Genomic DNA, 277,152 nt, shown 5'->3' with positions numbered 1-277,152 from the left:
TAATCTTTGGGTCAATAACCCTAACCTTATTTCTTTATTTTATTTCTTCTTCCTTTAATTCCATCTCTATCCCTTCAAAAATAATGTAACGGCATGCATGCCTCGCAACGGATGCAAGCGTCTGTTTTGTTTTTGTTTTCTTTGTTTTATAAAAATATAAAATATAAAAGAAAAAGAAAAGGAAATAAAGGAAAAAAAATGAAGAAAAAGAACACTTTAAATTAGAAAGTTTTTCACGAGTATAATTTTGTTAGACAAAAAAATGGTGACTGAACTCAAATAAAAAAATTGACTACTCATGTATCCTAGGGGTATAAGCAAGTTTTAAAAATAAAGGGTTATAATTAAGAAGTCAAGATATATCTTAAAGAGTAATAAAGTTTGATACGATTCATTAATATAATACGAACTGAACACGTTTTTACTTATTTGAGTCGAGTATAAATGAGTTTGAGTTTAACTCATTTAATAAATAAGTAATTTTTGGATTAACGCACATATACGAATTTGATTTAAATTGACTAATTTAATAATCCCATTATTTACTTAATTATATTTTTAATCTTATTTTAAATTTATTTTTAAATAATTAGATTAATTGAATCATAAATATATGTGATTGATACATTAATCATATATATAAGAGATAACTCAATTTGATTATTAAATAAGTTACACGATGTTACCTGTTTAATAATTAAATAGTATTTAAGCTTACACTTTTTGACATAATTATTATTCAGGTTTGGATTGAGCTATGTATTAGAATGCTCGGACTTTGTCACTACACGAAAATGACTCCCTAACCCGAATTGTAACCCCTATATGTGTGATAATAATAATATTTCTTGCCTGTTTCACCACTGAGGGCCTTTTCTCCGTCGCACAGGAACCGAGCATTGCCGAAGTCTGCAACCCTTACGTGCTTGGCATCGTCCAAAAATATATTACTTGGCTTTAAATCGCGATGAATCACCATAGGCCTTTGGTCATGCAGGTACTGCATCGCTTCCGCAATCTCCAGGGCCTTCGCCAACCTCTCCCAAAACGGTGGAAGAGGGGCTGTCCTCTCTTCTCCTCTCTCCCCCCTCCCGTGCAGCCACTCCTTCAGTGTCGTGCTCAAGAACTCCGTCACCAGCCACCCATGGTCTGGTGGACGAAGGCAGGCGCCCATGAGTTGGAGCACGGATCTGTGGCGCTGCCGCGATAAGGTGTCGAGCTCCTGGGTGAAGAAGAGGACAGCTCCTTCATTGTTGTGGAAGTATTCGGGGAATATGCATTTGACTGCAACGTCCAGGCCTCGCCATGTTCCTTTGTAGACACGTGCGGTGCTTCCTTCGGCTACTAGCTCTTGAAATTCAATCTGTTTTTACCAAGGCCTCAGTCAAAATCAAGGTGAAAAAACTTTAGTGGATAAGCAATAACACATTTGTTGGGGCAGACCTCATGGGGCTCAATGTACCATCCGCTGTTCTTGGCTTCATCGATGAGAGTTTCTAGTTGGTGGTGAACAGGTGTGGGGGTCCGAGGACTGGCATTGACATTGAGATTATTGGGAGGAAAGTGGATATTGTCCTTAAATTATTTTTCTTGTCAAATATTTCAAGGGAAATATCCTATTTTCAAGACCGTACCTTGGACGATTCTGAGGCTTTTCCGTGCTTTTCCCATTCTTGCTGCTCTGCTCTCCATGCCGCTGAATTCCCCATTTTGAAACCCACAAAAAAAAAAACCCACATGATTTGCAGTATGATTTTAGGAGATGTACGTAGAAATAGTTGATGATAATGCCAAGAGATAGATATATGTAAAAGTATTTTATCAGATATATATGTAGCTTCTATTTATGCTCTAACAAACATGCTAAGTCGATCAAAGACTTGATACGTAGCACAAGTGATAAAGACAATTGAAGAAAAAAAATTTGTTTCTCCTACAAACCCTATTTTAATTTAAAACTTCAGAAAAATCTTTAACTTTATTTTTAATTTCTAACTAAAATTTAAAAAAAATGTAGTAAATGACTCTGCCTAAGCGCACCAACCGCCTCAAGAAATAAGGCGCACACAAGGCCCTACATGGCAGGACGCCCACAAGCACACCTATTGGGGGCCAACCTAGTCTGCCAAACTGAAACCCAACGTGGCCTAGGCCCAAACATGCTGGCAACTAGAACCCATGTCTGTCCAGCCCTGAACCACTTCTTTCACAGCCAGGGCCCAAACCATCTGCCAAGCAAAACTACTCCAATGGCCCTACCTCCTGCTGCTGCTCAACTTTGGCTGTAGCCTGCTGGTTTTGTTGGTGGGGTTGTGAAACACTGGAACCCATTTTCACACACTTCCCAAAGCAACACGTCTGGACCTGGGCTGTGCCATGCTTTCCTTGCTTGCCTGAGGAAGAGGCAGACGCGGGAGACGTTATGCGTGGGCTGAAAATGGTGGTCTTCTTGTTGGTATTGCCATTAGTATACATGGTGATGCGGCCGGAACCCGAGTAGTTATATTATTGGAGTTGGGCGGGAGGGAAAGGAATACCAAGCCTGCAGGGGCTTTTAAATGTTTTGTTGTTGTGTATGATGGGAAATGGACAGATGAGGGCGGAGCTTGTGAGGAGGCCAAGTCTCATTATTTATCAAATGTGGATGACCATAAGGGTTCAAGCGTGCAGATTCTTTGTAGTTTTGTTGGGGTACCCTATACTTACAAAAGATTTGACGGACTGTTTTATGGATTCTCAAACCTTTGGTTTGGACAAGGGAGGTGAGAATGACAATTGGGCGGCAAGGTTTTGTACCAATCTATGGTTCACAAATGTCTTAAATGGTCCATATCAAATTGTTTTCTTGAAGCTATTTTGAACAGTTCGAATTTATGGTGGGTTTTGATAGATCAAAACGAGAATGAGGGTGAATTGTGATATTAGGTTGGGAAAAAAAAAAAATCAAAACCCTAGAGTTGGAATATATGACTCCTGACCCCCAACTAATGACCTTATTATGAATCGGGGGAGCGCCCACCTACCCCGTACCCCCTTTATCAGGGGAGTTCCTCTAGACCCCCTATTATTGCTTCTTGTTTTATTTGTTAAATTTTCAATCCGACCTATAATTCGAGAGGAATAGACCTACCTATCATGCTTGGGGAGAATCCCGGAACTCAAAAGTTTTGATAGGTGTTCCAGGAGCTCTTAAGATTGTTTTATTGACCTCTTGAATACAACTTACGTGTACGAAAGGCCTTATTCAATTCCTTCATTTCGAAAGGAATTACTGTCTCTTCTTTTTAAAAGTAGGTGAGGAAATTGGACACAAATCACAAAAATATCCTTTTATTTAGCCTCATGCAATTAAAAAAGAGGAATTTAAGGATATGTTTTGTTTTCTTTAATCTATTTTTATTATAAATAATTTAAATGAAATTGTTGTAAAAAACTGATGAAAACAAATAAAACACGTAATGATTTATGTAATTTGACCTAAAATAAATGAGATTAAGACGAGCTTTCACTATTATTGAAGTGTATTATAATCCCGGAATTTTCATATCCTAAAACCCTAATTACTTAAAAAAAATATTAATTGTTTCGATGAAATTAATTGCATAAGAATATTCAATATAACAAACTAATAATCTATCATCTAATTATCGAAGATACATATTCTTATAAAAAAAAATTTATAATAAGTTTTTTCCTTTTATAATAATAGAAATGTCCCTCTTAAAAAAATTTATTCCAATGGTAAAATAGATTGAAAAGAGAATTTTGACTCCATATGGTACAATTTCTTATGTATTTATTTAGCTAAGAAATTTCAAAAGGTTTTATTGCTTTGTTGAATTCATTTAGCTATTTGGTACGTCATTTTGAATTGGGGCAGTGCCTCTTTGAAAATTTTGGTACTCTACAATAATGAAGCCGGTGGTTGAACCAACCAAGCTCTAAAGGAAATTCAAGCATCAGAAGGTGTGGGAAAACCATGGGCAAATGAATATAGTAGTTGAATTCAATATTAACTTACTCCCAATTTATGTGCACCAGTATCAATTGAATGCAATGGCCTTAACTGGTGATGACCAAGGTCAGTTTTCATCATGGGAAGTACTATAACAAGACGAAGATGTACCAAAAACAAAGACAAATTTTTTATTTTTTATTTTTTTTTTATAATCTGTTTTAAATTTTAAATTATTTATATACATAATAAAAAATATATTTTGTGTTTTTGGTTATTTTTAAAAAATATTTTTTGAAATAATTGAAAATATAAAAACTATTTTACAAACTTTTTATTTGGAGTATAAATCTAAAAATTATTTTTTATATTTGAGTTATCAAATAGAATTTTATTATTAAAAATAAAAATTATTTTTAAAAAGGGTAATGAAAACCCATTTTTTGAAACTGATTTAATAACGTAATGTTATTTACCGTTAAAAAAAATTGGAATCAAATAAAGCAATAGGCTTGTGTGGAGCCTGAACTTGAAAACAGATAAAAAAACATAAAACACTAATAAATTGGAAAATTTTTTTATGGGAAATAGTTTTCTGAAAATTTGTTTTGAAAGTATGTTATTTTCAAAAATAAGTTTTAGGCGTTTTTATTTTTTTTAGAATATTTTGCATAATATTTGAAAACATGAGAAATACTTTATCAACTTTTACGTTGCACTGAACTGTACAATACCTTAGTGGAACATAGAGAAAATTTTCTTACTGAAAGTAATTGAAAACAGTTTTTTAAAACTGTTGTGAAAAAACATTTTTTGAAAACATAATGAAACGTAGGCATAATAGCTACTTTTGTTTGAATGTGATGGATGATGGAGTGTGATCTCCTCCTCCTCCTCGGCTTTATATGAGAAAAGAAAAGCTCTAACAGCGATGGAAACTCTCTGTCTCGGGATCGCCAAGGAGATAGATTTGTCTTTTACCCACACTTGTAAAGCAATTAAAAGTGAAAAATAGTGGCAGTGGTCCATTTCTTAAGGCCCCATCTTTTCCAACTTTTTCATGTTCTACTTGGAATTGTAAGAGATTCAGATATGTACCAACAATTTATATTTTATTTTTAATTTTTTGCTTCATGGCCATGGGCATCTTTTATAGAATTTGATTGGAATATGATAAGAATTTGGTTAGGTGACTTGTAAGTTGTAACCACCTCTTAACACAAGTTGGTGGTGCCATTTTAATTGCTAGATTAGAACAATTAAATAATTGTAAAAGGAAAAAATTATACCATCATTAATGTTCTAATAAGAAGATAATCTCATTGTTTTGATTTTCTTGGTATGGTATTGGTTCTTGTAAGATTAAATTTGTAAGTTTACGAGCTAATTCTAACTTAAAATCCATATTAAAAATAAAAGAAAATTTATAAATCAAACAAGTATGGTATTGAAGAAATCGTTAATAGTACAAATAACGTATTATTTATGTATATTTGAGTAACCCAACTCTAATATTATTTGTCATGATAGTTTTATAAATAATATTTGATAAATATTATTTATTTCGGGTTCATGATATTAATAATTTTAAATTGTATTTATTCTGAAAAACATCAATTTTTAATTTTTTAGGAATATTGGATTTTTTATTTTATTTTTTTTTTGTATTATGAACCAAAGGATGTGATAAAAAAAAATTGGGAGTTTTCTATGTTAATATCATTGAGTAAAAATTTACATAATAAGAGGGTAAATATTTTTTAAGAAAATGGTGGGAAATATGATGAGAATTTGTTATAAGAATGGGGGTAATAGCTAGGAGTGAAGAAGGGTCAACGCCTAGAAGTTAGGTTGTCTCTTCAAACCCCTCCACCCCACAAGCATTATTCTTCTCATCATTGCTGGCAACTTCCCCACTCCACCAACTGTACGGAATCTTCAAGGAAACATCAGAGGAATAATCCCTGCAAGATTTTTAATCCCAACCACAATATTGAGTTCATGTTTATCTAACACAGACCTCTTTGAATAATTGAGCATCAAACGGGCATTACAAATTTGGAATATTTATCTACCCTGCTGTACTATTCGATTAAGTTATAACTCCACTACCTCCTTAAACAAATACAATTTAAATCTTGTTTTTAGCTTCTAATCATATGATCACGTTACATTTTGACTATAAATAGCACTTTAAATGATTTCATATTAGTAGCCTTTGCATGACATGTTGGTTACTTAGTACTGTTGTATTCGTAGGTCATTATTAAGTCTAATACCGACGAACCCATACTTGAGCATGTTTAATTTAAAACTAGTTCTCATCGATTATAAATCATTATATCTCGAACATTTCACTTAAGTTCTAAATGGTAAACTTAAAAATTTATTGGAACTTCACTCGTATCATTATTTTATATTCTAGAACTCAAATTTTGTCATCATGGTAATTCGAACATTATTTCAGAACTAGGTTATGTAACGAGATTTTAAATAACATTATTCGATATATATCGAAACTAGACTATTTATTAAGAGTGTATCATAATTATCATGATAATAATATAATTATTTTGTTTGGTTAGGTTATTCAATCATCATGCCCGTGTTGATAAAGATTCCTGGACTTTTCTCCTGCTTTTATCTAAAATTTAGATGATCCCAAAACTTGGAATTCTAAGGGTTAATGTCCTATATTTTAAAGGGATGTCTTTCAATCCATAGCAGGCTTATAGTTCCCCAAGTTTGAACATGGTTCTATTAAAGTTTAAGGATGATTTGCCAACACATCTAAAAGTATTTTCATTTGGGTAGCCTTTAGTTAGGAATGAGTAAAAGCAAACCATGGTAGTCATGGTCACATTTTTTTTTTTTAATTTTACTTGAGGGGCACTATACTTGCCCTTTGTGCCAAAGCTTCGGCCAATTTTGTGAAGAATATTTAAAATAGATAGCTTTTTTACTTTTTAATTTGGATAAAGATAAAAAATATTGTAAGATTTTTTATAAGCTTGTATGATATGTTTGAGGGAGAAATGTGGGAGAGGAGCAAAAATATTGGAATAGGGAGGTTTTCAAACTTTTCATTCCTATATATTTTTATTTAAAAATAAATAAATTTCTTTCAACATTCCAAATGTTTTATGGAACTTAGAAAAGGCTTTTAGGTGTAATTGAAAAAAAAAATTATTTTCTCCCAAAACTTTACACTTTTGAGATTTTCCTTAATTTCTTTTTCTTTCCCATTAAGGTTTCTACCAAATGGAAAGATGAATTGTTATAAAGATAAATTTAGCTTTCCTTTGCTTTCCCACTCTTTCTTGAGTTCCAAACAGAGTCCAGCGGTCAATAGCATCTAGGCATCCCTTTGCGTTGGAGGGAGAGGTCCCAAAATTTAACCAGTGTGCACTTTACTTGGTCTTTGAAGGGGTTGGAATTGGAGATAGATGCTATAACGCTATCTCCAAGTAAGGACCAATCCAGTTCTTGTGAAAGAAAGCAAAAGCTCTCACTTTCTCTATTCCCATGGGCGAAGATCTGCCTTTCTCTTTACCATCACCCTCACATTTTGCTTCTGATTACGATCTCGAATCTTCATTTTCCCTTCTTCTCTTTCCTTTTCCCCCTTTTTTTTTCGCCTACTTGTAATCAAAATCATCTGATCATCACCCCTCGGTTCATGCTTTTCAGAGTTTTCGCCATCACTCTCTTCTCTCCCACTTTTTTCTTCTTTTTGTTCCGTTTGCAAAAAATAAAATAAAAAAACTGTCTAGAAACTGAAAGCAAGAACAAACTGTACTAATTCAAAAGATGATATTCACGGAAATATATAATAACAATCTTTTTTTTTTTTTTTTTTTTGTGAAATATTTTTGGGAAACTACACAAGCAAGCCATTAGCTATGGCGCGATTAGTATCTATATGAGTGGTTTCATACACTGGAAGCTCTTCTTGATACCTGTCATTACCGATTAATGCGAGGTGATCGAGCTCGAATAGATCAGAGCTTGAACAACTTGCAGCATCATCATCTTCGTCTTCTTCGTCATAATTGACATGAAATTTATTGAAAATGTTATCGTTTTTCTTCTGATGAAAGTTTCTGTGTAATTCTCTGGCAGCTGCTTCGACTCGTCTGGTTTGGTCCTGGAATTTGAGGTCTTCTTCATTTCTTTTGGTAATTTTTCTGGATGCCGACATTTGAGTTGAGCCTTCTTCTCCATAAACGCATTTACGGCCACATGGCCGACAGTCTTCGTCCACAATAATGCTAACCGGGAAGAATCTGACTGTCCTCTTCGCGTCATTGCGGGATTTCTCCTTTACGGAAGGAGAATTCTTGTTTAAACATGATCTTGCAAATGAGGAGGCTGAAGAACAAGTTGATGGCTGCGAATTAAGCTTCCTCTCGGAACTCCAATCCTCGCAACCTCCAGCTGATGATGTGGTCTTCGTCGACTTCTTAGTGTTTCCTGCAGTGAAAAGTGAATTAAGAAACGTCGCGAGTCGGCCTCCCGGTGAGATTGGCTGCTTCACCTTCTTGAGGTTGCCATACATCTTCAAAGCTCTCGATTTCGACTTGATAATCTCTTCTTCGCTCTTTGACGGTTCTCTTGTGATCGCAGAGTGATGGCGATAGTCATCAAACATGTGAAATTCGCTCTGTCCATAGGACAAAGCCTGCTCCGACCTCTCCAAACGAGAGGTTCGAATCGGTCTAGGCCTTGGTGGCGGAGCGAAGAAGGACTTCATCGATTCCGTCTCCGACGACGAAAATCCTCCATAACTGGAATCAGAAGAGCTAGAACTCGAGCTGAAGAACAGAGGATCCTGATAGTACTGCCATTTTTTATCAATTTCCGGCAACGACCGCCGTTGATGTCGCGAAACAACCTTCTCACTACCTTTCTTCTCCATCCATTTGTCCGTCACGCCCGCTCCACGAACCCTCGCCATTTCCTCCTCTCCAACGCCTCTGCTGCCTCTCAAACTATGCTTCTTCGCCATTGTTTCTCTGTAAAAATGCAGTTCTTTGTGATCCTCGTCACCATCGGTAATCGAACGATAAATTTCATCCAGAAGACTCGAAGAGAAAGATGGATTCTTCCTCTCGTGACTGGATTTATCTTCTCTCAATGATTTTTCCCACTTGTTCATCTCCGAATGAGATCAATTCCAAAAATAAATAAAAATCAAAAGTAAGCAATAAATCGGAAACTAGATCAACTTGCTTGAAATTGAAGAAAGATTGAATACAGGGAAGTGAGAAAGAAAGCAGAAAGAGAGTAATGAGAGCAAAACTACACGCCTTGAACGTGAAGCTTGAAGAGAAGGGAAACGACTGGAGAAGCTTTATAACGGGAACTTGCGCGTGCATGTCCCTCCTCATAGGAGCCGCTGACAGCGTGGCATTTGATGACTTGGCATCCGACTGACCTTTTCAATTCCGAAATTACCCCTCCTTTAACGGGCAAATGACATCATGTATCCTTTACGCGTTCACCTCCCGAATTCGAATTTGAAGCCTTTGATGGTGTGAACGTATGGGTGATGCTAGTGTATGGTAAAGTGTATAAAAAGTACTGTGCACAACAGTGTTATCGTCAAATGTTGACCGTCCTTTAGAGCAGAACTATCTGAGGGGTCCACCTGCTGATGTGGGGCAGGATCCAGTGTATCGCTACTCATTTTAGCTGCTGTGTTCGTACCTTCTTTTGGAAAGAAAAGCAAAGGAATGTGAACAGATGAAGTGAATTTAGGTGAATTATTAATTCTAAAGGCTGGCTGAACTGGAATTTCTGATCCAATGTGGAGATGACCATCATTTTATCCTATACCCCCCATAGACCCATCATTCATCTTGGCCATTCATCACATCTGCCTTCAAGATTGACTTTCAGATGGACGGCCCGAGATTTTTATTACATAAAATAATAATAATAATACTTTATAGGTTGTGAAATACTAATGAGCTGTCAAAATTATAATATACGTATTAAAGGATAACATAATAAGGCCAAGACATAATAATAAATTTGAAAAGGGCAAAAAGGAATAAGATTCTTTTCTTTTCTTTTTAATCTTGTTAGTATTCTATTTTTGGTTATGGGAAATAATTTTTGTTTTTATAATATGGTTTTGCTTTGATTTATTTTGTTGCACCTATTCATATGGTAACGCAGCCAAATCAAATCATTATAAGCTGTCATTTAAATTGAAAATTATACATTTCATGCTAGGAATCAAAACATGGATTATTGTGCAATGTACAATTAATTATAAACATTGCACATGCATGTTTGACCCACTATAAAGAGGATATTGAGTGACTCCACGGGTGTGAATTTGGACAATTTTAATTAAAATAAAAATATTTTTAAAAAACGTTTTCAATCTTCCAAGTCACGAAATGATTGGAATACAAAAATTAATTTATTATAAAATTTTATAATATATTACATCAAATTTTTACATACTGTCAAATTATTTGGATACTTATCATAGTAACCATATTTTTTATACTTTAATCACATTTTTCGTACTTTTAATTTTATATGTAGTGATTCTCATGGTAAAATTTGAGGGTTTGAATTTCAAAATGGTAAAAACTATATGGTAAATATTAATGATGAGAAAATAATTAGAGGAGCCTTGAAGATTACCTTTAATCATAAAAGATTAAGGGGGGAGCGTGCAAAAATTTACCATTTAACCTCTCTCAAAGGTAATTAATGGTCCTCAAGTTTGACACTAGGGAATTTTACCGTTTGTATTTTGACTTTTGGGATTTCAAAACCATGAAACAAAAAGAGAAGACTCATGAATGCAAAAGAAAATGGGTAAGTGGATAGAGATGAAGTTTAATAATGGAAACTAGGATTTAATCATGGGAAATTTATTGGAGGAGCTCGAAGGCCATTAATTATTATGGAAGATTATCATTTTTTTTAATCATACCAACCCACTTAATCAATTTGATTTCAAGTTTATCCATCTCATCTTAAATGTGGAGGTTTTAATTAAGCCCTCATCAATGCCATATTAAAAGTCACCAAATACATAATAATAATAATAATAATAATAATAAATCATATCAAACCCAAGGCCTAATGGAAGCCATGTGTCAATGTATATAAGGTCATTTTTATTATGTAACTTGATAATCAATTATTAAAATCAGTCAAATCGATTTTTTATCTTATCTTTCTTATTCTAAGTTATGTGTTTTGAGCATATTTTGCTAATTCACATATAAATAAGTTATTCAACAAAATTGATAATGAATATCAAGTTTCACATATAGCTTTCTTTAGATTTTCAGCTAAGCTTGATAAAAGAAAAAAAAATCTTATAGAATAAGACTATAATATTAGGATTAACTATCAATTTGACCAAAAATTTTGAATTGTTGGACAATAACCCGACCCTGAGTATCAAGTCAATTTCGATTAAAGCCTCCAATAAAATTGACAAATAAAGAAAGCTCGGGAAGAGTTGTGAAAGAATGATAATAGAATATATCAATTCTATAAACCAAACCTAATTGTTAATTCAAGGTTTGATTCTCAAAGCATTTAGAAAACTTAATGCTCACATTAAGATAAGTTGAAAAGGATGCCTTGGAGTGAAGCCAATACCCAACAAACCCTACCTTTGCATATGGGGGGTGCAAGGATGCTAGGGATTTGCCCCCATAATCCTTGCCAATGTCACATGGCTTCCTCCAATTTGTTCTCATCATGCTTATACTTCACTGGACATCACTTATTATACCATTACTCACACATCACCTTCTTTGCTCCCTCTCTAGTGCTGATAAAAATAAGTTGACATTGAAAGCTCATTCATCTTCTCTCCATCATTGCCTTCTCAACCTACTTTGGTCTTGGAGGTAATATTAGGGTTCAAGCAATGTGGGTTCTACCTTATACCAATATGTAGACAAATGATTTATGTACTTTCACATATTTGATATTGATCGATCTTTAGGAGATTGATATTCAAGTAGGGTCTATTCATCCAAATGCATTTAAAGTTTGAAACCGATGTATCTAGCTAAGAATTTTGATTTCTTTAGAGATCTTGAATGATATTTATTTGTTTTCATCCTTTTGTAATGATACAATATAAATTGAATGTATCTAACTAAAAATTTGGTGTTCAAATGATATTTTTTGTCGTTATGTGTAATTAAACTTGTAATGTCTACTTCATACTAGTATAATGTTGTATATTTGATTCCAAGAAAGCATTAAAAGAAATGTGAAGGACAAATTTTATTATTTTAGGTTTATCACAAAAAATATAAAAGAAAATAAAAAATAATTAAAATTTGTTTAAAAATTATATATTTTTAATATTTTTATAGAAAAATAAAATTTTATATTATTAATCTTTGTATAGAAAAAGAAAAACAAGTGAAATCACTTTATAGAAATATCTAAAAATAATTCATTACCATTAAACATTCATTTTTTCTTTATATATTATTTCCCTCAATTTTTGGGGAATTAAACATACCCTAAAAATTGAAATATTTCTCATTAAAATATTTTAATTTAGAAATTGTTTTAGCACATTTAATTTACTAAATATGCATTATAAATAATAATAATAATAAATATTCAAGGAGCATGTCATAAATAAATAAATAATCGTACACTTCCCAAGAAATTACTTTGAATATTCCAAAAAAAAAAAACATTATATTGTTTTTAATCTTTCCCACTTGTAAATACAACTAAATTTCTTTTATTATTTACCCTTTGATTACAATAATGTACGGACACTATTAATTGTGTTGGGTCCCACGTGAATGGAACAACAGCTAATCTATATCGAGACTTGCACGAGGGCCAATAATGAACGGTGATCTTCGTCACGCGCATCCCATTCTTATGGGCCCCGCGTTCCACTGAGGGCGGGACCACAGTCCGCCACGTGAACAGTCACACTCCATGCTTCTGAGTTTTGTGACATGCACCTGTGACACGTGCGTTTAGTGGGTCTCAATGCCCACGTCATACCATCATATAACTCGCGTTTCGGAAACAATTGATCCAATTGTCATGTGACGCGTCCAAAAGTTTATATCCATATTTGTGTTCCATATTCTTGTTTTACATATATTTTACGCACATTTGGAAAATATTTGATATATTATAAAAATTAATATAAAAAAAATCAGTTGTTATTACAAGATTTTTAAAAAATGATTTATAAAAACTTTCCGTAGCCAAATATAAGCTTAAGTCTTTTTCTTCTTTAAATTGAGAGAGGGCACGTGCTTGCCAGGTGCCAAACTATACATAGCTGATGCTCGTTTTCCGGGGAACGAACGCAACTAATTGAAGCGGTGTCGTTTGACTACGTAGCCATATCCAACGACGTCGTTTTCGTTGTCGCTGGTTGTGTTTCCTTGTCTCCGGCGATCCCTGTCCCAGTCCCATGCATCTCCTCAAGCGGCGTGGCACGTGATAAAAGCATGGGTACTCACCTGAATGCCACCTCATCATTGACCAGTGTAACATCATTCATGCTCCACGTCATCGTCCACTGGGATTTTCCACCTCCTCTTAACAAATAATATCTAATACTTTATTAGTTTTTTTTTAACTAAAATCAGAAGAAAAATATCTCACTATTATTATTATTATTATTTAAAAAAAGATCATTTTACTTGACATATTTTTCACTTGATATTTCAAAAGTGTTATAAAAAAAATGAATGGAGAGTTGTAAAATTAAAATTTGAGGAAAAGGAAAAAAAAAGAAAATATTTTAATATTTTTTGTTTTATTTTTCATAGTATGTATTTACTTTGTTTCTCCTATTCAAATATAAAATAATCATTTTTATTTCTATGGAAAAAATGAGAGAAAAAAATAAAAGGGAAAATTAGAATAAAAGAAAAAATTGAAGAAAAATAAGAAATATATTTAAAATAAATAAATTATTATTGTATATTTTTTAACTCATTTTGTTTATTTGAACTCTTTTATAAAAATGATAAATAATTAAAAAGTAAATAAAATTTTAATTAATTTTAATTGTATTTCATTTTTTTTACAGTAAAATTAGAAATATTTTTTTTATAGATTTAATAATAATAATAATAATTTCTTATATTTGAATGTAATTTCAAAAAAAAAATTGCTAAGAAAAAAAGGGAAAATGCTAAGAATTTTATTTTTCTATTTTCCTTGAAAAATAGTATACAAATAAAATTTGGAAAAAAATGTATTCCTCATAAATTCAATTTGTTATGTTATAATTTCTTTTTAAAATCTAAATTTGTAAAAATTAAGTTAAGAATGTATCTTAAATGGACTAACCCATGTCTCCACGATGCTTAAAATTTATGAAATAGTGTGTCAAATTGCTCTTCCTACACACTTAGGATGTAAACATGATCAGACATCAAACAGGCATGGGACTTCTCAATTAGGAAAGCGGATGAAAATTTTGAGGAGTAAAATATTTTTGGGCATCATAAAGAAAATTGTATTGAAGTTATTTAATGAAACTTGATGGTATGTTTATTGAATGAAAAGTAAAAAGACTTTGTTAATGGTTGTGTGGATGGGGGGGGGGGGGAGGAGTGTCGGTTGATATAGGTATAACAAATGCTTTCACTTTCCACTAAAAGCATGGTATGCAATTGATCAATGCTTTAACAAAGAGTGGCTATTAAATTCATCTCTCTCCGAAAGTCATGTATGCCTTCAACCACCACAACAAAGACCCTGCAAATCAGCCCTTGTGCATGCCACCAACCCATGGTGGATCGAGTCTTCATTGGATATGTTTCATTAGCTAGGATGTAAAGTTGGGAGAGAGAGAAGGCATCTAAGGGTGAGGATTTAAAGGAGATGGATAGGGATGACAATAGGCTCATAAGCCTACATGTGGGAGGGAGAGAGGATCGGGACACGGACAGTGACTGTTGAGAAAGAGAGAGAGGGAGAGAGAGAGAAAGGGAGGGAGAGAGATAGAGAGAGAGAGAGAGGGAGAGAGAGAAAGAGAGGCATGTAGTGGTGGAGATCCCAAGAAGAAGAGGGTTGTTGAAGAGATGATGTGAGCAGTGGTCTTCTCTTCTCCACAAAAGCATGCACCACCACCCATATTCCCTTCTCAGTGACAGTGATCTTCGCTGATCAGCATCTGCTTTCTTCTCTTTTCCTCCCTAACCTGACAAACCACCCTCTCTTATGTTTTTGTCTCTACCTTTGCTTGGTGCCACCACGTGCGCTTGCATGCTACTTTGTTGCTTTCATGGCATGCACTCTCTATCCTCCTTTAATTCCCTCCCTTTGGACTAACTTGAAATTAAACACTTCCTCTTCCTCTCCACCAAAAGTAATTTTTTTTTTGTTTTAAATTTCCACAATATCCAATATTTATACCACTTATTGAATTTATGTAAACTTGAACTCTATTTTTGAAAACAGTTTTGAGTTTTCTATTGAAAATTATTATTTTTTCTTTAAAATAGAAAATACCTTTATAATTTAAAAAACATGTTTAATAATTTTTCTATTTAAAAAGATTATTTTAAAAGCAAGTCATTTTTTATGGATAAAATTAAGATATTTTTATATGATGTTTGGAGCAATAGCAAAATAAATGTGAATATTTAAAAAAAAATTGTATTATATGTAACAATATATTCATCAAGAATAATTAAACTTTTTTTTTTTATATTTAAGTTTTAAAATAAAATTTTATTTTTAAATATAATTAAAAATTATTTTTAAAATTATTATCAAACAGCGCCCAAACCTTTCATAATTATTATTATTATTATTATTTGTATTTGGTCATAGTTTTATTTTATATGCATGGAAGTCAAATTAGAGAGAGTATTCAAAAAGATTAAAAAAAAAAAAAGCAATTTGATGTTTGAGTTTATTTTAACGATATTTCTCACTTGAATAAGAAAATTCAAAATGATGATAAAAGTTGACATTGAGTGCCAAAGATGAGTTAATTTTTTTTAATGAAATTCGAAAATACTGATGAAGAGATGTTATTAGAAGAAGAAAAAAAAAAAAAAAAAAAAGAGAAAAAAAAGAGCAAGAGTTTTAATGGTGGGGAAGGCATGGTTGTTTGACACAAGGCAAGAACGTGAGGGAGTGGAGGTCATCTTCTTCTTCAATACTCCTGTCTCTAGATGGGGCAAGGTAGCTGTTGGGCAGAGGAGCATATGCATCTCGCATTTATCGGACCCACTGTTTCGTTCTTATCTCCACCATTCCTGAGTTTTCTACTTTGGGAAAATGAAGTAAAAAGAACGGGGGAGCCAAGAAGAAGGTAAAATAAAATAAAAGGGAAAACTGATAAAAAGGGACAAAAAGACCCTCAATATTGTAAAACTAACCCCCCACTTTTAATAGCCTCCAAAATGACCCGATCTGGACAAAAATACCCCTCAGCTACATCAACTCTTTTTTCCCTCCCATTCTAATTTTATTTCCCTCCATTCACCTATTTTTTATTATTTCTTCCACTTTCTCCTTTTTTTCATTTTCTCCTGTTATTCCGTTTCTCTCTTTTCAGTGCATTTCTTCAAGTCTCACACAGTTTCTCTTCGGATTTCTTCAACTTAAAGCGCTTTAAGTTGTGGTTGGATAAACAGTGTACGTTTATTTTTATTTTTCCATATTTTTTTCTTTCATGTTTTATTTATTGAATATTTTCAAATATTTAATGAGATGTAGTAAATATTTAAATAAGTTTGAAATTGTTATAATTTTTTTAATATCATTTACAGCCATGAAAAAATGGATTAAAAGAAGGAAATCATCAGCTTAAAAAGTGTAGTGTGGAGAAACATTGTCTATATGAAAAAATCAAATGATGGTAAGTAATAAAACTTGTGGAATTTTATGATGGTTTTGGTATTGTTTGCATATTTGTTTTTTATATAGATGTAAATATGTGTGAGTAGGGTTTTGATATAATATATAAAGTTATCTTTTTTAGTTATATATCAAAATCTTACGGATATTAAGTTAAACTTGACGTAAATTAAGATTGTATATAGTTATTTTATAATAACATTATATTATTGTTATTTTATTTAATTATACTCAATTTGAGTTGAATCATTTGCAAATTACCCTTGACATTAAATGAATTATAACATAACCAATCTTTTAGTAAATAAATATATTTTTATTGTTTAAAATAGTTTAGAGTTACAATGTTTGAATTTATTTAATAACTATATACATTATATTTCTTTAGCATTATTGGTATTATTTGAGGTAGTAAAGATGATTAATAATGTTATTTATTAAAAAAATAAATATGTGTAATGAAATAATATGTATTTAATAATGAATGAGTTTTTTAAAATTAATACCTACTTATTGGTGCTAATGCTATGATGTAACTAAAAAATATTCTAATATTGTTTGTTGATGCCACTAATTGAATTATTTTGTTATTTTAGTGGTTGATGAAGTAGGAATAATGCTTTTATATGAAGGAGAATGGGTACGAGATGGAAATGTTTTCTATTTCGAAGGAAGTAAAGGTAAAGGCATTGAGATCCCGAAAACTATATCATATAAAGAGTTATTAGGGGTTGTCCATCAAATTCTGAAGCTAGATCTAACAAATTGTTTTCTTTCAATGAAGTATGTATTCAATGCCAACATACCCACAAGTCTTATACAACTAATTGATGATGGGGATGTGAAATTCTTTATTGATTTAAATTGTACAAATGGTAAGCTGTCTGTTCCATTGTGCATCATAGTTGAAAAGAGAATTGATAATCACAATTAGAAATCAATTTGCAATTTTTATTTTGAATGTCATATGCCTTCTGAGATTGATAAAGAATTGAATGGAGACTCAATGTTGATGCAAAAAAGTAGACACATTCATTGTGATTCAGTTGAAACTCTTACTATTGATGGTGAAAATGGACCAAGATTTCAAAATGAGTCACTTGAAGGGTATAAAGTTCATGATTGGAACATGAATGAGACTGCAATTAATGAGGAGGATTATAGGATGAATACTAACCCTACTAGTGATAAGCAAGTGACCCAAATTGGCTCATACAGAACTAGTTCAACTCAGAGTGCAGAAATCTTGACCATGATTGATACAAATGATGGTTTCATACATGACAATCCCACTATAATCGAAGATGTAGTAAATGAAAGACAAAACATGATGCAACAACCTATAGTTAGTGGAATTAGTGATGACCATCTAGAAGAGCACCAAATACACTCAAATAAGAAAGAATTATAAAGGAAGTTGTATATGATGGCTCTGAAAAGGAAGTTTGAGTTCAAAACAACTAAATCCACTACTAAGTTATTGCTTGTTGAATGTTTTGATAAAGAATGCAAGTGGCGAGTTCGTGCTACCAAGTTGGGGATTTCCAATATGTTTCAAATAATGAAATTCTATTCAACACACACTTGTCGGTTAGGTATGATGTCTCGTGACAATCGACATGCAAGTAGTTGGTTGATTGGTGAGAGTATAAAAGAAACATATCAAGGGGTTGGTTGTGAATTTTGACCAAAAGACATTGTAGCAGACATTCGAAAGCAGTATGGTGTTCAAATCAGTTATGATAAGGCGTGGAGAGCCAAATAACTTGCTCTAGGTTCTATTAGGGGATCACCTGAGGAGTCTTATAACACTTTATCATCCTATTGCTATGTTTTAGAGCAAAAAAATCTTGGTATCATTACTGATATAGTTACTGATTGTGATAATCAATTCAAATACTTTTTTATGTCGATTGGTGCATCTCTTGTTGGGTTTCACACATCAATAAGGCATGTGATTGCAGTTGATGGGACATTTTTGAAAGCAAAGTACTTAGGGACTTTATTTATTGCAGCGTGTAAAGATGGCAACAATCAGATATACCATTTAGCCTTTGGGATTGGTGATTCAGAAAATGATGCCTCATGGGAGTGGTTTTTACAAAAACTGCATGATGCACTTGGACACATTGATGATTTGTTTGTGATATCAGATCGACATGGTAGCATTGAAAAAGCAGTACATAAAGTATTTCCCCATGCGAGGCATGGTGTCTGCACTTATCACGTTGGACAAAATTTGAAGACAAAGTTCAAGAATCCTGCAATTCATAAGTTGTTCCATGATGCTGCCCATGCTTATCATGTTTCAGAGTTTAATTTTATATTTGGGCAACTAGAGATGATTGACCCAAGAGCAGCAAGATATTTGATGGATATAGGTGTTGATCGATAGGCACGTTCATATTTTACCGAAAAAAGATATAATATCATGACGACAGGGATCGTTGAAAGCCTTAATGTTGTGTTGAAAAATGCTAGAGATCTTCCAGTTTTGCAATTGGTTGAAGAATTGAGAAACTTACTTCAAAAATGGTTTGTGACTCGTCAACAACAAGCAATGTCAATGTCAACTGAACTTACCATGTGGGCTGATGGAGAACTTCATTCGAGGTATAATATGTCAGCAACATATCTAGTGGAACCTATCAACTCCAAGGAGTGTAATGTTAACTATGCTGGCATTAGTGCTCAAGTGAATTTAGACACTCGTTCATGCACATGTCGACAATTTGATCTTGATCATATTCCATGTGCACATGCTATTGCTGCTTGTAGATTTTACAACATTTCATGTTACACTTTGTGCTCCAAGTATTTTACTACTAAAGCATTGTTATCTTCATATTCAGAATGTATTTATCCAACTGGAAATGAAATAGATTGGGTAGTACCTAATCATATTCGTGACAAAGTTGTGTTACCACCTAAAACGAGACGTCCAATAGGAAGACCAAGGAAAGTAAGAATTTCTTCTGGTGGAGAGGGCAAGCACACATCTCGTTGTAGTCGATGTGGTCAATATGGGCATAATCGGAAAACATGCAAACGACCAATCCCTTGATATCATGATAGCTTTGGCACTCTATGAACTTACATGGAATGAAAATTGTAATAGTGAGCTTTTTTGTTTTTTTGGTACCCATGTGAACGGAAATGTAAGTTACTTTTTTTTGTATAAGGTGATAGGATAAGCACATAGATGAATATTGTAATAATGATCCCCTTTTTTTGCATACCCATAGAAATGGAGATATTTGTTACTTTTATACATATATGTTATGATGAGTTATGTATAAAGTATGAATGAAAATTACATTTTTATTCTCAAACTATGGACTCAACTATTCTCACGTTTATTGAGAAGGAACTTGATAATAGTTAAGTTTAGGTTTTGTCTGAAGACTATAGACTTAACTACCTTCAAGTTTGTACATAAAACAACTTGACAATGGTTAAGTTCAGGTTTTGTCTAAAGACCGTTGACTTAACTGCCTTCAAGTTGGTACATAAAACAACTTGACAATAGTTAAGTTCATGTTTTGTCTAAAGACTGTGGACTTAACTACCTTCAAGTTTATACATAAAACAACTTTACAATAGTTAAGTTCAGGTTTTGTTTAAAGACCGTGAACTTAACTACCTTCAAGTTTGTACATAAAACAACTTGACAATAGTTAAGTTCAGGTTTTGTCTGAAGACTGTGAACTTAACTACTTTCAAGTTTGTTCATAAAACAACTTGACAATAGTTAAGTTCAAGTTTTGTCTGAAGACTGTGGACTTAACTACCTTCAAATTTGTTCATAAAATAACTTGATAATAGTTAAGTTCAAGTTAAAATGGCAACTGTAGACACAACTTCCTATGAGTTTATAGAAGATCAACTTGATATCTGTTAAGTCCAGATTAAATATGTTATTCTAGAATAGATTTCGACTTAATATCTGTCAAATTTGTTCACAGTTAACTTGATAGTAGTTAAGTTCAGGTGTTCTATTAAGACTGTGGACTTAACTACCTTCAAGTTTGTACACATAACAACTTGACAACATTCAAGTTTAGTTTAAAAGGCCAATTGTATACATAACTATCGAACAACATTCATCAAAATATCCAAATAGATATATCAACCTGTCCAACTACATTTATTAAAATGTCTAACTACATATATGAAGCTATCCAATTACATATAACAAACCATCCAACTACATTATCAAAATGTGAAATATCAACATGAATTCATTACATAGGCAAGTATTTCATATAAAATAACTCTGTTGCAATCTTTTCCCGAAACCAGTCCATTCGAGCACTTGTTAATGACTTCAATGGATGGTTGTGCATTAAGTATTCAACATATTTGATAACAAACATGCCACAATCACCACTACATGGTACACAGATAATCAATGTTAGGGATATTATTAAGGATTAAGTGTATAAGTTATGAAAGTAAATTTAAGATCACTTACTCATTTTCCTGTTGAGGAATATCTTACAGTCGTTCAATTTCCCATTCCTGGTAGTTAACTTTTGTGTCACCATGAAACCCATAATATGCTATTGCATTCAATATATGCGGCAACAATTTGGCTAATGGTTTAATGGCAACTTGCAATCTTGCATTATTATTGATGCCCATCAATAAGTCATATACATATATAATCCTTCGATGAAGGTGGACAACTCCTAATACCCATTTTGAAATTGCAACCTGTTGACAATGAACTTGATAGCAGTTAAGTTCAATTTTTTCTTAACATATATATTTAAATCAAAATTCTAAATATTTGGATAAAATAATTTTATAAAAATTATATTCAAATACGTTATAAATTCATAACAAATAACTTCATTACACAAAATTTCAAAACCTTTTGATGGTAAACTTGATAGTAGTTAAGTTTAGTTTTTTCTAATCATTCAAATATTGCTTTAAACCTTGGACTATAACCTCACTGAGAAAATTTTCAACAATTACATTATCAATTCATGAAAAATAAATTCATAAAAAAAAAGGATAATCGATTAAAAATGATAAAATTAAAAATCAAAATTTCAAGTAGAAAATTAATGCTTACTGAATCAGTTGATTTCTTCTCATTTTTTGATGACGATGACGAGGTTTCAAAACCTGGCTTTCTTTCACTTATCTTTTTTCCCAAAATTTTATACCTCTTTTGTTTCGTATTTTTCATCACCGAATTTTTTTCTTCCTCCATTTTCATGAACTGAATCAACACACAATATCAGAAAGATGAAAAATAGGGTTTGATTGAAAAAAAAAAAAATGAACCAAAATAAGACACTTAGGGTTTTTTCTCATTTCATGGATGAAGATTCATATGTACAGTTCAAAAAACTAAAATCAAAGAATGAAATAGTGAAACTTACTTTCTGTTTTTACTTTGTGTTGTGTTGCCTTTTTGTTTTCTTGCAATAAACGGAAAAATCCTTCGTGATTTGTTTCTCGCAAGTTAACAGATGGAACAAATGGGTTTGCAGGGTAAGGAAGAGACACAACATAAGGGAAAATTGGAGTTGGAGGGAAAATGGGCTGAAAAGATAGTTGAGGGGGTATTTTTGTCCAAATTGGGTCATTTTTGAGACTTAAATAAGTGAGGGGTTAGTTCTGCAATATTGAGGGATATTTGTCCCTTTTAATCGGTTATCCCAAAATAAAATTACTTTTTATAACAATTTTAAAAAACGATTCTTAACAACTGTAATGTTTTGTAAAATAAAAATCAATTTAAAATCTTATCATATTTCTTTATGCTTTTAAATATTTTTTTTACATGTAATATTTTATTTTTAATTATTCTTTATATTTATATAATTATTTTTTAACTTAATTCTAAAAAAATAAATAAAAATTCCCTATTTTATGTTTTTAATAACAAAAAAACCATTTTATACTTTTTAATTATTAAACATGTTTTCTTTTTTTCTTTTTTTAATTTTTTTTTGCCTTAGATAACATAAAATAGTTTTAGAAAACACTTTCCCACATAAAATCTTAATTTAATTATGTTTTTAATAATAATTTTTAAAAATTAAAGAAAAAAAATCCATTTAGCATTTTAAATATTAAAAAGTATGTTTTATTTATTTATTTTTTATGATGGTATTACATTTATCTTCGATATAGAAACATTTAAAGTACTTTTCATATTTTCAATTAGTATCTATAAAAAAATCATTGAAAGTATTTAAAATTTATTTTCAAAACCAATATTTAAAAAATCGTTTTAGATTAAAAATTTGCCAAATATGTTTGTTAAGTTAAAACATTATTTTCAAAAACAATTATTTGATGAAAACAAAAACATATTTTAGGAAATATTTCCTTAAACAATTTTCAAAAGGTGTTAAATTGTTCTCAGTACTACAAAAAATGAATCAAACCCCATTTTCCCTTTTTCTTTTTTATTTTATTTTTCTCTAATTTCTATTATTAATTTTTTCTTGTATAAAGAGGCATTTATCCCAACAAACGACAAAGAAAACAGATCAAACCTAATTATACGGTGAATTTCACCTATTAAAATTAGGGATTTATTAACATTTTCCATCTGGGCATCTTGATATATTCAAACCAGATATTAATCATAATTGGACCTTGAAAACCATATGTCTCCAACAACTCAAACATGATCAACATCAATATAATATAGACCCAAGTAGATCTACTCCACATTTCACAATTTTCTTGTCCATCTCCATATGGCTGGTAGTATGAACTGCGACTTAGGGCAGTAATGTTTCTAGTTACAGAGTCTCTAGCTACTGATGGGATTAAATACCAACCCTACTGTTTGGCTCTGTTTGTCTTGATAGAAAGTGAATCAAGGAAAATGATTCTGTTGATGATGCTGGGTAAGGGATATGACACAAAAAAACGCTTCAATAATGCAATGGTGGTGATACATGCATATCGGCAGTTTCCTAGAAAAATTCCAACCAGAAAAAGAGTAAAACCATTGCCTTAATTTTAGAGAAATGGGGGCTGAAGATACAAGGTCTAGGGAATTATTTAGTACTTCATGTCACCAACCCTAGACATAAGATATATGCAAGGTTTGGACAGGCATAAATATCCTTTCTCCAAGAATGTCTTTCATGCACCATAAGAGTATTCTAGTGTTCCTTACATGGTTTATTGAGAATCCAACCTCTGAACATCTACCAATTGGTAAAGATCACCCCGCCGTTGATTCAGTAATGGGAGGTTCGTCCTGAGTACAAGAGATAAAAGTAAAATCAACATTAATCAGTAGAGCTAAAAGACACTAAGAAACAGAAACTATGTTTGGGGTTGGTGGGCATATCACCTCCTGAGCTCAATTAGAGAATAATCAATCTCTGATATGATTATTGCTTCCTCATGTTCTGTGGTAGCCAAAACTTCTCCAAACTGCCAAATTCATGGTTGTAGTAAGAACATTGTTTGGAGAAACTTATACTTTAAAAGCTTTAGGCTATGTTTGGTTCCCGAAAAATTTGAAGGAAAATAAGGGAAAGAAAATAGAGAGGAAAAGTAGAAGGAAAAAAAAATTGAAGTAAAATAAAAAAAAAAATTTAAGTTGATAAGTTATTTCTATGTGCAATTTCAAACTCATTTCACTTATTTTAACTTTTCCATGCAAAGATTAAATAATATGAAAACGCATAAGTTTTAAACAAATTTAATTATATTTGATTTTCTTTTGCATTTTTCATGGCACAATCACACATAAGAACATCATTTTCCTTAACATTTCTTTTCTTTCCTTGCTACTTTCCAGGACCAAACATAAACTTAATGACTACCAAAATGACTGCCTAGCTTTCCAATTTGAAAAGGGCCTGAAAAACTTCAGATACACAATCCACAAATCAACAATGATACATCTAAAGTTTACCAACAGCATATAAGAAAAGCTAAACATAAGCATCCACTTACTGGTCCAACAAGAGTCGAGTGGCCCCAAGCCACATAACCAGCACCAGCATCTCGAGCAGGTGAACAAGTCGCTACATATAGCTGTCATTTGGAATTTGGCACAAAATAAGCACCAAAGAGAAACTTCTCAGGGGTATTAGATGCAGAATACCAATTAACAAAAATAGACAGCATCAAGTTCTAAGGGAACATTTGGGTGTATTACTGTCTGTCTTGTCAAAATATTGGTGGTGCTTCAGTTACTAACTTACTAGTGAAGTAGAATTAAAAGATGCCTTGAGAAAAATAACTTGGAACACATCAAGAAATGCACATCTGGTACAATTTTAATCCCTTGGAATCTCTTTTTATTTATTTATTAAGGGGTAGTTAAAGTCCTTAAGAATTGACAGTCAGGATACCACATAGCTAAACCACTTCACCATTTTCTTACAATTGGGAACTTCTAAGCAAAAAATAAATTGGCAGGCTGAAATCAAGACGAGAACAAAATTTAGTCTTTCACTGGTTCTAGATGGAGGCCCAGAAACTCAGCTATGAAGGATAGATAAAGGACTTAATTAGAACTAATTTCCATTTAAAAATTGACTACAAAAAGCGAAGAGCTCTTGATGATCCAGAAATTCATTCTAAGATCTAACTATTTAACGACACAACTGAGAGTTTAATTTCTTCTTTTATTGATACCACTGTTCTTCTTTGTCAGCCTTCCACTTCACCTTATGCTAAGATCTAGTTTTGGATAAAGTCAAAAAATCATGAAGTTGGAATATGTTGGTTATATAAAGGAATAAATTTTAGGGAAGGAGATTTGATGGAACATGTTACATGAAAGGACTTTCCCCATTCAAATTACAAGAATCTTGTACCACAATGATAAAACTTTTTATTGTTTATATTATAAACCAAGTCATTCCATTCATCACAAACTTCTACAACAAACATAAGATAGAAACAGAGCACTTCTGGCTGTTGAATATTAAAGGAAATGATTGGAACAGTATAGGAGAGAAACATGATGAACAGACATTGGTACAAGTCCATGTGGAACTAGTAACTGTCTATGATTTTACAATATTTTGCAGATTAGCATTAAATCTTTCAGGAGACTTCCATTTGCATCAGTGAAATGATTTAAACATGACTAGAAACACAAACTTCCAAAACTAGTTAAAAGAAGACCTTGGTATTTATAATAAACAATAAGACAGTAGGATGTTTTAAGGTACCTGATTATCTGCAGCCCTGCATTTGGAAAAAAAAAAGGCATGTATCAGCAAGAATGAACACAACCATCAACTAAGCTGCTAATTGCATAGGCCACATGCTTTCACACTGATAAAGCTTTCATCTCTGAAGCACTAAGTGTAGGAGGAGGAAGAGAGGAGGTCATAGAATGGAGGAAAAGGGGAAAAAGAAATAAGCCTGGCCAAAGGGGAAACTTGAAGGAAAACAAGAAATAAAGGGCTCCGAAATGAACATTCATTCATGGGTCTGCCACTAATTAGACAGAGAAAAATGTAGATAAAATTTTTACATCTAACCACTGAATATGGAGCACTCATTTGGTCCATTCCGTGTTCATGTGTAGTTATTAGTGCAAGCATGCTTGAATAACAAATTAACACTAATCACATGTTTGAATTCATTTAAAAAGAGGTAGGCACAAGGCAACGGCATTTTCTCATCCTTCAAAGAAGACAAATTAAGGTAATCATTTATTTATTCAGAATATAGACAGACAACTACCAAAAGAATAATACACAGGAGAAGCATCTATTAGGTCTGCCTGACACAAGTTCCAGTTCAGTTGTTGCCTCTCAGGTGATTTGTTAGTATGACAAGGATATTGGTATGTCAAAAACTATTTAATATATCATAAACTAAAATATTTTATTACCTTGCCCTTTGCAATAACTCCCAATGCAATGGTCCAGTTGTCATGTTAAATGCCCCAGGATAGCAAATCAGGTGAGCGCCTGATGTTGAAAACTGGCACCATTACTCTCAGTAAAACTTATAACGTGAAAATCATGATTAATAGAGTGATGTCAAGTTGACAAGTAAATAAATGGCGAGGGACCAATTCATAAAGCTACTAGAAGCTAGAACCACAATCATGGGAGGAAAAGATTCTCAAACATAAAAAGTAACAACATACACTGCAGAAAGGAAACTAGGAAAACTTTAAAACAGTCATCATCCATAATTCGTTTTACATGAAATTTAAATGAAGGGACAGAAAAGGATAACAATTACTACATTAAGGATAGGATCCAAAATTTTACACTGAGAAAAGTACTAATCAGGTCAAAAGAAACATATAAACTTTGATCTAAGCGAACAAAAATTAACACTAAGAAGGATGAGAAAACCAGAACCACTGCCCCTTGAGAAGTTAAATTTAGAAAATTCATACAACATGTTACAACCATATAGCAATAAGATCATCTTTGGACACCTCTTTCAAAAAGTATCACCAATAAAATGGAAAGGAAGATGGATGGAGGGCTCAACAAATTGAAAAGCAGCCACCTTTGGAAATGAGGAGTTAAAGATTCCTACTTTGTAACCAAACATCAGCAGTTTCCCTTTGTCATGTGCAGTACTGCACGAATCTTCTAAATAAATATTTGCTTTTGAGTTAACGAAAAGGTGTTATAAGTAACATTGACTTTGATATTAAAGCACAGTAATTTCTGCATACATCATGATAGAGAGAGAGAATGTTTCTGACAACAAGTAAAAACAATCTTCACATTTTAACATATATACCTATATCAAGCTGCACAGCCATTGGCAATTAACAATGGGCAGACAAAAGCCAAATGTTAACACAAATTAACAAGTTCACAAGTCAATGTAAGGGAAAAATAAACCTCTTGCTGCATACAACATGGCCAGTTCTGAAAACCGAATGTCATAACAGATACCTATTCCAATACGCCCGACTTCTGCAGGAACAAGTTGATGGTTATTTCATATTGTGAGAAAAGTAAATACCACAATCCACCATGTTGTTACAGCAGAAATTGTCAAGCAGAAGAATCTGCAAGGAGTTATTTGATCATCCAGTTATGCATCAGATGATATGATCTAGATTGATGCTGTATATTAGGTTGTTGAAGTAGTACCGGTTTTAAAAGGGAAAAGTAACGTAAAACATCCAGAGGTTAATAAAAACATAACAAGAAACCATTTCCCTACAAAATGTACTTGATTATTGAGTACATTTCAACATGCATAAGGACAACAGAGAAACCCCAGGTCATCACAATAACAGCAATTAAAAGATGGAAGCATCATATAAAGACTTGCAGAAGTTGAGATGAATCACAGGGGACATCAACACCTAAATATGGCACATATGAATTGGTAGGTAAACCCAAAGATTGATAAATGCAGAAAGCAAAATATAGGCTTAGGTGAACCTCAAGGGAAAAGTTAGATTACAAGCAAGCACATCAGACCTGTGTCTACAATTGTGGGACTTCCTCCTGCTGTAAGAGTTTTTGATTCCATAAAGGTTATCTTCCCAGGAATGTTGATATCAAAAAGGTGTATCTGTAGTCAACCACACAGAACATATCAGAAACTATGGTCACTAAACTAGCATCAAAGAGATTATCCTCAAAAGGTTAGTGTTTGATGTTCAAAACATTCAAGCTGTGCCTTCAAGTTAGACTTCTACACCTCACACTCAAGGTAGAACAATGTTGGGAGACTCGCTTATTGATAAGCCCAACTTCAGGTTGGTTAATATGGATAGTCATTATCTGATGATTTAAACTCAAATTTCCAAACCCTGACCATTAGTTATACAAATAAAAATGAAATAACATGATAAAATCAGATGTCTTAGTGGCATCTAATCACCCAAGCTGGGTGGTCAAGGCAACTAATTGGATGCTTGAGACCACCTAATGAGACATAATAAAAATAAAGTGCGTCTAAGCATACTACCAGCCAGATTCATATTTGTCCATATAAGAGTGGCATATTTTATACAGTAACACATTGCATGGCAGGTAGGAAAACTACCTTCCTGTGTTTTGCTTTCAACTTTCCATCACTACCAAAGACGCAACAAGTATTGTACAATTGATCCCCACAGCGTTCCGGTATAGAGCCACCAACAATAGTAATTTTCAGGGCATGAGAAACTTCAGACAGCATGGCTGTTGAAGGAGATGCATCACTACCTGCATCAATGTCCTCAGCATAAACTGGGAAGCTATCATTTGAATAAGGACTATTCCATATTTCCTGAAATATGTAAAAGGAAATATTACAAATTCAAGCCATAGATATCATCATATTACAACCTAGGTCAACACAAAGAGTGGGAGGTAGCTTTTATCACAAATTCACAATAACCACCTATTCCTTGAGAGTAAATCTCCACTTTCCAGACAATATGGGTGCCACTCCCACTTGGCTAGGTTTTTTTCTTAGGATCAGAATAACGTTAAATATTTGATTTTCTTATCTCTTTTGGTTTTCCAAGCAACCAAACAGCATGTTAGGAAACTAGCCATGTTTTCCACAAACATTTCGAAGGCTTTCTCTTGCTTAATCACATTTCGCTCAGAAAGCAAGAAAATGTGCTCCCAAAATGCCAAGCAAACAGAGGAAAAAATAATTGAAATAGAGGAGGTTGAGAGTATAATCTCCAATCTTCGATAAAGTCCATGGAATCAAAATCATTATCAATTCTTTATTCTACTACAAAAAATTCACTAGATTGCTCGCATGTATTAGTGTGTGAATCATGAATCCCCTATACATAATGACACAAGGCATTGTTAAAAACTCACGGGCAGGAGAACAAGCTGAGCACCCTTTTCAACAGCCTCCTCAATCGCCTTTCGAGCATGAGCAATGTTCCTCTCCTTGTCCGCAGTCACAGACAATTGGCACAGACCAATCTTGAACTGAAACCCACAAATAAATCACAAATTATCCAAAACTTGAAGACCTAGAAAAGAAGACACAACACAAAATTGCAGTGGGCGAGAGGTGATCTTACTTTGCTGAGAGGAGGTGTGGGTGGTGGAATCGCAGGCGGAACCCTAGCTTGCTCGGGCTTGAAGGAAGAAGACATTGACGCAGAAATTTTGGCGGTACGGAGTTGAGTGTGGAAGGGATTGGGGGTGGAGGTGGGGAGAAGTGAGCGGCAGAGGACGGCGGTGGCAGGACGGAGGAGGTTGAGATGCGGTGGTGATGCGTAGGAGAGGGTTGAAGAGAGAAGTGCTGATAGTGCTGCTGATTTCATCTCACTCTCTCTGCATATTTGGTAGGCCCTCTCGATGGAGGATTTTCGATGGAGGGATTATTGTCGTTCTTGAGAAAACGACGACGTTTCAACCCATCAAACGTCGTCGTTTTTTGCCCCGTTTTTGGTTTGATCTGTTACTCCTTTCTATGAGAGGGATCTGAACGACGTCGTCCACATTTGGGGCCTCCATTTTATTGTACTTACATTCTATTCAAACGGCGTCGTTTTCCTGCCTCAGGTCAAATATCTGCCGCGAAGGATGTCGTTTTGCTGCTATCGTTCTGAAAACCGTCATTTTATGTCTGTCTTTGCGTGTAACTCGAAACGACGTCGTTTATGTTGGCGTCATTGCATGTTCTTAACAAGAGCATACGACGTCGTTTTACTGCCTATAAGTTTTTCAGTTTTTAACCATGAAAGTTGAAACTTAATTTAAACGACAGCGTGTATTTTCTCCATTTCATACGAGACTATAACATCATAAGCGACGTCGTGCTGGTACCAAAACTTGAAATGCATTTCCCAAAAATATTTTCCTAAAAAATTTTCGAATTTTTTTTACATTAAAACGATGTCGTTTAAAGGAAGGCCGTTTTGGAAAGGGCCATGCACCGATCCCAATTCACATTTTAAAACCACCAACCGTCAATCTCACAACGGTCGTAAACTACCTTTCCCGCCCTCCCCCTCTTCTTCCTACCCATATCTCCACCACTCTGACTCAAATCCCATATCCAATCCCTCAAGCACCGTGCTTTCACGGTGCTTGAGACCCTATCGCCGCCACCGCACACATACATTTGACAGCCACCATCATCAATGACTGACCCATTAGACGACGTCCCATATCACGATCCATTCTCATTCGATCTCCCTTTAGTACTAGTAGAAGACCTCAATTTCTCTGATCCTCCTAACCCAAACCTTTCTGACATACCTTCATTGGTGAAACCCGATTCGAATCCTTACTTGATTCCTCAATCCAGCGACGAACTTGCGGACAACACCATTGATCCCTTCAAGGACTCGTTTGCTTGGGAACTGTGTGACGATTCTAATGGGGATAATCCTCAACTGACTCCCATGGAAGTCCATGGCGAAACAAGCAGCCAAGCCGAAACGTCCCAACAGCAAATTCCAAGTTTTGAAAACTCAATTCCTCTCCCGGTCTGGCCTTTGCCACCGGTCCCTTATGGTTGCAGTTGTTGCCAAATTCTAAGAGAAATAATTCATACTAATGGTATGCTCATGTCATATCAAGATATTCCACTTTAATTAAGCCGATTATTTTTTTGTTTCAATGAAAAAAAAGGATCACTGTTCTATCAATTTTTGTGGGTATTATGTTAGGTACGTATACTACAAAGCTTGAGGTTCATGGAAGACCCGGACTGATCAGTCATGCTGTTCTCGAAAGTCACTACTGTGCCGTCGATGGAATCCCTCCAGATCATCATATGTTTGAGTAAGTTCTTGCAGTTATTCAATGAAATGCAATTTTTATTTTTTATTTTCTAAATCTAAGGGTTCTAATAATCCCATTACCATTCTGTATGTAAATTTCATAAACTGTTTCAAGCAGTTTCTGCAAGAAAAGCATAGAGGGTGTGAAGCAGTTTCTGCAGCAATACTGCAAGGAACGTCGACAGGCCGGGTTCGCTATGCTGCAGGATCCACTCTCCCTATTTTATGAAGCCATCTGCGTTGGATTGGACTACGAAGAATCTATGAATGCTGATGAGTTTTTCCAACGGTCTCCATCGCACTCTGGTCAGTGTGCTTCAAAAAAACAAAAACAAAAACACTAGTCTTTGTTATATTGTACAGTATAAGCTTTAATATACTTAGTTTTCAAACAGGAGGATGTCAAATAAATCACCCAGAGACCGAAGAGAATCGCTCAGAGAGAACTCAGAAAATCCCCCTTGCAGCACAGGTTGTGGTGACTCTTTTCACTCATTTATATTATTTTTTGTTTTAATTTTACTTATTTAGTTGCTTTGTATTACAATGAAGAATGGTGCAGAGGGAGAGAACAGGAAAGTTAACTATATATGACTTCACACGGTATTTTCATCTTCCCATAGACAAGGCAGCTGAGGGATTGAACATATGCCCTACTGTTGTGAAGAAGATATGCCGCAAACATGGAGTGGATCGATGGCCTTATAGAAAGGTCTCATTCTCTTTCCCCTTTTTCGAATTTATTTTCTTCTGATTTTTCTTGGTGATATTGATTGATGTTTTTGTATATAGGTCAAAAGCATACAAAGGCAGATGGTGAGATTGAAGCCAAGTTTAAGGTCAAAGGATGCAGCAGAAAGGGCACGCGCTCAAGCTGAGATGGAGAGGCTGAAACAGGAGATGACCAATGCTTGTGGAGGAATTGCCATTCCTATACCACGATATTCTGATCATGATAATTGATGTGGTTAGCTTAAAGTGGTGTTCTGATTCTTTGTAAGTGTTTTCAATACTAATAAATCCCCCATTTTTTATGGGAAAATTTGGAGATTGACAATATTCTATCTGTATCTTCAAGAAAATTAATGAAATTTCCACATGACACTGCATGCAGCCTTGGTCAGTTTGGTTTTTCCAATACTAATAAAATTCATCATTCATGGGAAAAAAAATGGAAATGAACAATATTCTATCTATATCTTCAAGAAAATTAATGAAATTTCTTCATGTCACTGCAGTCTTGATCAGTTTGGTTTTCCCAATTCTAATACAATTCATTATTTTTCATGGGAAAAAAAATTCTGAATTCAACAATATTCCACCTGTACCTTCAAGAAAAATTCCCCTTGATACTGCAGTCTTGATCAGTTTGGTTTTTTCAATACTAATAAAATTCATCATTTTTCATGGGTGCAGTCTTGATCAGTTTTGTTTTTTCAGTACTAATAAAATTCATCATTTTTCATGGGAAAAAAAAATTGAAATCAACAATATTCTATCTGTATCTTCAAGAAAATTAATGAAATTTCCCCATAACACTGTAGTCTTGATCAATTTGATTGAGGCCTTTGAAATGGAATCTGAGTCTATTCTCATAGATCCATAGAAAAATTCACAGTTGAAGCCGGAAAGCCGGCCATTTTGCCTTTATCATAGTACTGATATAGACAAGAAGACAATATATCACAATCAACTGGCGTGGGAAATCCTATCACAATGATCTGGACGAAGAGAACTAAAACTAAAAATTGACATCCCTTGAAACATCCGCATACTAGCATGAGTCTAAACTTCCACCAAACCTTTCATCCTAGAATATGAGCTGATGAGTTGAATGGAGAAGTACTGTCGTATGTTCAGGAAGAAGGAAATGGGCAGCGTCCAGACACTGGTTTGTGTCAAGCAGGTGAAGCAAGAGGCCTCCCACGAATGGAATGAGTACATGCCATTGCCTGGGGACATCATTAAAGGGTTTGCAATGGAGGACAAGGATGATGATGAACTGTTTGTACCAATCAATGCAAGGTCAGAATTCAGTTCGCAGCTCGGGAAAATTAGTCAACAAGTTGAGGCCATTTGGGTGAAGATTAGAAGGGGAGATAGCACTCTTAAACTAAGGGCATGTGTAGTGACTGATAAGTGTTCCAAACTGTCAAGAAGGTTTACAATTCGAGCCGCCTCTGATGAGCGTCATGTTGCTGTTCTAGGGGACCTTACCTTGGATCAATGCACTGAACTGCAGGGTAGGTCCACAGGAGATCAAAGATTATGAAAAGATCAACGAAACAGAGTTCATATAAGGAAATTCTGTAATGGTTTTCTTTTATTTGATCCTGCAGAGATGAGCAGGAGAGTGGTGAACATGGACTACAGGGTATTCAACCAGAAGGGAGTGAATTATGATTGGAAGATGAAGGTGGGAACCTTCCTGCCACTCCCGAGATCAACGGTTGTTAGCTCCATTCTTTTCATGCCTCTAGTGGGGGAGAACAGTGTTGAAGCCACTACTGCCAGGTCCATGGCCTGGTTCTCAGCTGCAGTTTCTTCTGGGGCTCCTCTCATCTTTGTCAATATCCAAACAGAACAGATTTTAACATCGGTACTCCTCTTCTTCCTTCTTCCTTGTCCCTTGTGCTAAATGGATCGGGTCGAAACCTAGGTGTTTTACTACATATGTCAATGCAAACCCAATGAAAGTAATAATGACTTTAAAAACATAAACCCAAATACTATCTTATTATTAAATAACACTTTATATTAGTAGTCCTATTTAATAATCATATTTAGTTATGTTTTGCATAAATGATTAATGTTTTATCGATATATTTATGACTTAATTGACTTATTTTAAAACAAATTTAGAATAAGTTAAATATAGGTTATATACTTTAAAATTAAAATAAGATTAATCAACATGAATAAATTCATGTTATGTAAATTGCTTAAAAAATATCTATTTATTAAACGGGTTGCACAGGTTGACATGAATGTGATTCAAACCCAATTATACTCAACCCAAATATGTGAAAAACATGTTGAATTCAAGTAGCATTAACAAATCATATCGAACTTTGTCACCTTAAATGGAAGATTATTATTCCAATGACCACTAATTTTCCCTAGTTTTTTCTCAAAGGAGAAAACTAATTCGACAGGAAGAGAATTAGGCTGGTGTAGGCAGACAAACTCTGGCACCACTCTCCAAATTGTACAAGGCATAAGGCTATGGTATCTACCAGGAGTAGCAGAAGTCCCTGTTGAATTGATACCAGAACTAGGAGAAACCCGATTCGGAATGAACATCAAACGAACTGATGAGGTAACATTAACTCAAAAACATCACATACCCGCATCTGAATTCTGTCTTTTTACACTCGTCCATCCGAACAGGGCTTGATCTGCGTCTTCTCAGTAACTAGAGGCTCAGCTGCAGACCGTGCCGGGCTTGGGCAGCTGTGGGAGGAGGCGAATAAAACTCGGAGTTTAGTAGTGATAGCTAGATTAGAAGGGAGGAGTCTCTTGCCTTCGACTGTCAGCTCTGCAGGCCTCATCAGCTGCTGTGATCATAGCGAAATTAAGGACACGCTCAACTCAATGATGGATCAAATGGAAAACGTACATCTCCAAGTCATGGCCTGGCCTAACCAGACATTTGCACAAGCGCCTCAAGCAACTGGGGCGGCAAAGCTTCGGCCTCCAAGCGAGTACTATTCCATGCCACCGCTGTGACAAACCCGGTACAGCAATGAACAGCTTGGGCTTTTTGGACAGGGAGGATTAAGTAGATAATAATTCATGTACGACAGGGGAGACTACAGCTTGTAAAATACAGTTTTGGGCTCATTTGTTGTTAAGGCATGTGAGACACCCTGTAATTATTGATTCATGAAATCTCCTTGTGCAGGTTTTCACAAGCATGGGATATATGCCTTATGGTGAGAGTTGTTAGACCAAAAGAAAAGGAGGGGAAAACATGGAGAGAGAACGATTTGGGCATATGACTGTTTTTGAGGGGAAACAAAACACTCATAACAAGCTAAAATAAATAAATATGAAAAACAAAAAAGTTGCTTAAAGTCATAAAAATTGTTTTAAACAATGATTTGTTTTCAATAAAAAAATTTCAAAATTTTATTTTTTCTTAAAAGTTTGTGAAACATGAACCTATTTTCTATTCTTTTTTTAAAAAAAAATCATGAAACATATCCATTATGTTTGGTCCCAAAAAATACTAAGAAAATAAAAGAATATTAAGAAAAATGATTCTTCTTATCTTTGGTTGTCCCATAAAAAATGAAATATAATTAAAATTTTATATATTTTTAAATATTTTAATATTTATCTTAAAAAATTAAAATAAGTGAAATGAATTTAAAATAATATATAAATCTTAAATTTATTTATTTATTTTCCTTTAAATTTTTTCAGGAACCAAGTCTAATATTTTAATAGAATTACAGTAAATGATTCAAGAAGCATGTAACAGTCACTTAATCAAAATACATAACTATAAAACTATCTCACAATCAAAAGTTACGGAAAAAATACATTTAGTAGATTTAGGATTTTGAGTATAACATGATTCAAATGTTACATGAATAATGGAGCCCCAATTCAAGTTCAATATGAATTTTGTACGGATTAATATATATTTTTTTCAAGCTTAGCCAAATTGTAAATTAAATTGTTTTTGTCAATCCAAACTCAGTTTGGATTTGATTGAACCGCAAGGGCCTGAGTAAAATATAAAGAAATATTTTATTAAAAGAGATAAAATAATTCATAAATTATGAATCTAATCATTCTCATATTTTTTTCTTCAAAAATAATATATTTTTTATATAGGGTTCTTTACCATTTTAAGTATTCACATGTAGATTTTTAAAAAGAAGATTGTTTTTATAAGAAAATAATAATGACATTTTTATAAAAAATAAATAAAAATAAATAAAGAATTAAATTTAAAAATTTAGGTTCTTACCATGAACCTTTTAATCAAATAACTCAAATATAAATAAGGGAGAAAAGGCGAACCATACATTGTTCATTTTGTTTTACACTCAGACCAAAACGATGCCGTTTTTTCGGACGGAGGAAAGATGGCCATATCAAAGCGACGTCCCTTCTTATGGTGAAGGAAGGCCTTGATCCAGTAACGACGTCGTTTCAATGCATTCCCATCCACGGACGGTCCAGATTCAACTGGACAGCACAGAGACTCGATGGCCAAGATCATCTGTGCTGCCACAGCGGCGAAGTCCTCTGTAACCGATCTCCATCACCGCCATCAATGGCGGCTCGAACCCTAGCCAACACTCACGCCTCGCCTCTCGCCTCTCACATTGCTCAACTCCTCTCCACAGCGTCCTCCATAACCTCGTTTCTCCAGACCCTAAACCCCCAAAACCCTACACCTAATTCCCCAACTTCCATCTCCCCTCTCTCCCAATTCGCTCCGTTTCTAAACCCTAGTCTTGTGATCCAAGTGATAAAGAGCCAAAAAAACCCTTACCATGCCCTTTTCTTCTTCAACTGGGCCTCAAACCCTAACCCTAACCCTAATAACTACTCCCATTCCCACCTCTGTTACGTTGCCATCACTGATCTTCTCATCTCTCACGGCCTCTTCTCCACAGCATCGTCACTCCTTCAATCTCATCACAGACTCTCTGATTTTGCTGCGGCTAAGTTTGTCAAAGCCTATGGCGATCGCGGTGATATTCGTGGGGCAATTCATTGGTTTCATCGCGCGAAAAAGATGGAATCGGGTCGGTGTTTGTTCTCTTATAATGCCATTTTAGGGGTTTTTGTGAAAGCGAACCGAATTATGCTAGCGAGGGCGGTTTTTGATCAAATTGTGAAGGAGGGCGTGGTTAAACCTGATGTTTCCACTTATACAACGATCATTAGAGGGTATTGTAAAATGGGCATGATTGAAAATGCGAAGAATGTGTTCGATGAAATGGGTTGCAAGCCAAATTTGGTTACTTACAATACCATGATTAATGGGTTCTGTAAAAAGGGTTTAATGGAGAGTGCAATGAAAATTGTGGATCAGATGACGGAGACTGAGGATTGTATGCCTGACACTGTGACTTATACTACTTTAATTGATGGATATTGTAAAAGAGGTGAATTGGAAGAAGCTATGAAGTATATGGAAGAGATGGTCAGTCGGAATTGTGAACCAAATGTGTTGACATACAATGCTATAATCTATGGTTTGTGTTTGAATGGAAATGTTGATGAAGCAAAAAGAATGATGACAAGGATGAGATTAAATGGTCTGAAGGATAATGTTGCTACACATACAAGTATACTGAAGGGTCTTTGTGTTGTGGGAAAGTTAGATGACGCGGCTAGACATCTCAAGGAGATGGTTGGTCTTGGAATGGAAGCCGATGCAAAAGCATATGGGGTCGTTGTAAACGAGTATTGCAAAATAGGGAAAGCAGATGACGCAATTTCACTTCTAAAGGAAATGAAGAGTAGAGGCATTAATCCAAGTGTTTCTAGTTTTAATGCAGTGTTTAGGATTCTTGTGGAGTCCGGGAAGACCGATAAAGCTGGTCTTATACTGAGGCAGATGAAACAATTGGGTTGCACTCCAAACTTCTTATCATATAGTACAGTGATAGATGGTCTTTGTAAAGCTAAAGGTAGGATGCATGAAGTCGAAGAGTTTGTTGATGACATGTGCCGAAATGGTCATCATCTTGATGCCTCCATGTATAGTTGGTTGGTTAAGGGGTATTGTGAGGATGGAAATGCAGATATGGCAATGAGGCTTTTTTGTGAAATGCTGGATATGGGTTACGTGATAAATCTTGAGAGCTTTTTGGCTTTTGTCAAGGGGTTGTCAGCAAAGGAGAAGGCATTTGAGGTTGAGAAGTTTTTTGAGGAGATGTCTAGGAGATGCCCTGGAATTGATATCCATAAATACAGAAGGATTTTAGATGAGCATTTGTGTAAAAATTTGGGGAATGGACGGAGGGAACATCAGCAAAGTATGGGAATACAAGGAGGCCAGCTAGGCTGTAATGGAACAGATGGGAGGGGTTTTGGAGGATGAAAACAATAGTGGATTGATTCCTATGAAAAACCTTTTGATCCCTTGACCTCCCAGGGTTAGAAATTGGAGTTCAACTTCATTCCAATTGAACCAAGGTTGAATTGGGACAACTGTTTTTTCTCATCAAGGAATATCTCAAGAAGTTTGTTTTTAAGATTGGAAACTTTAGGGAAGAGCAGACCACTGGCAAATAGTATTAGAAGGTTTGCATTCTTGAACAAGGCATGTATCTTGGTTGTCAAAGGTTTGGTTTTCTTCCCTTACCACGAATATTCTCTTTGAAGTAATAATTGAGTGATGATGGGAGGGCACCACCTTTTGGCTCGTCCTGATTTATGCAGAACATATACCCTATCCATGTCATTGCAGAAAAATGCTCTGGAATCCTATGGACAAAGACAAAAAGCTGTTCACAAACTTCACATTACCCTACATAGGGCAGATGGGATAAAGATTCATTCCCCCATTAATCCCATGGAATATGCAGGTCTCATCACAAGAGCAATCCAAGCCATGCCCCAACAAGAACAAGCCACCCATCAATCAGAAATTGCCGTGGCTTCAAGAGAATCTCCAACAGCAATGTGGTATTCATCAGCTGGATAAGATGCAAGGTGGGGGAGACCGAAAATGGAGCCCAGTGGCATGCTTTCATCATCCAATGATAGATGAACATGGTAAGGATTGGATCAAAACAACAATTGGAATCATTCAATGGAGTGGATCAGCTAGCCAGTATGGTTTCACAATTGCCTTTGATTCCCGTCTTTTTATTGGTTCATGCTTGTTGGCTAACCTTTTTTGACATAGTACATGAATGGAAAATATTCTAACATAAAAACTTCATGTTATTTTTCCATTTTGAGGAGATTGAAGCTTTGCATTGTTCTTTTTCATTATGAACCCTTGGCTGTTTGCTGTTCAATTCATGATTGAGTAAACATATATGCTTGTAGAATCCAACCAGAGAAACTTTTTTCAGTAAATAGTGAAGTGACATTGGCTAGGTCGAGCTCTAATCAACTGAAAACTCTTAGGACAGCTTAGATTAGATTCACTCATAAGAAATCAAAACCTTAATTTTATTTTATTTTATAAGAGCTTATTTATGGATAATTTTATTGAAGTAGCTTAATAATGAAAATGACAAGAAGAATCCAATAAAATAATTAAAATTTTATTTTTCATATCGAATTTAGTAACCCAATCTTAAGTAAAAAGTAATACCTATACCAATAAATCGAATCCTAATTATTTTGAATTGAACATATTAAATTTAAATCTTCTAAATTCTATTTTCTTTTTCTTTTTTCAAAAGTGTGCACAAAAACACATTTTTTTCTTATATATATAAAAAAATATTACATTAAAAATTTGTTTTTCCTAGGCAATAATTAATTCCCCTTTCTCATAAGCTTAGAAAATTTTTTTTCAAGATATCCGTATCTGAAATTACTTTATTTCTTCATATATAATAGAATATGTCATGAATTGTTTGATTTTTACTTGATATTTTTGGTATTTTTTATTTCATTAAAAATAATATGTTGATATTAATCAATATAATTAAATTGATAATGAATTTATATGGTTAATATCAATAAATTATTTTTAAATAAAATATTTTAGTTTTTTTATATGCAATAAAAAAACAAACAATGGAAAAAAAATTATATATAGCAAATTTAAATTACGTAGAAAGATATCTACATTAACTTATATATAAGATACAAAAGGAGTTCCAAAAACTTTAGTTTCAATTTTGAATTGTCACGGACACCTCTTCAAAGGGAAAAGCCTGCGTGTGGTAAGCACAGAGTAAGTTACTTGCAGCACCGCATCCAGATCTCGCCACGTCAGAGCCTCTGACTTTGGAAAAGCTTTGGACGATGTGGCAAGATCTGAACCACTCCCTCGTTTTAAATAATTTAGCCTGTTTTAGGGTTTTTCGTCAGCCCAAAATAGGCGAAAATAATCAAAATATCAAATAGTTCCCGGACTCTTCCCACATTTATTAAATCCAGTTGAATCCCCCCAATTTCAATCCGATTCAAATCCGCAGTGTCTCTTTCTCTCTCTAAACTCTCTCTCCTCTTTCAGAGGTCAAATATTTCCCCAACTTTCCCTCCTCGCTTTCTCTCTCTACCACCACACTCCATCACACTCTCTCTACAGTCTGCTCCGCAAGTCTCTACGCTTTGTGCTGATAGCAGAGGAGGCATGGACGGAGGTCCACCATACAACCCTCGTACAGTCGAGGAGGTCTTTAGGGACTTCAAGGGTCGAAGAGCTGGCATGATAAAAGCCCTCACCACTGGTACTTAATTTTTTTTTTATCCTTTTCAAATTTTGGTTTTTTATTTTATTTTTTGAGGTTTGAATGTGGGCTTTGTTTGGTCGTTGCAGATGTTGAAGAATTTTATCAGCAGTGCGATCCGGGTTAGGGTTTCTGTTTCTGTTATTATCGATCTTATGATATGGGATTTTGTGTTGTTCTGCTTGGTTGCTGAGAAAATGTGGGAATTTTGGTTGTTTGCGACTCCTGGAGAAAAAAAACAAGAAACCGAAACAGCTAAATCTTTTTGTGTCATTTTCGTTCACTATGTTTGCTGTGGAACCAAACACGGATTTTTGTTTTTTCCTTTTTGGTGAAATATACATCGGGGATTATAAGTTTAATCCAATTTCGTATGCATGTGGAGGGTTTTCTAGCTAGTTAGATTGTTTTTCGCTTTGAAGTACTGTTTTTCTTGTCATCTCCGATACTCTTCAATCTTGTTTCTTTTTAGTGTCTGTATTATTTGGGCTGGATTTAAAGTAAGCTCTAAAATTGACCAAAAGGGGCGTTGTTGAAAATAATTTAGTGCTAAATACGTGCCAAGGATAAACAAAGAAACTTTCTTCCTGCATGATGTAATTGGCTGCTCTTTAATGTTTTAAAAGGGTTTTGGTTGACCTCATTTGCTAGCTGCACGCAACCAAATTTCCCTATTTGTTATAGGAAGTATTCGGGTTTTATGAAAGAAATGACCTGTAGGAGACTATAGCTTTCTCTACTCTTGCTACTTTGTTTGCTTTTTATGCCTTCTCTCCAATAGGGTTAGAACTGGAAATTATTTGGTTTTGTTGGGGTTCAGTTGGATTGGGTTGGGCTGGTTCAAGAACTTGCAACATGAACCCAATTTGTCATCCCGTTTATTCAAAAAAAAAAAAAAAAAAACTGCTTCTTGATAGAGGAATCACTATATATCATTTTCTTAGGAATTGATATGTGATTGTTTCCATGCTTATTATCTTGTGTGACTGCTACTGCTTAGCATTTCATTAGATCCAAGTATTTTAAGTTTTAAATTGAGTGATTGTGTTTTCAAATTTGGGAAAACTCAGATTTGGAGGATTAATTTGGGACTCTATGGAAACCATTTTGTTCTTGTTCTTTTGGAGTTGGAGATTTTTCTCATGGTTGAGTCTTGGACACTTTTGGTAGGCTGGAAGGAAATTTGAAGAAGAGCTTCCCAAAAGGCTTAAAATGGACTTGATAGTAAACAACTTTACCAGGCTTTTCTCTTAAACTCCATTTTATGCATAAATTGCTTAGCCTTTTTGTTTGCTATTTCTGTCTGACCAACTTTCTTAGATCCACATTTGTAGTTCAACTACTGGCTTAGGGCTCTTATTGGTAGTATTTTTAACATATATTGATGTTAATTCATTTTTATACCCAAAGGAATGTTATGGATTTTCTATTCCTTCTTCCTTCTGTGTTTTTTTGGGTGCAATTCATACATGGAAAATAGTACTCCAAATGTCTATCTAAATTTTGTTATCCTTTTTCCTGTTTTTATTTATTTACTTTTTTTTGGGATGGTATGTACTTATATCTTTTGTCTATAAAAAAATGTACTTATATCTGTCTTTTAATATAATGCATGTAACAGTGCAAGCACGTTAATTTGTTCCAAAGGGCATGTTATACATTAAAATACTTAAACACATTATTTATTGTTTACATCCATAGCATTTTAGCTAAAATTTCAAATTTGAGCCTGAAGTATTTTCTTCAAACATGAATGAAATTATTAAATTTATGTACATTTTTAAAATTATTTTTTTTAACCACAGACAAGGAAAACCTATGCCTTTATGGATTTCCCAGTGAGCAGTGGGAAGTCAATTTACCTGCCGAAGAGGTGCCTCCAGAGCTTCCTGAGCCTGCACTAGGTATTAATTTTGCCAGAGATGGGATGCAAGAAAAGGATTGGTTATCTTTGGTCGCTGTCCACAGTGATGCATGGTTACTTGCTGTGGCCTTTTATTTTGGTGCTAGATTTGGATTTGATAAAGCTGACAGGTATGCTCTTCTTTACCCTAGAAATGATGCTTTATTTGACCCTGTAACACAACTGAGCCTGGAGGGATATTATTTCCTATTTTTGATCTTAGTGGTATGCTTTTTGACTAACCTATGCTATTCATTAGCTGGGTTATTCTCACTATTCTTTACTATTTATGTTATAAATTCCTTCATGGATATTCTTCAAGCATACAGTCTCTGCCCATTTCATGGCAAATAGGAAGGGGAATGGAGGAATATGTGTATAGTGAAATGGATTATGGAGTAAACATGCTTTAGATAGTGTAGTATTAGTGTGTTTGTGATATTTGGGCATGCATGTCGTTTAGAAGCCCATGGGGTGGAGCCTTGCCTTTTGATCTCATTCTTCAATATGGAAGTGCTTGGACCTGAGTTCTATGTTTGTCTTATGTTTATGTGGCATTGAACATGTGTCATTAATTCCTTTGCTCTTTCTGATTGATCAATTTTTTTTGTCTTCCATGTCTCTTATGAATGGATACTTCATTTCTGTTTATGAATGAATCCAAGTCTCTCCCATTTAACTTGTGAATAGTAAAATGGGTATATTTCTTTAATATATTTCTGGTCAAGCTTGCTGCAGTTGTACATTGTCAACAGAAACAATGTATTTCAGCAAGTTAAAGGCAAAAGGGAGAAAGAAGAAAGAAGTGGGGAGGGGGTTTGGGGGTATCCTCACTGTGGGTTTCATGATAGGGAGCACAAGACTGTTGCTTCCATTGTTTGGCTCTGAAGTTTGCTAACTCTGGCTAAAACATGGTGTGCTTGCAATTTGCTATGTATTTTTGTTGTCTATTGATGTTGTATTATATGGTTTCATTTACTGACTGTGATTTCTTGCGGGTATTCTTGTTGCAGGAAACGCCTTTTTAACATGATAAATGATCTTCCAACAATATTTGAGGTTGTAACGGGAACAGCCAAGAAACAAGTTAAGGAAAAGTCATCAGTCTCAAATCACAGCAGCAACAAATCAAAATCAAACTCTAAGGTAGGGAAGGACTTCTATTTCCCTAACCCCATTGTAAAAATCAAAAGCCCTGGTTGAGTGATATTGGTATTCTCTTGGCATCATTTAGGTTAGTGCTGCTATGCTGGTACATATCTTACGAAAATTATAAAGAGGCCACTTTGTGGCAAACAACTTTGACCACTAATAAACCATGGATTCTTGATATGTTATGGTGCCCAGCATCGCCTTGTTAATAGATTGGCAGTAATATTCTTTATTTCCTTTTTTCTTGAATGAATAGTTCATCACTGCTACTTACAATAGCATTCAACCCAGAAATCATTGTGCCTTGGGGAGTTATAGAATTTCTCCAAACCTTAAGACAGGAGGGTTGTTGTTTTGTGGAGTGATTAGGTGCAAGGAAATTTGTGCAAATTGAAAGCAGATAATTTGTTTCTTTGCTTATAATTCTCTACTGTGAATCTTCTTAGTATTGTGTATACTTATTACTGAATTGATGCATGGAATTATTACCTATGGTTGTTTCCATAAATTTGCTTGGATGCTATTTTATTATTTTCTTTTGTTTGGTGGCAAAACCAGCGTGGCTCAGAATCTCAGGGTAAATATTCAAAGCCATTGCAAGCAAAGGATGAAGATGAGGAAGGTTTAGAGGAGGAAGAAGAAGAGGAACATGGGGAGACACTGTGTGGGGCATGTGGAGAGAATTATGCATCTGATGAGTTCTGGATCTGCTGTGATGTCTGTGAGAAATGGTTCCATGGAAAGTGTGTCAAGATCACTCCTGCAAGGGCTGAGCATATTAAGCAGTACAAATGTCCATCATGCAGCAACAAGAGAGCACGAGCGTGATAGTTACTGGGTAGGTGGGCTCTTCCTCTGTATTCTTGGATGGTGGATTTTGCTAACTGTCTAGTAGGTTAGGTTTGTTCCTTGTCTCCTGCAATGACAATGTGTCCTTTTATTCTAGCAATTGTCATGGATATTATGTGTAGGTAGCAAACATGCAGTTCACTTGATTCTAGATCATACACTCAGGTGGGGAGTCATTTCCCCCTGCCATGGTGGAGAGACTTGTTTTATGTTTGCTTGATTTCACCTGTATTTATAGGCTCTACTTGTGTTTCAGTTCGGAATTAAGCTGATGTTTATCTTATATTATCTGATTGTTGCTCTGCTCCCCTGTTTTTGTTTGCATGAACATAGATCAATGATTTTAATGGAAAAAAAAAAAGAGGAAAATGCATAAATGATACGACTTGTACCCAATTCACTATTAAGGTTGTGTGCTGATATTCAGAGTCCATGACAAGGAGCCCATGACTCTTCAGTATGCAATCAAATGTTTTCTCAGCATATCATCCTTTGAATGGTTTGAATAGGTTCGCCTGTACTGGTTTTGTCTCTTTTCCTTATTTTCTTTTACATCGTTTCTATGCTTTCACAATCTAGGAGGATTGGTAGATAGCAACCCTTTCATATGATGTACCCTTTTATGCATTTAATTGTGCCTGGGTGGAAACCCAGAGCTACGAATTTTTGAATGATTCTAGACTTGCCACACTCTCTAGGCAAGAGTGGTCCTACGCATCAAATCATGGCCAACAATGAACTTGGAAAACATATCCCACTCCATCCTCACTTCAGCCAGTGTTGGCTGGGTCCATATAAGTAATTTTTTATATTCTCAATGGCCACACTCGGTTTCCTCGTTTAGCCTGCCCCTAGTCTTTGGTTGCTGTCCCATTGGGAAAGCACCACCTGAAAACTAAGTAAATTAAGGACATCCACTGGCAATGTATTTACAAAATTGACTTGGACCCCCATGTCATGAAGGGTCATCCATCCAACAGTCGTCTGATACTGGGTCTCAAATCTTATCTAGGTATATTTGGGGATTGTGAAAAATGCAATTTTTAATTAACATGATTGTGATTGAGGTTTCTCCTGGTCCCAGACGCCCAAGATTTTCTTATCATTTTTTCCAGGCTTTTTGGGTCTGTATATATGGGTGGTGGTGTTTTCGTGAAGTGAGATTGTAAATGGTGGTTACCAATATGCCATGAATAAACCCATCACGCCAGCAGAAACATAACTTTTGTGGACGGTATTGGAAAATTCGGACAGAAACTCAGGTATATGTTCTTACTGGTGGCTGGGTGGTCCATGGAATTCAAATTGGCAAATGGGTTTTCATTCCAGCCCATGGTTTTGCCTCGTCTCTGATCCAATACAGAAACAAATGCTCATCCCTTTCACATATGAATCATTATTCATCATTTTCTGCCACTGTCTGCCACAGGTTCTCCCACCCGATATCCATTTCTGCAAAAAGCGGGTTGTGGTGACTTGTAAACCTTTCCACTTACAACAAAATTCCCGAGATACCATAATTTTCCCCTTCCCCCCAACCCTTTTATTATTATTATTTTTTTAAAAGAAAGGGTTCTGACTCTTGATCTTCAACCAAAAGGCCGAGAAAGATTATTTTTAATCGAGGTGCCGTGCGCAATGTTTAGTAGTTGAGATCATGAGATTATTTACATTTTAATGAATCTTTCCACTAAAAAAAGGATGTGATGGGGAGAATCGTGCAGGTAAGCTAAATATGATCCTATGCAGTCTCTTCATCACGCTGTGGGGCAAGAGTCAAAAGCCATCCTCGCCCTCTCGCAGTTTTCATTCTTTAATTTTTCATTTTCTCAAGAGGAAGTCATAAAAGTGGAAGATATCAGTGCCTCACACAACAAATAAATTGAAGCTATGTGAAATCTGCCATACCCATTACTACCCCATTACAACCTTCACAGCCAGCTAAATCCCCTGAAACTTCATTTACGGATTTATCTGTTTATGGAGTTGCAGATACTGATAAAAAGAGGAAGTTAATGTTCTAAGGTAAAGAACTAAAAGGCCATTATTGCTATACATGGATATGCAATGATATTCAACATAACAAGAAAAGTAAGGTAAATTACACATTAATCAGATTACAGGGATTCCAAACAACAATTCTATATCTGTTTTTTCATTTCTTCTTACTGCTTCTGAGGTCAAGCTCTATTGGTTCTTAGTAGATAGCCTTTTCAGGAACTCATAGGTAGTGATCATGGTTGTTGCAGACATCGACATTGAAGCCCACCTCGGCCCCAATCCTCTGTAACAAGCTCCAAGTCCACCTTCCTTCATCAAATTCTTAATTGTCTGACCAATGGTTGGCGATCGACATCCACCTTCTTCTCCATCCAAAACCTGCAATCTCGTCTTAATTGTATCAAGTGGCATGGTGATTAAAGCTGAAACCCCACTGGCCATGGCGGCGCTCAACCCCTGAACTGCCACCATGCTCTTTGAATCCGGCCTAAAACTGGAACCTATGACTCCACCATTCTCATCTTTATTACTGGAATAGCATCCAATCCCACTCCAGATGAGCCTATGAGCTATAGAGTAAGTACTCCACCAAACTGCATTTGATGGAGCGTAAGTCAATATCGAAATCCCGAACCCCCTGTATAGGCCTCGCAGTCCATCAGAATACAGAATTTTGCTGAATGCATCGATGCCACCACGATACTTATATGCATTAACATTGGGAATGATTGTTTTGCTACTGCCTTGAACCATAAGCCTTTGGCTCACTACATCAATTGGAGTCCAAACAAGCTGGGCGGCCATGGCTGAACTCAACCCTGCAGCAGCATTAGCGATAGCTGCTGCAGTTGTTTCGGAAAACCCTATTCTCAGAGTTGCTGCTCCTACATTACTCTTAGTGACTTCAAGGGCAGCCATGTAAAGGGCCCGAGCCGGGATTGTTCCCATCAGGGATGTGCCAAATCCTCTGTAAAATCCTCTCAAACCCTCGTGGTTCAACATGGAATAGGACATTCTGAAACAAGAAATTTGCGAAGGCGAAACCTGTTGTCGCGTTTTTAGCACTACAATGGGATAAAGGGCGCCGGACACACCGGAAAATAAAGCGGCACCAAGGATGAAAAACCTTGATTTATCAAGCATATGCCAATCTACATCCGCCGGCATATGAATCTCCGACGTTGAATTTTCATCCTCGGCCGCGCCCAAACTCATTTTCGCCACTTTTAAAACCCAATCACAGACTCAAAGCCATACCCTCCTTGGACATCTAAGTATCTAACAAATTCCTTTTTTTTTTCTTTTTTTCTTTTTTTAACTTTCACCAAACACTTTGGGTGCAAAATCGACCCAACCAAAGACCTCTAATCCAGCAGATCAAAACCCTAAACCCACTTCTGAGCTATATAAATCAGCTAAAAACAACCTAGATCGCAACAAAACAAAAACCCTAATCCTAAATTTTGGAAACACCAAAATCTCAACTATTTCACCTAGTCTTTATCCAAACAAAACTACTCTGCATACCAAAACATACCCAATCGCGTTCTCCAAAGAAACTACTCTACATACCAAAATATACCCACAAAAGAATCAAACTATCAAACTACTTGTTAGGTACTCCTCAAATCTCTATATAATCACCAAATTAGATACTGCAGATCAGTTCAGCCCCGAAATAAAGCTTTTTGCCTTCTGCGCAACCAAATCTGGGAACGAACATGGACAACCATAAAAGGGTGGATCATTGCTGGACACAATCAGAATCAAGGGCGGCGCTCACAGCAGATATGTCGACGGTCATGGTGGATTCCATCTAGAGAGAGAAAACAACTGCGGAGGAGGGGGAGGAGGAGGCGGCGGCGGGGAAGAGCAGAGAGAGTGGTTGGGTGGAGGTGGCGTTCATGGATAACGCATGAAGGCGGAGGAAAGAAAAAGAGCCAAGCTTTAACTGAAAGAGTGATGGACAAGGCTGTGGATTTTAGCGAGGGGTTTGCGGATCGAGGAGTCCGACACGTGTCGGTCAATTTTTCGAGAACTTTTTCAGGAAAAAAAAAAGAAAGGAAAAAGAAAATCTTTTTCTTTGAGGAAGATTGTGTGCGGCTACAGCTGCCGAGGGTGCAGTGTACCTTAATTTGTTTTTTAACTTTCGTGGGTTTAATGACCAGGTTTCTGTGGGTGTGACCCACGGGTATGGCAGCTGCTGGGTTTCATCCACTTGTGGGTCACCCACAGGGTGTGGCTGCTGGTTTCAAAATTATTGGTTTTTCACGTGCTTCTTAGAATTTTCTTTCTTATAGATTTAGAGCTTATTAAATTTTAGGAAAAAAAAAAACATTTTTAACATAAAACACTTCTAGACAAAAATTGAGGGTTTAGCAAAATTTAGAAAATTTTATTAAGCACTTTTAACTCTTCTTAAAATTACTCCTAAATCAGTTCTTAGAATTCATTGAGAGTGTTTTGAACAAATTTAAAAGTGCTTTCATGTTTTTTAGAGAAAATATTTCAATTAAAAATATTTTAAATAAAATACTTCCAAAAGCATTTTAAACACTTTCACTCTTGCTTTGGTGGAAATACTTTTTTAAAAAATCATCTAAGGTTTTGGTGTAAATAAAAAATAAAAAATAAATTTTGAAATAATCATTTACTAAATGTTTTATAAGTAATTTTCTAGCTTAAAAAATTTAAATACTTTCTCGTCTTAATAAATATTATAACCCTGGTTGATAGATTGGAGGGTTGACTGCGTCTATTAACTCCTCTTGTGTTCGTCGTGAGCGTTTGGGTAAATGCACTATAAGGTTAGGGTATACGTTTTTTCTAACAATAATTGCTTTTAGGAAAGTTGGGAGCACCTGAGATCTTACAAGTAGTATTAGAGTCAATGCCACAAGTTTGAACCCACGGGTATTGCTGGGGGAGAGATTGTTGGCAGATTGAAGGGTTAGCCGCGTCCATCAACTCCCTTTGTGTTTATCGTGAACGCTTGAATGAATGTACTATAAGATTAGGTAGGACCTAAGGTCCTACAACCCTTTCTTAAAATTATTTTTAAATGAGCTTTTAGAATTGGTTTAAAAGTGATTTTGAAAAAAGAAGAAGTTAAAAACACTCCCATTTTTTAAAATTTGAGGAATCACTTTTTATATGATTTTTTAAAAATTAATTTTTTGATATATATTTTAACTTATATGAAAACTTATTTGATCCCTTTAAAATTTTTTTTTAATAAAAATACTAATGACGAAAGTACTATAAATAAATAGTATGATTAATAGGAAGATTCATCATAATCTCGATTTCATTGAAGACTTTTTTGGGCCATCATTTTGTACTATCTTTTGTCATGCCCAAGATTTAAAAGTTCTTGTCCTCATTAAAATTGAGAGAAATTTTTCAAAGATGCTTGTACAAGTAATCTTGAGAAGGGTAATTCAAAATCCAACATAATTTTATTTTTGTTTGAACCTCATCAAATTCCTTATCCTCTTTTATAAGAAAAAAAAATAAAAAATATATACGGAATTATGAGCTTACCCATCTTTAATTTGAAATTCCAATCCAAAAATCCAAATTTTGGTGAAAATATTGGATAATATATCTGATTTTTTGGCATTATATCATCAAATTATATGGAAAAATACGTGAATTCATCATTTTATTACAACATTAGTCAAAGAGGCCTTTTACAAAATAAGAAAAACCCATGCCACGTCAATATTTTCATCTTTTATGCATTTTTTTTCCAAAAAATTAGTTTAATTAGGATATGAATTTTTTTTTATTTCATCATTTTAAAAAATTGGGAAAAAGAAAGAGAAGGTGTAATTAGGGCTAGGGCTTTTGGGTGAACGTGGATGAATAAAAAAACATCAAGGTAAAGTTACATGCTCATTTTAATAAAATGATGGTAGGAAGAATCCAATCCCCAATTTAATATTATTTTAATATTGATTATTCTAATTTCAATCATATATTTAATAGTTTAGACAAAATTTATTTCATAAAAATTTTATAATATAAAAATACCGTATCCAAGTTTTATATTTTAATCATGTAAAATTTTATATGCTCTTATCACTTATTTTTATCCCTAATTGCTTTATTCATATTGATAATATTTTTTATCTTATTTATATTTCTTTTGAATCTTGATTACGTTTTTCTTCACTTTATTCATATCGATGATATTTTTTATCTTATTTATATTTTTTTTGAATCTCGATTACGTTCTTCTTTTCTATTTATATTTTTATTTTATATTTTTTTGGATAAAATACTCTTTATATTTATGAATTTATCCCTGCGCTTGTTTTTATTTGAAGAGTAACCAATTATTGACATAAATACTTTTAACCATTTCAAGTATTTATAATATGTTTTAAAAGAATTGGTTATTTTTATTAAAAAATGATAAGGGTATTTTGAATCTTGATGATGTTCTTCTTCACTTTATTCATATCAATATTATATTTTTTTTTAATCTTGGTTAAGTTCTTCTTCTATATTTATATTTTTTTGGATAAAATACTTTCTATATTTGTGAATTTATCCCCTTATATGTTTTTATTTGAAGGGTAACTAATTATTGACATAAATACCCTTAACTATTTCAAGTATTTATAGTATATTTTAAAAGAATTGATTATTTTTATAAAAAAAAGATGAAGGTATTTTTGTTAAAATGGGTTTTCAATGCCGCTTTTAATCAAATAATTTTAATGATAAAATATCGTCTCATTGTATTGATATGACAATTGAGACGAGTTAATGGCCAAATACCTTGATTTTTTTAATGTGTGCTTTCATGAATATTATTGGTGTCCATCCCGGGATAATATTAATAATGAATATTGTAATGGTCCCATTTCTAATTATTTAATCATATATATATGTCACCGCTTCTTTATATCATAGTTTAATGTCCGTCTTATCTTGAGATGTATAATACTACTAACCCACTTTTTTATTTTCTTATTTTTTAATTTTTTTTAATATTATTTTATATATGATCGGAATCAAACTAATCATTTTCTAAGCTACACCCAACTCCGTTTACATTAATTAAAGAGCTTGGTGTTGGTTGCCGTAAATGAGTAGATAATTAATCAGATAGCTACGTCACCTAATAGGCTTCGAAGGGACAAAACTGTCTTTGAGTTCTGGAAAGCTCTTTAGAAGAAGGAAGACACCCACAAAAAGCATATGGAGGAGGCTTTATCAGTCACATAGTTTGGGCTCCAGGGATTCTGGGCTCCTAGGATATGGCCACCTTGGGCTTTTAATTTGGCTGTATCCCACTCGGTGATGAAAATATCGGAAAATATCATCGAAATATCGACGATATTTCGGATATTGGAGGTAAGCCGACACGAAATCATCCACCCATTATCTGGGGATCTTTTTAAAAAAATCAGAAATATCGGCGATATATATGAAATTTTGTCAAAAAATGGGAAGTGGGAAGCCCGCATGGGAGACTTTTTTATGAAAAATTGCCACTTTTTTTGGGTGATGCCATTCCCCCCACTCTTAAAATTTTCTTATATTTATCCTTTCAATTTTATTTAATTTTAAATATTCTTATTTTAAAATATTATAAGTATAATTTTACCCAAAAAAATTGCTATAATATAAAAAATTATGAAAGTTCTAATATTTTATAAATTAAAATTAATTTGATAAGATAAATTATTAATAATTTTAATTATTTACATAAATTAATATTAATAGAAAAAGTTGTTACCACATATATTTAATAAAATTTTAGAAATTAAATTTTAAATAAAATATTTTATATAAATTAATTTAATTTTTCATTTAAAATATAATAAAACATGACTTAATAAAAGTATTTTAAAAATATTAAAATAAATGAATGTAAATATATTAAAAGAACTTAAACTAATTTTTTTTATAAAAATTTAATAAATATTATCTTTAATTTTAATAATATCAATTACTCTTATAAAATACTTTAATATGTATATTATTTTTTATTTTATCATTTTTTTGAAAGTTTTTTCAATATTTTTATTAATTTTAAATAATTTATCTTTAATCGATATTTGTGTAAAAATATTCATCAATATTTTTTATATTATATTTTTGATATATTCGTTTAAGTACTGAGATTCGTATTTACCGATACGTTAAACTCGGTATCACTTTGGAATAGAGCAAGTTTATTTATATAGGGTTGTTGGGCCTTAGGCCCTTAACCCACAAACAAAGTACCTGAGTTAGATGTTACTAGGCAAGCAATTATGTTGCTTTACGGGGAAAGTGATAGGTGAAGAAATGACCTTAGATTGGATGTGCAAGGGCAAAGATGGCTTGCTCTGCTATAAGCCTCGAGATGAGTAAAGGGCCTGATGGTTAAGCCTCGTTGTGATGGTTAGTCCCTATTATAAACCTTGGGATGAGTAAAAACGAGTACGATGTCAAGCCATATAAAAAGGGTGGGGATAAAATAAACCCTACCGAGAATCAATTGATTTTTAAATGAAATGACTAAGTCTTTGATCTACAGATGTTAGGGCATAGGGTTTGGTAAGTTGTTTTTTCCATGCCATAAAGTATAAAACAATGACTCCCAAATTTTCTGTGAAGACTTTGACATTTGATAAGGTTCTGATTGCATACACCCTTTATATTTTAAGCAGTGTGAGCTCGTGTCATTATCCGACTTATTGGCATCTTCAACACCTTTGTAGGACTTCATTAGGTTAAGTAGGATGGTATAATATGACTTCAAACGCCTAAAATGATACATTATTGTACAGTCAAGTCAATTGATGTTATAGCTTTCATGGTAAATATGCGCAAGTCTCCTGTCCAGATAGCCCTCAATCTTGAGACTTTTAAACAAAATTTCATACATCATCAACAAACACTTGGCCTTGAGAAATTGGAGAGATTGATCTAAGCTAGCTCCTGCATACCTTGACTAAATATGAAAATCGTTGCATTCCTTCAAATATATATATATGAAAGTACTGGTATGTCTTGGTGTATGTTGCTCAGAGAGAGAGAGAGAGGATGGAGAGAATGCTTTATGAAGCTGCAATGGAAGGGAGTGTGGCTTCCTTGCAGCAGCTGCTTCAACAAGATAGATTGATTCTCGATAGAGTTATTGTAGATTGCATCACAGAAACTCCTCTACATGTAGCAGCAATGCTTGGGCACACAGATTTTGTGAAAGAGATATTATGCCTAAAGCCTGAACTTGCCAGAGAGCTGGATTCTCGAGGATTTTCGCCTCTTCACTTGGCTTCTGCAAAAGGGTATACTGAAGTAGTCAAAGCTTTTCTACTGGTTGACCCTGATATGTGTTTTGCTTGTGACAGATATGGGAGAAACCCTCTTCATCTTGCTGCCATGAAAGGCCGCTTTGATGTGCTGAAAGAGTTGGTTAGAGCCAGGCCCCATGCAGCTCGGGCCAGGGCGGAAAGGGGTGAGACCATATTGCATCTATGCGTGAAACAAAATCAGCTGGAGGCTCTGAAGTTTTTGGTGGAGACAATGGATGATCACAATGACTTAGTCAATACTAGGGATAACAATGGCTTCACCATCCTGCACTTAGCGGTTGCTGATAAACAGATCGAGGTATGGATCATCACCGGGATCTATAATTAGGTCAAAAACATCTCCCCCTGCTAAACATTAGAATTCCATAGCCATATCAGGATTGGCATTCTTAGGATGATGTCTGTATACATAGATTTTGTGCTCAGTTTGACATATCAGGTGGGCAGCCCAATCTATTGTATCGTGCTTACAATGTTATTTACATATACGTAGCCGAAATATTTTTATACATGTAAGAAGATCATAAAATCAGAAGTTAATTCTATTCACCTCCCTTTGACTAAATATATATAACTCCAATTGATTTAAAATTTTATCAAGTGCTTCTCTTATGTTGAATGAGAAGGAAGGTAAATAAAAATAATAAATGAAAAGGATATATAGAGTATTTATAATTTCAAACTGATGGAGATAAAGGTGTATTTAGTTAAAACACTAGGGAGGTGAGTGAAAATAAACCTAAAATTAAAGACCCCAAACCTTATTAGTTTCATTTGCCACTTCCTTTGGGTAGTTAGGGCTTGAACTTTTTAAACAAAAGGAGTTGGAATTGTTAAGTGATATAATATGTATATTGAGCCCAACTCTTACAAGTTTAAGTTTTTAGGAAAATTAATAATTTAACATAATATCAGAATTTGGTTTGACGGGAGGTTGTGGGTTCAGGTCACCTCCCCACAATTCTTTGGTATCTTTTTTTCTTATTAAGGTTGTCTCTATCTATTGGATATAAATTCAAATTTTACCTGTCTCTCCAAGTGTGGGTATGAGACCATACTATGCATAAAGGAGGGTGTTAAGTTGAATAATATGTATATTGAACCCAAATTTGGTTTGTATTTTGCTTGTGTTTAATGGTTTTTTTATTCTACTAGAAACCTTATAAAAAACTTGTTTTGTTGTAAGTGGATTTATGGGATTGGTTCATCAATGGTCTTGGGGTCAAAATTCTTTTTTACCTCTACATTGTTGATTCCACTATAATTAGTGAGTAATAATGGAAAAAATCCTTCATATTCATAGAGATAGGAGACATAATTCTTATGGATATAGTAAGTTTGAACTCTTTTAATGACTTAAACTTTTAGAAAAATTGGTAGTTTAATGAAAATAAAGTTTAGAATAGCGGTCTTCCTTTGTTAGAAAGATTCCATATGCTTCATTATGTCCATGTATGTGGAATGGATATACATATAAATATAATGAAAGAGATTATAGAATGGATAATCCTGGTTTTTTAGTGCTAACCCACTTGAGAATTGAGTAATTGACTCGAGCCAAACACAAATAGGAGATCAAGGTTTATGTTTTCAACGTTCCTATCGATCCAGTTTTATATATCTCAGTGACATAATAATGAACATGAATTTTGCAGACTGTAAACTATTTGCTCAGCAATACTAGAGTCGAAGTAAATGCTCTAAACACAAGTGGGCTCACAGCACTGGACATTTTAGTACATGGTCTCAGAGATGTGGGTGACTTGGACATTGGAGAGGCCTTTCGAGGCACTGGAGCCATGAGAGCAATGAACACTCATTTGCCCAATCATCATCCCCAAGTTCTGCAGCTAACCTCAGAAGGTGATCGCAGTATGAAAAGCAAAGGTAAAGAGCACTGGCTGACAAGGAAGCGGGATGCATTAATGGTGGTGGCCTCGCTCATTGCTACAATGGCGTTTCAAGCTGCAGTGAACCCTCCTGGAGGTGCGTGGCAAGACAACTCAACGCAGAATTCCCAGGATACACAAGCTGGAAAATCGCATGCAGCAGGGAAAGCTATCATGGCGGACAGCAACGAGGAATACTACCGTCTCTACCTCAGTTACAACACAACGGGTTTCATATCATCATTGAGCATAATCCTGATGCTTATCACCGGACTACCTTTCACACACCGCCTTTTCATGTGGATGCTGACTGTGGTTGTGTGGGTGGCCATCACATCCATGGCCCTCACTTACAGAACTGCAATGACCTTTCTCACACCAGACAGTGCAGAGGCAGCAGTGACTAATATAATAGTAGTCGGAGTTGCAGTGTGGTGTGGTGTGATGGCTCTTGTTCTAGTGGGGCACACGATTCGCTTATTGGTAGCTTCAATTAGAAAGTTGGGAAAACTTTGTTGGAGAGAAAGAAGACTGCAGTCAAGTTTAGTGTATGCAAACCACACCAACATATCATTTTGATGCGTTAAAAGTTACTGAGTGTGTATACGTATGATCCCTTACTTTTTTTTTTTTGTTACTATCGTTGAAGGGGTTAGGGTTTGGGACGTTTGTTATGTGTAATGTATCACCATTTTATACTTCACCTTTGTCTTTGTGATGTAACTTAACTGTACGTGAATCATTATTTTAGATTATCTATCATCATTAATATATACAGTTAGCATGTATAATGTCCGATAATATTTTTATTAATGATTGTAACATGTATAATGCTAGTTGACTATCTTCATGATAATAAGGAGTGCCCCATGTCACGAGAGTCATGCCTATTACTTTTGAGTTTTGATTAAAAACAAGCCTTTTTTAAAAAAAATTCATATATCAAAACCACCTCTAAAATAATGTCTAATATAATCCGTATCCATTTCTTAAAATCATTGTTGATGCTTATAATTTTATTTTATTTTAAATAATTAAAATCATAAATTTTAAACTTAAAATTGTAATTAATGATATCAAATTAAAAATATATATGATTTTTTTTAAAATAATGATATAAATTTATTAATTACTTACATGCTTTTAATAAATATAAAATAAAAATAATATAATAAATTTATTTTAAAATCGTACTCATTAATCATAACTTTAACTTTAACACACACACACGTTAGTCAAACATAATCTAAGTGAACGTGACAACTTCTTTAGATGATGAGTTAGCGTCTATATAATCTTGATTGATTGGCTAAACGAAGTCGACCGTACTGAGATATTAGGAATGCTTTCTTTATATCATTCTTTCCTTGTATCATTTAGTGTTGAGATATTATGAATGTTTAGATATTAGGAAAGTTAAGATATTAGGAATATTGAGATATTAGGAAAGTTGAGATATTAGAATATTAGTTGTTATTTCCTTATATCATTCTTTCCTTGTATCATTCTTTCCCATTCTTAGAATATTACCCTCTATATATACTCTGTACATGAACGAATGAAAAAATGAATGAAAAAACTACCATTTATCAATTTGAAGATAGTATCAGAGCCATGGAATTGAAATTCTGGATATTTTGTCGCTATGGTAGTCCGACAACGATCAACCATCCTAAGACAAGCCCTAATATTGATAAGTCAACCTTCAAATGCACTCACTACAATAAGACTGATCCCACCAGTCTGGATGTCCCACAATTTCAAAGCAACGACTCTTGGTATGACCAGGAAAACAATGAGGAACCGAGGGTTTGAACCATGGACCTTTAGATCATGTTTAGGCTATCACCACTTTGTTATTAATGATAATAATCGTGATCAATGGAAGAAGGATTCCAAGAAAACCTTGACTGCAACTGTTGCCGAAATAAAAACAAAGACTAATGTTGCTGAGAAAGCCTCTGCATTGGTAGCCGCTACAGATCATGGTGATAAGTTTTTAGATACTTTTACACCTGTTATTAATAGTGCATGGATAATTGATTCTGGTGCTACAGATCATATGACTTTTGATTCTAGACAGGTTTCACCCCTTAAACCTTCCTCACAAAAAATTGTTTCCACAACCAATGGTAACACAACCCCAGTCATTGGGGAAGGATCCTTAACTCTTACTGATACTTTGAATTTGAATTCTGTTTTAGTTGTTCCATCTCTAGATTACAATCTCTTGTCAGTTTCTCAAATCATTGCAGCCTTATCTTGTATTGTCATTTTTTGGCCTGAATTTTGTGTGATTAAGAACATCCAAACAAGATAGACGATTGGTTGTGGTATTAAGCGGGGAAAACTATATTACTTGGACTTGCAGTCAAAGGATTCAAATAAGTTGCAACAAGCCTTGATGGCAGATGGATCTAAGGAGGAGAAGAAAAAGTCTGAAATTTGGTTGTGGTATCGACGTCTGGGGCATGCTTCCTTTGGTTATTTAAAAAAATTGTTTCCTAGTTTGTTTGCAAAGAGTTATATTTCTGGTTTCCGTTGTGATATTTGTGAATTGGTTAAAAGTCATCGTGCTTTGTTTCCGTTAATTTTGAATAAAAGTTCGTTTCCTTTTATGGTTATACATTCTGATGTTTGGGGCCCATCCAAAGTCCCAACTTTGAGTGGCTCACGTTGGTTTGTTACTTTTATTGATGATTGTACCAGAATGACATGGTTATGCTTGGTGAAGATCAAAGATGAAGTGAACTTGTTGTTTCAAAAATTTCATAAAATGATTGAAACTCAGTACAATGCAAAGGTTCGGGTTTTGCGTAGTGATAATGGTGAAGAATATCAGAGTTCTGATCTTCAAAAGTATTTGGAAGAACATGACATCATTCATCGGACTACTTGTTCCAATACACCCCAGCAAAATGGAGTCGCTGAATGGAAAAATTGGCACTTGTTAGAGTTTGTTCGTGCTTCCTTGATAGCAGCAAAAATACTGATATCTTATTGGGGATAAGCAATCACATCTGCTGCATACTTGATCAATCGGGTACCTTTTAACTCAATTAACTTCCAAACACCTCTCCAAGCTCTTACTAATGCCATAGTTGCCCCAACCATCCCAAATCTACCTCCTCGTGTTTTTGGTTGCGTGGCATTTGTGCATCTACACAAACACCAATGAACCAAGTTAACTTCTCATGCATTGCAATGTGTGTTTGTTGGATATGCATTGCATAAAAAGGGATATCGATGTTACCATCCTCCAACTCGACGAATGTTTATTACAATGGATGTGGTGTTTCATGAAAATTCGATGTATTTTTCATCTGAGTCTGAACTTTAGGGTGAGTACCATAAGGAAATTCAGACTCTTGAATATGATTATCATATCTCTGAGGAGGATGAATCTGGACAATCTGAACTAGTGAACCAGGAAGCGGGTGAGTTGGATATGAGTGGTCAACAATTTGGGTCCGAAGATGTCTTCACTGAAATACCAAACCAATCGTCGTCTGCTGAGGGTGTTTTTATTTTGGAACCTGATCCATTCATGAAACGGTTACCACACCGTCATAATAGAGGTATTCCTAAACCCACGTATGAACCTGAATTGTCTACCAAAGTCAAATATCCCATGAGCAACTATGTGTCTAACCATCGTTTGTCTGAATCAAATAAGTCATTTGTAAATCAATTATCTACTGTAGCTATTCCTAACAGTGTGCAGGAAGCCTTAGCTGATCCAAGGTGGAAAGCAGCCATGAATGAAGAGATGAAATCATTGCAAAAGAATGAAACATGGGAACTCGTAGAATGTCCATCAGGAAAGAAGCTAGTTGGGTGTCGTTGGATCTATACTGTGAAGTACAAGGCAGATGGTAGTATTGAACAATTTAAAGCAAGACTGGTAGCAAAATGGTACACTCAAACTTATGGAATTGACTACACAGAGACATTTGCACCTGTAGTTAAGATCAACACAGTTCGAGTATTACTGTCTTTAGCTGCAAACTTAGATTGGCCATTACAACAGTTCGATGTGAAAAATGCCTTTCTGCATGGCGAGTTATCTGAAGAAGTATATATGGATCTTCCACCAGGATGCATGGTGTCAGAAAAGCAATGTCAAAAAGTGTGCAAATTGAAGATGTCATTGTACGGGTTGAAGCAATCCCCAAGAGCATGGTTTGGAAGGTTCACAAAATCAATGAGAGCTTTTGGCTATCGTCAAAGTAATTCAGATCACACTTTGTTCCTGAAAAAGCAACATGGTAAGATTACGACACTTATCGTATATGTGGATGACATGATAGTTACAGGAAATGATCCTGAAGAAAGAAAAGCTTTGCAAAATTATTTATTTAAAGAATTCGAAATGAAAGATCTAGGTCCTCTGAAATACTTTCTTGGGATTGAAGTTTCTCGATCAAGTGAAGAAATTTTTATGTCTTAAAGAAAGTATGCCTTAGATCTTTTACAGGAGACTGGAATTGTGTGTTGAGCCTAATCAAGTATCAACCGATAAGGGAAGATACCAGAGACTTGTGGGGAGATTAATGTACTTAGCTCATACAAGACCAGATCTTGCTTATGCATTGAGTGTAGTGAGTCAATACATGCATAATCCTGGAGAGCAACATATGAATGCAGTCATGCGTATTTTGAGGTATTTGAAGAGTGCTCCTGGGAAGGGAATTTTGTTCACTAAAAATGTTGATCATCAGAGTATAGAAGTATATACTGATGCTGATTGGGCCGGTGCAGTGGATGATAGGCGATCTACATCTGGCTACTTTACCTTTGTAGGTGGTAATCTTGTGACATGGAAACGTAAGAAGCAGAATGTCGTCGCTTGTTCAAGTGCAGAAACGGAATTTAGAGGTATGTCTCTAGGACTTTGTGAGACATTATGGCTAAGACTCCTCTTACAGGATTTAGGTTACATATCTAGGCAACCAATCCGATTGTTTTATGACAATAAAGCCGCATGTGACATTGTTCATAATCCAGTATAACATGATCGTACAAAGCATGTCGAGGTGGATAGATTCTTCATCAAGGAAAAGTTGGATGATAAGATTGTGGAATTACCTAAGATTCGATCAGAAAATCAATTGGTTGATATCCTCACCAAAGCTGTCTCAAGTCAAGTGTTCTCAAAATTTTTAGACAAGTTGGGCATGTGTGACATCTATGCACCAACTTGAGGGGGAGTGTTGAGATATTAGGAATGCTTTTCTTATATTATTCTTTCCTTGTATCATTTAGTATTGAGATATTAGGAATGTTTAGATATTAAGAAAGTTGAGATTTTAGGAATATTGAGATATTATGAATATTAGGAATATTAAGATATTAGGAAAGTTGAGATATTAGGATATTAGTTGTTATTTCCTTATATCATTTTTTCCCATTCTTAGAATATTACACTCTATATATACTCTGTACATGAACAAATGAAAAAATAAATGAAAAAACTACCATTTATCAATTTGAAGAGACCGCTCTGATGTCAAGCCAATTGCATTATAAGATGAATTTCCACATCCTTGTTCCTAGTATAAAAGACATATTTATTGTTCCATAAAACATTCAACAGTTTTGTTTATAAGACTATTTTCAATGTCTTAACCTTTGGTCGGCGGGAGGGACAATCGCCGCTCTAGTTACTCTGCACACAAAACCCAAATTGAAGTGTTCCAGGGAGTCCATTTCGAGCTTCCATGGAGGCTTTACGGTGCCACATCAATTCCGTCCCCTTTCTCTCTCCAGAAACCCTGATTTCCTCTCTCTCTAAACACCATATCCACCCGCATAGCACATTAGGATATTTGGCATTTAGCTCTTCTTCCCTCAGATCAACACCCACCAGGTCTACTACTCTTTCCGCGGTTTCTGACTTATTCTGTCTCCTCAAAGCTCTCAAGTTCAGAGGATCAGCAAAATGGAGGAAGAAATCAAAGAACCCATTTCAGTTAATCATGGTTTGTTTTCTCTATCCTCTGTTTGTTTACCGAGAAAAATTTAGGAAAAGAAAATTCAAAAAATAAATAAAAAATTAAGCCTTACGCTTTATGATGTACATAATTTTATTTTGGGAATGACCAAACTGAGAAAACAGAGTAGGCTGAAGCAGAATCTAAAACTAGAGTTTATGCTCTTCTCTGTTCACTTCTCATTGTTTTCTTTTTTTTAGATTCATTTTCTTCTTTTAGAATCTAAAACAATGATGAGGAAAAGATGGTGGCTTGAACCTTTTTCTTTTCGCCTGTTGGTGCTCTTTTTTTTTTTTTTTTTTCTTTTTTTCTTTTTTTCTTTTTCTGAGAGTCCTTTCACCTTCTTGACTAATTTGTTTGTCTCTATGTTCAAGAGGTAAGAATTCTCTCCCAAACAGGGAATGCCTACTTATCCTGTTGTTAGAGAATTGAGAGGGGTGAACCTCTGATGAGTTAGATTGTTCATCACCAGTCGGTGATATGCTTAGAATGTGTGGATTTGAATGAGTTTGGAGCTTACTCAGTGGAGAAAAGAGAGGGAAAGAAAAAGATAATAATGGAAGTCTGTGTGTGAACTTGAAATAGGCAGAAGGTGGGGGAATAAGCTGGGTCCGACCACTAACAGTAGCACCTCCTTCTGAGCCTGGCAAGCCTGAGAAATGTCCTAAAATCGAGTTGTTCCATGTGCCTGGCTATTGTCTGATGGTATCTTTATTCTCTGGTTGCTGCCTCCTGGCTTGATCAATGTTGTGTTTGATTAAATTCAAAGAGGAATTTGGCCATTTTTACCTCAAGGGATGTCACTTTCACAGTGATCGACTCTAATCCTCCAATTGCTCTGTGACATTTAGCTGTTCCACATGTTTGTTTGTGGGGCCATCTTTCCTAATGGTAGTGGGTGTCATGTTGGACAAATCCTAATATAACACATGGACAGAATATCTTTACCTTTTTGTCCAGCTCGACTATGTGATCATTTGGGAGCAATCCTTGGCTACCATATGTGAACCACAAAGAGTCGATGTTTAAAGATACTGATGGACAGTGTGGTGGTCCTAAGCAGAGAAAGTAATGTAACCATATCAACCACCATATTAATGTTTCCATACCAAACACCATATTAAGGTTCTGAAATATGTGCACACACACACAGAGAAGAAAATGCTTCACAAAGTAGTAGTTGAAGGAAGTGTAACTTCCTTGCATGAATTGCTTCAAAAAGATCCCATAATTACAGAGAGAGAGAGAATGGAGCAAATGCTTTACGAAGCAGCAGCACAAGGAAGTGTAACTTCTTTGTATGAATTGCTTCTAAAAGATCCATTGATTATTGACAGAGTTATGCTGAATTATACTGAGACTCCTTTACATATAGCAGCCCTGCTTGGACATGCGGACTTTGCGAAGGAGATTCTACTTCAAAAGCCTGAACTTGCTGCAGAGTTAGATTATAGACGATCTTCTCCGCTTCACTTGGCCGCAGCAAAAGGGTACATTGAAATAGTAAAAGAATTGTTATTTGTAAACCCTGAGATGTGCCTTGCTTGTGATCGAGATGGGAGAAATCCAGTTCATCTAGCAGCCATGCGGGGTCATGTGCATGTCTTGAAAGAGTTAGTCCAAGCCAAACCTCATGCAACTTGGGCCGCCTTGCCGCGGGGTGAGACCATATTACATCTGTGTGTGAAACACAATCAATTGGAAGCTCTGAAGTTGTTGGTGGAAACTGCAGATGCTCATGAGATCATGAGTGCTAAGGACGACAATGGCTTCACAATCCTGCACCTAGCAGTTGCAGATAAACAACTTGAGGTATGGAGTACAGATTTGGTAGGATTATGAAATATTTAATTTCTTATAAATCTTGTTTCTACTAAATGGAACTGTATAGAAAGCTTGCCCTGATTCCCGTGGCAGGGACCCTTTTACAGATAATGAGAAATAGGTGACAATAACCAGTATTTGGCTTTGAACTGAAAGAACATTTCCATAGCATTGGTTATGCAGATCTCCCACAGAATGATGATGCCATTGCTTTTTCATACTCAAATTCAAATTTCTACTTCTGTTTCATTATTTTCAAAAAGCATTCCACTCCATTGGTACGAACCCTGGAGTTATACCACATTACATTTGAACGATTAGACAGTGTCATAGGGTTTGGGACAGGATGGACTCATCAAGGCAGTCTAGTCTCCTATAGTTCAACCAGATTTACACATTTACCATAATGCTAATAGAAGTCACTCTCTTTGTTTCTTCTTGTCTCATGAATTTTCAAATGTAAATGTGCAGACCATAAACTATCTACTTTCAAGTACATCCATTGAAGTAAATGCGGTGAACCTGAATGGATGCACAGCATCGGACATTCTGGCACAAAGTCGCAGAGATGTACAAGATATGGAAATCAGTGAGTTACTCCGACATGTTGGAGCTGCAAAGGCAAAGAACATATCTTTTTCTGCTTATGAATTTGGAAGCAGTAGGACAAGGGGCATGTCTTCAGATGCAGATGATCAAAACAGGGTGCCATGCCCTATAGGAAAGAACTGCAATGAGTTTAATAAGAAGAAAGATGACTGGTTGGACAAGCAGCAGTCTGCATTAATGGTTGTGGCATCACTGATTGCCACCATGGCCTTCCAAGCTGGTGTGAGCCCTCCTGGTGATGTATGGGGTGACAACTCAAAATATGATCCTGAAGGTAGCCCAGCACCGGCACCCAGTTCAGAGACTCCACACACTGCAGGGTTATCCATAATGGCTGATAATAACCCAGATGCACATACTTCTTTCCTTGTCACCAACACCATCAGTTTCCTTGCATCTCTCAGCATCATTCTATTGCTCATAAGCGGGTTGCCCATCAACCGTAGGCTTTTTGTGTGGATTTTGATGGTGATAATGTGGATTGCAGTCACAGCAATGACACTGACCTATCTGGTCTCCATAACAGCTCTCACACCCAACCATGAGCTGGATCACCTCTCTTGCATGATAACGGTTGTAGCATATGCTTGGACTTGCTTGGTGGCTCTTCTTCTTGTTGACCTCATTCTGAAGATGATAAAGAAGTTAATTAAATGGAGAGGACGCTCAAGCTCAATGATCATCAATGGCACCACTACTATTTGATGTCTAGATTTTATGTACTATTTCTCAAACTTCATAAATTAGTGGAGTGTATATGAATCTTCGTTTGCCTTTGTAGTTCATATGTTTAAGATATCATTTATTAGACTTGTCTTATTGTTCACTAGACGAAAGTTTTAAGGTCCGGCCTGGGATAGCTTTTGTTGTGCCACCGGAAGCTCTAATACCACTAGTTGTGTCAATTATCATGCAAATCAAAGTTGTAACACTAATATGTTAATACTAGAATATGAATATAAAATAATTTAAACATGCACAAGATTTTAACATGATTTAATCAATCAGACCGACATTGTCACACGAGAACCAATCTTCTACTAAGCCTTGTGCTCGTGGAAGCTTTGATAATTGATACCGCTTTGTGCATGCTAAAGCTTTAATGTTAATATATTAACCATTAGGAACATAAATATAAGATAATATATATTAAAGATAAATAAGGCTTTTAATATGATTTGACCCATGTATCGCAGGGGGGAGCTTTTCTTCAAGCGGGACATTCAGAGCAGAAACAGGGGAGCAAGCTGAAGAGAATCGAAAGATCCGTTCAACCTGATCCTCTTGGTCCAGGTATGGTTTTTAGTCTGTTTTGCTTCCCCTGTTTTTGAACTGTTCTTCTCTATTTTTAGTCACTTGCGGATTCCTTTGATATTTGGAGACTACTTGTGCATTTTGTTTCCCGTTTTGGAATATTCTGAGTGTGCACTCGTCATTGCATTTGATTTTTGAGGATCATGCCCATGTTTTTCTTTTGGTTCTACCATCGGCATCTGTGGAATGGGGCAAGAACCAACAGTTCTCTTTTATGTATATAAGCATGCTCTGTTTTCTTCTCATATTTATTTGTCAAGTTCTTTTGAAATGCTGGGGGGGAAATCTGGTTTGGGATGTTTCTGAGGAGGCTCAGCCTCAGAGTCTTTGGGAGATATCCGGGCAAAGGAAACGGATGGGATTGCTTCGATAGTTTAAATTGATGAATTTGTTGAAGCTGCAGTTTTTGCCTTATGTAGATCCATTGCAGCATTTGCTGCCTCTGATCCAATCTGCTCACTAAACCTTTCTCTCTCTCTCTCTCTTTCTCACGTACCCTTCTTTATTCCATCAGATCAAACATATGAATGTAGCAAGTTGATATATATATTTCCGATTACCTCAATCTCTCTTTGATGAAAGTCACAAGAGCCCATCAACATCTCTCAATCTCTCAGGTCCATGCATGAACCCATTGAATTGAGTGTCTTTGCCTCTACAAAAGGAAACTAAGCAATCCGGAAAAACACCCACAACTAATTCTTTACTCACCTCTTTCTTTCCCATCTCTACCTTTTTTTCTTTTTTTTTCCTTTTTCTCTTTCGGGTTTTCTCTTCAAGTCCGTGCGTAAAATCTCTCATGATGTCGCCGGATATTATTCCGATAAAGCCGGCCAGCAAAGATGAAAGCCCAGGCTTCGGCAGCTGGAAAACGGGTGCCCACAAGCCTCCAGACCAAGTCCTTGAGTGCCTTAATCTCCCTCGCTGTCTCTTTTCATCTCACAATGACGAAGCAGCAAGCTAAATGGGTCTTCTTACAACAACAATGGAGGATCTTGTGTTGCAATTGCAGGTGCCGATTACTGCGTCATCACAGCAGAAGCACTTGGCATCCCGACATGTGATCTATCAGCATCAGCGAAAGGGTTGGGTCTTACTCGAATGTCGGTGATGTCGTTCTTGGTGGCGATGGCACTGGCAGCGGCGGTGGTTCGACATCGCCTTCTATAATGCAACGCATGGCAGCTAAGCGGCGAAAGAAGTCAGACTTGTTAATGGAGTTCGTTTTACATGGCCACCCACTAAGCCCATTTCCAAAGCCCACTTACTCCTTTTGTTTATACATCTCCATGCATGCACACATCAGAATGTATTATTTATTTATATATTTATGTATTCATTTATGCAAATTCTTCATTCTCAATAACAAGGCTTAATCCACCTTTCTTTTTTTAACTTTCAAAATCCTCATTTTCAAAGTTTAATTTCCCAAAATTCTTTTCTTAAATCTAATTTTTAAAGTTTCCATATTGGAATTTTTTATCTTAAGTTATTTTTTATTATTTATTTATTTATTTATTTATTTTAAATTCTCAATTCCTAGAGTTAATTTTCAAGATTCTGGGTTCAAGATTTTTAATCTAATTCCCGAAGCTCCAATATCTTCCAAAATTAATTTTCAATTTTAAATATTCAACCATTCAATTTCATACGTTTAGATATCATGTTTGTCAATAATTATTTTTATCCCATATATATTTATTCATCTCATTAAAAACAAAAACTCCAATTTAAATCAATTCTTTAAAACTTCTGATTTCCGAACTAAATTCCTAATCTCGAAAATTTCCGTATTCTCATTAATTTATTTAATCATCAGTATTTTATTTATTTATTTACTTCAAAACTCCAATTTAAATCAATTCTTTAAAACTTCTGATTTCCGAATTAAATTCCTAATCCCAAAAATTCCCATATTCCCATTAATTTATTTAATCATTAGTATTTTATTTATTTATTTTAAAACTCCAATTTAAATCAATCCTTTAAAACTTCTGATTTCCGAATTAAATTCCTAATCCCGAAAATTTCTGTATTCCCATTAATTAGTATTTTATTTATTTATTTATTTCAAAACTCCATTTTAAATCAAATTCTTTAAAACCGTTGATTTCCGAATTGAATTCCTAAACCCGAAAATTCCCGAAAATTCCCATTAATTTATTTAATCATTAGTATTTTATTTATTTATTTACTTCAAAACTCCATTTTAAATCAAATTCTTCAAAACTTCTGATTTCCGAATTAAATTCCTAATCCCGAAAATTCTCATATTCCCATTAATTTATTTAATCATTAGTATTTTATTTATTTATTTTAAAACTCCAATTTAAATCAATCCTTTAAAACTTCTGATTTCCGAATTAAATTCCTAATCCCGAAAATTTCTGTATTCCCATTAATTAGTATTTTATTTATTTATTTATTTCAAAACTCCATTTTAAATCAAATTCTTTAAAACCGCTGATTTCCGAATTGAATTCTAAACCCGAAAATTCCCGAAAATTCTCATTAATTTATTTAATCATTAGTATTTTATTTATTTATTTATTTCAAAACTCCATTTTAAATCAAATTCTTTAAAACCGCTGATTTCCGAATTGAATTCTAAACCCGAAAATTCCCGAAAATTCCCATTAATTTATTTAATCATTAGTATTTTATTTATTTATTTATTTCAAAACTCCATTTTAAATCAAATTCTTCAAAACTTCTGATTTCCGAATTAAATTCCTAATCCCGAAAATTCTCATATTCTCATTAATTTATTTAATCATTAGTATTTTATCTCCATTTTAAATCAATTCTTTAAAACTTCAGATTTACAAATTAAATTCCTAATCCTGAAAAATTCTCATGTTCACATTAATTTAATCACTAGTAGTTTGTTTATTTATCTTAAAATTCTATTTTAAACAATTCTTTAAAATTTCTGACTTCTAAATCTAATTTCTAATTTCAAAAATTCCAGCATTTCCATTCATTTATTTAATCATTATTTTCGTCCTTATTATTATTATTCCATTTATTTATTTCAAAATTTCATTTTTAAACACTTTTTTTGAATCCCAATTTCTAAACTTAATTTCCGATTTCTAAAATTCTAATTTCTTTCAAGTTTGACATCCCAAAATTTCAACTCTTAAATTTAATTCCCAATACTCCAATTTTCAAATAAATCTCAAAAATCCAATTTTCTCTCTAACAGTTTTAATTCTCTTCGGATTTCAAATAATCTTCGATTTCTCTTGATTTTATATAAGCATGAATGCTATTTTCATAATTTCAAAATAATGGAATTTGTGAGACTAATTCGTGCAAAATAAATCGGGCTTTGTTGGGGGCCCTATGTTTGACCCCTTTTGGCTGTCAATTATCGTGCTTACTGTATTTTGCTTGAGCTTCGTTTTGCACTCCGATATGCATAGGCTATATTTTGTATTCATTAATTGTGCACTAATCCCGTTTCTTGATAGCGCGTTGCTGTTTGCTGCCCAGGTACGCATTCACTCATTCTGATCACACATTGTACATATTTTGATTCTCACATATGCATGATTTAAGTGAATATCCGTTGACTTTCTCATTGATTGCCACGTCAGTTTCATTGTATTAGTAGAGACCCGACTTTAGGGACTTAGAAGGGTGCTACGGTTTTTACCGTATCTTCCTGATAAGTAACCTGACCCCCGAACCTGATCCGGTTTTTCGTAGACCGCCTTTTCCAAAATAAGGAGTCACACTTAGGGTTTTTCTTTCTTATTTTGTTTACCCTTTTAAAAAATAAAACAAAAATAAGTAGCGACTCCAAGTCATTTTTCTTAATGAAAAATCAATTTTTCAAAATAAAAATTGAGCTCGCCATCGAGTGGGAAACGCATGAGCCGAAATGCGGGGTCCACAATAACTTTATTTAAAAAAAAACATTTAAATTTACAAAAATAATATATTAAAATGATTTAAAATTTTAAAAATAAAAAATAAAAATCTCAAATGGAAATGTATGAAGAAAATACCCCAACTTACCATGAATTGGCCAAATATTGGTTTAGACGAAGAAAATGTGTGTGTGTGTGTTTTTTTTTTTTTTTCATATTGAGATTTAAATTTTTTTAACTTTTATACAAAATAATCAAAATGAATAGAATGAGTTTGAATTATTTAAGAAAAACAATTTATTTAATTTAAAAATGTGTTGGGTAGTGATTTTGAAAAGTATTTTTAATATTTTTAACACTTGAAAATTCTTATTTTTTAAATATTAAAAAAATTAGAAATGCTTCCCAAAATCGATGTTAAACACACACTAAACTTATTTAATTTTTTTCTTTCATTTTAATTTTCTTTCCTATTTCATTTCCCTTAAATTTTGCAAACACAATCTAAATTTTTAAGTCTTATAAAAACTATTATTTAAACAACATTCCATAACAGACTTTACTTTTTGAGCCCTAAATCATTTTCTTCTTAAAATTAAATTGTTAATAAAAAATGCAGAGAAAAAAATAATATAGAATAATCCGTACGCACTAGCACTAACCTAAATCACGTAAAAATAATAATAACGTTAAGCGGTTATATAAACCGCCTTGAATGATTTAAATTTAAAAAAAACGGTTGATCTACCAACGGTGCCTTTACTCTCTCCCCAGGAAATCCATTTCGAGCTTCCATGGCAGCGATTCTGCACTTTTTCTCTATAGAAACCCTAATTTTCCCTCTCGAGAAACACCAATTTTACCTGCATAGCCCATAAGGATATTTGGCATTTAGCTCTTCTTCCTCCATCTCAACTGCTCTCTCTCTCTCTCTCTCTTCGGTTTTTGACTTATTCTGTCTCCGCAAAGCTCTCAGGTTCAGGGGATCTGCAAACTACTTGGAATATTGTGGTTAGAATTTGGTAATGTGCTAATTATTGTACGGTAGTTTTGCAGTTTCTGAAGTGCCACGAATGAAGAGAGGATCTGTTGAAGTGGCTTATACGAAGAAATCAAAGAAGCAATAGCAGTTAATCATGGTTTGTTTTCACAATCCTCCGTTGTTTAAGCAGAAAATGTAGGGAAAAAAATATATATGTAAATTGATCTTTATGCTGTTTTTTATTTCAGACGACCATGATACATAGCCCTATTTTGGGATACCCAACGAAGAAAAGGTCAAGCAGAATCAGAAATTCGGGTTTGTGATGTTCTATGTTCATTCTTCTTTTAGATCCATTTTTGCACAAGTTGTCCTGGTGACCTGAGCATAAAATGATCTTCTTGACTGACTGGCCTGTTCATACTTTCTTCTGATAGTCCTGTCATCTTCTTGACTGATTTGTTGATCTCTTATTGCAAGGGTTAAAAGTACTCTCCCAAAAAAGGACCACTCTGGAATGCCCACTTGCCCTGTAGTTAGAAAATTGAGAGAGCTGACCGTCTGATGAATTAGATTGTTCATCACGAACTGATATCGTGCTTATAATGTGTGGACTTGAATTAGTTCAGAACTTACTGAGTGGAGAAAGAAAAAGACAATGATGGAAGCATGTTTATGAACTTGAAATAGGCCAAAGGTGGGACGAATCAGCTGTATCCAACCACTAGTGGTGGCGCCTTTCTTTTGTTTGTGGGGTTATCTTCTCTAGTGGTAGTGGGTGTCAAGTTGGACTCTACAGTATTACTGATGGATAGAGAATAATTCACAAAGTTGCAGCAATAGATGAACTAAGTTGAGGTATGGAGTACAGATTTTGGTTGGATTATTAAAGATTTAATTTCTTGAAAATCTTTTCCCTACCAATGGAATTATTTAGAAAGCTTACTTTGATTCCTGTGGCAAGGACCCTTCGCAGGTATTGAGAAATAGATGACAATGACCAATATTTGGCTTTGAACTGAAAGAACATTTGCAGAGCATTGGTTATTTTGAAGTGGAGGATGATATATTAATTTGATTGGATGAATACTAGATTTTTCAACAAATTCGTTGAATTGGTTCTTAAATTCACAATTTTTATATATGACTTGATAAATAAATCATATAAGCCGAGCCAGTGATATCGACTTTTGAACAAATTTAGAAGAGGGCTTCTAGATGAAGTGGAATTGATTAAAATAGGACTGTGGATTAAGTTATGATTCCACTGGTCCAAAACGAAGGCCGCGTTTTTTATTCCATTCAAAAACGGAAGAAGATGATGTTAAGACTTTTGAAAACAGCACCGTTTTGATTAAAATGATGTCGTTACTCCATGCCTGAACACCAAAACCTTGTCGTTTCGATTGGCGACAGCAGCTTCCTCAACATGCACAAACCGGAGAAACAGAGAAGCATAGAAGGGGGAGGGACAATGAGGCGGCTGAGTTTGTTGGATGATGAGAAGGAAGAAGAGAGAAAGAGGGAGAAAACAAGAGAGAAGAAGCTTTATGAAGCGGCCATGGGTGGCTCCATTGCTTCACTGCTTGAATTTCTCCATGAAGACCTTTCTTCTGCCTCTGATACGCCTCTCCACATTGCAGCTCTTCTGGGTCGCTCAGATCTCGCCAAAGAACTACTGGGTCGAAGGCCCCAGCTGGCTAAAACTCTGAATTCCCGTGGATCATCGCCTCTACTCGTTGCATGCGCAAAAGGGTACGTGGAAATAGTGAAGGAATTACTATCGTTCATCCCTGATGTGTGCTTTGTGTTGGATTCAGATGGGAGGAGCCCTCTCCATCATACTGCAATCAAGGGCAGAGCCAAGGTTCTGACAGAGTTGGTGCGAGTTAAACCGGAGGCGACTAGGGTGTTGACTGGCAGAGGAGAGACTGGGCTTCACTTGTGTGTGAAGTATAATCGTTTGGAGGCCCTGAAGGTTTTGGTAGAGTCCATGGATAGAGAAGACGGGATTATGAATTGGAAGGATGATGATGGCAACACTGTTCTGCATCTTGCAGTGGCAAAGAAGCAAATTGAGGTATGACCCCTCTTTTCTTTTAGCATGAAAACCCTAAATGTGCTGGAATTCACCATACATTGTCCAGTAATTTACTTAGAGAAATGTGTTGGTTCTGAGATTGTTATATGAAATATTTAGGAGACAGAGTACTAGGATGTTACAAGCCAGATCAATAAACCAAAATGAAGCTCCATTGTTGTGATTTAACCCCTTTTAACCTTTAGGAACAAGCTTTGTAGTTGTTAGCCTGATTGCAGATAGGCCTTTTTGCGTAGTGGGTTGGTGTTTTGCTCTGTTTCAAGTTTGCCCCTTTCAGGACTTGAATCAGGATGTGCCATTAGCTCTGCCTGTAAGGCCGAGAGAAATGGTGGAATAAATGTTGCTTTTCTTTCTCATTTGGGGTCAAATGTAAAGGATGTGGCTATCCATTGAATACCTTTCTTAATATGCCTTGGAACCTTTTAACATTGACTCCATGTTTAAGACTCAGCCAAATGATCCTACCACCTGAATGACATTTACCTTGTGTCCACTGCTGGGAGATGTCTCAAATTCCTAATTGGAATATATTTCCTTTTTCAAAATGAATATTAAATAGAATATTTTCTAAGAATATGATTAGATTTTTTATAAAATAAGGAAAGCTGGTAGGAATATCTCTATAAATATTTTAGGTGATAAAGGGAAAAGGTTATAAGAGAGATGAACTTATATAAGAACTCTATATGGAGAATAGAAAAGTGAAAAGAGCGTGAGACACCCGGTGGAGCAAGAGGACTTACCAAAGTTTAGATGTGATGGACAATGAGAGATACATGGTAGAATAAAAAGGTTCATAATTCAAGTTGGAGATATAAAGAGTGAGGAAATGTGAGATGTTTTGGGATGATTAGTTGTATTCATTTCTGTCGTTTGTAATATACTAATACTCTCCACTATATAGTGGAATGTTCTCTTTCATCCGTGAAGGTAGGCATATTTGATCGAAATATGTTAAAACCTTGTATACTTTTGTGTGTAGATTGCTTTATTTTTGTGTTTTTCCTTTAGTATGTTTGTATTAAAGCTTCTTCATGCACAACATCATCTGCCTTTCCTGGTTTCTTTTGATTGCTTCAGGGCAATAACCAGACAAACCAAGTAACATTTATCACAGCAACAGAACCCAGCAAAAAATCTTCAAATTAGGATTGGGCATCTCTTGTTCAAAACACTTGAGACCAGAACTCTCCTTTCAAATGTCTCATTTGTTTTCTGGTCACAACATGAACTCATACTATTAGACATAGAATAGAGAAGTGAGATATATGTTCTAGACTTCTAGTGATTAGATATTCCGATCATCCGCTTGGTTCCATTTCTGAGAAGAATGCTGCTTGCAAATTTTGTGCAGGTCATAAAATTTTTGCTCTCTAGCACTGGGATTGAAGTCAATGCCCAAAATGCAAATGGAATCACAGCACTGGATGCTCTATATCAAAGTCCAAGAGATTTAAGAGACAGAGACATCAAAGAGTCCCTTCAATGTGCCGGAGCCTCAAGAAAGAAAAACTCACCATCAATAAGATCTGATAGCGATATAGTTGAGGTGTTTCCAACCACACAGCTATCCAAGATGGAGAAGATAGTTCCAAAGAGCCTGTTGTGAAGCATGAACACATCGACTGGTTAGGCAGAAAGCGAAGTGCATTAATGGTTGTGACATCGCTAATTGCTACTGTGTCCTTTGAACTTGGAATAACCCCACCAGGAGGTGTTTGGGAAGATGATTCAGACCAACACCAAGCAGGAAGGTCAGCGATGGCTGATAAACGTCCAGACGAATATGGGCAATTCATGATTTTAAACACAATATCTTTCCTCGCATCTCTCAATCAAATGACGTTATTTTATATGACCTAAATAATTTTTTACGTCAGTTTTTTTATTTAGATTTTCCTAAAGCTCATTAAAATTATGAAAATTTAACTCTTACGTAACCAACTTCCACAAAATTCAACTCATTTTGTTCACCAATAATTTTATCAATTTAGTCAATTAATTCCTTACACGTGTTAATTAAAAACACTCTTTTTTATTATGAAAAATTTTAAAAATGAAAAAAAAAAAAAAAAAAAAAAAAAACCCATACTAAAGGCAATCCAACAAACCTTCGAGTGTGCACCTGTCATTCGCAACAGGCTCATGGCTGCAGTGATTCCCTCATGGCAGTCAGTCCAGTTTCATTCCTCAAGCCACGTTGATGACACAAACTGCAGCCACCCACTACGTTTCATGCATAAAAGGCCAACACCCACCAATTTCCAAATCAGAAACAAGACCGTTGCCCCAGACCCTTTCCGGCTCATTAATCCAAATACAAAGCCTCCACCACAAGCTAAATCCAAATATACAGGGCACAAGAAGAAGAAGAAGATGGATTTGGATTCATCAATGCAGGCGGCCCTCCAAGACATGCTAGACATGTACAAAGAGCCGGAGCCGGACGCCAAATCAAGAACCTACGTGAGAGATAGGAAAGCCATGGTCGCAACCCAAGCGGACGTGAAGGAGTACTCAAATTCATACGTGTTCTTAGTGGACATGCCGGGGCTCAAAAATCAAGGTCCACATTGAGGATGAGAACGTGCTGGTGGTGCAAGGGGAGAGGAAGAAGGACATGAAAGAGTTGGTCAAGTATCTGAAAATGGAGAGGAGGATTGGTAAGTTTCTCAAGATCGAGCTTTGTGCTGCCGGTCAATGCAAATACTGAAGCCATATCAGCGGTTTATAAGAATGGTGTGCTTATCGTCACTGTTGAGAAGAACCCTCCGCCAGAGACCAAGAAAGCCAAGAAGATTGAAGTCCGAATTGGCTGAGAAAGATCCAACCTGCAGCGAACATGTTACTTCTATATATATATATATATATATATATATATGATATAGCGGGTTTTGTATATATGGTGGTAAGTTTGTGTGTCTGTTACCCTTTTGGTTGCTTTTCGGAGTGGGATACTCTACCTGGTATCCATGTGTAAAATGACGAATAAATTAAGTTGAGTTTGTGTAAAATGAGAAAGAAAAAATTACTCAAATTTTGCTGTTAAATGGCAGTAAATTGATATCTGATTAAGAAGTTTAATTAGTTCCGGTTTAATAACTGTTTTCAAAAACAGGAATCAGTTTTTGAGAATAAAAAAAACATATTTTGAGAATAAATAAATAAAAATTACTAAAAAAAACACATTTCACAATCAAAAAATAGTTTTATAATATTTTTAAAAGGTATCATGCTTTCAAAATTATTTTTAAAAATAGTTATATAAATATAAAAAATGATTAAAAATAATGCATTCCATGTAAAAGTTATAGAATTGGTTATAAGAATTGTTTTTAAAAATTATTTTCTAAAATTATTTATAAAAAAAAAAAGCACTTTTTAAACTTAAATTATAGCCTTAAACTTCTGCAAATGAAGCTACATTGGATCTCTCAAAGAGTCAGAGAGATACAAATGGATGGAGAAATAAACCAGAGGGGTAAATTTGTCCAAATCTAGTCAAATTTTAACAAAATCAATGAAAGAATTATTGACCCAGCTGTGCAAATAACCCAAAAGATGATTTAACATTTTACCCTTAACCCTTGTATTAAAAAAAGTGTTTGATGAAGATAATTTGTGTTGTTAAAATATGAAGGTGGATCACAGTGTCTGCCTAGCTGTCATTATCTCGCCACGTGGATCACAGGCTCTCTACCAGCCCTCCACGTTTCAGCCATAAAAGACCAAAGCCGCCACGTTACAAGCCTACAATCTGCGAATCCATTTGCAAAATAAATAATTTTTTATATATTTATTATAAAATTTTAACAATACCTCTACATGAGACCCATCAGTCATCTTCGCCGCGAGCACAAACCCACACTGCAGCACCGCTGATATATAAAACTACCACAAGCCCAGTTAATTCAAAGACCGGAGCAGCTGAAGAACGAGATGGATTTAAGGACAACGGAGATCGAATCGAAAATGGTCGCAGTCCGGTTTGACACGGCGGAGATGTCGGAAGAACCCGAGAAGCAGCGACAACCATCAAGAACCCACGTTCGCGACGGCAAATCCATGAACAAAACGCTGGCGGACGTGAAAGAGTACCCACACGCCTACGTCTTCATAGTGGACATGCCGGGGCTCACGTCGGATCAGATACAGATAGGGATTGAAGGAGAGAAGGCGATGGTGGTGAGCGGAGAGAGGAAGCTGGACAAGGAAGACAGGGAGCTTGTGAGGGTTCTGAGAATGGAGAGGAAGCGTGGGAAGTTGATGAAGAAGTTTGAGTTGGCGAAGAATGCTAATATTGATGCTATAACGGCGGCGTACCAGGATGGTGTGCTGAGTGTGACTGTTGGGAAGAAACCTTTGCTGAAGCCTAAGAAGATTAGGAATATTCCGGTTAGGGTTGGTTGATATAGTTTGCATCGATCTTGGGCTGTTTGTTGGTGTCTTTGTTCTTATAGTTTAATTATGAGTTTATGTTTTGGTCTGTTGTTTTATCTCCATATGTGAATGTGATGTTTTCTACGTACCTTAGTTTTTCAGAGAATCATAAGTGTAATGTTCCTTTGAGTCGCTTATTCTGTAGTTCCAATCCCTCGGTACTTCAATGTTTTTCAATTCATCGACTTATTCAAGTGTAACTTCAGAAAGAAGTGGAGGCTACGACCGGAACTCTGTTTTCGATAATAGTTTTTAAAAATTAAAAATGTCTATATTTTCGAAATAACTTTTATCCATAAAACTTTATTTTTAATCATACTTGATGTTGATGTTGGGGAAAGAGGTAAGGTTTTAGCGGTTTTGTTTGGTTCCAAAAATATCAAGAAAAGAAAAAATTAATTAAAATTTTATTTATTTTTAAATTATATAATCTTTATATAAAACAGTTAAAAAGTAAAATAAGTTTTAAGCATTATATAGGAATAATATATTGACTTTTAACTTTATTTTTTCTCTTTATTTTCTTTCTGGCCTTTTTTTTCTTTTATATTTTTTGGGAATCAAACATAAGTTAAAGAGAATGTTTGGGATGTTTTTTATTAAAGTAATTTTATTTTGTTTTATTTATCACAATTGATTATAGAAGAATCATATTAGAGTGATTTTTGAAGGATTATTCAAAGTGATTTTCTTAAAGTTATGTTTGATACGTTTAAAAAAAATGATTCTCTCACATTTGGTTGTACTATAAAAAATACCAAAGAATCGTTCAAGTCTACTTCATTAAGAGAAACTGAATACATATATAAGACGTAAACCTTCTTTTATTATCTAAGGTAGGATATCACATTAATCCTTATAAATCCTATTAAATTAATATGAGACCACTCAATCCATTATATATGAAATTTTCCCCTATTTTATATAAGATATTACATTAACTCTATGCACATACCTCAATATAGAAGACACAATATCTGTAATATATCCTATAGGATTGTGAAATCACTTAAATAGACAAATACCCTTTAAAGGGTCAAATACATACAATTACATAAGGGTGGAGAATTAATTTTAATATTATTTATAAATTTTGATTTTGATACTAATTATAATTACTCACTCTCAATTATATGAATATTATTCCCATACCCAGACGATATGGACTATCACGTAAGTATAATTTTATCGTTTCAAATAATTAAATAGTGGTCTATTAGATCTTGGAAAGCAATTATTTAAGAAAAGGTCCTAAAGTGGTCTTTTACCAAGTTTGTGGTGGGTTCTCTCGGCTATACACATAGATATATATATAAATAAAGTGATCACAACAATTCCCTTTAATAGTGTTTATTAAGATGGCGGTGGGTTACACTTGGTAAGTCTCTCTGCAGCTTCATCGTTGGAGAAGACATTTGATTCCAAGATCAGTGAGATGTTTACATTTTTAAACAAAAGAAAATGAGAGGATAGAAGAATAGGGATAAGATGCAAGAATTCCGATCTTCGGGCCTAGCTTCTTGTCCTTTAGGTTCTCGGGTTCTCCTCCCTAGTGAGAGTGTCTCTTTATTTCTCTTTCAGACATTTGGGTGCATGCCTCTTAGGCTCTTATAAGATGCAAGAATTCCGGTCTTCGAGCCTTGTTGTCCTTTAGGTTCTCGGGTTCTCCACCCTACTCTTGTGAGAGTGTCTCTTTATTTCTCCTTCAGGCATTTGGGTGCCTCTTATAAGGTGCAAGAATTCCGGTCTTCGAGCCTTGTTGTCCTTTAGGTTCACGGGTTCTCCTCCCTACTCTTGTGAGAGTGTCTCGTTTATTTCTCCTTCAGGCATTTGGATGCCTCTTCAAAGCTCCAAGTGTGAATTTGTTTGTTAGAAAACTTATGACATGTAGGATCTCCTTTTTCCAAACGATTTATATAAAATATTAAAGACTTGTTTGATAGTTTGTTTTGCTAAAAAGATTGAAAGTTTTTCTTAGAATTACCATCAAATAAATATGGGTTGAATTTTCGAGTAGTGGGCATGTATCTATCTTATGTCGACACTGTTCTGCCAATCCTCTTAATCTTTTTATCACTGAGTTTCATGTGAAGAGATTCCACTTGTAACCTTTCATAAATCAAATTCTAGTAGGAAATTCTCTACCCTGAATGCAAACAAACAGAACCCCATGGCCGCCAATCTGTCATTCCCTCAAGCCACTTGGATTCTACAGAGCTTACCTGTCATTCCCTTTAGCCACGTGGAAAACAGACCCTCCAGTTACCTTCCACGTTTCATACAGGAAAAACCAATCGCCACCGCGGACAAAGAGCCACCATACTTGGGAAGAAACCTACAAGAGCCGCCGACTTCACTGCTAGGCTGCCAGCTACTTTTGGCCCAAAAAAATCACCCTGACCAGGATCAATCCCTCACCAAGAACCCATCAAATATTCAACAAGTTCAACCGCTCTTGATCATCCATTTGTCCTTCACTCTCGACCCGAAAATCCATGGGTAGCTTTAGCCAAAAGCTAAACCCCACCCACCACTCACACCCATATATAAACACCATCACAGACCAAGAAGAAAGAAAGAAAGAAAGAAGATGGATTTGACTAACATAGGTTTTGATCCCTCAATGCTGATGGCTCTCCAGGACATGCTAGACATGTACGAGGAGCCGGTGCCGCACGCCACATCAAGAACCTACGTGAGAGATGGGAAGGCCATGGCGGCAACCCAAGCGGACGTCAAGGAGTACCCAAATGCATACGTGTTCTTGGTGGACATGCCGGGGCTCAAGGCCTATAAAATCAAGGTCCACATTGAGGACGAGAACGTGCTGGTGGTCTACGGAGAGAGGAAGCAGGACAAGGATGAAAAGGATAAGAAAGAAATGGTGAAGTACCTGAAGATCGAGAGGAGGTTTGGTAAGTTTCTAAAGAGGTTTGTGTTGGCTAAAAATGTAGACATGGATACCATATCCGCCATCTACCAGGATGGTGTGCTGACCGTTACTGTGGAGAAGAAGTATCTGCCGGAGACCAAGCCATGCAAGAGGATTGAGGTCCGAGTTGGCAAATAACCACATGTACTTCATCATCTCATATGTAGACATGGCTTCAAGCTCTGCGTGCGCTTTTCCTTTTTGGGTTTGTTTTAAGGCCGTTGGATCCCCTTTTTCTTAGAAGTTTGTTTTGATGCGGTTGGGGTCTGGTTGTCCCTTTGGACTTTGGAGTATGTATAATATCACTGTAAGATATCATAAATAAATAAATAAATAAAATAAAGTTGGAGTATGTATAATCTCACCGTCTCACTTGAAATTAGTACGTACCCAAGTTGACCATATTGTTATTGTCGATTTCTCTAGGTTAGTACTTTAACATGGTATCTAAATTTTATTTTATGGGAGACAAGATCATAATTATAGCTCTAGCTGATTTGTCTTGTATGAGGGGAAAAAAAAAATGTTAGTGTTAGCTTTTAGTATAAGAAAGGAGATAAAAACAATACTATATATTGTAATAGTTGTAAAATTTACCTAACATAACATATTATGAGTTTTAGGCATTGATTTTTAGTTTGGAAATGTTTTTATTGATATTGTTTTTACTCATTATACTTTCCATTCTATGTCTCAGCCTACGTACATACAAACATTTTCTTCCTCTAATTTAGACTTGTGATTTCAATGCTAAGATGGGGTATAGATTTCCAAGGAACCAAACGCTAGTTTGGAATTGAGATTTTTCTTTTAACAGGGAAGAATTATAGATGTCAAGGTAGCCAAACAGCCCCCATAACTGACCAGTTGTCATTCTATATGATTGCCAAGTGACTCGCACACGCCTCAGGAACCCACCACGTTGCAGCCATAAAAAAACAAGACCCACCGAGTTGTTCCGAAAGTGTAGCTACGATCACAGCCGTTCACTTTCAGTTCCTTCAGAATCAATACCGAAAGCCAATTCAAAGTCCTAATTTCACTGGTTTTAACGTCCCCGATCGTCCTTTAATCTTACCCCAACCATAACCCAGCAGTAACCCTAGTCATCCCCCTTAAACCCCAGTGCTATATAAAACCCCACAAAAAACCATGTACCCCATAAGAAGAGAAAGGAGGAGGAGGAAAAGAAGAGGAGGAAGATGGATTGGAGGATAATGGGTTTGGATTCATCAATGCTGTCTGCCCTCCATGACATGATAGACATGTACGAGGAGCCGAAGACGCAGCAACCATCGAGAGCCTACGTGCGCGACCACAAAGCCATGAACGCGACGCAAGCAGACGTGAAAGAGTACCCAAACTCGTACGTCTTCCTGGTGGACATGCCGGGTCTGAAGCCGGACCAGATCAAGGTCCAGATCGAGGAACCCAACATGCTGGTGGTGTTTGGAGAGAGGAAGCATGAGAAGGAAAAGGACGAGAAAGAGGGCGTGAAGTTCCTGAGAATGGAGAGGCGACTTGGGAAGTTCCTCAAGACCTTTATGCTGCCGGAGAATGCAAATCCCGAAGCCATATCGGCTGTTTATCAGGACGGCGTGCTCACTGTGACTGTTGAGAAGAAGCCACTGCCAGAGCCGAAGAAAGCCAAGAGCATTGAGGTCAAAGTTGGTGGATAAGTTATGTGGGTTACAAGGGTTTATATATAAAATATATGATATGGTATGGTAATATAAGTGTATGAGGGTGACCATGTCGAAGTTTCTCTAGTTGAGAACTTGGCTGTGTGCTACCTTTTTGTCTGGCTTTGTTTCAAGTGATCCATGGATATGGTGGATATGGTGGATCTGGTATCTATGTAAATTAATGTGGAAAATAGTGAATAAATATGAGTTTTATGTGTGCAGAGACTTATGTACGGTGGTGGTGGTGTGGGCTATGTTGTTTTAGGTTTCATTTGTTTTGTTTTATATCCACAACTGCTATTAGAGTCTGTTTGAGTGAAGCTTTCTTCATTCAGGCTTCCTTCCAACTAGTCAATGACCTGCAAGCACTCAAGACTGTAGCAACGGGATGCTGCGGCCCGCGTGTGTGAGGACCATTAGCCCAAGAGGCAAGTATTTTGGGAATATGGGAATAGGTTTCTTCTATATTCTTTCTGCAAGGGATTTTACAATTAAAGGCTTCCTATAAAAGACTATTCGGTTTCCTGTTAACAGGTCACGCCAACATTCCCACTCAAGTTGATAAGTTGTGCGTAGGTATCTCTAATGCCCCATTTGTTGAGTGAGTTGTAGAAGTTTTTGTTGGACATTGCTTTCATGAGTATGTCCGTCAGTTGTAGAAGTTTTTGAATTCTAAATTTCCACGAGTTGTAGAAGTTTTTGAATTCTAAATTTCCATGCAGCTTGTTTCATGTTTCATTTCCTATGTTTTCTTACATTCTTTCTTACTTAATAATGGTCATTTATCATTTTTTAAACTCATGATCTTTCCTCATGGTCTATAAATCTTGATTTGCTTATTTTTTTCATTTAATCATTTTTTAATTTTTCAAAATCTAAAATGATTCAATTTGCATCATTTTCTTTTCTTTAATACAAGATAAATCTTTAAAATACAAGTTAAATTCATGGTTAAGGACTTAATATCAATTTAGGTCAAATTGGGTGATTTGAGTATGTTCTTCGGTATGTAAATCATATCGAATATGTGTCATTAAAGCACATATTTTGACTCCAATCAGTATCATGTCCAATAATCTCCTTGGCGAGAATATCCTGAAGAAAACAAAATGTATGATAAATTAATACCGATTGAGATCTGTAATAACTTTACTTATAGACATCAATTTGTTTGATAGGGAAGAGACAAGTAGAGTGTGAGATAGCGAGAGAGATGATGATATAGTCATTGTTCCAACCATGTAACCGGATATGTGACCCCATTAGCAATTGCAATACATGTTCTTCTTGGTTGAGTGAAATGGGAGAAATCATTGGAGTCAAATGTCATGTGGTCTGTAGTCCCAGAATCAATAATCCAAACACCATCATCACGCGGAGTAGAGCTAAGAAGTAGATGCCCACAATTACCTTGATTGTGTGGAAGCGTGGGATCATTTGGTAACTCTATTTGGGGGAGGAAAGATAATTGAGGTTTAGCATTAGCCATAGCAGCGCAACCCGTGCTTTCAGCAATAGCAGCACTTTCACGCTTTTTCCATGCCTGAAAATCATTCTACCAATCTGGATACCCGATTAGTTTGAAGCAAGCTTCGCGGGTATGTTTGGTGCTCCCACAGTGAGTACATTTTCCATCATCAGATTGGGCCTTAGGCTTAGAAGGTGGGTTCGACTTTCCACCAGTATTGAATCCTTTAAACGTCATAACAACACCAGGGATAGGATCTGCACCAGAAGTCATTACAGCCTGTTTTGATATCTTCTCTTCGAACATGAGCATAGGCCTATTCAATCGTAGGAAATGGTTGTAATTGCGGCACATCAGTCCGAACCTTATCCTGTCGGTCATCCAATCCGTCGAGGAAGATGTAAACTCTATCTTCCTATAGGATTGAATTATAGCAACACATTTCATTGGGTTAAGACGACGAAAATCAATTTCGCGCCACAAGTCTTGAAGATCATTATAATATTTTTCAATGGGTCCGCCAGCTTGTCTCATGACGCCGGAGATCATACACTTGAGACGTATCAGTCCCATCTAAATAAGTTATAGCAATAGAATCCCGTACCTGTTTTTTTTGTTGAGAAGCGAATGAAGTTACCTATCAAGGTAGAATCCATAGAGTTGATCATCCATCCCTCGACAATTGATGTATCCCAACTTGTCTTTGTCAGAGATATACATCTCAACAACCTGAGACCATAAGACATAGTTGGAGCCATCCAATTTAATGCCGATTGGGGCAGCGGGAGAATATGATGGGTGGGATGAGGTATGGGCTTTGTTCAAAGCTTCTGTCATCTTGGTTGTTTAGTCCTCAAGAATGGACTTAGTCAAGTCAGTGGATTCCGTCATGGAGTCCAAGCAATCAGTAATTTTTTCTGGTCAATGGGTGGGTGGAGCAGAGATCCTAGGATCGTGCTCTGATATCATGTTGAAATGGTTTTCTTCTATATTCTTTCTGCGGAACCGAGTCCAAAGATACATAGATACAGAGAGAAAGTTTAGGGAGCTATTCTAGGCTATACATTGTCTAAGGCTAAAATCATGGAAGACCCTTTTTATTTCATATTTTTGTGTGGAATATACTTTTTATCTTCTATATACCAATCTTGTTCTACATTTAATGGCTTTCATATCTCTGATTAGTGGGCAAGCCCAAATGGGCCTTAGTATTTGTGCAATTGCACGGACGGCCCATGAATTTTCTTTTTTTTATCTTGCCAATTCAAAGTCAAGTCCGTTCAATAGGGAAAGAATCCTTAACAAACGTCTAGAAGAGGGAAGCCATGTTTGTTTCTTACCGTGGATCCTGTAGAAGGGCATTTTAGTCATTTAAAACTCTGTCAAATTCTGGAAGCATGTGGAAAAAGCGAAGAGAACCACCTGGAACCCTCCATGTCTCAATTATCCATTTCCATCTCTCTCCAGAAACTTCCCGTCTGCCTTCTCTCCTAAACCCCATCACCCATAAAACCCCACTGCAACCTCCCATTTCTTCACACAGCGAAAGAAGCAGCTTAGAGATTCTACTCATCAATCATCGTCTGAAAATCCAATATGGACTTGAGAATCATGGGCTTCGATTCTCCACTCTCAACCCTCCAACACATGCTCGACGGCGTCGATGACGCTGATAAGCCCGTCAGCGCTCCAACCCGCACCTACGTTCGCGACGCCAAGGCCATGGCTGCGACGCCGGCCGACGTCAAGGAGTACCCCAATTCCTATGTCTTCATCATCGACATGCCGGGGCTGAAGTCCGGCGACATCAAGGTGCAGGTGGAGGACGACAATGTGCTGGTGATCAGCGGAGAAAGGAAGCGGGAGGAGGAGAAGGAAGGCGCCAAGTACGTGAGAATGGAGAGGAGGGTGGGGAAGTTTATGAGGAAGTTTGTGTTGCCGGAAAATGCGAATACTGATAAGATCTCTGCGGTTTGTCAAGATGGTGTGTTGACCGTCACCGTTGAGAAGCTGCCACCGCCGGAGCCGAAGAAGCCCAAGACCATTGAGGTGAAGGTTGCTTGAGATCTTTGGGGTTTGGAAATTTGAGGTCATGGATGTGACGAGCTTGTGTTTATATCTTCTTGGATTTTGCGTGATTTTGGGTTGTGTTTGGGTTCGGTGTATATGAGGGTGTGTTGGTTTTTGGGATCTTGTACCCGATGTCTCCCAAGTCAGTATGTAGTCTTCAATCTTCATCTCTACGAGTGAAACCTTTTCCCTTATTTTTAGTGTGCCATTTTCATTACCTCAAATTTAAGGTGCCATATATATTAAGGTTTTATGTTGGGATTAGATTTTGGATTTGCTAACCGAATTGGGTCACGATTACATATGCTTGAATTTGTTTTTGTTTTGAAGATATATTTAAAAAAAAATTAAAATATAAAAAAATAAAAACAAAAATGTTTTTATTAAAATAACCAAAATAGCATGGTTTTAAAAACCGGACTAGACCGGTTGGACCGTCGGTCGGTCACCGTTCCGGTTCGGTCCGGTCATTAGACCGGATGGAGACCGAATCGGGATTGGACCGCTTGAACTGGCGGTCCAACCGGTGAACCAGACGAACCGGCCGGTTCTGAGGAAAAAAACCGGTTCAAATGATTTTAATTTTTTTTTTTGGTTTTTCAAATGCTCATTTTCAATCTCCATATTCCAATTTCCAAAATGAATGAAAACATGAATTTTATATTTATTAGTATGCAAAAATCTTCATGAATATTCAAACATTGACATGTTATGTTTTTATTTTGAGTAATTATTTTAGTGTTGTGGACCTATGGTTGATATTTGTATTATTTGTTATGGACAATGTGTTAAGTTAATAACTCTTTGATAATTTGGTTATTATAGGATAGTAATGGTTTGATTATTTGATAATGTTGAGTTTATTGATATTATGAATGTATAACATCTTATATTGTTTTATAAATATCATATATGATAATTGATGACTTCTACAGGTAAAAAATTTTGTGACAAAACTCAAGTTACTCAATAAACAAAATAGATGTTGTCAAAATTTACATAGAATTTATTAATGTTTTAATTTTTTATATTATATAAAATAATAAAATATATATTTATGACGTCACCGGTTCGATAGCGGTTCGACCGACGGTCCAACTAGTGAACCATGTACCGATAACTTTTTTTATTCAATAATCAATCCGATTTTTAAAACATTGCAAAATAGCCTTAAAATATTTCAAATATTCACAAAGTTGTTTGCAACTATATTTTCCGACATAATTTCTTTCTATGTTTAGTATTACAAGTTTGAATTACTATGAATTTTTTTCCTTTTATTTTTTTGGGTTTTCAGCATTTTTCACTTCTAAAATATTTTTTAAATTATTTCTAAGTAATAATTTTTTATTAAAATTTGTAAAGTTGAAATTAACTATAAATTTACCTTAAATATCCTTTTGCTAACAAATAAGTTTTGGAAAAAAGGAAGAAAAAAGACATGTGAAAGATTATAAAAAGAAGGATATTTTAGAAATCTTGAAAATTTGTAGGTGGGTGTGTTTATAAGATTATAATATATAGGTAAATTAATTTAATAATTTAAATTAAGTCATTAATTAAATTAAGTATAGTATATTTGGTAAAATAATTTAATATTATGATTTAAAATAAAAGATAATTTTAATTTATTTTTACATCTATATTTTTATTTTATTTTTTTATCGATGTTTTATTTTAATTATTATTGATGGTAATAAATATATTAATTTGATAATTTAGAATAAATTTTAAGTTAATTTTATTAAATAATTTTAATATTTAAAATATTGATTAAATAATAAATTTTAAATTAATAATTTAAATATAATTTAATTGAAAATCAATTCAAACATTCTAGATTTGTTTTGTTAGGTGATTATCTAATTTGAGAACAATTTTTTATTTTTTTATTTTTTGGGGAATGTTATAGAGATTTTAATTGTTTTGTTGTTCTTATCGGTTACCCACGGGTGAAAACTTCTACACGGGAGACGGATACTGTAAAAGGGTATCGGTGAAAAAATTTAGATTGCTGTCTTAATTACAGCAACAACATTCAAGGCGTCCACATAACGGGATTTTGCAGCCATAGAGACAGAAGGGCACTTTAGTCAATTTGACTTTTTCCGTTTTAACTTGTAAGAAGGTCCATAAAACTTCCGGAAGCTAGAGCTTTGATCCAAAATAGTGCGTTTTAAAAAAAAATTCCAAAAAATAAAGTTGTTTTGAAAATAATGCTCGATCTAATGCGTCTGTGCCACATAAGCTGTCATATCATAAAATCGTAGTTGGTAACTATGATTTTATTTTTCTAAAGTGGTTAGAAATTGTAGTTACCAATAACGGTTTTAACTTTAAGTTTAAAGTCGTAATTGGTGACTACGGCTTTGACTTTTTTTTAAGATGGTCAAAGTCGTAGTCACCAACTGCGGTTTTAACTTTATATATATTTATATATAACTTTAATTTTTTTAATAAAAATATTATATTATTTTGATTTTAAATATACTTATTTCATTATTTTAAAAATAATAATATACGAAATTAAATAATTGATATTTTTAATTTGATATAAAAATATATTTTTAAATTTTATTAAAACAATAGGCACTATATTTAAACTTAAAGTTAAAACTGTGGTTGGTAACTATGGTTTCTAACCACTTTAGAAAAATAAAACCGTAGTCACCAACTACGGTTTTATGACATGGCAGTTTATGTGACACAAGACGCATCAGATCGGACATTATTTTCAAAACAACTTTATTTTTTGAAATTTTTTTTAAAACACACTATTTTGAGTCAAAGCTCCGGAAGCTACCAGTGTTGCTCTTCTCTCTTCTTCCAGAAACTCCTCTGCTTCCAAACCCAAACCCACCACCTATAAGAACCACACCACCGGCATGAATTCCTCATAAGAAAATCAATTCCAACATTTTCATTTACAAATCTTAGCAGATCTCAGAGACTAATCGCTGAAAAGCAAAATGGATTTGAGGGTCATGGGTTTTGATTCTCCACTCTTCTCAACCCTCCAACACATGCTCGACGCCGGCGACGATTCCGACAAGTCTCTCAACGCTCCCACCCGCACCTACGTCCGGGACGCCAAGGCCATGGCGGCGACGCCGGCTGACGTCAAGGAGTACCCGAATTCCTACACCTTCATCGTCGACATGCCGGGGCTGAGGTCCGGCGACATCAAGGTTCAGGTGGAGGACGGCAATGTGCTGGTGATCAGCGGAGAGAGGAAGCGGGAGGAGGAGAAGGAAGGTGCCAAGTACGTAAGAATGGAGAGGAGAGTGGGGAAGTTTATGAGGAAGTTCGTGTTGCCGGAGAATGCGAATACTGATAAGATCTCTGCTGTATGTCAAGATGGGGTGTTGACCGTCACCGTTGAGAAGCTGCCACCGCCGGAGCCCAAGAAGCCCAAGACCATTGAGGTCAAAATTGCTTGAAATGTAGGGGGTTTTGGGAGGGTTTTTCTGGGTTTTTAATAGTAAATAATGCCACAGGGGCCTTTGTTTGGGTTTGATCTTGGGTCAATGGCTTGGGGTGATGAAGATACTGATCTCTTCATTACAGTATAATGTGTAGTTTTGATTTTTCAGTACCGTCAATGAAGTCTGCCTTTTCTCTTCCTTGCCTCGTTTTCATTTTTCCTGGAAAATTTTTAAGATTTAACGGCAATTAAAAAGCCATAGTAAGGTGTGGTATTTCCTCTGGTTGACAACTTCACTACAAGTCTTTTTTAAATTGGGAAGATTAGATTTTGGGTAGGGAATTTGATAATCTAAATTTGTAATTTAGATTGGGAGAGTGACACCATATTTGTCTCAGGGAAGAGTTGTTCTCTTTGAAAATGATCAAATGTAATGACTGGTATTAGAATAATGAAGTTACAAAGCTGAAAAGTTATTAAAGACTTTAAATAAATTTAAGCAATATTATCATCAATGATGTACTTCTATTTAATCCTTCTACACCTTGTTCAATCCAAACAAAATGTACCCAACTTGACTTGCATAGCAGGAAGAGTGTAAATGTGAAAAGTATTTTTTGCTTGTCGACATAGGAAAGAGATGAACATCTTTAATGGGTTTATTAACCTTCCTTAGCCCAATGGGCTTGTGAAGAGGTGTGGGTGAGTCTTGCGCGCCCATTGGGGCCAAACCCATTTGAGTGGGGCTTCGATCCCCACATGCATCTTGCGTGGAAGGCCCTTTGCGTACGTGTGCGATGATCTATGCTACTTTTTTTTTTTTATCTTATTTTATTAGTCATAAAAGCATATCACTCATCACTCTCTAAATATGAATACGAATTTTTCATGAACCTGAGTTGTACACGTCTCGCTTACAAAGTGCACTCAATGACTATTGAATCCTGAAGGTGGACCACTAGTACCTAAGTGTACCAAGTTCGTCTTCGAGGAGAGTTGATCTATTTTAAGGACAATGTTTGTTACACCTCAACCTATAAATTTTTCTTACTATTCATTACGTTATTTATTTGTGTGCTTTGGACTAGTCCTTTTTTTCATACCCTTAAACCAACAATTTATAAGGGGCAAATTATCCATACTCATAATTGATTAGTCTATTATTATTAATGTACGATTTAGAAATAAAGAGCAAATTTTTTTAAATTGTTGATGCTTAGATATGTTTAACTTTTAAATTTTAAAAGATAAAACACAAGTTGGATTGAAGTGAATCTAAGTTCAAAAACTCTATTATATGATTAATAAAAATTCTTATATTTATTTAACTAACTTTATTATAAGAACAATATTAAAATGATATTTGGTAAAACTTATTACTTATTATTTAATTATTTAAGTTGATTTTAAGTTAAATTATACTTAAATTATTAGTCTTAAAACTTATTACTTAATTCTCATTTCAAATATTAAGGTTGTTTAATAAAATTAACTGAAAATTTATTGTAAATCATCAAATTGATATGATTATTTTCATAAATTATAATGAGGACAAAGTAGTTTAAGTAACAATGGAAATCATGAAGTAGTAAAATAGATTATGAGAATAATTCGGATAAATGATGGTAAATAAAAATAAAAATATAGATTTAAGAATAAGTTAATTATTTTTATTTAAAAATTAATTTTTATTTTTATTTTTAGTGATATCATTAAGTTATTTTACCAAACATACTTAATTTACTTAATAACTTAAATTAAATTATTAATTCACTTTAAATTATTAAGTTGGTTTTTTAAACATTTCCTAAAAAATGATTTTATTTAAAAAATTTATTTTAACTTTTACTATAATAATACCTTTTAAAATTATGTCTTTTTTTTTCTTCTAAAATCAAAATAAAAATTTACACCAAGCATTGATCAAAACCATAGCTTGTTGATAATAATATGATAAAAGATTTGTGAACTACTGTGTAAGTAGAAATGGAACTTCTTTCAAAAGGTAATTTTTTATGAACAAATAAGGGGTACTTTAGTCATTTAGGAGAAACTTCCACAAACTTCTGGTTCTGGAACCGTTGGAGCAGAGCCAACAAAGACAAACCCCCAATTCTCCTCTTCTTGTTCTTTCCAGAACCTTCCTCTGTTTCCCAACTCGTCTTCTATAAAATCCACATCACTGCCTCCGATTTCTTCCAACATTCAAGCACTTCTACATTCGCAATTGCAGTTGTTCACAATCTCACACCAACAAATCTCTGACACCCAACATGGATTCGAGGATGATGGGCTTCGATTCTCCACTCTTCTCTGCCCTCCAACACATGCTAGACGCCACCGATGACTCCGACAAGTCCGTCAGCGCCCCCACTCGCACCTACGTCCGCGACGCCAAGGCCATGGCGGCGACGCCTGCTGACGTCAAGGAGTACCCGAATTCCTACACCTTCATCGTCGACATGCCGGGGCTGAAGTCCGGCGACATCAAGGTTCAGGTGGAGGACGACAATGTGCTGGTGATCAGCGGAGAGAGGAAGCGCGAGGAAGAGAAGGAAGGCGTCAAGTACGTGAGAATGGAGAGGAGGGTAGGCAAGTTTATGAGGAAGTTTGCGTTGCCGGAGAATGCGAATACTGATAAGATCTCCGCGGTTTGTCAAGATGGAGTACTGACCGTCACCGTTGAGAAGCTACCACCGCCGGAGCCCAAGAAGCCCAAGACCATTGAGGTCAAGATCGCTTAAATCTCCGTGATTCTGAGTGGGTAATTGCAGATAAGCTGATCTAATTGGGATTTCTGTGAATTTGGTCTGGGTATGATATTGGGTCATTGGCTTCTACATAGAAGCTGATGATTTCTTTATAAATATTGTAGTTTTGAGTATGAATGAAAGCCTTTCTGCTCTGTTTTTCTTCTTCTTTGGTGTATCTCTCTTCAGGTTGGAAGCTTCATTGTATGCGTAGAGAAGATGGGAAAACTGATCTTCCTAAGAAGTATTACCCTGAAATTATAAGGTTTTTGTAAGATTTAAGAGTGATTGAACAAAAGTTTTATTTTAACTATTACCATAACGTTTGTGTGTAATATACTTTTATGTTCTACCTTCTTGGATAAGACTAGTCTGCTTCTGGCTTTAGCCTTTAGTGGGTTTCATGTCCCAAATTAATGGACAAGCCCAAACAACCCTTAGAGTTTGTCCAAATAGCCATTTTTTTGGGGCTCACCCATCTTTGGAACTGTTCAAAGTTAAGTCCATTTTGTGGGGAAAGAATTATTATATATCTAGGCAAAGGTAAAATAAGAATGGAATGCATCGATTTATCTTGAACATTATTTGTTATGTACCCAACATGACAAATAATATATTAAGTTTGGGCTAGTTTTTAAAAAAAGACTGATATTTATATGAAAAATCAAAGTCTTTTAATAAGAGATAGCATGTAAATATGTCTATGACAAGAAATGCAATGTTATTTTTTAAATATATAAAATGATATTGTAAAATGTCTAAAATCTCATGTCAATGATTCCTTTTGGATTTGACATTTAAGATTTGAATATCTTAATTTTGATAAATTAAAATTGTTAGAACAAAAAAAATATGAGAATTGCTTTCCAAAAATGAATGAATAATGTGAAGGATGCTTATTTGAGAAACATGCTGTAAAAATAATTTTCAAAAGAAGCATGTATAAGAATAAAAAGTCTCTAAAACTTATTTATTCGGATGTATGTGATCCGATTCATTCAAACTTTTTTTTTTGTAAGAATAAATATTTTTTGTTTTTCATTCATGATTTTAGTATAAAATTTTGGATGTATTTTTTAAAGGAAAAAATTGAAGTATTTTGTGCTTTTAATAAATTTAAAACACTTATTGAAAAGGAAAGTGATCATAATAACCAAAGAAATCTAATAGAAGAGATGAATTCACATTAAAAGAATTTTAAAAATATTATGAAAATCGTAGGATGCATTGACCTTTAATGGTTTCATATTCCCCAAAACAAAATGATTTTTTTTTTTTTATAAGAAAACAAGATATGCATTAGAAAAATGTTAAAAGCCACAGAGTATACAAGGCAGTTAAAGCCTAAAAAAGGACTACCTCCCTTTAAGTGGATGCTACCCACTCCAAAAAGTCTATAAGGGAGAGAGACTCCTCGCCTAAATACACTTTGGCCTAGCTCCATAAGTTACAAACAAAAAAATTCTTTAATTTCTGGATATTCAACACCCCCCCCTAAAAGCTAACATATTCCTCTCATTCCAAACCGTCCAAAAGATACACAACAGTATGAATTTCCAAACATTTTTCTTTTTCTTCCCTACAAATGGGCCCCTCCAGGTAGTTAAGACCTCCTTTACAGTTTTTGGGAAGACCCATTTAACATCTACTAACCCAAGAATAATATCCCACATAGCTCTAGCCACTATATAGTGTATAAGAATATGATTTACATTTTCTTCTTCACAACCACACAAAAAACAATAATTAGGGAGTTGCACTCCTCTTATCTGGAGCCTATCCAGAGTGAGCACCTTCCCCCACGTCGCCTCCTAAGCGAAAAAAGCAACTTTAGTTGGCACCTCATCCACCCAGATGCTCCTTGAAGGAAAAACTATGTCATTAGGGTTGTCCAGCAGCCTATAAGCTTCCTTGACCCTAAAGAGACCATTTCTTCCTCGCCTCCACATAATTGAATCTTCCTCCAAAGAAGGCCTATGACCCCTCAAGATATGAAGCAAATTCCCAACCATATCCAACTCCCAATCATTAAAGTCTCTAAAAAAAATTAGGTTCCAGCCTCCTTGACCAGAATTTTGGTCTCACATCTCCTCAATTGTTGCGTCCCTATGCGCGACCAGAACAAAGAGGTAAGTGATATAATGGGACAGCGGTGTGTCAGTGCACCAAGTATCTTTCCAAAATTTGATTTTGGAGCCCTTCCCAACTAGAAACACTAGATTATCCCAGCACCAATCAGATTCTTTCAAAATCTCCTTCCACACCCCTACTCCAACCGCCTCATTAGACTTCTTTGACCTTCATCCATGATCCTCTTACCCATACTTCGTTGTGATCACTTGCTTCCAAAGATAATCTTTTTCACAAGCAAACCTCCAAATCCACTTACCAAGCAAGGCTCTGTTTAGCATGGCTATTTTCCTTAAGCCTAGCCCACCCTTGTTTTTTTCTGTGCAAACCACATTCCATTTAACTAGATGAATTTTCCCCTCTAAGTGTCCTCCCCCCATAGGAAGTCCTTTGAACTTTCTCTACTCTTTTAGCAACAGACTTGGGCATTCGAAAAATAAACATTTGGTATATTGGCATGCTAGCCAAGGTGCTTTTTATAAGAGTGATCCTCCCCCCTTTGGAAATGTACTGCCTTTTGCAAAGCGCAAGTCTCCTCCTAACTCTCTCTTCCACTCCATCCCACATAGAAGTAGCCCTATTAGGAACCACTAGAGGGAGTCCCAAATATTGAAAGGGCAAGGATCCCACCCTACACCCTAACTCAACTGCCAGCTCATGAATCTCCTCCACTTCTCCAACTGGGATGATTTCGCTTTTGGCTAAATTAATTCTAAGGCCTGAAGCTGCTTCAAACCAAAGAAGAATCCAACTTAGGTAAGATAATTGCTCTTTACTTACCTCACAAAACACTATTGTGTCATCAGCAAAAAATAGGTGGGAGATGTTCAAAGAGGGTCTACTACCACCCCGAATTATGCATCCTGATAAGTATCCCCCCTCCACAGCTCTCCTGATGAGGACGTCCAACACTTCCATTCCCATAACAAAGATGTGAAACCAAGGTTTGGTTAATCTTGATTTTGATGATAACAAAACAAGGTTTAAAACTAATGACTACATTTTAAGTGTGATTAGGCAAGACGACTTCCAAAGTGGTAATCCAAAGACAAATCAAGCCAAGGAGAAATCATGTAGAAGAAGACCACCTCAAAGAGAAGAGTTTTTTTCAAGACCAAAGCTTCTTAAGATCTCTTTGTAAGGTTGTTGGTGCACTAGGACTTTCATGCATTTCATTATTTATTTATGAACCAAAATCATCCAAAAGTAATATTGTTTTAAATATCTTAAGAATTGGATGATTTCATGTTTTCAACTAAAACCTTCTGTTAAATGATTTTCAAACTTGTGTTAAAAGGTTTTAAGTTGAAAAGGGTTGAGTGTTGAGCCAAAAAAATGGCTCAACTGGTTCAACCGGTCGACCGGTTGTGCTCGTCCGGTCGAGGACCGGTTGAGGGAGGCCAAAAAGTTTCTCTCTCTCCCAGTGGCATTCTCTTCCCAGTCAAGGTTGAACCTCAATCGGTTGAGGTTCGGTTGAGGTTCGGTTGAGGTCCAATTGAGGACCGGTTGAGGTCCGGTTGAGGCCCAACGGTCACTTTCCCTAACGGCTAGTCAACCAGTCGACACCTAGCTCGACCGGTCGAACCCCCAACGGCTAGTTTGACTTTTTTCTTCTATAAAAAGGCTTCAATCTTCATTGTTTCATAAGCTTAACCTTCCCAAATCATTCTTGATTATATTTGAGCCTTGGAAGAGTGTTTTTGAGTGCACCATTGTTTCATAACTTGCATATCTTTAGTGTACCATTCAATCCTAGTTTTTCTTGTATTTTTGAGCCTAAAGTTCTATTACTAGGATCTTTGTGAGATCAATCTTTGTATATTTTTTAGATGAATTTTCTCAAGTGAGGGGTATCACTTGAGAGGTTGTTCAAGAGTGGGATAACTCTTAAGAAGTGTAAAAGGTGCTTGGAGCCAAAAGTCTAAGAGGGTGAATTAGAACCATAATCCAATTGTAAAGAGATTGGAAGTTTGGTTGAAACTTCAAGATAGTGGAACCCTCACTCGGTTAAAAGGTTGAGGAGAGTGGACGTAGGCAAGGAAGTGCCGAACCACTATAAACTCTCATGTTTGCACTCTCTCTTCCCTAACTCTTTTAAATTATATGTAATTGTGTTTATTTTGTTTATTATATATTTGCATATAATTATCTCTTATTTTTGCATAGTTTAAATTTGTGAAAAAGAGACCATCACCCTATTTACCCCCCCTCTCTAGGGTGATTAGCATAGTTTGGATTAGCCTCAAATTCCTTACAAAAAAGATAAGGGGATAGAAGATCTCTTTGTCTAAGCCCTTTAGTGCTAGGGAAAAAACCAGTTGGTACTCTATTAACAAGAGCTAAGAATTTGGTAGAGGACACGCAACTCCACATCCATCCCACCCACTTAGCCCCAAAACCCATTTTTTGTAAGACCTTCATTAAGAATTTCCAATTGATGTTGTCATAAGCTTTTTCTATATCCAATTTGCATATAAGGCCCTTCTCTTTTCTCTTCTGCCATGAATCTATCACCTCACTAGCAATTAATGACGCATCAAGAATTTGTCTTCCTGTTACAAAGGCATTCTGGGCAATGGAGACCACCTTACTAATCACTTTTTTTAGCCTATTAGCTAGAACTTTAGCCAAAAGTTTATAAAGGCCCCCTAAGAGACTGATAGGTCTAAAGTCTCCAAGATCCTCAACCCCACTTTTCTTAGGGATCAATACCAAAAAAGTATTGTTGAGACTTCTAACAAAAGAGTTATGTTCATGAAATTTTTTAAACATATCCAGAATCTCCTCTTTGGTAAAATCCCAAGCGTTTTGCCAGAAAGCTACAGTAAAGCCATCCAGACCAGGGGCTTTATCCCCATTCATCTCCATCAACGCCGTATAAATCTCAATCTCTGTAAATGGGACCTCCAAACTCTCTGCTTCTTGCCGGATGATGTGATCAATATGAATTCTTCCAATATTCGCCTTTCATTCCATATCTTTAGAGAGCATCTACTGAAATGTGTTAACAATTTCTTCCCTCACCTCCTGCTCCTCTGACAGCCACTCCCCATTAACCTTAATTCTGTCAAAAGCATTGTTTCTACGATGAATACTTGTCATTCGATGGAAGAAACCCGTGTTTCTATTCCCCTCCCTTAGCCAAATCTCCCTTGAAAGCTATCTCCAATGAGCTTCCTCCAACAGAACCCACTTTTTATAGGTTTCTTTTGCTTCTTTTTTAATTTAGTTTCCTCCACAGTCAAGTTTCTCTCGCTTTCCACCCGATTCCAGAAATCTACTTGTTGTAGGGCTGAAGATTTGTTGCATTCCAGCCTCCCAAAAACCTCTTTGTTCCATACTTTCAGCTTCTTTTTTACTTCCTTCATTTTAGCAGCTAATCTATAACTAGCACTGCCACTGACTTTGATCCCCTGCCACAAGTTCGAACAAGGTCTTTGAATCCCTCAACCTTAAGCCACTTGCACCTACGTCCGGGATGCCAAGGCCATGGCGGCGACGCTGGCTGACGTCAAGGAGTACCCGAATTCCTACACCTTCATCGTCGACATGCCGGGGCTGAGGTCCGGCGACATCAAGGTTCAGGTGGAGGACGGCAATGTGCTGGTGATCAGCGGAGAGAGGAAGCGAGAGGAGGAGAAGGAAGGTGCCAAGTACGTAAGAATGGAGAGGAGAGTGGGGAAGTTTATGAGGAAGTTCGTGTTGCCGGAGAATGCGAATACTGATAAGATCTCTGCTGTATGTCAAGATGGGGTGTTGACCGTCACCGTCGAGAAGCTGCCACCGCCGGAACCCAAGAAGCCCAAGACCATTGAGGTCAAAATTGCTTGAAATGTAGGGGGTTTTGGGAGGGTTTTTCTGGAGTTTTAGTAGTAAATAATGTGGTAATGTTGCTGTGCCACAGGAGCCTTTGTCTGGGTTTGATCTTGGGTCAATGGCTTGGGGTGATGAAAATACTGATCTCTTCATTACAGTATAATGTATAGTTTTGATTTTTCAGTACCGTCAATAAAGTCTGCCTTTTCTCTTCCTTGCCTCGTTTTCATTTTTCCTGGAGAATTTTTAAGATTTAACGGCAATTAAAAAGCCATAGTAAGGTGTGGTATTTCCTCTGGTTGACAACTTCACTACAAGTCTTTTTTTTTTAACTGGGAAGATTGGATTTTGGGTAGGGAATTCGATAATCTAAATTTGTAATTTAGATTGGGAGAGTGACACCATATTTGTCTCAGGGAAGAGTTGTTCTCTTTGAAAATGATCAAATATAATGACTGGTATTAGAATAATGAAGACATTAAATAAATTTAAGCAATATTATCATCAATGATATACTTCTATTTAATCCTTCTACGCCTTGTTCAATCCAAGTTAAATGTACCCAACATGACTTGCCATGTAATTTATGCTCCTACCGATAAGGGGCAAATTATCCATGTTCATAATTTATTAGTCAATTATTATTAATGTACGATTTAGAAATAAAGAGTAATTTTTTTTTAATTGTTAATGCTTAATTGGTTATAACTTTTAAATTTTAATAGATAAAACACAAGTTGGATCTAAGTTCAAAAACTCTTATTAATAAAAAAATCTGTATTTATTTAACTAACTTTACTATAAAAACAATTCTAAAATGGTATTTGGTAAAATTTATTATTTATTATTTAATTATTTAATTTGATTTTAAGTTAAATTATATTTAAATTATTGACTTAAAAATTATTATTTAATTCTTATTTTAAATATTAAGGTTATTTAATAAAATTAAATTAAAATTTATTATAAATCACCAAATTAATATATTTATCTTCATAAATTATATAATTAGGATAAAGTAATTTGAGTAACAATGAAAGTCATGAAATAACAAAAAAGATTATGAAAATAGTTCGGATAAATAAGAGTAAAAAAATTAAAATAAAGATATAAATTTAAGAATTAATTAATTATTTTTGTTTGTTACTTTAAGTTATTTTTTATTCTTAAGTTATATCATTAAATTATTTTATCAAACATACTTAATTTATTTAATAATATAAATTAAATTATTAATTTACTTTAAGTTATTAAATTGATTTATTAAATGTTCCCTAAAAAATGATTTTATCTCAAAGTTTTAGTTTAACTTTTTACCGTAATAATACCTTTTAGAATTATGTCTTTATTTTTATTTTTTTTCTAAAATCAAAATAAAAATTTACATCAAGCATTGATCAAAACCATAGCTTGTTGACAATAATATGATAAAAGATTTGTGAACTACCGTGTAAGTTGAAATAGAACTTCTTTTAAAAGGTAATTTTTATGAACAAATGAGGGGTACTTTAGTCATTTTAAAGAAACTTCCACAAACTTCTGGAACCGTTGGAGCAGAGCCAACAGATACAAACTCCCAATTCTCCTCCTTCTTGTTGTTTCCAGAACCTTCCTCTGTTTCCCAACTCGTCTAATATAAAAACCACATCACTACCTCCGATCCCTTCCAACATTCAAGCACTTCTACATTCGCAATTGCAGTTGTTCACATTCTCACACCAACAAATCTCTGGAACCCAACATGGATTCGAGGATGATGGGCTTCGATTCTCCACTCTTCTCTGCCCTCCAACACATGCTAGACGCCACCGATGACTCCGACAAGTCCGTCAGCGCCCCCACTCGCACCTACGTCCGCGACGCCAAGGCCATGGCGGCGACGCCTGCTGACGTCAAGGAGTACCCGAATTCCTACACCTTCATCGTCGACATGCCGGGGCTGAAGTCCGGCGACATCAAGGTTCAGGTGGAGGACGACAATGTGCTGGTGATCAGCGGAGAGAGGAAGCGCGAGGAAGAGAAGGAAGGCGTCAAGTACGTGAGAATGGAGAGGAGGGTAGGCAAATTTATGAGGAAGTTTGCGTTGCCGGAGAATGCGAATACTGATAAGATCTCCGCGGTTTGTCAAGATGGAGTACTGACCGTCACCGTTGAGAAGGTACCACCGCCGGAGCCCAAGAAGCCCAAGACGATTGAGGTCAAGATCGCTTAAATCTCCGTGATTTCTGAGTGGGTAATTGCCGATAAGCTGGTCTAATTGGGATTTCTGTGAATTTGGTCAGGGTATGATATTGGGTCATTGGCTTCTACATAGAAGCTGATGATTTCTTTACAAATATTCTAGTTTTGAGTATGAATGAAAGCCTTCCTGCTCTGTTTTTCTTCTTCTTTGGTGTATCTCTCTTCTGGTTGGAAGCTTCATTGTATGCGTAGAGAAGATGGGAAAACTGATCTTCCTAAGAAATATTACCCTGAAACTATAAGGCTTTTGTAAGATTTAAGAGTGATTGAGCAAAAGTTTTATTTTAACTTCTACCATAAGGTTTGTGTGGAATATATTTTTATGTTCTACCTTCTTGGATGAGACTAGTCTTGTTCTGGCTTTAGCCTTTAGTGGGTTTCATGTCCCAAATTAATGGACAAGCCCAAACAACCCTTAGAATTTGGAGCTGACCCAAAATACTATGTTTTAAAAAAAAAATTTATAAAGTACCCTTATTTCCAAAATAATGTCCAATCTAATGCGTTTACTCTAAGTAAATTATCATGTCATAAAATCGTAGTTACCAATTACGGTTTTACTTTTTAAAAACAATCAAAACCGTGTCATCAATCATGATTTTAAACTTAAAGTTAAAACCGTAGTCACCAACTACGACTTTAACTTTAATTTTATATATATATATATATATATATATATTTAAGTTTAATTTTTTTAAATAAAATATTATATTATTTTGATTTTATATTGATTAAAAATATGTAAATGGTGTAATAAAAATATTTAACTTTAATTGATCTTATTATTTACAGAATAGTAATATATGAAATTAAATAATTGATGTCTTTAATTTAATATAAAAATATATTTTGATAATTTTATTAAAATATTTGGCACTACACTCAATATAAATATAATTAGTTATAAATATACTATTTTATACCCTCATAATAAAGAATATTATATTATTTTGTAACTTTGTGCAAAAATTAAAGACAATTATGCACTTGTTCAAAATATAATATGACTTCATGGGTAAATAATTGGAAAATTACTTAAATACAACAAAAATAATTTTTTTCCCATTTTTCTCTTTTCAAAATGGGATCAAAATGGAATGGAAAGGCTTAAAATGTTAAACTTAAAATGCCAACCTAAAAAAATTTGTTTTTCCACTTCTTAAAATATATAATTGTAAAAAAGAAAATACATTTTTTTTTCCAATCAATTCACTATTTAGTTTAATTGTTTTGGTAAATAGATGAAAATGCTTTTAGAATATTTTTGTAAATTCATTGATAATAAGAAAAATGTTTCTTATTGGGTACTAATGGGAGTTTTGGGCAAAAATGATTTCTTTAAAACAGAAAATTCATAAAATAATTTTATTCTCAAAATAATTTTCAATGTGATGTGTGTCTTATTCATGTGGGTATTCACATCACAAAACTGTAATTGGTAATCATGATTTTTGAATTTTTTTAAAAAATAGTCAAAATAGTAGTTGGTGATCATAACTTTAAATTTAAACCTAAAACCAATTTTTTAAGTTCAAATTTTAAATCATGTGAATATTTAATTTTTAAAAAATTATTTTGATTGGAGGTTTAAATTGTAAATTTTTTTAATACATTATTTTTTCTATATCAATATAGTGTTGTTGTAACTAATTAGTTATAAATATAATTAGTTTAAATTTAAACCTAAAACCAATTTTTTAGATTGTCAGATTGCTATATATATATATATATATATATATATATATATATATATATATATAAAAGTTCAATTTAAGTTTAAAATTTATCATATTTTCATTTAAATATATAATAATTTGTTCATAATAATAAAAAAAAAAAGTTAACAATATAATGCAAATGAAAATAAACACAAAAACTAAAGGGAAGAAAGGTAATTGGGAAAATGAATAAACCTAATCGGGAAAGGGGGAAAGGATAAAGGAAAGTTAAAGTCGTAGTTGGTGATTACGGCTTTTGACTGTTTTTAAAAATATTCAAAGTCGTAATCACCAACTACGGTTTTAAACTTAAAGTTAAAATCGTGGTTGGTAACTACGGTTTTGACTATTTTTAAAAAATAAAACCATAATTACCAACTACGGTTTTATGACGTGACAATTTACGTGGTACAGACACATTAGATTGGACATTATTTTAGAAATGGGAGTACTTTGTGAATTTTTTTTTTAAAACGTAGTCTTTTGGGTCACAGCTTTAGAATTTGTCCAAATAGCCTCTTTTTTTTGGGCTCACCCATCTTGGAAACTATTCAAAGTTAAGTCCATTTTGTGGGGAAAGAATTATTATGTATCTAAAAAGGCAAAGGTAAAATAAGAATGGAATGCATCGATTTATCTCGAACATTATTTGTTATTTGCCCAAATGACAAATAATATATTAAGTTTGGACTAGCTTTTAGAAAAAGATTATGATATTTATATGACTCTTTTAGTAAGAGATAGCATGTAAATGTAATTAATAATATGTCAAGAAATGCAATGTTTTTGTTAAACATACAAAATAATAAATATCTAAAATCTCGTGTGATAATTCCTTTTGGATTTGACATTTAAGATTTGGATATCTTAATTTTGATGAATTAAAATTGTTGAAAAAAAAAATGGGAATTGCTTTTCGGAGATGATGAATGAATTATGTGAAGGATGCTTATTTAAGAAACATGCTCTAAAATAATTATTTTAGAGCTCATGGATGCTAAGAACTCATTTTCGAAAACATATTAAATTATTATTTTTTTTTATAATTTTGTAATTTAATAAGATCTATTACTAAATAAATTAAAATTAGTAATTAAGACAACCATATTTAATGAAAATACATGCTCAAATTATTCTATTTATAAAAATTAAGAATTTAACTAATGAAAGTTTAAGTTTATTTTAAAATGATTAATATTATGGAACAACTATTAACAATAAATTTAAAATTTTACTAAGTAAATATTTTCAGATTTGTATACTTTATAGTGTGATATTATTTTATTTATGCCAATTTAATGAAAAAGTTAAATGAGTAGTTGTGGACCCCGCATTTTGCTCAATGTGTTCCCACTCGATGGTGAAACTCACTTTTTATTCATTTTGTGAAAATTTGATTTTTTGAAAAAACTTGGAGTCGCTACTTATTTTTGTTTTATTTTTTAAGGGAAAAACAAAATAAAAAAGAAAAACCCTAAATATAATTTCTGAAGAAAAAAACCAGGTCTGTGAAAAACAGGGTCTAGGTTCGGGGGTTAGGTTACTTATTGGGAAGAGTACGGTAAAGACCGTAGCACCCCTCTAAGCCCCAAAAAATGGGTCTCTATTAATCAAGGTGAAGCAAATATAATAATTAATTAGGAAATCAATAAATACCAGTGAAATAATCGAATAATAAAACGAATCATGCATAGAAATAAATAAAGTGGGAGTGAGATCGTACCTTGGCAGCAAGTAATAATGCACTATCATGAAATGGGATTAGTGCACAATAATGAATACAAAATATATCGCATGCATATCAAACAACAAGACAAAGATCAGACAATATTCATTAAGTATAACAGTTGACAATAAAACTCCTATGTAGGGCCCCCACCAAAGCCCAGTTTATCTTGCACGAATTAGTCTCGCAAATTCCATTATTCTAGAATTATGAAAATTCATTCTTGCTTATATAGAATCAAGAGAAACAAAATATCATTTGAAAACCATAGTGGAATTAAAATTGTTCGAGAGAAAACTGGATTTTTGAAATTTATTTGAAAATTGGAGTCTCGAAAATTATTTGAAAATTCAAGCCTTGGGAACTAAATTTAAGAATTAGAATTTTGGATATTAAATTTAAAAGAAATTGGAATTTTGAGAATTAAATTTAGGAAATAGAATTTTGGAAATTAAACTTAAGAGTTGAAATTTTAGAAATTAAATTTGAAAGAAATCAGAATTTTGGAAATTAAATTCCAAAGAAATTGGAGTTTTAAAAATTAAATTTAGGAAATGGAATTTTGAAAATTAAATTTAAAAGAAATTGGATTTTGGAAATTAAATTTGAAAGAAATCATAATTTTGGAAATTAAATTTGAAGGAAATCAGAATTCCGGAAATTAAATTTGAAAGAAATTGGAGTTTTAAAAAAAATTAATTTAGGAAATGGAATTTTGGAAATTAAATTTAAAAGAAATTGGATTTTGGAAATTAAGTTTGAAAGAAATCAGAATTTTGGAAGTTAAATTTGAAAGAAATGAAATTTTAGAAATTAAATTGAAAATTTTGAATTTTGGCAATTAAATTTGAAGGAAATCGGAATTCCGGAAATTAAATTTGAAAGATATTAGAGTTCTAAAAATTAAATTTAGGAAATGGAATTTTGGAAATTAAATTTAAAAGGAATTGGATTTTATGATTCCTTGACATGAAGCAACTTACATGCCCTGTAACTGAAAGGTTATAAAATAAATTTATAACACATACAGCGGAAAATTGATCTATTTTGCATTCAAAATATATACTGCAGCTATCAAAAATTTAAAATAATAACCTGGATATCAGTTCTTCAAGCATAAAATTTTCTCCAATTGTATGAAGACTCTACGTGTATCCACACCGAAATTAATCTTTGCTATCAACCCTTTGATACGCGGAACTTAAAAAAAATAGAACAACACTTTTTATTTCTTTGGCGTAAAAAACAAGGAGGAAAAAGATAGATCGATCCTTATTCAGATTGTGTATATATGTTATATAGCATATCCGATACAACTTCTGTTTTAAGTGATAAGATAACTCAACTAATTTGATTTTTGATTTTATCACTTAATCTATCTCTATCGTGTCCTCCTTTTTTGGGCTACTAAGAGATTCTATTGGTCCATTTGTTTTTCTTTTGCTATTTTCAATAGCATTTGAAAAACACTTTGACCAAGTCTTGTAAGTTAAAAACAAAACCCACATCCCTCCTGTAAGTTGCTGCATGTACCCATATGTTTGCAAATGTTTAGCAAACATTCTCGTGGACTAACTTCCACGTCCAAAGAAAAATATTTTATTTTTTTTATCTATATATTAATTATATTCTTGGTGCTAGCAAAGAATATAATAATATTCCACATAGAACATATTTATTTATTTGATTAAAATTAAATTCTCTAATTTAATTATCAAATAATAATAAATAGCTCTTTGCAAAGATTAAAACACTCGTTTGTGTGTGACCCCGTAGGTTCATTACTAAGCTGGTAGTAAATTAATCAAATCAATTTACTAATTAAGGTAGGCGTCTAGCAACACTCCTTAACGTCCAGATAGTACGAAGTAATATCTTTTACTTTCAAGAACCGGTAGAAAAATAATGTAATATTTCCTTCCATCATTTACAGCTCTGGGCTAACTCTAGAGTATGGTATTGCTGTCAAACTCTAATAAGTCAACACATTATTTATTTAGTGAATGACTTAAGAAACTCATTTCTTCATTCATTCAATTGCCCTTGGCCAAGGTCTTATTTTTATCATAGAGCTCAAACTCATTACCACGAGTTGATGGATTCCTTCTTGATTAATCATTAATTCTACAAGTATTTAATTATATCCAATATCCATTCAACTAGTGCCCTAAGGCATTAGGTGTCCGGGATTAAAATATAATAAATAACTTGTTAATTACTTTGATAATCTCAGGTCAAAGAAAACTATTATATTTCTTCTTGAGAAATTCCTATTGACAATTTAAGGTAAAGATAACCATTAGAAATTCTCAGTTGAGTCAGTTCAATGATCACATCTACATGTGCATCATCTATATATGTAATTTAACAAATGAGATATATCAATCTTTATCCAATAAAGACCATCACATATATATTGATCTATCTGGATTATTGATGTCCTGTTGACAATAATCCTATGATCAAGAACAGTTTAGATTAAAATTATTAAAAGAATTGCTTCTCATTATCATAATCTCTATCATGATAACAATTTTTCAAATTTTAATCAAGGACCTTATCATATAAACTATTTTAAACAGATATGATAATGAAATAAAGAATTAATACCTTATTAAAACTAAAGTTGATTACATGATAGATTGGATCTTGGGCATACATTTATCCCCAACAGTAACTTCAACCCAACTGTAACTAGCCTTCTCAAAGCATTTTGCAATTGATTCAAATTTCCTTTCTTTTCACAGCTCCTCGAATTAATGGTATGTTATCCAACAGATCAGAGAAGCCCTAGGTGGAAGTGCACCACTTGATGGACACCATGGACAGTCAACGAACAGAGGAAAATCACAGCAAAAATAACAATCATAGAAACATGACATAAACATAAATCACTGGTCAACAAGTGAAGCTTTACTTCATGAGTTACCAGTGAACTTGAGAGCCAATGTATAGAAATCTCAAAATGGGGTCCAAAATAGGAATGTAAATAATACCTCCAAATGTTGCAAATCTGGTATAAAACAGAGACAAAGAAACCAGAGCATAACCCAAACAGTGGAAGCATAAAAACAATCTCAGGCTCAACAATAACATGATGGTTTTTTATATTCAGATTCAACCAACAAAATAATATGCAGAAACCAAAAGGAAACAATATGAAGATAGGAGAAAACATGGAGCTTTAGTAATCGTACCTGGACAACTCCCTTCAAGCATTGTTATGCTTGGTTTCTAGCTCTTAATCTATCTCCAAAACGATCCCCACTCGTTTTTCCCCTCAAACTCCCTCTCGTTCCTCTGTTTCTTCTCTCTCCGGTCTCTCCCCTCTCCCGTTCGCCTCTCCTCAAAAAAATGAAGACCCCCTGCCAGCCTTCACCTGCCCTCTGTTTTTCCCCTCTTGCAAGTCTTTCCCTGTTCCAACCATCAGCCAGTCTCCATCCTCAACCACCACCATGGCAAGGTGGTGGTGTCCATGGCCACACGTCCCAACATGCTCGGCTCCTCCAGAAACCAGCCCCCACTCTTCCAAAATGGCTGCCAGCTTTCTTGGGATTGTGACACCTGGTAAAAAAAAATGCATGGAAGAGGAGCCCAAATGGGGGTTTACAGTAGTGTTGGTTTTTTTTACTTAATTATAAATAAAATTTTAATATTTAATAGTATTAATTATTAAGTTTAGAAAAAATTAAATATTTTAGTTTTTTTTATCCAATAAAAAATTTATAATAAATCGTAAATAAGAAAAAGAAAAAACAAACCATTCAAAAATAAATTATTTTCAATAAAAAAAAACAAGGGAGAATTATGTTTTGGGGTTAGATGGGATCCTAAATTAACAAAAGGTCCATATAACTCTTCAAATTGAGTTGAAGGATATGAAATAGTAACGGACAAATATACCCTTTAAGAACACATATAAAATATTTTATAAAATTAAGTTAAATAATTTTTTTTTAATAATTTTTCTTCAAAAATACTAAATTAAATAAAAGTAGTTTTCAAAAATTTTAAATTAAATGATTTTTTTTTCAAAAATATTAAATTAAATTAAAGTATTTAAAAAAATATTAAATTAAATTTTTTCTAAAATATTAAATTAAATAAATTTATTTTTTTTAAATATTAAATTAAATAAATTTATTTTTTTTAAATATTAAATTAAATAAATTTATTTTTTAAAAATATTAAATTAAATAAATTATTTTTAAAAATATTAAATTACATAAAAGTATTTTTAAAAAATATTAATTTTTTTTCTCAAAATCAATAAAGGGTATTTTTGGAAATACTGAAAGATGATATCCTTCAACTCAATTTTCATACTTTTATTGGGTCTTAGGCTCAATTTGAAGAATTACATGGACCTTTTGTTAATTTGAATGTCCATCTACCTCCAAACGTAATTCTCCCAAAAAACAAATACCTGACTTTCGGAGGAGTAAAATTAAATTGTTGTCTTATTACAGCAACATTCAAAGGCGTCCACGTAAGGGGATTTTGTAGCCATAGAGACAGAAGGGCACTTTAGTCAATTTGAATTTTTCCGTTTTAACTTGTAAGAAGGTCCATAAAACTTCCAGAAGCTACCAGTGTTGCTCTTCTCTCTTCTTCCAGAAACTTCCTCTGCTTCCAAACCCAAACCCACCACCTATAAGAACCACACCACCGGCATGAATTCCTCATCAGAAAATCAATTCCAACATTTTCATTTACAAATCTTAGCAGATCTCAGAGACTAATCGCTGAAAAGCAAAATGGATTTGAGGGTCATGGGTTTTGATTCTCCACTCTTCTCAACCCTCCAACACATGCTTGACGCCGGCGACGATTCCGACAAGTCTCTCAACGCTCCCACCCGCACCTACGTCCGGGACGCCAAGGCCATGGCGGCGACGCCGGCTGACGTCAAGGAGTACCCGAATTCCTACACCTTCATCGTCGACATGCCGGGGCTGAGGTCCGGCGACATCAAGGTTCAGGTGGAGGACGGCAATGTGCTGGTGATCAGCGGAGAGAGGAAGCGGGAGGAGGAGAAGGAAGGTTCCAAGTACGTAAGAAAGGAGAGTGTTGGGACGTCATTTGTTTTGAGTATATTTGGCTCTGTGCCAGTCAAGGGCGTCACAGAGTGGCCTCCCCAGGATTCGAACCCAAGTCCAAGACTTAAGGACGATAAGGTTGCCCTCCTGGTACCAACTGTGTAGATATTATTCGTTTTAGACCTAAAGAGGTCTTTCATACTTATATAGTGCCAAAAACTTTCCCCTCTATCCAATGTGAGATGTTACAAACGCTCTTCATGCAGACACAACGTCCTTGTTGTGTCCCATGGGATTGTGGGGCCAAACAAACAAACACATTTACGGGATCAAACAAACCACACATCGAGGTTGAGAGTCTGGTTCTGATACCATTTGTAACGACTCGTTCCCAACCGTGTAGATATTATCCGTTTTAGACTCAAAGAGACCCTTACGACTTTAAAACACGTCTACAGGGTTAAGAGAAGTTCATACTTATATAGCGCTAGAAATCTTCTCCCATATCCAATGTGGGATGTCACAATTAAGGCTGAAGCCCGATAACATCAAAGTCCCGATGGAGGATGACAATGTGCTGGTGATCAACGAAGAGAGGAAGCTCGAGGAAGAGAAGGAAGGCGCCAAGTATGTGAGAACAGAGAGGAGGTTAGGCAAGTTTATGAAGAAGTTTCGATTGTCAGAGAATGCAAATACTTTAGGATCTCTAATATGTCAAGATGGTTTTTTGACCTTTGAGGTAATGATGTCTAAATTTATTAAAAAGACCTCAGCGTTTTGGGGTTTTTCCGGAGTAAAGTTAGATTATTTTCTTAATTACTATAGAATTCAACTCATCTATAGAGTATTTTGCAGAATGAGGGGCAAAAGGGCATTTTAGTCTATACGCAAGAATCTTCCAGCAACTTCTTTTTACCGTTCTAACTTGCAAGAGAATCATAGAACCTTCCAGAACCTACCAATGCCTCTCTTCTCCTTTCTTCCCGAAACTTCCCCTGCTTCCCAAAGCCAAACCCAACACCTATAAAAACCACACAACCACCCGCGAATTCCTCATCGGAAAATCAATTCTAACACTTCCAGTTACTCATCTTCGCAAATCTCACAAACTAATTGCTAAACAGCAAAATGGATTTGAGGATCGTGGGTTTTGATTGTCCATTCTTCTCAACTCTACAAAACATGATCGACACCGGCGACGATTCCGACAAGTCTCTCAACACTCCAACCCGCACCTATGTCCGCGACGCCAAGGCCATGGCTGCGACTCCGGCTGACGTCAAGGAATACCCGAATTCCTACGCCTTCATCATCGACATGCCGGGGCTGAAGTCCGGCGACATCAAGGTTCAGGTGGAGGACGACAATGTGCTGGTGATCAGCGGAGAGAGGAAGCGGGAGGAGGAGAAGGAAGGCGCCAAGTACGTGAGAATGGAGAGGAGGGTGGGGAAGTTTATGAGGAAGTTTGTGTTGCCAGAGAATGCGAATACTGATAAGATATCTGCCGTTTGTCAAGATGGGGTGTTGACCGTCACCGTTGAGAAGCTGCCACCGCCGGAGCCCAAGAAGCCCAAGACCGTTGAGGTCAAAATTGCTTGAAATATTGGGGATTTTGGGAGGGTTTTGTTTAGTAGGAAATAATGTGGTAAAGTGGGTCTGGCACAGGAGGCTTTGTTTGGGTTTGATTTTGGGTCAATGGCTGCTGGCGATGTCGTGATGAAGTAGGTGATTTCTCAAGAATAGTCTAATGTGTAGTGTTGTGTACTATCAATGAAGTTACCCTTTACTCTTCCTTTCCTCCTTTTTATTTTTTTCAGATATATTTTTAAGATCTGAACTCTGAAGGCAGGAAAAAAAGCATTGGACGTTACCAAACAGAAGATTTGCTGGTGTTTCCTCTGGCTGAGAGTTTGATTATGTTTTTTCTTTGGGTGATTGAATTTTGGCCAGGGAACTTGACATTGTAACTTAAAACTTAAAATGACTTATTAAATCAACTTAATAAATTATTATTACTTAATAATTTAAACATAATTAAATTGAAAAATTACATTAAATCATTAAATATTAAATACTGAATTTTACCAAATGCCTTATTAACCTTTTGAAATAAAATTATCTAAACTTGTAAAAACGTTTTATTGACTTCGAAGAAGGGCTCATGATTTGTTGTCAAGCTGCCTTTGAAGGAGGACACGCCTCCAGAAGCTGAGGGGTATTTTGGTAATTGAAATGACCAAAATTATACTTCTGATTCTGTCTGGAGCATTTGCGCCTTCTTCGACATTAACATTCGCTTCGCATTAGCGGTTGTTTCCAGTTTCACGTCACCAAATCTCTGAAACCCAACATGGATTTGAGAATAAGAGCCTTGGATTCGCCACCCTTCCTAACCCCCTCTGCCGAACTCGTCAGCAATCCCACTAGGACCAACGCTCGCAAGGCTAAGGCTAGGCCGCGACACCGGTGTTCGGGTCGCGACGCCCGCGGACGACTCCGTGACACCGGCGGATGTCAAGGAGTACCCGAACTTCTACACCTCCATTGTCGACATGCCGGGGATGAAGCCCGGAGACATCAAGGTTCAGGTGGAGGACGACAATGTGCTGGTGATCAGCGGAGAGAGGAAGCGCGAGGAGGAGAAGGAAGGCGCCAAGTACTACGTGAGAATGGAGGGGAGGATGGGAAAGTTTATGAGGAAGTTTGCGTTGCAGGGAATGCGCACACTCATCAGATCGATGCGAAATGTCAGGATGGGGTTTTGACCGTCACCGTGCAGAAGCTGCCGCCGCCGGGGCCCAAGAAACCCAAGATCACTGAGGTGAATATGGCTTAAATCTTTGTGGTTTTGAGTGGGTAATTCCTGATAAGCATGTGTAATTGGGATTTGCGTGAATTTGGTCTGGGTTTGATTTTGATCAATCATTTGCTTTTCTACACAAAAGCTATGATTCTTTATGAGTTTGTAGTTTTAAGTATTGCTGGTACAAGAACCTTTTGAGACCACAAGATCCTAATGAATTGCTGGGAAGTGTCGGCCAGCCTCATTGGAACCAGCAGGCTGATATCGTGAAGTGTTTTGCTCTCCTCCCTTTTTTCATCTATCTCTTGCTTATCCCTAGTCTGGCTTTATAGTTTCTCCTTGGCGTGCTCTGATCGGTGATTATGGAGTCCGCTTTTTCTCGGGAAGGAGCTCTTATCAAGTGAAACTGTGAAACTTGAGGAACTTCACAATGCTTGTTATGGTGTCAGGCGGCGCCCCCTCGGGAAATACTCTGCTGGTCATGACTTGTCTCCGACAACTCTGTCAGCGCTCCAACCCGCACCCACGTACGCGACGCCAAGGCCATGGCTGCGACCCCGGCGGACGTCAAGGTTCAAGTTGAGAACGACAACGTGCTGGTGATCAGCGGAGAGAGGGAGGCGCCAAATACGCGAGGATGGAGAGGAAGGTACGCGGAAGGTTGTTTTTCCGGAGAATGAGGATACTGATAGGATTCTGCGGTTTGTCAAGATAGGGTGTGGACCGTCACCGTTAAGAAGCTACCACCGCCGGAGCCTAAGAAGCCCAAGACCATTGAGGTGAAGTTTGCTTGAACATTTGGGGTTTGGAAATTTGCGGCCATGGATGGGAGCTTGTGTTAATATCTTGGATTTTATGTGATTTTGGGTTGGGTTTGGTGTTTCTGATGGTCATTGGCTTTTGGATCCTGTAGCAGATGACTTCCAAGTCAGAATGTAGTTTCCCTATTTTTATTGTTGCATTTTCATTAACTAAAATTTCAGATCCTGTAGCCCGAAACTCCTTGATCATAGATTTTACATCAGCCTAGATCCCTTTTGAGAGCCAAAAATTATTTGACTTATTTTGCTTACCAATTAATTATTAGACTTATTTGATTTAAAAGGATAAAATAATATGACTTACATAAATAATCAATAATTTTTTTTGACATACAAAATATGACTTTCTCCTAATAAAAATATCTTGTATTAATTTCTCATACATATCAAAAAAAGACAAAGAAAAAAGAAGGGCATTTTAGTCAATAATAAAGAACATTCCAGCAACTTCTTATACCGTTGTAACTTCTAAGAAAGTCCATAGATCCTTCCAGAAGCTAGTTACCGATGTTCCTCTTCTCCCTTCTTCGAGAAACTTCCTCTTATTCCCAAAGCCAAACCCACCACCTATAAAAACCACACCACGGCCGAGGTTTCGTCATCAGAAAATCAGTTCTGCATTTTCATTTACAAATCGTCGCCAATCTAACAGACTAATCGCTGCAAAGCGGGATGGATTTGAGGGTCATGGATTTTGATTCTCCACTATTCTCAACCCTGCAACACATGCTCGACGCCGTTGAAGATTCTGATAAATCTCTCAACGCTCCCACTCGCACCTACGTCCGCGACGCCAAGGCCATGGCTGCGACACCGGCGGACGTCAAGGAGTACCCGAATGCCTACTCCTTCATCATCGACATGCCGGGGCTGAAATCCGGCGACATCAAGGTTCAGGTGGAGGACGACAATGTGCTGATGATCAGCGGCGAGAGGAAGCGTGAGGAGGAGAAAGAAGGCGCCAAGTACGTGAGAATGGAGAGGAGGGTGGGGAAGTTTATGAGGAAGTTTGTACTGCCGGAGAATGCGAATACTGATAAGATCTCCGCGGTTTGTCAAGATGGGGTGCTGACCGTCACTGTTGAGAAGCTGCCACCGCCGGAGCCCAAGAAGCCCAAGACAATTGAGGTCAAAATTGCTTGAAATATTGAGGGTTTTGGGAATGTTTTTCTGGGTTTTTAATAGCAAACAATATGGTATTGTGGGTGTGCCCAGGTGGCTTTTGTTTGGGTTTGATCTTGGTCAATTGCTAGGCGTGATGAAGATGGTGATCTCTTCATTACACTGCAATGTGCAGTTCTGAATTTTCAGTACCGTCAATAAAGGATTAAAGTCTACCTTTTCTTTTCCTTGGTCTGTTTTCATTTTTTTCCTGCAAAAATTTTAAGATTTCATGGCAAGTAAAAAAGCTAGTAAGGTGGTGTTTCCTCTGGTTGACAACTATATCATAAGGTCCTTTTTTTTTTTTTTTTTTTTTTTTTTTTTTGTAGGAGATTGAATTTGTATTGATTAAATTTAATCTCTGGTGTTTTAAATTTAAATTTTGATAAATAAATTTGTATTGAGGTGAATCTTAGATCGTATTTGCATTGGTATCTAAAATAAGCATAGATCAAAATCATAATTTTTAGAAGATTTGTAAATCATTGGGTAAGTTGAAATAAAACTTCCATAAAAGGTATGAACAAAGATAGGGGTATTTTCGTCATTTTTAAGAAACTTCCACAAGTTTCTGGAACCCTTGGAGCAAAATCAGCAGAGCCAAACTCCCAATTCTCCTCTTTCTTGTTCTTTCCAGAACCTTCCTCTGTTTCCCAACTCTGTCTTCTATAAAAACCACACCACTACCTACGATTTCCTCCAACATTCAGGCACTTCCACATTCGCAGTTGCACTTGCAGTTATTCACAATCTGACACGACAAATCTCTGAAACCCAACATGGATTTGAGGATGATGGGCTTCGATTCTCCACTCTTCTCTGCCCTCCAACACAAGCTCGACGCCGCCGACGACTCCGAGAAGTCCGTCAGCGCACCCACTCGCACCTACGTCCGCGACGCCAAGGCCATGGCGGCTACGCCGGTGGACGTCAAGGAGTACCCGAATTCCTTCACCTTCATCGTCGACATGCCGGGGCTGAAATCCGGCGACATCAAGGTTCAGGTGGAGGACGACAATGTGCTGGTGATCAGCGGAGAGAGGAAGCGCGAGGAAGAGAAGGAAGACGCCAAGCACGTGATAATGGAGAGGAGGGTGGGGAAGTTTATGAGGAAGTTTGCTTTGCCGGAGAATGCGGATACTGATAAGATCTCCGCGGTTTGTCAAGATGGAGTGTTGACCGTCACAGTTGAGAAGCTCCCACCGCCGGCGCCCAAGAAGCCCAGGACCATTGAGGTTAAGATGGCTTAAATGTTCATGATTTGTTAATGGATAATCGCTGATAAGCTTGTTTGATCGGAGTTAGTGTGAATTTGGTGTGGGTTTGAATTTGGGTCATTGGCTTCTACACAGAATCTGATGATTTCTTTATAAATATGTAGTTTTGAGTACCAATGAAAGCCTTCTGCTCTGTTTCTCTTCTTCTTCGGTGTATCTCTCTTCTGTTTGGAAGCTTCATTGTATGTTTAGGGAAGATGGGTAACTGATCTTCCTAAGAAACATTACCCTTAAAATTATAAAGTTTTTCCAAGATTCAAGAGTGATCGAAGAAATTGGAAGGAAAGTGAAGAGCATTCATCAAATCAAGTACAAAGAAATTTATAATAATGACATCATAAATACCCACCAATATCAAAACAATGAAAAGGAAAATCAATTTTTATTTTAACTATTTAAAATAATGTTACCTCTTTTTATTTTAATTTAAAGAATAAATTATAAATTTTTTCTTTTAAATTAGTTAAATATGTATAAAAAATTTGGATTTAAAAAAGAAACAATAACTTTTCATGCAAGTATTGATTTTGTTTAAGAGTGATCTTCATTAAAAGTTTTCTATACAAATTAATTTTAGTAAATTTTTTTGTCTAATAATTGTTTTGTATAATTTTTTAAAAACTATTTTTTAAAATTTGTTAAACTCTTCATTTTTTTTTCTTTTTTAATAAAAATAATTTTTAAGTATTACAAGACATTTTGATTCTTTTTACACACTCGTATGAAACCATGCCCCACCTACAAAAAGGGCATTTTAGTTGTTTAAAGGAAGCTTCCATAACATTTCCGTACCGTTGTTGAAAAATCCACGAACCTCCCAGAAGCTCCCAATTCTTCCCCTTCTCATTCTTTCCAGAACTTTCCTCTGTTTCCCAACTCTCTCCCCTATAAAATCCACCCCACCACCTCTTAATTCTCCAAACATTCAAGCACTTGCACATTTTTCAGCAACAAATCTCTGAAACCCAATATGGATTTGAGAATGATGGGCCTCGATTCTCCACTCTTCTCAGCCCTCCAACACATGCTTGACGCCGCCGACGGCTCCGACAAATCAGTCAGCTCACCTACTCGCACCTACGTCCACGACGCCAAGGCTATGGCTGCTACGCTGGCGGATGTCAAAGAGTACCCGAATTCCTACGCCTTCATCATCGACATGCCGGGGCTGAAGTCCGGTGACATCAAGGTTCATGTGGGGGGCGACAATGTGCTGGTGATCAGCGGAGAGAGGAAGCGGGAGGAGGAGAGGGAAGGCGCAAAGTACGTGAGAATGGAGAGGAGGGTGGGGAAGTTTATGAGGAAGTTTGCGTTGCCGGAGAATGCGAATACTGATAAGATCTCTGCGGTTTGTCAAGATGGCGTGTTGACCGTCACCGTTGAGAAGCTGCCCCCGCCGGAGCCCAAGCAGCCCAAGACCATTGAGGTCAAAATTGCTTGAAATATCAAGGGTTTTGGGAGGGTTTTTCTGGATTTTTAACGGTCAATATGTGGTATTGTGGGTGTGTATTAAAATTCAAAGAAAAAAATCCTATGATATTTTCTTTGTATTACATATTTAAATTTTAATTTGAGCCTGTAGAATTAAATTCGTACTGCTTAATAATATTACATTCAATCCAATCTTCAGATGTATTTGAAGTTGTTTTGCAAAAGTAGAAACTTTTGTACTTCCTTGAATAATTTTTGTTAGATTAGTGTATTTCAAAATTATGCCTTTGCTTAGATTTTAATTTATTACCTATTACTAAAAATAATAAATAATTTATATGGAATTGAGGCTTAAATAGTTTTTTTTTTTTTAAATTAAATTTAGATAGAATTTAATTTAACTTAACTCTAACTTAAAGCTTTGTTTTTTTATTATTTTATTTTTATTAAGTATCAAATATTAATAAAATGAGGATCATATTTTGGTTATTTCAAAAAATTATTTTTAATATTTAACAAAAATTCAAATATTTTTTTATTTAGTCAATATTTTAAAAAAATAAGTAATAAGTAAATAAAAATAAAAATAAAAACAATCAATCACTTTAAAGTTTGACATTAAGTTTTAAAAAATAAATATCACTTTAATCTTTTTTTTTATTTAATTAAAATCATGATAAAAATAATAATGATAAATTTTTTATTAAATATTAAAAAAATTATATAAATTAATATATATATATATATATATATATATATGTGCGCGCGGGGGCGTGTGTGTTTTAAATAAGTATCATTTTTTACTTCTTTTTTTTAATGTTAAAATCATTTTTAAATCTTAAACATTTTCTTCAAAACCAGGTTAACATTTATAAAAATTTGATTTCAAAAGAGCTTAAAACTTTTAGTGCTCATTGAAAACACTTTTAAAAAATCATTAAGTGTTTGATTATAAAATATAAAAAAATGTTTTTTTAGTATATATTATTTAATAAAAGTAATTTTTGTAAAAAATTCCTTTATCCTAGAATCATTTTAAGTAATTCTTCAAATTCAAATTTCTTAAAATATTTTCTAAAAATTTTAGTACGTAATTTTTTTTTCCTCCAAACAATAGAAAATGTTTTTAATTGCTTTTAAAATTTGGCCTAAATTAAAGGATAAATAATTTAAGGCATAGCTGATAATGCTTTTAAAAAGTACTTTTTAGCATTAAAAAAAAGGTTTTTAAAGAAAAATTATGCATTTAATAAAATTTAAAAAGTTGAAAACCACGTGTAGATGTCTAAAAACACTTCAAAATATTTATATATATTTCCATTAAAAATAATTCTCTAAGAATATATTTTAAGAAAACATTTCCAATAAAACTACGTTAATAGAAACACTATATGCCAGTTAGTCCATGGGAAAGGAAAATATACCTCACGTATAAAAGGGCATTTTAGTCATTTAAAGGAAACTTCCATCAACTTCTGGAACCACCGGAGAAAAATCAAACAGATTCTCCCAGAAGTTCCCAATTCTTCCCCTTCCCATTATTTCCAGAACCTTCCTTTGTTTCCCCAACTCATGTCCTATAAAAACCACACCACCGCCTCACATTTCTTCAACATTCAAGCGTTTCCGATTCAGCAGTTGTAGTTGTTCATAGTCTCACACCAACGAATCTCTGAAACCCAACATGGATTTGAGAATGATTGGCCTCGACTCTCCACTCTTCTCAGCCCTCCAACACATGCTCGACGCCGCCGACGACTCCGACAAGTCCGTCAGCGCCCCCACTCGCACCTACGTCCGCGATGCTAAGGCCATGGCTGCGACGCCGGCGGACGTCAAGGAGTACCCCAATTCCTACGCCTTCATCATCGACATGCCGGGGCTGAAGTCCGGCGACATCAAGGTGCAGGTGGAGGACGACAATGTGCTGGTGATCAGCGGAGAGAGGAAGCGCGAGGAGGAGAAGGAAGGCGCCAAGTATGTAAAAATGGAGAGAAGGGTGGGGAAGTTTATGAGGAAGTTTGTGTTGCCTGAGAATGCCAATACTGACAAGATCTCCGCGATTTGTCAGGATGGGGTGTTGACCGTCACAGTGGAGAAGTTGCCTCCGCCGGAGCCCAAGAAACCCAAGACCATTGAGGTGAAGATCGCCTAAGATCCTTGGGGTTTTGGTGGATTTTATGGTAAAAAATGTGGTGGATAATAGGTTTAAGTATGGACCATGGTTGTGTGTGTGGTTTCTAGTGATGAAGCTCAGGCTTTCTTTATCAGTATGTAGTTTTGAGCATCCTATCAATGGAGTACCTCTACTTATATTATAAGTAAGTTCATAAGTTGTTTTCCTACCTAAGCAATTCCAAGCAAAATAAGAGCATACTTACAGGGATTTGAAGCAATAACAGGAAAACAAAGAGATCAAGGACATTTCCTTAAGAATTTTGAACTTTTGGGGTTACATAAGAGTCTAATAGGCAAAAGAAAAGTATTTTATAGTCTTGGGAGTATTTCAAGTAGACAGATTTAGTTTCTTGTAAGTCTGTAATCTCAGATGAGAATGTAGCAACAATTTGGACAGTCTAGTGAAAGGAAAAGGCATCACAGATTTATTATGGTTCATGGTTGCATTTCTTTTGGCAGATTTCACCTTGTTGTTCTTACGGGTTTTGATTGGCTGTTCCAAGCTTCTGGCAATGCTCTTTCTGACAAACAGAGCAATGAAGAAGCCCTCTTTGTCCTCAACTGGATGGGTTCGAAGCAGATGTTCAGCTGAAAATTTTTAATACAAATAACAAAAAACAAAAGTTATTAATAACTCCGTGCTTATATGAACTAGAACTCAATATCTTGGTAAAACATTACTTACAGCCTTCAAAAACAGGGAGGCCACGCCGAGGCCACTGAGGGAATGGTGTTGCGAGTTGAAAACCATGTGATGCAGCAAGGGGTAGGACAGATTTGATTACGTCTTCATTTTCAATTTGATGGATGGAGCATGTGCTGTAGACAACTTTCTCGACTGCTGGAACTGCAATAGAAGATAACATATTTTACTATGAAAAAACAAGGGCCAGAGGGAGTTACGAATTTAGAATAGCAGGTAATAAATTTCTTAGTGTCATGCAGCAAGGGCAAGAGGGTGAGTCTTCAAAAATCGCAGCCCAACAGAACATTATCCAATGAAGACACTAAATTTTGATCCTGGGTTGCAATTGAGTCTTATTTCTATCAAGCTACTAAGCTTTTATGCAGTGGTTAAGCTAATTTCGACTTTTAACAACAATCCCCATAAAACAAGGCTTTGATACCACCATAGAGTTATTAAATGATCTAAAAGATTAAGTTGTTAGGTAGTGGACCAACAATGAATAAAAAGATAATTTGGTGTTTAGGCTACACAATTCCCTCCGATATGAGATACATTTGCTCCATGGAACGAATCGAGTAGGCCTCGAGTGAAAAGAGATCACTCTTATAAGATCAAACATTGCATGTTGGTACATTGGGGGCAAATGTCATTAAACAAATGTTGAATGGTGACTATATCTTATCTGATAAACCCCACGTGAACTGTAGATGATAAAATTTCCAGACGTATATTTCAAACCTGGGGAGAAGAAATAATAAGAGGAACAACAGACCCAAATGTCCACAGAAAAATAAGCTACTTACAAGATAATGCATGTTCCAAAGCCTTCTTTTGAAAAGCAGCAAGCTTGTTTAGCCTTTCTGTGCCAGCAACATCTGTGGCATCGCCTGTGTAATTTAGAAGGCAAAAGAGACTAAGAATAAAAACATTTTTTTTTATATATAGAATAAAATTTTCTATTCGGTATGTAAACTGATCTGCCTAGATTGACCATACAAATATACTCAAACACAGGAGAGTCACTGTGTATGACATTTGACATCCAACAGAACTTCAAAGCAAGCTAGACAAAATTGATTTTTGTTTCTCTTGCATAGTTCAAAGAGCCTGAACCATTTTTTCCTTTTCCACATTTGGGGTTTTTGGTTGTTTAACCTGTGTTCCAGTCCTTCGAATTCATACTTAGCAGAGTGCTAAAGAAAGGTCCAAAGAACAGTTTCAGCACGGAAAAGACAAGGCATTTCCTGATTTAAACAAATATATGTGTGTGTATATATATATACACACACAGAGAGAGAGACAGAGAGGCATGACCAGAAAATAATTTATGGATTAAGCTAAACCTACCTGCAGCATATGACGGGAGCAGATGATCTAATCTCTCGGCAGTGGTTCCAGATCCAGAGCAGGAAGGATCTAAGAGAATAGCACGAACCTGCAAATCTTCATTTAATTATGAACAAAGAACAGACACAGAATATAGTTTGACTCAGCACATGCAGTACAGGAGACAAACCCCCATTACATATAACAGCTATATGAGAACCTTGAACTATCCATAGTCCTCTAAACTTTACCTTTGAGTATGATGGATCCATCGGATTTAGGTTTAAAAAGTCCCCGTGCAAAACTTCTATGTCTATCAGCCATGTTAAGTCCACAAGGACAAAATACCAAAAATTGAACATAAACAATCTCATAAACAATGAGAAATTAACCTACAAATTCCGCTTACAGCAGTGAAAATGTAATAAATGAAAAGGAAAAGATCGAGAAGACGCTGTTTATGAGAGAGTGTAGACAATTTGGAGCACCTTTCAGTTCATATAAACAGGAAATCTCAAGTCACAGTTAGATCACTGATCAGTTCAGAACTGAAAGCAAGCTACACAAACACCCAACACAAGCAAATAATAGTGATCGGTCAAATGCCAATGAAAGGATACTAGCAGCCCCAGAAAGTCGGACAGTGTCCTCTAAACGTTTAACCCTTTCATTATCCAGTTCACATGCTATAATCTTTCCCTTTCCATTCATAAGTGCAGCAAGGTGCACGGTCTTGTTTCCTGGAGCTGAACATGCATCAAGAACCTTCATAGAAAATAAATTGAGCATGGGTTAACAAATACAAGCAATAGGGCCTCTTCTTTGATACACGCCCAATCAACTTCCACAACAAATGCCAAATGGTAGGGATTGACAACAACCACTACAAAAGATAGGGACTTGTTCCACTCTCCTTCAATTGTCCTCATGCTAGTTTTTTTTTTTTCATAGGAACCCTCTAGTTAGTTTACTACCCCATAATGCATGTCCTCCATCCAGTCAATATATAGTTGATATTTTTTTTTCTTCCAGGAAATATTATTTAAAAATCATCATCCTTTAAATATCATCATCCTTACAAACACAGTATTCCCCTTTATCCAATTGAAAACTCATCGAGGCTACAGGGGATAGGCCAGATTCATCAAGGCATGTGCTGATTTAAGCTCTCTTATGAGGCACTGTCTTAGCTATTGACGCTAGCAGCAAAAGAAGGGAACAAGCATTATCTCTGCTAAGTAAAAAACTTAATCACCAATATGAATGACACAAGCATGACTGACCTCCCATCCAGGCTCTGGCCCAAGTGCTACCGCCACCATTGAGCTTGCTTTCCCCTAAGAAACAAATGTTTATAATTTAAACTACAGGTATAGATGAAAATGGAGATCTTTACTATTTTTTTGATGGAAAAAAAAACGTATAATAAGAATCTGGACCACATTAAGGAGCTTTTAAACTGGAAAATTTATCAAATTCTTACTTGCATGAAAACACTACCATTTCTGACCAGAGGATGATTATGCAAATCACTACCTGGTGGGAGTATTAACAAGTCAGGAACCATATCATCTTTCTGAACCTATTCAAAGCACAAACCAGCATTAGGCCACATACAAAATGACCCCCAAAGAGAGAAGCATGACTCAAAAATTGATGATGCATCACATTTAGAAGGACTAGGAGGAATGTTTACATGAGAAACTATGAGTTCACACCAAAACTATGTAACAGACACAATGACGTCTGTTCCTGACAAAGATAGAAAGGATCCAACATGACTATGTGTCAAGACATGTCAGTTTGGTAGAACAAATGAATATAGAAATGGTCCTGCATTGAAGCAGAGAAAAGCAATATGAAAGAATAAACAATTACCAATAAGTAACAATGAACACTTAAATTGTCTATCTCAATCTACAAAATTGTCTAAGGTAGTTCTGACTAAGACTTTAGAAAACTATTGTCCTCCAATGTTCTGACTAAGACTTGAGAAAACTATTGTCTTACAATGTGTTGGAAATGTTTCATATAAATTGATGGAAGTTACCATGTTCTGTTTCCCTAACTCGTGGAAGGCAGACTCAACATCCAACTTCAGAGTATTTACACGAACAAAACGAGGTTTTGAAACATCTGCAACAGAAATTATCAACCAGATTTAGTGAACATGTGTATGAAAGATATTTTATCTTTCTATGCATCTCTGTCCCAGACATGAATGGAAATTGCTAACAAGGTCAAATAGCTTAATCACCTTATATAAATTATCTAACCTTATCTACAACCAAAAAAATAGAGACAAATATGCCTATCAGGGAAAAAGCAACCTGGAGCTGGCATGAAAATAAAAAGTGAGAACTGAGCAGACCAAAAGCATAAATCATAAAAATATTTCTGCAAATATTCTATCCCCTCTTCCCAGTCCACCTTATGATATCTATATGGCAAGTATTTCAAGCAACCTTTAGAAATTTATACTAAACAAAAGCAGTTTCTCCCTGAATGCCAATCATGTTTAACCATAGGAAAACATAAGTAACTGAAAGGCTGAATAATCCACTCTAACAATTGTATGACTGAGCACAATTAGCCTCCAAAATGCTAAATCCACCATGAGCATGAAAGCAAAACAGACACATACCAGGAATTTGATAAAGAGCCATCAAGTCTTCAACACGTTTCACCTTCTTTCGCACCAAAAGCCGTGCTAGAGCTAACTGTATAGCATCTTTCTGAAGCAGTAGAAATTTCTCTGCATCACCAACTGATGAAATTTCCTAAAGAAAAGAGTTCATGTCAAAATATCACTACATAAATTAAAATGAAGAGCAACGACAAATAAGAGATGAAACTATCACTCTTCAACGATAAAATTCCATTTATTTAAAGATCATAATTTAAAATTCAATACCAAGGCCTCTTACAAGATATTCCACGTTAACGAGGACTTTAAAGCAACTAAAATGTCACCTAAACAAGGAACACCTTCTAAAAAGTTACCATACTTCAACATTAACAAAATAACCTCCAAAGGGTTATTTTCACAATTTCTTCTATACAAAGAGAGATAAGAAAATGATGAAAAAACAATGCTCACAGATAGACAAACAAAGAAATGATAACTCCATAAAACCAAAACTAGGGAAAACAAAATCGAGGGTGGCAAAAGTGTCACTTAAATTTCAAGACTGTTACTGCCCCTCTGTTAACCAAGAAACCGTCCTTGTTATTCTAGGACTTTGGAACCATTTGAAAACCTCGAACCACATGTATTGAACTCAACCCATTCAACTATAAAAACTAAGTCCTATCTCATAAAATCATGCCCAAATAATAATCATTATAATATATGCAATGGTTTATATGCTTCACTCATCAAACAAATTTGCCTCTTGAGCTATAACTCCCTGTGTAATTTTTCCACTAACCATTTTGCTTCCGAGAGTAACCCTTAAGGTGTTTGATTCCTCCAAACAAATTAAATTTGAAAATAAATCAAAGCTACCATAGATATTGGACAAAATTACCTGCCCAAATAGAATATCGTAAGTGATTATATACATCAATCCCTCTTGCCTCTGCAACATCAATCATAGACAAGATATTATTAACCATAAAAAAAAAATTAAAATAAAAAATAACTATCAAATCCTGCAAACTTCTTGTAACTAATTAATACTAGCAATCATTGGAAGTGATCCAAAGGCATAAGCTATAATAACGCTTTAATTATACATAGCATTTTTTAAAGTACTTTTCTTACATTTAAGAGCATTTATCGATTTTAGCTCTCAAAATTGCATAACAGTGATGTTAGAAATGAGTCTTTGTACCTTCCACTTGGCATTTAGAATCCTAGCAGAGTCCAAAACATCCTTGATAATTGAAAGATCTGAAAACAAACCAAAAAGAAAGAGAGAGAGGGAAAAAAAAAAAGAGTGAGTATTTGCAGTGTTGCAATGAATCGAGTCTTAAGCAGTAAAGTTTCAATTTCACCCACTTTCCTACAGTTTCTCAACAACCAAACAAAGCATTACGCTGCTAACTTACGCTTCAGAGTTTGACAGACGAGCGCGAAGGTGGCCTTCTTGTTCCTCACCGAGGGGCTATAGACCAGCGATTTGATGGAGCCGACGGCTCGCCGCTTAGCGTCTCCTTGGAGAACGCACTGCAGGACCTTCGCGGCTTCCCTTCTAGCGAAGTATGAAGACCGGTCGGCTTTGCTTAGCCGCTGCTCCTTCGGCTTCTTGGCGCGTGAGGCTGTCGTCGCCGCCGTTTTCGAAGACACCATGGCTCCCGATGGCAAAAAGAATGGGCTGAAAGAAAATTATTTAAGAGAAAAAACAAGGATCACTGGGCCCTTTCTACCTAATGGGCTTGGGCTTGGTCTTGGTCTTGGGCTTGGGCTTCAACTAATATTAGGGTATGGACTTTTGACAATTCAAAAACAATTTTTTTTTCCTTGTTTTGAAAAACTTTCGATTTAACAACTATAGTCAAAATGAGTATTAAAATCATTTTTATAAGAGAATTAAACAAAACCCTAAAAAAATTTTCAAGCATGGATATTCATGAAAGGAGCTTCTCGGAAAGCAAGCAGGGGATTAAGGAAGAAAGTGGACATCCCCATCATAATACAAAGGAATTGATTTACCAATTAATTTGAGGCATGCTAAAGAATTCTTATTTGGCTTTGACTGCCCAAAATTAATGGAATCCCCCACGTGCCTCCATGACATTGGTCCTAGGAAGTTGGCCAATCCCACCGGCGTAGAATGGACTCTAACTCTAGCTCACGTGGAGTACAAGTCATGGAAAAGATTGGATTGGCTACAAGAGGTTCAAACTCTTTAAGTCCAAGCTCAACGATCCATCAATTTTCCCTTTTAAATCATGTTTGAATTCAAAGACTCTATATGAAAATCTCCTTTCACATGTGATTTCAATATATAGAAAGTAAAATGGGAAATGTTGGTGGACTAAATAGATACGGGTTGGTTCGATAAATTAAATCATAATTTTAGAATACGTTTGACAATAATTTTATTTAAAATAATTTTAATTAAAATATTTTTAGAATAATTATTTTTAAAGTGTTTATTCAAAAAATACTATTAATGATTTTTTATTTATTTTTAAAAGTATTTTTTTAATTTTATTAAGCATATAATTTTTTTAAATATATTTTTTAAACTAAAAGCATGTTCTAAAATTATTGTCAAACCAATAATTAATATCATATCGAATTGATAAATTGATAAAAATGAGGAATGAAGCATTTGATTTAAAGGGATTTCACCCTAGGAATGTGCATTGACATGTTTAAAATTAGGGACCTGTTTTTTATTTCCCATCATTAGGAAATATAGCGCTTTTTTAAAAAAAAAATTATTTTAAATGCAAATACAATCTTTATAATCTTCCGTTAAAAATTATTATCTAAGTTTACATTAATCCAAAGTGATTTTCAAACTTCAAACATTAAAAGAGTTTACATTAATCCAAAGTGATTTTCAAACTTCAAACATTAAAAGCTCGTACAGTACAATGATTTTAAGAAATGTTTCTAATATTTTTAATATTTAAAATTTTTTATTATTCAAATGTTATAATGATTAAAGACGTTTTTTAAAATCACTATCAAATACACTCTAAAAATACTTCATATAATCACTGTTAAACACACTTTAAATAACATCACAAGGATATGCTTAAATGCTATAGAATAGAGAATCTCAATAGGAAATCAATTCCATTCTAGTTCATTGAATTGATTTTTAAAATCAAAATAGGAATAAAAAATTCATTATTACAAAAATCAAATCTTTTTATTAATTTTTTTTTTTTTGAATTTTGAATTTTGATTCCTTTCTAACATTATGTTACTAAAAGCATCTATGGGAAAATAGGAATAGAAATAGGATGAAACACGTGGGAATATGAAGAAAAATAATATGAGAATGAAAGTAAATCATATATCATGTTCATAGGAAGAAAATTACATGTAGCAATAGGAAGTGAAATAAAATGTGAACCCAAAAAAATCATAATATTTTAAAAAAAAAAATAGAATCAAAATCCTAATGAAAATAAAATTTAATTTTCATAATAATTTTTTATTTTATTCTTAGTCTGAAAATAACCCAAACACATTAATAAATAGAAATAAGATTGATTTTTTTGTACACGAGTTTCAATTATTTATGTATTCCAATGCTTTAAATTCAGTCATCCCATTTAAAGATCCAAATTTTAAATTCAGTATTTTCCGTACCTTAAGAATCTTCCATCAACCAAACCCCGAGATATAATTTTATTGACTTGTATTCTTTGCCGTCTTCAAGGGGTTGGTTGGTCCAAGCGCGAGACCAAAGCAAAATCGACACTAGTCTACGCTTAAGTCGTCTGTGCCATGTCCCACTCTCCCCTTCCTCCCTTCTCTATAACTTCATCAGCTGATGTTGTCTCTTCCTGGATGTCCATCAATTCTCAGCCCCCCACTATATAGCACCACCTCTGAAGCTTCCTCCATGGCTTCAGGGAGGCATCCGGGAAAGCTCCAGGCATGAGCTATGGAGGTGATGATATATGTATGCCATACACATTTGGATAATCAGAGCAGTAAGAGACTTATCTTCTGAAGGCTGAAATGGCTGACACAACTGCTGGGTCACAGGACTCACCGGAGGCCGAGAGTGATTTTGAGCTTGGTGACACTTCAAATTTTGAGCTTTCTGAGTACTTGTTGTTTGATGATCTCATGGAGGAAGATCATTCAGCATTCCTGGCATCCGAGTTTGCCCAGAATCCAATTCACCCCGGAAATGAAGTTGACAAACCTGGAAGCAGCAGCAGCCAACATGAAAGACCTGCCAGCAGTAAGCAAATGATCAATACACAGCTTTTCAGGTTTATATGTATTTATGCATATTGCTTAGCGTTTTTGTGTTGTGTGCGCTGTTAGGAAACAGTGAGAGTGGGCAGAAGAAGAAAGAAGCTAAAGAAAGGGTTGCATTTATTACAAAATCTGAGATTGAAATCCTGGATGATGGGTTCAAATGGAGGAAGTACGGAAAGAAGATGGTGAAGAACAGCCCAAATCCAAGGTACAGTAGCAATAAAAATCAACAGTAAAGAAAAGAAAAAGTCTTTATCATCTTGACATGGCACCTTACTTCTATCGTAAGTTTCCAACCAAAAAAAAAGGCATCTTCTTTAATAGAAGAATTTCAGTAAAATCAGCAGTTAAATTAAGTATTTCCCAACCATTAATGGAGATAGCTAACATCACAAGGAAAAACCCCACATCCACAATCAATAGTTTAGGCAGCTTTAGTAGTGATTTCTCATACGATACCTAGGCAATAAGGAAAAGAAAAGAAACAATGTGAAAATAGTGTCATTCAAGATAATGAAAGCCTGACCTTCAACACAACCCACATCTCCTTTCCTATAAAAGCATATCGAGAATTACAGTCTAAAGAACAGTATGCAAGTATTGGGGATTTCATGATATCAACAAGCACATTAGATTTGATCATTAGTCACACACAATATTATCAGTTAGAAACTGCTCAAAGATTAAATGCATGAAATTCTTCAAATAATGAACTTTTTATTTGATGTGCAGGAACTATTACAGGTGTTCAGTTGATGGATGCAATGTGAAGAAGAGAGTTGAAAGAGATAGGGAGGATCCCAAGTATGTGATAACAACATATGAGGGCATCCATAACCACGAAAGCCCTTCTAAGTTCTGAAATTTTTCTTGGGTAGCAAGTTCTTTGAGTACCCTCAATGTGGCACAATTACACTCAAGATATCATCCAGTCAGCCTTCAGTTATCATTTTCGGCAGGGTTCCACCACAACCCTCTTTTTTTCATGTTAAACCCTAATAGGTAGCAGTCTGCAATAGGATCCAGCTTTGACCATGATGTTCACATGTATTGACAAGAAGAACAAAATATTGAAGAGTCTGTGAATATCAGATCATAGTGTTTATATGCAACTTTATTGCCTAAGAAAAATGCATATCAGCTGTACATATTACCACTTTTTTTTTTCACTAGTATGGGTGGATGACAGTATTCATGGGGACTCACCCACAATTTGCTATGTCTATTAACTCAACTATCAAGCACAGGCTCGAGTTTTAGATACATTTAGTGGGCAATAGAGCAGGATAGCCAATTCATTCAATAATTTACTGCTGAAAATAGAACATACTGTAAGATGGCATCTCTTTGAAGGGAACATACCACCTCAGTTTCACATTCATGGCAGGGCTATGCCTACCATTTACCAAAAAAACAAGTACAGGGCCTTTTTCTTTCTTCAGGCTTCCTTTGACATGTTGATCAATATGAATATGAACCAGATAAACTCAACTGGATGGAGTACAAATCATTAAAAGCTCGCAAATAACATTGACGGATATTTATCTGGGCAAGGCTCCTTTGGAATGGTAATGGACCAACAAAGAACTTGAAACATGTCTTCAACTCAGATTCTTTTTACAGCATAGTTAATTAACATCAGCCGTATCCTCCAGAGAGTTACTCCATGGAATTAGAACACCTACCATTCTGCAAAGAAGCTCTGCCTAATAACTGATGCTTGTGGTTGAACAAACCAAAACTCATTTTCCTACTGTCCAACAACCCCCGCCTCTGCATTCTTTGTCAGATGGAATTCTGTAGATAACACAAAAAAAGGGCTTTATGATTTCCATTAGAAAAATGAATATGCTTGATAGACAATACCAATTCTAAAAAGAGTAATTCTTAGTCAGGACAAGAAAAAGACAATGCCCCTTGTGATTTTATACTCTCTCTCAGTTCCTTTTAAGGCAAAATTTTGGGCCACCATTAGCTCAATTCATGGTATCAAATCCAAAATCTGTCTGTTTTAGAGTCGAATCTAAAATGGCAACCGATGTCAGCAACAGAATTAATGTAGTTATGCCAATTAAATAAGCAGTGCTTATAGTCTGTTGTGTTGAGAAGGAAGAAGAAAAACCATAGGTGTAGTTTAGTGGTGTGACCAATTTTCAAGTGCCCTTAACTCCATAACGGAGTATGAAATCACTTGGAAAGCAATTGAAAACTTTGTATACCAAGAGTAGCATGGTTACATTATGGCGGCAGAAGAAAACCAACTCATGTAAAGTTAAAAGTAAAAACTCCTTGAACTGGACAAAGTTCAAACATAATTGATTTACGAAAAAAAAAGGATACAAAAATTTAATTATTACCTTCGAATTAATCATTGCATAGTGATTGACTACATCTGAATGTAGATACAAATATAAGCTCCATAGACAGATCTCATTACTATCATCTAGTCCAAAGAACCAACCTGATTTTATTCCATCAACAAAACCTATCTCCAAGCAGGCTATATGATCTTGCTATGTCAGACATTCAATATAACTTTGTTGTGTAGAATCCCATACCCTCAAATCACCGTTTCATTTTTCTTAGCTAAACAATAAGCATTACAATGTAGTATTAACTCCAATTTGATTGGCGAAAAATAGCATGCTACATTCACAATCTGACAGTTTCACTGGGAAAGATAACATCAGGGTTTCGTATATGTAGATTCAGTGCTGCCAACTCCTTCCATTTAGCTCTTGTGCCATTAAAACGACAGGAGATGCTCCACAAGATTTCACCAGGCCACACCTGTGCTCTCACTTGGGAGGAAGCTTTTACTATAACCTTTGACTTTGAAAGCACATGCTTATTAGTCTTATCTATTCCATTAGCAAGCAACCAACGGAATCCAGATTGATGCTGTGATGCAGAACACCAAAGCTTTTTCCTACCAGGCTCGGTATTTACACCTGCAACATGGACCTGAGTGATTTTGAACTGAGAAATGAGTTCTTCGTCTTCTTCCTTCTCTTTTATCTCACCATCCACCTCCCCCTTTACCACTGACTCGTGCTGATCCACCACTTCCCCACTGTTGCTGGGTTCTGACTCCATGTTATATATTTTGGGTTTTGGAGGGAAAAATACTCTCTCCACTTGGATTAGAGCAAGCACTGGGGCACCTACTGGTTCATAGTTTCTAAAGGGATCTCTAAGCTGCACCATGAGAGCAACTGTAAAGTTGTTCTGCAACATACCCCACTTCCTACCAGAGGCTTTGCCCCATTTTCTGTCTCTTTTCAACCTTCCATTTACCAGATCCATGCACTTAGCATGATGGGCTGCAAGGATCTTTGAAGTATGCTCGCTAATTTGATCCTCATCACAGATGATTCCAGAATCCAGCCTCAACCACTCATCCAATGTTAGAGACAGGCTCATTAGTCCATTGTCATCACTGCCAATATCACTGGCATTCAATAGATGCAATCCTACAGCTCCTTCAAAATCAAGAGTCCTAATCAAGTTGACAGTCTTCTTCCCATCAAAGTCAGAGATTTCCTCAACATACTTGGAACTGATGCATGAAGGTGCCTCCTCATCTGACATCCCAGAATGAATTCTTAATCCTTCAATTGAGAGAACTTCAATCTTATCCATTGCCGAAGGTGCAAGATCTTCCAGTGATACATAGTCTGAGACCATCTCACCTCCTACTGAACTTGAGTTCAGGTTATCATTATTCTGCCAAGATGAAAATTCTTCAGCAGTATTTCCCAAACCAAATGTATCTTGCCCAACCTCTGATTCATGCACAAATGAAGTATGCCTGCGATAACAGTTAAAAACAAATGAATCAAGCATCACTTGGAAAAGAGAGAGAGAGAGAGAGAGAGAGAGATCAGAAAGGTATAATGTTTCAAACTCCACATGACAATACATGGAATGAGTTCACATACCTCTCAGGCACCTCCAATGCAAATGCAGCCTCACATGCTATTTGATGCATTGTCTTCCCAGTGATATCCTCCAAAGGCATTAACTTACTGGCCTGCATTGAGAATTTTTCAATTCCAATTGATGCCAAATGCTGTAATATTTCCATAATATCAGCACCCATTTCTGCAGGTAACACAACTAAAACAGAAGCTTGCATAATCAAGCTCCCACCATTCTTCACATTTCGGAAAACTGAGGGGTGCATAGAACGCAGAAAGCCTCCATCCTTCGTCTGAATGAATGGCCCCAAGCCTTCGCCGAGCGGAGGTAATCTGACAGGCTCTTCAGGGGGGAGATAGATTGGACTTCCAAATCCACCAGAGCTATAGCGAGGAGAATTCTGAAAGACCTTCTCACTCAAGCCCCATTCTTGCATTAGAGCCACAGTCTCCAAGTCTTCAAGCATTTTTGCTTTCCTTCTACTTACCAGCGGCTGACCCATTGTCTTGTGTTCCTCTTCAGCAGCTTGAATAACCGAAATAAAATGTAAATCTTTGCAACAGTTCCCAAACTCAGAACCAGTTGGAGTCCCAAAATTCCCAGAGTCAGACCCAGTTGGAGCATCACAGCCAAACTGAGTCTGTACTTCTGTTTCTTCAGAGTCAAAAATGAAGTTTCCAGAAGCTAGGTTATCCTTTTCAAACTGTCTCAAAAGACACTCTCTTGGAGACTCAAGGTCACTATCAGCACTCAGACCAAATGAGCTATCCTCTATTCCCAGCATTTTTAAGAATTCACTTGCCACAGATTCTGTCGCATCATCCAAGCTAAGCGATTTTTTTACTGCCTTACTTGCTTTAAACTTCGACTTAACCTCCAAGTAGTTTTCTTGCTCAAGAAAGTCACTCATGGCCAGCGGAGAATGCAACTCTGCTGAATCTGAAATTGACAGGCTGTCAAGAAAGTACTCAAGTTCTTCCATTGATGAATCTTTGGTGTATGCACTATTCTCTTTGAAGTTGTCATCATCCATTACATCCCCGTCTTTACACTTACCATAGAAATCATTCTTCAAATCACAGTCTGTCTCCTCATCCTTAATAATCTCATCCACATGAACAGTTTCCACTTTAGAGCCACCATAAGGTTGAGCAGCACCATCTTCCAGTTTCAACAGTTCCTTTGTGGAAAATTCTATCCCCTTCTCAGTGACATCAAACTCTGCATCATCACAATCACTTCCAATAATTTCTTCAGCAGACTCAAAGAACAAATTGGGCTTTGGTTTGAAAGACTCCACATCTTCAGAGAAAATATCAGACCCTAATGAATTACCCAACTTCCCTTCATCAAGTTTCTTATATATAAAACTTATAGAGCGAGAAAGCTCAAGCCCAGGATTTGGAAAACCTTCATTAAGGATTTTGACATCCAATGATAGAGAAGGGCAACGAGACCCATGGCTAGGGATGCTCCCAACCTGCTGAAGCATGTCATTGCCTGTGCTTGTCCTATTCTGATTTAAATTTAAAAGCTCAGGAAAGATCACATTATTACTCTCAATCGAATTATCCTTCATTATCAAAAAACCATAACTAACATTTAAAGTCGCCCCTTTAGCCATGCCTGAGAGCTTATAGCTTGTTGACCACTTCCCTGAACTTTTGTCCTCCTCTAACTCATCCAGAGTAACCGGAAGCAACTTTGTAAGATCAACCCAGTGCTTCCCCATATCAAGCCCTGGTTTCCCAACAACAGATGCATACAGCAAGAAATGCCTAGCCTCATACTTCGCCGAATTGTGAGTTCCACTTCGATGACCATAAACAGAACATCGATGCATTATAGTCTCTTCAAATTCAGCCACTCCCTGACAAATATGAGATGGGCAAGTGTGCAACACCTCATCCTTTCGTTTCCAATGAACACATAAACTATAATCATTGAAATTTGAGGGCAGTCCTTCAATTGAATGTACATGGAGAAAGAAACAACAATTGAATTTACGATCCCGGATATGAGTCAAAGCTTTTATGCTCTTTTTCCAGTTCCATGTTGATGATTTCTTATCCTTCTGCAGGAAGTCTTCCTCAAAGATCTTGGACTTTGATTCTGATAAACGGGTTTTTCCTACAGATTGGGATCGAGCTTGGGATGAGGAAATCAAAGCTTTTGAAGGGGTTTGGTCCATGTAAAGGGCTTTGCTTAAAGCCTTGATATCATGCAATAACTCACCACCATTTGAATCTCTACCATGATTTTTACCAGATTCAATTTTTGACAGCATCATCTAGAGATCAAACAAAACACAATTATATAAACAAAACATTCATCATAAGAAGCTCTTAATTCTTATCATCTTGCACTGAAACCCAGCATTCAATCAAACACAAAAAAACACTGACACATAAACCACAAATTCCCAAAACAAACCCAGCTCAATTTGGTTGCTGAGAACTCAAAGGAAAGAAAGAAAAAATCAAATAAAATAAAAAACCGAAAATTGGGTTCTTACAAGAGGCAGTTCAACCCTAGCCTATGATACAAACTCCAAGCTTTCAGCCCCTTTCCCTCGATTTCTCGGCAACCAAACAGATTGTAGCTGAAAATTAATCAAAACAATTGAACTGTGCATACCCGGATTGAATATTCTGGGGAATCATTCATCTTCTCCGCGTTGTTTCTTAGAGAGGTAGGGAAGAAAAATAAAATTCGTATCGTATGGGTAGTTTGGAAGTTGGATGTGATGCGTGGGTAGACTCCTTAGCCGCTTCGCACCCACCAATCCTCAACGATAAATTCGCAATAATTAAAAATAAAGAAGGCAATTGAGACCATATTCAGAATTATCTTACTTTCTTGCTAAATTGCCATATAAATAAATGAAAAATAAATGACAAAGCCCAATACAATTTGTTATAGACTTAGAAATAATTTCAAACATATTAATATTTAAAAATATTTTTAAAATCTATTATATTTTTAGTATAAAAAATTATGATATCCTAAAAGAAGTTTTGATAGCCTAAATGTTGTAGCTTTCTCATAATTAAATTTGGATGCATTTTTCTTTTTTGTTTTTAAAATTTAAAAAGTGCATATTTATATTGAAAATTTTAATAATTTAAAAAAAAATTGATATTAAAATTTTTTGACTACTTCAAATTTTAAAATTCTCAAAAAGATAAAATAAAGTTATTTTTTTATATAAAATATTCTACATTTATATAAAAGTTATGTTTTTAAAGGCAAAAAACAAAAAAAATTAAGAATATATATTTTCAAAAAATATTTTTTGACAACCTTTTTTAAAAAATTGATGTATAATTTCTTGTAGAATAAAAGAATAAAAATTTAGAAAATATATATTTAATAATTAAAAAATAAAAAATTATCTTTTCTATCCTTTCAAAACAAGAAAAATACAATGTTTCGTGAAGATATAGTTTAGCTATTTTGAACCCTTTTTCCTTATTTTATGATGATTGTTTTAAAAATTAATAGCATAAATGTGAAGAAAGGTTGAAAATTAAGAATTATATATAAAATATTATAAAACTACTTTTAAAAACTTGTGACCCCGCATTTTACTTATGCATTCTCATTCGATGACAAATTTGCTTTTATTTGTGAAATTTTTTTTTTTTTTTTAGAAAAGATTTTGATTCATCACTTATTTTGTTTTATTTTTAAAGAAAAAATAAAATAAGAAAAAAAACTCTAAGTGTGATTCCTTAATTGGAAAAAACAATACGTGGAAAATCAAAGTCGAATCTGAGGTTCATGTTATCTATTGGGAAAGTACGGTAAAAGACTATAACATCCCTCTAAATCTTTAAAAACGAGTCTCTACTAAATAAGGTGAGACAAGCATAGCAATTGATCGATTAATTATGGATACCAAAAAGTGATAAAAAAAATATATACTATGATTAGAGTGTATATAGGAAAGAATGATCAAGCAACTGAGAGAGAATATGATCCATACATGAATAGTGAATCAACAATGTGTTATTATGAGAGACAAGGTTAGTGCATAATAGTAAGTATAAAATATCTCATACAAAACCGATTAAAATCAAACAATATCAATCATGCACTTTATGGTATTTACTTGAATTATTTCCAAAGAAAATATTATGAATATTGGTCCCACCAAAGGCCAATTGATTTGATATGAATTAATCTTACAAATTTCATTATTTTAGAATTATGAAACATTCATTCATGTTTATTAAAAACCAAGAAAAAGAAAAACAATTATAAAAAAATGAAAGAAAACTTATGAAAGGTGCTTGCCGGAAATAAATATGACAACCATGTTTATTAAAATTGGGAAATTATTGCCCCAAGGAAAGTCTGAAGATGAATTTTAAAAAACTAAGATCATTCGGTTGAAAACAAGCTTTCAAAACCACACTCAAAACAGGTAATCTCACACGAAAACAAAAGTAGACCATAAGGAGGAAAAGGTGGCCATGCATGGCCATACAAAAGTGGGACTTGGGGTGCAAAGGTCTTGATGACTGCATTGTGATGTTGATGATTGCAGTTGCCATCCTCTCTGAATTTCCCCTTTTGCGACCTGACAATCCCTCTCACGCAGATGGGATATTTTCCAGCAAAGATGTTGCCAGTTCTAAATCAGAGGCATTGTCCCTAACACTTTCATGCATCTTAATTAACGGTAAGCCAGGAAGGATAGAGAGAAGGGAATGAGTCTTGCGTGCTTAGGAATGACACACCAAAAACGACCATGCAAACCACGCAAGAGTGGGGTCCGAGAGGTGCCAAGGTATGGCTGCATTGTTGGTGGTAAGTTGACCTGGCCCTGTTGGAATTAAAGAAATATTCCAAGTTTCCTCTTTACTTCTAATTCCCACAATTCTAGACATTCTCGTCTAAGCTCCATAGCGGGTCCAATGACCCAAAAAAATCAGACCATCAGTCCGTAATATAGGAACACTAAGACTGCGCATTTCATCATCTGCCATCGTCCCATAAGGCAATTCCATATGAATGTCCCATGGTGGATCAGCCATTATAACCCCAAATTGCCCTAGAATATCCATTCTAAATGTACGAATATCACAATTGATCCATTGAGGTTCACCATGCTCTACTTCTGAACATTATTTAGCACGCTAGGACTTTATTTGTTTGGGGAGAGCAAGAGATGCAATGGAAATCCTGGGCTATAGCCATGGAATCTTCATTGAAGGCAATACGAACCTCTGCAACTATACCATCCATCTCCAAAACCATGCTTCTTGTTTCTGCCAAATCCAAGGCAAACTGTTTTTCAAGGTTTTCATATTGCTGATACTTCAAATTATTGGAAGATTGCAAGCTTTAAACCTTGCCAGTTAAACTATCCCTCTCTTTCTTCAGCCTTTCTATCTCAAGCTTCATTGTTTCATTTGTTGTCAGTAGTACATTGATCATAATATTTGTTTCCTTCATTGTGCCTTGTGTCTCTTCAATTTTAGAAAGAAAACGGGAAGCCTCTGCTGTCTTTTGAGGTGCAACTATCTTTGCATCACTAACTTCAAGCTCAAGTGACTCTTTTGTTTCAAACCAATGAGAATCAGTCTCTTGAACAATGAACATCACCATCTTGTGTCCAGATTGTTTTTCAAAGTTCCTCACAGCTAATTATAGCAAAGGAACATGATCTCTCATCATAATGGGTGGAGTCTGCCAAGTATGGAAGTTAACAAGGCTGGGAACAAGCAAAATTGGCCACGTGTACACCAAAATGGCTATGCATGCGGATTGCATGCGCATGGGAGAGAACGGGAAGGAGCTTGCGGGAAATGAGTGGTGGAGGAACTACGTTAGGTAGGTGTGAGGAGTGCTCTGTTTATCCGCGTTGCCCAAAGTGGGGACGATCCAAAAGATAAAGGGAATCCCAATATTTTCTCAATAATCGAACCAATCCTTAAATGGAAAACTCACCTTAAATGGTAATTTTAGAAATGCAAATATAAATAGTATAAAGTTTATCAAACACATAATATTTTTCTTATTAGACAAATTTCATATTTTATAAGCTTCCAAAATCATATATTTCCGTATAACACCACGTAAACACAACTCACCCTTCTTATAAGTAGGATTAGGAAGGTACACGACAGCGGCTCCCAACTTTTGTGACAGCGCTGACATTCACGGATAACGGATACAGAGACTCTGAAATTGAGACCATCCAGGACCACATCCTTCGGTAAAACCACACGGCATCCTCTCATCTCTAGTCTCCCCGCCTCTCGCCTCCTGTCTTCATCTTCTTACTCTTCTTCAATCTGAGAGTGAGAGAGTGAGAGATGGAGGGAATGATGCAGGTGCCTTACGACGCCACTGTAAGGCTCATGCTGGCTTCGCTGGAACGCAACCTCTTGCCCGACGCACTCGTCAGGAGACTCACGCGGCTTCTCTTGGCCAGTCGGCTTCGCTCCGGATACAAGCCTTCGGCGGAGCTCCAGCTCTCCTCTCTCCTCCACTTCGCCCACTGTACTCTCTCTCTCTCTCTCGACTCTCTCTGATTTTAACCTTAAGTTTAGGCTTCTGGTGGAGGTTCTTTTGCTTTTGTTTTCCCGAGAACCAAACATCAGGATGTGGTGGATAAGGTAAGGCTAATTGGTGGAATTTTGTTGCTATTTTGATTGTGCATTGGAGGAGACTGTGACATAGTGAGGTTGAAATCAGTGGGGGGCCTGAATTGGTTTGGCAATGATTCGAGTTTATCTGCCAGTGGAAACTGTGTGCTCGATGTGAATTTATTAATCTATTTTTGAAAATTCCAGATATGCAGTAAGATAGGGCTAGAGCTTTTAGAGAAGTGTCGTTTGACAAGATTTAGGCGAAAAGGAAGCTTTTGACTGAAGATGTCTCAATGTTAGCTTTTCTGTACAGGCATGGTCATGGTTAAAAGAGTCTAGGGCTTCATTTGGATCATTGGAAAGTTGAGGGGAAGATAAAAGAGAAGGAAAATTATAATTAGATTTAAGCTGAATAAAGAATGATAAGTCAGAATATATCCATAATATAGTTCTGTTTTAGTTTCCTTTGAGTTCTTGGCAACAAATCAAACAAAAAGAAGCATGTTATCATGACTTCCCATGTAGAGGAAACAGTGCTGCAAGAATGCTACTTCTATTACTAATTATAAATTCCATGATTTATTATTATGGAGGATGGTTTGAGTTTTGTTCTCTAATGTGCCAATTCTACTTCTCTTGCAGCTTTAGAAGAAATGCCTATAGCCATCAAGACCGAAGATCCAAAATCTCAGCATTATGAACTCCCAACCTCTTTCTTTAAGCTAGTACTTGGAAAGAATCTCAAATACAGGTAAATGATTTCTATTCATCCTGGTTCAGATCCAGATTGTTTTCCCTTTTATTTCACTTTTATCCATTGAATAGAAAAACATGTTCTTCTTCTAAATATGATTATCGTCATTTGAACCCAAACAAACAGGATTTTCTTTTGAGTTCAGAAACATCTTGCTTTTTACATATGCTAATGTTTAGTGCCTGCTTCAATGAAATGTTTGAAATGTGAAGACCTGTAGTCAATTAATCTAGGTTGGGACAAATTATTCTGGAAATTATGATATTAGAAGCTGCATTTTGAGTTCACTGGTTGTATGAACTGATCTGGTTATATGAACTGGTGCAGTTGTTGCTACTTCCCTGATAAATCAAGCACCTTAGAGGATGCTGAGAATGCCATGTTGGAGATGTACTGTAAGAGGGCACAGGTAGAGGATGGCCACACTGTTCTCGATATTGGATGTGGCTGGGGATCATTATCCTTGTACATTGCACAGAAGTATACCAACTGCAGGATCACTGGGATTTGCAATTCAAAGACCCAGAAAGCATACATTGAGGAGCAGTGCCAGTATGATGCTCTCTTTATTTTACCAAATTATGCCTTATTGCATTCAGAAGTTATAATTTGTTTTACTTAGATGTTCACTAGGTTGGTTTACAAGTAAATATTGTTGATTAGTTTCAAAACCACTCACTGCTGAGGTGGGGGGGGCGCCATTGTTATTTGTTCCAATGCTCCATCCTTTTCATGGAAAGTCATCACTGATCTCCCCATGGGAAATGCCTGTTTAGAATGGTTTCCTATTTAAAATTCCCTCTGAACAGTCCTACTTGAGAACGTTTCATGAAGTTTAGTTTTTGTGGGTGACCTAAACGGCTAAACCATTTTGTCTCCTTTTTCTATAGGGAGCTTCAGCTGCAAAATGTGGAGATCATTGTTGCAGATATTAGCACATTGGAAATGGAGGCAACCTATGACCGAATATTTTCCATTGAAATGTTTGAGGTGCAAAACCCTTTCAAATCATTCTATAATATTTGGAGTTTGTTTTGGCATGGTTCAAGATGGGTGTTGCTTTTTGACACAGCACATGAAGAACTACAAGGATCTTCTCAAGAAGATATCTGGGTGGATGAAACAGGATAGCCTTCTTTTTGTTCATCATTTCTGCCACAAAGCATTCGCATATCACTTTGAGGTATAGCTGATTAACTCCCTTGGTTGGGCTTGATGCAAATTGCTGGTTTGAATAGGCAATGCTAGAGACTTATCCATTCTAGTACCTGTAAATAATCAGTGAAGTTGCTTTTATGTTCGCTGGTAGAATAATATCTCCTGGCTACTATTCTCATGCAGGACAAAAGCGATGATGACTGGATTACCCGGTACTTCTTCAGCGGGGGCACCATGCCCGCTGCAAATCTGCTTCTTTATTTCCAGGTGAGCTCTGTGCTTTACCACTAGAATACAGATTCATGGTGTTATACAAGAGTTGTACCAACTGCCTCAATAGAAGAAAATCGTATAGACCATTTGGGATCATTCCCACCATTTTTCATGATCATTCATTTGTAGGTAGGTACATTTCAATTCAATTGGCCATGATACCTTATTTACTTGGAGACAAAACACTGGACATGTCCACAATAAGGCTCAAAATTCTAGTAGCTGTGGTTCTTGTTGAATTTGGTCTGATTGAATAATAGTGTACATCTATATCAGACCCATGAGTGAATTTAGATCCAGGCATGAGTTTAAGTCACTCATTGTTGACTTCTTGCCGCTGATTTATGTGCAGGAAGATGTTTCTGTTGTTGATCATTGGCTTGTTAATGGAAAGCATTATGCACAGACAAGGTAAGGGAAAATTACACTGTAAATTGGAAGCAATTATGATAGCTAGAGTAGGCTTGATCAAGCGATTTGGTTCTTCCTGTCAAAATTGCAGAATTTAATAGCTAACTTTTCCTGCCATATTTAACTGAGAAAACTCAGATCATAAGAAAGGGCTGAAAACATGTCTTGCAGTGAAGAATGGCTTAAAAGAATGGACAAGAACTTAGCTTCTATAAAGCCAATAATGGAGTCAACTTATGGCAAGGATTCAGCTGTCAAGTGGACCGTCTATTGGAGAACATTCTTCATTTCTGTTGCAGAACTCTTTGAATACAATGATGGAGAAGAATGGATGGTCGCCCTTTTCCTATTCAAAAAGACTTGAAGTCTCTAAAAGCTGAACAAAATCCAAAAGTACTCACAGGGAATAAGGCTCAACAACATTTTGATTCTAGGGTGGTCAATAAGCTGTATTATTGAAGAATTTGCATACTTGAGATGAACAACAGAACAAGATTGGAACTACCAGCATAATGTGTTGCAGAAATAAAAACCACCACAACTTCGTACCATTTTAAGTGTAATTTCTTATCAATTGAGAAGTGTATTCTTGCCCAGCTGCTAGGACATGTTAGGAATTCTCTGTACCATTTTGCAGTCACCCACCTCTTGCCTTATACACAATGATAAAAAGTAGAAAAATGTCAAGTAGCCTAATTTATCAACCTTAAAACATGTGGTATCAAATGAAATTGGTCGGCCTCAGTGAGAAACAATGGGTGTTCTGCATCAAATTACAAAGATTCATATAACTAGATATCTGAAACCACCTTGAACAAATCTGGGTGGCTTCTCTCAAGGTCTCTAAGATACAACACTCAATGGAAGCCAAGATCATCTCTGTGAAACAAGATCAAGATGAAGCCTTACCCAACTGCGACTTGGTCTAGTAGAAGGGTATTGAGGTTCAGGGATGAGTAGGCATGAGGTCCAAACAAGCAGCCAACATGTTCCTAGGCCTCCAACCAGCTTCTCTGAGAAGTTTGTTGATTTTTCTGAAAACAACACAGTGAATACCATCAATAAGAACAACCCATTTTCTCTTCCAAAGCCAATTACTTCACAAAACATGTTAGGTTCATCTCAGAGGCAAGGAAAATCCATGAACATGGTGGTCCCTTCATTTTGAAGGAACCCCCTGAAGTGTCCAAAGACTGAGAAAGCTAAGCATATAAATGTTCCCAGATCATAACCAGAAAGATTAGTCGTCTTATTGATGATTTTTGGGTCTATGGAACACATGAGAAGGAGTTTACACTAGTTTAAGTGAGTTCAGTTTGACTTGCGATAATACTCTTGGTTAAACACAAATTACTGCCAAATGACTATTCCTTGATACTTCACTTTTTTTTTGTATCACAAACTACATGCTATCTTGAACCCTAATAAGGAATGTTGTATTGAGTTTTATGCTATCTTTGGTTTCAAGAAAGTACTAAAAAAATTAAAGAAAAATGATTTTCTCATATTTGGTTTTATGGTTAGAAATTAAAAATATATATATTGAATATAATGAACATTAATTAAAAATTTAAGTATTTTTAAATTATTTAATCTTTATATATAAGAATTTAAAAATAAAATAAATGATTTAAAGTAATATATAAAAATAATTTATTAACTTTAAATCTATTTCTATTTTCCTTTTCTTTTTTTCCTCCCTCAAACTTTCTGGCAATCTAACAAGAGAAACTAATCCCCATTACAAGAGAAACCGCCCATGAAAAGCAACATTCCTTCACCTATAACAAAAATGGAGTGAATGTGGCTAACCACTTCTACACAATCATATATAATAAGTTTCTAATCATGAATCCATGCAAGTCCCAACTTCAAATTTCCAAACAAAATTTCAGAACCCAATTTGAAAGTGCAGTATAATTCAATCAAACACATTTCTGGGAGGATTAAATAGACAACACAACAGAAAATTGTATGAACAATTCAATCAAATTTCTACCAATCACCTTTCCATTATCATGGTCTATTCTATAGAGCATAGATTCAATATAGATTACTGAGAAACACCAGTGGAAGCACCACCAACTGGGCTTCCAGAATCAGCTTGATTGGATGAATCCGCAGCTCCTTTGCCTTCCAAAAAGCTGCTCAAATTCTTATCTTCTAGATGTTGCTGTGACCACAGAGAGAAATGGGGTATTAAAAATTCAATAATTTAAAAGAAATTGCAATCAAAAGGGGAAAAAATAGATTTTTTTTTTCCAGAGAAATGAAGCATATTACAGAGAGGCAAGATTGGTATTTTTGCCACTCGGAAACACATTCTTCTTTGTCCCACTGACCCTTCAAGAACTTCTCTGAATACCACCTGTTTAGATTGAGAAAAAACGAGAAGGGTTTTAGGGTTTTAAGGAAGGAAAAACAAAAAAAAAAAAAAAGGAACCCTTTGATTTTTGTTGACGATGGGCCGGTTAGGCTGCCGGGAAAACGAGGGAAATTGTAAGAAAATAATTTTTGGGCACCAAATTATAAAGAATGACCTGTTGAAGCAATTGTGGTAAGCAGTTCTGAGATGGGCGCATGGCGATGAAGACGAAGCGGAAGAGCTTTTCCCTCCCCTATGAATCGCCATGGATTTGAGCTTCTGGTCTCAGTTTTCTTCCTTTCTGCGATGCATGCACTTAGAGACCTAGAGGAAGAAACCAACGACGTCGTTTTGCCTCCTATCCCAAAAACGGAGAAGCTGCATAATTTATACGACGTCGTTTCGGATTCAAAAATGGGGGAATCCAAAACGACGTCACTTCATTGCAATCCCGGATGAAATCATCATTCATATCGTCAAGTTGACTAGCTTCCATGTCAAGTAAGCACATTCTACTCAATCCTTTTGAGCGTCTCCCATTTCAATTATTCTCATTATCTACTTCAAGCTTCACCAAAACACTTGGAAGTAAAGCCACTTCCATTCTAAGTGACTTTTAATATCTCCAAACTTAAGTAATATTTATATAAAATTTGATAAAAATTTGAACTTGTAATCTTCACGACTTTAAAACATATTCTAATATTTTTTTTACACCCAAAACTTTTCCTCATATAGTATGAAATTTTACATTTCCCATATAGGTTCAATATTCCAATCTTTCACATTCGTTAAGAAAAAAGTTTATGCCGATCATAATAGTTAACTCTTCTTAAATGTGTGCTTTAAATTCATGAAGTCGTTAAACCTAAAATATAAATATTTATATAAGACACATGATATATTCGGTTAACTTTAAGTTAAATTAGAATTCATATTTTGTTAAACTCGAATCTAATTTGATTTTGGCTTATCAAAAATATTGGTTGAACTTATATTAAGTTATGAGGCTACTTTCTATAAATCCACATAAACCAATCATAACGTACCATTTGTTTAATACATGTCATGTGGGTTCAATCATACACCAATTATAGATCGTCATGTGTCTTGGTACATGGTAGTAAATTATCAAAATTGCTCTTTATTAACTTGACACATGATGCATCTTACTTGAATAAATAGGCAAATCCATCTTCTCCTTGTATAGCTCCTATGTTATAATGCTATATCATGTAGACATAGACATCTATCTTCAAATTCCGAGGTTGCTCGGATGTTATTTATGACAAATGCTAATAACGTGTTTTTTACTCTTATCTTTTGGTAATAGCAATATTAGTCTCTCTTATATTACAAGAATGATATATCCTAAACAATAACTATAGTTGATGATCAAATGATCTCCTACATCTCTTCACATATATTTTTTATATAAGGTTTTAATGCTAATACATCTACTTGGTTTAGGCACAAAGCTCAAAAAGTAAAAATTAAACCTAATGCATCTCGACAGGAAATTGACTTTCTTACCATCAAACATTTTCGGACTAGTTTATTACCTCGCTCTATTATACTCTCTAACTTGCTCTTGAACTCTTAACATCTCATCATACAAAATAACCGATGTACTCTTGACAATTAAAGCACGATTATCTAAAAGGCATAAGTATCCAACTTGCTATTAGTACAAAAAAGATAAGAAGTGAATTCTCCCTTTATTCCTTTGATTTTCACATGAACTTTATATAGTTGTTTATAGTTTAGGCTTGCTTTCAAAGCTTCAATATTCCTTAAATTACTTTCAAATTATATTTGTACCATCCAACACTGTTTCTCACTCGTAAGCAGAATCATTTCCATTCATGATTCCAATATATAAAAAAATTTAATTTATGATTTTATATTATAAAGTCAAAAAGAGGTTTGATGGAAGCATCGTGTCGTACCAATTTTATAAAGCAATAATTTAAGAAGAACCACCATATTTTTAATTATAATTTTAAGAATGGAACGTGGGAGAGTCATAATTTATTACACTTCAGAATAAAATAAAATAAAATGAATTTAAGATATACAATGGGCCATATGCCTCACATTCAAATTTTGACTAACAAATTAATATCAAATATTGATTAATTTTCCTAAATAAAAAAAAAATAGTTTTGATATGATATCTATTTATTTAGTATTTCTTTATTTATTTTTTTATGCCAAAATAATATGAAAATAGGAGCAAAATTCGAAACGACCCAACGACGTCGTTTTGGGGTTGGGAGCAGTCTTTATAATCAGATTCTAGCCTGCTGATTTTAATCCACACTGGAAGTCTGAAACCCATCTTCACCGTTTCCCACACTCCCGATATATTTTCATTATGGAGCAGTTCAGAGGGCAACCGAGACTCCCGAAATTCGCTGTCCCGAAACGATACGATATTCATCTCGAACCGGACCTTGTCGCCTGCAAATTCGCCGGTTCCGTTCAGATCGACCTCGACATCGTCGACGCCACTAACTTCATCGTCCTCAATGCCGCCGACCTCTCCGTTGCTCACAACGCCGTCTCCTTCAAAAGCCAAACCTCCTCCAAGGTATCTCCGATTCGAGTGCCGGAATTTCGATTATCTTAAGAGGTTTCGTTTGCGTGCTGTGAAACTGTAGGAAAGTGGCTACTAGAGGTTGTTTTAACTCCTGGTTGATATGAGATTGCGGGTTTTTGGTTATCTTTGTTATGGTTGTACTGAAAGAATGATTTTTTTTATTTTTATTTCCTTGATTATCTGTTTGGCTGCTGAGAAATGGAGGAAATTGAAAGACAGGACTTTCCTTCCATTTCTGACTAAGCGAAACTGTGTGGTTGCTTGTCTTTGAATGAGTAAATTTTGTAACCCTTAAGTCGCTGTTTGGTTGCTGACAAATATTAATTTCCATCACCAGCAAGATTTGAAATACTAATTTATTTTCCTTAGATTTATCAGCGACTAGATCAGCTGTGATGGAACTGAATGAATGAATGAATGAATTTTAGTGGCCTTAATGCTCTGTTTTCTTGCTAAGAAACCATGGGAAAGGAAAATGAACTTGGAATGCCACAGCAACCATTTTGACCACCAGTTCTTGGATTCTAGGTTTAGATTTCTTCTCTTTCTATAGCTTCGCAATGAAATGGACCTTGTTGATTGTCAGATGAATTAATGGATATTTGATCAGGTTTTTGAGCCTTCCAAGGTCGAAATCGTGGAAGAAGATGAGATTTTGGTGTTGGAGTTCTCCGAGGTTCTTCCACTCGAGATGGGAGTTTTGGCTATTGGGTTTGAAGGAACTCTAAATGACAAAATGAAGGGGTTCTACAGAAGGTAATTGGTTTAAAATTCTGTTCTATTTCTGAGAGAATGTAACCTCAGATTCTTAATTATTTGTGACCTAACACCAAACTTTCATTCAACTGAGTGTAGTCTTGTTTAATTATTTTTCCTGGTTTAGCATGAGTTTTTCCATTTTCTAGGAAATCAAAACAGCATAAATTCTAAGGTGTAAAGGTTTCTTTCTTGTTCTTTTCTTCTGTTTTCTCATATATCTTATGGAGGGTGAATTCATATATATATATATATATTTTTTTTGTTAGATCTGTCTGTGGATTTTAATTTGGGTTGTGATATTATTATCAGCACTTTTGAGCATAATGGGGAAAAGAGGAATATGGCAGTTACGCAGTTCGAACCAGCTGATGCCAGGCGATGCTTTCCATGCTGGGATGAGCCTGCTTGCAAGGTGTCATGAATTCTTCGTCCTATTTCTCTTGTCTGGATTAGGATGTCAGTTCTTACTAGTTATTTGATTTGGATGAGATGAGTCTCTTTTGTCAATTGTGGCTGAAAATGAAAATCTTTCCTCCAAAATGCTATAAATGTGTTAAAAAAAAAAAAGGAACAACACGAAAAAAACTAGGGGAATTGACAACTTCAAATTATGATTGTTACCTTTGTCAAGTCAGCCACCTAACAACATTGGGAAGAAAGAAATTTTTTTTACAGGAATATGTTTTGGTATAACAAGAAGTTGAAAATAATGTCCATTGAAATACAAATTTTCATGTGAAGCTAATGTTGTAAGTAAAAGTTGTGAGTATTTCTGGTTGTTTGTGAGGTTAAATTAACTTATTTCTAAAGATTGCTAAGCAAAGTTCATGTTTTGACCTTTCTTCCTAAATAACACTTGGTGCACAGGCTACATTCAAGATCACATTAGATGTGCCATCTGACCTCATAGCTCTTTCAAATATGCCTGTCATAGAAGAAAAACCGAATGGGCATCTCAAGACAGTTTCCTATCAAGAATCGCCAATTATGTCTACATATTTGGTGGCAGTTGTCATTGGTCTGTTTGATTATGTGGAAGATCATACACCTGATGGTACAATCATAGAACTATCTTTTGTTGTTTCTTATGGTATTACAATTCTTGCTCTTGATAATTCTCAATTTACATCTCCACACAGGGATCAAAGTTCGTGTCTACTGTCAAGTTGGTAAGGCAGATCAAGGGAAATTTGCTTTGGATGTGGCTGTCAAGACACTTGGCTTATACAAAGAGTATGCTTCATCATCTACTGATCACCAAAAGTGACTTATCATTAGTCACAATCTTCATGTACCAAACTGAAAAGTCAAAGCAAATGAACATTGTTGATTATGTTTACTATCTATTTCAGTCAGTGTTACCAAGTGAGTGCTTGTGCAGTTTTTGTTTGACCCTGTAGTTTCTTTTGAAAATCCTGCAGATACTTTGCTTGTCCATACTCACTACCCAAATTGGACATGATTGCAATCCCCGATTTTGCTGCTGGGGCAATGGAAAACTACGGTTTAGTTACATATCGTGAAACAGCTTTGCTTTATGATGAGAAACATTCTGCAGCTGCTAACAAGCAGAGGGTATTGTGCATCTTCTGAAAGTTGGTCTGGCTATCACAATTTAGTTTGCCATACAATGTAGAATTCAATTTAGATAATGCAATATTAGGTTCAGTTTACTATTGTTTTTATCACATCACAGAAATTGTTTAATCATATTAATTATCTTCTATTAAGGTTGCTACTGTTGTAGCCCATGAACTGGCGCACCAGTGGTTTGGCAATCTTGTAACAATGGAGTGGTGGACACATTTATGGCTGAACGAAGGATTTGCAACATGGGTATTTAGCTTTGATTTATGCGTCTATTCATTACACTCATCACATTTCCTTCTGGTGAACCATATATTATTGATTTACATGTGTTAGGTGAGCTATTTAGCAGCTGATAGCTTGTTTCCAGAATGGAAAGTTTGGACTCAGTTTCTTGATGAAAGTACTGAGGGTCTTAGGTTGGATGGGCTAGCAGAGTCACATCCCATTGAGGTAACTAAACAAGGTCAAAGTTTTCACTGGATTTAGTATATTTACCTTGTTGACTCAGTTGCACTACTTGTGAATTTATTGTTTATGTGTTTGAATACATCATTTAAAGCATAGTTTATATTCAGGTGGAGATAAATCATGCTGGTGAGATTGATGAAATATTTGATGCAATAAGTTACAGAAAAGGTGCATCTGTTATCAGGATGCTGCAGAGCTATCTTGGTGCTGAATGTTTTCAGGTTGGTTCTTTGTTTCGTTTTGTTTTTCCATTTTTAGTTATATGCTTTATATCCTGGTCATTAAATAATTTTTAATCCTGGGATTGTTTCCTTCCAGTTTTCACTATAGTAAGTCCAACGGTTCTTTATTTTTTAGAAGGTAACTGAAATATAAAAGCGCCTACTCTATGACATCGGAAACTGTGGCCTGTTTTTGTACTTTATGGGTCAATAAATCTGTTGATTCAGAATCACAGTATGGATAGATGGCATGGATGATGAAATGATTTCTTTTTATAACTCCTTCGCTATTTACTTTGTTAGTGCCTGCAAGAATGAAACCTTTCATTTTTGAACATCAAACAGCAGTTAATCAAGTTCGAAAACAGGTTTTCTGACAAGCCTTAAAAAGTAGCTCTAGAACTTCCAATAGTTGATTGAACAGTCAGCTGTATTTACATACTATTTGTGCTAATATTGGTATTTTTTGTGTGAAAAAAGGAAATAAGAAATAACTGGTTAGGTCTTACTATTATAGGTTTTTTTTTTGTTTCCCCAAAAAGATCATTTTGGTCTGTTGTCTTCATCCATTTCAGCGTATTTACTTTGGTTGTCAGGTTTCTGTTTCTTTTCTTTCTTTTCTTCTTTGAGATTTTGAACTTAGATTCTGGTTCTTTTTCATTTTTTCTACACTCTAAAGAAACCAACTCTTATTTATTATTTTTATTTAGAGAATTAAATATAATTATATATAAATTTCATTTTTTCTCACATACCTAGACTTCATTGTAGATTGGACTCCCTTGAGATTTGCTTTAATTATGAATTCTTCATGTAGTTCCAAAAATTATACTCCTCTGTCTTGAGTCTGGGCATTGACCACTTAGCCCTCCCCCCTGTACAACAGGTGTTTAAATGGGGGATGGAAAATGACGGCAGTACTCATCAGCTTAAAAACTTCTGATCCATATCTGAATGAATTATAACCCCAAATCCACTTTCTTTATTCCCCCAAATCACCTTTCTCTTCACTCCAAATCACTTCTTTCTCTTCCTATCTTCTTCCTCCTCCTTTCTGATGCCTCTTGTTGTCCTTTTTTATTTTGACTGTCCCCTTGGCTGTGCAGCCATAGCCATTTTCCTTTAATGATGGATAGCATGGTTTTTGTGTTCTCTCTCTCTCTCTAAAAAGAAAAAGAAAAAAAGGAAACAACCATGGCTACCGTGGTTGTTCTTTGTGTGCACACCCATGGTGGGTATGCATGTTCTCTTTTTATTTTTATTTTTCTATTAAATTTCATGCTGAATGGTCATGCCTTGATTGCATTTTGGAGAAGTAGATGAGTTTATGGCTATTGATTCAGTTTTTGGGCATGTTCAAGGAAGATGGGTTAGGGTTATGGTTTGTGAGGAAGAACGAGGCTCGAGGTTCCAATATCTTCTAGCAATTTCTGTTAATGCCATCTGACAAGGGTATCACTGCTGTTTTGAGACCTCATGGGGGACAATATAGTTGTTAGAACCTCAGAAGAGAGGCGCGTAATTTACAGCTTAATGCTTTTGTTTTGTGTCTCTTATGACAGTTTGCCTTTGCATTCACGAATTCTAAATGTTTCTCCTCTTCTATCTTTTTCCCCTTTTGAAAAATGACATGATTTATTTTACATCTGAATTCTGCATGCAATCAGAGGTCACTTGCTTCATACATAAAAAAGCATGCTTGCTCAAATGCAAAGACGGAAGACTTATGGGCTGCCCTTGAGGAGGGATCTGGTGAACCTGTGAACAGGCTAATGAATTCATGGACAAAACAAAAAGGATATCCAGTTGTCTCTGTCAAAATCAATAATCAGAAATTGGAGTTTGAGCAGGTTTTTTTATTATGACTTCTTTCACCCATTTCTTTGAATTGATCAACTAAAACTTTGAAAATGCCATGATGCCATCTTTTTACTGGAATGCACAGTTAGCTGTTACATTGTGTCATGAGTTCTCACAATTTCTGATTGATGGCAGACACAGTTCTTGTCAAGTGGTTCCCAAGGGGATGGGCAATGGATTGTCCCAATAACATTATGCTGTGGCTCATATGATACTCCCCATAATTTCCTATTGCAAACAAAATCCGAAAGTCTTGATATGAAGGAATTCCTGGGCTGCTGTGTTGGAGGGGGAAACGATAATAGCATTGCAGTGTGTTCTTGGATAAAACTTAATGTGGACCAGACTGGTTTCTATAGGGTGAAATATGATGAGAAGCTTGCAGCTGGACTTAGATCTGCAATCGAGAAAAATTACTTGTCTGCAACAGATAGATTTGGTAATTTAGATGTGCTTACATACTTGCTTTGCCCTGTTAAAGGTGACAGAGTAGCTAATATTGAGAAATTATCTTTGACAGGTATTTTGGATGATTCATTTGCCCTTTGTATGGCATGCCAGCAGTCTTTGACCTCTTTGCTTACCTTGATGGGAGCTTACAGGGAGGAACTTGATTATACTGTGCTGTCTAATTTGATTAGTGTAATTTTCGACTCCTGTCTTGATTAAGTTTACTTAAATCATTTCTTAAGTCCTAATTCTGGTTTTCTGTTTTTTCACAGATAAGTTACAAAGTTGCAAGAATTGCGGCTGATGCAACTCCTGAATTAGTAGACTACATCAAAGAATTTTTCATTAGCCTTTTCCAGTATTCTGCAGAGTAAGTATTTTTATATGAATTGCTGAATTTTCTGATCTTCATGTATGTGGCAGTTTTAGTTTAGAGTAGGCTATATTGGAAAGAAGCTCTGTCTAGTTTCACAACTTTAGGTGCTTTGTTGAATTTAGTTACTCTGCAACTAATTAGTTTTAGAACTTTAAGGTTATATTTGATTTCTGGAAAGTACTAAGGAAAGAAAAAAAATATGAAGGAAAATGATTTTCTCATGTTTGGTTGTCGTATGAAAAATAGCAAAGAAAATCAAATATAACTAAAACTAGTTAGAAACTTATTTATTTTCAAATTATTTAATCTTTATATCAATGAATTAAAATAAGTTAAATGAGTTTGAAGTAGCAAATAAAAATAATTTGTTGACTTTAAATTTATTTTTATTTTCATTCACTTTTTCTTTTCTTTTACTTTTTCTCTCTATTTTATTTCTCTTATATTTTCCCTTAAATTTTCTGAGAACCAAACATAGCCTAAGTGACTTTATTTGCTCCAAAGAATAATGAACTCTTGAATATTAAAGAGCAAGATTAATTTCTTACAGTTTCATTCTTCATTTCTTTTCTTTTTTCCACATATTCTCTTATGTGGTTGAATTTCTTTGCAGGAAACTTGGTTGGGAGCCAAGACCAGGTGAGGGCCACTTAGATGCAATGTTGAGAGGGGAAGTTTTGACTGCCCTTGCTGTTTTTGGGCATGATTTGACGATAAATGAAGCAAGTAGGCGTTTTCATGCATTCTTGGATGACAGAAATACTCCAGTCCTCCCTCCTGATATAAGAAAGGTTAGCTGAAAGTGTTAATTGAGTTCTTCTCTTACTCCATTTATTGTTACCCTGATGTTCATCTTATGGATCATTTTTGCAGGCAGCCTATGTTGCTGTGATGCAGAATGTCACGACCTCAAACAGATCAGGCTATGAATCTCTTCTGAGAGTTTATAGAGAGACTGATCTAAGCCAGGAAAAAACACGCATTTTAGGTAATAATAAATTATTTGTGGAAATAGTTCAAAACATTTTAAACTATCTACTTTATGATAATTGGAAATCTTTTTGTGGATGTAGGTTCTTTGGCTTCTTGTCCAGACCCTAATATTGTTCTTGAAGTTCTCAACTTTGTGTTGTCTTCTGAGGTAAGAGTTTTATTTATTAAGTTGATAAACCTTAATATTTTGAAACTTGAAGTTACTATGCTTATTTTCACTTTATATAGGTTCGAAGTCAAGATGCTGTTTTCGGACTTGCTGTTAGTAGGGAAGGACGTGAAACAGCTTGGTCATGGCTAAAGGTAATTTCCATTCACTAATCTAAGCAGCAGAACAATTTATGTCAAGGGTAATTTAGTGCTGACTTAAACCATATGTTATAATTAAGCAGTTTCCTCATTACAATTGTCTGCAAACAATTTTGGAGAGAGTGTTTACCAAGAGTGGTCATGGATATAAGGAAGATAAACAAATACTGCTGAATAGTAGAGGGTGTGTACTCGTGTGTTTCTTGGGAGTCATAGGGAAAAAGAAACAAATTAATGTTGAATATTAGAGGGCGTTTATTGATGTCTCTCTTGGAGTCATAGGGAAAACGGGAGAGATACAATGTTATGGCATGCATATCGATCTCAAGTTAGGAAAGATAAAGGTTTTAATTTTTTTTTTTTTCTTTTTCTCTCTCTGAGGTGTGTGAGGCTGTGGTTGGGGTTGGGGGATGTTTGTTATAGGAAGGCGTATGAATTCAATTCAGTATATAATCTGAAGGCTTTAGATTCCTTTGGATATGTAGTCTTTATGCAGTGAAGTAAGCCAAGCCGGGTAAACCCTTGAAGTTTATGTTAGTTTCCCCTAAAATTTGAGGGGAAATGCAAGGGAAAGAAAATAAAGCGGAAAAGTAGAAGGAAAGAAAAAGTTAAAAAAAAAAAAAAAAACTTTAAAGTCAATAAATTATTTTTATATGTTTCTTTAAATTCATTCCACTTATTTTAACTCTTCTAAATAAAGATTAAATAATTTAAAAATACATAAGTTTTTAATTAATTTTAATTATATTTGATTTTCTATTATGTTTTCTATAGTAATATCAAACATAAGTAAACAATTTTCCGAAAAGGTGCCCCAAGCCAAAGGGAGGGCCTTTCCTTAATATTTTCTGAAACCAAACATAACCTTAAAGTCTTTGTGCTTGAGGTGGGTGGTCCTATTAGTCGGGATTTCTGGGCGTTTTAAAGGAGAAACTGTGAGAAAAGATGTTACCCTTTATCTGTTTGTTTTCTCACACTCATTGGTTTACAGAACAACTGGGATTACATCTCAAAAACATGGGGATCTGGATTTCTTATAACCCGCTTCGTCAGTGCAATCGTCTCCCCGGTTGGTTCCTCTCCCTATAGTTCTCTCTTATCCTCTGTTATCAGTTCTATATCAAAATGAATGTGATGATGATATTTTTCTCTCCATGCCCCTCTCCTCCAGTTTGCTTCATTTGAGAAGGCCAGTGAAGTACAGGAGTTCTTCGCAACCCGAACCAAGCCCTCAATTGCTAGAACCTTGAAGCAGAGCATTGAACGGGTTCATATTAATGCAAAATGGGTTGAGAGTATTCAGAATGAGAAACATCTTGCAGATGCTATGAAGGAGTTGGCATACCGGAAATACTAGAATACAGTTTGACCGCGGCCCCTGTTCCTCGTGACCAGAATGCCACCAAAATAAGAGACATGGTAGTGAATATGCTGGACATAATAACCTTTAATTATGTTACTAATAAATATATATATGAGTGTGTCGCCTATGTGAGCTTATTTAGTTGAATATGTGGAATGAATTATTACTTTATGCTTCATGACTGTTGCCCTATATTTCCGTTTATTTACTCAACTCTTCTATTTTGGTTTGGTTGATGTCCTGTTTGGTCGTGGGGAAAACCAAGGAAATGAAAGGAAAGTACGTTGATGAACCAAATTAAAACAGTGACATATTTTTCATATAAGGCTGTATCTTGACCTGTTGGCGCTCAAAAGACAATTTTTAACATTAAAAAAGCTTTCAAAGAAAATAAAAAGTTTGACAATTTTGAAAACACTTTTAAAAATTAAACCACCTCACATAGAAATACTTTTAAACAGTGTCTTATAGTTTGATTTCATGCTCATTGACGGGAGAAATAGGATGTTAGTTAATAATAAAATTGCTTGGAACCGATGAGCACTGTATGCGAAGACAATTTTAAAAGTATGTTTGATAGTGATTTTATGAAACTTTTTTAATATTTTTAATACTTAAATGATTAAAAATTTCAAGTGCTTGAAAAGTTAGTTTCTTTAGTTTCTTAGAATCACTTCCAAATAGGTTTTAAAATACGTTTAGTAGTGATTCTAAAAAATATTTTTAAGCTTTGTAATATTTTAATTTTTTATCTTTCAAGTATTAAAAAAAGTTAGAAACACTTCACTATTAAACACACTTTAAAAGTGTGTTTGAGAGTAATTTTAGAAAAAAAATTTAACATTTTTAACACTTGAATGATAAAAATTTTCAAGTATTAGAGATATTAAAAACGCTTCCTAAAATAAGAATACGTTTGGTAAATGATTTTAAGAAGTGTTTCTATCATTTTTAATATTTGAAATTTTTATTTTTCAAATACTAAAAAAATTAAAAACATTTCCTAAAATTATCGTCAAACGCACTTTAAGTATGTTTGGAATGTTTTTAAAAAGCATTTTTAATAGTCAAATAAAAACATTTCCAACAAAAACACCTTCCAAGATTCCTGAAAATATTAAAAAATCTCAAAGTAAGATTGTAGCACAGGGCCATCAACCCCACCCCACCACCACTGATCATCCACCATCATCACCCCAGTGGGGGCAACGGCACAGAGATAAAAAGCCAAGAAAGAACTCTGGTGGTGGTGGAATACAGAGGAATGTCCATGCAGAAAGCTAGTTCCTAAAATTGAAGAGGGGGCAGGAACAAAATGAAGTGAAAAAACCTCACAGAGCCTTGAAAAAACTCGGAGGCATAACGAATACAATCATCCACAACTTCATTGTTGACTGGGGGAACATGGGGGGAAAGGGGGGAACTCTCCTGTGATCTCCTAAATCCTACTACAAACACCTAACAGATTTACAAAGCCAGATCTCGGTGGCGGCACGGTGTATGACAAGAATTCAAAACAATGAAGAGTTCCAAAATGGTGCATGTTCTATAGGGGGGTACATACAGACTGCTACCACTTATAAAGCAACAATTGCCCAGGTGAAAAACAGATGGGCTCATCAGAACTAATATTTTGACCCCATATGAAGTAGTTTAGTATCATACAGCTACTATATAGATTGAATTTTTCGCCCATTTCATGGGTGCCTTTTCACCTTCACCTTCAGGTTTTGCTCTTGAACTTCCTCTGAGCCTTCAAATCCACCACAATCACTGTGATGTTGTCCTTGCTTCCCTTCTGAAGAGCCCGGTTTGAGAGGCACTCTGCTGCTGCTTGAGCTGCAGGGTCGATCCCCTGGCCTCTTTCTGAGGGGAGCATCGTCACACCATTCTTTTTGTGCCAGAGGAGTATTCTTCTTCGGGCTATATCACATACCTCCTCATTCGTCATCACGTCCCATAGCCCATCACTTGCTAGAACGAGGCATTCATCTTCTCTTGCCCGAGGAATAAATGTCACCTCTGGTTCAGGTATAATCCACGGTTTCAAATACCTATCACCTGCATCCCACAATCAAAGGTTGATTTTTGGAAATTGAATTTGTCAACAACCATGCATAATTTTTCCTTTTTTACACATATAATCTAAGAAACTAGTTCATTCACAAATGTAATGGCAAATGATTAGATGCATCTACATGTTGTTGCAAAAACAAAAAGGCATATTTTGCAGAATCCGGGCTCATGAGTTCTGTCAAATACCTGGATGAAGTATACGTCCAAGTGTAATATGAATTGTGAAATGAGACTCCGTGCCAGTCCGATAAGCATGAAGCACAGATGGCTCCACAAAGGAAGCAACTATTGTTTAAAGTTATGAACATAATAGTTATCATTATTGAGCAGTAATGAAAAACAGTTAAGAAGGCATGTCTGCACTTTTTTCTTGCCCATCCCATGAAAATAACATCAACTCATTGTGCTCTGAATGGCATTTGAGTAAACAAGTTGTAACAAGGAGACAATCCATATAACAAAAATAAGGTCCAAAATAAAAATAAGGACAGTGAAATATTCCAACACTCAACACCTAAGTGATGGGAACGTATGAAATGGGGCATTTATTACAGAAAGAGTTTAACATAGCTATACTTTTTATCTCAAGAAAGGAAGGTGCAATCTTTTTAAGGGACATGTAAATGTGGCACCATTTGAACATCTTCATAATATAAGCTCATTTTGAAATGAACAATGCTAAGATTCCCTTGAAAAAGGTTCTGCTCTATTGAAAATTTTATAATTTATCAAAGGAAAAAAATTTAAAATATATTTGTAAGACTGAAATTTTGAAGAACATCTATGCAAATCAAAAGCAGTTAGTAAAATAAAGTTCAACTGCAAGGAAAACAGTTATGACATACAATTCGACAGTGGATCAATCCATCAGAAGGAATGTAATCTTCTTCCCAGAGCACCTGCATTAAAGTTTGAATTGCATGGCACCAATGACCAACAGAAAACTTGTTTTCACTCTCATGCTTGATTTCACCTTAAGAGTCAAATGCCTCAAGCAAATCAATTGCATAAGCTTGTTATTTGATCCAACCATTCCAACTCCCATGTGAACCCACCCCTTATATCCTAAGCACACTATACCTAATTCAGCTAAAATTATGAACTTTCTTCGCATTTCTTATTTAAATTAATACTTCACTTTAATATATTTTGCGTATTTTTCTTTCACATTGGGACATTTCTATGTAGAGATTGAAGGAATTTCAGCAAGAGGGCTTTTCTTGCACTTGTTTGTTGGGAATCGTGGGATTGCCACCGACGTTTATAATAGCAGTTTTACCTGCCTCCCTTAGTAGTCTAATCCGTAGGTCTTGTAGGTAGTTACTCGTCTTTCGAAAGTAATTATTTTTAAAAAATAATTGGGACTTGGGTATTCATTTTTTAAGGCCACAACATCTCACCACAACTACACATCAAAATACTACCCTAAACTATTTGAGCAGATTTAACAACAGACAGTATCCAACTGTGTCATAAACAGAACTCCATAATGGCCTTGCCCATGTGCAAGTGCAACAAACAATGTTATGACTAGTACTGACGTGTATACCATCAAATTCCAGTGACTAGCAATGAAATGCAGTCTTTGCACACCGTTGCGTCCTTTCCCCAAAGTTAATCTCATCAATGTACGCATCTTACTTTATGATCATATCAAAACAAAAACAATGTTAAAAAAATCTTCAATAAGCAGTCTCCCTGAGGAGTCTATCTTGTTGAAGCTCAAACTACTAGCATGGTGGACATGTGCATGGATAAAAGGGCCATAGAGAAGGGATGCATACCAATAGACCTTGACATTGCAAGAACACCAAAAACTCGATGCCCATTCCACTGTATGACTTTGCCTCCAGCTGCCTCAATCCTTGCATATTCATCTTCTCGATTTGGCTGAAGTGGTAAAGAAAAAAATCAATTAATCATAATCAATCAAGAGCATTAAGAAGATGCAAGACTAAAATTACAGGTCTCTTACCTTATGATCGACCGATAAAGCTATAGGTTCTTTACCACGGTACAGGACTGCCCTTGAATCACCACAATTTGCCACAATGATATGGGATGAACAAATAATGGCAACAACAGCAGTAGAACCAACGGTTTCTGGAGCAACAGGTTCAAGACTAGCCTTTCCTCCAACCTCAGCATCAACCTTAAGAAAACAATTTTTGAACACTTTGGTCCACAGCTCTTTGCAATAATCCTGAACATTTCCATCACTAAATCCTGTCTTGGCAGTCTCTATTTCCTCGGCCAAAGCAGAATGGATGCGATCGCGACAATAGTTTGCAACCTGAATGCAGAAACGGGACCATATTAAGGAAATACACTGGAAGAAACATATAATTCAATTGACAAAGAGAACATTATGTGAGAGACAAAAAAAAAGGTACCTGAGACCCTCCATGACCGTCATAAACCCCGAAGAAATGGGCCGTTAAATGACTGACACACTTGCTCATGCCATCAATTACTCGATCGCCAATTAGCATTTGAATAGGGATCTGAAAAAACCGAGGCACGGTTGCAACTGCATCTTCCATCTCAGGTCTCCTTCCACAGATAGACGTAAATCCCCAAAGGGGCACATAAACCAACTCAAACACACTACGAACAAGTGTTCCACTTACCCCTTTTTCCACAGGCAACTGAATAACAACTTCAGATGATTTCAGTTCAGGTCTAAATCCAATTTCTTCCTCAAGACTGGTCACTGCAAGGGAATCACTCACAATCTCCTGCTCAGCATTCAATTCCCCCAAATGAGATGACTTAGCAATAATCGGATCATTGCAACCGTCCTTCTCAATATCTAAAGAACCCGGCGTTCCTGTCTCAAAATTAGCCTCGAATGCTAACAAATCCTCACCACATATGCTACTAGTCTCACTTGTCACAGAAAGAGAACAAGAGCTATCCAAAATAGGATCACCCTCAACTGATAAGAAATCATCCTCCTCGCTTTCCCGGATTACAACATCATCACCAGCAACCCAATTGCTCTTATTTTCAGATACCATATCCAACAAAGCAGCTCCCTCTTCCCTATTCTCCACCGGTACTGACACCGCTACAACACTAACCTCATTCTCCAGATCACTGCAGTTATCATCTTCACCAGCAATAGACTCAGTAGAAACCTGGGTTGCAGAATCAGATAACAAGCTCGTTGCATCCGTCATGAGCTTAAATCTTGTGACATCCATATGGCTAGCTACAGTTGGGTTATCACAGACTGAATTACCTAATCTAAATGGCACAGCAACCGCCGGAGACATCTCCTCCATCAAAATCCTTATCTGGGTAGTACAAAAAGTTACCCTCCAACCCCTCTAAAATTACGCAAGCTGTCATTTTTCAACCAATTCATGCCCCATGAAGAATGATCTTGGAATGTGAGTGTTGGGTTTCAAGAGACCATTTTCCATGCCTAACAGTAAACCCAATTGCCAACCAATATTCTAGAAATCTAAATCAATAAAAGCAAATTCAAACGAGGCCAGTAATCCATGAGCTAAAAACAGCTGAAATGGAAATGGGCTGTCAGATCTGTTGAACAACAATGGATCCAAACTTCTATTTACGGAAAAAAAATTAACCTATATAAAGAGGTTAGACCCGTCTAGGCCTTATCAATTTCTTCATCTCTGGACCCTTCTCTAGCTACCTCCATCAACTACAGTGAGACAGAAACAACCAGAAAAAATATCCTTAAATCCACACAAAATCCACCAAAAATTTAAAAATAAAATAAAATTAAAATTAAAAACAAAATCAAAATCAACCCCTTATCTCCAAACACAAGAAAGATGGTAAAAGGGGGTCATGAGAAAGAACCTAGGAAAGGCAAAGTCCCCCAAAGATCACAGGAAAACCCTAAAAAAGATTGTACCCTTTTTCACATAATACTTGAGTTCCCTGGATCTGAGGCAAACCATCTCAACCTCTAGAAATTCAGCTCACACCCCCACAAATAATCATCATTTGGAATTATAACAAATTAAAAAAAAATCAAAAAAAAAAAAGAAAAAAGAAAAGAAAGAAAAAGAGTGAGTACCCAAAATTTACTCAACTATTGAGACTTGTTTGGGGTTCATACAAAGACTTTTTTTTTAAAAGAAATTAAAAATGGAAATGAAAGAATCAAGAAACAGAGATGGGGTTGCTTACCATTTAAAAATAACAGCTCAAAAAATGTGACCAGTAAGACTTGTTTTCTTGATTCCTTTTATAATTTCTGGGGACTGAGGCCTGGAGCAGCAAGAAAGGGGAGTGGTGAGAAAGAGAAAGTAATAAAATAAAGAGAAAGAAAAAAAATTAATAAAACTATAAAGCAAGAAAAAAAAAACCAAAGAGAGAGAGACAGATGGACAGATGTCAAATCCACAAGAGCATATTAAAGCATCTCCACCCATTCTCCCCTGCTCCTCCCCTTTTCATTGCTCCAATCCAATACTCCCATTTCCCTATTCAACCCCCCATTGCTTAAAAAGCACTCAGATGCTTTCATTTCCCCCAATTATATGCTCTTCTCCCCCCCCCCCACCCCCTCTCTCTTTCTTATCTTTCTCTTTCATATCAAGCTTCCAACATTTTTATTTTACCCTTTAAAAATCTTTCCATTGTCATTCAACATGGGCAGAGAGTTTGAGATTTTGAAAACATTTCAGCATTTGAAATGAAAATTATATTGAATGCTAAAAGAACTGAACAATACTGAAAATCCAAAAATCTATATGATCCCATCCCTGAATCATCTAACAAACCAATAATCTAGCTTGCCCAAAATCACCACATATCACATATTTTTCATTTTTCCTTTTTAATTAAATATTTTTTATTTTATAAAAAATTAATGTCATCACTTCATGAATCATTATTTTATTAAAATAAAATAAAATTAAAGTAGAAAAGTAGGCAAAGATACACTCAATTTTCATCACTACGTTTTACTTTGACTTTCCATTTTGCTAACATTCATAAATTTTTTTCATAAGTCAATCCAAATCATACTCACCCACATCATTATTATTATTATCAACTAAAATATATCAAATTTCCTAACGTCCTGGACCTTTCAACATCAAGTAGACATGACCTCATGAGATTAAATAATTCATTCTTATTTTATTTTATTTTATTTTTCACTTATACTTTTATATCATGATGATTGTAGCCATAAAATATTTAAAATATGATGGAGTCTTACTTAAAAACTAATATTGATGTGAATGACTTCATCAATCCTTTCACTTGTTTCATTCAAGATTAATTTATTAAAACTTTTTACCATAATTCATGAATTTGTCTTCTCATTGTAATAGTTAAAATGTTATGTTTTTATTCTTACTATATTTATTTTAAATTAAATTATAAAAATCATTTCTATATTTTTATTTGTATCTCAATTTAATTCTTAAAATTATATTTGGCTCTTGGAAAGTATTGAAAAATTAAAAAATATATTAAAAAAATAATTTTCTTATATTTGATTTTATTATAGAAAATATATTATATAATTTAAAATAAAACCCTAGTTAATGTATTTTTTTTTTCTAAAAAACTAAATAAATAAAGTATATATAAGACAGAATTGGTCGGTGTTGAGGGGGTAAGTAGAGCACCGCCCATGATGAGAAGTCAAAAAATTTAGTGATATATGTACCAAAAAAATATGTATATATATGAATGGGGAGTGGAAAAAGGAGAGTTAAAATAAGGTTCTTTTTGGAGGGCCCACAATCCACATGAGAAATTTGTTGGTGTATGTACTCTACGCAAGACCATTGAATTTTTAAAGACCATACAATAAAACTTTTGTGGCACTTTGTGTGAGATTCAATCTCTTGTCTGTTTTTCAAGCAAATGACATCTTCCAATAAAGAGGGTGCCTTTTCTTCTTCTTCTTCTTATTATTATTATTATTATTATTATTGTGGTGTGTAATGATATTGAAGTTTTAGTATAGTTTTGGAATTTTAATATATAATTTTAAGACATTGTTAATAAAAAGCAAAACATTATTTAGATCTTTTATATTGTTTGCATTATAAGTCGTATTTTTCATACCATAATTAGTGTCTTGTTTTACATATATCCAAATGAAATAAGATAAAAGTACTTAATATGAATAAAAATAATCAAAAGATTGACCATTTTTATTAAATGAAGTACGTATATCACTTATAAGAAATAATGAAATTCTTTAAAGTTATATTAGGTTGGTTGGATGTAGTATAAAATAAGATAAAAGAAATGATAACATATCATATTACTTGTTTAGTTAATAATGGAATGAATGATAAATTGTCTCATCATTTATCATATTTTATATTCAATCAAACATGTAATAAGACAAATGATATAATATCTTATATATGTATTTTTTTTCATATATATATATATTATATGTGTAAATATTATATTTAAATCATGAACATTGTTAAATGTAATTATATTTTTTTAAATAAAAATATTGAAATATAATATAATTTTTATTTTAAGCATTGAAAAATAATGTCATTTATTTCTACAACAGGATATGATATCTTAAAATATATATATCATATCACATCCCGTCAATCAAATGTACTATAAGAAAATTCACATTGAATACGAAATTAGAAAACCGTTTAAAGTATGTTTTTTGTGAGGTTCTTAATTATATGTGCACACATATTTTTCTTTATAAATTATGTGTGGTCAAATTTGATGTTTATTTAATTGAAGAATAATGGTACCTCTATTTTGTCATTTTTCAGTTTTCCTTTCTTAGCTATTAACCAAGGGCTTGAGTTTTGACTTGATTTATTTTTGAGTCTTGATTGTAACTAGGATTTTTTTTTTCTTTTTTTCTTTGTCTTAGTGTGACTTTGACCTTGGTGAACCTTTGACTAAACTTGGGTTTTAACTTAACTTAAATAATATCAATTAAGGGTTTGAGCAACTTAATCTGTAACGATCCACACCCAATCGTGTAGATATTGTCCGCTTTGGGTCAAAGGGGACCCTCACGGCTTTAAAACGCGTCTACTTAGTTAAGAGAAGTCTCTACATATATAGCGCTAGGAACATTCTCCCCTATCCGATGTGGGACATCACAAAAACCGCCCATACAGACACAACGTCCTCGTTGTGTCCCATGGGATTGCGGGGCTAAACAAACAAACACCCCTTACTGGACCAAACAAACCCCCACACCGGGGTCGGGGATCGGCTCTGATACCATTTGTAACGACCCACACCCAACCGTGTAGATATTGTCCGCTTTGGGCCCAAGGGGGCTCTCACGGCTTTAAAACGCGTCTACTTGGTTAAAAGAAGTCTCTACATATATAGCGCCAGGAACATCCCCTCATACAAACACAACGTCCTCGTTGTGTCTCATGGGATTGCGGGGCCAAACAAACAAACACATCTTATGGGGCCAAACAAACCCTCACATCGGGGTCGGGGATTGGCTCTGATACCATTTGTAACGACCCATACCCAACCGTGTAGATATTGTTTGCTTTGGGCTTAAGGGGGGCCTTACGGCTTTAAAACACGTTTACTTGGTTAAGATGAGTCTCTACATATATAGCGCCAGGAACATCCTCCCCTATCCGATTTGGGACATTACATAATCTCACTTTGAAAATGACTTTTATAGATTTTGATCTTAAGACTTGAAACTTAAGATTTGGATACCTGAAACAATCGAATACACTTCAAAGAAACTAAAGATTAATTGAAGTTACTTTAAACATTTGAAGACGTTTTAAAATTCCCCCATATTCTTGTTTTCTACTTATGTTTGGTTGATTGGATATAACATATAGAATAAAAGATAGAATAACACATTTTATCACATATTTAATTAATGACGAGATAAGATAAGTCACCTCATCACTTATTTTACCTTATATTCAACTAAACATGGGATAAGATAAATAATATGATATATTATCCACTATTTCTTTTATATTCTTTGTATATAGGATATGCTAATATTAAGTTAAGATGTAATATATACATATTTCATGTATTATAAATTTATTTTTTTATCAATTTTTATTTTTTAAAATAACTTATTTTGAATATATATATATATATATATAGTATGATAAGATTAAATTCGTGGTTAAAAAATGAGAACTTAAAAAATATTTATATCATATATTATAAAATAATATTAATATATGTATTATGAACATTTTCATTTTTTTTAAATAGAAAATATTGGATGTAATGTATTTTTTATTTTAAATATTAAAAATAATAAATATTTCATTCTATTTTTTTTATTCATTTTAAAAATTATATATAATCATAACACATCACATCTCATTTACTTTAGAATATCATATTTATTGAATATAATATGAATGCATATTCAATATCCAATAAGATATGATATCTTAAGATACAAATATTATATCATATCCTTTTTAATCAAATGTAATTTAATTTTTTGAGAGTTTTGGAATTCATTTTATTCATGGGTATTGAAAACACTTATTTGGATAGTTTTTTAATCCTTAAAACTATTATTCTTTAATTAAAGTAAATATTTTAAAATATTTAGAAGATAACTTTTCTTCTTGTTGTGTGGACCCATATATCACATTATTTATATAACAACTTTTAATTGATCATACTTTAAATTAAATGTGAACAATTGATTTTTCTATTTGTTATTAAGTAACTTAATTTGAGTGTACAATAAATTGCAAAAGATTAAATTTTGTCTTTCTACAAATATCCATAAAAAAGTTGTCGATAAACATAAATTGAATGTAAGTGAATGATTTTTTAACTTAATTTTTTTTTATTCAATTGAGTTCACAAATATAACATCAATAGTATTAAAACCTCCTACATATCTAAAAATGATCAACTTACAATGTAGTTCAACTTTATTTATTTACTCTAACTTATGCAAAAGCTGTTTTTTTCGGTTTTTATTTTAATCTTATGAGTACAACCTAACTTTTATCCATAAGTCACCCTTCAAGTTTTCAACTTAATTAACAAACTTTTTTTAAAAAAGAAAAAATTTATTTTTGATGTCATGCATGATTTAAGTTCAAATAAGTCAAAATCAATATGTAATTTAAGTTTGTACTCTAAGGAACATCTGTTATCTTGATTTTAATCTATGGGAGTGAATGTATTTTTTTTTTATAAATAAAGCTTAATCAAGAGCCAAGGACTCGCTCTCAATCAAACTAAACTTATGAAATACATTCTTTGGTGTTTTGAAGAATGAACAAAAATCCTTTTAAATTTGACTTGATCTTCAACATGAAAGGCAAATAAATGACATTTTTTTTTTTTTCATATTATGCTTGATATTTTTCTACAAACTTATTGAAGAATGATAGAAACTTGGTCTTGATTTTAATCCGTAGATAGTAAACATGTGTTTTTGAAATAAAGTTTAATATAAAGTCAATGATGACTTATTTTCAAGTAAATCTTCAAGTGTTCTTAAAAAAAAAAAAACCGATTTTGCCTTCTTCAGTCTTAAAGGTATATGAATGTCATATTTTCATTGCATTTGATATTCTTTCATGGGCTTACCAAAAAATGTTTAGAGCTTGATCATTACTTTTCAAGTTTTCCTTATTAAATTGATTATTTGATTGAATATGTAGCAAGATGGTTTCTTAATAGTGACTATAAGACCTCAAACACTATCCACTCTTCTAAAAATAATTGCCATAAAGAAAAATGTGTGTACCCTAATCTTATGATACATTCACCCAAACGTTCATGATATTCAAACACATTGAAAATTGATGGACATAACCAACCTCTAATTTGCCAACATAGACAATATGATAATCCTTCATAAGACAATCATATTCCCTTGAGTAATTCAAAGGTTATTGATCAAGTTTAACCCAAAATCGGGGTAATTCCATTAGGATATAGAAATATTAAATGAGTATATATATATATATATATATATATATATATATATATATATATGATTTGTAACTCAATAACATTAGGATATAATTTAATTGGTAAATATCAAAATACATCATGAGGGGACATGTGCAATGGTGTAGCAAATTAGCGATAAGATAATTATTAATTTATTACTTTAATTTCATTTATATAAAATGTTGGAGAGCAATTAATCTTCACTCTAGTAGAGTGAAGATTAATTATAGAGTTATGTTCAATTAATTCTATAGAAGCCAATCATTTTATATATACTAGTAAACCCCACTCAAACTATCTAATTTTATATACAATTAACTAAATAAGCAATTGGGAAATTAGGTTATATCACGTGGTATTGGTGTACCACATGAGAATTGAGGCTAAGACTAAGCTTATTAAAGATAAGGTGATAATTTTATCCTAGTGGAAGACAACTAGTGCTCTTGGAACCCAATAAATATCATCTTCCCACTTTCTTTTCTCGAAGTTACTTGCCCATATAACCAAGTGCCCGTAAGGATAAAATGATAAAATAGAGGTAAAAAATTAGGCGTTATTTAATAACTATTTTTTAAAACAGTTCTAAAAAAATAGTTTTTAAGAATAATTTTTTAAAACTATTCTTTGATGTTCTGTAAAACAAAAGTCTATTTGAAAACTTACAATTGTTTTAAACCTGTTTTTAATATTTTGAAATATGTTTTGAAAATAATTTTTATGTTAATAATTTTATTTTTAATCATTATATATATTTGTATAATTATTCTTTAAAACAATTATAAAAAAACAACCGAAAACAATTAAAAAAAATTCTTTAAAAACACTTTATTTTCTGTTCTAAAATTCTTTAAAAACACTTTATTTTCTATTTTATGAGAATAGAAAATAGAAAAAAAAAATAGAATACAGTTTCTAATTACCAAACATGTTTTTCAATTTTTTTTTCCTTTAAAAAACAAAAAATTATTTTTGAAAACAGTTGTCAAACATACCCTACTTTTAAAGTTTTCTTCCCTTTGCTAATAAATGAAGCCATGATTTTAATTCTATTATTTAAGGGCTGTAGTTTTCAATATTTTTGCCATGGGTACACCTTATTTTATTTATTAGCAATTAAGACCCTCAAAGTCCTAAAAATACTTTAGGGTGTGAAAGCCATCTCCACCATGAAGTCATATGATAGCTCTCAATATACAACATTCATAGTGGTTTAAGACATCCCCTACACAATTTATTAATAATACAATCTAGGTCAATTGGGTGAAACATTGTCATTTGTTTTCGCGTAAGATTAAGAATAATTTCGTCTCCTAAAATGTGACAAATTTATAAAATTTTAATGTTAAATTTATGGAATATTTTTATATATTAATTTTTAGAATAAATGTAAAAGTATTTTAATTTTTCTATTAGGAAGTGTACAAAAAGGAAAAAGAAAATCTCAAAAAGTAAAATTATTTTCATTTTTTCTAAAATTAAAATGATTGTCTTATGTCATTATTACACAAGCACTCCCCTCCAAGATCATACCAAAATCCTCACATCCTTATCATTTTAACCCTCCATTCAATCAATCCCCACCATCCATTTTGTGGACCAATCTCTGTCCATCCAAAGGTTGAGATCGAATCATACCGCTTCACTGTAAACACAAAAATGCCCTATAAACCCTAGCCTAAAACCCTAACACCGGCATTTGCTCTTCTCCATCAAACCGCCTCATTTCTTTCTCCCTGATTTTTCCCTTCGAGCGACCATGTCGAGTACTGAACAGCCTGAGCACAGAAAACAAGAAGCAGAAGAGGAGACCACCGGAGGAGCGGCGGACGACGAGGACACTGGAGCAGAGGTTGCTCCGATCGTCAAACTTCAAGAAGTTGCCGTCACCACTGGGGAAGAAGACGAAACCGTCCTTCTCGATCTGTACGTTTTCTTTTTGTTGAATATTTTTGCTTGGATCCCAAGAAAACTAGATAATGAAATTGGGGCCTTGAATTTTATTTTATTTTTTATTTTTTATTTTGGGTCGCGGGAAAGTGAGTTTTTAGTGCAACTAAACAGCAGAAAATATAGCGGTTTGATTTTCTTTTAATATGTTTCTTGGAAAGATCGACGGATTGTTTCAGAACTTATTATAATTTGTCTACACTTGGTAACTGTTTGGCTGTAGAGAAACCCTTTTGGAAGGAGAAGTGAAGTAGGAGCTTTGTTTTCGGGAGAATGAAAACAAACATGCTTTATAAAATCCCATAAAAAATATTGTTTTGGTTTTTTTAATTTAGGTTTTTTTCTTATTTTATATTTCTATTCTAATACTTTGTTCTCATAATGTAATTGAATCACGGATTCATCCTTGTCATTGCAGGAAATGCAAGCTTTACAGATTTGACAAGGAAGGAAACCAATGGAAAGAGAGAGGTGTTGGGACTGTGAAGCTTCTCAAACACAAGGAAACCGAAAAGGTCAGGCTTGTGATGCGCCAATCCAAGACCCTTAAGATCTGTGCCAACCATCTTGGTATGCTCTTCTTTTTATGTATGCTTTCAAATTGGTTTTATGGTGTGAATTTTCAATATGGATTCAAGGCCATGCTGGGAATCTCTGTATGGGTATGTATGCTTTGTCTTTGAATTGACCTAATGGGTGAGTTAATATGTTGCAGTGCTTGCTTCTACATCGGTACAAGAGCATACCGGGAATGACAAATCTTGTGTTTGGCACGCCACTGATTTCTCTGATGGAGAGTTGAAGGAAGAGCTTTTTTGCATTCGATTTGCTTCTGTTGAGAGTGAGTTCCATTTCCACTAGATTTTTTATAATTAAATTAAGTTTTTCTCTATCTTAGCTTTTTTTCTTTAATGATTAGAAATATGTTTCAAGGTATTCATGATTTTTTATTATTGGGTATTTGGAATCTCTAATTGAAATTGAATGCTTACAATGAGAAAGCATGATTTTCATCATATGAATGTTACAATATCTATCATTTACAACAATTGAACGATACAATTTACTGAATGGGCTTGGCGTCTTAGTCTGGTTTTGTGTGGTTGATGAAAATATTGGGTCCATTCTATTTTAATTTCCAATGATGAAACATAACCAGGAGATTGTCTCATCATTAGCAGTCCATTTACTTGGTTTTTGGGTGCGAACTTGCATGCCCACAAGTGGAATAGAGAATATGTTGTTGCACAACACAATAAAACCTTGACTCCAAATTAATTAGGTTGGCTTCATGAGTCTTCCTTTCATATTCATAACAAATCAATAACCCTGAGGGGTAGCTCAGTTGGTCCGGCCTTGGGTTTGCTCTCCAATGGTCACCAGTTTAAGTCCCCTCAAGGCCACTGGAGGCTTACTCGGTCGTTAACTTTAGGGTCTCATGGGATTAGTCGAGGTGCGTGTAAGCTGGCCCAGACATCCACAGTTATTAAAAAAAAAAAAAAAAATCATAACAAGTCAGTCCATTGCATATGGTGATGACATCTTTGCACCTTCAAAATGAAGTGAATTTCTTTTTATTTTATTTTATTTCCATGATTCCATTTTCTAGGGAAATAAGCTACTTCATTTGATTCATGTTATAGAGGCTCTTCACCTCTTCCATAATATTGCTTAGTAATCCTATGATCTTAATTGGTAGCCACCTTATTTATCTGTTTGAACAATTTTTTTTTTCCTTTTGTAATTTTGAATTTTTGTTTTCCATTAGAACAACTATAATGAGTTCTTAGCAATGTTTTCAGAATCGAATCAGTCATTAAATCAAAAAAGTTATTGGTTCACAGTTCACTGGTTAGACCGACGGTCGAACTAGTGACGTCATAAATATATAATTTATATATTATTAAAATTTAAAATAATTATAAAAAATAAAAATAATAATTTATATATTGTTTAAAAATCATAAAATTATTTGAAAATAAAAAATTTAGTTTCGAATAAGAAATTTAGATTAAAATCAGAATTTTAATTTAAAGTTAAGAATTTTTAAATTTATTTTTAAATCATATATAAACTTATTTTAAAATTAGAAATTTATTTAAAATATGAGGGGGGTTGGGGGTAGCGGTAAGAGCTGGAAAAGGGGTGCAGCAGTGGCAGCAGCAAGACAACAGCCAGGGACATGTCATCCCCGGCGTTTGGTTTGCAGAAGAACTGGGACAGGGGGCCAGCATCAAGAACTGCGAAGGGGAAGGGCTCAGGGGCAGATCTGCGTAGGGTTGCTGCTGGGAGGGGGAGGCAAGGTTTTTATACTGAATAAAACAGCGTCGTTTTGATGAGAGGGGAAACATAAATAAAAAGGGTTGACTGGTTCGCAGGTTCACTCGGTCCGATGCCGTTCCAACCTTTGGTAGGATCAACTCACCGTATTGAACCGGAACCGTGACCCGCTGATGGTTGGATCGGTCGGACTGGCCGGTCCAGGCCAGTTTTTAAAACCATGGTTCTCAGCATGTTGTTTGTTCTTTAACTCCTTCACCCAAAAAACCTCAACACCACAATCCATAAAACTTTAGGTGTTCTTAAGCACTCTTGTCCATTGTGGATATGGTGAAACAATTATATGGTTGTGTTATATCCAATTTTTTTTATTTAACCAAGGCTAACTTTTCTTTTTTTCTTGTTGATGATCTCTTGTGCAGTTTGGTCATTGTGTTGAACTGCTGTATAATCTAGCAAAGCATATTGACATTGAACTAAATCTCAAAGTTCACTGATGTAATTTGACTTGGTGCATTACTTTTTTTATTTACATTTGCATATAGCTTGCACGATGTGTTGGTAAAATGAGACTTGCATCTGATTTGTTTTGAATTATAACTTACCTAATGCCTTAAATTGTTAGGATTTGAACCCATAAATGTAACCAGCTACAACCAACCATTACCTATGGAGTTTACCAAAGTGTGCTGCCATTAGAGGGATGCTAATAAGCTACTTTCATGCTAATCAACTATTTTTTCTCCCTTTTGTTTTGGCTACATTTGCAAATGGACTACTTGGATGTGAGGTTGTCATTGTAACTATGTTTTTCCATTTCAGACTGCAAAACTTTCAGGGAAAAGATTGAAGAGATTGCTGAATCTCTAGAAAAGAAGGCTGAAGAGAGCGAAGAGACTAAATCTGCTACTGACCTCTTGGAGAAGTTGAATGTGGGGGAAAGCAAAGATGAAGAGGGAACCAAGGAAGCAGCCTCTGCATCTGCAGAGGTGGAAAAAGATGATAGTGCTCAGCAGGAAAAGCCAGAATCTGATAAGTAGGATGATTGGGATTTGATTTAATGAAATGGGTCGGGACTGTGGTTTGAGAGAGTTTCCTTCAATCTATTGGTGGTTTCATGATTGATAATTTTTTTCCCCACAGATTCGAATATGTTTGCTATTTTGGGTTGATGGTTTAGGCTGTGGTTATTCTAAATGTTGGTTTGGTTTAGTGTAATTGGCTTCATTTGTAAGATTGACCAGTTTTGTTATATGTTACCCTGAAACTGTTATTTTTGTTTAAATATAAGTTGTGAAATTACTGTTGGCATTTCTATCTATAATCTTGTTCGGTCCTCCGTTCTTTGAACAAAATGGGAAAGCAAGAGAGGCTCTAATGCCATGTGCCCAATCTTTTATTCGCGCTTTTTATTCCTCGTCTCTTTGCCTCGTAAAAAAATAAGCGGTCTCGTTATAGCATCAATTCGACACATTGAAAAGGGTCTTCGGTGCCTATTGTTTATTCCCTAGTTTCATTGTTTGTATTCTTGTATTTTTGATTTTATTTTTTATACCTTTATTCAATGACTTAGATCTTATCATATATATTTTAACCATTCAAATCTTTTTTTCTATTGTTTATACCCTAGTTTCATTGTTTGTATTCTTGTATTTTGATTTTATACTTTCATACTTTTATTCAATTATTTAGATCTTATCATACGTATTTCAACCATTCAAATCTTTTTTTCAATATGTATTTTTACAACTTCCTTCCGTAAAAATAAGATCAACTACATCATCCTTTTTCTGTTTTGTATCATTGTATCTTTATATCTTTATCCTACATATTTATACCTTCATTTATTGGTTTATATTTTCAACAATTTAGGTTACATTACATAATATACCACTTGGATAAAACAAAATATATTGAAAAAAAAAAGAAAAAAAAAAAACATTTTTAGCAAAACATGTCAAAATATGACAAAAGTGATAAAAAAAAACAGCCCTTATAATTAACCATCACAATAAAAGTTTGAGGTAAAATATTTCCACATCTAGAGATTATTCCTCAATATTTTTTAACAGGTAAAGTATGTTTCTTCTCCATTGGAAAGCATACACACAACAACAGGTGGATAATGGGCAAAAAGCCTGAAATAGTCTAAAAAGCTATTCAGTATGTTGGTAGTTTCCCTTCTTTGGTAAAATTTTAAACCAGAAACTGCCACAAGAGAAGGCAAGTTTCCCACCGCCAACCTGGGCAGCCAGGGCATGAGTTCCCACAATTCTCTATGCTAAATTCTAATGCACAAAACCTTTTTTCTATAGAAAAAAGCTTCACATTGTCCTACCAGTTAATCCACAACTGGGTTTTCATGAAAATTCTGAAATACTGCTGTACACTTGGATGGTGGTTCGGCAGAATGCCCAGCAACCATCTCACAGGAAATGCAGATTTGGGCAAGCAACCTGACTCTCAATAAACAGGCCTGCACCACCATCCACATGACCCCTACTTCCTCTTCTTCTTATGTTATGGTGACATGGGATCGCCTGATGGAGCAAGCATCTGCACATCTGTATCATCAGCTGTCTCCCTAGCAGTATAATCTGCTCTAGCATCACCTGCAAAAGAAACATATAGCAGTCTTTAAGCAAGATCAACAACACTGAATTGTTCCTCTTCCAAATCCAACTTGACCAAAGAAAGTAACTGATGAGTGACCATGTTACAAATGCATAGATAGAGAGTAGTTTGATTATTATATGTTTAATTCAGTAGGCTTAGCGATTATTTACGTCACTTTTAGATATATTTAAGAAGCAAGGTTATCATCCTATCAAGGGGCAATATAATAGAATTTTACCATCTCAAATATAGGGCAGCAAATTTCTGATCCACCCCAATCAAACATGCATAAGGAAAAATAAAAATAAAAATAAGATTAAGACTTTTGTTCTGGCTGATTATTTCTGGGCTGTATTTGTTGGTTCCAAGCATGAAGTTCTACAATGCTTTCTCCAGCAGAAGAAAAACAAGATCTGAAGATAGTATTCATGTTTCAGACTCATTATCTATGGAAATGAAAATTTGACATAACGTCTTTCATCGCTTTGACCCACTAATTTTTTGCAATACTCAGAAGGCAGCCGTCTTTTTCCGCTCATGGTGTGTGTGCGATATATATATAGATTCAAATAGGTAAAGGGAAACACTAAGTAATGGTGATAAATGAACAAATGCTTCAGCAATTGTCCAGCAAGAGATTAACATGTGGATGGAGACTGAGAATTAAAACATGAAAGACGAAACTTCAACTGCTCAAAATTGCATACCAGAAGAAGGGCGAAGCCCTTTGAGAGCATCAAAGTTCTTGTATGTATAGCCAACAAAACTCAAATCTTTAGGAGTTAATAGCATCTGTCATGAAAAAAGAAACACAACATTAGACAACACATTAAACCTAAGAATTACAACACAACAGTGTAAAAATTGCTGGATTATGCAGAAATAAAAGGTCAGGTTAATACTGAGAAAATAAAACAGAAAACTTTACTCAAAGAAATCACCCATTTATGATGCTATAACATCAAAAACATCTAAAGGGATGAGAAAATGATAGGTAACTGAAAAAGGATATTACACAGCTAGATTGGATAAACCTGATTCCAAACATGTATGCCCAAATTCTTTTAAGTTTCAAGGAAAACACCTATTTTGCATTTGCAATGGCATTATATCAACATTAGCTGTTGATAACCCAAGGTTCAGTGTGAAGAATGAATGCATAAAGGATGATGAAAAACACTTCCCCAGAAGTCGATGAAAGGATAACCAGGTCCAACTGTGGGGGACATAATTCTCAGTAGTTTCGACCAAAGATGACCACGTTTCTATTCCTGCATGCAGCAAGTGCATACAGGAGTTGAACAGAAAATCATAGTTTATCGTATTTTTCAGTTTTTTAAAACAAGAAATAGAACTTAATTTTCTAGAAACAATAAACTTATTTTATTTTTATGTTTATTTTTTTTTGAATAGGTATCAACATCAAAAGCCAATTATGTAAATTTCATAGTATGTCTTTTACGTTTACATTCTCTTCCTGGATTTCATTATCATGCTTATTCTTTTGATTAGTTTGTTTGACCTAATCACAGAAAAAGAAGCATGTATGCAGGTGCCATTCAACCAAAAGAAAAGAAACGAAAAGAAAAGAAAAAAAAGAAATTTGGCACAGGTTTTTCCCCTTTCCAGGGCAGAGCTTTTCTTCATTTTATTCAACTACTTGTATTTCAGATGCTTCCATAATTGCACACAGACAACTCAACCTTGCTACCTAGAAACACTCTGGACCTGAAATTCTATCAAATCTTGCCTTATAGGTGATCTACTTTTTTATTTATTTGTTTTAAGTCAGAACTGATATACATCATTTACATGCAAATGAGCCCATACTCATTTCATGCATGTATGGAAGGAGGCTGCTTACAAGAAAAGATGGTTTTATCAATGCCAACCAATGATGCGTATTAGTGCATTCCATCACTATATTGATTTTTTATTAGCATGAATAGTTACAAACCTTCCGTGAGGGTCCCGAGCCACTTCTTGCCTGTGTTGGAGGATCCAGCTAATGACAATACAGAAAATTCAATCATGAGTGAAGGTAGTTCAGAGGCATTGTACATTTACAAAAAGATAAAATGAAGCACACAGGTTTCATGAATGAAGAAACCTCTTAAGAAAAGTTTCTAATGCAACTCTGAATCTGAAAACAATATTTATGATGATGATGGTGATGAATGATGATGATAATATAACAACAGAAAAAACAACCACGATAAAGAAGGAATGAGTCCAGTGAAGTACTTCATCAAACTTCATAAAATTCCGAGTATCTAGCTCCCCATTGACTTCTGGTTTAAATGCAGCCTCCATCTCATAGAGTTTATCCCATACAACATCCTTGAACCAAGGATGAGCCTGATACAAAACAATTGCAATGAACCTTGGTAATAACAGCCAGTTGAAGGAAAGAGATAAATTTCTCTGAGATCCAAAACCCTTACTTTAATTTGGCCCACCCCTCCAGTGCCTAGCCTATGTTCAACATCACAAAGCAACCTATAAATGAGATCCTTCGCCTCAGCGGTTAATTTTGGATCTTCTGGGAATTTTAGATGATTTTTCCAATGAACAATCTGAGAATCATGGACGAACAGCATCAGCAAAAAAATAGCATCTCCATCCACTCAAAAGGACAAGATTAGGAGGTTTTGGCAAGTTAAGACTTAAGCATAACATGAATGAATATCAAGGATCCATTGGAATATCTTAGAGAAATTATCAACAAATGTATAAAAGTATGTTACCTTTCTGCATGTGGTCATGGGATCGTCTGAGTAAAATGGAGGATAACCAACAAGCATTTCATACATTATTGCACCTAGTGACCACCTGTAAGGCAAGTGGATAAGAAGACATGTAAAGAAAAGATACAATTCATCTATATTCTTATAAAGGAAACCACATTTCCCACTTCTATTTGTGTTGAAACAAAAATTTTCATAATATCTCCCTTAAAAGTTCTTGATGCTAATGTCACCACAATTGTAGAACCAGGAGTAAAGAAGTAAATGGTTGGAAAGATGAAAGAAGAGACAAGTTCATTCAACACCAAAACTCTCACATAGGAAGAAAGCAGTATGAATCCACTACCTGGAAAACTATAGCAGAAGTGGATAGAAATGAAACAAGAGGGGTAACTAAGATAAGGAAAAGACGATACATGCTGCGCCCCTGGTTTCTTACAAAGGAAAGTACAAAAAATTAGAAGCTAAAGCAAGCTAATTACTTGTCCAACAGTTTGAAAAAGATATATTCCACAACAATGAAGAGATTCCTTCACACAGGTCTGATGTAGGACAACCCTAGGATGGTTGCCTACACTCAAGGGTAGGTGGGCTAGGGTTTTATTTTTAGGGTGTAAGGAGAGGAACAAGGAATAAACTTTATGGTAGAGAAAATTATAAGATAAGAAATAGAGAAAGAAGAAACAATGAAGAAAAGATGGAAAAACCTTAAAGTCTCACTAAGGCCTTCTAGGAGTCTCACCTAGAAGAAAATCAATGGAGTCTCACCATTGAGGGTTGCAACCTTGCAATAAAAGAAAGTATAATATTATTCATCCAATTCATCCCTTTGATTTACATTGATTAGCCTATTTATAGGCTTCTCTAAGAAATCCAAAGTCTACTAGGACTCTAATAACCTATTATGATTCTAATTCTAATTATAACATCCAAAGTCTACTAAGACTCTAATAACCTATCATGACTCAAATTCTAATTATATTATAACTCAACTAGCTAATCCTAATTAGACTCTAACAAATACCAATCCCTATTCAATTCTAATTAATATTAATCCTACTTAAAGTTTACTTAGGTCTTCCCTTTCTTCCTTGAATAAACTTTAAAAGGCTTTCCCCCATCAAGGCCACTCTTGAAAGAATATAGAACACTATATTTTTATAAAGATTGTTATATTTTATAGTTTAATTGTAGCTCCACACAAGGATAGGTAATGGTCTTTTTACCCCAGCTCAGACTGTACAATTGTTGTTATATTAATATAACAATAATCATTACATCTCGCTGCACCCCTTGACATGCAGCATCTATAAATTGTTCATATATGCATGCAAAAGACATGTGTAAGATTGCATACGAATGTTGTAGTTCTGATAATTCTTTTCAATTAAAGAATTTGTAGCAAAGAAATGAAAATAGTAACAGCTACAGCATGGCTTAATGTTAAACTTGTGGTCCATCTGACCAAAAATGTGGTTCCGGTAAAACCGTTTCTCATCCCTCAAGATGTGAATTAATTAGAAAGTTGCATACTTCACCAGGCTACCACCTTGTGAATCAAGGAATAGAACTTTAGATTCAACAAGTTGGAGAGAGGGCAGAAGAGGTGAAAACTAGGTAGTGCAACATAACAATACAAATTAAAGAGGGAATAAACCATGACAAACTAACCAATCACATTCCATTCCATATCCTTTCTTCAATAATACTTCAGGAGCAATATAGTCAGGTGTCCCCACCGTTGAAAATGCCTTCCACATAAAATATATGAAAGAACAGTGTTAGTGTAAAAAAAGAGACTTAAATATTTCAACAGTTACAGCTCAACACAAAAATCAAGCATAGTTGTTTTGTATCCATCTCTAGCATGCAAGAAAGAAAACTAGGAACACTAACCAGGAGTCCTTGTAATATTTACATGCATGGACTCATTCTTGGGGGCTTTAGGCATGGATTGGAGAAATTTTGGAGAAAATTACCAAAAAGCCATATCTAAGAGTGCATAGTATTGTAACATTTTGAAGCAATTAGCATAAATTGTAATCAATGATGTGATCCTTTGGGTTTCCTTTAATATAGGAATTCAGGAAATAATTTGATGGCTTTGCTAGTGAATTATGAGCACTACACCTCAACTTTGTACAAGATGGTACACATCCAGAATGAAAATGTTGAACATATAACACTTTCAACAAAGCAGATAGAATAAATATGGAACCCAAAGGCTTCAATTTTCATATTGCTCCTTCTAGGGTCGATCATAATGCAACTTTGGCAGAAGGAGAGGTTTCAACACTATAATTCTTCTTTCATCTTTAAATTATTCTTTAGCCTAGAGATGAGTAAAGTTTCTCAGTATTGCATTTTATTTTATCCTTTTGGTTTCAGCTTATCTCTAGCTTTCTTTCTATCTTCCCATAACTTACAAAGATGGATAAAAAGCAAAAGAAGAATGAACAGAACATAAAACAAATGGATTGATGAGATGCTAGAGATAGCATCGATTAATAACAAGTACAAGAAAGTTGTGTAAGATGGTTTCTCTATGTGCATGGTTCTGTGTATCATTGTAGGTAGCACATTAGCTGGCCACCTTCAAAAAGATACATATCCATTGCATGTTATCTACAAAAATATGCCCTTTTTCTTGCTTTGGATAGATATACTGGAAAGAACTTATTTATGATCATCTTGTTAGATACCTGTTACACATTATCCACAAAATCATTCTTTTCTTTTACATTGGCCAATAATTGCATCAAAAAAGAAAAAACACACATTGGCCAATAATTGAAAAACTTTTCAAGCACTACAATGTTTGAGCCATTATATTTGGTTAGAAACATACTTCAGAGAAACATACAAATATATTGGTAAGACAATTTGCATACCAACTTCCTCCTGTTCATCTGCCAATGCTGAAGCTGCTCACGAGGACTTTTCCAACTACTTCTATTATCCGCATCAGGGAAGCCTCCATCAATATCCATTGATTCCCTTGAATTCTCATCATCCATTACTTCATCCTCCTTCAGTGCAGACAAGGTTCTGCAATCAAGAGGCTTACAAAGGCCAAAATCTGAGAGCTTCATGTGACCATTTTTGTCCAGAAGAAGATTGTCAGGTTTGATATCCCTGTGAAAGAGAGATGAGTTAATCCGACAGGATGATTATCCCTACCTAATGACAGATATCAACTAAATTCACCACATAATCCAGATTTTATTTTTAGATGTCATTGACAGCTAATACTAACCTGTGAATGTAGTTATGTTTGTGAATCGACTCTATTGCCAGGACACTCTGGGCAATGTAAAATTTAGCCACACTTTCAGACAGGGTGTCTTCTCTCATCAGCAGAGTCATCATGTCACCACCAGGCAGATATTCCATAATCAGATATAGGTACTCAGCATCTTGAAATGAGTAGTACAGTTTCACTATGCAGTGACTGGCAACTTCCGCCAGCAAATTTCTCTCAGCTCTAACATGTTCCACCTAAGGAGCAAAGACACAATTCTAGGGAATTCAGCAACTAAGCATTGTACAAAGAAATTCAAGCTGTGGAGGGAACAATAGGAATTTAGGTCAATAAGAGTGTACAGGATCAAGGTTAAATAGAGTAAAAAGAAAATAATCACAGCAGCTATCTTATGAAATTTACAACGTCAACATGTAGCAGCAACCAGCTGCCTGCCAACCATAAAGATCCTAAAATATCACTTGCCATAAACTGAACTAACTAAATGATTGCAGAGTCCAAAAGCATATCATAAGAATACTAAAATTCATCAAAGTGTATCAGTGTGTCAGCAGTCATGATACAGATTCATCATGACATCCTTAGTAATAGTGAAAAAAACATGACACTGCAATATGTAGTGGCCATGTAGGATATCAAGATAATAGTAGCACATATAGTACTGGCAGTCCAGTAGTACAGCCAACAATGAATATGGTAGTAGTAGTGCAGGGTCAAAGTCCCATTAAAGTCTTCAATATGGCAGTGGTAGCAGGATATAGTAATAGTAGTGGTAGTGGCCAACTATGAATATAAATCTGTAAATTATATTGGGGTGATACAAAGTGCGAGGCCAAAGTCCCATAAGAGTCCACAATATGGTAGTAGTAGTAGGATATTGCAGCAGTAGTCAGATATAGTGGTAGTAATAGTAGTAGTACAACCAACCATGAATATAAATTCACAAAATTATATCACACGGATACAAAATGCAAGGGCAAAGTCCCATAGAAGTCCTTGATATAGAAACATAAAAAGGCAGTAGTAGTAGTAGAACCAACCATTAACATAAATCTGTAAATTACATAGAGATGACACAAAGTACAAGCACCTCAACATAGAAATATATAAAAAGCACCCAAACTAAACATAGTAGTAGGAGTACCTTAACATAGACACAAAAAAGCATGCAAACTAAACATACTAGTAGTAATGTCCTTGACATAGAAACATAGAAAAAGCACCCAAACTAAAGCAAGTACAAACCAAACTTAAGTAGCAATAGTAGTACCTCAACATAGAAACATAAAAAAACACCCAAACTAAACATAGTAGTGGTGGTGGTGGTGGTACCTCGACATAGGAACATAAAAAAACACCCGAACTAAACATCATAGTAGTAGTAAAAAACACCCAAAATAGTAGGAGTACATGGACATAGAAACATAAAAAAACACCCAAACTAAACAAGTAGTAGTAGTGGAGATAAAATACACCCAAACTAACCTATCACAAAAAATAAAAAATAAAAAACCATCCAAAGTAGTAGTAGTGGTAATAGTAGTAATAGTAGTACCTTGACATAGAAACATAAGAAAACACCCAAACTAAACATAGTAGTAGAAACTAAACAGTAGTAGTTGTAGTAGTAGAAACTAAACAGCAATAGTACCACTGCTATTACTAACTTTTTTTATAGGTAAAATCAAAAGAAAATATATAAATGTAGAAAAAGGAAGCCTAAAGGACAACCCAAGGCATACAAAAAGTATATAGTAGGCGTCATAAGGTAAAGAAGAACATAAAAGAGGGGATACCAAAAACCTCACCCGCCCTCACCTAGAACCCAACCAATCAAAAAAGTCGATTAAAGGTAAAGGCCCAACATCTATATACAACTTTGTCCATGACCAAAAACTACACACAAAAGAATTCTTCAACCTATGAACTGAAAACTCTTCATTGTTGAACGCTATCCTATTTCTTTCCTTCCACACCGCCCAAAAAAGGCATAAAAGAGTCAACTTCCAAACTTTTTTGCGCTTCTTACTAACAAGGGACCCATACCAACCAAGGAGAGTCTTCCTTACCAAGCAAGAGAGAACCCAAGTCACACCAAAAAGAGCAAATAATAACTCCCACAAAACCCTAGTCTTCGTGCAATGGATTAAGATGTGATTAGTAAACTCCTCTTCGGCAAGACAAAAGAAACATCTATTAGCTAGGGTCTAACCCCTCCTCTTTAACTAATCCAATGTTAAAACTCTCCCCCAAGAGGCTTCCCATGCAAAAAAACCCACTTTGGGAGGAACATAAGGACTCCAAATGATGTTCCTCGGAAACCGGACTATATTTCTCGGCTCTACTGCACTGTAAAGGGACTTAATTGAAAAAATCTCATTTTTTGTCTTTTTCCATAACACCCTATCCTCCTATTATGTGCTAACCCTCTTCCCTTGAATTGTCATGAGCAGTCATTCCACCAAGACCACCTCCTAATTGTTGAAAGCCCTAGAAAAATGAGGACTCCAACTCCCCCCCCCCTTTTCTTCTTTCAACCGAAGGGTCCCAAACCTCCGCCACCCACTCCTCTTTTGAAACCACCAAAGCAAACAAAGAGGGGAAAGAGTTACGTAAAGCCTCATTACCACATCATAAATCCTTCCAAAATCTAACTTTTTTACCATTACCAACGGAAAACACAATGTTGTTGCTCAACAATGAACCTTCTTTCCTAATCTCCTTCCACAACCCCACTCCAATCCCTTTCTTCCTTCGCAGGTATACCACCCCCCTTCTTCTACTCCATGCTTCCTACTAATGACTTGTTTCCAAAGAGTTTCCCTTTCTTCCATGAAGCGCCAACTCCATCTCCATTTACACAAAAGGGTTTTATTAAGTGTAGAAAGGCATCTAACACCCAATCCACCCTTACTTTTATCTGAGAATACAACCGCCCACTTGACAAGATGAGTCTTCCACTCCAAAGCCCCCTTACCTCAAAGGAAATCCCTTTGGATTTGCTCGAGTCTCAATCTAACCAATCTAGGCATACACAGAATAGACATGTAGTAAATGGGCATGCAAGACGAAATGCTCTGAATGAGAGTGAGTCTCCCTCCTTTAGATATACATTGCCTCTTCCACATAGCTAATCTCTTCTGAAACCTCTCCTCCATCTCGTTCCAAGCTGCTACTAATTTGTGCGAGGCACCCAAAGAAAGCCCTAAGTACGAGGAAGGAAGCGTCCCCACCTTGCACCCAAGCTCGAGGGTCAACTCCTCCAAATTCTCCACCCTCCCCACTCATAGGATCTCACTTTTGTCTAGATTAATTCTAAAACCAAAGATGACTTCAAACCACATTAACAACCAGCTTAGGTGAGCTAGCTGATCCTCAGAAGCTTCACAAAAAGTCAGCATATCATCAGCGTACAACAGATGGGTGAGTTGAACTCTCTCACCACCCCTCCCTTTAACCCTACAACCTGTCAAATATCCCCCACTAACTGCACTCTTAATCAAGCAACTTAAGGCTTCCATTCCTATCACAAAAAGATAGGGCAAAAGGGGGGGTCTCCTTGCCTCAACCCCCTAGAGCTGTGAAAGAACCTCGTCAGAGTGCCATTAACCAGAACCAAGAATGTTGCTACAGAAATACACCACTCAATCCCATCCTACCCATTTCTCTCCAAAACCCATTTTCTACAACACCTGGAGCAGGAAATCCCAATTTAAGTGATCACACGCCTTTTCTATGTCAAGCTTGCACGACACCTGGCACTCATTGCTTTTCAATAAAGAATCTACAGCCTCATTAGCAATTAACGTTGCATCCAAGATTTGTCTCCCCTCAACAAAAAGCATTTTGGGACGAGGATACCATCTTACCCACCACCTTCTTCAACTTATTAGCTAACACCTTTGCTAGCAACTTGTACAGTCCTCCCACCAAACTAATAGGTCTGAAATCTCTCAGGTCTTCAGCCCCTCCTTTTTTTGAAACCAAAACCAAGAAGGTAGAATTCAGGCACTACTATTACTATTTCACTAGGTTTTATCACCCAAACTAACCTATCAAAAAAAAAAAAAAAAAAACACTCAAACTAAACCATAGCAGTAAAAAACACCCAAAGTAGTAGTAGTAGTAGTACCTCGACATAGAAACATAAGAAAACACCCAAACTAAGCATAGTAGTAGTAGTAGAAAGTGCCACTACTATTACTATTTCACTAGGTTTTATCACCCAAATTAACCTATCAAAAAAAAAAAAAAAAGCACTCAAACTAAACCATAGCAATAAGAAACACCCAAAGTAGTAGTAGTAGTATCTTGACATAGCAACATAAGAGAACACCCGAAGAAGTAGTAGTATCTTGACATAGAAACATAAGAAAACACCCAAACTAAACATAGTCATAGTGGTTTAGTAGAAACCAAATAGTAGTAGTGCCACTACTATTACTATTTCACTAGGTTTTATCACCCAAACTAACCTATCAAAAAGAAGAAAAAAACACTCTAAACCATAGTGGTAAAAAACACCCAAATTCGTAGTAGTAGTACCTCGACATAGAAACATAAGAAAACACCCAAACTAAACCTAGTAATAGTGGTGGTGGTAGTAGAAACTAAACAGTGGTACTACTACTACAATTACTATTTCACCATGCTAGAACGGATTGGCTATGAGTCAACCATGAAAGTAAATCTGTAAATCATATCAAGATGATACATAGGAGTAGTCAAATATTAGTGAAAAACAAGAAAGTGTGAGGCCAAAGTACCATAGAAGTCCTCAGCACCCCCCCCCCCCCCCCCCCCCCCCCCCCCCACAACATTAAAAAAAACAAAAAGCGCACAAACTAAACATATGAGCATTTCTGAGTACTATGGTATTAACTTCATCTTCACCAGATTGGGTATGCAACTGAAGCTAAGCTTCTGGCAGTTTTGAAAGGATAATGGAAGCAGTGCAAAGAGGTTTTGATGGGTGAACTGTAGAGAGTGATTCTTTTTTGTTGTTTTATAGTTGAAACAAGGGCCATTGTGATGAGACCTTGGTAATTGAGGATATTTGTCAACAACCCAGAAGTGTAGACTAGGTGGATAGCCAGAGAGAACAACTGAAGCTGTTTTCTTAGATCAAAGAGTAGATAAGACTCTTAAGGAGTTTAAATTTTGTCCTTGGTTGACTTTTTGGCTGGAGTTAAGAGTTTCTTCATTTGTCTATCGGCTAACTTCATCCTTCAATCTTTGTTGTGATTGTATTATTCTTTAATAAATTTTTCATTTCCAACTTTATAAATGGAAAAGGATTGACTTGGGCTTGACTAGCCACCATCTTCTTCATCCTCATTAACTAGTCAAATGCTTAGCTACAAAATACCACAGTGGTGACAAACCCCAAATCATGAAAAAATTTGTATGAAATAGGAGTCCACAATGTAATAGGGTCAAATTTGTCATATAATCCCAAATCCAATTTTATCCAAGTTGATTTGGAAGAGATCTAAAGAGACCCTACATATCTCTAACTCTAAAATCAAACTTCACCCTACATCAGCAACTCTGTTAAGCTCTTTTTTACCAATTTGGGAAAAATCATGTGTTGGTAAATTAGGCTATATAGCTTAAGATTGACAATTTTGTACCATTTATTATGGCTTAGGATCTTTCTAGATTGTGTCTTACTCTCCATTGAAGACTTGGGGTTGTTGCGTGATCAATCGGGATAACATAGGTAAGATAGAAAGATCTTAGAAAGGCAAGCTAGTGGTTATTAGGCCTGGTGTGGACCAAGGTTTTTAAAACCGAGATAAAAGAATTTCAATTTGTTTTTTAAAACCTCCTCAAGTGCTCAAACGCTATAAGCTCGTGGTGGAATTCTCCAAAATTTTGAAGATCCATTTTTTCCATTTTTAAAGGCTTTATTTTTAGGAATTATTTAGATCTAGTTCACCAAGTTCATAGGCCTACAAATACCTTGCCTAAAAAGGTTTTTGGTTTGATGCTTTTAAGTTGAAAAAACCTAATTTGTCTCCCTCTTCCCAAATCTCTCAAAGAAGTTTGTTTTCATTTCTACTGGATTGTGAAGGAGATCTGCATCCCCTTAGGCACTAAGGTGAGATCCACTGGAAGCACATGCATGGCAAGCATGAAGTGCAGTGTAGGTGCTAGGGAGTAAGGCTTAGGGATAGATTCCGCCAAGTAAAACTATGTATTATACTTTCATATAGTGGATTATTGATTTAAGGTCTCTGACCTCGTGGTTTTTACATTTGCATGTTGTATGAGTGGTTTTCCATGTAAAAAACTATCTCTTATGTGTTGATTGCTTTTTGGGTATCCCTAATCTAAAAAGAGATAGTTAAATAATTTAAGTTTTTATTTTTGGGCTAAGGGTTCAAACACTTATTCACCCTGCTCTAGGTGTTACCTATACTAGATCATATAACTCTCACCATGCATAAGATTCCTCCTCGAAACCATTACCATGGCTAGGGAGACATAATTGGTGTCAGTTCAATCTGCCAGAATCATGCATATTGTAGCCAGCCCTTTTGATTAATTCCCACACCAAAGATCTGGCTGAAGGACTAAACAGAGGTGTTGATATCGGACATTCTGTAAGGAGCACAAAAGTGATATGGTATCATCCAGTATGAGTGATTAGGACTATTTTTTATTTTTTTTATCTGCCTCTCTTTCTTTTTTTATCTGAGAAACAGTCAATAATAATAATAAGAATAATCTGGAAAAAGTTAGGATATATGGTGCAATTTATCAGTAATAGTTGAACAAAAAAATTGAAAAGAAGCTTCATGATCAGGATGAATAAAAATGGTACTGTGTCTCATCTCACCTGTCCTCGTATAAGCATTTCAGATTTTTTCAACTTTTTCATGGCATAAATATTTTCAGATTTCTTCTCCCGACATAGACGAACCTGCAGTCAGAAACCATAAGCTAAAAACAAACTACGACCTGCCAAGCAAAACAAAAACACAAATCTGAAGCAGAACAGCAACTGCATTCTCATTTCTCCAAACAATGGTCAATTATGTGATCAACCAAAGAATCTGAACAGAGTACGCTACTCTAAACAAAGTGAATTCCACTTGAAAGGAACATGGCAGTTGGAAATCTCACATCAAAGCACAAGACATCAATTCTGAAAATATGAGTGGAATAAGGATAACCAAAAAGGAAATAAATGCAGGGATACCCAAACAGGAACTCAGCAGGGGCTGTTCATGGAGTGTCAGAGTCATAGGAATTGATAGAAATATGAGATACGTAATTCACGTTTAGAAAGATAATGGGATGTGTTTGTGTGTGTGAGAATTAGACAGGGAGGGGGAGAGAAAGATGATCAGAAACAACATAAAATGTGTTCCTACAGAGATGGACAAGGCAATAATTGGGAAAACACTCATAAAAATCAAATGTTGAGCGGAACAATTAAAACAAAAAAGGATAGTCAATGTTAAGTGATACCAGAAAATTAGAAACTTTGTATTTCTAGTCATTCAAAGACTATATCACCTGTAAGTCTATCATTGTCATACATGTGGACACATTTTTCCTCATAACTCTTGTATTTGCTAAATACAAGATTCGTAAAGCTTTAAAATTTCTACACTTGGGCTTAAAACAATTTCTTCTTCTCATGATCCCTTATAAGGGCCTTTATTAATATTGTTTGCTGGTAAGTTAGGTTATGTAATTTCAATTAACAATTTTGTTCCATTCATCTGGTATAAGACTTTTATAGATTTTGTGTGTTACTCTGCATTAAAGACTTGAGGTTATTATGTGATCAACCGAAATGACACGGCTGAATATAGAAAGGGGCTAATAGGATTCATCTAAGGCTTGTATGGACTCAAGGTTTTTTAAATTGAGCAAAAATGTTTTTAAAATGTTTTTTTTTTTAAAAAAAAAAAAAAGAAACTGTTAAAGGCGCTCAAATACTCTAGAATTCCAATTTTGCTCAATTGGATTAATTTTACAATTGTAGTTGGATTAACTTTTTATTTTAGAAATCCTAATTTGAATCTAATAGGTATTTGCATCCTATAAATACGTTGCCTAAATGGTTTTTTTTGTTTAAGTGCAAACATTTTGAAAAGCCTAGTTTTTCTTCCTATTCCCAAAGAAGATTTACATATTTTTGTCGATTTGTAAAGGAGATCTACATCCCCTTAGGCTTGTGCTACATCATGGACGTGGATCGTAGTGTAAGTCTAAGGGTAGCATCTAGTGTAAGTCTTAGGATAATACTTTCTCATATAATGAATTGTTGATTTGAGATCTCTAACCATGTGGTCTTTTATCTCTGCACTTTGTGTGGAGGTTTTCCATGTAAAAAATACTGTGTTTTATGTGTTAGATTGCTTTTACAATTTTCTACTCTCTCATAGGAATTAATTGAATTAAAATTTTCAACATTTGGGCTATTAAGAGTAAAAACACCTATTCACTCCCTTTAGGTATTACCTTACTAGATTATAATTTAGAATTGAGATAGTTAAATAATTAAAAATATTTCATTTTTGGCTTAGAAGGTTTAAACACCTTTTCACCACCTCCAAGTATTCTATAACTAAGATCCACAAATAACTTTCATTATTAAAAACTATTCTCATTGTGTACTTACTAAAAACCCAAATCCACTAAACAATAGATAGAAAGAAAGATAGGCTAAGGCAACTAGAGAAAGGTGTTTAGTACAAAGCATGTTGTAAATGCATTGTCCCAATTACAAATTTCCTAAATGCAACAAATTGTTGTTTGGAAAACCTATACTATCAAATAAAGTTGTCCCCAATTCAGTGTTTATATAAAACTAAAAAAATTGGAAAAAAAAAAAGGTACTTAAACTATCAAAGCATATCCCAAAATCAACAAGTTAATCTTCCTATTCATTTCATTGCATGACACTGGTCAAGCATGTATTTTCTAAAAAAGTTAAAAGTACATCTCTAACCTCACCAAAGGCTCCTCTACCAATGATGGTCAGGAGCTCAAAATCATCAACACATATTTTGTGCCTCTTAAGTCGCATAAACTCTGTTTCTTTCCGCTCTAAATCCTTTATCAAGTTGATCTGTTCCTCCTTTGGCACATCTGAAGAAGCCAATCTTCTTTCTAAAACCCAGCGTCTGCAGTGAAAGCAAAACATGACCAAAAATACATAAAGAAATACATAAGTGTAATTTCACCATCTCACTTTAAGATATAGACCAATTAAAACCATAAGAAGGGTCTGAAAATATATGCTACGTCTACCAAACTATGACAGGCTGAGAACAAGTGTATAAGTAACACTGGCAGGAAAAAGACGTTATCAGCATAGCATACATGCTCCTGGTAATGGGGAAGGACAAACATGACTATGAAAAGAAATTTTTTGATGAGTAAATAACACTGGGAAGTGGGAAGCAGATATTGGAGAGCCATGGAAGACAGAAGCGGGACAGCTATGTTTAAAAAGTATGGGATGCATGATAAGGCTAATAATTTCTAAATACCCCAGAATCCTAAAGCTCTATTTGGTTGATCAGAAATATACATATAAAAAAATTTTGATCCAAATATCTTATTGTTTGAGCCTAGTGTAGTAATGCAATTATCTCAAGCAGTTTGAGTTTTTCATTTTCAGACACTGAAGCAGTAGAAAAAGTACAATTCAATATTTTGATTTCCTTTCATTTATTCATATTTATTAGCAACCAAAGAGAGAGTAGAATTCTATCAAATGATTAGAAATCCCCTAGAAACATATAAACAAAGCCTTGGAATCAAGATCTCACTTCACTGTCATGGAATCCTCAGTAGAAATTTTGAACCCTTAGTTTTAATGTCATTTTGGCTACTTTTAAAAACATGGAAATCCCATTTAAATTTAACCAAGTTGAATTGGACTCAATTGAGTTGAGGTGTTCATTTTCCTGGTCACAAATCATGGAAGAGACAAAATCTATAAGTTCGATTTCTTATATTTTCCTAACTTTTCTTCCATAACTAACTGGAGCATTGTTAATATATTACTTCCAAGGGGATGTTGGAGCATAGTTTAGTTAACATTCCTGAAGTACTTTTATTCCTTTCGATGGCAAGATTGCATTGATTTTGTCAGTTAAAGGCCAAAGAGCACTTGCAAAATGCCAGTCAAAAAGCACCAAATTTCAATCATGTTTTCATACAAAGAGAATTTTACGGACAAGAAAACAACTGTCTAATCACAGAACTCGCAACACACAATTTCCTATTTTAGGAATGTGATCTTCTTCAATTAATCCATATTTTCATAAATACCCCCAGATGCATCACTCCAACTCTCCGACTTCACTGAACAAATACTATCGCAATAATTAGCATTGACTAACAACAGCATATTATCAGTCCAGCTCGATCAAATTCACTAACCCTCCCTTTGCCCACAAAGAGTGAGAAAAAAAGAAGAAGGAAAAGCAGAAAAAAAAAACGAATCTCCTTCAATTTGCACAAACAGTAACAAACGCTAATTAAAAACAACGCATTCTCAACCCAGCTGGATCAGATTCAATAAGCCCCCATTTGGATGCAGAGAAAACAAAGGAAAGGAAGAGAAAACGAGATTCGGAGACTTGCGCCCGACTCCGAGTCTGAAACAGTGAAAAATCCAAGATTTGGAATCTTCGACTGTTTTCCTTTTCCAACATTTTCTCGGCAACCAAACAGTCCTTTTTCCACGATTTACCTCTCCTTCCGCTCTTGGATGGTCTTCATCTGAGTTCTGTAGTGGTTCTCTATGAACTGCTTCGCTGCCGCCACCTTCTCCATAGTCAAGCTCGACCCCAGCACCTCCTCTTCGCCGCTCCCCTCCTCCATCTCCCTCTCTAGAAATTAATTTCTCTCTCTCTCTCTCGAGTTCGTCTTATTTATTGCAACAACGAGGAGATATCAGGAAGAGCCTCAGAGACCCCCCTCTGGTTCACCCCACCAGCGCCAACCCAAATGTGTAAGCAGGGTTCGCTCCTCTGCTCCAGTGTTCCACCCTCCTCCGTAACCCAACCTCCCCTGGACGCCACGTGGCTAAATTATGCCCAATCTTACCACGTGGCTAAACTTTAGCCAATTGTATTCTTGGCCTCCCTCTAGACGATTGGAGCTTCAAATTAAACAACCAATAAGCTTCCAGACTGTTGTCAGGGTTTGAGCGACGCACACACGCGCGGCTCGCGGAATAAATGACGTCGCAACGAATGAAAACTACGCCGTGGGGCCCATTTAGTTGCCTGTGATTGGAAGGTGGTTTCAAGCGCGGTTATTCTGTGTGGGTGTGGTTTTTTTCTTGTCAGTGATTGGGTGTCTCTGTTTACCGTGGTGGTGTGTTATATTCCGGTGTTCCCGCTCACACAGACGATTGCTGTGTTAACTCCAGCGATGAACATTAAAATGTTGGACTCCCGTCAGCTCAGCTTGCTTTCACATAGCCAGCTTAGATTAACTTATACAAATTATAAACTATAATAATTATTTAATGATTTTATTAAATAAATACTAAGACCTGTTGAAAACTATTTTTGTAACCCCATTCACAAACTTTTTAATAGAAATAAATCTGAGGTGTTCTCAAAATTTTCATATAATATTTTAAATAATAATTGAAAATATATAAAATATTATGAAAATTTTTATATTGCATATAAATATATAATATTTTTATTCAAAACTAGTTGGGATCTTCTTTTTATATTTGGGTTTTTAAATAAATATAAAACTATTTTCGAAAGCATCCCAAACGGACTCTTATTTTCTATAAATAGAAATGTCATTTTTTATTCTTATTCAAAATTAGTTGAAATTTTTTATTTTTATATAGAATTTATTAATGAAAATAATCTGAAACTATTTTCAAAAAATTATAAATATACCCTTATTTTCTATTTAAATTTTAAATTTTTTTTTAAATATAGAAAATATTGTGAAATTTTTTATATTGCATATAAATATATAGCATTTTTATTCAAAATCAGCCAGAAATTTTTTATTTTTAAATTTAGGTTTTTAAATAGAAGTTTATTCATGAAAATAATCGAAAACTATTTTCAAAAACATTCCAAATACACCTTTATTTCTATAAATAGAAATATAAATTTTTAATTCATTTTTCATAAATTTAAATTAATTTTTAACATTTTACTTAAATGATGGGATACTATACAATATTTTAAGTGATAATTGAAAATATAAAAATAATTTTAAAATCTTTTATATTACATGTAAACACTTTGTTTTCTTAAAAAATAAAAAAAATTAATTTCTATTTTTTCTGTTAAACATATTTTCTTATGTTTTTTGTTTTTAAAAAAACATTATCAATTAAGGTCTTAATTTTTTCATTTGAGTTTTTTTAAATATATATAAAAATAAAAAATAAGATTGCCATTGCTTATCTACTAGTAGTCAATGGTGACTCATTGTTTGCCTTGAAAGTAATATTTTTTAAATGGCACTTTTCTTAGTTTGTCAATTAATGATAAAAACATATTCAAAATATAAATAAGTTTAATATTTAAATTTTTTATTATTATTATTATTATTATCATTTAAATAATAATGGCATTTTCATTTTTAAAGTAGACAATCTCAATCCATGATTGGTCATGGGCACCTTCGGTGAGCCATGATCCTCACCAACCAATGCGAGATGCTGTCTCGTTGACCGAGTACTGTACATTCGTTGACCGATTTGACCCAGACAGACCGATCTCGGTGCATGAGACTTACACGGTAGGTTTCCCTTTCCATATAAAAACGACACCCACGCACAAGTCATTTAAATTGAGGAATTTACAGTGAAATCTAGCTGTGTCCTGACGGTTTGCGTGCTACAGTACTCATCCGCTGTGCGCATTCCCATTGCACTTGTTTGTAACCGATGACGTGGCTGATCTTGATTAGACCTTATTTCGGATTTGACAACGCTGAGTTGGACTGAACGAATGATAGATTGAAACTTATTCGGTTGTAGTCTAAACTTGTGCTCCTGAACTACTGTACATGTTTCTGCTGTTTTTTATTAAGTGGAAGGGTTTTATTAAAATAAGGGTGAACCCCACCTGACATTAATTAAAACTAAAAATATAAAAATATTAAATAATATTCCCTTGCAATTTACAAAATTCATATTTTATTATTTATTATCAATTTTTTTAATAAATTAAAATTCTCATTTTATCATGATTAATAATGGACATTCTTTTGGTATTATTGAAAAAGATAAGGAATAAAAAATTAATTTATCAAAATATTTAAATTAATTGGTGTAATTTTCTTTTATGAAAAATATGTTTCTTTGAATGCAAATGATTAAAATATATTTTTGTTTAATGCAAGAAAACTCTCATTAAAAATATATTTATATTAATTGAATAATAAAATTTGTATTTTTTAAAATAAAAATCTAGGCAAATAAATTAGTGTGAATTAATTAAGATATGGATATTATTTACAAATCTTTAATATGTCATAATAAAAAGATTGATATAAGCAAGAAAAATTAAATAAAAACATAAAAAATGTCAAACCCTATTTTTCCCAAATGTTATGTTTGATTTCAAAAAATATTAAGGAAAATAAAAAATTAAAAAAAAATAAATTTCTCATGTTGGGTTTCTATAAAAACACAAAAAAAAATCAAATATAATTAAAATATTTATAAACTTATCTATTTTTTTAATTATTAAATTATTATATTTAAAAGATAAAAAAAAATGAGATTAAAGAAATATAAACAATAATTTATTATTTAAAAAAAAATTATTTTCTTCCGCTTTTTCTTTCATCATGTTTTTTTTTTTTACTCTATTTTATTTCTCTCATATTTTTCCTTAAAATTTCAAAACCATAAAAATGCTTATTATGGGTAAAACAAAGTAAGAAAAATGTGAAGGAAAAAATTAAAATTTAAAATGGGATGTAATAAAAAGAAAACTAGTTTTTAGTTTCCATAGTAGTCAAATATTTTTATTGAAAAATTATTCCTAAAAATGCTAAATAACCATTACGAAACCAACTCTCTTAAAATGTATCAGCTAAACAAGTTTTAAAGAGTATTAATTAAAATAAAAACAGATTAAAAATAATTACTAAAAAATCAAATTATTAAAGGAAAAGTGTGTTGTAATGTTCATATTTGAAAATATACGTAAAATGAGAATTTATTTATTTATATTTTAAACTATATTATTAGATTTCAAAATATTTGTTTTTTTTTTATATGTTGTTAATGATACATGTAATATCTTTTATACAGAATACAAAAATTTAATTTTTTTTATGGATTTATCTTTTTCATTTTTTTAATTAATATTTCCCAATTACTCTGCAATTGACTAAATTCATATTTTTATTATTTATTATCAAAAAATTTTAATAAATTAAAATTCACATTTTAGCATTCTTTCTTTTATAAGTTTTCACAGTTGTTGTTGTTTTGTTTTGTTTTTATGCATAATTAATAATGTAAATTCTTTTGGTATTGTTGAAAAAATAAGGAAGACAATAAAAAATTAATTTATCAAAATATTTAAATTAACTTGTCTAATTTTCTCTTTTAAAAAATGTGTTTCTTTGAATGCAGAATTATTAAAATATATTTTGTTTAATGTAAGAAAACTCTTATTTTAAAATATATTTGTATTAATTGGATAATAAGATTTTTTTTTTTAAATTAAATGCCAGGCAAATGAATTAAAGTAAATAAACTAAGATATGGATATTATTTATGAATATTTAACATGTCATAAATTCTTATAAAAAGATTGATATAAGCATGATAAAATAAAATAAAAACATACAAAATTGTCAAAACCTTTTTTTCCCCAATGTTATGTGAGAAAATAAATGTTATGCTTAAATGAGAAAAACATCAAAGAGGGTGAATTGGGTTTTTATAAAACTTTTTTAACACAACAAATTCAAACACAGTATAATAAAAAATAAAAAGATAAAATTAGAGAATTCAAACTCGGATTTTATAGTGGTTTGACATTTTATTGCTTACATTTACTCTCATCAGACTCTTAACTGAGTAAGGGTTTCACTAACTTGAAGTTTCAACCAAGCTTTTAAACTTCTTTACACTTGGATTCCGACTCCGATGGGTTTTTACACGATCTCTTCAATATCTAACTCTCTTGAAGTATTTAATACTCAATTTTTACAATAATGAATCCCTCAACCTAACTCAATGTTAACTCAAATACAAATCCAAGTTAAGATGACTTACAAGGGTGCACTAAGGATATGTAAGTGAAAATTTAATACACCAATAAATAAATGAAAACTTTTAAGGCAATAACAAGTGGGTAGGCAATTGATTGCAAGTGTTCTCTATCTCATAAATGAAGTGGGGCTTTCAATGTACAGGTTTCTAAGCTTGGGAGCCAAGAAAACCAAAAAGCAACCTCAATCGGTTGAGTTGGGGGTCAACCGTTCACTAACCATTAGAACATTTAATGCTTTGGCAAGTTACTGTTGCCTCAACCGGAGGTCGACCGGGAATGAGGGAACCTTAACTGAAAAGGGAAAACTACTAGAAGAGAGAGTGTTTTTGACACTCCTCAACCAGACAAGGGCAGTTGATCAACCAGTTTCCCGACCAGTTGAGCCGATTGGCCTATGCCTCAACCGGTTAAGCCTTTTGGCCCCGAAAACCTATATTTTTTTAATTTTTTTTTCCTTTCTAATACTTAGGCAAAGTCTTTAGGTAAATTAATATGTCAATTTTGAAACGTTTTGCCTAAGGTACATTTAATAAAACTCGGGTTTTAATGAAATCATAATTTTAAATAATAAAACAAGTTTTCAAAAATGCATGAAAATATATGAAAAATCTAAGTGCACCAATGCATTCATCTTACATTTGTTTCTCATCATTAAAAGTCTTATAAAAGTCTCGATTTTGTATCCGTTTGGTCATTTGATGAGTTTTCAAATTTATACCTGAGATTTTTTACCATTCAAACCAATTAGTTACTTAATAATGATTTATTATCATAAAAACCTTATTAGGAGAACCCTTGGGCTAACATTATGTTTGATTTCTAAAAAATAACAAGGAAAATAAATAAGTTTCTCATGTTGGGTTTTCTATAAAAATACAAAAATAAAATAAAATAAATATAATTAAAATATTTATAAACTTATGTATTTTTAATTATTAAATTCTTATATATAAAAGAAAAAAAAAATGAGATTTAAAAAAATAAAAAATAAAAAATTATTTTAATTTTTTTTTCTTCACTTTTTCATGGATCGTTTTTTTTTTTTCTCTATTTTATTTCATTCACTCTTTTTTTTTTTTCTTTTTTTTTTTTGAAACCATAGTTTTTTTTCTCTATTTTATTTCCTTCACACTTTTTTTTTTTTTTCAAAACCAGAAAAGGATCTTATTATGGGTAAAAGATGTAAGAAAAATGTAGAGAAAAAAAATAAAATTTTAAATGGGACGTCATAAAAGGAAAACTAATTTTAGTTTCCTTATTAGTCAAATATTTTTGTTTTTGAAAAAATGTTCCTAAAAACACTAAATAACCATTACAAAATCAACTCTCTTAAAAAAATTTATCAGCTAAATAACAACAATTTAAAATAATTAACAAACAAAAAATAAAATTCAAATTATTAAAGGAAATTTGGGTATTAGATTTCAAAATATTTGCTTTGAAAAAAAATGATTATTAAAAAAAAAATAGCAGAAAGATATTTGTGTTTCTAATCATTTTTAAAAATCTATAAATATGATAAAAATATATTTTATTCATTATTTTTAGTCTTCTTATATATGAAATAAAACATTATTTTTGGACTTAAAAAGGAAAACTTTAATCATATTTTTGTAAAAAAATATATATATTTTTCCATCTTATTCAAAATTTCATAATTAATTATGAGTTTAATATTTGTTATATTTTCAATTTTCATTTAGTCGTTAGTAGAAATAAAGATGAAAAATATAGATAAATTTAATTTTTATATTTTTCTTAGTATATATATATTTTTAATTTATGTAATTGAAAAAATCAAATACAGACTATTTTCCTTTCAAGTTATTCTAATTATTAATGGATCCCCAAGTCGGTATAAACCACATACCCGACCCGTATCCGGTTATAACCGGGTCACCCATTCTCACACTAGCATAAGACTGCAAGAGAGGGTAAAGCATTCAGCGGGGGCGGTTGATTTCATTTTTCAAAGACCTACCAAAGAAAGGGGTAGAAGCATGGCCGATCCGTACTGGAGACGCGGTGCACCCTCAGACAGAGGTACATTTTCTTTCCCGTAACCCTAGCTTGCTGTTTGGCTGCCGAGAAACAGTAGGAAATTGAAAGAGAGAAACAGCAGAATCATGTTTTATATCGTGTTTATCTGAGAAGTAGTTGATGTTATCTAAATCCTTAAAAAAAAAAATAGTTTCTTTCATTTTCCTACTTTTTCTCATCAACCACACATGTTCCGATCAAACCACAGCTACGTGCTGGTTCCCGCTTCGGTTGGTTGCAAAAGAAAATGAGGTAATCAAGAAGAAACCGGAATTTAAGTTAGAATTTTGAGCTCTGTGAATTTAAGTTAGAGTTTTGAGTTTTTTTTTTCCATGTGCATGTGGTCTTAACTTGATAACGTCTTTTGATTTACACCTGCGTTTCTTTGTGAATGATCTCTAATGTTTGGAATTTCCATGAGGCTGTTCAGATGTTGTTTGGGCATTGTAGACGTTCATCATCTAATTTTACACACTATTTGAAGTTGACTTGGCGAGTGAATTTGACTTCATTGGCATTACAAAAACAGTTAATTTGAAGTAGAAAAACGGTTAATTTTCAACAAATATAATTAAATAAGAGACCCAGGGAAGCCTTTTCGTGAAACCAGATGATTGCAAACACCTCAGACTTGCTACAGATTTCCTCATACTTGTCCGGACAGGTAAGTGAGCTGATCAGCATAGTTTAGGTAAAAAAGGAAAAATTAGTATTCTTAGCCGTTACTAGTGCATGAATAAATGGGCCACTGTTACTCATTCAATGGAGGAATAAAGACTTCACAAAAGACGCTGAGAGTTACAATGCCAAGCTTATATAAATTGTGGGAGGAGCCGAATTTTCCCTAGAAAAGCCACGCTTGGACTAGCAAGCCAGGCTGAATTGTTCAGGTTAGGTCTGTCCGGGACATAGTAACATAGCATGTCTGGACATAGTCTATCTGGATATAGTTTGTCGGACATAGTTTGTCCGATCGGTATGTATGGACAATAGTTGTGTTTGTATGAGAGAAAGATAAACTCCTACAAATTGTTGATTGTGGTTTTGAATCTAACTATTAGCAAAGTTGCGGTATGACATCATGATGGTAGTAATCCTAGTGTGAAGGGAGGGTTTGGAAAGAGAAGTGGCAACTAGCAAGAATGAAAGGGTGTAGGGATATTCCTAGTAGTATGATTCCTTTATAGTGGAGTGAAAGGATTATATTGGATGCAGTGCTAGGGATAGCGGAGGTTTTTGTTTCATCAAACAAAGGAGCATTACTTCAAGCATCAATAGGAGCATTAGTTAAATCATTGATTGCTCAAGTCATCTTATATGGCAATAAATGTTCCAAAACAAGTATGAGCAAGCATGTTAGTTGATATTTTCTCTCTTTGGAGTGGTTTGGGTGATCACTCTTTTGTGAAAGGAACCTTTTGAGTTGATATGGCTCTTTCGTGAGGAAGAAATGGAAAAAAGCTTGGAGGGCCACTCTTGTGCCTGTTTTCAATTCTTTGGAAGGAAAAGGATAGGAGGTCTTTTATTGATGTTGAGTAGTGAGGCCAAGTAATCAAATATGATTTTTTATGTATATTTTTTGAATTGGGTTAGGGTGTACATAAGGGACCACTCAATGACTATGATAGATGTTGTAGATTGGCCGACCTTCAAGTAACGAGAGGGACTCTTTATTTAACTTATTCTTGCCTAGACGGGTGTCTTCTGTATACATCATGTGTCCTTTGTGCACCTCCTCTCATGTGCCTTTAATATATTTTCTCATTTGCCTACGAGTCTATGACAAAAAAAAAATGGAAATAAATGTTGTCATAGTCGCATTTGCCTTTTCCGCCTCTATAATGTTTGATTTGTATTTATGGATTATTCTTTTCTTCCTTTTAAGGTAAATGAAACAAATTGTGCTAGAAAAGCGTCTAACAAATGGTGGGGGTGTAGTTCATGTACGTATGATGTGTACAAGTAACACATAGAAAATAGACAGAATACCTTGGCTAAACTGCTCAATCCTCATATTGTCCACAAAATCCAGGAAGGATGAAAGTGAAAAGCCCATCTCCCTGCCTGACCACAAAAATTAAATCTTAAGCGCCATGTCTTTTAACTCCATGCATGACCACTCCATTCTTCCATTTTGTTCTTTCCAAGTGATCCAAAATATACATAATGGAATCAACCTCCAAATTGCCTTGCACTTGTCTCCAAGAAGAGACACATGCTAGTTGAGAGGGACATCTCTATTCATGGGGAAGCACCTAAGACACGCTGAATAATGAAAACACCATAGACCACCAGTGGAAAAGTCCACTTGCAGTGAATGAGAGCATGGTGTCATAGACTTAGGCTTTTCAAGCTCAAGCGAGGGTCATTTGGAGCTGGGTGTGACAATGGGCTGCAGATTCAAGGTCTTCATTGCAAAGACAACTGGGCCAAACTCTTTTCTTTTATGAGTTGGTCTAAAGTCAACATTTTTTCCAAGTCACTTTCCATGCAAAAACACCAACCTTGGTGGGTTCTTTAGAATTCCAAATCAGTTTGGTATTAATGATGGAAGTTTCAAATGAGGCCAGAGATGAGTTTGGAGAGTTATTTTCTTCTATCAACCTTCCATACTATTCCATCCTCCAAAGTCACTAGATATAGAGAAAGAGTTTAAAAAGCTGCAAGCTTGTGACAATGAATCATATCCGTTAACTTCCAATCTAAAAGGTTCATTCTAAATTTAGGGTTTTGGTGGTTCCTATCCTGAAAATTTTCCATCGAAGCATTCTTATGAATCGCTATATGTAAAAGCCCCAAAATATGATTTTTTAGGGTGTCCACCACACCAAGGGTCATGTTAAGACTTTACTCTAAGTCTCTAAGGCTATTGCTGATGGTAAATCTAGTGCCTAAGAAAAAACTAGCGTCAACTTTCCTAATGACTTTCCATAAACTTGAGTCTTGAGTGTCCCTCACTTCAATAAAATGCCACCCCTCTCCATTTCCCTACTATCAACCTCCTTTAAAAGTTATCTTACTCTGCAGCAGATCTTCAAAGCCATCTACTCAATAACACCTTGTTGAGAGTCCCAAGGCTCCTAATACCCAAGCCCTCAATGGACTTTTTAGAGTATACAGTCTACTACCTAACTAGATGAATTTTCTTTTAAAGGAGACCTCCACCCCATAGAAAATTTTTCTAAGTTCTTTCCAGTCTGATCCTCATCTTCCTTGGAATTAAGAATCTCAATAAGAAATAAATTGGAAGGCTAGAGAAAGTGTTTTCTAACAAAGTCAGCCTCCCTCCCTCCCTCCCTTACAAAGGTATTGATATTTCCTTGAACCTGTCCTCAATTGGATCCCACACACAAGAGGACTTGAACTGAGTTCCCAATAGCATGCTCAAATACTTGGTGGGAAAGGTACCCTTCCTACACCCCAATTGATAGGCCGAATACTCCAAATCCTCTATCCTTTCTACCAATAGAAGCTTGCTTTTTCCTAATTTGATTTTCAAACCTGAAACAGCCTGAAAACATAAAAGAACCCATTAGGCATAAGTAACTGTTCTTTAGTTGTGTTACAGAAAGCAACTTGTCATTGGTAAAGAGAAGATGTGAAATCTCAATCCTGCTGCTCTTTAGGAGCCCACCCAACCTTAAACCTGTTGATAAGAACAGTTTCCACTGCCCTTAGAAAACAACTCAAAACTTCCATCATTAGAATCAACAAATAGGCAGAGAAGGGTCTCTTTGCCTTGAGCCTCTCGTGTTTTGGAAGAAAACTGGAGGGAGCACCATTGATTAGCACAGAGAACCAAGCCCTGTAGATGCAAAATCTGATCCAACTAACCCATTTCTAACTGAAGTCCATCATCTCCAACAGAAAAAATGGTGACTCCCAACTAGCATGCTTTTAACTCTAGAATCAAAAACCTCATTGGCAAAGAGGAGGGTGTTGAAAATTTGCCTTCCCTTCACAAACACATTTATGGACTTAGAAATCCCCTTTCCTAAAATTTTCTTATGCACATTGGCCACATCTTAGCCAACAACTGGTACATCCTGAATATCAAATTGATAAGCCTAAAATCTTTAATATCCCCGCACCACCTATCTTAGGGATCAACACAAGGAATGGAGTGTTCAATCTCTTCTCAAAAGTATAACAAGAGTGGAAGTGTGGAACTCAAGCAAAAAATCCATCACCTCAACTAAATGGCATTCCAACATTTTTGCCAAAAAGGCAAGGTAAAATCATCAGGGCCTGGAGCTTTATTGCTTCACAACTTGCTAAGCGCCATGTGAACTTCCCCCTCAATTAAAGGCTTTTTCATGCCTTCATTGTCCTTCTACCCCCAACTGCTTGAGAGCCTCCCTGTCCTCAGTACAGAAAGAAGCTTCTCAAACAACTGATTTATTCCCTTCTTCAAATTAGTCTCATCAGAGCACTAAAAAAAATCCTCATTCTGCGTATGGAGTTGAATCTCCTATGAGCATTTCTTGCTTTGCGAAAAAATTAGCCTTCCTGTCCCTTTTAGCCATAAAGCACAAGATTTTTGTCTGCAAGATGTTTCCTTCATCATACCAGCCTGCTGTAATCTTAAATAGCTGAATTTCTGGTGTCTTGCTTATGAAGAAATAAACCATCCTCTCTTTCTTTTGCATCCCATTTTTTTATCGTATCACATAAGCTTTACAGGTAGCAATAGTGCCAAACACCTCCCTGTTCCCATGCTTTGAGTCCTCTTTAAGAGCTTTCAGCTTACATGCAAGCTTGTGGCTAGCTGACCTCCTAGGCTCATAGCTACTCCACCAACCAGCAACTAATACGGATTATTCATCATAGTGATATTCATCTTCTCATTAAAGATACTCTTGCAATTTATTTTACATGGATACTACCCTTCCAAGCATCACCATTGATTGCAATGGAGCCAAGTGAAGGAGTGGAAGCATAGACAAAAATGGAAGAGATGGCATTATTTAACAATGTATTATAGATTTTCATAAGCTTTTCTGATGAGGTTCTTTTATGGTAGATAATGCCCTTGTGATGAACGGTTTGTCTTTGTCTCTATCTCCTATCATTTCTGTGTGGATCTTTATACAAATGTCTTGATTAGTTGCCCTTTTTTACAACAGGCAGCATTCCAAGGTCCAGCTTTCCAGGCTACTTGCCGCTTGATCCATCTGTATCAGCAGCTCATCATTTGTGGGGCACTAACGATTTGCATGGTGCTCCTTCAGATTACCCACCAAAGGATGTAAGAACTTTTTGAACAGTGATTTAGATGTCATTCTCTTGATAATGGATTAACAGAAGAATGAGTATTTTGTTTCTTTAATAGATCTTACCAGTGCGGCCTGGGGCTCATGACTTTGATGATATTATGGGTATCAGAGTTCCCCCAAAACCTGTAATTGGTGGATTCACCGCCACAACAAACATTAAGGGCTACCCAAATCCTGTAGAAGATCCAAATTTAATAGGTCAAAGGCGAGATGTTGCACATGGTATTAGTCCAGGCATTCCAGACATTGAAAGGCCCAGTTCTTTTGGAAATGTTGAAAGCCTTCCACCCCCTGTGCAGGAATCAAATATTCTTTTTGTTGACGGGCTTCCAAAAGACTGTACCAGACGAGAAGTTGGCCGTATCCTCCAGGCTTTTGCATGCATTTGTCACATGTAGGCAGCTGTTTGGTTTGTGACATCTTGATAGCACCTACCCAGTGAGGGGAATTGGGTCACAACCTAGAAATGAAAGTTTTATTTCATTTCAAATGCATAAACTGTTAATCTTCTTAGCATTTGAAATGATGCTACTTGGATGATTGCATTTATGGGGTAATTATTAGGATTTCCAGAAATGACATTTTTTTTTTCACTTATCATTTGCCAGTCATTCTATTCTACTGGAGATTCATTGATCTTCAAATTGTATGGAAAATAAACTGTATTTTTTATGCGTGCCCAAAGTCCCCTAAATATCTTTCATATCCCTCATTTAATCCTTGACTTGTAAAGATCTTTTCCGACCGTTTATTGGTTTTAAAGAAATCAGAGTTGTTCATAAGGAGCCCAGACATGTAAGTCTTCTAATTAGCCTTTTTCTTTTCAGTTAATCAAATAATCCCTTTTTTGTTTTGTTTTGTTTTTTTTTTCCTTGGATTATGGATTAGACTTGAAGTGGAACATGTCTGCATTATGACTCATAAGTGGTTTGGATGGTTGTCTGTATGAGGGATATAGGCAAATAAGTATTTGCCAGTTAACAAATAGTATTCTCTCTTAACATGTGTTTAGAAATTGTGAGGTTTTTTGGAGAAATGGATTGGAGGGGGTTTTCATTTTTTTGATGTTTGGTTTGGGGTTGGGGTGTTGTTATGATTCTTTTTTGTGGTGGGAAGTGGGGGTGGGGGGTGGGGTGTGGGCAGGGGGCAGGGGGCAGGGTAGAGCTGGGAGAGTGGACATTGGGTGAAAGAAAGACTCTCAGAGGGGAGGGAGAGAGACGGGCATTGGAGGTAGATTAATGAGGTCAAGTTTAAACTTCTTTCCTCATTTATGTAGTTTGCATATAATTTAAAGTCAATCCATTTCCTTGTATATCAAAGGCATTTCAAAATTTTCCAGTCCCACAAAAAGTAGCAATCTTCTTGTTGTAATATAATAGTATAGAACATTTAGACATGGCATGATGCTAGGATGTTCTCATCCTATAACTATGTTTTCTTTTATGTTTTCTAGCTCTTTAATTAGACAATTGAATTGCAGAGTGGAGATAAGGCCATGGTTTTGTGCTTTGTTGAGTTTAATGATGCAAGTTGTTCTCGGACTGCTTTAGAAGCCCTTCAAGGTAAAGCATATTCATTAATATTTGATAATTTTAGATTACTAACTGGTGTGGAAACATACATCCATATTTATGTGGGGCATTTTTTTTCCATAGTGAGGAGACTGAGGGCCCGTTTGGCAGCTATATGAAATAGTTTTCAGAAACATTTTCATTCAAAAATGAAAACAATGAATGCTTTCGTTTTTTAATCAGTCTAGCATATTTGAAGTTTCAGAGTACAACATTTTGACGTTTTTTTTAAATGGCCTATTTTATGCCATTTTCATTTTTTCTTTTCCTGTTTTTCGAAATATAAAACAGTTCTCAACTCTGCTGGAATACAGAACCTGATCCATTCCTATCCTCTCTTTCCTTTTTTTATCATTCTCAAGTCAAATAAAAAGATTATCTTTTTACCATTTCAGCTGCTGTTCATTCTTTGAGAATTAGAAAAATCCTTTCCAAGTTTGAGTTTATTCATTTGGAATCTGTTCTTCTACTTCATTGATTCGTTTGGTGTTAGATAGAAAAACCCTTTTAATTTATCACTAATTTCATGCTTCAATTCATGACTTCATTATTTCAATTGGTGTTAGGTAGATCCCTTTTAATTTATCGCTAATTCCATGCTTCAATTCATGACTTCATGACAGCCTTTGTTGCATTTTATCTAATTCCGTTTTATTTTTATGAAAAATGAATTCTCAATTCGTTACATCATGTATTACAAAATTGAGAACAATGGATCCATTTAAAGTTATGCTGTGAACAACATCACTTGATTGTGTTGACAAACATCTACCTCTTCCTGCAGGCTACAAGTTTGATGACAAGAAACCTGATTCCCCTACCTTAAGGATCCAGTTTGCACATTTCCCGTTCCGTCTACCATCTGATCTTGGGGTTCCTCTCTCTCTCTGATCCACAAATGCACAGCTGGGATGAAAAGCAATCTGATTTGCATCCAATGGGTTATAATACAGAATAAAATTGATGAGCTTCTACATCAACGATTACAGAATTCTGGGCATTTTCAAAACGTAGACTATAGAAGGTTCTTATATGCTGCCTTATATATTGTTCATAAGTAGGTAATGTTAGACTGTTCACCAAAATCATCATATGAGAACTGTACACAAATGGCTCGATCCGGGTGATCCAATTTACCCTTAATCTTGACTCAGCTATCTGATTTTATTATTGTTGGGAGACATCAGCTATGCTATTTGATTGAAGTATCTTATATTGCCATACCATTTTTCTGGGCGATGCATGCATCTTTATCGCTTAGCTTGTGTGACAAAACCTGAATTCATACCGATCCGAAAAAAGTTTAGATCTGCTTAGGGTATAACAGCTAGCACTAAACATCCATGATGTCACCCTTATAATATGCCAAGTTGTGGAGGAGGCATGGAAATGGCCTTAGCCGATGACTTTAGGCAACTAAAATACATGACAGGGGGGTCTGTCATAATATAATCTTGACTCGATAAAGAGAAACAGATTGAGAATTCACAGGTTATAAAATTCTCCCGACTTGACCCCTTCTTCCATCATTTAATTCTGTGGTGTTATTTAAATTTGTCAACAGAGTGCAACCCAAGAGAATATGCTTTCCTAGGATTCTGAAAACTTGTTTGGGGCCATTAGACAATCCAAAAATTCCTACCTTCATCTTTAGTCTATACTGGGATGGAAAATAGATATGAAGTATGCAGATGAATGGAAATCTGATGTTATGGAGGATGGTAATTCCAGTTGATGGTTTACCGGGTTAAAAGAATGAATCAAACACAACCTAATTATTAAACATGGCACAACATATATAACCAATTTAATGATTGGGTTGAGTTGAATTTTGTTTGAGATAGTATGATTAGCCTCTCAACATGCCGTGTTTACGAATTAATTGACCCGTTTATTCAAAATCTGATTTTAAATAAATTAAATGTGAATTAAAAATACTATGAATTATACTCAGATTAATCAACTTGATTATAATACACTAATTTAGGTTAAATTCAAATTGATAAGGAAATTTATTTATTAAACAATTTATACGAGTCAATAACAATTTTATCCAACCATGATTATATTCAATTCAAATTTGCAAAAGACATGTCAGGTTTGTAAATCGTGTCAAACTTTATCACCTCTAGACTTATGTGTTAGGATGAATGAGCCGACCCCATTGCTTCCATTCTTGATTTATTTTTAGGGTTCAAAAGAGTTAGTAGTACATCATCCTGCAATTAGCATATTCATTACCGGAATCAATTAGCTACAATCTTTTGCCAACACTCCATCAATATAGAAACAAATATTAGCATAAAGAAACATGGAATCCAAACCTCCATACAACCTAACCTATTAATAAATCCTTTTGTAAATGGGTTTTGTGGAACTAGTCTTAAAAGAGTAAGTACAAAGCAAAGAACAAGACACCTCACCCATCTGCATACACCTTTCTTAACTCAAATTCTCACCCGAATGTAAATACAACTACTGGCTCCACATCTGCTGTATGCCCCAACTGTAAAAGAAAATATTCACATGTTTGAAGATAGATCTCTTAACAAGCTATGCATATACATGTGTTTTGTTGCTTGAAAGTAGATCATCGGTTTTGTAGATAAGCTCAAGAGGCTTGATTGATATCGACTTGAAAACGATTTCCCTCCTACCCTATTCCCCTTATTTGAATGATGACAAGAGATGAATATAGAAATATAGAAATCAGAATGCTCCAGAAAAACAGGGCATAACAGAACACAAGGAGGAGGAGAAAGCACACATGGTTACTCAATCTCAGCTGGCATCATTTTCTTAACACAAAACACCAAGACATTGACACATTTGATTGCCACAAACAGTTGATTGTGAACCGTGACAAAGAACCAATCATTTCCCGTGCTCAATCATAGCGTAACAAACATAACAATAGGCAAAAGAGGCAGGATTTTCGGTAGTTTTTTCACACGAGCTTGCAATGGACTGTTCCATATGCTAGAGAAGTTCATGGTTTGAGAACCATTATTGACTACAGAAGAATAATGTAATGTTTGATCCCTCATTCATATCCTAATTGGTATTCAAGTATGGGACCTGAATTGCAGAATGTCTTTATGATACTATATGGTATAGCTTAAACCTAAAACACGAGTCTGACTAAGTTCATCGATTTGTCAGAGGGGCACGTATATTTTACAGAGTCCCTATGACAAATTACAATGAATTAAGTATGGGGTTGTTCAACAACAAACATGAGCAGCTACAGGAAGAAAGGATACAACCTTTAAGAGTAAAATTAAAGTCTTTTTCTACTATAGGAATGCAGTGCCTGCAAGGCCATGGTGGAGAAGATTGTGGGCAATTGCATCTCTGGCCTTCATTGAGGTTGTTGATCTCAATGGAATCTCTGGGATCATCTCGTCATCAATGAGATTGATCCTGAGTTCTGGGTCCATTTCTTCGTTCTGCAATTCACAAATGTTATGTAACACACAGCAGGCCCCAAGAACCACAGGGAGGTCCTGGAGTTTCACCTCTGTTCTCTTCTGCAGACAACACCACCGCGCTTTCAACCGCGCAAATGCCTCCCTAGAAACCCTCTGAATCTCCCCAATTTTCTCATTGAATGCATGCTGTGTCCAGGTGAGATTCTGCTGAGTGTAAGGCACCATCACCCAATCCATTAGAGGGTACCCTGAACCTCCAACAATCCAAACGCCCTTCAAAAGCCCCCCATTAGCCCTCTGATAAAGGGCAGATTTCTCCAACACCTGATCATCAGGCATGGAACCAGGCCACCCAATGCATACATCAGTAAACACCCCTTTTGGATCAACAACACCCTGAACTGTAATGGAGTAAGAAGTCTTCTGGTTCCTCTCTGTATGCCTCCTATTGAAATAGGCTGCCACACTGATCTTTGGGGCTATGATTGGGATATGGGTGGTATACATAGAGCCAACAACATTGGGTATCCCTGAAATTGATTCAAACTCATCCTTCATCCTCCTCAATGTCTCCTCATCTGGCCACTGCAGATACTTGGGCATCAAAACAGTCCTTATAGCAGAACAAACCTCAAGAACAAGCTTATGGCAAGTGGATATACCTAAACCGAACTTCTTTGACACAAGCCTTAGAGGCTCACCAGTCGCTAACCTCCATATACAAACAGCCACTCTTTGCCTCACAGGAATTGCAGCTCTCAACATGGTATCCTCCTTTGCAACCACTGAATTGAGCTCATCACATATCATATCAAATGTTGCTCTGCTCATCCTAAAGGCCTTTCTGAACTCCTCCTCTGGAAACTCTGGCTTGTTGCATTCATCCCACCAAGCTTTGGACCTGTCCTTCACCCATAACCTTCTTGCACCACTCCCAGGCTTGACTGAACTGTCTGAAAACTCAAGAGAAGCGGCTCCGGCAGCACCGGCGGCAGCGGCAGTGGTGGCAGAGGCTGAATTGCAGCGTTTCCTCCTAGCTTGATCCATATCATCCAATTCATTGTAGTAGTCCTGGAGATTTGAATAGTAGTCCATCATGGCTCTGGTCTTCTTCTTATGATTCTCTTCAAACACCATCTTCTCCTCCTCCAGAGTCCTGTCGAACTCCTCCTGATCACGCTTCTGCTGCTCTTCCAACAGCAGTAAAGAGGTGATAATCTCCTTCAAGTCCCTCTTCTTCCCCTCCTTCACCACACCCAACTCCCCTTCACCCTCATCCTTCCTCCTCCTTTTCTTCCTATTACTGGTACTATCATTCATTTCTGAAACTGGGTATTCAAACAATATATAGAAACACCCAAAAAAGCAACAGATAACAGCAAACCCCTTGTGGAGCTTGAGGAAGATGAAGCAAAAAGGAGAGGAAATGAGCAAAGAAGGAGATGGGAAAGTCGTATGCTTCGCTTTCAAACTGTTGGATCAAAGCAAGAGTGTGAACACAAAAATTGAAAATCATGAAATGGGAATGGGAAGAAATGCATTCATATTATATTTATACACGCACAAACATATCAATATGGACACTTGTATGGAGAGAGAGAGAGAGAGAGATGGGGAAAGAGAGAGAGAGAGAGGAAAACAGCAGATTGATAAAAAACGTGTTGAGGTGTGAACACGGCTTTTGGTAGGTGTAGGACGGTGGCGATTCTATAGATTACGCGGCTGGATTTGGGTTTTTTGGGAATTTGAGAATTTTATGGGATTTATGGATTTTGGATGTCCCTTGTGGGAATTCAGTGGAATTTTTATGGGGATTGCCCTTTTCAAAAGTATGCAACAATTTTTGGAAAGTGTGGGCCTTCCTTGCTCTTAATTAGCCGGTTGCTTGCCCCCAAAATCATAGTTTTTTCAATCAACACAAATTGCTAATCTTGTGTATTATTCACTTCTAAATGCTAACTCCAAACTCATTTTGTATTTGTACATATTTTGAGCAAATAAAATTGCTCATTTCCAAATCCATTTCCTAGTTGAAGAGACATGGGTCTAATTTAATAGGTCAACAATTGGAGTTTTTTTAGATACCTTACAACTACAACTTTTATAAATTTTTTGGTAGGAAAACGAAAAGTTATTAATCATATAATAATTTTTATAATTTTTAGACATTTTTTGGTTTTCATATGGGAAATTAAAAGATTTTATAAAAATATAAATAAATGAAACTAAGATACGACAAAATATATAGGTGACCCGATACATTTTTTTGGTCAGAAAGACAAAACCCTAAAAAAATTACTTGTAGGGTTTAATTTTTCTTTTTCCTTAACTAACAAGACTCAAAAGATTCCTTCCATCTAATTATGTATAGGAATGGCGTGAAAGTAGGATGTTCCAAATTCAAGGGTCAAAGGGTTTTTAAAAGCAGGGTTTGATTATGTGACATGGGATTATATTAATTCAGAGTACTTATTGATCCTCTAAATTTTTTTGAATATAAAGGAAATAATTTTACAAAGAAGTCAATTCCAAAGGGGCAAAAGAGAGGAGAATGTGATATTTTCAATCTAGAAGAAGATTTTGGAGAATGAAAAGGGACAAAAGAGAGATCGTCCAAGACTCCAAGTCATCCAAAAGAAAAGTAAAGAATTAAAGAAAGGGGCTGTATTCAAATTTTTGGCAAAAGTCTTCAGTGTATGACAGAAAAAATACAAGATTTGCCTCCCACCCCCACCACTAAAATCAATCCAAAGTTCAAAAATTTGTATTAAAAAAAAAAAGGGCAGAGATGTGATGACAGTTTGCTGTAATGTTATGGGGATGACAGCTAAATCACAAGAGTCACCTGCATGGGAAAGCTCAAAGCCAGGTCTGACACTGTGACGGAGTCAACAGTAGCCATGTGCTCCTCCTCAAAACGCATCGTTTTGACAGTTTTGAATCAGTCCAAAACTGGTGAGGCATTGAGCTCTCCTGGTCTAAAGGCCATAAAGAGGGAAGCCAAACAGCTTTTTCCTTCTGTACCAAGATTCTATTTTATAGTCCAATGTTTGAAATTATGCAAGTCAGTTAGTGGGGTTGGCCAAAATCCAAAACCCAGTTCAGACCGCTACCACGGAACCCTAATTATTTGACCCACCAAGTCCATGGTCTTCGGTCAGTCATCTGAGCCGACAAAGCTACAGGGCACTAGTGGGGATGTTTGGATTGTTCAGTTCAAAAAGGGCAAAAAGAATCCAAATGTCACAAAAAGGAATGAAGTTCAAAGAAATTTCCTGGGAATGGATCAATCTGAAAATGACTAGTTCTTCAACAACAAGTTTGCACTGTTCAGTTCCATAGCATGAAACAAAATACACAAAACTTGGGTAGAATTTAGTTGCTACAGAGCCATCTCAATGGCAACTGTTTAATGGAAGTATGTACAATGGTTTTTGACCCTACCCATAGTAAGCTAATCTTGAAAATGTGAAGTACCTCAATTTGAAGGGGACATGGTCACATGTTGCTGGAAAATTCAACTCAGGCTCCCCTGGTTTCTTACAATTTTTTCCCCGAATGACACCCTAGAATCCATGATGTAGGCAGATGATGTAGCTTCAATAATCAAATCACATAGCGAAGACAAACAGAAGGTGTGACTCAACATCAGCAATTCTGCTTCGTGTTGTTATCACAAGCACAAATGATTGAGGGATGAGTTTATGTAAGAGATTTGCCAGCCCATTCACGTTCCCGTCGTTTTTGCTTGGCTTGCATCTTGTTGAACTTCTCCTTCCCTTTCTCCAAAAGAGGGTCATGCACCACATAGTCATTTGGGTCATCACTACGTGACATGCGGTCCTGAAGCATTCGTAAAATAATTCAAGCCACATGATAACTCAAAATCTGGAAAATCTTAAAAATAAGGATTTCCATCATGTCTGAAATAAGTTTCAAATGGGTTTACCTTAATTCAATACCACCATATTGAGTTAGTCTATCTACCTCCATCTATAAAGATCATTCATAGGATTTCATAGAAAAAAAATGCTCTCATAACTTTCTATTCTATTTTTGCTTTTCACTTTGTAATATTCTATTAAGTTACAAACATGGATTTGTACATTCAATTCCCACCAACAAAAATGGAGTTATTTTGGAGTGCTGTTTGGTAGTAGAAATGAAAATATCTTCTTTTTTTTTTTTGAAAATAATTTCTGAAAACATGTTAGCCAAACAAGTTTTCTATGTTATTCTCATGTTTCTAGATTTTGAAAATAGAAAAAAGGCTTTCATTTCTCCTAATCATGCTAGGCCCTTCTTTCATGTGATTTCTAAGTATCCTTTAAAGAAATGAAAGGAAGTTGTATAGGAGATGCAGTAGGAGTTTTAAGCTTACCTTGCCAGGCTCTGGTGTAAACTTTAGCTGAGTTCCTCTCAAGCTATATATATCATCATCTTCATCACCTTCAACCCTAGACTCGGTTTCTGAGGCAACAGGTTTTGCAGAAATCTTCTTTTGAAACCTCTGCAGTTTTGCTAGCACCTAATAGTAACAAAATCCAAAAATAAATAAGCATGTAGATCCATATCTCAAAGATGAATTTTCCTTTCAACAAAGGAGCATTTCATCTGTTGTTGGTGGATGTATCATCAAGTAGATATGGCATGGAATATGAAGGCACTATTCTATCAAAGCAAGCAAAAAACAAAATGACATGGCAGGAGAATTTCTTTGAATAGGTTCTTAATATAATTTACATTTTCTCAAGTTTCCAATTCTTTCCCCGATTTTCCTATACAGTTCCAGTTTGTTTTCCTTCACAAAACTGATGTGCATGTTCCTCAAATTCACTGATAGTGCAAGCACATATTCCCACTGTTTGTTTCTTTTTTTGCTCCCTAACATGTGCTTTGCTACTCAGACCATGAAAGCAAAAGATAAAATGAAGTACAAGAAGGAAAGGAAAAAAAAGGAATAGCATACTTCATCTTCACGTCCTTGTAGTCTGCGCTTCTTCTGTTTCTGCAACTGTCTTTGCTGTTCAGCTTCACCCAAAAGCTGTAGGTCTGCATCTGCTTTAGCCATGCGTTCAGCTCTGGCTTCCGAGCCTATTCCCTTTTTCCTCAATGCCAGCTTTTCTACTTTTGGCCGGTCATCAAAGGTTTCAGCACTGGACCTGATGAACATGAAATTGCAATCGTGGGCAGTATCAAATATAATTGGATCTAAGAATAGTCAATAAGTATAGAATCTCAACATTGAATCAATTGATAAAAGGGAATTTAGATAAGCTGAGTTTGGAAGGTGCAGTCAGGTGTACTTTATCAAATATCTTTTTTTCCTTTTTCTTTTTAGTGGTTGTTGAACTGCTACCTGCATGTTTTAAGAAAAATATCTAATCCTTTTTATTTTTTATTATTAATCTAAGATATCATAGATTCTAAGAGATGAAAGTGATCATCATCATGATTCTTAAAATCTGATTGTCAGTTCATCTTTTGGCCCCCAATAAATCCCTTATTTTGGAACTACCTCCATTTTAATCTGTTAATCCCCTCTATTCTCTTAATTCATATAAGATATCTAAAGTGCTACTTATACTCCCAGTAAAATGTATCTACCTGACACCTGAATAAAATCCCCAGCTGTCTTTATCATTCTTAATTTTGTAAAATTTTTATCTGTACCAATGAAACAAAATCAGATTCAAGCATATACCCAAACAAGTTTGAATAGATTCCATAGTACAACACCCTTGTGTGCGTGTGCTGCATGAATGCCTGGGTAACCATATGTAGTAGGCATTAAGCAAATATTCATGTACCAATAAAGAATGAGAATCCCATGCATTATCAGGGAAAAGGTGTTCCTTTAAAACAAATGCAAAAAGTCAAGGAACTGAATTAGAACCTTTACCTTGGAGTAGAGGTTTCGTGGTCCTTCAAGTTGCTATTCCCTGTGCAGTCAAAAGATGTGTCAGGACAACTTGTACAAATAACATAGTCAATTATAAAGAAAAAATCATTTGAAATGGGAAAAAAAAAATTGTATAAATAACATAGCCAGTCATCAAGGAAAAAAACATAGTTTGAAACGGAGGAGTGATACATAAACATGGAAATAAAAGATGACAATGTTGAGTTAGTTTCAAGTTGTTGGACTATGTTGCACCATTTTCAAGGTTTGGCTGTTGAAAGGGCCCCACCTTTTTCAAACAATAGATTGATACTTAGAATACGATGTTTGAAAATCCTATTATTTTTGTAAATTAATAACTGATGCATGCAAGCATATGAATAGCTCTACTTTGCATATCCATCGTTAACAAAGAAGCAAACCACCCTCATGGTCAAATCGTAATACTTTGGGAAGAGAAAAATCACTCAACATAGTTTAAATCATTTAGACAATGGTACCAAGAAACTCAGGCTACTGTTATGATAATGAACCATCTGAATTGGTAATACCATTAATCCACAGTATCAACCAATCTCTATGAAGGAATCTAAGAAAGCGGCATCATAGTCTGATGTCTCCAGTGATGACAACATTCGCACAAGCATTAATATCAACTAAATCTCCATGCTAAATCCAGGAAAAAGAAAAAGAGTCTGATATTGAACAGCCAAAGTTAGAGGATTGACTCACAGAATCCTACTCCAGATAAGTAAAGTACCTTTGTTCAACTTTTGCTTTGTTGGTAGATCATCAAGCTCCTTCCTTTTTCTTAGGATCTGTTGACGCATTCGTGCATCAAAGTTTGCCTCATCATCATCACTATGGTCAAGGAAGTTAGAAAATTCAGATTCTGATTCTTTCCATGATTCTTCTTTCTTCGCGCTCAGAGCTTCCCTCACAGATAACTGCAAATCCTTGTTTATTTTGACTTCCGAAGGGTTCTGCACTTAAGAACTTGTTTAGAGATATGTATCATATATCATTAATTGCTTATTGAATAACAAAGACATGATTATCCTTTTAGAACAATAACTAGTTTAGCTTTTAGTAACAATAAAAATTTGAAAAAAGTATATAATAAATTATTCAAAAAAAAAAAAATACAAGTTGATGGAAGCTAATAACACAGGCAAAAAGATTCCTCTAAGTAGATCAATGAGATTTAGGAAAGCTTTTCATGTTGCATTCTTTCCCCTTTTGGTATGTAACCTAGAATTGAACCTAGAAACTGTACATGCCATAGTGATCATAACAAGGCATTATAAGAAGATATTAGATCCTTACCAATTCTTTACTTGGAATTTCCCCCTTGAGGAGACGAGGATCATTTAGTACATCATGACTACTCTTTATCTTTTGCTTAACAGCTTCCAATTCTTTCTCCTCTTCTTCAGCTTCTTCTCCAAATGAAAGCAAATTCAGCTTTCTGCATTCTCATATAGAAAGAAATATACTTTAAACAGTATGATAGGCAACATAATACACAATGCCTTGTAAAACAGTTTCCCACTAATATTCCATTGGGTTCAGGGAAGAAAACTTACTTTACAGCTTTCTTTTTCAGATCTTTGTTGTCAATATCATTAGTGGAATGGGGCAAAGACTTTGCAAGTGTCTTTCTTGGAACAAGATCATCAAACGGATTCCATAATACCTAAAACAAAGATTTTAAGAAGAGATGTGATCAATAGAACTTCTTCCAACAACATAAGTGTATAACTTGAGTATTTGAATAGAAAAAGAAAATTCATGTACCATTAATTTAAAAAAGAACAAAATCAGGAAGTATTGGCCTCTCATATAGGGTTGATAATGGGTTGTGTCATGTTGAAGTAAGAAATAATGAAAACCTACTCAGTCTGAATATGACCTGTTCAACCTGTTTAATAAATGGGTTAAGTTGGATTGTGTATGAATTGATACATAATACATTGACACCTCATTAACATGATTACAACATGTTAAACCCGTTAAAATGATTCAATCCCTTAAATCCCTTGACATGATTATAACTCATTAAAGTAGTTAATACGATTATAATCCGGTTAACGTATTTAAAATTTAAAATTTAAAAATGTATTATAAATTCACACATTTATTTTTTTTTTTAAATTTTAATTACAGTATAATTATAGTGTAAAAAGTAAACTGAAATTTTAATTAAATACTTGTTTATTAGTTTATTTAATATTTTAATCATAAAATATTTTTAATCTTTATAATGAAATGTATAAAATTTTACTTATTTAATTTTTTTACCTATATGATATTTATAATTAAAAAAAGTATTTTTTTTTTTTAAATTTAAATTTTACAAATTTATATAGGTCCTAAATAATATAAACACAATAAGTTAACAGTTTAAACAGGTCCTAAATGGGTAAATTTAACACAATAAGATAATGGTTTAAACAAGTTCTAAATGGGTAATCTTAACACGATTAAATAAATGGGTTAGGTGGATTGGGCAGTAAAACATAAACATGACCTATTTATTAAACAGGTTCACATGATTATGACATAAACACAATTCTATGTAACCCAAACACGCTAAAATTTATATCTTTTTCAAGTCGTGTTGTTGTATCTTGTCAAAAATTTTCACCCCTACTCTTATACATGCATGACACACACACACACAAAAACATATATATATATATATATATATATATTTATAGACACACACACACACACACACAACAATACTATTGATATACCACAAATCATAAATGTTTAAAACCATCCACAACACATGGTTTTTGTTTGGGTTGCTATCCATTTATAATCTTGGAATATAAAAATTTTCAAAGTAACAAGAAACTTACCTCAACAGAGATAATCTTTGGGGGTGGATCAACTGGTCGATCATTTTTATCAATTTCAACATCACCTAATCTTGGAAGATTATACAATGAATCCCCAGTTACCTAACAAAATGGAGATGGGTCATCAACATCATAGATAATTTGCAAAAAAACTCTTGAAATAAAATCGTCATTACCTTTCCAAAAATGGTATTCTTCCGATCAAGCCAATCACAACGATCCAAGGATATAAAGAACTGACTCCCATTCGAATTTGGTGAGCCAGCATTTGCACATGCAACTAAGCCCCGATGGTTGAACCTTAGCCGTGAATGGAACTCATCAGCAAATGCACTCCCATAGATACTCTCCCCACCTGAAAATATCAACAACCACTGGCATTAATAAAAGCATTCAAGGATAAAAGACATGAATAGGCCAAAGAAAAACAAGTTTACTTTCCCAATAACAGCAACGACCCCTAGAAATGGTCCAAACAAGAGGAAAGAAAGAGAAAACAAAAATTCTATATTATTTTTCATAGAGCACATAAAATTTCCTCAAGCAAATTCATTGAAGATTTGATCTCAAGATGGTATGTGCTGTTCAATGGTGATTTAAGGTTCTGAGGGCAAGAGAGTAAGCATTGAAGGCAATGGGTCTGGAAGGATTAAAACCTCTCCACAAATTGGTTATACCAGTAGGTAAACCAGAGGTATCTAAGGTGCATGAAAGTGAAGGCCAATGGTGACATGGCTGTTGATGATTGCAGATCTCCGAATTTGGTTAGCAGAAGGTGAGCATCTGAGTCAGAGAAGCATGGATCTGTGGCTTGTTGGGAGAGTCTGAAGAAGTGGGGGATAGGGATTGAGGGAAAAGGAAAGGCAGAGAAGATTGGTGGCGATGATGGAATCAAAGCAGTGAAAGCAAAGCTCATATTTGGTCTTCAACTGGTGACTGATAAGATAAAGGTTACTCCTTTCAAGGAGGGGGAAGAGGAAGATCAGGCAAGGCCCTGGAATCTGAGGACATGAAAAGCTGCATGTAAGGATCCACTGCCAGGTGATGGAGAAGGGAAGAGTTAGACAATTGAAAGGCAAAAATCTAGTTTTTCATGGTTGAGGACTGATGTGTCAGTAGCAAGAAGAGGTAAGATGCAGAAGAGGGCAAAGTTCTCTCTCAGTGAGAGATTGAGGAAGATTTTATGGAGATAATGGGACACAGGCCTGCAAGGAGGTCCAGAAGCGGGCTAAGAATTTGCAGAAGCAAATTGTTTCGCTTTTCCCAGGTGTGTGGTTGACTCACACCAGATTCATACGAAGTTTACAACTTTCGTGAGCCTGGAAAGAGGTAGTAATTGTGGCAGGTGCTGCTTTTTGGAAGTTTTGAGGTCCTTGTTAGCTGATGGCTAGTAAATCATGACTCAAGTTAGAAGTATACCACACCATTATTTTTATAAATTCATAATTTTGATAAAAGTGTTGAATTTTCCAGAATTCTGTGGTGTCAGTTGAGTTGCTTTGAACCCTGATCTTGTTTAATAATTAATCTAATTCATATTTCCATCTGTAATATCAATAAAATTTCATAAAGAAATGATGGGTGGATGCTGTTGGATCATGGAAGGAAGAATATACTTTGTTCTTTGGGCCCAAATTTTCTGAGTACACATCTTACAGCTTATTCATATAAAAAAAAAAAAAAAAAAATCAAACAGAAACACAATATAAATCTTCTAATACAAGCCCAGAAATACCCACTTCTGAGAACTGATCCTACTATAAAGAAGCTAGGAAGATCAACAAAATAACAAATCAAGAAGAGAAATCAATACACTTCCAGGTATGACAAGTAATTGGTGAAGGTGATCATTTCCCCTCAGAAGAAATGTCATTGGATATAATCAAAGAGTGTTGTCAAACACTAGTGTAAACCAATGTATAGATTACATGATTCGCCTCGGTTTATATATGTCAAATGATACATAATAGAGCTAGTAAAAACATGAATACAGAAGCTCCCAGAGAGTATACTGTAGTAGCTATTCCAGTGAAATCCCAAAACTCATCTCACCAATTGTCTTTCTAAATACTCCAAACATGAAACACCTTACGGAAACGAGACCCAGGTCCTTTATTCACAACACAGAAATATCAACCAACACCATATGAAATTGACCCAATTCAGAAATTCAGAATTATAACCAATTTCAGGAATCATACACCAGACACAATCGAATAGCATTGGCAAGCACTAGACTCTTAGCGCAACCACAGATTGCATGATTCGCCTCAGCGTATACATTGCAAATAGACCATGATGGGGCTAGCTATAGAATCCATGGACAAGCTCACAGATGCTAAACAGTAAGAGTTATCTCAGTGAAATCTCAAAGACCCACATCGTCAATTTTCTCACTGACAAACACAGTAATGGATATTCCAGTGGAATCTCAAAGACCCACATCCAAATTTCTCATCCACAAAGCACATACGGGTAACCCAACCCCATTTGAAACAGACCCAATTTCAGAAATTGAAGCATACCAAAATTCCAAATACTATGTATAGATAGGGAGGGGGCGTACCGGTGCCGGAGCCTGTGGGGTCGCCGCCTTGAACTAGAAATCCTTTGATGATGCGGTGAAAGATGGTGTTATCATAGTAGCCTTCGAGGCAGAGCTGGACGAAGTTTCTAACCGCTTTGGGAGCCTCTTTGGGCCAAAGCTCGATATCCAAAGGACCGTACGTCGTCGTCACTATCACTTTCCCCTTCGTCGGCGGCTCTGATACGTATACAGACGACATCGTTTCGGGTCTCAAGCTTTCAATTCATTCACTGTTCTGCGCTGAAAATCCTCCATATCCGGGATCTAAGTGGGGAAAACGACGTCGTTTTGTCTGCTCCTGGGAAAATAAAGCACACGTGAGTTCGAAAATTTTGAATGATAAATTTTAAAAATGACTCATTGAAATTAGTTATTAGATGAATAAGAAATTTTTTAGATTTCCACTAATAACAATTCATCTTAATTTCTTTATTTATGAAAATATGAATATTTTTAATATTATTTTTATCATTTTAGTAAGTGGTAAGTAATGATTGAATACTAAAAAAAAATTTACATTTCTATTTTTTAATATAAAAAATCACTATTTTAATTAGATGATAAAATTGACTATGATTGTAAGATTATTTTTACAAAAAAGTTTGAAGTTCAAATAAATATGTGTAACAAATTTATTTCAAATATTAGATCTAAATGACTTTTATGGGTCATTATTATTTTTAAAAATAGATCGCTAATTAATATATATTTTTCACTCTCCTCTTAGAGTTGACCAAATCAAAATTCTTAAACAAGTGAATGAAGGAGATAAAACACGCTGGAATTAGTTATATTAGTTATGTTGGTTACAACACCATGCATGCATGCATGCGATATCTCTTCTTCTCTTCTCTTCTCCTCCTCCTCCTCCTCCCCTCTTTCTCCACCATTCTCACATTATTATTCAAATTTCAAATTCAACTCCTTTCAGTGGTGGTGGCGACAGTGGTGGAGGACAATAGTGCAGTGCCATTGTTAAAAAGTTCGCTTGAAACTACGACGTGTACATGGCTCTTCACTTTGCTTTTGATGATGGCATTGCACCGATAAACTCTACTGTTGTCGCCATCGATAAAGACAAGAATAGCCACTATGCTGTTCGATGGACAATTGATCATCTCTTAATCAACAATCCACAAATTATTCTGATTCATGTTAGACATAAATACTTGCAACATCGTAGGTACCCTCTCTCTGAGTCAAATCTCCATTTGTTAATGTTCAATCTTAATATGTTGGTACAACTTCGATTCAAATCTCCATTTGTTATTGTTCAATCTTAATATATTGGTACAACTTCGATTAATTAATTCAAATTTTTGTTTTTCGAATTGGGATTTTTGTAGAGGGTTACAATGCTGGTGAGGGTGGGGGTGAGTCTGAAACTGATGCACAACAACTTTTCATTGCATATCGAGGGTATTGTGCTCGCAAAGCGGTATGTAATTTGCCTTTAAAAATATAGATTGAGATCGTCACTTCAAACCCTAGGGTATGATAATCATTTCATATAGTCAAGTTAATCATGAGCGATACTTAAACAAATTATAAATCAAGATTCATGGAGAGGTTTGACATATAAAATCACCATAATGACCACTATTGTGACATCATCTAAATGTTTCATAAAATGTAGTTTGCTAAAGATTTGTATCAAATGGGATCTCCTCTCATATGATCATAATCTTTCTTAGAAGATTATTTTGATATCATTCTCCCATACGAGGCTTAGATTATCTTACCATGTATAAGTTGATCATCAAAATTAGGGATTCAATATTATATACATATATAAAAGAAAAAAAAGAAAGAAACCAAGCTCATTTCAGGCCTTACTTGATCAATAATGAATGCTGGGGTTTTTTTTGCAGATTCAACTGAAAGAGATTGTTCTTGATGATGTTGATGTGTCTCGAGCCATTATAGACTACATCACCAGGAACCGCATCAAGAATATCGTTGTGGGAGCGTCAACCAAGAATGCCCTTACAAGGTGATAATCTCTCTTATTCTATCATTCACCACGAGTATGAGGTGCAATTTGGGTGAGTTGATGGTAAACTCAACCTAAATTTAAAAACTGATCACATCATATTCAACCTAACTTGACTCTTAACCCAAACCTAGTTCAACCTTATTTCTTGAAGGTCAAGTTGAGTTCAGGCTTGTCAGTTTAGACTTGGGTTGATTAGGTTGATTCCCATACATAATTCAAAATCTATCTATATAGTTATTTATTTAAAAATTTAAATAATAAATATGATAAATTTTAAAATAGTAAAAAAATAAAAATAAAAATAAAAATAAGTTTATATATTTTTAGAAAAATTGAAAAATAAAATGAAATAATATAATTTTTTTTAAATCCAAAAAGAAAATAAATTTTATTATATAGATATAATTAATAATAAGATAATATATAATATAAATATTATAAAAACATTAAATAGGATATTGATTAAACTTGAATTATTTGAACCTTGACTGGAACCAAATCCAAATTAAGGTCAAGTTGAAAAAACCTAATCCAAATTTAACCCAAATATTGAAAATGATTGCCTCTACATGTCATAAAGTCTGACCGGGTTCAGATTGGGTCAGGCCAACCCATCCGGGTTGTACCTGTAATCACATGTTACCAAACACATATGCCTTGGAAACTAGCCTGATTCATCTTCTATCCTGTGGCTGTCACAGGAAGTTTAGGAACTATGATGTGTCAACCAGCATAACGAAATCTGCACCAGACTTCTGTTCTGTATATGTCATTTCAAAAGGGAAGGTGGTCTCGGTCCGGTCGGCGCAAAGGCCAGTGGTTAACACTGCAGTCCCACCAAAGCTGCCATCTCCTAGAGGACTTCCCCCTCAAGCTCTACCTGATAACCCAGAGCTTGAAGATGTAGCCAGGTATGATCGAATCCCTTTTTTCGGTAAAGCTCGGTATGAATCCTTTTTTATGCTGACCACATGACATGATGCCACAGAATTCAATCTTTGAAGGGGTGGAGAAATGTAGGATCAGAGAGGGTTACCTTTGAAAGGACCAACAACAACATGAGGGTGCCAAGAGCCAGGAGTGCCCCAACCAATCTCTCCATTGATAATATTGATTTGCAAAGGCCTTCAACTAGTCGGGATTCTGTTTCGGATGATCTTGATTTCTCGACCCCAATTAGGTTTGCATCAGTTGATTTGAGTAGCCAGGACATGGATTTCTCCATTACGTCAGACTCAGGCAGAGACTCCCTCACCCCAACATCTGCAGTAAGTGAAAATTTTATGAGAAGTGAGGAAATTCAGTGAAGTTATCTGATTTGATCATGTGTTGATTCATTTACAGAAAGAATTAGCTGCTGAGATGAAAAGATTAAAGCTTGAACTGAAGCAAACCATGGACATGTACAGCACAGCTTGCAAAGAAGCAATAACAGCTAAACAGAAGGTATCAATCAAGCCATCTCTATGGCTTTCTATGGTGACATAAAGACAAATGTGTGGTACTGAATACTCATCAGTACTATTTGGAAATTCAGGCTAAAGAGCTTCATCAATGGAGGATGGAGGAGGCTAGGAGATTTAAGGAAGCCAGGCTTTCTGAGGAGGCAGCACTTGCCATGGCAGAGATGGAGAAGGCAAGGTGCAAAGCTGCCATAGAAGCAGCTGAGGTAGCACAGAAACTAGCTGAGAAGGAAGCACAAAGAAGAAGGTATGCAGAGTTGAAGGCTTCAAGGGAGGCGGAAGAGAAGGCACGGGCATTGACTGCTTTGGCTCATAATGATGTCCGCTATAGGAAATACGCCATAGAAGAGATTGAAGTAGCCACTGAGAAATTCTCTCAGGCCATGAAAATTGGGGAAGGTGGATATGGCCCAGTTTATAGAGGCAAACTTGATCATACCCCTGTTGCCATCAAAGTTTTGAGACCTGATGCTGCACAAGGGATGAGGCAATTCCAACAGGAGGTACTAATGCTTAGTACCCTCTTCCTAGTTCCATGTTTGGTTGACCATTCTAACGTTATCTTTTCCTTTACAGATTGAGGTTCTAAGCTGCATGAGACATCCAAACATGGTTCTTCTCCTAGGTGCCTGTCCTGAGTATGGATGCCTGGTATATGAATACATGAGCAATGGCAGCTTGGAAGATCGGCTTTTGAGAAGAGGTGACACCCCATCAATTCCATGGAGAATGAGATTCAAAATAGCAGCAGAGATTGCCACTGCACTTCTATTCCTCCACCAGGCAAAGCCAGAGCCTTTTGTGCACAGAGACCTAAAGCCAGCCAACATCCTCCTAGATCGAAACTATGTGAGCAAAATCAGCGATGTTGGCCTAGCCAGGTTAGTTCCTCCTTCTGTGGCTGATAGTGTGACACAATACCACATGACTTCAGCTGCAGGGACATTTTGTTACATTGATCCAGAGTATCAACAAACAGGTATGCTAGGGACTAAATCTGATGTATACTCTATGGGCATAATGCTTCTCCAAATTATCACTGCCAAGCCCCCAATGGGCCTTACTCACCATGTTAGAAGGGCCATTGAGAAAGGGACATTCGCGGATATGCTTGATCAGACAGTTCCTGACTGGCCGGTTGAAGAGGCGCTGGCTTTTGCCAACCTAGCACTAAAATGTTCTGAGCTGAGGAAAAAGGACAGGCCTGATCTTGGTTCTGTTGTATTGCCAGAGCTTAACCGGTTGAGTGGCTTTGGCATGGACAGTTCTGGACCAGATAACAGTAGTAACATGTTTAATGGCTATGCGTCGTATACTCACAGATCCGGTTCACATCCAAGGCTCTCAAGTACTGCAAGCCAGGTTTGTATTAGTATACTCTTTATCAACATTAGATCATCTGATGCATTTCAAAGTCGTTTGTTCTTATTGTTTTGATGGTGGATAACTAGGACTAAGAGAGGGCAAATCTGATCTGGGAACTGATCGATTGGCCTAATCCCAAATGAAGATCGCTGTGGTTGAAGTTCAAGACCTACCAATGGAGTACTGGGGGGACCAAAATTAACCATAGAAAAAGGAAATGGATCCTGATGTTATAGAGAAATGTACATCTCCATCTTCAATTCAGTTCTCAACAAAAGTGGATCCTGGAACTAATATTGGAAAAAAATTTCATTGTTATCGCTGTTATACAGCATAAAAGCCTAGGGTTTCTGTTGATTAAGATTATTCATTTCTCAAAATGATGAAGAACCAACTGCCATAATAACTGTCCAATTGATATGAATGAGCTGCATGGTTCACTGTATGAACACAGGCCACCAAAATCAACATTTACGGTCTTCTCATAATTGTGTTTCAGCATGATTTTGGTTACAATGTCAAAGATGGAGATGGACCAAGAAAATGGCCTTGGCCCACCCTCAATCCCCATCAAACTCCACCATACACACAGAGAGAGGCCAGAAAAGGAGTACTCAGAGGCAGGCTATTGAAATCAAATCTCTCACAGTACGAACTATGAATGAAAAAAATTTGCTACCCAACGGTGAAGCACAAGCTGAGTGTAAAACCATGATATGGGATTGGATTATTGGGATGATTAATGCAAGAAAGAACCCTATGGAACCCACAGAAGGACAGGGGATTCTTAACTGGATTCAGAGAGGTCATTCACAAGCCCACCCAGAGAAGAAAAGCATAAATTAATCAAGAAGAAAGCATAAAGTACTCATGTGATACTGTGAAGACAGGATTGATGCCTATAAAGGTGGATTATGTTTGGAGAAAGGCACAAGAAAAAGGAATGGTATTGCCTGCAGAGTCCCTCACCCTAGGATTCCCCCCCTCCCCATGGGCCCCTCCCCATGGAAACCAAAAGAATTCAGTCATAAACACACCATTCTCCAACGCGATAAAAAGGGTATTAGCATAGTCAATTTAACGCGTAAACCCGGCCTCATTGTCCCCCATGATTAACAATAATACAAAAATTAGAGGCCTATGACACTAATAAGCACTGTTTTCGAATTAAATAACAGATCTTGGTGTCACCCATTGTCCCAAAATCAATAGAGGATCTCACCAACTCCCCATGACTTCATGGTTGGATCTTGTGGGCTATGCCCATCCACACATGTACCTATTACCACCGAAAGCAAATTGTACCTTGAATCTTCTCCTATTCAAACAAAGCAAAGGATCTTAGTATATAAAATTTGAAGACAACTGATTTAAGCCCAGAATTACAGAATGATAAATGGCCCTTCTGATGGCTTTGAATTGGTGCTTTGAGTGTCAAAATCAGTAGTCTTTGGGCATGGTAGATGACCCTTCAAGCTTCAGAGATTAAAGAAAGAAAGGGGTGAAAGTAACTGTCCTCCTTTACAGCAAACATCACACTTCAGAAAAAGAAGCATCTAGATCACTCTTTTTAAAGGAAGGGTAAAGGCATCTATTGGGGCCATTGCCTTGGCTGATGATCAGTCACTATGAAGTCACAATGCAGATAAGAATGACTGGTTTCTGAGTCAAGCCCTCAAGCCCAGAATACATCAACTTGGTTTTTTCCTCAAACTTATGCCCCTGCAGCTCAGATGGATCATGGCAAGGGTGTAGCATCCCTGAGAAGACAATGGTCTGCTTGGCTCTTGAGGGTTGGGATCATGGCAATGATCATGTCTGCTAGAGTAGTATCTGAGGATCAAACTGGAGTGCCACCCACAGGCATGCTATGTATCAGTGACTGTGCTACATGTCCTGTCATTTGCTCACCTCCACCTCCACCATCAGAGTACAAACCACCACATTCACCCCCATCCCATCACTCCCCTGCCCCAGCTTACCACAGCCACTCACCGCCACCGCCATCGTCACCATCACCTCCACCTCCATCTCCCCCTCCTCCACCTTCATTTTACTTCTCATGGGATGCTCCACCCCCTCCTTTCAACTACATAGGCATCCCTTCAGGGCCAGCACCGCCTGCAAAGGGGCAGCCTGGTTATGGCTACCCCTACTACTACTTTTATGCCTCCAATTCATTCTCCCTCTCTTTCTCTGCTTTCTTCCTCTTTATGGCATTCTCCTTTCATGTCATGTTCTTTTGCTGGTGAGAAGTAGTGAGCTGTAAATGCTGGACTATAAAGCTTGAAGGTGAAAAGGCTACAAGGTGTATTTCCAGAGGCCGGTAGAAATAGGGGGAAAAGCCTTTGTACTTTTTCATTTTGTTCATACAATTTCTGGTTTTGTTTCTTGCCTTTTACTCTCTAAATAATATGAAACACATTTCTCTTTTTTTTTTCTTGGTTGTTGTTTGATCCATGGCTGAAAGATCTTGGCAGCTTGCCAACCATGGCCTCAGCTTCAATGGCAATTAATTAGAGTATTCAATGAAGTGTTCTTGGAGATCACTCTGCAACTGAAAGAGCAAGCACCCACTTTTTTTGATTCATTTTTAAGAAAAGCCTACTCAAATGTGCAATAATTTGTTTGTAATCATATAGATATTGTCTATGGTTTGTTAGCACTCATGCCCTTACCAGAATGCTAAAGTCGCTAAGGGTTTCATGGGAACAAGGTAACAGAGAGTTTGTAGCATCCAATAGGCAAAGGGGTTGTAGCACCTCGGCAGGTGCCCGCCCAAGGCCCATAGTGAAGAAGAGGTCATACATATTACATATATAAAATTATGAAGTTTTTCTTGTATTAGATGTGGGATATCATAATCATATTTGAAGATGCACAAAATCTTTTAGGATAACTGGAATTTCATTACATCTTCCCAAATATAAAGAAATTTTCTACAAGGAAGGACTTTTATAAGAATTTTTTTGCATCCCTTTCTAATGATCACTAGAGCTATCTCCCCACTATTGCTTTATGGTGAGGGCTTTATAGAAGTCATTGCCTTGTGGTTATACTTATTGACTTTTGAGCACATGAGGATAAGAGTAGTTGTGTTAGTTTGCATAGGTCGATCAATCAAGTCAACTTGCAAGTTTAAAAATAGTTTCTTTTCATGGTTCTTATTTTGAGATGAGATGAATATATGTATTCTCAAGTTTTGAGGTAGACCATTATCCCGATGATTCGATTTTTTATAACTCCAATATCTGTTTTCATTGTGTCATATAGGATTGTAGGACTGAACAAACCAACATCATTTGTGAGATTAAACAAACTTCAAGGCTAGGATCATAGATTGATTTTAATACAATTTGTAACGATCTATTCTCAACTAATGAGAAGAAATCGTTTCAAAATGGTTTCTATGATGTCTATTTGACTCGGTGTCACCATTGTTGTAAACTGATTGGGGGATGAAGAATTTTCTTATTGAAAACATAAAGTGAACATTATGATTGTCAAATCAAACTGTTCAAAGGCATAGTATGTAAAAGCCGGACTATTTGTCTCCAAAAGACAAGAAAGAAATGATGGGAAAATGGGGTGTTTCATTAGATACAGAAATCACACCCATGTTGTGGGATTCTGTACTTGACTTGAGGCCTAAGCTGAGGACATTGCTATCTCAAGAAAGGCCAACAGTACTTGCATTTGAATTTGGGATGGTTGATTTTTTTTCCTTGGATGTCTCCGTCGGTTCAATGGTTTCAACGTATGGTTTTTGAAAAAAAATTAGGAGAAAATGTGGAAGAAAGAAAATAAAAAAGAAATGTAAAAGAAAAGAAAAGAAAATTTTTAAATCAATATATTATTATTTTTTATATATTATCTTAAATTTATTTTAATTTTTTAATATAACTATAAAATAATTTTAAAATATGTTTAAGTTCTAAATAATTACGGTACTTTTTTTGAAATTTTGTTGTACAATTTAAAAGCACGTCGTTTTGAAACGATGTCGGCGCAGTTACTCAGTTTCAAAGATGAATATTGGTTTTTGACGTCATTTTTTATTTCAAAATTCTCCGCTTCTAGCTTGAATGTTCAATGTTGGACTAAGAACGACGTCGTTTTCGGTCCGTGTCCTTCGTAAGTAGGACGTCATTGCAGTTTCTCCGTTTCTAGCTCTTCAAAACGACGTCGTTTAATTTCACCAAAACGACACCTGATTTCAGAACCACGAACTGGACACGACGAACACAGTGGTGCGGGTTGGTCTTCTGGATCTGCATCTCTGCACAGATCTAAGAACCCTAATCCAACCTCCGATCCCATTCACTTCCGGAAATGGACTCCGATGCTGCTGAAGACTCCTCTCCAATGGCTACTCTCCTCCCTCTCGCCTCCGTCTCTCAACAACCCTACGTCTCCGAACTCCTCTCCTTCACACTCGATCGCCTCCACAAGGTACCTCCACATCTTCTTCTCCTCATTTTTCGTGCTCCCTCGGTTTCTGAGATTTTTTGCGGGGCGAATTATGAAAATTAGAGTCTTAACTTAGCGAATTTGAGAATTAAAGGAAAGGAAATGATGACATTGTGCTGTTGAATTTTGTGTTGCTACAGGATTGAGTTTTTTTATTTCTCGCTATTTGTAGCTACCTAGAAAATTCAATTCATTTAATCTGTATCTATTGCTAGTTATCAAACGGGGAATTATATTAGCCAAGGTCATTTATTCAATATCAATTACTTTCTGAGAGATCCGAAGGAAAGAAATTAAAAACTTAGAATAGTATAATAGCATTTTGCAGTGAATTGGCTGTGTTGTAAATTAGTGAGGAGTTGTTTCCTAGGATCTTGCCATGAACATAAGATTAGGTAAAATTTTCCTATTCAATTACCTTAGTTTCTGAGAAATTTTAGGAAAGAAATAAAAATCTTGGAATTCTAGGACTTCCTGTGGTTGAGTTTGCTGTTGTAAGGTACCAAGTTTTTCTTATGTTCGTTTATGATTTCTCAGCGACCAAATCAACATTAAGGTGATGGAGTTGATTTCTGTTGAGGCAGGTTAGGATCTGCTCTGAGACACCTGTAGGAAAATAAACAAAAACTTTGAGTCCTGTGACATGTTTGGTTGAAACTTGAAATGGCAGTTTTAGGATTTCAAGTTTTCTTACAGAATTCAGAACTGAGATACATAGTTGAACTTCTATTTCATTTTCTTGCTGTTGTGTTGTACTTCTCTTCACACGAAGTTGCCTGTCCCAGGTTCTTCTTTATTTCTTCTCTTCATACTTGTGCATTTACCTTCTTGTCTGCTGCCCAAGAAATTTCAGTAAAAAGAAAGAAAACTTGGAATCTTGTAGCAAGTTGGAATAAGGTAAAAATGGTTGTATTAATGTTCTACGCTATCTATTCTTCCTGGGACTTTTTACCAACCAAATTGGGCATTAGTGAATTTCCTACATTTCTGTGGTTGAAATATAGTTGAACTTCTTTTTCTTATTGCTATTTTTCTTTTGCAGGAACCAGAGCTTCTTAGAGTTGATGCTGAACGAATTCGTCGGCAAATGCAAGAGGTGGCAGTTAATAATTACCGTGCATTCATTTCTGCCGCTGATGCTTTACTAGCAATTCGAGAGGAAGTATCTTCTGTGGATAAACACCTAGAGTCTCTGGTAAATTTCCATATCAGTTGGATTTTATTTATTTATGTTTAAATTTTGATCCATATTTGGTTGCCTGATGATGTAGGATTGTTACTTTGAATTTGATTGGTAACATGTGTCTGTTGAGGGAGATTACTGATTTTAGGAATAAAGAGAAACACATAATTAATGAAATCCATTAAAAGAGAGTAGGACATAGGGTAAAGTTTCTTTAGCTGATAAAGCACAGTTTCAAGCCTGATAATATAAAGATTACAGCACCTGAATGGCTAGTTTAGTATGCTCTTGAATGGTGGGGAACAACTGCATTGTAAAGCCCTTGATATGGAATTTTGTGATGCCAATATACTGATGTATTGATTGTTTTAATGTTGTTATTGTTGTTGTTGTTGGTGCATTTTTTATTTTATTTTTACCATTGGGAATTTTGCTGTCAACTATAAAACTGTATACTGAATTTGATCATGTCTACCTTTCCAATACTATCTATATAAGCATGGAAGAATTTAAGTAGATCAGATATAATGGTGATTTTTTTCTTTCCTCTGCAGATAAATGAAATACCAAAGCTGACATCTGGTTGCACTGAGTTCATTGAGTCTGCAGAACAGATTTTGGAGGAGAGAAAGATGAACCAAACATTGCTAGCCAATCATAGTACTTTGCTTGACTTGCTTGAAATTCCTCAGCTCATGGACACGTATGTGTTTGAAAAAGTTGTAAAGATCACATGTTAAATTAAAAGAAGGGAAAACATGCTAGAGGTCTTAAATGGCCTATGATATTTGCTAAGCATATAAAGCCTTTTTGTTTATCAATACGCTTCATGCATTCCTTGTTGGGAATGAAATAAGAAAATATAAAGTTAAGATTATGAAAGCCTCAAATAAGGAAAGCATCCTAGAATTCTGTTTGTAATTATTTATTATTCTGACTCATTCAATTTATATAGGGTGTATGCTCAGTCCTACTATTAGAATGCCCCCAATTTTAGTGGTTTCGACATAGTTGTTGATACGCTAGGAGTGGGGAGTAAATTTTTCTATCTTTCAAGAGGTACAAGAGAAGGCAGATTTATGTTCCATCTTTGTTATTTTGAAATTGGACATAAGTATGATTTTGCATCAAAAACTGTTTTTGGTTGTCAAGTGCTTGGATGATGTTTTTAATTTGGAAGATTGGCTCTGATAAAGTTGCAACTAATCCTTTTGCCTTTATTTACTATTTTTAGGCAGTTCAATCACTTATGTTGTGCGCTTTTGGTAGATCCTCTTGATTTTTTATGTGACCTATCTTTTTATTGCCGAAGGTAGAAAGATGCCGTAAATCTTGAGTTTTCATGGCTCCTATGGAAAGTAATTTTGAATTGTAAAACCATATGATAAGAATTCATTCATGGAGCCCTCTTTCTGATAGTTTTATATCATGATATGCAAATATCTGGTCTGCAAGTTTTAGAATCTGTACACCTTATTCTTATCATTCTCAGAGTAAGTTTGTTTGACTTCAAACATTTTCAATTAATCAATTATAAAATTTTATTTTTTATTTTTTACTTTTATTTTTACTGAGACAAGGGATCCTGGATTCATTGATTTGAAATGCCATTTCCTAATGGCTTGTGTATTACTTTTCGGATAGTCTTTATTTCCTCCATTTTTTCATTCGTAATGTCGTTTGTCACTGTTGATTTTATATGATGACCTTAAGAATGCTTCATCAGTTCCTACCTAAGAAAAAATGTAGAACACCTCTTTAATTCCCCTCTTTCATGCAGATGTGTACGGAACGGCAATTATGATGAGGCTCTTGATTTAGAGGCTTTTGTTTGCAAACTTTCAACAATGCACCCAAAGTGAGCTTTTATTTCTTGTATGCTACTTGCCAACTAATATTTGTTTTAGCTGTCAACCTTGAGAAATGTAACTCACTATTGCCCTGTTTTTTCGCTTAAAGATTGCCAGTCATTCAAGCACTGGCTGCAGAAGTTAGGCAAACAACCCAATCTCTTCTTCATCAGCTTCTCCAGAAACTTCGATCAAATATTCTGGTATATTGTCTGCTACATTAAGCATGTGACACAATAATGGATAATCTAGGATGTGCATTGGAAATTTTGAATATTTTCCTGGATATATATGTGTTGCAGTTACCAGATTGTCTCCGCATTATTGGATATTTACGTCGAATAGGAGTATTTAGTGAGTTTGAAATGCGTTTACAGGTATTTTCTGAATTCTCTTTGTTCATGAATATGCTCATGTTTCTGATAGATTCTTTTATGTGCTTGTATTTGACCAAGATCTTTTATGTGATATAGTTTTTGAGATGCCGAGAAGCATGGCTCACTGGAATTCTTGATGATTTGGACCAAAAAAATGCTTATGATTACTTAAAAGGGATGGTAAACTGTCAGAGGATGCATCTCTTTGATGTTGTTAACCAATACCGAGCCATATTTGCTGATGATACATCAGGAAGTGAAGAAAACTATGATGGTGGACTTCTTTTTAGTTGGGCTATGCATCAGATAACATCTCACCTTAGAACTCTGAAAGCCATGCTCCCCAAGATAACTGAAGGCGGGTCTTTGTCAAATATCCTGGACCAGTGCATGGTGAGAACATTATGTTTTAGCTTTCATGCATGCATGTATTCTCCATTTTGCTTGGAGCTTTTGATGGGAATATATGTGTCTGCATTGCATCATATTTTTTTTTTCCAAATAATAATAATTTATGGTTTATGCAGGAATTTCCTGGTTTGGTTCACCTTTCTTTTTAATTATGAAAGTTGAATCTTCTTTTTACACATGATGAATTAAGCTTAAACCTAGAGAGCATGATTAACATGTCCTATTAACATTCCTAACTTTAACTTGCTTAAACATGAGCACAATTGGGACTATAACCTATTCCTGAATCACGTGTAGGAGTATACAAGCAAATTGCATTTCAGTGAAACAGGCAGCATTGGTAATCCTCAGGAACATGGATTTTGTAAATTGTGTTTATTTATTTATTTACCTTTTTTTTATTTTTTATTTATTTTTTGGGGTGGAGGGGGCGGGGGGTGGGGGGAGATTGTAGAAGGTTCTTAGCAGCTGTGTTTTGAATACTCACATGGTGAGAAATTACTCTGCAATTCTCATTTACATCTAATTATTTTTTTACTGAAAAGAGCATTTATAGTTGGTGCATTTCTAGGCCTACCAGTTAGAATGCAATGTGAATTTATTTAGAGGAGTAATACCCTTCTGCTGGATCCAGAATTTGACAGCTTTTTTACTTGTGTGCATTATGGACAGTATTGTGCAATGGGACTTGGTTGGGTTGGACTGGATTTTCGGGGATTGCTCCCATCTCTTTTTGAAGAGTTAGTATATCTTTAAATTTTTTACTGATACTATTGATCGACAAGCACCTTTCCTATTTTAACAATTCAATTTGGCCGCTTTACAGGGCAGTTCTCAATTTATTCTCAAAGAATATGAATACAGCTATAGAGAATTTTCAGGTATGTAGGCAGAATGGTCTTAGGTTTGAGTCCATTCTTGATACTGGTCAGAAATTTTATGTTGTGAGAGAAACATGTGTTGAGCTGGTAACTTTCCTTAAGGTTATGTTTTGTTCCCAAAAAGCACTAAGGAAAGAAAAAATGTTAAAGAAAATAATTTTTTTATACTTGGTTGTTTCATGGAAAATATAAAAAAAAATCAAATATAATTAAAACTAGTTAAAATCATATGTATTTTCAAATTATTTAATTTTTATATCGATGAGTTAAAATAAGTAAAATGAGTTTGAAATAGCAAATAAAATTAATTTATTGACTTTAAATTTATTTTTTATTTTCTTTTACTTTTCCTTCATTTTTTATTTCATTTTATTTTTTTTTGCATTCTCTCTCAAATTTTCCGGAAACCAAACATAGCCTAAAAGTCAGCAACCTGTAAATTTTTATCCTCCGGTTGGTAACTTGATTTCTTGTTTTACTCCAGTTAGTATTAGATTCACATCGTTGGGTACCATTGCCAGCTGTTGGCTTCCCTTCTGGTGGCGTAGGTGAAGAAACTCGGGAGGATGTGACCCCCCCATCTTATTTAATGGAGCATCCACCTCTTGCAGTGTTTGTTAATGGTAAGTTCTATTTCTACTGAAGTTCATCTTAGAACTGGCAAGCAAATTAGTTTTCTTCATACGTTCTCCTCCTAGAACTCATCGATTTATCTACCACTCTCTGCAAATGTTCTAGGTGTATCTGCAGCGATGAATGAGCTACGGCCCTGTGCTCCAATAAGCTTAAAACACGTGCTTGCGCAAGAATTGATCAACGGATTGCGGGCTGTTTCCAATTCCTTATTGAGGTACAACGCGTCTCGGATGCTCAGAGAAAACGAATCACTTCTTTTCCTCTCACTTTGCCGAGCATTCATCGAGGTGAACATTCCTTCTAACTTGAGCTCCCTCTTCAACTTTGCCCAAACCCTCTTTTCTGAATTCTGTCCCCGTAGGTTGCTTATCCACACTGTGCCACTTGCTTTGGCCGCTGCTACCCAGGCGGAGCTGCTCTCATCATGGACGCAAAGAACTTGTACGACGGAATTGGCAACCTATTAGCAGTTTCCGCCTCAAGAGAACTCCCCAAATCAGTGACCACCACAGAGGAGAACAGTGTAACAGTAACGGAAAACGGCAACCTGCCCAACGAAGAGAATGGAGTCATGCCTGAAACGGAGCAGGCTCTAAATGGCAAAGTAGATGAGGAGGAGGAGAATGACCTCACTTCCCTAACTGAAAAACCTGCGGATGAATGAAGCAACCTACAGAAGCAATTCTCCTTTTTTATTTTTGCAGTTGTCCACTCCAATTTTTTGGTCTGTTGTTTGTAATTATTACGTCAAAATGATTTCTTACATGTTGTAGGAGTCAACTCCATAATTCTTCTATCAAACTAGTGAGAGAGAACCAAGAATTTTTTTTTCCTTAGGCCATGATTTTTCATTTTTGATTCGCTTCGTATAATAATTTTTTTCCTTTTAGATGATAATTATGTTTGGATTTTTTTATGAACATCAAAATTTTGGTGGGTCCAAGTCACCTCGCCAATGTCAGTTTATCAACGAAAACTAGTCACAAAATAAAACAAAATATAGGATGCTAAACTTATGGGTGGGGCTGGAATATTTAATTTGGCATTCTACTTATGTCAAAACTTTGCTTTCTTAAGGAAATTCGTAATAAAAAATTTAATTTTTTTTATTTTCACTTATTTTTAATTTTATTTGGAATTATCACACACTAATGTATGTAAAATAAAAAAATTTCAAAGCCTTTTTCATTTTTTTTCAATTGTTATTCAAAATGTTTTATAAAAAATAATCGAAATTATTTAAAATGATTCTAAAAAGCAACTGTTTTCTTAATAAATTCTTAAAAGATTGTTTTCTATAACAGGTTTTAATTTTTGTTTACTTTTAAAAGGATTTAATTTTTTTAATTAAGTAGTTGCCAACTTGCCAAAATCCAAAACGCTGTCGTTTTGACGAAACCAAAACGGTGCGCTTTGAGAGGAATCCGATTCCCGAAAATCGTTTTACACTCTTTACCTTTTTGGGAAGTCTGAGTTTTGCTGTGTTCCTTACCTGGTTCTTAACGATCTCAATTTGCAGACGGAAATGGCGGACAAGCCAAGCCGAGGATTGGTGCTGTATGGAGATGGCCTGGCTCGCTTCATAAACCCATCTCACACCCACCTCCATGATCTCGCATCCCGAGGCATTTGCGGTTTCTTGTCCCTCTCCAATTCTCCTCCTTCAGGTTTGGCATTTACTATCACCATTCATAACTAAGAGTTGGGATCGATACATTAACTGTTACTATGAAAATACCTAGGGACAAAATGATATGGGTTTGGGTTTTAAATTTTATTAGAAGGGCCAATTGTGAATATTTTCTGTTTCATGATGATTCCTAGTAACCCCACCCCTGTTTGGTTGCTGAGAAAATTCGAAAGGATGAAAAGAAATGGAAATAGAACTGTAGCTGTATTGAGCTGGGATATATGGTGACTTTAGCATCGAAAGTTGGAATTTTTAATACATTTGAGTTCCTATACCAAATGGAGCACTTTTATGATCTGGATTTTCGTCCAATCAGGTAGTTACCTGAAGAACTTGTTTGGTTGCATGGAATTGGGATCCGTTCCAAATATGCTGTTTGTTTGATATACATGCAAAGTGGTTTTGGAGTGAACTTGAATTCTATGCATCCCAAACTCTACAATCAACACAGGGAATGTAATGGAATTTTCCCATATAACCAAAAGACAACCTAAATTCAGTGAAGATTTTAGCTCTATGTGGATATTATTTGTTTTGGCCTTGGTGAGAATGACAATTCCCATTAAGCATATAAGATACCTAGAAAAAATCTGTGCTGATAATTACAGATTCAATGTTTTTTAACTGGTGAATCCATTGTTAATTGAATGTCTTCTATGTTTATATGGTGCTTAAATGCCTCAATTTTACTGAACTCAATTAATTTAACTGAGACCAATATAGGACTGCAATAACTTAAGATAGTGAGTGTTGATCTTCCTTGTCTGGGTGTATTTGGAAGTAATGCAACAGAAGAATTTTTTATGGTGTGGACAGTCTTGAGTTGCAGCTGCAAAATGTTCTGCTGCATGCTTTGTTTGCAGTGGCGTATCTACATAGGGCCTAAAGGGAGTGGGGGGTGCCTCATGCCCCTCCTCATTGTATGAATGTTTGGCAGGAGATGAAAGATGTTCTTTTCGTTCTCAGTGATCCTTGTATAAGCTCCATGTGCAATGGTTGCATGCCAATTTGGTGCTCATCCTGTGGAATTCTTATTTACTTATCAATAAGAAGCAAAGAAGACAGAAGCAGCATCTCACTGAGTAGATAATATAATTACCAGTAGTGATGATATTACATATGCTGATCAGTATAATAAGGGAATAGCTTTTTACCAATCCTTTTTGGTCACCCCAATAATTTTATTTATGCTATTTATTAGTTAGCAACTCTAGCAGGTTGGGTGAGCTTAGAGCTTAAACTGAAGGCCTAGAATCTCTACTTAGATCTTGACTCAACCTGACTCTGTATGGAAAAACTTATGCTCAGATGGCTCGGGTTATGTCAGGTTCAAGCTGTCTCATTGGTTGATAAGACGAATGGCACATTGCGATCTTCCGTTTGGAGCTGCCGTAGAGGGGGGAAACGGTTTGATATCATGAAGTAATTGATGAAACTTGAGAAGTTCAGATGCCTTCTGGTAAAGAAAGAAGAAGAGGAGTGCAGGTTTTAGCCTAAGCAGGCTACTAGGGGAGCAGAGAAAGGAGGAGGGTGGCAGCTGCTAGGAATTTCCTTTCTGCTTAGGAAGGCAGCAGCCGCTATTGCCATTGTAACTTTCAGCTATAATTGCTTTTGAAACTGATCATAAATAAAGACATAATATGCCATCTTCAATGATTGTTACTACCATAAAAGAGCATTGGCTGGGTTTGGTTGGATCACCTTCTGTCTTAACCTTTGTCCAACCAATTTCAGGTTGGGTTGATTTTTCCAACCTAAGTGATCAAATCATTGTCCATACCCTCCAAAATCCAACTGACTCTCAGGTCTCACCAAGTTCAACCTAAACAACTTGCTGCCTTCCTATTTATACCATATATAAGGGGAATCATAGTTCTTGTCATGAGGCCCCTTTTATTTCCTGAAGCCATCCCTCTTTCCTTTCTACTAAAACCAATCAAAGGACATTGTTGGAAAAAGAGAACGACAAAAGGAAGTCACAAACTAACCTACGCATGCCTATTGAGCAACATTGCTACCACTCTTGCTGAACCGCCTCTATGGAAATAATTAACCAACTAAGCATGAAAACAACAAATATTTTAAATTCTCATGTTCCAACAATGCTCACATCCCAAGGCTTTTCCAATGGCATGTATGAGTGTATCTGCTAAAAGGAATATGCTAGATGATAACTTCCTTTCTGTAGCCATTGGGAGTGTTTTTCTACCTTCTTCTCAACCTTGCTATTGGTTCAATATTGCACATTCTGGTGCCATTTGTTTATTACATTGCTGATGCTAATCCTACTTCATTATGCGGCCGTAGTTGTATCTGGGTTAAAAAGTGAGATTCTAATCATTCTGTAGTATTTTATATTTACATCTTGCTAATAGCTTCATCATCAGTTTCTTTGGAAATGTTTGAGGAATCTCAACTGGCATTCTTTTATTTTCTGCACTGGGAGCTATTCTTATGTTTCTCTGCATATGCATTTCTAATCCTATTGAAAGTTGTTTCATTAGTATACCATGACATCTCAACTTCAGTTTGTCACTCTGCCCCCAAGTTCTTCCATATGGTTGATGTTCACTGTATATGCTGGTGGTTATTACACCCCACATTCCCATAGTTGGAAAAGATTTGCTGTCTTTGTCTTTGATTCATACTGGAAAGTTGTTATCAACATTTTGTAGATACCTCATGTACTGTTTTTGGGATTCACTTGGATTTAGATTGCAGAAACCGAGGATGAGAGAATAGTTAGAGAGTTTGCACAACTACTGGATTCATGTGAAGCTTCTCTTGGTGTGGTAATATCCACAAATTTTTCAGTGTTACAAAGACTGATTTCCTGATGACATGTTTAAATGATGGTTCTGCTTTTTTATTTTCCCAGAATGTAGGAGGTGCTACTAATTTGGAATGCCAACAGAAGTCTTTGATGCCAACCATATCAGAGAGGTATTTTGCTGTTGATTTTCACAAATTCTTATCAGTCAATGAAAATGTAGACTGATCTATTTGTTGGTCATATGGCTCAACACGCCTCTTTATTCAATTTCAGGTTCATGGGAATGAGGGCTGCTATAGTCGCAAACAATTCAAGTTTGACATCTTTTGGTGGCACACTTGGCTTCACTGTGATGCAAACTGATGAGTTGATTAAAAACAATCATCCGCTTTCTGAGCCTCCAGTTGATGTTGTGGCCTCCGAATCACTGAAGTTACTTGGATTTCAAGAAGGAAAAACATTAGAAACAAGCCAGTTTGATTTAATTTTCATGCATATTGGAGCTGGTGAGAAGGCAAATGGTCAGACGGAAATAATTGCCAACGACGTAGAATATATCAATGGTTTGGTTGGTAGAATAATGCAAACAGCCGAACCCGGATCTGAGATTGGTTCCCGCCTGCACTTGTCCCTAGTGATGAGTTATGGGGCTGTCTCAAAGGATGATGATCCCAGTTTATCAGTTTTAGTCACTAAAAATGAGAACAACTCTGATCTTTCATCGCTTTCCCCTCGTCAAAGTTACACCATGAAAGGAGGGAATCCACGGGACAATATTAGGTAAGTAGAATTTTGTTGGTTTCCTTGAACTGCCATGACATGCACTATTGTCCTGCTAATTTTTTTTTATCAACAGACACCATTGCCCGATGCTAATTGCTCAGTGGCAGTATGCTGTAACCCGCAAAGATATGGCAAAGACATTTTCTTTTGAAGATTTTAAGGAGGTAATGATTTATGATCATCAGATGTTTTATATAGTTGAATTGAATCCAGTACTGGTATTGCCCATCATCAACCTTGTTAAAATATGGAGCTTTTGCTAATACTAGATATGTTATGCATCTATAGAAACAAAATCTTTTTGAGTCTAGAAAGATGCAAGTTCCTAAAGCCACCCTTCTCTAATCTCTAATATCTGTTGTGCATTAAAAAATATCCAGATTTTTTTTTCTCCCTTAAGGTTTCCACCAATATATTTGTTGTAGCTTGTAAGGTGTCTTTACACTTCTTTACAGAGTGCTAGTCTTTCTAATGCAGCATGGAGGAAATCTTACAATACCAGCAGACAGGTTTCTGCATGAGGTAGCGTTCAAGCTGTGGAAGGCCCCCAAGTACGGCGCATGAAGTGAACTCACTCAAATCTTTAAGACTAGCATGATAACAGAGCAGAAATGAGGGAGACAATCTGATTATCAATTATGTATCTAATCATTTTGCAATGTTGGATCATGCAGCAGAAATAAAGGCTGTTCTGCTCATGTACTCTTGATCATGACATGTAGCTCAGATTGTCATTTGCCACGGCACTTGACTAATTAGCTGGTTAATTTTTATGTGACTTCGGTATCAATTTGGCTCTGTCTGTGCTTCTCTACACACTGACCAATAAGTAAATGCTTATGATGGTGTTTTTTTCTGAAGAGAAGAAGAATTTCTGGGATCTTTGGGTGCTGTTAGATGCCATACTTAATAGTGTAGCCATAATTATCCAGACAATGCACAACATGGAACCAAAATGGCTGCCACACTACTTCATTTACTACTCTGCTCGTTTAGAAATGAAACTCATTTACTTTGTTTTACGTCCATTTGGATTTGCTTGATTGGAAGCTATTCTTAAAAACAGCTTTTTATTTTTAGGATCACAAAACATTTTTTTTAAAACTCAGATGACATGTAATTTTTTGAGATTTTGTTCAGACAATTGTTTTTCGGAACAAATTCAACATGTTTTGTTCCGAAAACAAGTTTTATACAACAAATTGAAAATATGAAGAGTAATTTAAAACTATGCATTAATTTAAAAAATATAAATATGAAGGATTAAATTAAAGCATTATATATAAAATTTATTTTTTAAAATATTAAAAATAATTTTTTTTTTTTAAGTTCCTAAATGAGAACAAATTTCAAAAACTGTGCTCAAAAATTGCTATTTAAAACTGTTTTTGAAAACACTTCTAAAACAGAATCTAATTTTTTTTTTTAAAAAAAAACTGTTTTTGACCGACTTGGTGAACATTTCTTCAATTGTGGGAATCCATAAAACAGAAACAAAATGTCAAACTTTCATTTTCTTGAAACAATAATTCTACAATCATCTCAGTTTTTTTTATGCATCAGTGCACCCATGTGTTGGCATCAGTACAGATTCTCCCCAATGCCTAGAGTGCAAACCACATCTGGTATTATGAACACAACTTTGTAGAAGGAACACTATAACAGCCTGCATCTCCTCTCCATCAAACATATATTCTCATCCTTTATTGACACCAATAATTCAACATTCTAGCACGTTTTTGAAACAGTATGTACCAAGTAGAAACCACCCAATAAGGAGGAGAGAGAAGGATAGTAACCCAATCAAGAATGGCCACCCAGCCATGAAAACACCTAGGCAGAGCACCAACATGAAAGGGGAAAATGATCTAAAGATTGACATGCTGTCCACCCAACGGCCCTTGAAGAGTATGAGGGCGCACACATTGATCATGTTCCAACCCATTGATCCACCATAGGCAAGCCTGTTCAGACAGTTAGCAACAAATGAATGGCAATTGCAAGTGAAGAGGTTGTAGGATTTGTGTCCAAAATGATGACTACTTGAGAGCAATGCATCATCCCATGTGACTGCTGTCCCATTCTCCGCATGCTTGTAGCCGTTCTTGCATGTGTGCCCAGCAAGATTTGGAGGAAAGCAGCACTGCTTCAACACATTTCAGACAAAATTGTCAATGGAATAAAATCCTAGTTTCTGTACACAGTTGACATCAACTTTGTCTTCCATTAAGAAAGGGAAGTAAAAAACTAGGGATGACATAATTTGATGTGTTTTGCCAACATGGCTCGAATCGGAAAATTTATTTTAAGAGTTTGGATTGATTATAATCATGTTTGAATCAAATTCGTGTTAACTTATATAACCTATTTATTAAATAAATTATTTTTGGGTTAACCAATATAATACGAATTTAACTTGAATTGACTTATTTAGGCTTTGTTTGGATACACTTCCTGTTTTTTTTTTTTTTTATAAATAAAATCTTTTGGTAAAAATTCATATACAAAAAGTATTACCTTATGTCATTAAAAATTACTTCAAAAAATTTTAAAATGTAAGATAATAAAATTCTTTTAATACCTCAATTTTTTTAGGGAGTAATTAAAAATTATTACATTCTTAATGTAAGCCTCTAAGGGTTTTTATATTTTATAAAAAAGTTACTACTATTTTCTGTTTTTAAAAACAAAAAATAGGAAGTGTATCCAAATGAACACTTAATAACTGTGCTAATTAATGTTACTATAACCACAACCTATTCAACTCATATTTAACTCATCTAAAATTCGATTATGAATAAATAGGTCAATTGAGTCATAGCCAATTAGGTCGAAAGGTGAATCATATTGACTCAAATAAAACCTAATTTGACATGACTATTAAATAAGACCTAATTATTAAATGAATTACATGATGTGTTACTTGTTTAATAATTAGGTCATATTGAAGTTCATACTTTTAAGCCTATTATTATTAGTTCCATATATGTATTAACCTATTTAGTCAAACATTCTAAGTTTTGACACAACATGAACACAACCCATTAGTATGATTTCTCACCCCTAATAAAAACCAAAATAAGGAAAATAAACCTAAGTGGTAAAACAAATTGAAGTTCATATTGTGATAACTCAGGCTAGAATCTTGATTAAACAGGAAAAGTAACTCTTCAACATGGAGGAAGCGACTAACAACAAGCACCCATTAAATTTTACATTTTTTTTAACAGTAGGTTTCCTTGGATAGTCAAGTTCTTTTATCATATCTTTTGGTGCTATAATCTAGGTTACGCAAAAAAGGTAATGCCCTTGACATTGAGGAAGGGACTAACAATAGAACTCCTTCAATTCTTAAGTATTTCTAAGACTTGGTTTCCTTAGTCAAGTCCTTTTATGGTATCTTTTGGTGCTGTATGACCTAAAATTGCATTAATTTGATTGCAAAGTGTCTTCCTAAACTGATGATGAGAGACACACACACACACAAAGATCAGAAAATATAAAACAACGGTAGTAATTGGGAGCATTGATGAAAATGTACCTTCTCTCTATCAAGTTGAAGGTATCTTGCAACAGCACCAAATGCAAAATCATTAACATTCACAAAATTGGATCCTGCAAAATCTAGAATAGCTCCATCTTCCCTGCATATGCCCACATGTCCAATGAATGGTGCCAACCACGAGACTACAGGGAGTGGAGTCCAAACTAAGCAGCATGGCAACTTTGCCTTTTTTGGATCAATTTCATCAAGTGGCCACAGCTCATGCTGAGTTCTTCGTGCAGTGCTCATATCTTCAACATCATTAATAGCATTCAGTTCCATTTTAGGCACTCGTCTGGGTGACATAAGTCCTTGTGCAATTTTTTGTGGCAAAAAATACCATGTCAAAGCACACGAACAGACAATATAATGGATCCCAACACACTAAGCAATGTTAGTTCTTCTTTGACCAAGTTTTAGAGCCACTCTGCAAGAAACCATTGGAGTCAGTTCAGAAAAAAATATGTAAGAGTAACAAACAGTAAAAAAGCAGTATCTAGTACAGAAAAGTTCAAAATGATCAAAATAGAAAAAAATAAGGGAAAAAATAAAAAGAACAACATGATGTAATCTAATAAACTCAATATCAATACTAAATACCATTCATTGCAAGTTTTCCATGATTTCAGTTTGCATAGTTGCTTCTAAATGGGTGAAGTACCGGATCCCAACACTCCATCACTCCATCATTCTAAAACAACACTGCTAAAACCAGCACACGACTAAATCTATTAAGAAAATCTATATTATTTTATCACTGTCAACAGTATTGTTTTATAAAGATTTTACAAATCCTAGAATTTGGAACTTGCCTAGCCTACCTCACTCCAATGACACACCCATCAACCTGTATTTGCTTACAATCATCTTAAATTTATCATTGCCAAAGTCCATCTAGCATTTTCATTATCTCCACAAATACTCTTTTAAAGCCAGGAAAATGTGCAATTGGCCAATCTAGAATCCATGTATTGTTAAAGGGCGTATGGACAAAGCCAAGAAAATACACAACTTCTAGGAGAAAAGATCACAGGGACCCCTTTCTCATCAATTATCCAAGCTAAAGCATAATGCCAAAATACCATTCAAAACCACTTGCAGTCAATTGCTAGAATCATTTTTCTCAATCAGATAATCAAAACTGAGCTTCCAAGTTAAAAGCAGTTCCTGATAAATTTTGCAGGAAAATTTCTCTTTTAATATCTACTGATCTTAATAATGTTGACATTGAAGGTGGGAGGAGATTTACAATGAAATTATTCCTCAAATTTTTCTTTCCTTTTAGAGGAGACTTCATCCAGGGCAAAAAAGAGAACCAAATGAAACGCGAATGCTTACATATACCAAATCAACTTCAAACATCAAGCACAGGATCTCTAAGAATGATTCAAATATCTAATACAGTATAAACATTAAATCAAACTTATCAGACAAATAAAATAGACAGAAATGCCCTGTTTGGTTGCTCAGAAATCCACGGAAAGAAAACCAAACCAAACCCGAAACCTATATGCCCCATCATTTTTTTCGCCCCACCAAGGACGAGACCAGTGCTTCGTTTCCACTGTTTTCTCAGCAACCAATCAGACCCAACCGCCGTCTCCAAACCCAAAAACATCAAAACAATATGTGAACCAGATACAATGCAGTTTGAGCCAAAAGGAACCAAAATTAATCAAATAAATAAAATTTCCAAACATTAAACCCGAATCCTCATGTTCTATTGCTGAGAAGCCCGCAGATAGAGAACGAAAGAAAAACCAAATCTGAAACCCATATTAACCCATCATTTTCCTCTCCCCCACCTAAAATAATAATAATAAAAATAAAAAAAACAGGTATACCCACAAAAAAAAAAAAAGACCAGAAATTTCACTCTCCACTCGTCCTCTCAAACTTTTCTCAGCAACCAAACAGACCCAACAACCTTACAGACGAGATACAATGGCATTGAACGAACCTGAAAGTGATGATGAAGAAATGGGTAGATGAAGAAGGAGAGAAAGAAGAAAGCTGGGATCTGAAGGGTGTCGTTGCTTGTGAAGATGAAGCTTTGTGGCGGTGTTCATGATGTGAGAAACGAAAGAGGGGAAGATGAGATTTATTTGGGTGGAGAGATCACAAGAATGAGAATTAGTTTAATTGTTTCGGAAATGGAAGAGAGGGAAGGTGCATGAACCATGGCTGATTTGCGTTGCCATGGTGGAGCCCACGGTATTGGGATGGGTATGTGACTCACATTGACTCTAATCATTTCTATTACAACAAAATTCAACCAAAAATCCTTCCCTTGTCCCACTGATTCTCACTGTTTTTCATTAGGGTAATGGAGGGTGGGGAGACAAAACGATGCGTTTTGGTGTGAACTTTGAAGGAGGTTCCGACAACTACTAGATTTCGACGCTAATATGGGATTAAGGTACAAGCAATGAGAATCATTTAATGCTAGATTTTGATGTTCGGGCAAATCAAGATGCAAAGTTACAAGAATCACCGACACTAAATAAAAATAATTATTTTAAAAGTTGATTTTAAGAAAATTTTAGGTTATTAAATAGATTTTTGTTTTATAAAACATTGAACAATCGTGTTTTAAAACTATTATAAAAAATTACTTTTTAGAATAATCTTCAAAAGCACTTTTGACACGCTTTTGCATTTCTTCTAATGGGACATAATCAAAGTCATTACTTATTATATTAGTTATATTATTAAAAGTAGGAGTTAGACGTTATCCCAAACAAAGTTAAATGTGTTGGAAAAGGGTTTTATAGGTAGAGGTTATATAAAGAGCCTCAGGAATGGAGAAGCACATGATAAAAGGGGGATGTAGAAAGTGCTTTTATGTGTTTTGCAAATGCTGTGATTCAAGAGGAAATCAAAATAGGGGAGTTTGCAATGAATCTGATTACTAATGATGAGATGCAGTGATTTTCAGAGAAAATTGCTTTCATCTGACTTTCTTTTTAGTACTTTCTCTTCTTGTATGGCCCTTCTTCTTTCTTCTCAAAGAAATAAGCAGTCAAGAGGGTTGTAGTCAAAAAAAGAAAAAAATCTTGTTCAAGAAAGTCAAGTTGCCACCCTGGTAGATATATCAATTGGGATTATCAGAGAACATGAGATCAATGGTTGCAGCAGAGCTTGCTTACACCCATAATAATTGTTATAGTGTACATTGTGAACCCAAATTCTATAAATTTAAACTTCAAAAAAAATTGATAGTTTAACATAATATTAAATATTCGATTAGTCGAGAGGTAATGTGTTTTAAGCCTCATCACATGTTTGTTTCTCAATTTGCAATTGTTTGTCTATAAACTTGTCTATGTCTATCTCTTCGAGTATGGATATAGAGCCGCAGGTGAGGGAGGAGGGGTTAAAAGAGTGCTGATACGAGACTATCAAATTCTACAAGTTTAAGCTTTTAAAGATATTGATAGTTTAACAATAATAAGAAATTATTTTTCTCAATGAAAATGGCAGCATTTTCACACCCAACACAGATTAGCACTTTCCAAGGCAAACCCACATCAACATATACAGAAAAGGCTAAAATTTCCCATAAGATCAGCAAAGAATATGGCACAGTTTCAGCCATTAGCTAGGGAGAATGTGTACTGGCTGAGATGATAAGTGCAACCAACTGGGGCATGAGTTTTTCTTCAAGAAAGTCCATTGAAACTAATCCATACTGCAAATTTTCAATTAGTTTACATCATCTGCTAAAAAAACAGGGGAGAATATTGCAGTATAACAAACTGTACACAGGGCATATGGGAATACTGGAATAGGATATGCTCTTGAATATCATCACAATACAACATGAAGGAATAAAGTTTGTTTAATGACTAACAATTAGAGAAGATCAGGTTCACCACAGAAGGCGTCGGGCTCAAATGATCTAGCAGAATCGTCGTTGTAAACCCCAGGAATGGCCCTGCCACCACCTCCGTTGGATACTATGTTCAAGTTCCTTTGGCTGCCTTCAATGTTGATGAGAAGGAAGGCACATACAAACAAGGATGCAGCAAGAGTCACCAGAGTGTATTTTAATCGGCTCAATACCGGTTTCACCTATAAGACAGTAAGAATGTTCCTTGTTTAATGTCTTTAGTATCAATATTTGGGAATTTTTGTCACAAATCTTTGAAGAAACTAGATATATAGCAACTCCATTGAAGATCATTCTAGTGGTCAATTACTGAGATTAACTCCCAAGTTCCCTACATACCCTATACCATCCATATGCTCAGATAAGCCAGCATCAGAGTTGAACAACAGGAAAGAAATTAATCTGTTCAATATGAATAGACTCACTGAAAATGAACCCAGAAGGCGGTCACGTGCTAAAACCTCAGCAGTCTTCACCCATATCTGTCAAGGAAAATCACTTCAGATCCCAACTAAAAAGTAACAAACCAAGTGAATGAAAACAATTTAGAAAAAAATTCAATTCTAACCCCAGGATGATGAAGAGAAATGGCATTAGTGAACACTTTAGAAGGCATTGATTGATAACCAACTTCCATGTTTTTCACAGTGATCCCAATTTGAAACAATCCAAAAGGAAAATATATGTGAGAATTCTTGGATTTGACTTCACCAAATGCATAATGGAAAAAAAAAAAATACAAGAAAGAAAGAGCCTCTATACAAAAATCCAGAGTCTGAATCCTTGATTTTATATATCTGTAATTGCAAACAGCCCTCTAGTCTCTACCTTCAATGAATGGATTAGAAAAAGGTATCATTAAAGTCCTTGCATCAGATTACCTGTCCATCATACCATCCTGTCTCTTCATCTGCGACATGGACAAGAGAAAGAGAGATCTATAAACCACACCATCAATCACCAAAAGTTGATAACAAGAATTCAATGCTGTTTGATTGAGGAGAAAATGTAGGAAAATAAACAAGTTCCCAGTGGAGATCTCAAACCGGAAAAGAAATAAGTAAAACAAGTGTGTCCAATATGACTATTTGGCCTTTTTGGAGCTCCCTTCTTGTTTTATAAAATAAACCAACAAAAATTTGCTTTGCGTTCCTTTTCTTTTCCTTTCCTATGTTTCTCATCAACCAAACAGAAGCTCAAGCATACGCATCAAACCAACAGAAAGAAACAGAAAATTACACTCAACGGTTGCACTCAGCAATCGATTCCCCACATAAGCCCAGCCAAGATACATCCTCACAACTGCAAGAGTGACAACAAAAATCCCACTAGAAACAGCCCCAAGAATTCTCTTCAAAGGCTCTGAATCAGGCCCGACTGCTCCAAACCAGGCCACTGGCAGTCCAATAAAGAGAGCAAATGACACGCCGGTGACCGCCAATCTTGAGCAGTACTCAACGAAGTCGCCAGAGGCCCATGAAAACGGGAAGGAAGTGGAGAGAGTTTGGTATTCATTGATGGGTTGCTGGTCTAGTGGAACAGGGCACTCTGTTTCTGGTGGTGTGTTGCTTCCATTTGTGAAGGAAGAAGATAAGGGTATTCTGGAAATTAAAATTTTCTGATCACGATAATGGAGACTAGGGTTTTTAATGGGGTTGATTGGTGGAAGGAAGTTGGGTTTGGAGGGAAAGAAGAAAGTTAGTTGGGTTGATTTTGTTGAGAGGAAAAGTGGCGTGGCCATGGCTCTCTGATTTTCTCCTGGCTGCTCTGCTTTATCCAATAAGAAGATTTTTTATTATTATCATTTTTCGAATTTTAGTTGGAATTTAAACCGTGCTCAGAAAACTGTCTTTTGTTTTTCAAACACCCATTAAAAAAATCAAAACATTTTTAAATAATATTAAAATGTTCTCAAAAGCCACTTTTTTGCTATTGAAAATTATTAGAAGTGTTTATGAAATGCAAGTATCTGATTTTAAAAATCAATTGCTACCTAAAGATAAATACCACCCTAACACCGAACACTCAAAAATCTTGGCAGAAAGTGAATGTGTTCATTAAATTTTACCGATCTAAGCTACTGGAAAAACAAAGCAGAAAAAGGGGCACAGCTTATGAAAATGCTTCCTTTTTTTTTTTCTTGATGAGGAATTCTTTTTTTTTTTTTTTTTCTCACAATAATCTGAAGAGATCGAAATGTTTACAATTCTGAAGCCACAAACAAGACCTCTTAGCAGATTCAAACTAAAAGATTATTTCTTTTCCCTTTTTTTGGTGGGGTTGGGGTGGGGAAGAACTTTCTTACAGATATATGACTGTTACCTATTTTCATTACTACAGGCGACTACTTCCAAATGGCATCCTCTCTAAACTGCACTTAGCGCAGCTGTTTTTTTAAAGTAGAAGGATGACCACGCAAGTTTGTTCTGGATGTGGATGAGCATTTGTGCTGAGTTCCCACTTTGAATGAACCAGCATGTTCCATATCCAGTACTCTCTCTCTCTTTATGTTTCTTTTTTCCAACAAACAATTCTGCAACTATGAATTCTGCAACTGTCCCTTTTTTTTTTCTTTCTTTTTTTTCTTTTTTGTGGGGGGTGGACCATTGGGCACAACAGAGCCGCTTCTTCTATTGCACTTGTGCTTGTCTTGAAGAGCTTGCTCTTTCAAACACCAGATGCTGAAGATGCTTGAGACGAGACATGAGCTGTGAGAACGACGGCCGCTTGCGTGGCTCACTGCAATAATCACATAAAGAAATATCATTGAAACATACTGAAGCTGATAATTACCCCCTTCCATCATGAAACAGGAAGTAGAGCTCCAACAATACGATTGGTGAGTCTAGATCTTTTATTTTTTTTAACCTATAATTTCAACTGGGACAGAGATCTTAAGATGAGATCTAAATGATCACCTAATTCTGAGTCCATTGTACATCTGATACGTGTGGAGTAACAGAATGAATAATAGTTACAAGGGCGAGAACTTACACTTCCCAACAATCATTTATTATCTGTGCAACCATTGGATCAACCTCTTCTGGGATTTCTAGGCGTCTGTCTTGAAATCCAACAGCTCCAACAACCTGCATCGGATTCATCCCACTCCATGGGATGCGCAAGGTAGCCAACTCCCATAGTATCACACCGAAGCTATACACATCACACCTGCAAGCAAACCAGATTGATTGGAAATTTATGACAGAAAATTCCAAGATAGATTCACCATCTACCAAGGTTTCAAGCATAATATATACTAATTTCACTCACTTTTCATTCGATGGCTCATTCCTTAGAACTTCTGGTGCCATCCACTCAGGCTGCAGTTCAACCGCAAAACTTTATTATTACTGATACAATCAATGATCTCATATTTTGATAAAAGAACACACTGTGCCTCTTATCTTATTGGGATGAAATGATGAAATGAAAAGTTTGCAAAAGCAAGAGCATAGAATCGTCCTAATGTTTTAAGAGTATTACCGTTCCTGCAGTAGACTTTGAAGACAGAAACGTATGGTGCTTCAGACGTGACAACCCAAAATCACAAACCTGCAATAGGGAGCCAAACAAAACACTTGAAAGGTTTGTTTTCATTTGAAACAAGTAATTCAGTTCTTAGGTCAAGTGAAAACAGGAGGATACAAATACCAATACAGATCCTGTCCTATCTACTTTTTTAATGAACCAGTAACTACAAAAATACTGAATAATCAAGGAACACAGCAAATGCCATATTTTGGTATGTTGGTTTGAGCGAACCTTAACAACCCAGTTTTTATCAACAAGGAGATTTGGAGATTTCAGATCTCTATGTACAATAGTAGGATGGCTTGTGTGCAAGTAATTCATTCCCTTGGCCTGCAAGTAATTTGGAAGCTTTAATAGAAAAAGGAGTTGAACTGCATAGAGGGGACAAAGAAAAAGACAAGATATTGAAACTAATACCACATCAAGAGCCATTCGCAATCTCCTCTTTTCATCAAGTTGAATATTTGATCTGTGCAATAACCTATACAAACTTCCCCTGCACAAAAATAAATGGAATTAGGAAACATGAAAAGAGAGGGATGGAACATATCACTAATCAACTTTGTGAAGCCCTTTTTTTTTTCCCTCAGAAGAACTCAGCAGAACTTTGGAAACTGATAAACCTTATATATCTCTAAAGAAATACTTCGTGGTCTAATATATCTACTGAGAAAAAATTTCCTCACAGCTTAGCAAAGTAATATATATATATATATATATATATATATATATATATATACATATATACCCATGTTGATGGCTTCTATTACCAGTTTAAAACCCTGCTTTTGACAGTTGAACACACATACAATACAGTGCATACATGTATATGTACAAGAAAAAACCCAAGAATACTAAATGAAAACTAGAATGCTGACAAAATTTCCCTGGCCATAAACATCCAAGAGGTGTCTTACCCCATGAGGATAAAAAGGTATTCAAGAAAAACAATACTAGGAAAAAGGTTATATCATGTCAAGTGATCAATTACATGATTATGGCACACAATAAACATGCGATGCAAACTTTTGATAACAAGAACTTTAATTATACTCCTTAGAAACAGATAACAAATATATCTTCTAATGCCTTTTGGAATTGAAAATAGGTCTTGACCTTGGGAGAAACTCTGTGAGTATAGAGAGATTTGGGGGGCGAGTAACAGCTCCCATAAAAAGAACAACATTAGGATGCCTCAATCTCAACATGATTTCAACCTGTATGAAGCAACCAGAAGGTATTAATTTGAATGTTTATAAAGCCAACTGAATTGACCATTTTGATTAATATTATAATGTAAGATGTAAATTTCAGGCACTTACCTCGTATCTAAACTGAACCAATGCATCACCAGAGAAATCTTGGGCTAGGAACTTCTTCACAGCAACCTCCTGTATGAAATACAAATTTATCACACTAAAACAAACCAATAAACAGTTTTAAATGGGATAAATCATCAACACTCATGATCCAGAATTTCTATCACATCTCAGACCATCACATATCAATAGATATATTTTTACTTCAGTTGCAGTAAAGATCTCAACAATAAAAAGTTTACGGTTACGGTAAGGGGCACAAAGTGTAGAAAAAGGAAACACTTAATGCAAAAAAGAATAACACAAACTGAACCAAAAAGGTCAGCACCCAATGTTTGAAACCCAGAACCAAAACAAGTTCTTAAAAGCTAAAACAAATGAACCCAACTTGGTCAGGTTTTTTTAGTCCTTGGGTCAACCATTCCTGAGTTGCACCATGAGGACTGAAAAGGACTAAATTTTACTAGAAACTGACAGAATGGACTGCATAAAGCCTGAGAAAAACTAAATTTAAAAGAAGTTTAGCACTGAAGCATGTAACCACTAACTGAAAGAAAAGTGATTAACTTGCTTGTGTAATGCATGATACATGTAACAATTTTGGAAGGAACAACCAATCCATCATTTTGAGAAATTTTTATGCTGAGTGCTCTGGAAAAATTGTTCAAGAAAACTATCATTTGGCTTGCCACTTATTTTTACCAGCACTGAGGTCCTCCAAGGAATATCATGAAATATTATTTAGTACATCATCTCTTGAAATTCCAAAAGTAGCTAAAAATGAAAAATGAGATGAATATCCTTTGATGCATTAAGGTTATAACTTACAGTGCCATTCCAATCTGCTCGGTAAACCTCACCATATGAGCCTGCAAGATAAAGGGTTTCATAAGACTTATCGAACCACTATAAACTAATTCAAGTAAACACCATATTGATCAACACATTAATCAAATTGCATACACAAGATTTCTTTAACCACCAATTAATCAAAGTAGGATAAGCACTAGCATTCCAAAATGTGAAAAGGATTTCCAGGTCTCCTTTCGAAGGGCTTAGAGGCCTATTTGAATGAGATCAGATGTTGAACAGAAACCCGCACCAATTCTTTGTCATTAATGAAGAAAGAAGCAATTTGAGCTTCATCACCCAGGTTAGCCAAGGGTGAGCACCGTTTCTAGGCTTGCCCAATGACATTTGATGGATTGACACCTATATCACATGGACATGGACGCACAAGGCAAACCCAAGTAATTTAACAGTATCAAGTAGTCTTTCTAATGCTGGACTGCACTTAAACCTTGAACAGTGTAGTCTACAGTCTTTACACTGATTAAACAAGGTCTAGGAAAGGCTACGTTCTTATCCAATAAAAAAAGGCTATGTTCTATGGTATTTTATGGTTTCTCGATATTGAAGAATTAGGATTTAAAGCAAGGTTTTAAGGCCAGCCTATACAGAAGCATGTAGCTGGCACTTCTGGACAGCCACTAATTTATAATTTTGGATATTTTAAAAGTAGCCTCAAGGTAGAAAAGGATAAATTTAAAAAAAAAAAACTGTGGTTGTGAATGTAGGTTTAAGTTAAAGACACCAAAGAAAGGATAGCAGTTTTTTATGCTGTTAAACAGAAAATAAAGAAGTGCAGGGAGTAGCTCAGTTAAAGACAGATTTGGTATAGAAGTCTAGAGAACCAAAAGTTGGATTCTGTCATCTCAACCACTAAACTTTGCCCCATTTTTACCCAAAATTTACCTCAAGCACAAAAAACAAGGATAAATTTTTTTTTTTTTATAAGAGATTGTATTAAAGAGCAAAAGCGCACGAAAGTACACTGGGGGCATGCAATGAGCTAGAAAAACAAAAACAAAAGAACAAGAGGGGAAACAAAAACAGCTCCCACCCTCAAGAAGGACCCAACCAATCTACACAATCAACTAAGGACAAAGAATTCCCATGAATGTACACCTGAATCCACAAAGCAATATTATAAAGGAAAGAACTTTTGTATTATAAATTACAAATATAAAGTCCATAATGTACCCAACATAAAATTAAAAGTGAAACTCATAAAATCTAGAGGAATCCATACATAAAGTTAAAGCATAAAACCCTCATCCTAAATATTAAATAAATAATAAACAAAGTGTTTCATGTTACAAAAAGATTTTTTCTTCTTCAATGAGAATAAATAAATTCAGGAGAATGAATTCTTACCAATACCAATACGTTCACCAATCTGAAGATCCTCCCATGGGATTTCCCATTCCGCAACCTCAGCCAGCATTGGGTTGATCTGCTCACTGTGAGCATTGGAAGGAATATGCAAGGCACCGTTGGCTGTTTCCATTAATCCCAAAGCAGATTCCTTCTCTGTTCCAATGTTACTAAGAATTCTCCCTATATTATCCTGAAAGCAGGGTCCACCATCACTAACTAAGGCATTTTCAGGTTGTCTTTGGCATGTTTCTCCTGCAGAGGGCAAGAAAGATTCATGAATTTGTTCCTCATATGAAAGACTTCAAACTGTTATAAAGAGACAGAAACCATAGTCACACCTGTAGCATTAGTGCGGATCATTCCATTAGCTCCAGCACCAATAAGTATAAATCCCTCACTTGTAGTATCAGAAGGCAAAGAGAAGTCTGAGTTGGTGACATTTGTTTCCACCTGGTGAGAGGGCATGAGAGGTTGCTCACTGTTCAACAAAAACTCACCAGGAGAATACCAAACCCCATGATCCACTTGTTTCCCTTTTGCCATATGGATTTGCTCAAGGACTTTCTGCTCTACCTGACCCCGGGAATTTATATCCGAAAACAAATCTGGTGGAGGCGATGCACCACTCTCTAATAAAACAGCATGTAGTTTCTGTGCGAATTCTGGGTTTTTTGCTGCACTGATGACATATTTGGAAACATCTTTAACTTTCATCTTTTGTGCAGGTGATGCTTTCCCACAGGTTCCCGATGAGCCTTCACATAATTTACGTAGTGAAGGAAGAAGGTTCCCAAATTCATTTTCAAATCTCTCAGTTTCAAATTTTTCAACAGGACTCCTGTCATCCCCTTTCGATCGAATGCCTATAAATGGTGCTTCTTCTGACTTTGAACTGCCAGGCTTGGAAACTACATCAAGATTAGGTGAAAATCCAGTTCCTTTTTCAGGCACTAGAAGTGATTCTCGGGCAGCTTCTATAACATCTGTACAGCTCCTTACATCTAGTCCAAAATTTTGATGATGACTACTGGGTACCTCAGCAGGAATTAGAGCACCCGGGGCACCCATTAGATCAATTATATATTCACTGCAGAGTTCCAAAATCAGTCTCATTATTATGACTTGTTTGTTTCTATGGAAAACTTTAAGCTCTCAATGATTGCTTTGATTAGAGATCAAAACAGACAATATGAGCAGGAAGACAAATACATAAAATATCCTTCAAAATTACATGCACTTGCCTAAATAAAAAGTAAAACACAAGTCCAGAAAAGTAAGAACAAGAAGCATGTGAAACAAAATAAACAGCATCGAACATGTAATGGCACACGTGAGTTTACAGTTGCAATTTAAACAATAATTTGAGCTTCATAATTTAAAAAGAGCAATAACAGGTCTGAAAAAGTAATGTTATTGTGCAATAATACTAATTTTTAAGGTTGTAATAGAAGTGCAGCATGCACGGTATGCTGAAGAATGTTTGCGCATTTCTTTAAACAGATAGTAGCATTCTTATTTGTAATCCCACTGGATCAAGTATGACATTACAAGAATGGGAATAAAGTAAGAACAACCAGCACACAAGCATAGCATGCCAATTAAAACTGCCCATGTGGCAACATCAGAAAATTGATTTCCAAAAGATAATTCTCAGAAGAGATAATAGACCAGGGATGGAAATCAGCACCTTCCATTATCAATTTTAATCAGGTTTATGGCCCCGTCATCAGTACCCGTGTAGTAGCTCCCTTTAACCAGCAGACATGGAAGATTAATCCTATCAGCTAGCACCTAGCACCAGGAGCATGAGACAATTAACTTCAGTTAGAATTTAATCAAACAAAAAATACTTTTAAAAGAAGTAGAATTATCTCTAAGGCATTAGTTAGCAAAACTCATGTATCTCATAACAATAGTCCTCATTTCAACAATAAATAAGTTGCAAAAGAGGCAGTAGGATGATATTCAAAATTAATACATCTTGACCAACAACTTCCAAGCTTTAGAGATTTTCATTTGAGTGGGATAATCCTACTTATCCACCTAAAAAGAATCAAAAAATGAAATCAACACATATCTTCTTAAAGAATGTATCAAACCCACAAAATGTGACTTCTTTGAAACTATAAAAGGCCTTGTACGTTCATGACATGTCTAATGATCTTAGTCCATGACAGGACTTAGCATAATTGTTAAAAGAGAATCGCAGTCCTAGGGAGCTCATACATGGAGGAGGCAATGACTAAAATCCTTTTTCCGATAGTCATAATAGAACTTACTATGCTTTTATTTAAAGCGGGCTCCCACAAGGTATCCTGTTAAATAATATGGTTTTAGTTGACAAGGCTAGAGTAAGAGTAAAAAATTTTGTTCAATACTTTTTTTTTTTTTTTTTGATAGGTAAATAATGATTTTATAATCAAAGATAGAAAAAGCAAGAAAGGATACACAATGTATACAAAGAATCCAAAAGGCCAAAAAAAAGGCATGAAAACACAAAAAACGACAATCACGCCTACCTAGGGCTTAACTAATTCACAAAGTCTAACATGCAGAAGGAACAATCCCTTACACACACTCTAACCCATTCTAAAAAGATATACAAGAAAGAATGTTTAATTGCTTGATCTGTTTTTTCACAATTGTCAAAAGCTCTTCTAAATGGTCCAAAACAAACACAAATGAGCAGCCCTCCAAGCCTTTTTTTCTAGAAGCTTTATGATCAACAAGATTAAGACAAATATACAGAACCAACTAGGACTAGAAATGAAAGAACAGTGAAAATTGGTGGTCAAGAGATACCCAAAAGAAACTATTTTTATTATCTTACGACAATCATCAAATAGCATGGAAAGATTGAAGAGATATTACCAATCAAATTAGAGTGGGATGGATAAAGTGGAAAAGCATTTTGGAAAGTTGAGCACTCAACGAATACCTATCAAATACAGGGAAGAACAGATGCATCTGTGACAAGTTAAAGGTAGGCTGAACGAGAAACAAGACTAGAGAACTTTGTCTAAAATGGTCAACTCAGGTGCAATGAATACCAATTACTAGACTGATAGGGAGTGATTTGTTCCATACAAAAGCACTAAAATAGGAAGACTAAGACTACACAGAAAGCAGATAAAATTTCTGTATACCTACAATTTAACAAAAGATATAGCCCTAGATAGAGTTTGATGGCCAAAATTATTCCAAATCTCCAACCCAAGATAGTTGAGATTACATCTTTCTTTAACTTGTGAGGATTGCTAGTTGACTAACATATTAAAGAGTTTTAGCACCAGAAAAGATAAGGAAAAGCATTTATCTATGTTTAAGGGAATAAGAATTTATCTATGTCTAAGGGAATAAGAAGTAGAACCTCCATCTGGAAAAGCAAAAATTACGCATCCTATCAAGAAAGGTACAACAAATTACCCACTAGTTCAAAGTTTCATACTACAAGTTTCTCCTACACCACAAATATGCCAAAGGGGGAAAAGGAGGGAGGGAGAGAGAGAGGAGAAGAAGAAGAAGATGATGATGATGAAAGCATCTAGAAATTACCAGTCTATTGCCCTAACATATACTAAAAATCATTAAGTCAAAACAATTCACTGAGTCTGAAAGAAAATAAAAAAGATTAAAAGAGTTGAAAAAAACTTGATGCAAATAGAAGAAAAATAATTCATATGTTAACACCGTAAGAAAATGAAACATTCATTTTTTTTCTAGGTAAATTTTTTGTTCCAATGCATTTTTGTCCCCACTGGAACTTGAACCTAAAACCTCCCACAAACCCTTCCCAAACCTTTACCTCTTGAGCAAGACCTCAAAGGCAATGAAAATGAAGCATTCATAAGTTTAAGAATTTGGGTACAGAAAGGTAAAAACTGTCAAAACCTTAAAGAGCAAGGCCCTATGGCGTGAAAGCCCAATATCCAGCCGTCCAAGGGGAAGGATGATAGTGTTCAGAGAACTCCGCAACTCATAACTTCTGATAGTCCATCTTTTCAACATTTCATCAGCATCACCAACAGGACCACCCATTCTCTCAACAACCATATCTGCAATTTTCTGGACCAACCCATCTAAAATAGTCAACTGATCAGAAACTTGGTACTCCATGGACAAAGAATAAGCTTTATCCTCAAGTTCTCGCAGATCAGGATCAATCATGCGGTCTACCAAAATCACTTCATAATCAACATTATCCAGAACAGAAATTGCTTGTAGATCAACGAGCAATGGCATCTTTCCTTGCACAACTGAATTTGCAGTAATACCATATACATCATAAAACCCATCCATCACTTTTTCATCGTAGTTTACAGCATTATAGTTCTGCAAGTAAGAATTTAAAACTTGTCATGAGATTTCCAGCATATGGTTCTGCGTATTACGGATATAGAATTTAGTTAAAGCTGGTGAAACAACATTATAATCAACACCTTACGGATGACAGTATGTAGGAAAGGAGAATAATCTATAAGAAAATAACCTACAAATTTGAATCTTAAATTTTTCATTATTATGAGACAAGATGACGAAAACCTCTAGTCAACTAAGGCTAACATGATTAGATTTAATTGCAGTTACCTTTTTCTTTTTTCCAAAACCAAAACAACCTCAAGCATAAGATTCTTCCCTTCATTTTATCAAACAACTCCACAACCAAATACATAATAAATGAACCAATAAGGAACAATGCAGCATTAATTACAATATTTGCAAAATGAATCTAACTCAACGTGAAAATTTAAAAAGAGAAATCCATAAACAAAAGAACACCCACAATTCATGCAAAAGTTTCTAGGAGCAGGTGGAAACATCGTGCAGACTTATCAATTTTGTGTTTCAGAAATGAAAATAAAATTCATCCCGATTCCTCGACCAGAACCCTAGAATCCCTAACCAAAACAAGGAATTGCATGCCAACAGATGTCGAACATGCCCAATCAGGTAGCAAATGAAAGTCAACTTGTTTCAAGCATTGTAAATAAGTTCATAATTAGGTGAATCGACAAACAAGGAAACAAGGTATTCAAATAAACTACAATTCATCCAAAAAAAAACTAGAATTACTGCAATTAACAAATGATTCAACTGTGATATTCAAATCAGAAAAGAGATCCACAATTCATAAATCAAAGTAATTCATCCCAATTCTAACTCTAATGCATTAAAATCAGAAGCCAAAACGCTAAATTAAAAAAAAAATCGAAAAAAAAGGACTCACCCAGTATCGAAGCGAGAGCAACTCAACTAGGGTTTCAGTGTCGGTCGTGGACGGCGAACACCCCAAGCTAATCCGCTTGGCTACTTTGATCTGAGCCGTCTCTCGGTCATCTCGCGCATCGGGATCCGAGGCGGATATGGCCAGAGCCAGCTGTACCTGAAACTCCTCCTCCAGGAAACTGAAATCGACTGCAGCATCTTGTGAATCCACCGCCGCCCGATCCACCGCATCACCGCCTCCCACGCTCCCCAATGCCGACGATGGAGCCGCCGCGGCCACGGGGGATGACTGATTCGGACTCGGACTCGGATTGATCACGGGTCGGGTCTCGGGTATCCGTTGGTGCTCATTGAGGCTTCCTCCGATATGGAGTTTTCGGAGCAGATGTTTCATTCGAGACATTGATCGTTTCGCATAGGGCTTCTCTTCTCTCTCCCTCTCGCTCTACTCTCTCTCTCTCTCTCTCTCTTCTGCTTATCCTGCGCACGAAAGCAAAGAGCAGATTCTCTTAACCTGCGCACCCTTCTTCGTCAAGCTACCACCACTGGAATTAAATTAACCGCTCACCATTCCCTCCAATGGACTCCTCCGCATACCAAAATATAAACTTTAAAAAAAATTAAAAATAAAAATGTGTCACCCTTTTTATAGTTCACTAAGTCAAGCCCCAAGCTTCCGGTGCTGCCCCTTCTCCTCCATCATGGATGATGGACCTCCTCTAATCCTCACCCTTGATCGCTTTGTCATTTCCTCGTTGATCTCGATGAAGATCCAACGGTCGCTATTTGATGGACAACAACATTGCATGGACCCATTAGGTTATTTGAACATCCAATTCAATAATGGTAATGTATAAAAACTTTATTATACAATAGTGTTGGTTCTAATTTATAACAGAAATGATTATAAAATACTCAAATGATCGAGATTATTTGTTTCAAGTTTTAATTGAAAATCGATTAAACGGGTTTTTCGGGATAGTGTTAGAAAATCATAACAATATCAAAAAAGGAAACCAAAAAAATGCATCACCGATTGATAGAGATACTTTAAATTATTATATAATTTTAATTGTTCCTACTTGCTAAAATTGATATATAACAAATTAATAATGGTAGTCAGGTTGAATGTCCAACAATACTAAGTGATCGAACCAAATTCAATGAAGATAACATCACATCATAAATACTATCTTAAAATGATTCAAGTTATCATAGGATAATCATATTATAACAAAATTATACTATTGGAAAATGATTAGCATCCACGGTTACATAAACTTGGACTAATAATTGTTGTTGTGGCTTATGTGATCTTGTACTATAAATAGATATATTGATTTTCAGTCAAACTCTCAAGAAAAATACGTCTTCAATTATGTTTGTCCTCAATTTGGTCATATTTATTTAAGAAAAAAAATTATTAATTAATTTTACTTTTTAAGTATATGTGAGATATCTACATAACTATGATGAAATTTTGTATTTTATTTTTTTTGGTTATTTGACTAAGTAAAAATTCACTTATGACAAAAATATAAATAATTAATTTCAATTTTAAGTTTGGTGAAGTTGTTATAAAATTGTAAATAAATTTGATATATTACCTATTAGGGTTAATAGTTCAAAAGGCCAACCGAGAGGTAGGAGAATACCGAATAAATTTTTATTTATCGTGTTTTTAATTAAGTTTTGATTGAGGTGTTTAGTAATTGATATGACAAGTCGTACTTTTTAAAATCATATCAATCTCAACATCAAATTTGAAACGTCTAAAATACACTAACGTAGGAAATACTCAAAATTTCAAACATGTAAGCTAAAGACAAATTTTGTACAAAATTAGGTCATCATAATAACTATCGTACGTCAAATACCGAAAAAACATTATATAATTATTACTCTTAGAATTTCGATGAACTCTAATTTCCCTAATTTGACATATCAAAAACATCGATATGACTAGCAATTAGGGTTACAAATCGAGACATCATTCGATAATATTAAGATCAAGGTGATACATTGTTATAGATACACACATTTTGCATATTATCAACTCAACAAAGTGCATGTACCATTGTACAAAAATGTTGGTGAACAGATAGACTATAGTGGTGGTTGTGGCACACATAGCATAGCAACAAGGGGGTTGTGATTTGTGATTCAATTTTGACTCTACTTTTTTGGTTCACCTTTTACATTTCTCACGCAACCCAAATCAAAAAGGCAACCTTATCCTACTCATTTTTTCAATATTCAAAGAAAAAATTTCCAATATTCAAAGAGATTATCTTTGACATGCATATACTTATTATTGGTAACAAAATTTTGGCTTTATTCCTAATTTAGGTGGGTGCTTGTTTTTTTTACTTTTTATTGAAAGCAATTTATTTTTAGAAGTTAGGTTGTTTGTTTTTTTACTTTTTTTATGACTTATTATAAACTTTTTATTGAATGGAAAAAATCAAAATATATAACTTTTTCTAAATAGAAAAAATAATATATTAATTTTTTTTACTTTTTAATACTTAATAGAAATAAAATACTACAAAAACAAACAACCTAATATTTAATATTATTAAATATTAAGGTTCTATTTAGAATTAAGTAAAAAAACAAACACCACCTTAGACTCCCAAGTGTGTCCATATTAATATGATATAATTATTGAAAAATATAGTTATGTTTGTATTATATACATCTTATATGTGATTTAGAAACCTACCAACTATAACTTAAATAAATATCTTATTTTATTATTATTATTTTTGTGGACCGACTTAAAAATAAGATAGAGATTATTAATTAAGATTTATTTTTTTCTCTTTAGCTAGAGGTTGAAGTAATTTTTAAAGAAAAATATTGATAATATAAAGTTTTTGTTAAGACTATGTTTGGTTCCTAAAAAAATTGAGGGAAAATATTAGGGAGAAAAATAGAGAGGAAAAGTGAAATGAAAGAAAAAGTGAAGAAAAAAATAGCTTTAAAGTTAATGGATTAGTTGTATATGTTATTTCAAAACTATTTCACTTATTTTAATTATTTGATATAAAAATAAAATAATTTAAAAATATATAAATTTCTAATTAATCTTAATTATATTTGATTTTATTTGGTATTTCTCTCAAAACAACCAAATATGAGAAAATATATATTTTTAGTATTTTTTTTCTTAATATTTTATAGGAACGAAACATAACCTAAATATAAAATAACATTTTCAGAAAATAAAAATATAATTTCTATGATAACTAATAAGCAAAAATTTTCTTATTTTCATATTAAATTATTTTTAAATCACAAGTTTTTTTTTTTTTTTTTACAAAATTAAACAATCATATGTGCAAACTCTTTTTATTGAATTTAGAGTTTATTTGATAATGATTTTAGAAAGTATTTTTAATATAAAAAATATTTTAAAAAAAATAGGTGTTTGGCTAATTTTTGGAAATACATAAAATAAAATAAAAACTGAAAAATCAGTTGGAATGTTGAAAAATCACTTAGAATGCGTTTAGCAGTGATTTTGGAAACTGTTTCGAATATTTATAATACTTGAAAAAATAAATATTTTTAAGTGTAAGAAAGATTCAAAACACTTTTTAGAATTATTGTAAAACACACTCTTATAGTGTTTCCTAAAAAAGTATTTGAAGAGTAAGAGTTCTTGATTTTAAGAAACGTTTCTATTATTTTTAATACTTGAAAAGTTTTATAATTTTAGTATTAAAAATGTTAAAAGTATTTTCCTAAAATTACTATAAAATGGATTCTAATTATTCTAAAAACGTTTAAAGAGAAAACACTTCAAATAAAAACACTCTTAAACACTGTCTTAATTTTTTTTTCTTTTTTGGACTTTTTAGAATTCAAATCAAATGAGTGTATTTTATATAATTTCTAATAAGATATATTCGTGTGTAAGTAAAATTTATTAGGCATATTAAGGACAGTATAATTATGCTATTAGCTGATGCGTTATTCATATTATCTTTTTCTTTTTCTTTTGTATTAAAAGGTTAATAAATTCAAGTTTATAACCTACATCTTGCACTCATGTGTCTTTTTTTTTTTTCTTTTTTTTTTTTCACACTTATTTTAAACCATGACATTCTTTGAAAATAAGTTTAAAAGATAATATTTTATCGAAATACTTAATATAAATGTAATATCTTACATTAAATAAAAAATTTATAATTTTATAAATACATTTTAAAATCATAACAAGTCACCGTATAAAAATGGTTTGACCCGGGTAAAAATACTACTTTAAGAATTCCTTTTCTTTAACCCTCGGATAACATATTATTAAAAAAATAAAAATACTATAATATATATAATTGATTTTTTATTATTGTGAGTGCACATGTATCCTTTTTAATACTAATTTTTTATGAACTCCTCGCATTTCCCAAAAAAAAAAGAAGGAAAGAGTCAAATATATAAGAAATAAAATAATATATTTTATGCTATTAGTTAAACCAATCAACACTTTCTTTTTTTTCTTTCAAACCCCAAAATCATTCCTCTCCAATGTCATCCACCAAATTATTTAGAAAAAAGAGAAAAAAAATAATAAAAAAAGGGCCAATGGACAACTGGTTGGTCTGACTATTGAGTTATGCAGCAAGTGCATTTTAGTGTGTTCCACTTTAATACGGATGCCAAATCCAATTCATTTTGCTCTGGGTTTAGATTAGTTATTACAATAATGGCTTCCCAATGCCTGGGAAATTGTTTTTGGCAAGTTGGGAGTTGAAAATTGAAATGGGCTTTGATTGGAAGACAAGATAAGATGGGAAAGGTTGTTGAACTAAATTTGAGGCAGAGGACAAATGAAAGGCCACAAGAAAAATTAAGTATGAATGCTATGGATCTTGTGGCTTACACTGCAGAAACAAGTAGAAGAGTCTTTTAAGTCTAGGAGAATTTTTCTTTCCATTACCCCACAACTTCAACTAGTCCATCCATGGCAGAATCTAGCTTTGCTGGAACCCATCCCCTTGTGCAAGTTGCAGGCTTGCAGCTGGGATGGAATATGTTTGCACCCCAGTTCACAACAGGCCTCCTCTAGAGTCTGCAGAAAAAGATTTCAGGGTGAGGCCTTGAGAGCAAGGAAACTTGTCAAAGGTTCCCATCCTTCCTAACTTCTTCAGGGGTTCCCTTCCCATTGTCCCACAAGTGGGGTCTGACTCAGTACAGAGGCAAACCCTTTCCTCAGAACACAAAGCTCATGGCCCTTACAAGTGGAGTTCAAAAGGAGCAAGTTCAGAGGATCTGTCGGGTCATGGGACCAGAAACTTCCAGGAAATTTAGGTCCTCTTTGAAAAGTATTTTTGAGAGTAATTCTGAAAAATATTTTCTAACGTTTTGTAAAACAAAAATTTGTTTGAAACCAATTTTTTTTTAAAATATATTTTTTCTGTTTTTAAATATGTTTTAAAAATAATTTTTATTTATAATTTTTTATATTAATATAATCCGCAAAGCAGTTGAGTTTCATATGACACCAAGGGCTTGCACTCAAAAGGGAAGAAAAAAAATCAGCAGAATACTTTTTTAAAGCATCATTTGGGTTATGACATATCAGCCTCTGAATCAAATTAGTAACTTAACAAACATGGCACTCATTGGCCCAAGCTGACACGATTGGAAATTGAGAAGTCTAATGCACCTGCAAGCTTAAGAATCCATCGGTGTGGGGTGTAAGTAAATCACTCTCCACAACAGTTTCAATGAATGAACACAGGAGGAATAAATGTGAAGCTATAGAATGATAATAGATCTACCCAACCCTCTGAGAAGCATTCATGCCTATGCAGATGAAGCTTTTACTAATCTTCTTGAAGTGTAAGTTAGTAAGTCAGTACAAGTCCTGCGCAGCAAGATACACAGAAAGAATTAACTCCATGTTTCGGGTTCTTCAAGTTTTCATGTGTACTTCTGTTCATGCAGAATGGGAAATTCCTAGTTATGTGTTCTTTTATGTTGTGTTCTGAGTCCCTGAAGAGCTTAAGTGGCATTATATCTAAATTTTAAGAGTCAAAAGTGAACCTAATGTTAGAATAAATCCCCTATCTCTCAGTAGAGCCATGTTATGATGAAAAGATTCAAAATCTTTCCACCATCTCTCTATGTTTGTCAAAAGAAATCAGAGTCCATGACCATGTTACAACAACAGCAGTAGTTCCTAACGTCATGATGTGTTCATTTCTTTTAATTTGATTCGACAAGTAATTTGTCTATTGCTTCACTTGGGCGAAACATATGGTTCATAACAGCTAATATCACAGAAATACAAGAATAATTACAAGTTGCAATTAGCAACAATTGTTATTAGGGATCATCATATCAAGAAGATGAACATCAGCAGCTGGAGAGAAATGTATCATGATGGATGGTTTTATATACAAGAAAGAAGAAAATGGTTTCGTGTTTGTCAAGAAACCTTGCAGAATGGAGCACCAAGCTGAAGCCTAGGCAGTAGCTGCAGCTTGTTCTTCAATCTGTGATGCTGGAAGAAGAGTGCAGATGAGGTTGCGGTCACCGTACACATTGTCAACACGTCCTGAAGGATCAGCAATAAAAAATCGTTGCTATTAAATCAAGCAGGGCATTCTAAAGAAAGAACGAAGAAAACTGTGGAAATTTGCAGAATCATAGGTTTAATCGACATGGTTGGAGCAAAAAGGCAGTCAGATAGATACCTGTAGTTGGCCAGAACTTGGCAACCCGAAGCCAGGGAGCTGGGAAGGCTGCATATTCCCGAGAGTATGGTTTTGTCCAGGTATCTCCCATAAGCAGGGATGGGGGATGAGGAGCACCCTGCACTTGCACTTATCAGATAATATCTCTAAATGCTTTTCAATAATTGAACTATAATTACTCATTAAAAAGCATCCAGAAGTGTATAGGCACAACATCACAATTTAAATTCAATTGCACATCATTATTACTATAAAAATGAAAACATATCTGTGGTGAAGAAACGAGCCCTTTTACCTTTAGGACATTGTTGTGAACGTCAGCTTTTCCATTCTCAATCTGTGCAATTTCTTTTCTAATGGAGATAAGAGCATCACAAAACCTGTCTAACTCTGCCTGAAAAGTAAAACAAACACACTTAAAATTCACTAGAAGAAGAAAGGAGTATGAAAAGATGAAAAAAGAAGAATTTCCCTGGTGAAGCATACCTTGCTTTCACTTTCAGTGGGTTCAATCATGAGTGTACCAGGCACTGGCCATGACATTGTCGGTCCATGAAATCCATAGTCCATAAGACGCTTAGCAATATCTTCAGGCTCTATCCCAGCAGTATTCTGCAGCAATATTGACTTGTGGTTAGTCAAATAAATAACAAATATGACAAATAAAGGATGAATTATAGCGAATATTTAGTAAAAACTACCTTGAAGCCTCTCAAGTCAACAATGAATTCATGGGCAACTGTTCCATTGACGCCACGGAAAAGAATGGGATAGTGCTTCTGAGGAACGCAAAGCAAAAACACAAACACAATGAAAAGGTTACAAAAATAATCTAGAATTTCAAGTCCCTATGCCTACTGCCCTGATTTCTTATTAACTGATAAAACCAAGGGAAGATATTCAAGGAAGAAGCAGGGACCTCCAAACGTTTTGCCATGTAGTTTGCATTGAGAATAGCTATCTTTGATGCATCAGTGAGTCCCTTAGATCCCATCATTGCTATGTAAGTATATGATATTGGCAAAATAAGTGCAGAGCCCCAAGGTGCAGCAGATATGGTACCAAGTGGCTGTAATTTGTCAGGAGCTGGTATACCACCCGTAGATACCTTCAGTTATGATGACAAGGAAATTAGGAAGTACAATAAAAATATTGAAGCACCAAATTTTCTTTTCATGGAATGTATATTTAATTCAAGAAACATTACCACAGGATGGGAAGGCAGAAATGGTGCCAGGTGTTTTTTCACACCAATAGGACCCATGCCAGGACCACCTCCACCATGGGGAATGCAAAATGTTTTGTGGAGATTTAGATGGCAAACATCAGCTCCAATCCAACCTGGGCTTGTGAGACCCACCTGTAAAGACCAAAGATTTTCTCAGAATTGAATGCTGATAGTAAATGCCCAGGAGGAATATACATGGATTATAAAAAGAAAAATGGAAAAGAAAAAAGAAAAGATGATGCTGATGTGTTACATTTCTCTTCAAGCCTGGAGAGTAAAGTGTAATCATGTAACAAAGAAATAGTGCATCATCCCTAGGAGGAAAAAGAAACAGAGAAATGCAGCTCATCTAATAATTGGAAAACCAAAGTGACAATGGGTAAAAGAGTAGAGAACGAAACCAAAATATTTTAGTTCACATCATTACAAAATGCAGAAATATACACACACACAAAAAAAAAAAGGAGAGAAAAAAAGATTGTATGTTTAGATGGAAATGAAAATGGATTTTGAAAAGCTAAAAAAAAGTTGACATGTCTTAGAATCCTAAATGCCCACTTAGACTGTCTATCTTCCTTGAGCCCCACTAAAAAATTTATATTGACGGAAGTATATTTTTGTACAAGGACATGTGTTTGAGGATCAACTTTTATGCATATGATGAAACAAAGTCCAGTGGGAGATAAAAAAAGAACCAAACCTGTGCATTCATGTTAGCACCATCCATGTAAACTTGACCTCCATTGTCATGAATTATCTTACATATTTCATCTATCCCTTCTTCATAGACTCCATGGGTTGAAGGATATGTAACCTGAAATTCAAATCAAAATCAATGAACACTTGATATTTCATAGGCATGATCTCACACCAACCCTACCCTCCAACCTACATACCATAAGAGCAGATAGGTTTTCCTTATTTGCTTCAGCAGCCTTCCTTAACTCTTCAATGTTGATGTTTCCCTTGGCATCAGTTCCAACAGCAACAATTTTCATTCCACACATAGCAGCACTTGCAGGATTAGTCCCATGTGCCGAAACAGGTATGATGCACACATCACGGTGGTGGTCTCCTCTTGACTACAGGTTCATTAAATAGAAGACATAATCAGTAAAAAACAAGCTTCACACAACTTGAAATTAGTGCTCCAGAGAGGCAATGATGTTGGGTGAAGTTTGGAGGCCTCTGGACAAAGTGCAGCATGAGCTTGGATATAAGAGGCTCAACACTCATCTTCCAATAAGAAGTATTAAAACAAAACAAAAAAAAACAAAAACAAAAAAAACAAGCAACTACTATGAGTATAATACATAAAAATGGGCAATGCACACACCATTTCATTCTTTTTCTTTTACATATTTCAGTAATGAAGGATACAGCATCACCAAATAAAATGTGATTTTAAATTGCCAATAAGGTCAGAAGAAAATAATGAGAAAATCATAGGAGAGGCATGGACAGATTCAATCCAATGTGAAGTAGAGAATACATTGGACTGAAAAACCTCCCCCACTTTTTTTGAACTCTTCTAAGTACTACTGTTCAGGCTCTTCTTATTTAGAGATAGAGCTACCATGTTAAAATTAAGAAAAGCTCAAATTTCTGAGGGATGCCTTTGTCCAGCCGATACTTTTTAATGTACAATTGTGAAAAAATTTTAGCCTCAAAGGCTAATCTCAAGGTATTCACTTCAAGTTATGCATCAAGGTAAGCAAGTATCACATTCCTTTAAACAAGTTCTGAATAATTTCTTTTTACCTATCAAAAAAACAAATTCTGAATAATTCCTTCTGCTACAAACAAGCAATTTGGAAACACAACAGATACCAACATACCTTATGATATGCACGAATAACCATCAGGCCAGCATACTCGCCAGAAGCACCAGCATTGGGTTGCAATGAGAAAGAGTCAAATCCAGTGATGGTACATAATAGTTCACCCAAGTTATTGAACATTTCCTAGCAAAAAAAATCATAATTCAACAGCAAACAATGTCAATTTGCTAGTTAATGCAAGAAAGACAGCACAAACATGTAACTTCCAGGTAAAGAAAATGTTGGTAACTACCTGATAACCCTGTGCCTGTTCAGTGGGGGCAAAAGGGTGAATATCTGTAAAGCCAGGCCATGTCACCGGCATCATCTCAGTTGTTGCATTCAATTTCATTGTACAAGATCCCAAAGGAATCATACTATGGCATAATGAAAGATCCTTTGATTGTAGCCTTTGCATGTATCTTAGCAACTCATGTTCTGTATGATACCTGAAAAAGCAAGTGAAAGTCAGAGAGTCTTAAATGCAAAACTACCAAGTGACTAAAATTTTCTGCAAAGGGATATACAAGTTGAAGATTGGATGAGTGAGAAATGGGCTTTCTCTTATGAGCCCAGAAGGGATCACAGTCTGAACTTCTGGTGCAAGGGATGCAGCAGTGAAATTGACCTGAAAGTGAAAACAAAGACAGTTTTACCGGTGGTAAAAGTTTGCAAATAATTGCCAAGATCACCAGCAGAGAAAGCATTAATAATACTCACAGGCTTGCCACATGCAAAAACTTTGAAAAGCTTGTCCACATCCTCTATTGTTGTTGTTTCATCAAAGGAAACAGTGATCTGAAAGGCAACCAAGCTCCAATAAAATCTCATGATGAAAGATCATAATTAACCAATTGAACAAACATGTAGAACACTCACTGTTTTTGAGTCCACAATTCGCAAATTTATCTCACTCTTGCAAGCAGCATCAGCAATCGCATGTGCATCAGCACACTTAACCTTCACGGTGTCAAAGAAGGGAAGGCCCTGGACTTCCACTGTCCCAAGTTTCTTCAGTCCAAGTGCAAATACCCCAGCAAGACCATGGACACGTTGAGCAATGGTTTTAAGGCCTTCAGGCCCATGATAAACAGCAAACATAGCAGCCATATTTGCAAGTAATGCCTACATAAAACAAGATATCCATTTAAGACAAAGCAGTGTCTCTCATAATAAATAGCAAAAATTGTGGAAGGGAATCCTGAGCTCCTATCATGCTTGGCAATCTCCCATTGAATTTATTAGCTGCCCATGTTGCCTGAGTGTCTAAAGTGTCTTGTGTTTTTCTTCTCTTCTACTTTTTAGTATTTTACCATTTTTTCTTAGCTCATTCCATGTACACTCATTATTTATGAAGGCTTCATTCCCTTGGGCACTCTCTTTTATATTTCCTTTTTAATTAAAAAAAAAAAAAGGCCAATAAACCCCCTTAATGAAAAACAGCCCCTAAATGAAAAACATAAATTGATTGGGCATTGAATAATCTCTGTACCTGAGCAGTGCATATGTTGCTCGTAGCCTTGTCCCTCCGGATATGTTGTTCTCTCGTCTGCATTGCCATACGCAGAGCAGGCTTTCCTGAAGCATCAACACTGACTCCAATAATTCTTCCTGGCATCATCCTCTTGTACTCTTGGGAGGTGGCCAAGAAAGCAGCATGAGGACCACCATACCCCATCGGTACTCCAAACCGCTGAGCTGAGCCAACAACAATATCTGCCCCAAACTCACCTGGAGGCTTCAACATTGTCAATGCCAACAGATCACTTGCCATAACAACCTTAACCCCATTAGCATGAGCATTCTTTATGAACTCCCCGTAATCCAGAACTTCACCCTCAGTGTCTGGATACTGAACCAGGACACCACAAACATCACCCGATTTGTAATCAATATCCTTAAGATCAGCAGTAACTACTTTAAGATCAAAACCTTCAGCTCTAGTCTTACAAATATCAATTGTCTGTGGGTGGCAATTGCTAGCAATAATAAAAGTTTTCTTCTTTCCCTTCATAATGTTATTACACATAGCCATTGCCTCAGCTGCAGCAGTTCCTTCATCAAGTAACGATGCGTTGGACATGGGTAGGCCAGTTAAATCAGAAATCAAGGTCTGGTAATTCAGCAATGACTCCAAACGTCCTTGGGCAATCTCAGCCTGGTAGGGTGTGTACTGGGTATACCAACCCGGATTTTCCATGATGTTTCTTAGAATCACTGGGGGAACAAAAGTGTTATAATATCCCATCCCAATATACGACTTAAAAACCTTATTCTTAGCTGCCAACTGCATCATATGTTCAATCATTTGACTCTCTGTAAGCCCCTCATCAAACTTACTAAACTTCAACGATTCGAGTCGAATCGACTTAGGCACTGTGGCATCAACAAGAGAGTCCAGACTCTCATACCCACAAGACTCAGCCATTTTGGTCTGTTCCTCTGGGGTTGCCGAATTATGCCGGCGGGGGAAAGTATCACTAGGCTTCAATGCCTCAACCGATATAGACCGGGTTTGACACCCCATACCAAAACCAACACTAGACATCACATTTCTCCCTAATAACACGTCTGATCTCACAGTTTTATTGGGAAAAGCACAAGTAGGCAATGAGGAAACATACCTCCAACCCGAAAAAGAAGAATTCACCAAGCCCTCATTCTGGGGCCTCGGGCACGGCCTCTGCTGCTTAGACTCCGAAACCAGGCGACGCAGAATCGCCCGGTTCGCAATCCGCCGTGCACGTTCCATTAATGTACAGAGAAGAGAAAATCAACCCCAACCCACCAATTCCTTCACAAAATCAAAGCCCTTTCTGGAAATGCTCCTCAGTTTGAATGTGTGGAGTGGGTAGGGGCAGTGAAGGGGGGTTGTTGATAACACACAACACTGTCTTCATATATATAAATAAATGAATAAAAACATGATATGAAATATATATCGAAAATTCAGGAAAAAAATTCAAGATTTGGTGGTGGTGGTGGGTGGTGAGAGTGTGAAGGTTAAGATGGACAGCGCGCACCTAGGAGAAAAGGACAGGGTTTTGAGGATCATTACTGCAAGAACCAATGGTGGAGTTGAAAAATAGAATGGTTACAAAATCTGAATGTGTGAAGCAAAATGGATTGAATTTCAGTGGATCAAATTCTATTTCAGAATTTCCAAAAACATTCAAAACAAGACTTTTATTTCATTTCCGCTTTGGATTTACCTCCCCTTTTCTTTTTTCATTTTTTGGGGTGAGAAAGTGTGAAACTTTGTTGGCAGATTCTCTTTCACATTCTGCTTATCCCTACATGAATGAATTAAAAAAAAAAAAAAAAAAAAAAGGTTAGGGCTTTAGGGAAGACGTTGTTTGATTTGGTGATCCTATGTAACAAAGAGCATGGAATCCTTAATGAGACATCACTGCCAAGATCTTTGATCTGGTGGTTGGTGGTCTTGGTAGGACCCAGAGATCTACGGTGGGGATTCAGTTTGGGGAATCTGTGGTGTGAAACAACCAACGGCTTTGATTAATTTACAAGAAATGAAGGGCTTGTGATATTTCTCACAACGAAAATTACAAGGCCTCTACAGTCCCAAAAACCTCTTAATTGTTTTCAAAAATATTTTATTTAAAAAAAAAAAAACTAAAATATGGAAAACAGTATGTTGGACTTATTTTTCATATAGGCGTTGTACATAATGCAAATGTTTTTAAAATATTTTTCATATTTTTAATTACTATTCTGAATATTTTAAAAATAATAATTGAAAACACATTAAAATTGTTGTAGAAAACATATTTTAAAAACAAATTCTGTGCCCTTCTTTCTCGAGTCTTCCAAAGCTACAAAATTGAGTCAATCAAAATTTATTTTTTAATAGATACATTATAACAACCTCATATTCCCACAAAATAAATACAAAAATAATCATCTAGTATGAAATAGCATATTGTCATCACATGCAATCCTTATTATTGCATTATAAATTGTCCCAAAGCTTAAAGTTTTTAATATTAGTAATTAGATTTGAGGGGTGGGTTAACTGTAGCATTTCAAAAGTGACTTTTCAAGAATCATGATCTTTTATTTTAAGTTATGTATTATGTCTCCAAATAATTTTCTTTTACAATTTATTTACATATTTTTCTCTTTCTCGTCTATTTTTACTAGAGAAAAAAAATTATTTCTATAAATATATTTACTTGAATTTAGTTAAAATAGAAGAATGAGAGAATTCATTTAAAAAAATTAAAATTAAAACACTATGAATTATAATTAATTTTATAGAAATAGTTTATAAATATTTATCATAATTACTATTTTAATATCCTTATTTTGGCTTTTACACATGTTTATCATAATCAATAATTTATTGTTGGTTTAGATCCAATCCTGTTTTTGTTTTTAATTTTTTTTTTTTTTGTATTAAAGTAAAATATCTTATACAAAAAGTATAGTAAGAATTTAATTGATAAACATCATAAATTTAAATAATTTAGGGTAAATACTTGAATTTATCCGATATTGGTTGTTGCGGGACAGCACCTGAGATTTGGCTCTCCATGAAGAGTCTTAAAGACTTGGCCATGAAATGTTCCTCGATTATAAAAAAAAAAATAAAAAAAAAATACTAAGGTGGTGTTTGTTTTTTTGATTTTTTACTAAAAGCAATTTAGTTTTAGAATTTAGATTGTTTGTTTTTCTACTTTTTCATGACTTATTATAAACTTTTTACTAAATAGAAAAAACCAAAATATATAGCTTTTTCTAAATAGAAAAAATAACATATTGATTTTTTATACTTTTTAATACTTAATAGAAATAAAATACTATAAAAACAAACAACCTAATATTTAACACTATTAAACATTAAGGTTCTATTTAGAATTAAGTAAAAAAACAAACACCAGCTTAGCACCTTAAATCCTAAACCATTTTTGGAATTTAAATAATAAAATCAGATTCAATACCTCCCAAATTCAATGTTGTACCAACGTTTAAGACCATAGCAATTCCTTTTCCACCCACATGAAACCCTGTGTTTCCCTTTTGAGCCATTGAAGCCCTAAATCATTGGCAATACTCATACACGTACATCCCTCGCGAAAAGTCCATGGCCCATTTCCAATAATTCCCCAGCAACCATCATGCATATACAATTTTTGCACAACATGATGGATCTTGATCATTTGGAATACATCAACATTTACTTTAATTTGTTGGGTCATCAGACTGAATCATGACAACCATGGGCATCAACACTGTTTCAACTTTCTAAGACATGAAAGCAATTTTGAGGGCCTGTTCGTTTCCCAGGAAAATCCCTATACAAACTACACCATCTTGTCCTACTTCTAAGTTCTACCATCAGCATGAAGATTCTGCAATTCAAAACTCTGGGCTGGAGTTGGAAGAACCAAACATAATTTATCCATAGACAGAAATCACAGATGAACCTTCCATTTTAGTTCAAGATTCTGTTGGTAATCTTTGACATATAGGCATGGCACAATCACTGATCCAATTAATAATGTGATGTTTTCTTGTAAGCTGTACGTCCAGCTTGCTATCAACTTAATTACAGATCATTGGAAGATGGCAACTCCTTTTCATTTGTTCAAATTTCATGTCAGAACCTATACATCACCACAATTCAAAACTGGGTTTCAATCTACTAATTAATTCCCATCTTCTTCTCTGCTACTAATGTCCAGTGCATTAATTTTAGCCATTGACTTGCAGTTTTCTTTATAAGAGCACAGAATTCCCATGTAGCTCCTTCAGTACTATGGTCCTTGAATTTGGGCATTCTTCCTAAACTACAAATAACACATAATTTACATGTGTTAACAGTACTACTGCCTGTCTTGACCCTGATAATGAACTGGTTCACGGTCTGTGCAGTGGGTACCAGTACTAATGCAGCAGGCCTCGGTTTCAATTCCATGACTAGGGAGTGAAATATGTTGTTGGCTCTACACATGTATGACCCTTCTTAACTATGTAGACTCCTAAAGCCGTGAGCATCTTTTAGTTTCAGTACGAACAATATCTATACTGGATCATTCCAAATGGAATTAGAGCATCCCAACCCCGATATGGGACTTTGTTTGTTTGACCGTGAGGGGTGTCTGTCTCTTTACCTCTTAATCCCATGGGTTACAAATCCCACATTGGATTGGAAGGGTTCATTACCCGATGTCAGCTTTTGTTTGTTCATCCGGTAACGATGTCTGTCTCTTTACCTCCCAAACGCATGGGACACAAATCCCACATTGGGAGGGAGTCGTTATTTTGTTTGAAGATCAAACTCCATCCATCACATATTTGAAGAAAACAAAAAAAAACCCTATTATTTCGGGTAAAGCAGAAAAAGATATTACAGCAAAAGGGGGCTTTATTTGAAGCCTAAGATGGATACTCCATGATATTTATTTGGAGATCAGCTATGGTGAAGCAAATGATCAACTCACTCTCGTTCACAGACAAAACCTTAATCATAATCCAAAGAAAAAAATGGGAAGTGGGGAGCCGAAATATCAATTAATCAACTGTAAACAAGGTCACAAGATAAGGCCATTAGGAGGATCGCGGCTTCTTCTTCATCCCGAGGGAACACTCGTCTAAAACCTGAGTTCTTGCAAATACTCGAAGTGAAATCTTCGAAGCAAAGCTTCTTCTCGGTGGGAGGAGGACAAGGGGGCTTGCAGAGCTTCTTCTGTTGCCCTACATTGCTTGTATGCATCTTCTTTTCCTTGTTGGGCAGCTTCATCTTCATAGGCGATATCTCGGTCCCAACGGCTGTGCCATTCGCTGCTGCTGCTGCCGCTGCTGCCATGGCTCGTCTCGCCTTCCTTTGCCTAATTCCACAGGCATTGCAAAGTGACTGCATCGCCATGCCAAGTAATGAAGATCAAGATGTTGTTAATGGAGATCTTTAAGTACTGTACAAACCAATTAACACAGAAAGAAATAGAAGGTAAGTATATAACCTTGGGACCTCTAGGACCGCTCCTCCAAAGAGGGGTTTTGGTTGTGTTACAATCACTGCAGACTCTAATTGGGATATTACTAGTATTGTTGGAAGAGTTGAACTCATTAATATTGTCCCACTGCTGATGATCTTCAACCTTCTGCTCGATTTTCGCTGTAGTGCAATCCGAGTTCATCATTTTTCTCATCAGCCTCATCTTTGAAGACATCCATTTCTCAGTACTTTTATTACCTTCATCTCCTTCTTCCTTCTTAAAAACCGACAATTTGTGGCTGCTCTTATTGTCATCCGCCATGGGCTGCAGGAGTGAAGAAGATGAGAATACTTGGCTTTCACCACATCCTCCATGGGAAATGTACTTATCATCCTAAGATCAAGAAAAAAAAGGATCAATATGTATATATCAGATATAAAAAAAAGAACAGAAAAAGGAAACTACATATCAGATCAGAAAACAAGGTTGAATTTCACTCTAGTAATGAATTCATATGTTCTTGCCTTATCTTCATGCTGTTGGGGGTCTCTAGGGCTATGATCTCCTCTCTGAGATTGAGTACTTGAGTTGAAGAAACTAGGACATGGGTGAGAGGAAGAAGCTTGGTATGATGGTGGGTTTGTACTAAAAAGGAGCTGGAAGTGTTGATGATCTTCTTTAAGCTCCAGAGCAGGAAAAGGAGAAGATGATGAAGTGTTCAGAAAAACTGGAGTCATGGTGAGATCAGAAGAGAGAGGGATCGATGATGTCTCCTAAAGGTGAAAAACAAGGCTAAAGGCCTAATTAATAGAGGCAAAGGGTCTAAGGAAGACTGGGACTGGGAGAGAGGGGTGCAAGGGTGAGGCCTTAAAGCCATTCACGTGACTTCATGTCACCCAAACAAACAAGTTAAAAGGACAAACCAAAAGGAGGTGCGGAATGCTACTACTCGGCCCCAGTATGACAAAAACCCTATCTGCAATAAAAAAATTTCCACCCTTCTAGCTCATACAAGTTCAAATTCAATAAATATGTACAGATCAGTATATGCTGTTCTCTTATTGCATTGAGGTTGATCTAATCTACACATCACATGCTCTCCTTCGTCCCCACAATCATTGATCCAAAGTCATCAATGCACTACATACTAGCCAAGCGCAATTGAGTTGGTCCTAGGCTCCTATATTTGGACAGTATGCTGTAAAATATCAAGATCTTCTGATGGCCGTTCATGTCAACAATATATATCAAGCTAACTAAAAACTTATTGGGTATCACTTGGACCAACTCGAATCACACAAAATGGATTTGGGTTGAGTTCATTGTGATGAGGCCAATCTGATTTTGTTAAAAAATGAATTATGATAATATATATCAAGTTAACTAAAAACTTAATGGGTAATAATTAGATTGGCTTGAATTAAAATAAAAAATGATTTGAATTGGGTTTATTATAATACCGTTAGCTAGAATATCAATTGTCTTCGTAGTCTGTCAATAATAAATATTGTTTAGAGTAAGAAGAGACAAAAGATGGTTAGTTTTATTTTGTTAAAAAAAATGGATCAACAATGTATATCAAGCTAATTAAAAACCTAATGGACATACAAGGATTGGCTCAAATCGAGGAAAAAAATGATTTGGTTTAGGTTCATTGTTATAATAGGGCTAGGTATATATAAAGTTTGAATTGTTCTCATACTATGTTATGATAAATGGTGTTTGGAGTAGTAGGGAAGAGGGGGGATTGTGGATGACTGAGGGAGATGAGGAGTGAGGGAGAAGAGGGTTGCATGGGAGCATCTTTTACTCCTTAGTATTGCCAAAAGGCATCTAATGCCTGTGCAGGCAAAGGACAGTGATACTTATAGGCCCACTTTTAGTCCCCACACCTTTTCCCATCAATCTTCTGAATTTTTTCTCTTTTACCATTCATTCTCAGTTGAAAAACAGGCTACCCATCTCTCTTTTCCCTTTCCTTGTCTTCTTTTTTCCCTTCATTTTTTGATAAAATTTTCCCCCTAACCAAACAAAGAAATACAACCAAAAAGCTCTTTCATCTGGCTACCTCGAGTCAAATATGTATATATAGGACCATCAATTAGGTTAGATTTGCTTTTCATACATGGTAGAGTTTTCCAAATTAAGCTACAGGATAGAACCAATCATGTTGAATGATGGTAGAATTTGCTTGCTTCTTCCATTTACAAAACTCAGGGTGAGTACTTTCTGATCACAATCACATGCATGAGCAAGCAATGATTACTTCCAACTCCCAGTCACACTCCCTTGGATCCAATCCAATTGGTTTCCCACATTTGCACAGCCGTTGGATAATATTTTCGAGAATAATTTTCAAAAACAGTTTTCAACGTCTTTTAAAAATAAAAATATATTTCAAAAATTAATGTACTTAAAACTTATTTTTTGTGTTTTCAAAATATTCATCATATTTATGCAGCTAATTTTGGATGATCCCCACGTGATAAACCTTCCCATTGAAGCCAGAAAGTAGATGACCAAAATCAAGATCAATCTAGGGCTCCATTAATGGTTTCCCCAAGTTGTGTCCTGTCTTCTACTAGAGTAGTGTTTCATCATGCCTGTCACAATGTTGGAATATCCCTCTGCCCATGCTTGGATAAGGCTCCACGCTCCTCTCCCCCATCTGCAACACTTTTCTTCTCTCCATATACACACAACTCAGATTCAGATCATCCAAACAAAGAATTAAAGAGGCTTCAACCATGAAACTTTTCACATTGAAATGGTACATAGTTCTTGATTCTATTATATGGTCATTTGCTGCTAAACTAGAATTTTGGGTCAAATTGCCCATTACCCCAACAAAATATAAGTTTTGGATGTGACCCAAACGATTGTTTAAAGTAAAATCTGGTTGTTAAAATTTAGAGATGATAGCTTTAAAAGGGGGGTTTTGAATTTATATTAAGCACATTTTTAAAATACTACTTCTCTAAATTGGTATTAAGATTGTAATTTCAAAATACGTCTAAATTTTTATTAAAGTTATAGTTTCTAAAAGATAAATGTTGTTTATTTTTTTTTTTAACACTTTTTGATGAAAGCAATTAGTTTTAAAATTTCAGATGGTTTGTTTTTTATTTTCTATTAATTTATTATTTATTTTTAAATTTTTTATTAAATAGAAAAATTCAAAAAATTTTAATATTTAAAATAATTTATTAGTTTTTATTTACTTCTTAATACTTAATAAAAGTAAAATATTGAAAAACTAAAAGACTTAATCCTTAACACTATTAAGTATTGTTTAATATTAAATTTCATTTAAAATTAAGTAAAAAACAAAAACAATGTAGGTTAAGATTAATTTTCCTTTTTTTAAAAAAAAATATTATAATAATTTAAAAAGAAAGCTAAAAATTTTATGTTTTAGTGGCCAAATGTTATTAAAAGTTATCAAGTTAATATAAATGTCAATAAAATAAACTAAGATTTCGTTTGATAATAATTCTAAAAAATACTTTTAATTTAAAAAGGATTTAAATGTTTAACAAAATTAAGGAAACACATTTCAAATTTTAAAAAATTAATTAATATTATTGGAAAAACACTTATAATGTGTTTTGAATAAACATAACTTCTAACCCGTGTTCACTGATCAACAAGAAGAAAAAAATCAAGGTTTTGGTGATCAAATTCAAAGTGATGGCAACCATATATAGGAGACAATTATCCATAGATATTAATGCAACTCCCATTGGTCTATGCCTTATCTAATCAAATTAAGTGGACCTCTAGAAATCACATATCTCCTTTGCTAAACCATTCAGAAAA

The 277,152-nt window shown here is 35.1% G+C and overlaps 46 protein-coding genes and 3 pseudogenes across 60 annotated transcripts in view; 33 read left to right on the top strand and 16 right to left on the bottom strand.

Moving 5' to 3' along the window:
* The window catches only part of LOC100250799 (serine/threonine-protein kinase STY46), a 2,381-nt gene extending 672 nt beyond the window's left edge, over window positions 1-1,709 (bottom strand). Inside the window, exons 1-3 of the mRNA XM_059736096.1 lie at window positions 1,635-1,709; window positions 1,444-1,575; window positions 820-1,363 (exon numbers count right to left, since the gene is read on the bottom strand). Of these exons, the coding sequence (XP_059592079.1) occupies window positions 820-1,363; window positions 1,444-1,575; window positions 1,635-1,709 (751 nt within the window). The remainder of the gene's footprint in view (window positions 1-819; window positions 1,364-1,443; window positions 1,576-1,634) is intronic.
* A 6,040-nt stretch (window positions 1,710-7,749) lies between these two features.
* On the bottom strand, window positions 7,750-9,294 carry LOC100255952 (protein BIG GRAIN 1-like A). Its single transcript, XM_010650074.3, has one exon. It carries the CDS (start codon window positions 9,111-9,113, stop codon window positions 7,836-7,838), a length of 1,278 nt encoding a protein of 425 aa, XP_010648376.1. The 5' UTR covers window positions 9,114-9,294; the 3' UTR covers window positions 7,750-7,835.
* A 14,494-nt stretch (window positions 9,295-23,788) lies between these two features.
* On the bottom strand, window positions 23,789-30,250 carry LOC100266241 (omega-amidase, chloroplastic). The gene is made up of 10 exons (XM_002279651.5): window positions 29,793-30,250; window positions 29,581-29,697; window positions 28,805-29,029; window positions 28,234-28,327; window positions 27,643-27,717; window positions 26,664-26,742; window positions 25,993-26,008; window positions 24,764-24,844; window positions 24,153-24,235; window positions 23,789-24,056 (listed from the first exon to the last, which is right to left on the bottom strand). The coding sequence occupies exons 1-10, from the start codon at window positions 30,036-30,038 to the stop codon at window positions 23,978-23,980; spliced, it is 1,095 nt and encodes a 364-aa protein (XP_002279687.1). The 5' UTR covers window positions 30,039-30,250; the 3' UTR covers window positions 23,789-23,977.
* A 610-nt stretch (window positions 30,251-30,860) lies between these two features.
* Window positions 30,861-32,468, top strand: LOC104878986 (uncharacterized). Its single transcript, XM_010650073.3, has 6 exons — window positions 30,861-31,281; window positions 31,392-31,506; window positions 31,624-31,811; window positions 31,901-31,977; window positions 32,068-32,217; window positions 32,298-32,468. The coding sequence occupies exons 1-6, from the start codon at window positions 30,861-30,863 to the stop codon at window positions 32,466-32,468; spliced, it is 1,122 nt and encodes a 373-aa protein (XP_010648375.1).
* An 871-nt stretch (window positions 32,469-33,339) lies between these two features.
* Window positions 33,340-35,234, top strand: LOC104879043 (uncharacterized). Its single transcript, XM_010650494.1, has 4 exons — window positions 33,340-33,748; window positions 33,845-34,104; window positions 34,642-34,824; window positions 34,896-35,234. Exons 1-4 carry the CDS (start codon window positions 33,340-33,342, stop codon window positions 35,232-35,234), a joined length of 1,191 nt encoding a protein of 396 aa, XP_010648796.1.
* Window positions 35,235-36,526: 1,292 nt separating this feature from the next.
* On the top strand, window positions 36,527-39,480 carry LOC100254177 (pentatricopeptide repeat-containing protein At1g09900). Its single transcript, XM_010650072.3, has one exon. The coding sequence runs from the start codon at window positions 36,634-36,636 to the stop codon at window positions 38,575-38,577; it is 1,944 nt and encodes a 647-aa protein (XP_010648374.1). The 5' UTR covers window positions 36,527-36,633; the 3' UTR covers window positions 38,578-39,480.
* Window positions 39,481-40,534: 1,054 nt separating this feature from the next.
* Window positions 40,535-45,086, top strand: LOC100247536 (PHD finger protein ALFIN-LIKE 4). Its single transcript, XM_002280859.4, has 5 exons — window positions 40,535-40,894; window positions 40,984-41,016; window positions 42,700-42,928; window positions 43,811-43,943; window positions 44,508-45,086. The coding sequence occupies exons 1-5, from the start codon at window positions 40,798-40,800 to the stop codon at window positions 44,775-44,777; spliced, it is 762 nt and encodes a 253-aa protein (XP_002280895.1). The 5' UTR covers window positions 40,535-40,797; the 3' UTR covers window positions 44,778-45,086.
* A 1,734-nt stretch (window positions 45,087-46,820) lies between these two features.
* Window positions 46,821-48,768, bottom strand: LOC100252641 (uncharacterized). Its single transcript, XM_002280775.5, has one exon. It carries the CDS (start codon window positions 48,012-48,014, stop codon window positions 46,986-46,988), a length of 1,029 nt encoding a protein of 342 aa, XP_002280811.1. The 5' UTR covers window positions 48,015-48,768; the 3' UTR covers window positions 46,821-46,985.
* A 5,078-nt stretch (window positions 48,769-53,846) lies between these two features.
* Window positions 53,847-56,586, top strand: LOC100259294 (ankyrin repeat-containing protein BDA1). Its single transcript, XM_019219267.1, has 2 exons — window positions 53,847-54,416; window positions 55,774-56,586. The coding sequence occupies exons 1-2, from the start codon at window positions 53,847-53,849 to the stop codon at window positions 56,584-56,586; spliced, it is 1,383 nt and encodes a 460-aa protein (XP_019074812.1).
* A 5,039-nt stretch (window positions 56,587-61,625) lies between these two features.
* LOC109122437 (ankyrin repeat-containing protein BDA1) lies at window positions 61,626-65,213 on the top strand. 3 transcript variants are annotated; one of them, XM_019219240.1, is made up of 3 exons: window positions 61,626-61,988; window positions 63,379-63,812; window positions 64,296-65,213. In XM_019219240.1, the coding sequence occupies exons 1-3, from the start codon at window positions 61,949-61,951 to the stop codon at window positions 65,136-65,138; spliced, it is 1,317 nt and encodes a 438-aa protein (XP_019074785.1). In that variant the 5' UTR covers window positions 61,626-61,948; the 3' UTR covers window positions 65,139-65,213. The 3 variants fall into 3 exon arrangements, with proteins under 3 accessions (XP_019074785.1, XP_019074784.1, XP_019074783.1); XM_019219239.1 differs by having other exon boundaries at window positions 63,376-63,812; XM_019219238.2 differs by lacking the exon at window positions 61,626-61,988 and having other exon boundaries at window positions 62,291-63,812.
* A 5,166-nt stretch (window positions 65,214-70,379) lies between these two features.
* On the top strand, window positions 70,380-74,537 carry LOC104879042 (ankyrin repeat-containing protein BDA1). Its single transcript, XM_059736078.1, has 3 exons — window positions 70,380-70,764; window positions 70,856-72,687; window positions 74,063-74,537. The coding sequence occupies exons 2-3, from the start codon at window positions 71,983-71,985 to the stop codon at window positions 74,315-74,317; spliced, it is 960 nt and encodes a 319-aa protein (XP_059592061.1). The 5' UTR covers window positions 70,380-70,764; window positions 70,856-71,982; the 3' UTR covers window positions 74,318-74,537.
* A 547-nt stretch (window positions 74,538-75,084) lies between these two features.
* Window positions 75,085-75,538, top strand: LOC100257782 (18.8 kDa class II heat shock protein-like; annotated as a pseudogene).
* Window positions 75,539-76,647: 1,109 nt separating this feature from the next.
* On the top strand, window positions 76,648-77,118 carry LOC100252434 (17.1 kDa class II heat shock protein). The gene has a single exon (XM_002279511.1). It carries the CDS (start codon window positions 76,648-76,650, stop codon window positions 77,116-77,118), a length of 471 nt encoding a protein of 156 aa, XP_002279547.1.
* Window positions 77,119-79,728: 2,610 nt separating this feature from the next.
* Window positions 79,729-80,432, top strand: LOC100257856 (18.8 kDa class II heat shock protein). The gene has a single exon (XM_002279491.2). The coding sequence runs from the start codon at window positions 79,739-79,741 to the stop codon at window positions 80,216-80,218; it is 480 nt and encodes a 159-aa protein (XP_002279527.1). The 5' UTR covers window positions 79,729-79,738; the 3' UTR covers window positions 80,219-80,432.
* A 579-nt stretch (window positions 80,433-81,011) lies between these two features.
* On the top strand, window positions 81,012-81,986 carry LOC100262906 (17.3 kDa class II heat shock protein). The gene has a single exon (XM_002280695.3). It carries the CDS (start codon window positions 81,283-81,285, stop codon window positions 81,757-81,759), a length of 477 nt encoding a protein of 158 aa, XP_002280731.1. The 5' UTR covers window positions 81,012-81,282; the 3' UTR covers window positions 81,760-81,986.
* A 2,663-nt stretch (window positions 81,987-84,649) lies between these two features.
* On the top strand, window positions 84,650-85,567 carry LOC100268056 (17.3 kDa class II heat shock protein). The gene has a single exon (XM_002280644.4). It carries the CDS (start codon window positions 84,830-84,832, stop codon window positions 85,295-85,297), a length of 468 nt encoding a protein of 155 aa, XP_002280680.1. The 5' UTR covers window positions 84,650-84,829; the 3' UTR covers window positions 85,298-85,567.
* Window positions 85,568-88,103: 2,536 nt separating this feature from the next.
* Window positions 88,104-88,926, top strand: LOC100245734 (17.3 kDa class II heat shock protein). The gene has a single exon (XM_002280611.5). It carries the CDS (start codon window positions 88,273-88,275, stop codon window positions 88,741-88,743), a length of 471 nt encoding a protein of 156 aa, XP_002280647.1. The 5' UTR covers window positions 88,104-88,272; the 3' UTR covers window positions 88,744-88,926.
* Window positions 88,927-90,820: 1,894 nt separating this feature from the next.
* On the top strand, window positions 90,821-91,793 carry LOC100250883 (17.3 kDa class II heat shock protein). Its single transcript, XM_002280596.4, has one exon. It carries the CDS (start codon window positions 91,001-91,003, stop codon window positions 91,469-91,471), a length of 471 nt encoding a protein of 156 aa, XP_002280632.1. The 5' UTR covers window positions 90,821-91,000; the 3' UTR covers window positions 91,472-91,793.
* A 5,277-nt stretch (window positions 91,794-97,070) lies between these two features.
* LOC100268136 (17.3 kDa class II heat shock protein) lies at window positions 97,071-97,638 on the top strand. Its single transcript, XM_002279459.5, has one exon. The coding sequence runs from the start codon at window positions 97,097-97,099 to the stop codon at window positions 97,436-97,438; it is 342 nt and encodes a 113-aa protein (XP_002279495.3). The 5' UTR covers window positions 97,071-97,096; the 3' UTR covers window positions 97,439-97,638.
* A 1,384-nt stretch (window positions 97,639-99,022) lies between these two features.
* Window positions 99,023-100,004, top strand: LOC100249153 (17.3 kDa class II heat shock protein). Its single transcript, XM_002280439.5, has one exon. It carries the CDS (start codon window positions 99,165-99,167, stop codon window positions 99,633-99,635), a length of 471 nt encoding a protein of 156 aa, XP_002280475.1. The 5' UTR covers window positions 99,023-99,164; the 3' UTR covers window positions 99,636-100,004.
* Window positions 100,005-107,695: 7,691 nt separating this feature from the next.
* Window positions 107,696-109,071, top strand: LOC100256023 (17.3 kDa class II heat shock protein). The gene is made up of 3 exons (XM_010650493.3): window positions 107,696-108,151; window positions 108,759-108,886; window positions 109,003-109,071. The coding sequence occupies exons 1-3, from the start codon at window positions 107,866-107,868 to the stop codon at window positions 109,069-109,071; spliced, it is 483 nt and encodes a 160-aa protein (XP_010648795.2). The 5' UTR covers window positions 107,696-107,865.
* A 116-nt stretch (window positions 109,072-109,187) lies between these two features.
* Window positions 109,188-109,939, top strand: LOC100854120 (17.3 kDa class II heat shock protein). The gene has a single exon (XM_003631761.4). It carries the CDS (start codon window positions 109,276-109,278, stop codon window positions 109,744-109,746), a length of 471 nt encoding a protein of 156 aa, XP_003631809.1. The 5' UTR covers window positions 109,188-109,275; the 3' UTR covers window positions 109,747-109,939.
* A 558-nt stretch (window positions 109,940-110,497) lies between these two features.
* On the top strand, window positions 110,498-110,983 carry LOC100250954 (17.3 kDa class II heat shock protein-like; annotated as a pseudogene).
* Window positions 110,984-111,019: 36 nt separating this feature from the next.
* Window positions 111,020-111,744, top strand: LOC132253602 (17.3 kDa class II heat shock protein-like; annotated as a pseudogene).
* A 531-nt stretch (window positions 111,745-112,275) lies between these two features.
* LOC100266315 (17.1 kDa class II heat shock protein) lies at window positions 112,276-113,120 on the top strand. Its single transcript, XM_002280424.5, has one exon. The coding sequence runs from the start codon at window positions 112,444-112,446 to the stop codon at window positions 112,912-112,914; it is 471 nt and encodes a 156-aa protein (XP_002280460.1). The 5' UTR covers window positions 112,276-112,443; the 3' UTR covers window positions 112,915-113,120.
* A 443-nt stretch (window positions 113,121-113,563) lies between these two features.
* Window positions 113,564-114,353, top strand: LOC100254252 (17.3 kDa class II heat shock protein). Its single transcript, XM_002280461.4, has one exon. It carries the CDS (start codon window positions 113,712-113,714, stop codon window positions 114,180-114,182), a length of 471 nt encoding a protein of 156 aa, XP_002280497.1. The 5' UTR covers window positions 113,564-113,711; the 3' UTR covers window positions 114,183-114,353.
* A 652-nt stretch (window positions 114,354-115,005) lies between these two features.
* On the top strand, window positions 115,006-115,864 carry LOC100261109 (17.3 kDa class II heat shock protein). The gene has a single exon (XM_002280449.4). The coding sequence runs from the start codon at window positions 115,180-115,182 to the stop codon at window positions 115,648-115,650; it is 471 nt and encodes a 156-aa protein (XP_002280485.1). The 5' UTR covers window positions 115,006-115,179; the 3' UTR covers window positions 115,651-115,864.
* Window positions 115,865-117,251: 1,387 nt separating this feature from the next.
* On the bottom strand, window positions 117,252-124,156 carry LOC100261190 (25S rRNA (cytosine-C(5))-methyltransferase NSUN5). Its single transcript, XM_002279389.5, has 13 exons — window positions 123,886-124,156; window positions 123,669-123,727; window positions 123,363-123,413; window positions 122,477-122,612; window positions 121,883-121,968; window positions 121,316-121,414; window positions 121,116-121,169; window positions 120,453-120,597; window positions 120,084-120,145; window positions 119,854-119,941; window positions 119,310-119,393; window positions 118,504-118,665; window positions 117,252-118,406 (listed from the first exon to the last, which is right to left on the bottom strand). Exons 1-13 carry the CDS (start codon window positions 124,124-124,126, stop codon window positions 118,147-118,149), a joined length of 1,527 nt encoding a protein of 508 aa, XP_002279425.2. The 5' UTR covers window positions 124,127-124,156; the 3' UTR covers window positions 117,252-118,146.
* On the top strand, window positions 117,325-117,795 carry LOC100243983 (small heat shock protein 17.3 kDa). The gene is given in 1 exon segment (NM_001280938.1): window positions 117,325-117,795. A coding segment is annotated over 1 exon segment (471 nt).
* Window positions 124,157-125,968: 1,812 nt separating the features above from the next.
* LOC100244060 (protein PLASTID MOVEMENT IMPAIRED 1-RELATED 1) lies at window positions 125,969-133,456 on the bottom strand. 2 transcript variants are annotated; one of them, XM_010650066.3, is made up of 5 exons: window positions 133,292-133,456; window positions 130,675-132,944; window positions 129,091-130,544; window positions 128,419-128,530; window positions 125,969-126,704 (listed from the first exon to the last, which is right to left on the bottom strand). In XM_010650066.3, the coding sequence occupies exons 1-3, from the start codon at window positions 133,319-133,321 to the stop codon at window positions 129,386-129,388; spliced, it is 3,459 nt and encodes a 1,152-aa protein (XP_010648368.1). In that variant the 5' UTR covers window positions 133,322-133,456; the 3' UTR covers window positions 125,969-126,704; window positions 128,419-128,530; window positions 129,091-129,385. The 2 variants fall into 2 exon arrangements, with proteins under 2 accessions (XP_010648368.1, XP_010648369.1); XM_010650067.3 differs by lacking the exon at window positions 125,969-126,704 and having other exon boundaries at window positions 128,241-128,530; window positions 133,170-133,441.
* LOC100266400 (probable WRKY transcription factor 50) lies at window positions 126,485-127,864 on the top strand. The gene is made up of 3 exons (XM_002279371.5): window positions 126,485-126,713; window positions 126,800-126,941; window positions 127,466-127,864. The coding sequence occupies exons 1-3, from the start codon at window positions 126,485-126,487 to the stop codon at window positions 127,593-127,595; spliced, it is 501 nt and encodes a 166-aa protein (XP_002279407.1). The 3' UTR covers window positions 127,596-127,864.
* A 3,341-nt stretch (window positions 133,457-136,797) lies between the features above and the next one.
* On the top strand, window positions 136,798-140,403 carry LOC100259368 ((S)-coclaurine N-methyltransferase). 3 transcript variants are annotated; one of them, XM_002280256.5, is made up of 8 exons: window positions 136,798-137,167; window positions 137,899-138,007; window positions 138,338-138,562; window positions 138,901-139,000; window positions 139,083-139,193; window positions 139,352-139,435; window positions 139,794-139,852; window positions 140,024-140,403. In XM_002280256.5, exons 1-8 carry the CDS (start codon window positions 136,981-136,983, stop codon window positions 140,214-140,216), a joined length of 1,068 nt encoding a protein of 355 aa, XP_002280292.1. In that variant the 5' UTR covers window positions 136,798-136,980; the 3' UTR covers window positions 140,217-140,403. The 3 variants fall into 3 exon arrangements, with proteins under 3 accessions (XP_002280292.1, XP_019074877.1, XP_019074878.1); XM_019219332.2 differs by having other exon boundaries at window positions 136,814-137,167; window positions 139,991-140,078; XM_019219333.2 differs by lacking the exon at window positions 136,798-137,167 and adding an exon at window positions 137,194-137,283.
* Window positions 140,404-140,525: 122 nt separating this feature from the next.
* Window positions 140,526-142,657, bottom strand: LOC100249233 (uncharacterized protein At4g33100). The gene is made up of 3 exons (XM_059736152.1): window positions 142,393-142,657; window positions 142,136-142,220; window positions 140,526-142,025 (listed from the first exon to the last, which is right to left on the bottom strand). Exons 1-3 carry the CDS (start codon window positions 142,482-142,484, stop codon window positions 141,906-141,908), a joined length of 297 nt encoding a protein of 98 aa, XP_059592135.1. The 5' UTR covers window positions 142,485-142,657; the 3' UTR covers window positions 140,526-141,905.
* A 1,859-nt stretch (window positions 142,658-144,516) lies between these two features.
* Window positions 144,517-153,400, top strand: LOC100264544 (aminopeptidase M1). The gene is made up of 19 exons (XM_002280203.5): window positions 144,517-144,810; window positions 145,430-145,575; window positions 145,888-145,990; window positions 146,446-146,632; window positions 146,718-146,811; window positions 147,000-147,153; window positions 147,310-147,414; window positions 147,502-147,618; window positions 147,744-147,857; window positions 149,525-149,707; window positions 149,853-150,156; window positions 150,238-150,359; window positions 150,440-150,537; window positions 151,157-151,334; window positions 151,417-151,531; window positions 151,617-151,684; window positions 151,765-151,839; window positions 152,837-152,914; window positions 153,017-153,400. The coding sequence occupies exons 1-19, from the start codon at window positions 144,595-144,597 to the stop codon at window positions 153,200-153,202; spliced, it is 2,643 nt and encodes an 880-aa protein (XP_002280239.1). The 5' UTR covers window positions 144,517-144,594; the 3' UTR covers window positions 153,203-153,400.
* Window positions 153,401-154,524: 1,124 nt separating this feature from the next.
* Window positions 154,525-159,771, bottom strand: LOC100242262 (protein phosphatase 2C 53). 4 transcript variants are annotated; one of them, XM_010650064.3, is made up of 6 exons: window positions 159,649-159,771; window positions 159,455-159,535; window positions 157,678-158,960; window positions 157,260-157,577; window positions 157,069-157,174; window positions 154,525-155,269 (listed from the first exon to the last, which is right to left on the bottom strand). In XM_010650064.3, exons 3-6 carry the CDS (start codon window positions 158,569-158,571, stop codon window positions 154,932-154,934), a joined length of 1,656 nt encoding a protein of 551 aa, XP_010648366.1. In that variant the 5' UTR covers window positions 158,572-158,960; window positions 159,455-159,535; window positions 159,649-159,771; the 3' UTR covers window positions 154,525-154,931. The 4 variants fall into 4 exon arrangements, with proteins under 4 accessions (XP_010648366.1, XP_059592134.1, XP_059592133.1 ...); XM_059736151.1 differs by having other exon boundaries at window positions 159,634-159,652; XM_059736150.1 differs by having other exon boundaries at window positions 159,455-159,655.
* Window positions 159,772-166,789: 7,018 nt separating this feature from the next.
* LOC100247393 (ran-binding protein 1 homolog a) lies at window positions 166,790-170,762 on the top strand. Its single transcript, XM_002280137.3, has 4 exons — window positions 166,790-167,143; window positions 167,586-167,737; window positions 167,883-168,008; window positions 170,270-170,762. The coding sequence occupies exons 1-4, from the start codon at window positions 166,977-166,979 to the stop codon at window positions 170,485-170,487; spliced, it is 663 nt and encodes a 220-aa protein (XP_002280173.1). The 5' UTR covers window positions 166,790-166,976; the 3' UTR covers window positions 170,488-170,762.
* A 662-nt stretch (window positions 170,763-171,424) lies between these two features.
* On the bottom strand, window positions 171,425-189,105 carry LOC100252504 (serine/threonine-protein kinase CBK1-like). 2 transcript variants are annotated; one of them, XM_002280083.5, is made up of 12 exons: window positions 188,799-189,105; window positions 187,044-187,218; window positions 184,917-185,000; window positions 178,067-178,308; window positions 177,702-177,945; window positions 176,482-176,561; window positions 174,811-174,895; window positions 174,508-174,639; window positions 174,308-174,421; window positions 174,021-174,068; window positions 172,771-172,855; window positions 171,425-172,059 (listed from the first exon to the last, which is right to left on the bottom strand). In XM_002280083.5, exons 1-12 carry the CDS (start codon window positions 188,927-188,929, stop codon window positions 171,968-171,970), a joined length of 1,512 nt encoding a protein of 503 aa, XP_002280119.2. In that variant the 5' UTR covers window positions 188,930-189,105; the 3' UTR covers window positions 171,425-171,967. The 2 variants fall into 2 exon arrangements, with proteins under 2 accessions (XP_002280119.2, XP_059592130.1); XM_059736147.1 differs by lacking the exon at window positions 184,917-185,000.
* A 6,138-nt stretch (window positions 189,106-195,243) lies between these two features.
* LOC100257637 (RNA-binding protein 1) lies at window positions 195,244-203,445 on the top strand. Of its 2 annotated transcripts, none has more exons than XM_002280047.4 (6): window positions 195,244-195,375; window positions 200,499-200,620; window positions 200,705-201,008; window positions 201,412-201,443; window positions 202,129-202,210; window positions 203,004-203,445. In XM_002280047.4, the coding sequence occupies exons 1-6, from the start codon at window positions 195,333-195,335 to the stop codon at window positions 203,108-203,110; spliced, it is 690 nt and encodes a 229-aa protein (XP_002280083.1). In that variant the 5' UTR covers window positions 195,244-195,332; the 3' UTR covers window positions 203,111-203,445. The 2 variants fall into 2 exon arrangements, with proteins under 2 accessions (XP_002280083.1, XP_002280068.1); XM_002280032.4 differs by having other exon boundaries at window positions 201,382-201,443.
* A 1,545-nt stretch (window positions 203,446-204,990) lies between these two features.
* Window positions 204,991-207,489, bottom strand: LOC100262760 (protein ALP1-like). The gene has a single exon (XM_002279997.4). The coding sequence runs from the start codon at window positions 206,968-206,970 to the stop codon at window positions 205,516-205,518; it is 1,455 nt and encodes a 484-aa protein (XP_002280033.1). The 5' UTR covers window positions 206,971-207,489; the 3' UTR covers window positions 204,991-205,515.
* Window positions 207,490-208,906: 1,417 nt separating this feature from the next.
* On the bottom strand, window positions 208,907-217,283 carry LOC100267905 (peptidyl-prolyl cis-trans isomerase CYP57). Its single transcript, XM_003631760.4, has 10 exons — window positions 216,986-217,283; window positions 214,596-214,774; window positions 214,420-214,521; window positions 213,139-213,248; window positions 212,879-213,020; window positions 212,313-212,535; window positions 211,553-211,592; window positions 210,620-210,812; window positions 210,032-210,178; window positions 208,907-209,493 (listed from the first exon to the last, which is right to left on the bottom strand). The coding sequence occupies exons 1-10, from the start codon at window positions 217,203-217,205 to the stop codon at window positions 209,353-209,355; spliced, it is 1,497 nt and encodes a 498-aa protein (XP_003631808.1). The 5' UTR covers window positions 217,206-217,283; the 3' UTR covers window positions 208,907-209,352.
* A 730-nt stretch (window positions 217,284-218,013) lies between these two features.
* Window positions 218,014-224,267, top strand: LOC100254330 (U-box domain-containing protein 52). The gene is made up of 9 exons (XM_010650061.3): window positions 218,014-218,185; window positions 218,353-218,444; window positions 218,878-218,999; window positions 219,704-219,913; window positions 219,991-220,270; window positions 220,347-220,448; window positions 220,540-220,968; window positions 221,042-221,827; window positions 221,917-224,267. Exons 1-9 carry the CDS (start codon window positions 218,014-218,016, stop codon window positions 221,920-221,922), a joined length of 2,199 nt encoding a protein of 732 aa, XP_010648363.1. The 3' UTR covers window positions 221,923-224,267.
* Window positions 223,564-224,082, top strand: LOC104878985 (extensin). Its single transcript, XM_010650060.3, has one exon. The coding sequence runs from the start codon at window positions 223,564-223,566 to the stop codon at window positions 224,080-224,082; it is 519 nt and encodes a 172-aa protein (XP_010648362.1).
* A 1,759-nt stretch (window positions 224,268-226,026) lies between the features above and the next one.
* LOC100245590 (conserved oligomeric Golgi complex subunit 8) lies at window positions 226,027-232,474 on the top strand. Its single transcript, XM_002279873.5, has 12 exons — window positions 226,027-226,282; window positions 227,343-227,495; window positions 228,038-228,186; window positions 229,264-229,341; window positions 229,443-229,536; window positions 229,636-229,710; window positions 229,807-230,103; window positions 230,794-230,861; window positions 230,948-231,002; window positions 231,487-231,625; window positions 231,741-231,925; window positions 232,000-232,474. Exons 1-12 carry the CDS (start codon window positions 226,163-226,165, stop codon window positions 232,300-232,302), a joined length of 1,716 nt encoding a protein of 571 aa, XP_002279909.2. The 5' UTR covers window positions 226,027-226,162; the 3' UTR covers window positions 232,303-232,474.
* Window positions 232,475-233,023: 549 nt separating this feature from the next.
* Window positions 233,024-237,674, top strand: LOC100255893 (uncharacterized). Of its 2 annotated transcripts, none has more exons than XM_002279837.4 (6): window positions 233,024-233,305; window positions 236,050-236,120; window positions 236,207-236,271; window positions 236,375-236,881; window positions 236,958-237,048; window positions 237,362-237,674. In XM_002279837.4, the coding sequence occupies exons 1-6, from the start codon at window positions 233,164-233,166 to the stop codon at window positions 237,446-237,448; spliced, it is 963 nt and encodes a 320-aa protein (XP_002279873.1). In that variant the 5' UTR covers window positions 233,024-233,163; the 3' UTR covers window positions 237,449-237,674. The 2 variants fall into 2 exon arrangements, with proteins under 2 accessions (XP_002279873.1, XP_010648360.1); XM_010650058.3 differs by having other exon boundaries at window positions 233,052-233,305; window positions 236,043-236,120.
* A 699-nt stretch (window positions 237,675-238,373) lies between these two features.
* On the bottom strand, window positions 238,374-242,720 carry LOC100250722 (protein REVERSION-TO-ETHYLENE SENSITIVITY1). Of its 4 annotated transcripts, none has more exons than XM_019219411.2 (4): window positions 242,389-242,696; window positions 241,678-242,233; window positions 240,426-240,855; window positions 238,374-239,030 (listed from the first exon to the last, which is right to left on the bottom strand). In XM_019219411.2, exons 3-4 carry the CDS (start codon window positions 240,732-240,734, stop codon window positions 238,605-238,607), a joined length of 735 nt encoding a protein of 244 aa, XP_019074956.1. In that variant the 5' UTR covers window positions 240,735-240,855; window positions 241,678-242,233; window positions 242,389-242,696; the 3' UTR covers window positions 238,374-238,604. The 4 variants fall into 4 exon arrangements, with proteins under 4 accessions (XP_019074956.1, XP_059592129.1, XP_019074955.1 ...); XM_059736146.1 differs by having other exon boundaries at window positions 238,374-239,027; window positions 242,389-242,683; XM_019219410.2 differs by lacking the exon at window positions 241,678-242,233 and having other exon boundaries at window positions 242,389-242,720.
* Window positions 242,721-244,083: 1,363 nt separating this feature from the next.
* On the bottom strand, window positions 244,084-246,190 carry LOC100260970 (uncharacterized protein ycf36). Its single transcript, XM_002279747.4, has 4 exons — window positions 245,560-246,190; window positions 245,202-245,230; window positions 244,746-244,802; window positions 244,084-244,502 (listed from the first exon to the last, which is right to left on the bottom strand). Exons 1-4 carry the CDS (start codon window positions 246,059-246,061, stop codon window positions 244,284-244,286), a joined length of 807 nt encoding a protein of 268 aa, XP_002279783.1. The 5' UTR covers window positions 246,062-246,190; the 3' UTR covers window positions 244,084-244,283.
* Window positions 246,191-246,432: 242 nt separating this feature from the next.
* On the bottom strand, window positions 246,433-257,402 carry LOC100264622 (probable serine/threonine-protein kinase SIS8). Its single transcript, XM_010650057.3, has 14 exons — window positions 256,621-257,402; window positions 255,285-255,725; window positions 253,081-253,184; window positions 251,732-252,480; window positions 251,391-251,645; window positions 250,002-250,042; window positions 249,177-249,245; window positions 248,971-249,071; window positions 248,272-248,350; window positions 248,086-248,184; window positions 247,807-247,875; window positions 247,594-247,643; window positions 247,315-247,491; window positions 246,433-247,059 (listed from the first exon to the last, which is right to left on the bottom strand). Exons 1-14 carry the CDS (start codon window positions 257,020-257,022, stop codon window positions 246,951-246,953), a joined length of 2,745 nt encoding a protein of 914 aa, XP_010648359.1. The 5' UTR covers window positions 257,023-257,402; the 3' UTR covers window positions 246,433-246,950.
* Window positions 257,403-262,803: 5,401 nt separating this feature from the next.
* Window positions 262,804-269,766, bottom strand: LOC100266170 (glycine dehydrogenase (decarboxylating), mitochondrial). Its single transcript, XM_010650056.3, has 15 exons — window positions 267,867-269,766; window positions 267,254-267,499; window positions 267,095-267,172; window positions 266,902-267,002; window positions 266,628-266,823; window positions 266,393-266,518; window positions 265,451-265,636; window positions 265,255-265,368; window positions 264,534-264,686; window positions 264,246-264,434; window positions 264,028-264,105; window positions 263,813-263,938; window positions 263,622-263,720; window positions 263,327-263,444; window positions 262,804-263,187 (listed from the first exon to the last, which is right to left on the bottom strand). The coding sequence occupies exons 1-15, from the start codon at window positions 269,124-269,126 to the stop codon at window positions 263,096-263,098; spliced, it is 3,162 nt and encodes a 1,053-aa protein (XP_010648358.1). The 5' UTR covers window positions 269,127-269,766; the 3' UTR covers window positions 262,804-263,095.
* Window positions 269,767-272,697: 2,931 nt separating this feature from the next.
* LOC100247474 (putative GATA transcription factor 22) lies at window positions 272,698-274,212 on the bottom strand. The gene is made up of 3 exons (XM_002279247.3): window positions 273,858-274,212; window positions 273,358-273,726; window positions 272,698-273,251 (listed from the first exon to the last, which is right to left on the bottom strand). Exons 1-3 carry the CDS (start codon window positions 274,068-274,070, stop codon window positions 272,913-272,915), a joined length of 921 nt encoding a protein of 306 aa, XP_002279283.1. The 5' UTR covers window positions 274,071-274,212; the 3' UTR covers window positions 272,698-272,912.
* Between the last annotated feature and the right edge of the window lie 2,940 nt (window positions 274,213-277,152).

Source organism: Vitis vinifera, chromosome 4 (assembly GCF_030704535.1).
Source record: "Vitis vinifera cultivar Pinot Noir 40024 chromosome 4, ASM3070453v1".
Taxonomy (NCBI): Eukaryota; Viridiplantae; Streptophyta; class Magnoliopsida; order Vitales; family Vitaceae; genus Vitis; species Vitis vinifera.
This window is presented reverse-complemented; position numbering and strand designations above follow the sequence as displayed.

Bases quoted from the DNA above. Each gene is read 5' to 3' on its own strand.
- LOC100255952 (XM_010650074.3), bottom strand. From the start codon at position 9,113: ATGAACAAGTGGGAAAAATCATTGAGAGAAGATAAATCCAGTCACGAG.
- LOC100266241 (XM_002279651.5), bottom strand. From the start codon at position 30,038: ATGAAATCAGCAGCACTATCAGCACTTCTCTCTTCAACCCTCTCCTAC. The intron at 26,743-27,642 runs GTTTATTTTTCC...TTTCAACATCAG, and splicing joins CATGTTGTATGCAGCAAGAG to GCGCTCACCTGATTTGCTAT. The intron at 24,057-24,152 runs GTGATATGCCCA...TCTTGTACTCAG, and splicing joins TCTCTAATTGAGCTCAGGAG to GACGAACCTCCCATTACTGA.
- LOC104878986 (XM_010650073.3), top strand. From the start codon at position 30,861: ATGACTGACCCATTAGACGACGTCCCATATCACGATCCATTCTCATTC. The intron at 31,282-31,391 runs GTATGCTCATGT...GTATTATGTTAG, and splicing joins AGAAATAATTCATACTAATG to GTACGTATACTACAAAGCTT. The intron at 31,507-31,623 runs GTAAGTTCTTGC...TGTTTCAAGCAG, and splicing joins CCAGATCATCATATGTTTGA to TTTCTGCAAGAAAAGCATAG.
- LOC104879043 (XM_010650494.1), top strand. From the start codon at position 33,340: ATGGAGAAGTACTGTCGTATGTTCAGGAAGAAGGAAATGGGCAGCGTC. The intron at 33,749-33,844 runs GTAGGTCCACAG...TTGATCCTGCAG, and splicing joins TCAATGCACTGAACTGCAGG to AGATGAGCAGGAGAGTGGTG. The intron at 34,825-34,895 runs GTAACATTAACT...CCATCCGAACAG, and splicing joins ACATCAAACGAACTGATGAG to GGCTTGATCTGCGTCTTCTC.
- LOC100254177 (XM_010650072.3), top strand. From the start codon at position 36,634: ATGGTGAAGGAAGGCCTTGATCCAGTAACGACGTCGTTTCAATGCATT.
- LOC100247536 (XM_002280859.4), top strand. From the start codon at position 40,798: ATGGACGGAGGTCCACCATACAACCCTCGTACAGTCGAGGAGGTCTTT. The intron at 41,017-42,699 runs GTTAGGGTTTCT...TTTTAACCACAG, and splicing joins TTATCAGCAGTGCGATCCGG to ACAAGGAAAACCTATGCCTT. The intron at 42,929-43,810 runs GTATGCTCTTCT...TTCTTGTTGCAG, and splicing joins GGATTTGATAAAGCTGACAG to GAAACGCCTTTTTAACATGA.
- LOC100252641 (XM_002280775.5), bottom strand. From the start codon at position 48,014: ATGAGTTTGGGCGCGGCCGAGGATGAAAATTCAACGTCGGAGATTCAT.
- LOC100259294 (XM_019219267.1), top strand. From the start codon at position 53,847: ATGGAGAGAATGCTTTATGAAGCTGCAATGGAAGGGAGTGTGGCTTCC. The intron at 54,417-55,773 runs GTATGGATCATC...TGAATTTTGCAG, and splicing joins TTGCTGATAAACAGATCGAG to ACTGTAAACTATTTGCTCAG.
- LOC109122437 (XM_019219238.2), top strand. From the start codon at position 63,162: ATGCTTCACAAAGTAGTAGTTGAAGGAAGTGTAACTTCCTTGCATGAA. The intron at 63,813-64,295 runs GTATGGAGTACA...GTAAATGTGCAG, and splicing joins TTGCAGATAAACAACTTGAG to ACCATAAACTATCTACTTTC.
- LOC104879042 (XM_059736078.1), top strand. From the start codon at position 71,983: ATGCCTGAACACCAAAACCTTGTCGTTTCGATTGGCGACAGCAGCTTC. The intron at 72,688-74,062 runs GTATGACCCCTC...AATTTTGTGCAG, and splicing joins TGGCAAAGAAGCAAATTGAG to GTCATAAAATTTTTGCTCTC.
- LOC100252434 (XM_002279511.1), top strand. From the start codon at position 76,648: ATGGATTTAAGGACAACGGAGATCGAATCGAAAATGGTCGCAGTCCGG.
- LOC100257856 (XM_002279491.2), top strand. From the start codon at position 79,739: ATGGATTTGACTAACATAGGTTTTGATCCCTCAATGCTGATGGCTCTC.
- LOC100262906 (XM_002280695.3), top strand. From the start codon at position 81,283: ATGGATTGGAGGATAATGGGTTTGGATTCATCAATGCTGTCTGCCCTC.
- LOC100268056 (XM_002280644.4), top strand. From the start codon at position 84,830: ATGGACTTGAGAATCATGGGCTTCGATTCTCCACTCTCAACCCTCCAA.
- LOC100245734 (XM_002280611.5), top strand. From the start codon at position 88,273: ATGGATTTGAGGGTCATGGGTTTTGATTCTCCACTCTTCTCAACCCTC.
- LOC100250883 (XM_002280596.4), top strand. From the start codon at position 91,001: ATGGATTCGAGGATGATGGGCTTCGATTCTCCACTCTTCTCTGCCCTC.
- LOC100268136 (XM_002279459.5), top strand. From the start codon at position 97,097: ATGGCGGCGACGCTGGCTGACGTCAAGGAGTACCCGAATTCCTACACC.
- LOC100249153 (XM_002280439.5), top strand. From the start codon at position 99,165: ATGGATTCGAGGATGATGGGCTTCGATTCTCCACTCTTCTCTGCCCTC.
- LOC100256023 (XM_010650493.3), top strand. From the start codon at position 107,866: ATGGATTTGAGGGTCATGGGTTTTGATTCTCCACTCTTCTCAACCCTC. The intron at 108,152-108,758 runs GTTCCAAGTACG...AGCTCGAGGAAG, and splicing joins GCGGGAGGAGGAGAAGGAAG to AGAAGGAAGGCGCCAAGTAT. The intron at 108,887-109,002 runs GTAATGATGTCT...AGTATTTTGCAG, and splicing joins ATGGTTTTTTGACCTTTGAG to AATGAGGGGCAAAAGGGCAT.
- LOC100854120 (XM_003631761.4), top strand. From the start codon at position 109,276: ATGGATTTGAGGATCGTGGGTTTTGATTGTCCATTCTTCTCAACTCTA.
- LOC100266315 (XM_002280424.5), top strand. From the start codon at position 112,444: ATGGATTTGAGGGTCATGGATTTTGATTCTCCACTATTCTCAACCCTG.
- LOC100254252 (XM_002280461.4), top strand. From the start codon at position 113,712: ATGGATTTGAGGATGATGGGCTTCGATTCTCCACTCTTCTCTGCCCTC.
- LOC100261109 (XM_002280449.4), top strand. From the start codon at position 115,180: ATGGATTTGAGAATGATGGGCCTCGATTCTCCACTCTTCTCAGCCCTC.
- LOC100261190 (XM_002279389.5), bottom strand. From the start codon at position 124,126: ATGGTGTCTTCGAAAACGGCGGCGACGACAGCCTCACGCGCCAAGAAG. The intron at 123,728-123,885 runs GTAAGTTAGCAG...GTTTGTTTTCAG, and splicing joins CGTCTGTCAAACTCTGAAGC to ATCTTTCAATTATCAAGGAT. The intron at 118,407-118,503 runs GTAAGTAATGTT...AAAAATTTTCAG, and splicing joins CCTCCCTGTTTTTGAAGGCT to CTGAACATCTGCTTCGAACC.
- LOC100266400 (XM_002279371.5), top strand. From the start codon at position 126,485: ATGGCTGACACAACTGCTGGGTCACAGGACTCACCGGAGGCCGAGAGT. The intron at 126,714-126,799 runs GTAAGCAAATGA...GTGCGCTGTTAG, and splicing joins ACATGAAAGACCTGCCAGCA to GAAACAGTGAGAGTGGGCAG. The intron at 126,942-127,465 runs GTACAGTAGCAA...TTTGATGTGCAG, and splicing joins AAGAACAGCCCAAATCCAAG to GAACTATTACAGGTGTTCAG.
- LOC100244060 (XM_010650066.3), bottom strand. From the start codon at position 133,321: ATGAATGATTCCCCAGAATATTCAATCCGG. The intron at 132,945-133,291 runs GTATGCACAGTT...TTTGATCTCTAG, and splicing joins CCCCAGAATATTCAATCCGG to ATGATGCTGTCAAAAATTGA. The intron at 130,545-130,674 runs GTATGTGAACTC...CTGTTATCGCAG, and splicing joins GCATTGGAGGTGCCTGAGAG to GCATACTTCATTTGTGCATG.
- LOC100259368 (XM_002280256.5), top strand. From the start codon at position 136,981: ATGGAGGGAATGATGCAGGTGCCTTACGACGCCACTGTAAGGCTCATG. The intron at 137,168-137,898 runs GTACTCTCTCTC...CTTCTCTTGCAG, and splicing joins TCTCCTCCACTTCGCCCACT to CTTTAGAAGAAATGCCTATA. The intron at 138,563-138,900 runs GTATGATGCTCT...CTTTTTCTATAG, and splicing joins TACATTGAGGAGCAGTGCCA to GGAGCTTCAGCTGCAAAATG.
- LOC100249233 (XM_059736152.1), bottom strand. From the start codon at position 142,484: ATGGCGATTCATAGGGGAGGGAAAAGCTCTTCCGCTTCGTCTTCATCG. The intron at 142,221-142,392 runs GTCATTCTTTAT...CAATCTAAACAG, and splicing joins TACCACAATTGCTTCAACAG to GTGGTATTCAGAGAAGTTCT. The intron at 142,026-142,135 runs GTAATATGCTTC...CTGTGGTCACAG, and splicing joins AATACCAATCTTGCCTCTCT to CAACATCTAGAAGATAAGAA.
- LOC100264544 (XM_002280203.5), top strand. From the start codon at position 144,595: ATGGAGCAGTTCAGAGGGCAACCGAGACTCCCGAAATTCGCTGTCCCG. The intron at 151,335-151,416 runs GTTAGCTGAAAG...TCATTTTTGCAG, and splicing joins TCCCTCCTGATATAAGAAAG to GCAGCCTATGTTGCTGTGAT. The intron at 151,532-151,616 runs GTAATAATAAAT...TTGTGGATGTAG, and splicing joins GGAAAAAACACGCATTTTAG to GTTCTTTGGCTTCTTGTCCA.
- LOC100242262 (XM_010650064.3), bottom strand. From the start codon at position 158,571: ATGGAGGAGATGTCTCCGGCGGTTGCTGTGCCATTTAGATTAGGTAAT. The intron at 157,578-157,677 runs GTACCTTTTTTT...TTCTGCATTCAG, and splicing joins ACGGTCATGGAGGGTCTCAG to GTTGCAAACTATTGTCGCGA. The intron at 157,175-157,259 runs GTAAGAGACCTG...TTACCACTTCAG, and splicing joins CTTTATCGGTCGATCATAAG to CCAAATCGAGAAGATGAATA.
- LOC100247393 (XM_002280137.3), top strand. From the start codon at position 166,977: ATGTCGAGTACTGAACAGCCTGAGCACAGAAAACAAGAAGCAGAAGAG. The intron at 167,738-167,882 runs GTATGCTCTTCT...AATATGTTGCAG, and splicing joins GATCTGTGCCAACCATCTTG to TGCTTGCTTCTACATCGGTA. The intron at 168,009-170,269 runs GTGAGTTCCATT...TTTCCATTTCAG, and splicing joins TCGATTTGCTTCTGTTGAGA to ACTGCAAAACTTTCAGGGAA.
- LOC100252504 (XM_002280083.5), bottom strand. From the start codon at position 188,929: ATGGAGGAGGGGAGCGGCGAAGAGGAGGTGCTGGGGTCGAGCTTGACT. The intron at 176,562-177,701 runs GTATGCAAATTG...TTTATGTGGAAG, and splicing joins AGATGAACAGGAGGAAGTTG to GCATTTTCAACGGTGGGGAC. The intron at 174,069-174,307 runs GTACTTCACTGG...TATTGTCATTAG, and splicing joins ATTTTATGAAGTTTGATGAA to CTGGATCCTCCAACACAGGC.
- LOC100257637 (XM_002280032.4), top strand. From the start codon at position 195,333: ATGGCCGATCCGTACTGGAGACGCGGTGCACCCTCAGACAGAG. The intron at 200,621-200,704 runs GTAAGAACTTTT...TTTCTTTAATAG, and splicing joins CAGATTACCCACCAAAGGAT to ATCTTACCAGTGCGGCCTGG. The intron at 201,444-202,128 runs GTAAGTCTTCTA...ATTGAATTGCAG, and splicing joins TTCATAAGGAGCCCAGACAT to AGTGGAGATAAGGCCATGGT.
- LOC100262760 (XM_002279997.4), bottom strand. From the start codon at position 206,970: ATGAATGATAGTACCAGTAATAGGAAGAAAAGGAGGAGGAAGGATGAG.
- LOC100267905 (XM_003631760.4), bottom strand. From the start codon at position 217,205: ATGTCGTCTGTATACGTATCAGAGCCGCCGACGAAGGGGAAAGTGATA. The intron at 213,021-213,138 runs GTAAGTTTTCTT...ATGAGAATGCAG, and splicing joins CTGAAAAAGAAAGCTGTAAA to AAAGCTGAATTTGCTTTCAT. The intron at 210,179-210,619 runs GTATGCTATTCC...TGTTACTATTAG, and splicing joins TACAAGGACGTGAAGATGAA to GTGCTAGCAAAACTGCAGAG.
- LOC100254330 (XM_010650061.3), top strand. From the start codon at position 218,014: ATGGCTCTTCACTTTGCTTTTGATGATGGCATTGCACCGATAAACTCT. The intron at 218,186-218,352 runs GTAGGTACCCTC...GGATTTTTGTAG, and splicing joins ACATAAATACTTGCAACATC to AGGGTTACAATGCTGGTGAG. The intron at 220,449-220,539 runs GTATCAATCAAG...TTGGAAATTCAG, and splicing joins CAATAACAGCTAAACAGAAG to GCTAAAGAGCTTCATCAATG.
- LOC104878985 (XM_010650060.3), top strand. From the start codon at position 223,564: ATGGATCATGGCAAGGGTGTAGCATCCCTGAGAAGACAATGGTCTGCT.
- LOC100245590 (XM_002279873.5), top strand. From the start codon at position 226,163: ATGGACTCCGATGCTGCTGAAGACTCCTCTCCAATGGCTACTCTCCTC. The intron at 229,342-229,442 runs GTGAGCTTTTAT...TTTCGCTTAAAG, and splicing joins CTTTCAACAATGCACCCAAA to ATTGCCAGTCATTCAAGCAC. The intron at 230,862-230,947 runs GTTAGTATATCT...GCCGCTTTACAG, and splicing joins CTCCCATCTCTTTTTGAAGA to GGCAGTTCTCAATTTATTCT.
- LOC100255893 (XM_002279837.4), top strand. From the start codon at position 233,164: ATGGCGGACAAGCCAAGCCGAGGATTGGTGCTGTATGGAGATGGCCTG. The intron at 236,272-236,374 runs GTATTTTGCTGT...ATTCAATTTCAG, and splicing joins ATGCCAACCATATCAGAGAG to GTTCATGGGAATGAGGGCTG. The intron at 237,049-237,361 runs GTAATGATTTAT...TTTCTAATGCAG, and splicing joins CTTTTGAAGATTTTAAGGAG to CATGGAGGAAATCTTACAAT.
- LOC100250722 (XM_019219410.2), bottom strand. From the start codon at position 240,734: ATGTCACCCAGACGAGTGCCTAAAATGGAACTGAATGCTATTAATGAT. The intron at 239,031-240,425 runs GTACATTTTCAT...AATGTGTTGAAG, and splicing joins TTCAACTTGATAGAGAGAAG to CAGTGCTGCTTTCCTCCAAA.
- LOC100260970 (XM_002279747.4), bottom strand. From the start codon at position 246,061: ATGGCCACGCCACTTTTCCTCTCAACAAAATCAACCCAACTAACTTTC. The intron at 245,231-245,559 runs GTAATTTTCTGT...TCCATGTCGCAG, and splicing joins GCTGAGTGCAACCGTTGAGT to ATGAAGAGACAGGATGGTAT. The intron at 244,503-244,745 runs GTGAGTCTATTC...ACTGTCTTATAG, and splicing joins GCCTTCTGGGTTCATTTTCA to GTGAAACCGGTATTGAGCCG.
- LOC100264622 (XM_010650057.3), bottom strand. From the start codon at position 257,022: ATGTCTCGAATGAAACATCTGCTCCGAAAACTCCATATCGGAGGAAGC. The intron at 253,185-255,284 runs GTTTTGACAGTT...TCCTGGTGCTAG, and splicing joins ATAGGGCCTTGCTCTTTAAG to GTGCTAGCTGATAGGATTAA. The intron at 251,646-251,731 runs GTGTGACTATGG...TGCCCTCTGCAG, and splicing joins GATCCGCACTAATGCTACAG to GAGAAACATGCCAAAGACAA.
- LOC100266170 (XM_010650056.3), bottom strand. From the start codon at position 269,126: ATGGAACGTGCACGGCGGATTGCGAACCGGGCGATTCTGCGTCGCCTG. The intron at 266,519-266,627 runs GTAGTTACCAAC...TTTTTTTGCTAG, and splicing joins AACAGGCACAGGGTTATCAG to GAAATGTTCAATAACTTGGG. The intron at 264,687-265,254 runs GTTTGGTTCTTT...TGGTCTTTACAG, and splicing joins GTGCTAACATGAATGCACAG to GTGGGTCTCACAAGCCCAGG.
- LOC100247474 (XM_002279247.3), bottom strand. From the start codon at position 274,070: ATGACTCCAGTTTTTCTGAACACTTCATCATCTTCTCCTTTTCCTGCT. The intron at 273,727-273,857 runs GCAAGAACATAT...TCTTGATCTTAG, and splicing joins CCCAACAGCATGAAGATAAG to GATGATAAGTACATTTCCCA. The intron at 273,252-273,357 runs GTTATATACTTA...ATGGCGATGCAG, and splicing joins GCGGTCCTAGAGGTCCCAAG to TCACTTTGCAATGCCTGTGG.